The sequence below is a fragment of the Drosophila elegans genome, unplaced genomic scaffold, assembly GCF_018152505.1.
Source record: "Drosophila elegans isolate 14027-0461.03 unplaced genomic scaffold, ASM1815250v1 contig_801, whole genome shotgun sequence".
NCBI classification, from domain to species: Eukaryota; Metazoa; Arthropoda; class Insecta; order Diptera; family Drosophilidae; genus Drosophila; species Drosophila elegans.
In genome coordinates, this window is record NW_024546155.1 from 523,901 (window position 1) to 812,258 (window position 288,358).

The 288,358-nt window shown below is 38.3% G+C and overlaps 1 protein-coding gene, 1 long non-coding RNA gene and 1 pseudogene across 10 annotated transcripts; 2 read left to right on the top strand and 1 right to left on the bottom strand.

Annotated features, from left to right (window-relative positions):
* The first annotated feature begins 24,902 nt into the window (after nucleotides 1-24,902).
* Nucleotides 24,903-31,206, top strand: LOC121467829 (annotated as a pseudogene).
* A 32,003-nt stretch (nucleotides 31,207-63,209) lies between these two features.
* LOC108150556 (mitogen-activated protein kinase ERK-A) lies at nucleotides 63,210-218,446 on the bottom strand. 6 transcript variants are annotated; one of them, XM_041710136.1, is made up of 8 exons: nucleotides 218,296-218,443; nucleotides 218,002-218,173; nucleotides 175,277-175,403; nucleotides 165,482-165,592; nucleotides 158,531-158,665; nucleotides 125,973-126,257; nucleotides 125,727-125,915; nucleotides 63,210-63,308 (listed from the first exon to the last, which is right to left on the bottom strand). In XM_041710136.1, the coding sequence occupies exons 2-8, from the start codon at nucleotides 218,163-218,165 to the stop codon at nucleotides 63,225-63,227; spliced, it is 1,095 nt and encodes a 364-aa protein (XP_041566070.1). In that variant the 5' UTR covers nucleotides 218,166-218,173; nucleotides 218,296-218,443; the 3' UTR covers nucleotides 63,210-63,224. The 6 variants fall into 6 exon arrangements, with proteins under 6 accessions (XP_041566070.1, XP_041566071.1, XP_041566069.1 ...); XM_041710135.1 differs by lacking the exon at nucleotides 63,210-63,308 and adding an exon at nucleotides 86,030-86,264 and having other exon boundaries at nucleotides 218,351-218,446; XM_041710134.1 differs by lacking the exon at nucleotides 63,210-63,308 and adding an exon at nucleotides 86,030-86,264 and having other exon boundaries at nucleotides 218,296-218,442.
* LOC108138441 lies at nucleotides 141,436-143,035 on the top strand. 4 transcript variants are annotated; one of them, XR_001774110.2, is made up of 4 exons: nucleotides 141,436-141,763; nucleotides 141,998-142,113; nucleotides 142,425-142,585; nucleotides 142,668-143,035. It is a non-coding gene; the product is annotated as an uncharacterized LOC108138441 (long non-coding RNA). The 4 variants fall into 4 exon arrangements; XR_001774111.2 differs by having other exon boundaries at nucleotides 141,438-141,763; nucleotides 142,042-142,113; nucleotides 142,668-143,033; XR_005977847.1 differs by having other exon boundaries at nucleotides 141,438-142,113; nucleotides 142,401-142,585; nucleotides 142,668-143,034.
* Nucleotides 218,447-288,358: the final 69,912 nt, after the last annotated feature.

The window sequence follows — 288,358 nt, forward strand, 5'->3', positions numbered from 1 at the left end:
CAAAAACATACCTTACTAACATTTTCAACTACGAGGCTATTCATTCTACGGAACAGATCATCCAGATGGTAAAGCACATGGTGCGACTATGGCCGGCAGACCCAAAGAAACTCGATTTAATAGAATTTGTGATTACCAAAAATTATACTAAAAATCTGATAATCGCCGAATGACCACTCGCCTGTCCTGTTTATTCTACTCCGATATCCAGCAACATTGGAACAATCGTTTATGTTAAATTCACCAATTGGGTTAAGTACAGGAAATATATAAGCTCACACATTGAGCTAAGTCCTCATCTTAACGATGAAACCAACGTACTCGTTTCTGTAGCTCGAGTTTCAACACCTCAAACTACAAATATACAATACAACCAAATGAAGACTATTCTACAAATCGGACAGCTCGTGCTCGGAAAGCGAGAGTGGCCACATCGCCATCTGCTAGGCAAAGTCTAAGACACTTAAGACATTTACAGCAAAATGAAGACAGAGCCCGCACGTTTGCCAAAATGTTTTTCAAACAAATCCTGCCACTAGTGCGTTTACTTTGCCGACTTTACCATATGAGTCTCAGCTTCAACATAAGCCAATTGAGTTTCGTTCAAACAAAATCGGTAAAATCATCAAAAATCAGCTGAATCCGAAAAAATCAACGGGCTGCGACCTCATAACCCCAAAAATTATCACTGAAGTCCCATATTGCGCCGTCTGCACTATCACTCAGCTTTTTAATGTCATTGCAAAACTTGGCCACTTTCCACTGAGATGAAAAAAGTCAATTATAGTAATGATAGCAAATCCGGGAAAAGACCATACAATCTTCACGTCGTATAGACCTACAAGCCTTCTTTCATACTTATCTAAATTCTTTGAAAAATGCGTATTGACTCGGATATACCTAAGTGTGCACATCAATTTGGGTTTCGTGAAAAGCACGGAACAATTGAGCAGGTCAGCCGGATAACATTAGAAATTCGGAACGCGTTCGAAAAACGAGAGTACTGTACTGACATGTTTTTAGATGTCTCTTAAGCATTTGATAGAGTTTGGTCTAGTGTACAAGCTTTTAGAGTCTTACCTCTACGACAGAAAATCCCATAAGGCTAAATGCCGCATTTACAATAATTGCGATAAACAAATACGATAAAAACTCATTCGCCCCGAACGTATTTAAACAAGCCCAGATCAGCGGCACGCGCCACTCACATGCCGGAGTATCATTAGCTAAATGCTAATGCGCCAATGGAATCAGGCACATTTTAAAAGTCCACTAATGTCGCAATGGAATCAGGCAATAACTCAATACTAAAACCTATATGGACGTACGGCTCCCAGTTATAGGGGAGTGCCAGCAATAGCAATATTCACATAGTCCAGCAAGCTCAGTCGAAGATCTTGAGAACAATCACCGGGCACTGTGGTACGTTCGTAACGAAAACATACATCGTGACTTAAACATTATACCAGTCGATGGCAGAACAGAAGGAAAAGTACTTTACCAAGCTATATTTGCACCCTAAACATTTCGCGAGAGGTCTAACAAGGTTGAGCAACCAATCACGTCTCCGTAGCAATGTCTTATTCACCCAGCGACCGACTTGAGGGACGCGCAACCAGAATACAGTCTTAGTATAATATTAGATAAATTTTAATGTTAAGATTCGTAAACTTATTGTTAGTCTCCAAACCAAGAAAAGTTTCAATAAATAAAAGCAAAAAAAGGACTTTAGGACGGGCAAGAAAACTTATTTTCAAAATATGTGGTTGCTCGATCGGATTTGAATGTTCTTAACAGTCACTGCTATTCTAGGTATTTAAACCGGTGTTAAACCGAATTTTCAACTGATCCGAAGCAGTTTTATAACTTTGTAAAATAAAATTTATACAGGAAAAATTTTATTTTTCCCCGGTAATAACAGAAAATTCTCTTCAAATGGGTTTGGAAACCACAACGTTAACATACTCTCCAAAACCGGACTGGCTTCCTAATCCAACTATTTGTAAGCCGATTCTTAATCTGTTTCAATTGTCTAGCTTAGCATCAGTTTTTTTCAACTATCTGGAAAGATTCTTTTATTATTCCACTTCATTAAAAGGGAGGAAAGTTTGATGTTCACAATTATAGAAATATTTCTAAATTGTCTGCAATATATGAAGCATTTGAGCGCATTATTACTTCTCATTTGCAACATTTATGTTCCTAGTTAATATCACCCTATCAACATGGTTTTGTTAAGCGAAGGTCTACTTCCAAGAACCCACTTCAATTGACATCTATTATAGTCAAAGGATTTAATAATAAAATGCAGACTGATGTTATACATAGAGATTTTAGTAGGGCTTTTAATTCTGTTAACGATTCTCTTCTTTTATTTAAACTTGGATTTCAAGTCATTTGAATGGAAGAATATGATTAATTTAGCATCTGGAGTGCCTCAGGGTAGTCATTTGCTGATGATACAGCTATTCTTAGCCGCTCAAAAAGTCCGATAAAAGCAACTACGCAGCTAGCTCTTCATCTAATCGGCGTGGAAAAATGGTATCTCGGTACTAAAACCTATATGAATGTACGGCTCCCAGTAATGGGGGAATGCCATCAATAGCGATATTGACAAAGTCCAGCGAGCTCAGTCGAAGACTGAGAACAATCACCGGGGCACCGTGGTACGCTTGCAACGAAAACATACATCGTTACTTAAACACTCTATCAGTCAAAGAAGTAATCGCAGAACAGAAGGAAAAGTACTTTACCAAGCTATTTTTGCACCCTAACCACCTTGCGAGAGGTCTAACAATGTTGAGCAACCAATCACGTCTCCGATGACTTACCCACCCAGCGACCGAATTGAGGATATCAGGACCAACGGGAATCTTCTCTAAATTATACAAGGTTTTGATCTCAACACGTACAGATTAGACAATCTCCATCAATACAACGCCATCAATATCTATACGGACGGGTCCAAGCTGAACATATAATCGGTAGGTGGTGTCTCTTAACGAGATGACCAACCATCTCAGAATCTACCTCACATGTGTGCCTGCTCACCGCGACATTGTAGACAATGGCGTATCTGACAAGATGGCTACACAAGGGACGTTCTTCCCGTGAAAGCCACGTTGGGCATGTCCATTACCGTTTATAAGCTGATCTTCAAACAAACCGTTACCTCAAATAAACAAAGCTTTCTTGGAAGGACATACCAACAATCAAACTGGCTAATCCTTCACGATTCTTGCCTCACACCAGATGGCCCACGCAGCCTGCAAATGTGGACGTGATCTGTGGAATCGGAGTCTCACACTTTTTAAAAATTTCAAAAGTTTTTCAGGGATTGCGTGGGTAGGGGGTTGCACCAAAAAAACTTTGGCTAACTATCTTATAAATTAGTCCGTTAAATTTTGATGGGGGACTAACTGGGAAAATTTCGGAAAGGCAACACCTAATAGGCATTCCGAAAATGCTGTGCTGATCTGCTGACGTACGGATGTGTTTTCTGATCGCTCTTACGTTTACCAGCCTAGTACCGAAATTATCCCGCATAATTATCCTATTTTAATATTATTTCTGTCTTGCCGATCTATACCAGTTTTGTGATCTTTTTTAAATTTAAACTAAAAAATCAACACCCAAACGCGAAAACAAAAGCTATGTCTAACAACAGCCAATGAATTGTTCTTGGCTGTTTTGCATCTCTGCCGTGGATCAGTGTCTTCCGATACGTCTCTCGCATTTTGTAACCCGCCGACTTTCTGGCCGTCGATTACGGGACCTGCTCGTATCTTCACCAGGACACTCTCTCTGCTACTGTCTTATCTTCGTGTAGGACGCTGGCATTTACCATCTCTCTTAAATTTGGATTTACTTAACCCAAGACTGCCAACCTTAAATTACAATCACTATGTACTCCTGCTGTGCCAATAAATGCTCTTACAATAACATAATAACATCGCGACATCCTTTTGTCTTTTGCTGTCTTTGCGATAACGCCGCTCATCCAGGCTGTATGGACTTTGGTCATATCGGTGCCCAAGTGTGTGACCGATTAAAGCACAACATTGGTGTACTCTGGGTGTGTCCAAGGTGCAGACATCTGGTAGTAGAGATGTCAGCATTTATGCGCCAAACACATCTGGAGTTTTAGGATCTGCACACAAGCTTTATGGATATTCCAGCCTAGCTTAAAACTATGGAAACACGTTCTAAAAGCGTAAAAATTATATCAGTATCATCTAAACGTGAAAAGTGCAGTCCGCAAATTAATACTAATACTATTACTGTTCCAGATAATCCGTTACTGATGCAATTCAGTCTTATAATTGACCTCCAAGGGAACAACATTCCCGATGTCAGTGGAAACATTGACCCTATCAGCAACGAAGACGATCCTCAACCTGGCTCTCCTAACACTGCTTTTCTGTCGGGACCTGTGTCAGTAGCGAGCGCCCACACGGCTAGCCCTTCCGCCCTGGAGGGACCACTAAACTCCCCGCCTAATTATCCTATTGCCATTAGTGATATCGCCGTAACTTGGAAAACAAGGTCTTTGAATTTCTTACCTTCATCTTCCATTATTGTACAAGCGCACAATCAACCCATTGCCACTGCTGATTTCTGGGAACAACAGGCCATTGTAGTCCCAACTTTTATCTTCCAATAATGTACAAGTGTGAGTACCAGTAATCCCCTTCTAGGGCGTTGCACCACGAAAGCAATTTTTGGTGTTGCCCGACAAAAACCTTATTCATCTCACGTCTGAACCCGAGTGCTACTACTGATTATATTAAATCAAACTTGAGTAACAGTTTAAATGCTTCTACGTCTAATTTTGCTGTCTCCTAGTTCAACTTTAAGCAAATGGGAGATATCTCACCCTTAAAGGTTGCCTTTCCTGACACCCTTTTTGAAAGAGCCCTCGATCCTTCCATTTGACCTGACCATATAATAACTCATGAGCTTATTATCAAACCTAAAACACTAGTTGCAATTGTGGAAACTGCTGCCGCCTCCACACGCTCAAAAAACTAACTTCAGCCTTCACTATACACTATCAAAATTTACGCAGCTTATTAGGTAAACTTAATAATTTGTATGCAAATAGTGTTACGTTTGATGCGACCGTACTCTCTTTTACTGAAACTTGGTTAAATTCGTCTGTGTCTGATTTTCAAATCGTAACAAACAATTATTTTATGTATCGGTGTGACCGGCCTGAACGCCTTGGTGGTGGGGTCCTCATCGCGGTTCATTTTACGCTTCCTACAGATCTCATTGCTCTTGAAGTCGGCATCACTTTTAATAATGCCTTTTTTTTCATTTCCTGCTCAAACATACCACCACGATCCGCAATTAATACTATTCAGTTCTATTTTAGGGATAATGATTAGTGATCATTGTTTTTCTTGTTTGGGTGCTCTTAAAGGATTCCCTTTCGTTAATGCCGACTAGAGCACATGTTCACGGTATTGTTAACATTTTCCTAAGTTGAATCAATTCAGTTTTCAACTGAAACAGCAAGCTCCTCTATTTTGCTTTCTTTTCTGAATTTTCAAACTCTTCTGTATCAAGAATCAACTCTCCTTTGCCTCCACTAGAGTATGGGCCAGGATCGAATCGTATGTTTATAAAGCTAACTTTGAAAAATTAAATCAATAACGAACGGGATAACGAACTTTTTCTCTTCATAGATAACTTTTATAGCTTGCTCAACTTGTCTCTTGACTTCTTGTTTCTACTGTGTCATCCTTTGCTACTTCTTTGAAATCCCCTGGCTTACTCGCCGGCCTTCCTACCTAATTGGCGTCTTAAAAAATAAAAGAGGACTGGATCATTTGTCGACCACTCAAGCTTCTTAGTTGCCAAGTCGGGTTTTGTTCAATGTTATCAGAATTATTTATTAAGTTGTAAGAATTCATTTAAAGAAAAACCTAAGCAAATATACTCGTTTGTTAACTCTAAACGTAAGTCCTCACCTTTTCCACCATCTCTATAATAATTCCGATGCTAGTAATAATAAATAATATCACCATTTTCAGACTTTTATCAAACTAACTATTCTGCTAACCACAATATAAATTACTCTCTGCCGCACCCGGGAAGTATTTTTATGCAAATCATTATTGAAGAAATAGTATTTGATAACCTTAAGTTAATAAAACACTCTTATTCAGCTGGTCCTGATCAAATTCCCAGTTGCGTTCCAATAGCTGCGCAAAAGTTCTGTCAAAACCACTATCCAAAATATTTTAATTATCACTTAAACAAAATTATTTACCTTCAACATGGAAGGAATCCTTTGTTTTGCCTCTCCATAAAAAAGGCAGTAGGCCAGACATTCTAAATTACCGTGGAATAGCCAAGCTCTGCGCCAAAACGAAGTTGTTCGAGCTGATATTAACTTGTCAGTTACAACATCAATGCTACTCAATAATGTCCCATCTCAGCACAGTTGTATCAAGCGTCGGTCCACAACAACAAACCTTCTTAAATTTACGCCTTTTATAAGAAATGGACTAAAAAAAAATACGAAGCTTACGTCGTCCTTACGGATTTTAGTAAAGCTTTTGACTCATTTAACTGCTGTTAAAAAAGCTATCTCTATTTGGTTTCCCTCCTCGCGTAGTCAAATGGATTGAAACTTACTTGTCCAATCTCACCCAAAAAGTCTTATTTAATAGTTGTCTCTTTAAAAATATCCTCGTCACCTCCAGAGCTTCGCAAGTTAGTCACATGGGTCCACTTCTCTTCGTCTTATTCATATACGATTTACTTGCATTACTTGAGATTGAAAGAAATGATTCTCAAACTTGTTTGCAAAACGACTTAAATATTCTTTAATCCTGGTGCGCTAGTAATGATTTTAACTTAAGCCACTCTAAATGCAATAATATGTCCTTTTACCGATCTGGACCAATGGTTTCTAATTATCTTTGGGCGCAAACCAGCTAATAGGTTTTTTACAAACATCAGATTTAGGCTTTCTATTTAACCATAACATACATTTTGGAGATCATATTAGCATTATAGTGGGAAAGGCCAAAGGGGTTTTAGCGTTCATAAAACGTTAATCTAAAGAGTTTTACGACCTTTAAACCACTAGGCCTCTTTATATTTCTCTTGTTCTTGGTTATGGTCACCTAAATATGTCTTAACGGGAATTAAATGGAATCCACATCTTCACCTGCCGTCCTACATCAGTAGGCTCCGTTTTTGGACTTGCCAACCTTGCAGGGCCATTGCATGGTGCGAAGTTTTTATTTAAACTTATTAATAATCATGTTGACTCTAGTTTCTTACTAAGTAATATTAATTTTTGTGTTCCTTTTAGAATTACAAGACAATTTCGTCCTATATTCATGTCCATATGCAAGTCAAGCTTCGACACCCACGACCCTTTTCGAATTTTTTGTTCGGACTATAATGACTGCTACCAAGTTCTTCTGAGTTATGGCCTATTTTTGGTGATTATTTTGTTTTACACGCCACTCAAGGATGGTCCTTGTTTTTGTGTATGCCAAGATCCCGAAAATTCGGGTATAAAGTGCAGGGCAGGTAAAAGCTTGTCAGTATTCTTGTGTTGTTATAAGAGGCGCCCGTGTCTATCATGACCAATAATCCACAGGTCCGCTAAGTGCCGTCTGCGGAGACGTCGTCGACCCAAAGGTGTAGCAAGCCATGTAGCCAGATGGTTCGTGTGATCCAAGAAGCGATCTCTGTATCGATTTGAAAAGCTTCAAAATGTCAACCGTCGGCACTCCCGTGTTCTGAAACAACACATGATTTTCGACATAATGGTGCCATTTCACACCCAGTATCCTCCTAAGCGCCTTTGATATGCACGTTTGTACCCTTTTAAGAGATGAATCACAGGCTCGGCCCCAGCAAGTTGTTCCATCCGACGTATAAACTGTATACATAATCCCTCGAGCAAAAGTGGGAAAGGAGACCTTCGTGCCAAACCCTGTCAAAGGCCTGTCGAACAGCATGGAAGACAGCTGAGTAGTATTTGCGATCTTCCAAAGCACCCAGTACATGATTTACTACTTGTGCACTTGGTCAAAGGCACAATGGCGACTACGAAAGTAAACGCAGCTAAGAGCCGGGCAAGCATGATCCGCTCAAAAATCTTGGAAAAAGTGGATAGGAGACTAATCGGCCGAAACGAATCTGAAGAGCACGGTTCTTTTTATTTTTTTTTTGCTACCATTGTGACTAAAGCACGTTTCCAAGGGGCTGGAAAATGACCAAGGTCTAGGGAGGCATTAAAGAGTTGGAAGAACTGCGTAATGATTGTGCTAGGCAGAACCTTTGCTACCTCCTCAGTGGAGGGGCAGCTTGGTGGATCTGATCAACTAAGCACTCAGCAAAGGAATCTACTTCGTCCACGGTAGCAAGAGAGGGATTCTCCTGAGTCAGGGCAGAAAGTCGGGCACCGAAACTTCTCATATCCGAACGACGAGGTCGAAGCCTAATTTTGGTAACGACCGTATATCGCAGAAATATATCAAAAGCGGAATATGGTCAGAGAAAAGACCCGGAGACTCCTTTATAGCAAGGTGGTTACAGGCGATGTCTCTGTACACCGCAAAATCAATAGCCGTCGGAAGGAATGAGGCTATGATATTGTGGCGCTTAGGTTATAGTCGAGAGAGGACGATGCCGAACATCAGGGTGGTTTGCGGAGTATACAGCACATCTATAAATAAGGAAAAAAGAACGGCTGGTAAAATGTGTTTTCGAAATAAGAAATATGCCAATTTTGCGTTCCTGGAGAAGATGCTCAACCTCCAGAAATTTGCCAACTAAGCCGTTGGCGTTCCAAATTACGATATTTAGCCCGTAATTCCTCATCGCAATACGTCGACCCCAGCGGGTCACGCTCTGTAGCATTTTCAACGTCGCCGTCATCATCGACATCATTTGATCAAAGCGTACCAACAGTTTGTCAATTGCAGCCGCTTGAACCTTCGCAGCATTCTCTTGCTGCTTCCTCATATCAAAAAATTCAAGAAGCCTGTCTTGGGTAGGTTGTTAAGCAATAAATTTTGGCGCGAATCATGCACTGTCAAGGGCTGACTTGGGGATACAGAATGTCGCGAAGTAAACCCAGCATTATGAGCCGGGGGCAAAGCAGGTTTAAGGACAAGCTTTTGAATCGGGCTGCGATCCACAGAGGTATTAGGCCTACGTTTCTCAACAGTCTCTAAATAGGCAGGACATCGGCGGGAGGAAGCACTATGATTAGAGCCACAGTTATTGCATTTAAACTGCTCTTCTTTTGTGGCCAGACACTTATCCTTGTCCTTCGTCTCATGGTCACCAGCACATCTGGCACAGTTTGGCAAAAGTGTGCAAAAATTTTTAGAATGCCCAAATACATGACATCGGAATCACCTTAAAGGTCCTTTTCTCTGGAGATGCGGTTCTACTTTCACCATCTGGTAATCTACACCACCTGGTATCATAAACTTCTTTGTTGTTTCTCGCTGGTTCCAATTCAACATAGAATATATCCTGGTTCGCCTTGCAATTCTCACCAGGGGGGTTGTATACACTAGAAGGATTGTGCCCCAAGTCTTTAAGCCTCGCAGTATTTTCAGCTGTATCTTGTTGTCGATTCGAAAGGCCCTTTCGTTCTTAAATTGAAAGGCGCTGACAGGGATTCCATTATCCATAAACAGCTTCTGGACCACACAGTATACACTTCCGTCATCCATAGTAATTCTACAGGAAGATCGACCAGTCATCTTCAGGCGAAAACCTGTAGTCACAGATGAAATTAAAGCAATTAGTTTTCGAAAATCAGTGACACCTCTCAGCAGAAAAGGAGGGGGACGGGGATGGAGTTTTTTAGTTTTAGAAAGATAGAGGCATTGCTTTGTGATACCGCAGGAAAGTTAAGTTGGACAGGCTCGGATAAACTATGGCCAAGCTCTGGCTCGATGATAGGATAGTCATTGTATCATCTACATCATCAGACACAATCGCAAAGCTATTGTTCTTCCCTGAGTAAGTAGACTCTCCTTCTTTAAAGGAAACTGTTGAGAAAGCGTAGCAGAGGCGGCTACTTGAATTGGGCTTTATTATCGAAGTTTTATTCATTCTTCCACCGCTTACGTTAAGATTTCTCCTTTTTCTAGAGTTATTTACCTGGGTCAGACGCTCTTTATCAGCAGCATGCTTACTAATCCAATTGGGAGTAAAATGGTTCATAGCCGGAAAAGATTCATTGCTTATCACATTCATAGATGACAATGAGCAGCTGGCAGGTGCAAAAGGATTATCACAGTCTTGATCTTCATAGGTTAAATTTTCCGAGATGTCAGCGAGGCGCCTATGGGCATCAAAGGAAATCGCCTTGGCATTCCTAGAGGCTTGGTTGACGATTTATTTGACAGTTTCGTGTTAATTGACCGGTTGTCTGATGATTTGGTCCTTGGCAAACTTTAAGTGCTTACTCACGCGGGGGTCAATACTGCTTTTACAACAGGTATATCCAGAGATGGCATGAAATTGATAGACATCTTTGCCGGACATGATATCAGCATCTGATATTACCCAGTGTAAACAAAAAATAAAGGTTAAGCGCAGCAGTCGCCCGCCAAAAGAAGAGACAAGGCCGGAAAAAAATTATGTTTCAAAGTTCAGAAAACCGAAAAAACACAAAAAGAAAAAAATTTGTATACAACTTTTGAAAAAATACGGGAGCTCAGAAATAAACACAACCGGTAAGCTTGACAAAAAAGTGGAGAGTCACGTTGGTCTAAAAAGTTTAACGACTCGTTTAACGAATGGAATCTTTAGGTATGACGCTCACAACAGCAGTTGCAAGAATGACTCGATCCGATGCATTCGTATGCAAAACATGCGACGTGGATGGAGACTCCTGCATGAGCGTGGGCTGAGAAGGGTGTGGCAACGCGAGATTTGTGTTTGGGGAATATATGTGTAGCAAAATGTGATGTGAGGAATTGCACACTCTACATCTGTTCGATTTGCAATTGCTAGCAAGGGCTTTGGGATAATTTTCCGCAGTGACTTGAAAGGCCCTAACTGTTCCTAAAGCGTCTCCAGCTAAACACGAAATTAAATGATTGAATTTTTCAATATCGTGTAAAGTGTCATCTTTGTCAACGAAAGTTTCGAAAAGGCTTATAAAATTTTTAAATTCGGAGTGTTTTCCGCTAAAAGTTGGGAGAGCAACGCTCGGTAGACGGATTTCTCGATATTATTTTGCTTGCACTTATTTAAAATCGAAATCAGCAATGACTTTGTTACTACGGCCCTCTCTTCCAACTCTTTGCGGTATACATCTTTTGTAAATTTCACTTCTATATGGTTTTGCAAAAGTGAAGCATTTTCAATAGGCGTATTTAGAATCTCTAATTGACACTCAAACTCGACCGGATTTACTGACAATTTAGCTTCTTTTAAGTGGCGATAAGTTCGGTTAATACTTTTCATGCAAACATCTTGTTGGTGTTTAAGCTCTTCGATATCCTTAGTTGCCATTGCGTTTATTGGTATTTATTTTGTTGGTATCGAAGAGGTGTTAAATATTTATTTTTATTAAATTATTTATTTGTTAAATAATATAATAAACAAGAAAGAAAGCAAACTTTGGCAAGCCGAAGTTCATATACCCTTGCAGCTATTGCAAGAATTAAACATTTTTGAAAACATTAAAATTATGATTTACTTGCGTATATGTTTAAAAATATTAAAGCTATGATGATTTGCAGCTCAATAATTAGGTAGTTATTCTATATATTTTTATTATTTCTATGGGAGCTATATGATATAGTCGTCCGATTTTGATGAAATTTAAACCGTAATTCTGAAATATTTAACCATTACCTTCGGTCAAAGAAATAAAAAAAAATTAAAAAACAACAAAGTTATAATTTTTTTTAATTTATTTTTTCATTGTTCCTATGGGAGCTATATGCTATAGTCGTCAGATCCGGCTCGTTCCGACTTATATACACCTGCAATAGAAAGACAACTTTTGGGAAAGATTCATGCAGATAGCTTTAAAACTGAGGGACTAGTTTGCGTAGAAACGGACGGACAGACGGACATGGCTAGATCGGCTCGCCTAGTGATGCTGATCAAGAATATATATACTTTATAGGGTCGGAAATGTCTCCTTCACTGCGTTGCAAACTTCTGACTGAAATTATAATACCCTCTGCAAGGAAATAACAACGTTCGCGAAGAGAACTTCTATTTTATGGTCGGTCGCCTAGTAGACCAGTTAATCACTACCGTAATTGTTGCTGTTGATGCTGTGATCAATGAACTGAAATGAGTGTTTAACTTGGAGTCTCAACTTAAACAATTTTTGCGGTTTAAAGTTGGAGGTCACGTAATGTTATTGATGGTGACTAGAACTTATGGTGTGATCAAACAATGATCGAGAAAGCGAGTTTAAAATTTACGTTTCAATTTAAACAAAATTGTTCGAATTCGAATGAATTCAGAATGCTGAAATATATATATTTTTTGCGTGCCGCAAGTAAAATACCAGTGGCAATGGTCGCCGCAATAAGTACAATACCAATTGGGTTGCGGAGATGTGAATATGTCAAGAAATCTTTTCGTACTGATTTTATTGAGCATAACTTGGGATTCATATACATGTTTTTGGGTCAAAAAGGGTGTTTACATAAGTATATACTTAGATTAAAATTATCCGTTACATGGTTTATCCTAATAAAACAATACAATTTAGATAAAGAGATTGTAGGTAAAAAAGTCTCAAATATTCTGCATGCAGATGGTGTGAAAACGTGACCGATCGTGGGTTTCTTTTTATGAAAGGTCAGAATTGACACACATGTCGACACAGGCATACGTGGTCCTGTGTTGATTAAGGTAGGCCGATAGTACTAATGACCCTTGTCTATTTAACCCATAAATATCAATCCAGCTGCGAACAATTTTCTTCTTGGCGAAAATCGTACAGGCGGTATATCAGCAAATAATATATATACAACTACCGGGGAACGATCATTTTGTACCAGTTTGCGCTCTTGGCGCTTTTATTTAATTTGAAGTCACTAGTTGTAGGGCGAGAGCGGGAGCCAATAAAGCTTTCGTCCGTTTGCTCTTGCGAATTCGCCCCGTCTCTCGCAACCTTAGCGTAAGTTAGGTTCTAAGAGAAATTATTGGAATATCAAGATTTAGAGATCATTTGAACTTTATCGTAACCACTCCTTTTCGTCGTCGCATTTTCGCATTTCACACAAGTTATCGCAAATAAACTATCTCGAATCCTACTGCAGTCACATAAGTTTCGCGTTCGTTTAAATTTAAATTTAAATTTTCATGGTGACCCCGACGTGATCGCAGTCGAGTGCGCGATTTGTTTACCAATTTTTTTTCGGTGAAAAACTATAACAGTTACCAACAAACACACAAAAGCAAATTATTCGTGTCGGTTCGGCTAAAAAATTAACAAGTAGTCTTCGGAAGTAAATTTCGTCGCAGGAAATTTTCAGCCGTTCCTTTGGTTGTTGCCCAAGATGTTTCTTCCGCCGCTGCAACTTTAATTGTTTAATTTGCTGCTGCCGCTGGAACATGGATCTAAAAAAGGAAGTTGCAATTATCGAGTCGGCCAACCATGTTTAGAGTGCTAAAAGTTGAAAGTTAATCTGTGGCGTTTTGTTAATTGTGTTTTGGCCCGTCTTTGAACTTTTTGCATTCGTATAAAAATCTGTAGATAGTGAGCATTCTAACCAAGAAATAAAAATTTGCCTGTACTAATTAATTATATTATATTCCGTGGCCGGGTGGCTGTCGTCTTCACGGTCTCGATGTCTTGGTGAACGGGTGCCACTGAATGGACGTGTATCTTCAGTAAGGGTGGTAGGTGGTGGCTGCCAGGAATGGGGTGCCGCCTACGATCCACGTAGTCTCCGAAAGGGGGTCCTGCAAAGGTTCAGTGGAGTACCAGTGTGTTGCCAATGAAGGTTTACGTTGAGAGGATAACTGTCCTCCTATGCTCCTGGCCTTAAGCGCAGTAAGCGAATTGATAAATGATACGACGAAGGCCGGAGTAAAGTTTGAGAGCAGCAGCTCTTTATTTCAGTAAATTTAAAACAGAACTGAACTTAAAGCTAACAAGGAAAGAGAACCATAGCGGCCACTCCAATGGGCAGTGCTTACCGGCTATGCACGAGCTTCCGGCCAGACGCTGTGTCAGCAGTTTGGCCGGAGCGAGCTTTCGGGCGATCGGTCATTGCCATCGCCCGGTTAACTTAGTTAACTACTCCCCCCTCAGGAATGAGGCCGCCCTCGGCCGACCCTATTTGGGCGATCACCTCTCTTAGTTGGGCCGCGGTTTTTCTGGCCTGGGTGACTCGCCGATAAGTAAAGCCAATACAGATCAATGCGCAGCATATTGCTCCAGCAATTAGAACTCTCTGGTGTGATCGATAGTCGTTGATCCTCTTCCCGAAGTTTTCGATGCGTTCCAGATTACGCTCACCCAAACGATGAAGGTAAGGAAGGCTGAGCACGTTGCGCTCCATGGTGATATTTAAGGAAGGAGAGCTGGCTACTCCTGTAGCCCTCTTCTGGTCTACGTCATAATAAACGGATCGGGTTTCGTTGATCATAGCACAATAGTTAAAGGTGATGAGGAAGGTTCCTCGTAAGTGGACGTGAGTGCTATTGTCCACACTCACACGCGCCGGCCGATCGTTCACAATGAGAATCCCATCGTCAACGTAGGTGACGGGATGCAGGCTACTTTGCTGGATTTCGCAGTGCGCAGTGCCTCCAGCATGGAGCTCCTGGGCGCACGATCTTCTTAGCGCCAGCTGGCAGAAGGTAACTCCTGGTGTTGTGGAGCAATTCTTCACCACATGGATCTCCCTGTTACATTCCGCTATTACGCTATCCTCCAGTATGAGTATGGTGTCGTGATGCTACAGGGGAAAAATAGTAATTGTATTGCAGGCTGATTTGATCTTAGGAAATTTAATAATGAAGTGTAAAATGTTAGCGGATTGTAAGATTTTTACGGACGCTATGGACAAAACATCTTTAATCGCGGTCTCGGTGGGCTCTTCCAACCACACATTCTCCAGGTCTGCCTGATCTAATATGCTACGGCCTACTATGTTGACCTTGGCAAGAGCTACAGCAAGCATACGATTTTGCAACTCTATTGTCATCATTCTATTTCGAGTCAATAACATTTCGAATATATGTCCCGTGTCGATTTGGGACTGTTTAGCCGACCTCAGAATTTGATTGACGGTGTTGGTAATTCTATTGATTTGGTCCTGAACTTTGTTATTGATATTTATTTGCCTATTGTTTGCGTTATTTAGTTGGAATTCGTTAAATTTAATCTTTTCAAAATCTTCTTCATATGGCGTTCCCGCCACTACCTTTAATGCTGTCCCTAAGAAGTCTAGGCTTCTGGCTACTCTATGGTGAATGCTCAGAGATTCGAGCAGGTCGCTTAGGTGAGCGATGTCAACGCTCAAAAAATTTTGCATATGCGACTGGGGGAACATGTTGGTCGGTTTCTACTATTACGCGCCTATATTCAGAGAGGTTTGCCGAATGTTTTATATACGCGAATTCCTCCCATACTAAGATTTGACCACCGACGATGGGAATGTAGTTAGCTTTAGAGTAGTCCGTGACATGCGCCGATGTTGCGGCTAGAAGGAAAAGCTGGGGTATGAACCTGTAATTTGAATACATTTTAATTGTTTGAACTAATGGGGTAGACCACCACCAAAGCATAACAAATAAAGCATGAAAATAAAGCGTGATTAAAATGAATAATGATAAAAAACTTATGCCAAGTGGCTAGTCGTAAAGTAATGAAAAATACGGAAAAAAAACTATCAGGCTAGCGATGCTTGGCCTACCTAAGGTTGTCCTTGTGGACCACCCTCCCCTTAATGAGGACTGTGGTCGCCATGTCCGCTTCCACCGTTTTTAATTCGCATAACGGCGAAAGCTTGTTGTCTAGTCTGCTGTTGGATTTCACTAGAACTTTGCCGCCGACATTGAACACACTGTTTTGTCGGGAGGCATTTTCCCTGTCTCTAAGCTTATTTTGGGCATGCCTAAGTCTTTCCCCTATGTCGCACTGTGGGTCAGTCGATTGTGTGACTACCACGTCGGCAGGCCTCTTATTGATGACCGGATGGATAGACTTGTTGTATCTAGTCGTGGCCAGTAAAATCAACTCTACGGTGTCGCTGATGCCTTTGTCGATTTTGAGGCATCGGGCAAGCTCCACCAGAGTGCTGTGGAAACGATCCAATTGGCCGTTTCACTCCGAAGTGAAACCTTGGCTTTAGGAAAGACGTTCAGGAGTTGTAGTAGAGCCGGTTTGTGATACTCTATTGTACTAGACCATTGCAAATTTTGAAAATTCGTCAATGCATGTGAAGAAGTATTTCCTGTCTGTAGAGAAAATGTCTATGTGTAGCATTTCCCCCACTTGCGATGGGACTGGCGTTTCGCCGAGTTCATGTTTTTTTGGATGCCTGTCATACTTTGCTTTAGCGGAGGTCTTACAGTTAGTGACGATTTCATTCGCTAACTTGGTCATTTTCGGGAAGTAGTACTCGGAGAGTATCTGCTTAACATTTTCTTGGGCCGATCTGTGAGCCCTATTGTGCTCGACGGTGAGGATTTCCCGTCTCTCAGGAACTGCAAAAATATCCGTTACTAGGTTTTTGCAATGCCAAAATTTGGTGGATGGAAATTGCCGAAATTGCGTGTGCAAGTCACATTGAATGCCGTTTACGCCCTTAGGAACGATTATGTCTGCGAGCTCATCAAGTAATGACTCTTTGCAGGAGAAGTTAATCGCATGCCGTCTTTTGTTTCCAAAGAGGACGAAGCTGCGTTTAGACGGAAAGCATGCCTCCTCCAGAGTTATATTCGATGGTGTGTGTGAGCGACATTTCACTGCGGATAGTGGCCGCACACGGATTAGATTCTTCCTGCTCCACAACGTTAAGTTGCTGTCTGGAGAGGGCATCCGCGACGAGATTTTCTTTGCCGGGCTTATAAAACATTTTGGCTCCCGCTCTCGTCGATGCGAGCTTTCCATCGTTTAATTTTCGTATTCGGATTAGACTCTCATACCGCGAAGGTTAATGGCTGGTGATCAGTGTCGGTATTTGTATCCTTTACTGCATATAGGTAATGGCGTAACTTGGCTAGTGCCCAAACAATGGGTAATAATTCCCGCTCGCTAGCAGCTTAATTAATCTCTCGGTCCTTTAGAGTTCTCGAGATCATTGCAATATGTCTTCCCTCCTGGGATAGCACCGTCGTCGTTAGATCGAATGCCATTTTATAATCTGGGTATCTGAGGATGACATCCTCTAAAGCCAGAATATTGCAATTTTTGGAAAGCAATTCGTTGCTGTTCACTGGATATTCTTGGACCTGTGTCTGCTGACACTTCCATTTTCTCCCATAAGAATTTCGGAGATGGGCCTAGCTATTGACGCAAAATCTTTAATAAAGCATCTGTAATAACTGGCCAGGCCAAGGAATGATCTAACCTCGAATATTTTTTTTAGGTTCTGGAAATTCCTGAATGGCCTTGATTTTTTCTTGGTCGGTTGCACCGTTGTTGGTGACAATATAACCCAAAAAGCTTACGCTTTTTTTGAAAAACCGCGATTTTTGCGTTGATGTCCTCATATTAGCATCGTAAATGCTCTTGAGAACCCAATCTACTTGCTGGATGTGGGAGTTTTCATCCTCTGAGAAGACTATAACATCATCAACATAAACATAGCAGAATTTTCCGATCTGCTCTCGCAGTATGTCGTCAATAATTCTTTGGAAAATGCTGGCCGCATTTTTTAGTCCAAATGGCATACTGCGAAATTCGTACTTTCCTCCGTTAACGGAAAAGGACGTTTTTCCACGGTCGCGTTCTGCAAGCATGATCTGGTGATAGACAGACTTCAAATCAAGTGTTGTGAAGTATTTGACTTTTCCTAAATTCCCCAATATCATAGAGATATTTGGCATGGGGTAGCGATCAGCTATTGACATTTCGTTCAATTTTCGAAAGTCCAATACGAGTCGCATTTTACGATTGCCTGTCTCGTCGGTGCCCTTTTTGCTACTACCCATATTGGGTTATTGTAGGGGGATTTCGACTTCTGTATTATGCCATTTTTTAATAGCTCCTGAATTTCGCCATTGACGAAGCCAGCTGCTCCCATTGGGTATGGGTAGAGCTTGGCATAAATGGGCTCCTCATCAACCGTTCTGATGGTGGCTACCACCGACGTGTTGTAAGGTGGGGCCTCATTGGGATCCGCGAAGGCCTTTTTCCTGTCGCGGAGCATTTTCAACAAGAAAGAAAGCAAACTTCGGCAAGCCGAAGTTCATATACCCGTGCAGCTATTGCAAGAATTAAACAATTTTGAAAACATTAAAATTATGATATACTTGCCTATATGTTTAAAAAAAACATTGAGGCTATGATGATTTGCAGCTCAATAATTAAATAGTTATTTTATATATTTTTATTATTTCTATGCGAGCTATATGTTATAGTCGTCTGATCCGGCTCGTTCTGCAATAGAAATACAACTTTTGCGAAGGTTTCATGCAGATAGCTTTAAAACTGAGAGACTAGTTTGCGTAGAAACGGACGGACAGACGGACGGACAGACGGACATGGCTAGATCGGCTCGCCTAGTGATGCTGATCAAGAATATATTTACTTTATAGGGTCGGAAATGTCTCCTTCACTGCGTTGCAAACTTCTTCCCTCTGCAAGGGTATAAAAACGTTTGCGAAGAGAACTTCTATTTTATGGTCGGTCGTCTAGTAGACCAGTTAATCACTACCGTGATTGTTGCTGTTAATGCTGTGATCAAACAATGATCGGGAATGCGTGTTTAAATTGGAGTCTCAACTTAATCAATTTTTGCGGTTTAAAGTCGGTGGTCACGTAATGTTATTGATGGTGACTTGAACTTATGGTGTGATCAAACAATGATCGAGAAAGCTAGTTTAAAATTGACGTATCAATTTAAACAAAATTTTTCGGTTCAAAAGTCGTAGGTCACCAAATGTACGAATTCGAATGAATTCAGAATTCTGAAATATATATTTTCTTTGCGTGCCGCAAGTAAAATACCAATAGTCGCCGCAATAAGTACAATACCAATTGGGCTGCGGAGAAGTGAATACGTCAAGAGATCTTTTCGTACTGATTTTATTGAGCATAACTTGGGGTTTATATACATGTTTTTGGGTCAAAAAGGGTGTTTACATAAGTATATACTAGATTAAAATTATCCGTTACATGGTAAATCCTAATAAAACAATACACTTTAGATAAAGAGATCGTAGGTAAAAAAGTCTCAAATATTCTGCATGCAGATGGTGTGAAAACGTGACCGATCGTGGGTTTCTTTTTATGATAGGTCAGAATTGACACACATGTCGACACAGGCATACGTGGTCCTGTGTTGATTAAGGTAGGCCGATATTACTAATGACCCTTGTCTATTTAACCCATAAATATCAATCCAGCTGCGAACAATTTTCTTCTTGGCGAAAATCGTACAGGCGGTATATCAGCAAATAATATATATACAACTACCGGGGAACGATCATTTTGTACCAGTTTGCGCACTTGGCGCTTTTATTTAAATTGAAGTCACTAGTTGTAGGGCGAGAGCGGGAGCCAATAAAGCTTTCGTCCGTTCGCTCTTGCGAATTCGCCCCGTCTCTCGCAACCTTAGCGTAAGTTAGGTTCTAAGAGAAATTATTGGAATATCAAGATTTAGAGATCATTTGAACTTTATCGTAACCACTCCTTTTCGTCGTCGCATTTTCGTATTTTACACAAGTTATCGCAAATAAATTATCTCGAATCCCACTGCAGTCACATAAGTTTCGCTTTCGTTTAAATTTAAATTTAAATTTTCATGGTGACCCCGACGTGATCGCAGTCGAGTTCGCGATTTGTTTACGGTTCGGCTAAAAAATTAACAAGTAATCTTTGGAAGTAAATTTCGTCGCTGGAAATTTTCAGCCGTTCCTTTGGTTGTTGCCCAAGACGTTTCTTCCGCCGCTGCAACTTTAATTGTTTAATTTGCTGCTGCCGCTGGAACATGGATCTAAAAAAGGAAGTTGCAATTATCGAGTCGGCCAACCATGTATAGAGTGCTAAAAGTTGAAAGTTTATCTGTGGCGTTTTGTTAATTGTGTTTTGGCCCGTCTTTGAACTTTTAGCATTCGTATAAAAATCTGTAGATAGTGAGCATTCTAACCAAGAAATAAAAATTTGCCTGTACTAATTAATTATATTATATTCCGTGGCCGGGTGGCTGTCGTCTTCAAGGTCTCGATGTGTTGGTAAACGGGTGCCACTGAATGGACGTGTATCTTCAGTAAGGGTGGTACGTGGTGGCTGCCAGGAATGGGGTGCCGCCTACGATCCACGTAGTCTCCGAAAGGGGGTGCTGCAAAGGTTCAGTGGAGTACCAGTGTGTTGCCAATGAAGGTTTACGTTGAGAGGATAACTGTCCTCCTATGCTCCTGGCCTTAAGCGCAGTAAGCGTATTGATAAATGATAACGACGAAGGCCGGAGTAAAGTTTGAGAGCAGCAGCTCTTTATTTCAGTAAATTTAAAACAGAACTGAACTTAAAGCTAACAAGGAAAGAGACCCATAGCTGCCACTCCAATGGGCAGTGCTTACCGGCTATGCACGAGCTTCCGGCCAGACGCTGTGTCAGCAGTTTGGCCGGAGCGAGCTTTCGGGCGATCGGTCATAGCCATCGCCCGGTTGACTTAGTTAACTTACTAACAACCAAAATTCTGCAATAAACATAATATATTTCGTATTAAATGTGAATCGCTTTGGCCCATAAACAAGCAAATAAAATACTCGTCGTCGACCCAATTAGTACGAACTTAATTCCCCCAATTTTCGATGTAGTGAGCACCAATTTAGGGTATAAATAAAACAGCTGGAAAAAAAGTGCAAATTTTGAAAAGTGTAGTTCTCAAAAATTAGCGGCAAAAACTTTCGCGGTAGTTTGTCTGAAAATTTTCCCGCGCTTTTCAGAATTTTCCCGCGCTTTTCCAATTTTCCCGCGCTTTTCATAATTTTTGCGCGCATTTCGGCATCAGGCTTATATATTCGTTGCCCTTAGTTATCGGTCAGTGTATCATTCTCCGTTAGCAATTTCCTAGGAAGAGCCCCTTGCCGAGTACACAGACACACACACACCGACACCGCTACCGCTATTTCGAGTTATCTTTGGTCGTTTTTGTTCTTGATCGCTGCAGCAGTGCAATTTTCGGTCTGCTTAAACGTTTGTTCGTTTTTTCGGTTAATTGACGTTGAGCGTAAGCTCCCCTACAGTGACACCCAAGTCTTTTTTTCCCCTCTCCTTTTCGAGTCGCGACCAGGTGTCTTATTTTCCTCCTCCACAGCCGCCACCGATCAGCATCCCGCTGCTTCGTTGGAGCTACCTTCCACCAGAAGTCGACGAACCCCAGCAACCCCCGCTGCCCCAGGAACAATTGAGCCATCGAGCCGGAAAATTTCAACCCTTTTTCTCCATGATAAGTACAAAGTTTTCCAGATTTTTTATTAATTGCCGGTCTGCAGCCAACTGCAAGATTTGTCTAAATCCGAGTGATTTAATCCGACAACGGCATTAATAAAATATCCTCGCCTTTTTTAATTTTTGCCTTTGGAGGCGGTCATTTTGATTTCTCCATTCCCTTTTGTGCATTTGAAGACACAGTTACATATGTAAGTGACGTATTACCAAATACTCTAGACATCAAACATAACACCCAGCTTTGTATCCGCAAAACGAACTTACTTAAAATTATTGTGAAAATAAAACAACAACATTAGTCAAATCACGAATGAGGATTTCTAGTGTCTAAATTCAGCGATAATTATCTAATAACTGATATATTTCGTGTAAACAAAAATTTTAAAAAATTAAAAAAAAAATTTTAAAGTGTAAATATGGAAATGCCATCAGCATCAGACGCAGCCACAGCCGCAAAAGCAACACAAATTCTTACAGACGTGGCCATGAACCATTTTCTTCTGCAACTTAAGCAGATAAACAAATTTAATGGAGACCCACTCTACTTGGCTCTCTTCATAAAGGAAGTTGACGAACGAGTTTACCATTATCCGACAACATCAGAAGCCCAACATCAAATTATACAAGCAGCCATCCGAAACCTTCTAATAGGACGAGCCCGAACATTGTTGATGGGAAATATACCATAGGACTGGAAGGAATTAAGGACTTTACTTATCAGCGAATACAACTGCGCAACACCTCCACATCGGATGATTATGGAATTACGGAATCTGACAATACTGACTCTGATCTTGAAAATGATCATGATAATGACGTGGACGAATGTAACATCGATAACAGCTCAACAAATTAGTATTACACCTATCACTTCAAATAACGGTTATTTACTTCTGAACACAGGGATTGCAAAAATACCTTTAAGACTAAAGACACTTTTATTTTAGTTCATATACCAACTTCATTTAAGGAAACCCAAAAATATAGAATTATAAAATACCCAGATAATAGAGGCCGACAAATTGACATAAATGATAACTTTGAATATTTTGTAACTGATAAAAACACTGTTTTTTATTTAGAAAATACACCGAGCTTAGACCAAAAATTTATAATCACTGATCAATGTATCTCTCAAATTCTTACTAATCAACTAGCGAATTGTCAACACATGTTTATATCAGAAAATGAATCTATAAAATATATTGAACCGAACATCATTATAACTTATAATTTATTTTGTGAAATATTCAACAAAACGATACAGGGAAACAACATAATACAATTAAGTCAATGCACTTTAGAAATAAGAAACATAAAATTTACTACTTCAAAGATTATAAACGAATATAAAATTATATTATCTAGCACGAATGTAACATTATATGAACCAATTCCATTGATAAAAATTAAGAATTCAATTAGTTATCAAGAAAAGCAAGAAACAGTTTACAAGTGGATTGTATTCACAATTTTAATAATTATAGTTTTAACTATCACTACTTACATCATATTTACCTACAGGCGCCTAGCCAACAAAAAAGAAATTTTTGTTAGATTCAACAAGGATGTTGAATGTTCTAAAGGATGACGTATTACCAAATACTCCAGACATCAAGCCTAACACCCAGCCTGTATATCCCGAGATACCCATTACTTCAATTGTCAAACATAACACCCAACCTGTATATTCAGATATACCCATGAATTCATTTGTCAAACATAACATTTCAAAGCCTACTATAGGAGTTATTCAAATTAATCAGACATAAACATTTCCCGTTAGACATAATCATTTCCCACGCTTGTTATCAACAGTCCCCTTATTATAATTATTTCACACGTCTTTACCGACGACAGCAGACATAAACATGTGGTAAACTCTTAAACAAAGGGTCCAGCATGAGAACCCTTTCATCAGCATAAAAGCTTTGACCAATCCAAATTTAATAAACAAATGATGCAGCCTGACAACCCACCCATCAGGCCACCAATTCGACCAATCGAAATCTTCTGATCGAAGTCCACTTTCGCTGCTAGCGTCGCCGTCACCAATAAAACCCATAGTTATAAGAATAATGCAATTGTAAAGACAGTTCAATTTTGGGAAACTAACTATTAAGACATTACCAATAAAACTCCACTGTATAATAAAATAAAAATAGTTTTTTTTTTAATATATTGCAAAGTGAAAAATCTAATTTGTACATACATTCGTACATTTGGCCGTACGTCAAAGTTCCTAAAAATTCAAATTAAAATTTCAAGTTCAAAAGAAAATAAATGTGAAGTGTGCAAAATAAACTCATAGCGAGTAGTGAAAACTTATTCCGAGATTTCTTCCAAGTGTTCCGCAAAATTGGCCAACTACATTTTTTAGGTGTTTGTGTTTCACCGCTAAAATGTTTTGCACACCATTTCCACCAAATCGAAAACAAAAATTTACAACACATACCCGCCGGCAATATTCAAATAAATTGTCCGCCACTCTTATTCATATAATATACATACACACATATATACATTCACACATATCTACAAATTTTCTACATCCTACTGTGAAAATATTACAAGACATCAAAAGTTTCCCGTCGGTAGTCCAGAGCAATAAATAAAAAGTTCTAAACTGACGCGGAAAACTTTGGTGTGTTTTTGCCAGTGTTTTATTTAATATGCAATTTTGTTCGCGTGAGCGCGAACTGCACAAACGCACATCCATACATACTATACATACAAATTCCATTACATCATCATAAGTCCAGCATGTTCCAGTGCTCCCTACAAAAGTGGCAGAATACACTTATGTAATTGCATTTATTCCGCATCAACATTAAATTTATTCCGAGCAATAATAATTAAATTCCAGCGACATATAAATAAAATTAAATCATATTAAATTCAATAAATGAATTAAATTAAATACATTTACATTTTTCAAATTATTTTAAATTTATTCTCCAACAAATCACGCTATTATTTATTGCTCGGTAATTCCAAAAATATATTAAAAAAAATGGATGAAACTTCTTTTGCGCGATTTAATATTTTAATATTAAATATTAATAAATACTGGTATTCCAATGGGGACTATTAAATATATATATATATATATATATATATATATAAATATATATTTGTCTAAAAACAAATATTTCCACTCGTTCCGATTTGTGGCATGTCCGGTGCAGCTGATAACAAACCAAAACAAAAAATTCCAAAAGTCTCCGTAAAGCCGCCCACACCTATAGGCAGCAGTAGATCACCTTCGCCTTAAGAAAAGCTGACGCGTTCCACAACAAAAATGACTCTCACAGCGGCCGAAATTGCGCTGAACAAGTTCATTGAGGTCTCAGACCGACTCAGTGAATTTGAATCAAGACCGAATACTCCGTCGGCGGTCCCTCCTAGCACTTCTACGCTAAATATCCGACGCGAGGATGTCCGAGCGATATGGGACCGCTATTGCTACTCTGTTTATGAAAGGTGTGGTGCTCAGATAGCGGATATGATAGCGCAGACTCCGAAAGTTCCGCAGACAAAAGCTGATCCTACCCAGACTTATATTCCTTCAGGCTGTCGGCTTCCTCAGTGCGCGATACTGAGGTCTTCTCCGGCGATTATCTTCGCTGGCCGCCGTTTAGGGATTTTTTTACGGAACATTACATAAACAATCCGAGGCTAACGTCTGTCGAAAAATTGTTCCACCTGAATGCCAAAACGAGTGGCCGTAGTTTCCAATACGCCTCTGACTATCGATAGCTTTCGGTTAGCTTGGGATAACCCAACTGAGCGTTTCGAAAACAAACGATTGTTAGTTAACAGCCAACTTAAGATACTGTTTAACGTGCAAGCCATCCATCAGGAATCTGGGTCAGCTTTATGAAAGTTACAAAGCACTATCCAGGGCATCGGATTAAAGATCGAAAATTGGGATTGTCTCTTGGTGTACTTGTGGTCCTCTAAACTCCCGAAGCTTATGCTCTCCTTATGGGAGCAGTCGCTACACGACAAGGCCAATATTCCAACATGGCATGAACTGAGTGTTTTCCTGACTGAGCGTCACCGTATAGTAGACGTTGATGACGTGCGACCGTCAGGTTCTAGTCAGTCTCAGACGAAGGCGCCCACATCTAATACTGCATCTCGATGAATAAATTCCTACGAGACAAGAGTGGCATCCATGCGCTCGTTTTCTCCAGATGTCGGTCGACGATCGGTCGGCGTACATAAGAGCAAATAAGCTGTGTCTGAATTGTTTTGCACGAGGACATCAGCTGTGTGATTGCGAAAATACACATAATTGCTTCACGTGCCGGGGCCGCCATCACACACTACCACACCGAGGCAACTCCTCCCCAGCGCTTTCAATTCCCACTCCGACACCTAGAACAAGACCAAATACACCCGTTCCCGCGGTTGCCGTGGCGACCGATTCCACAGTGCAAAATTACTTTGCGACAGGGTATAGATTCGTCTTGCTGGGTACCGCCATAACAGACATTTGTCACCTGGGTTCGAATTTCACATTCCGCGCGCTGTTAGATTCATGTTCTGAGGCAAACTTTATCACTGAGCGGCTTTTCAACCTTATTCAGTTGCCCACCAAAATATACATGCGCAAGTGTCAGGCTTAAACCAGACAGTATCCGCTGAATCAAAAAAGCTCTGTCAGTTTACCATTCGTTCGCCGAACAGGTCCAGCTTACAGTTAAGCACGCCTGCCTATGCTCTTTCACAGTTAGCTGGAAATCTCCCACCCTGTCCGGTTCCACTACATTTTCTACGGGACCTCCCCGACCTTCCACTGGCGAATCCAAAGTTTCTTGAGACCGCACAAATAGATGTTTTGATCGGGGCCGATATACTGCCATCCATCCTTCTAAGCGGCATACGTTCGAATAACTGTGGTTCCCTTCTCGGCCAAGAGACAATTTTCGGATGGATTCTAACAGAACCGGCTTCAAGGCAAAATACGATTTCCGTCTTTTCTATGCGGATTTCTCACGCGTCGTCACAAATGACTCACCAAATTTTGTGAGGAAAACTTCCTCCGGTCTACTACGAGAGACGACAGCGGCAGGTATATAGTAAGCCTTCCGTTTCGTGATCTTGAAAACGTAAATTTCGCCCTGATCCAGATCCTGCGCGTTGGCTCGATTCCTTAGAAACGATCAACGCCTAAAAAGAGACAGTCAACTGAAAACCAAATATGACGCCGTGATTCACGAATATCTCGATCTCAACCATATGAGAGAGGTCCTTCCTACCCATTATTGCAATGTCTTTCGCAATTATATGTATGAAGATGATCTCCTTTCGGGAGCTAACTCCGCAGAGGACGCGCAGCTCATTGTACGAGAGCTACAAAGTGCCCTAGATTCCTCGGGATTTCCATTAAGAAAGTGAACCTCAAACAACAAAAAAATTCTAGCTCACATCCAAAGCGATCATCTTCTGAACACAGATTTCCTCGAGATCGACACCGAAAGTACAGCTAAAACTCTCAGAGTGCGTGGGAAAGCGACGTCCGACGAATTTTTCTTCGTCCCACCACAACTATCAACTGAGAATTCACCCACAAAACGCCAGGTCCTTTCCTAAATCACCAAGCTGTTTGACCCAGCGGGCTGGCTCGCTCCATTTGGAGAGTGTGCCAAGATCTTTATGCAAGAGATTTGGCTTCAGGAGTTAGGGTGAACTTTCAGCTGAGTTATGCCAAAAGTGGCGCAGCTTTCTCCAGAGCTATTCGGTCCAAAAGTAGGTTCCAATTCAGAGATGGATCTCCTTTCGGCCAGAGTTCCGCGTAGAGCATCATGGATTCTGTGACGCCTCGTAAAAAGCATACGGGGCTGTTATAGTAGTTAACCTTCTCACGCGCGGAGCTATCTCTCCTAAAATGCCTCTGCACTGTGGGCCAGGATTGGAAAAAAGGGGCGAAAATAAATAACTCCCAAATTATCAATTGATTTAAAACTTTTAATATGTTATCTTATGTTCTTGGGGTCGCTGATTCCGAATCTGAAATTGGATTTTCAAAATTCAAAATGGCGGACTGAATATGATGACTTTTCTAAAAACTGATTAATTCTCATTGAAACTTGTTAAATTACTTCTAATCATTATTTTTAATTTTTTTATATCAATTTATATATTTTTAAAAAGGATTTGTGATAATTTTGTTTTATAATTATATATTACGCTTAGGATTAGCTGCTTTTGCTAAAACACTCAAGATGTGCCACGAGAAGGCTCCTAAACCGATTTAAAATCCCGTTTTTTTTGTTTTGGTTTTTAAATTTTTAATTTTTTTTTTATTTGCACTTATTGTTTCAGAGCCGTGCATACAAATTTTGTGAAGTGTTGCTGACATAGGGTACCAATCATAATATTTAATATATATTTTTGCAGTAGCAGTAGCAAATTGATCAAATTTATCGGAGTCAAGAGGACTTTTTGTTGACAGTGCTATTGGAATTGTTTGTAAGTTACAAACTAGTTGTGAATCTAGGCCTAAGATTTCAGTAAACAATTTTGGATTTGCAAAAGCTCTGCGGCCTGTATTGCCATCGTTTGTAGTTCCAGAGCCACCAGGTTTCGGTTTATCTACTCTCAGTCCCAATTCTTACCAAAGTCTAGCTTGAATAAGTTTTTTTCGTTCTCGAAACGAATCTCTCTGCAATTCAGTTCTCATTTGCCAAACTTTCACGTGAAGTCTACAGGAAATATGCAAACATAATTCGAAAATTCTGATCCAAGCGTGAAGTGGGCTGAGTCCGTATTGAAGTGAATTTATATTTGGCAAAAAAATGCCTTTTTGCTTATTTGAAACATCATTAAATGTCTTGGAGTTTCCTGGCAAATCGGACATGCTTGCATAGATTTTGTACCAGTTATAGTATTTAATACTTTGACATCTATCAATGTTAAAAAAAAAAGCAATAATGAACAAAAATATTATGGTTTTCGTAGAGCGGAACTATTCAAACTGTTAGATTATCTATTTTATTTTGGATATAATCTTTTTCTTTCAGAATAAGATCTCGAGTTTCTTTTACAAATTGTAATGCTATTGGGCGACAAAATCTTACAGATTGTGGTGATTCGTTGTTCCACAATATAATATTATTTTCAGTCATCAATATCAAAGGCACAAGAGTAGTAGCGAATAGATTCTGATCATCTATTTGCTCATTTGTTGGTAAACTTTGATACGATTGTTTATAAGCAGAATGGCCGGAACTTCCATCAAAGCCCCATGAACACATTAAATCAACTTCAATATCTGTCATCTTGTTGTTTTCCATATAAACAGCTATAGACTCATGTTGGATTTCAATAATTCTTTTTGAAGTGTGATCAACTAAGGATTGAAGCTCAGCTTTGGCAAAGGTTTCCGTAACTAAAATATTTTCTTTTGCTGGCCTGCATGCAGATTTAGCTTCTCTTACATTATTATATGGAGGCCAAATGTCTGCTCCAGAATCTTTTGAGGCTAAACGTATTTTTACATACAATTCCTTAGACAAAAAAACCATCCAAAATAAATGCTAAGGCTGCTTCCACAGATTTTTTTAAATTGCTTTATGTGGGGTTTCCGAATTTTGGTAGGCTGTTCAGGTGTTTTTAATATTTTCTTAAGAATGACATTTAAGTCTACTTGCTTAGAATGGTTTGCCGCATACCTACAAGCCATCAATAGTTTTTCTGCATTATGGTTGTGTTTTGCACTTAAATTTGCAATTTCGTATCTCTTAGAACGATTCTGTCTAGAACTGAATTCTATTTTTGGACGACCAGACCCGCATGACTTACATTACTTTTTTCAAGTAATCCGAATCCTTCGGTTTGAATATTAAAAACAGATTTCATCCAGTCTTCGTTTTTTAATAAAAAGCGATCGTGTTTTCTATTGGCTTTATCCAACTTTCCTTTGTATTTTGATGTTAAAGTTCTTAAAGATACTCTTAAGCGGTTCATTCCTTCTTGAAATGAGCTATTTGGATCAAAATGTAACTTTTTTAAAATATACTCAAAGACTGGTTCGATATCATTTTTCGAATAATACACGTTCTTTTCGGATTTAAAAAGTTCGATTTCATCACACCGTCACCAGTTGGTTTGCTTGCAGAAAGCATTTAGCACGCTGAAGCGCATGTAAATTCCTGCACAAATGTGTATACGCAAGCTTGCAAAAAATGTGGAAGCGCGCTAGGGTTTTTATTTATTTCTTTCTTAAAACGAAAAACAGCACATTTCAAGGAATAATTCCGAGTAATTCACATATTGATATCTAGGGGAATGAAGGGGAACGCCTATTTGGAAGTGTCGCAAACATTGAAAATCGTATAACTTTGTATTGAAAATAATAAAAAAAATATTTTTTCGACTTTTTTGAAGAAAAAAAACTATTATTTTTGATTTCCGTAACATTATTAGTTGTAAACAAATAATAAATAGTTTTGTATCACATAGAAATAAAAATGTATTTGTATTTAAGGCAAGGTACATTTATCTGAGTTTCAAGCTATATTTTCTATTTAAATTCCTTGTAAAAATTGTAATTTGTAATTTGGAGGGGCACTCCAAGAGCTGGCTGACAACCCACTTCGGTGGCATGGACCAACTTGGTTGCAACAGCCACGCAATCAATGGCCTAGCCAGGGCACCGACTTACCGATGACCGAAATAGAAAAGCGGGCAATCAATGTCCATGTGGCGTCCATGCGAGAACTGCGAGCCTCGTCCATCGGTGTAGAAAACAATCGCCGCTCTCAGGTTAGATGCCCCGGAACTTGCAGCCGCTGAAAGACTCATGGTTGTTTGCACGCAGCGCAGATATTTTGCTCACGAACGCCGCTGTCTGAAGCAAAAGCGGCCTCGGAAAGTTTTGCGTTATGATGAACGTCATCCCATTATCTTCCCGAACGAATGCCCACTCTCTTGGCTACTGCTCAAATTTACGCATCTCATAACTTTACACGGCGGTAACCAGTTAGTGGTACGTCTCACCCGGTCAAGATACTGGGTTCCGAGAGTAAAGAACTTGGTGAAGGCAGTTATCAACCCCAGCGAGGTCTGCGTAATCCACAAAAAGAGATTGCAAGTCCAGATGATGGGAATTTTGCCGAAAGACGGAGCCCTCTTTTCCCGTCCTTTTGCGTACATAGGGAAGGACTACGCCGGCCCCTTTGACATAAAAAATTACACCGGAAGAGCTTGTCTCATTACAAAGGGGTATGTGTTGGTTTTCGTATGTTTTTCCACTGAGGCTATCCATCTAGAGCCTACATCCGACTTAACAACCGATAAGTTCCTTGCCGCCTTCGCTCGTTTCGTGTCCAGAAGAGGGTGTCCGCGCCAAGTTTAGTCCGACAACGGGAAGATCTTTGATGGCGCTGCCACCTATCAACCCGAGACTTTATGCAAGCCGTTAAAAAGTTTGTTACTGATGCATATAGCCACCAGCAGCTCAGTTGGCAATTTATTCCTCCTGGGGCACCCTATATGGGAGGCCTGTGGGATGCGGGTGTCAATAGCTTCAAGACTCTTTTATAAATCCACAGATACGCGAAAGTACACTTTTGAGGAGCTTTCAACCCTCCTAGCGAAAATCAAAGTTTATCTAAATTCCAGACCGCTATCTCAGAGGATCCGTCTGATCTATTAGCGTGGACACCAGGGCACTTTCTTGTCGGCGGACCTCTTCTATCCTTAGTGGAACCCGAAGTGAAGGGGTAATCCAAGTCTATAATGAACCTTGCTCGATGGAAGGAAGAGTATCTTAAAGAGCTCCACAAACGTAACAACTGGCAACTTCTCACCGAAAATCTCCGCGTCGGCGATATTGTCGTCATCAAGGACGACAATCTTCTATGGAATGAGTGGCGACTCGGTAGAATCGACTCAGTCTTTCCAGGAGAAAGTCGACATTTGGACGGCGCGCGGTGTTATCCGGCATCCAGTAACCAAAGTGGGTATCCTACCGGGTGAGTTTGTCAAAAACTCTACCAAATAAATCCATATTCCGTCATCCATAGTCCATAAGCAAGTGCCACTTCATTCTGAATCATCTTCATTCGCTTTCTTTTTCCATAATTTCCCTTCAGATTCGCTTGAGATGGCCCCATGTCCACGCAGCGCCCAGACTCTGGAAAGCAGACGTACTCGAGGTACATTGTCCTACCGATGCCGAGTCTGCCGGGGAATCAACCATCTGAAAAGTTGTCAGAGGTTCCGAAAGCTAAGCGCGGAGAAGCGGGTCTGATCAGTTCTGATAAACAAGTACTGCGCCAATTGCCTCGCCCACAAGCATTCGCAAGGAGAGTGTCGTAGCGGTGACCGGAGCAAGGTATGCAACCGAAACCATCACACTATGCTGCACATGGCACAGCCTCCCAGTCCCCAGCGAATTTCCACTTCCCAGCGCCGTTCCCCTTCTCGGCAGCGTTCGCGCCGGCAAGATCCGCCAATTCGCAGAGCGCTCGCCTCTCCGCCGCGCTCAGCATCCTCGACACCGGGTCCGTCGCTCTCTTCCCTCCTCCAACGTCTTTCTGACGGCCTTGGTCATCTTGGAGACCGCCCTCATCGATTCGTGCACTCCGACCAGCTGCATCTGACGCGTCAATGGTAGCAGCCTTTCGTCTGCCGACCACCAGCGTTGGAGATGAGAAGGTCTGCACGGCGACAATCCGGTCGAAGGTCAACGAGGGGACCAAGTTGGAGGTGGTCCTGAAGATCGAGCCAAACGTCCGAATCCGCACTCCCATCCGTGCAATCTCCGACGAAGTCGTCTGAAAGATCGCTGATCCATCTGCTCAACGCGGCCCTCTTCTGGCCCCACCATCAGCGGCGCTCCCGGACCAGATCAGCCTGACCTGCTTGAGACGATGGCGAGGTGTCCCGTCTCTGAGGCACAGGTTTTGGCAGCGATGGTCCCGGGAGTACATCTCCAGCCTCCAGCAGCGGTTCAATTGGCACCAGAAGGAGCCCAAAATAGATGCCTCTCGAAAACCGAGTTTCGTTGTGAGTACTCATTTAGTGTCTCCACTAGAGGTATAAAAATGTCATTATTGCCTTTCTTGTCATGCGCCACAAGTGCACCAGGTAAATTGAACCCCACTGACTGCAACTGTGGTTCTCCCAGATGCAGCAACTTATTTCGCTTCTTGTAAACTGGAACTATCTCCTCTGACTCTATGTAGATGATAAAAGCACGCAGCCATGTTTCCCACTCATTTCTCCACAACGCTTTGTCAACAGATTGAAATAGAAATGGTTTTAGCTCTGAAATTTCGGTTAATACGTTTATTGAATTAGTATAAAAATCCTGGACAGCACGTTTTCACTGCTTCTCTTCGACTCCCCTTGAACTCTTTATATCCCGGTATCCACCTCGTGCTGTGTTGAGTTTATGAATTCCGTTTTGGGCTAAAATCCTGATAAGGTTCCCATAGGTATCATATCCATTAAATTTTGAAGGATCTCTGGAGTACAATTTCCGAAAACAAAGAGAGATCAGAAACTATTCTTTGGTTTTGAAAAGATACCCTTATTATTATTTAGGTTCATCAAATATTGACCTTGGTTCACCCAACAGGCGACAGGAAACAGATATCCAGTCCATAATACGCGTTCAAAAACCCGAAAAAAATTACGTTTAAATATGCCGACTAGTGTACTTTCTTAAGGAGTGCTGCCTTTATGTTGCTGTTTTTTTGCACGTTCCCACAGACAAAACAGGTTCTGATTGAGACAACGTGCGCGTTTAAGGGCTGTGGGCAATGTACCTGGTAACAGGTAGATCACTACTTTTATACTTTCACAGCAAACTGGTCTCAACCCGTCCTTTTAGTCACATTGTATTCGGGTTTAGTTGCTTTATCAAATCATTGTCTGGATTATGCTTCTCCATAACCGTTGCCTTGTGTAACGAACTGATTTTCTTTATTATCTGCTCGCTACGAATGTCGTGCGGCTAGCTCCTACCAAATTTATATATACGTGACCGCCCTTTTGACCAGTGAAAACAAACAGAAAGATTGGGAGTATGCAGTGATCTTTTATTCGCCGACTTGACCCTCGGCCGGGGTGGTCTAATGGTTATGTAAAATTACGTCCTGCCGTCGTCTCCTTCCCACGTTGAACGGCTCGCTGGATCGTGCCGGCTGCGAAGTGGTGTCTTCCTTGCGGGTTTCGCTTGCGATGTCTTCTGCCACCCTTGGCTCGGCGGGTGTACAGGTACTAGGGATGCGGCACCGTTCCCAGACTAGGGTGAACAGGCACTGTGTTTTCAAGGCGTACGCCTTTCGCAGCCGCAGCCTCCTGTCCCTTGCTCTGTCCCGGCCGGTCGCACCGGACGTCGGCTCAGTTTCTACTTGACGTTTCAGGCGTACGCCGGAAGCCGCCAACGCAGTCCCTGGGTCAAACGCCAGGTTCTAGACGAACGCTTCCACCCTACCCTCTCTGCCGCAGGCTTAAGAATTCAAAGTATAGGCTGCTCGCTCGACGCTCGTTTTCGTCGTCCTGGGGTCCTCGTTGTCCTTGTTCTGCCTCCAGCTAAGTCCCGAACGTCTCGACGTAGCGATCTTGTTTCCTTGATGACTCCGCACGGCTTTACTTGCTCCTTCACGATGTTTCACTGGTTACTTGTTCACTTGATGACTGTTACTTGTTGACTTTGTAGAATCGACTGATCCAGCTTCCTGCGCTCGGCCGGTTTATATAGGCCTCCATTTACCGCTAGTTATCGGCGTCTCCTTGCCTCCTGGTCCAAAGTCGACGGTTTTACCGTTCGACCTTTCGCCCTCTGCGCACGGCACCAATATCAGGGTCCAAAGTCCGGTGTCGTCCCGTTACTTCCTTCTGCCCACGGCCTTCGCCGCTCTCTTGTATTGCTGTCCCTCTCGGACTCTCCTTGTTTTTGTCTGGTGCTCAGTTCACCACTCTCTCTCGCCACTCTACCGTTACTACGGGCGGATTCGCCGCGTAACCGGTAACTGGTAAGCCACTGCTTGCATGCGCTTACCCTGCTTGCTTCTTAACTTGTGGGGAGTTATTCAACTCCTCACATTCTCCCCTTACTTCGGGAATGAAAAAGAGACTCGATGTTCTCTCTGCCTTGGTATACTCCACATTCTGACATCCTTCCCTCGACATGTCCTCTCCTCGTACTCGTCCTCGTCTACCTGTAGTCTTCCAGTCGACTCGCTCTTCCAGATGGTTCCAACGACGCTCACAGCTCTTTCTTGAGTTCCACAGCGCCGATCCTCCTTCCAGATTTTGAAGCAGCATCTGGTTGCCATGCTTCGACCTGGGCAATGGTCCGACAAAGTCTGCACATACCGTTGCCCATGGTTCTTCGGGTATTTGCGTCACCATTTTCCCGGCTGCCTGCATCTGGTTGGGCTTGAACTTGAGGCATGTCTCGCATTTCCGTACGTGTGCTCGGGCGTCCCTGGCCAGTAATATCGAGCCGCCAGCCTTGCAATCGTTTTCCGACTTCCCACGTGTCCAGCCGCTGGTGAGTCGTGATTCTCCTTCAGGACTGTTTCCCTCAGCCCCCGTGGGACACAGAGCTTCCATGCTGCCACGTCTTCGCTGCCTGCTCTGTGCGGGATATGCCTGTACAACGCGCCTCCCTCCATGATGTAGTCCGGAAACTTCTGTGGCTGTTTGTTAATCTTCTCACACATATCCTTGATCCAGCTGCATGTTCCCTGCGTGTCCTCCGGAGTTTTTTTAGCTACTCTAAAAGCTTCTGGTAGAGGCTGTCTTGACAGTGCATCAGCGACCACGTTAAGCTGCCCCTTCCTGTATGATATTTCAAAATCATAATGCTGCAGCTCCAGGGCCCACCTCGCTATTCTTCCTGAGGGACTTTCGATGCTGTTCAACCATTTAAGCGCCAAATGGTTGTCACCACCTTGGAGTGGTATCCTTCCAAGTATGGTTTGAGCTTCCGGATTGCCCACACGATTGCCAGGCATTCCTTTTGGCTGGTTGAATAGTTCTTTTACGCGCCATTCAGGGTCCGGCTTGAATATGAGATGACCTTTTCGCCGCTTTCAGTTTCCTGCGTCAGGACTGCCCCTATACCATAATCGCTTGCGTCCGTCTGCAGTACGAATGGTTTATCGAAATCCGGGCATGCCAGCACAGGATCGGCCACTAGCCTTGCCTTCACCTCCTCGAATGCTTGCTGGTGCTCTGGAGTCCATGTCCATTTCGTGCCATTCCGCAATAGATCCTTTAGTGGTTTTACTATTCGCGCAAAGTCGGGCACGAATCGCCTGTACCACGATGCTACGCCCAAGTATTGGCGCAACTCCCGGATGGTTGTGGGTGGTTCCAGCTCGGCTATGGCTGCTACTTTTTCGGGATCGGTACCGATTCCTTGGTCCGTAACGCGGTGTCCCAGGTAAAGCAGTTCGCTTTTGAAGAAATGACATTTTTCGGGATTTATCCTCAGGTTAGGCTGTTTAGGGCGTCGGAAAACTTCCCTCAGGTTCCTACTGTGATCTTCCAGTGTCTGTCCGATCATGATGATGTCGTCTTGGTATGCAAACGCGTGTGGTGACATCTCCGGTCCAATAACCTGGTCCAGTGCTCTCTGGAAAGTCGCCGAGGCGGGGTGTAAACCAAATGGCATTACTTTCCACTGGAAAAGCCCCTTTCCTGGCACTGTGAACGCCGTGAATTGCCTGCTATTTTCTTCCAGAGGAATTTGCCAGTATCCGTCTTTCAAATCCAGACTGCTTATGTATCTCGCCTCCCTCAACTGGTCCAATATGTAATTTATCCTTGGCATCGGATAAGCATCTTTGATGGATTTGGCATTGATCTGTCTAAAGTCGACACAAAGCCCCCACTGACCTGTCTTTATCTTCACCATGACTATCGGGGAGCTGTACGGGCTTCTCGAGTGTTCTATGCACCCCTTCTCCAGCAACTCGTCGACTTTCGCATTGATTTCCCCTTGAACCTTTGGATTTTTCGGGTAGTATCTCTATTTGATTGGTTTGTCGTCCTTCATGGTGATTCGGTGTTCGTTGTTGGATGTTCCACTCATTGTTCGAAACTCCGCGAGCTCCTGCTCTAGGAATTTTTCAACGTCGCATTCGTCAGAGTTGGTTTGCACCACTGCCACGGAAAATTTTTCCTCTAACCACCCGTTGTGCCTTCTTCTTTTTGGGATCACCACTGTATGTCCGGCACACCTTATTTCGGCGCCGACTCCTGTGAGGAAATTCCATCCTAGCACCAGCGAGTCTACCACTCCTGGTAAGATCAACAGACTCATGGGCAATCGCTTATTGCCGAATTCGATTTCCACCTCGAGCTGCGTGTTTATCCCGCTGCACCTGCCATCTGCCAACCTAACTTGCATTCTCGTCCTTGTAATCTTTCCATAAGCAGCCAGTATATCCGCCAGCTCCTCGCTTATAAAGCTCGCTGTTGCTCCGGTGTCGATTGTGGCTATGTGTAAGGTTCTGCCAATCTGTACCGCTGCGGATAACTGCTGCTCTTCTTCGATTAAATCGCCAGTTAGTTTGGAGAGACAACACCTTGCGACCCCTGCTCGCCTCTCTGCGGCTGGGATCGCGGGCCATTTCCCGATCTCTGGCAGCACTCTACACTCCTAACCCCCACCTTGCCGCAAGTCCAGCAGAAAAGCAGACTCTGGTTTTGGCATCCTCTTGCACCGTCTACAAGCTTCGTGTGGGTTCACGATGTGTGTCTGTGACCTGTGGGCTCTTGGAGCTGCGCTGGGTGGTCTCTGATTGGTATTGGGTGGCCTCCATAACGTGCTCTGGTGGTTGTAGGTGTTTGGAGTCCATTGTCTTGGACCGTCAATAGGTGCTTGGTGTCCGCCTTCTTCTTCGCACCTTCTACACGTGACTTGTGGTGCTGTTGTTTTGCTTCGCGAGAATTTGTTTTCTTGAATAAATGCTTCTCGCTCTTTCTCGAGTTCTTCATACTCGTCAGCCAGCACCATTAGAGACTCTAGATCGTCTATCTTATACGTCCTCAGGGAAATCCTCAGGTCAGACGTGCAGTTTTCCTTTATCTGGTCGAGTGTTTCCTTTGGGGAGTAGCCAAGTGGTCTCATCATGGTCTGCATGTCAACCAAATAGTCCTTGAACGACTCTCTAAAGCCCTGTTTCCTTTGTTTGACCTGATCTGCGAGCTTTGTGAAGAAACCCCTTGGCAGGAAATACGTTTGAAAACTGTCGCTGAACTCTCCCCATATCCTCCAGTGTTTATTGTTTGATATGAACCATTTTAGGGCCTTGCCTTGCAGCAATTCAGGCATGGCTCGTCGAATGAGGTTCAGGTTCAAACCGTATGTGTTTGCTGACCATTCCACTTGTTCCAGAAACTCCAGTGGTTTCTCCGTGCCGTCAAACTTGAACGACCATTCCCTGACTTGCTTCGCGACTTTTGCATAGTCTGGTGCGCTGGGCCTTTGCTGTTCTGTTCTTCTTTCTTGACTTGGGCCCCTGGATCTTCCTGCCTCCTTCATGCTCTCAACGCCCAGGCTGGCTATGAGCTGTTCGGCGTCTGGGACTTGCAACTTGCCGCTCGAGCCTGGTTTGTCGTACAATTCCTCCAGCTCAGCCCAAATTCCGCCATTCCTGGGTCGTTTTGTGACTTCGTAACATACTCTGAAAGGGCCTTTCGCATGCCTTCCGACTTGCCCTCCAGGATGATGCCAAGCTTGGCTGCCACCTTTGGGAAATCCTCTTTCTTGAGGAGATAGATCCAATTTTTCCCCATTTCTGTTTATTGCTGTATTTTCACTGTCAGGACAATCACGTTGGGCGCCAGATGTAACGAACTGATTTTCTTTTTTATCTGCTCGCTACGAATGTCGTGCGGCTAGCTCCGAAGATGTAAGTGTTCGTCCCACCAAATTTATATATACGTGACCGCCCTTTTGACCAGTGAAAACACACAGAAAGATTGGGAGTTTGCAGTGATCTTTTATTCGCCGACTTGACCCTCGGCCGGGGGGGTTTAATGGTTATGTAGAATTACGTCCTGCCGTCGTCTCCTTCCCACGTTGAACGCCTCGCTGGTTCGTGCCGGCTTCGAAGTGGTGTCTTCCTTGCGGGTTTCGCTTGCGATGTCTTCTGCCACCCTTGGCTCGGCGGGTGTACAGGGACTAGGGATGCGTCACCGTTCCCAGACTAGGGTGAACAGGCACTGTGCTCTCAAGGCGTTCAACTTTCGCAGCCGCAGCCTCCTGTCCCTTGCTCTGTCCCGGCCGGTCGCACCGGACGTCGGCTCAGTTTTTACTTGACGGTTCAGGCGTACGCCGGAAGCCGCCAACGCAGTCCCTGGGTCAAACGACAGGTTCTAGACGAACGCTTCCACCCTACCCTCTCTGCCGCAGGCTTAAGAATTCGAAGTATAGGCTGCTCGCTCGACGCTCGTTCTCGTCGTCATGGGGTCCTCGTTGTCCTTGTTCTGCCTCCAGCTATCTCGACAAGCTCCGCTCCTTGTTTGCGACTCGGCAAGCTGCCGTTCTGGGACTCTGGCGGTGGACCGCTGTGCTCTCAACGCATACGCCTTTCGAGACACCAGCTGAACAAACGCGCGTCCTTCCGGGCTATTCGCAGCAGGACCTTGTACAGTTCCTGCAGGACGATCAGGCATACGCCGGAGTTCGCCAATGCAGTCCTTGTAGGCAGACTCCCCTCCTTGTTGGCGACTCGGTAAGCTGCCGTTCTGGGACTCTAGCGGTGGTCCGCTGTGCTCTCAAGGCATACGCCTTTCGAGACACCAGCTGAACAAACGCGCGTCCTTCCGAACTAGTCGCACCAGGACCTTGCACAGCTCCTGCAGGACGATCAGGCATACGCCGGAGATCGCGAATGCAGTCCTTGTAGGCACGTAGCTAGTTCTAGACACTTTGCTTCGGAGCCCACGGTTCTTCGTCGAAGTACTCTATTTGTTCACTTTGTCGGACACGCCGGGTGGGATGCCAAGCTCAAATCGCGACAGAAGTTGTAACAAAACGCCTGGACTTAGCCGTGTGATGCCGTAAGGACCTCAGCTACCTGTGTCTCAATTCGGAGACTTTAGCTCTAAGTCCCGAACGTCTCGACGTAGCGATCTTGTTTCCTTGATGACTCCGCACAGCTTTACTTGCTCCTTCACGATGTTTCACTGGTTACTTGTTCACTTGATGACTGTTACTTGTTGACTTTGTAGAATCGACTGATCCAGCTTCCTGCGCTTGGCCGGTTTATATAGGCCTCCATTTACCGCTAGTTATCGGCGTCTCCTTGCCTCCTGGTCCAAAGTCGACGGTTTTACCGTTCGACCTTTCGCCCTCTGAGTACGGCACCAATATCAGGGTCCAAAGTCCGGTGCCGTCCCGTTACTTCCTTCTGCCCACGGCCCTTCGCCGCTCTCTTGTATTGCTGTCCCTCTCGGACTCTCCTTGTTCTTGTCTGGTGCTCAGTTCACCACTCTCTCTCGCCACACTACCGTTACTACGGGCGAATTCGCCGCGTAACTGGTAACTGGTAGGCCACTGCTTGCATGCGCTTACCCTGCTTGCTTCTTAACTTGTGGGGAGTTATTCAACTCCTCACACTTGTTCCAAGCATATACTCTATAGCCTCGCTTTATCGTTTCAGAGTTAAGTCCTTTATTTGCTTTAAGGTGCATATATTTGCTCCAAATGTCCAAAAGCCTTAACAAAGTGAACGTAGGCCTTAATCATGCCGGCACCCGAGATTTGCAGATAAATTTCACGGACTGGTCTTCGTAGCAGCTGCCTGCTGTCCACTGCATGCAGAGCGGTTGCGGCTCTGTCACTCGTATGGGCGGACGTCTGCGTGGTTTTACCGTCTTTCACTGCTCTTGGGGTGTCATCTCGATGACTTCCTTGTACTTCTAAACTGAGCCACAGGCCTTTGAACGAACCTTGCTAGTAACTCTTGTGTTATGATTCATGGTGAGGCACACGCTTAGCAGTTCAACTGCAATAGGTTCTTCAACTTTTTTACCGAGGAATTTCGTTTTATTTGCTTCGACAAGTTGATTATTATTTAAAGGCTTCCAAAACGCAGTTTAGCTAGGGGAACTTCTCCTTCAAGACGAATAAATTGAGTTTTTGATTATTTTTGTTTTTGATTTTAAAACTGTTGCGCAACTAAGTGTAACCATTTGGTTTTCGACATTTTTTCAGACATTTGCAATTTTAACAGAATTATTGGCGAAAGAATGCGGTAACGCCAAAATGGTTATGATGGCTCCGTCTAAAACATGGTCAATATTAATAGAATTACTTGGGCGTTGCCTATAAGTACGTTCTCCACAGTTATCTTGTTCAGATTCGGAACCAACACATCGAAATCTATTGGAAATATGTTGTAACAGTGTATAAGTATATAAGCACATCGAACAAAAATAGGTAAACCCGAGGTTAAACGGTCGAGAAGATCGCACATGACATATTTATCATACCTAACCTTGTGACGAAAAATTATTCAGCATTCTACTAAATAAACAACAATAAAATTGTCTCCTTCGTCCCGCTTCTATTAAGAATTTAAGCTTTTCCTGTACAAACATTTTTCATTAAGCAAAAACACCAAGACGTCCAAATTATTTTCGAAAATAACAAAATTTAAAAGCGGCTTTGGAATATAGACGTCCGATCAGCGAAGTTTTAAAACTTGAACATTTATTTTTCTTTTGGTAACAAGCGTAGTAAAAATAAAGATTGCCTTAACGAAGTCTATTTTAGAACGATTAACTCGCTGAATTTTAAAACGATACACCGACAAGCAGCTAGAATCCGCTGTGCTTACGCTGCGCCCTTGTGGCGTGTATTCCGAAGCTCGAAATAATAATATTTGTCGGAGAGTATGTAGTGCAGCATTTCGACAGGTATGACCATGGGTTGTGCTGGTATACTAAATATACTAGATATTAGTTTTGGTAGAATGGGGACTCAGTTTGCGAGCTGAGGCCGAGTGTGACTTCGTATGCGTTGCTAGGTCTGGTCTCTCTTTTTCTTCTGGTTTGTAGTGTGACGTGAGATAGACACGTGTTTTGGTCCTTAAGAGAGAATTATGAGCAACAAAGGCATCGAAGACTCGCTGCATTTGCCAGAATTAAGTTCAGGCAATCAAGAACCAAACGATCAATTCACCAGCAATGACGACTTACAAGGGGATGAATTTAGTTCTCCGACATCAGAAGTGGAATTCGGCCCTAACCAAACTTTGTCAAGAGATGTTTTCGCGTTGTTGGAGCAACAAAACCGGAATTTTCTGGAACTGGTTAAGAAACTACAGATGCCGGCGAGCACAGTACAACAGACTGGCGAGATTTGCTTGCCGAAATATAATCCGGACATTGCTGGGGTGGATGCCACGCAGTGGTGCGCTACGGTCGACATAATTTTACGAACGAAACCGCTAAGTGACAGCGCTCTTATATTAGCGCTGAGTAAGGCCTTGGAAGGCACAGCGGCCCAGTGGTTGTCACAAATATGCTACCCAGGAATAACTTGGCAACAGTTCCGGCAATTATTTGAGCAGCGTTTCGAGTCTTCAGAGACGCCAGCCGCTGTTATTTTTAATCTTCTAAATAGTCGCCCAAGCAACGGTGAGAGCTTGCCTGTTTTTGCGAGCCGCAGCGTGACGTCACTGTGCACAAAATTGCGTAATTTAAATTGTGAACAAATTTCCATCGCTTTGATTCTTCGGCATATGGCTAATTTCGAACGGCGTTTACAACGAATGATACACACAACGCATATCAGCAATCGACGTGAGCTGCAAGCGGAGCTGCAAGTATTTTCTGCACTGAAGGAGCGTCCTATTGCACCAAACTGGGAACCGGAGACTAAGCGGGCTAAAACTGCTGATCTAAAATGTTATCAGTGTGGAAAACCAGGACATAAAAAGCAAGACTGCAGATCTGGACTAGGATTTCAGTTCTCGTCAACTGAAAAGGAGCGGCGTTCTGGGAAGTCTCATCAGGAAAGGCCAATTGTAACTTGTTACAGATGCCAGGAGCCGGGACACATTGCCACTAATTGTCAAAAAAAAGTGCAGAATACCGGATTAGGAGTAAGATCGGAAGAGAGTGGAGCTGTGCACTATGGTGGAGCCTAAATTGAGTATGCTGGTTAATGGTGAGAGATTTCCAATAACATTTGATCCGGAAGCTAAGTGTTCATTAATTAAAGAAAGTACAGTACTACAGTACTTCGAAAATCAAGATTTATATCATTGTTGGTGGAAATTCTTTGGTAGTTTTGTTTCACATAGTACCAAATTGTGGAATCAAAAAAAAAAAATATTGTCATTGGCACACAAATATTGGTTCAATGTTTTTGGTATAGTTTTTGTTTTATTTTTTTGCATTTGACTGGTTGAATCAACTAATAGCCTGATTCCATTGCCGCATTAAAACGCATTTAGCCAAATGCGCATTTATTTACACAGGGAATCCCATAAGGCTAAATGCCGCATTTAAAATAAATGCGATTTTTAAATGCGATTAAAAACCATTCGCCCCGAAAGTTTTTAGAAAAAATACTGAAAAATACCGATGTTTAACGATATTTTGTTCGTGCCACCACTACAACAGCTGTTTTCTATAAGCAAGGTTGGCGCAATTTTTGATTTCTTTTCAATATAAAATCTATTTTGTATAAAAATGACTGAAACCTAGAGCGCACGCTGCAAATTCTGCTCGCAGTGCCACAATGCTTTACTGCTGGATCTCTGGCATAAAATGACTCCCACATATACGGGGATCCTTGCCTTTTTTAGAAACTGTGGTGGCCTTCATTGCAAACCCGTCATAACAACGCAATCAGTTTCTCTTCTTTGTCGTTCAAGTTGGCAAATGTCTCGGTCGCAATATGGATGTCCTGCTGAGCATTACAGAGTGTAGTAAACTCACTCATGTTCATTAATTTTAATTAATTTCTTTTGGATTTGCCAAAATTCAAAAGTAAACAAGCCCAGATCAGCTGTTCGTGCCACTCACATGTCGGAGTAGCATTAGCTAAATGCTAATGCGCCAATGGAATCAGCCACATTTAAAAAGTCCACTAATGCGGCAATGGAATCAGGCTATAATAGCCTGATTCCATTGCCGCATTAAAACGCATTTAGCCAAATGCGCATTTATTTACACAGGGAGTCCCATAAGGCTAAATGCCGCATTTAAATTAAATGCGATTTTTAAATGCGATTAAAAACCATTCGCCCCGAACGTTTTTAGAAAAAATACCGGAAAATACCGATGTTTAACGATATTTTGTTCGTGCCACCACTACAACAGCTGTTTTCTATAAGCAAGGTTGGCGCAATTTTTGATGTCTTTTGAATATAAAATCTATTTTGTATAAAAATGACTGAAACCTAGGGCGCACGCTGCAAATTCTGCTCGCAGTACCACAATGAATTACTGCTGGATCTCTGGCATAGAATAACTCCCACATATACAGGGATCCCTGCCCTTTTTAGAAACTGTGGTGGTCTCCATTGCGAACCCGACATAACAACGCAATCAGCTTCTCTTCCTTTTCGTCCAATTTGGCAAATGGCTCGGTCGCAATATGGATGCCCTGCTGAGCATTATAGAGTTTAGTAAATTCACTCAAGTTCATTAATTTTTATTAATTTCTTTTGGATTTGCCAAAATTCAAAATTAAACAAGCCCAGATTAGCTGTTCGTGCCACTCACATGTCGGAGTAGCATTTACTAAATGCTAATGCGCCAATGGAATCAGGCACATTTAAAAAGTCCACTAATGCGGCAATGGAATCAGGCTATAAGACTCTTCAAAAGCGACCATATAGATTTGGTTCAAGTGAGAGGGCGCTAGTTCGTGGCAAAAATAGCGAATTAATTGAGTATAAAGTTATCAGACCTAGTAAAAATAGAGAATTAATTGAGTATAAAGTTATCAGACCAAGTAAATCTCCATTTGTTATTTGTAAATATAAAGTAAACGGTTTAGCAAAACTTTGAGTTGATTATCGGAAATTAAATAAAAATACAGTAGCTGATAAAATTTCATTACCTCTGATATCAGATAAAGTAGCTAGACTTTGGGGAGCAAATTATTTCACTTCACATGTCTAGTGGATATCATTAGATTCCAATGCACTCGGAACAATTAAAGACTGCTTTTGTTACACCTGATCGGAAGAACGAATTTCTATCGATGCCATTTAGATTAAAGAATGCTTTCTCTGTGTTTCAAAGAACGGTTGGAAATTGTTATAGAAATTTTAGTGAAAGATGAATTTTTATTTAACATTTCAAAATGTTTCTTTCTGAAAACAATAGTTCGGTACATTGGTTATGAGGTTAACGCGGCGAAAAATTAAAGCAACATCGAAATCAATCGCTACACTACGACAGCTCATCGGTTTGATGTCGTATTTTCGCAAATTTCCGAGGTTTTTGCACAATTTTTGAACCCTTTGTATTTTCTCACATTTGAAAATAATAGCTTGTTTTGGAGTGTATAACACTAAAAAATTAGCAAAATAATAATCACTGTATTAACGAACAAGCCAGTGTTGATTATTTTTGATGCTTTTACTAAGTTTGCTTATTTGTTTTGCACCTTCTCTATTGATGCTTATACTTGTATTAACCCACTGAAATCTACGACAGTCATTTAAGGTGTGACAACACGTCTAATTGCCGATCAGCAGCGAAGCTTGACTGGTTCAAAGTTTGTGCAATTTTGTTCTTATCAATAGATAGATCTACATTTAATGGCCACAGGTGTAAGTCGAGTCAACGGTCAAGTTGAAAGGGTTATGAGAACCCTTAAGAATCTATTGACGGCTGTTGAGACAAGCTCTATGTCGTGGCAAGAAGCACTAGTGGAGGTACAGCTGGCCCTTGATTTCGCAGTGAATCGTAGTACTAAATGTAGTCCATTAGAACTTTTGATTGGTGTAAATGCTATGCCTCTGGGGCTAATCCTAGAAGCGATACTGAAACTGAAATTGACAAGATATAAGAAAACAAAATTTTACGAAAGCAAGGCTAAGGTAATTGGATTCAGTATGGGTTACTTTGTGCTGGAAAACAGTGTGAAACAGCAAACGAAATCGGATCCAAAGTTTAGAGGTTCTTTCGTTGAGGCATTGAAGGGAGACAGCATGTTAAAAAAAAAAAAAAAAAAAAACAAACAAACACGAAAGTTTGAGAAAGTTACAGGATGTGTAAATTTCAGAGATCTGATGCAAATTTTAAAGAACAAAGTCTGTTAGAAAAGTCTTTTGAAACAGAAGAGTGTCGTGAAGCCAAGTATTGGGCGATGAACGAGCGATGTGGTTGATGAATTCGTGAAGCCAAATATTGGGCGATGAACGAGCGATGTGGTTGATGAATTCGTGAAGCCAAGTATTGGGCGATGAACGAGCGATGTGGTTGATGAATTCGTAAAGCCAAGTATTGGGCGATGAACGAGCGATGTGGTTGATGAATTCGTGAAGCCAAGTATTGGGCGATGAACGAGCGATGTGGTTGATGAATTCGTGAAGTCAAGTATTGGGCGATGAACGAGCGATGTGGTTGATGAATTCGTGAAGCCAAGTATTGGGCGATGAACGAGCGATGTGGTTGATGGATTCGTGAAGCCAAGTATTGGGCGATGAACGAGCGATGTGTTTGATGAATTCGTGAAGCCAAGTATTGGGCGATGGACGAGCGATGTGGTTGATGAATTCGTGAAGCCAAGTATTGGGCGATGAACGAGCGATGTGTTTGATGAATTCGTGAAGCCAAGTATTGGGAGATGGACGAGCTGAGAGCATAATAAAATGCGTGAGCCAATGTGTTTGGCGATTGATGAATATTCAAAAGTTGGCTAGTATAAGACAAGATATGTTTCATGGATTATGACTTAATGATTTGTAATGATTAATTTATAATTTGATAATGTTTAAACGATCTTTTGACTGGAAAAGTAAATGAAAGAAATGGTTTATAAGAAAACGTAATGATTTGAAATATTCTATGAAATTGAGATTACTTGGTTAAGTTTTTCTGAAGTATTCAATAGTATTATAATGTTGGAATGAAACTAAGAGGTTTATTGTAGACACGAGGACGTGTCTATGTCAGAATGGCCGTGTCGGAGAGTATGTAGTGCAGCATTTCGACAGGTATGACCATGGGTTGTGCTGGTATACTAAATATAATAGATATTAGTTTTGGTAGAATGGGGACTCAGTTTGCGAGCTGAGGCCGAGTGTGGCTTCGTATGCGTTGCTAGGTCTGGTCTCTCTTTTTCTTCTGGTTTGTAGTGTGACGTGAGATAGACACGTGTTTTGGTCCTTAAGAGAGAATTATGAGCAACAAAGGCATCGAAGACTCGCTGCATCTGCCAGAATTAAGTTCAGGCAATCAAGAACCAAACGATCAATTCACCAGCAATGACGACTTACAAGGGGATGAATTTAGTTCTCCGACATATTTATAATGTAAGCAGCTGTTTATATACAAGCATAGAATATTTAGCAATTTCTGTGCAATTTAGACTTAATAATTCTCTGTATAGCTTTACGGTGTATTATAAAATAAAACGGTTATACTAAGTTACGCGACGCTCATTGAGAACTAACAAAAAGCACGCGCCACAATAAATTTATTTTAAAGAAACTAAATAATCATGCAAAACTTTTAACGACATTGTTGTTAATACTAATATAAACGACAGAACACAAAAACAAAAGCCAACGTCTAAGAGAGCAAAATCTGCAAACAAAAACAAAAAATAAACAAAACAAGAAAGAAAGCAAACTTCGCTAAGTCGAAGTTCATATACTAAAACTAAATATTCTTGAAAACATTAAAATTATGATTTTCTTGCGTATATGTTTAAAAACATTGAAGCTATGATTTGCAGCTTAATTATTCGATAGTTCCTATGGCAACTATATGATATCGTTTTCCGATTTCAATAAAATTAAAAGCGTAATTCTGAACTGTCAAATTATTAATAAGTCAAAAAGAATTTTTTAAAAAAATTACAAAATAGAAAAGTTCCGTTAAAAAAAAAAATTGTTTATAAATTATTGTTTCTATGGGAGCTTATGATAGAGTCGACCAATTTTGATGAAATTTAAATCGTAATTCTGAAATATTTAAACATTTAAACATCGAAGAACTAAAAAAAATTAAAAAACAGCAAAGTTATAATTTTTTTTTAAATTAATTTTTTTGATTGTTCCTATGGGATTCGTCCGATTTGTCCGATAAACCGTAATTCTGAAATATTTACCCGTTACTTAATGTTAGCAAAGTTATAATTTTTTTTCATTTATTTTCCGATTGTTCCTATGGGAGCTATATGCTATAGTCGTCCGATCCGGCTCGTTCCGACTTATATACTACCTGCAATAGGAAGATACCTTTTCGGAAAGTTTCATGCAGATAGCTTTAAAACTGAGAAACTAGTTTGCGTAGAAACGGACAGACGGATGGACGGACAGACTGACGGACAGGTGGACATTGCTAGATCGACTCTCCTAGTGATGCTGATTAAGAATATATATGCTTTATAGGGTCGGAGATGTCTCCTTCTTTGTGTTGCTGTCTTCTGACTGAAATTATAATACCCTCTGCATGGGTATAATGATTTATCAGTACCAACAAAAACTGCAAAACTGCAAGCGGTCACGTGGAGAGCACGCTGCTTATCCTGCATATAAGCGGCACAGCAAAAAATAAGCCGAAAGCCCCCGACCAGAACCTTACCAATGATCTCCCAACCGAAAAGTACAAAAACTACAAACTGGAATTGATTCCTGTTCGCAATTAGAAATAAAATAAGCCCACAATCCAAGAAGAAAACTAACGCATTAAAATTTAAAACGATTGGAAAAAAAAGATTTTCGGTTCTTGTGTTTGTCAGAAAAACTGTGTTGAATTGGTTAAAAACAATAACTTTTCAAATTCTTTGCCACGTCTATTAAAAAGATTAACATAAATGAAACATAAAATACAAGTGAGAGACGAATAAGATTATCCATCAGTGGCCAAAAACGAGTGACGAACAAGATTATCGGCCAAATAACTCGACATCGGAAAAATAAATTACTACAACATATTACTACTTCTTAGGAGGGTGCTGGTAAGAGAACGCGAGTTTCTTGGTGTTGGTGTTCCGCGACGTGCTGGTGATTGATTGAGCACTTATTATGAACAATATATGAACTAAGCTGAGGAAGATTTAGCTATGGCGCTCAAAAGCGGAGACCTGAAGGGAGAGTTGAAGCGGGAGACTCGACATTGGTATGACCAAAGACCCTATAATACACTAAGATGTTTAACGCTTATACAACCGAATGGCAAGCAAAATTTACAGCGTGGATTCTCGATGTGGAACCACGATTTTAATAGTGTGCGTTGTCTGTGTTTGACGCTTTGTTTGTGTTAGTGTTTTTTGAAGACGCTCCTGGTAATCTAAGTCTTAATATCATATTTAGATACATAACTTAACCTTAATTTTTTTTTTTATATAACATCTTTTTTTTAATTGGTGTTTTGAAAGTGTTTTCAACCAGTTACAGATGTACAAGTAAGATGACGGAGCGCACGGCAGCACTCGGCAACAGTCGGCAGCCGTCGGCAGCAGTGAACACCGCCGTCTTGCTTGCGCGGATTTTTTAAATTTTCTATAGGAAATCGCTGTTCGCGCACCGAAAAACACGTTATGGGGAAAACAACCAAACCAACAAAATAGGAATTAATCCCACGATAGGTTCAATTGAAATTATTTCTTGATTTTATTAGCTGTGCTCGGAGTTGCAGCGATTTTGTATAACTGACTTGCCGAAAGCTTGACTTCATATTTTTGTACATGTTTTCGCTGTAGCTCAGCTGAATAGATAACGCGACAAATGTAGCGAGATAAGAAATACGAACATGCAAAGCTGTGTAACAGCCCTGCGTGTGCAGCTCTGCTTTAAACATACTACTCCCGTTGGAAGAGGCACGGTTCCAATGGGATTCGATGGGCAGAGCGGCTACTTTAGTCACGGCCCTTTTGGTAAGACCTGTAGCTGTCCGGACCACACCTACTCTGACGACGCCGTCCGTTCCGTGTATGACTTCATGGATTCACCCAAGCTGCCATTTCATCGGTGGAAGGTTGTCCTCCTGAAGCAATACAACACGACCGATTTGGATGTTGGATGTTTTGATCCGCCATTTGCTTCGTTTTTGCAACAGGGACAATTACTCTCTGTTCCATCTTTTCCAGAGGTGCTGCTGCATTTGTGTTATTCCTTGCCAACTGCTTAACCGGCAGAGATGAGTAACGTCAGGTTCAGGAAACCTTGTGTAGCTGGAACGGTTGAGTAAATGCGCTGGCGTTAGCACCTCAAAATTTTCAGTTTTTTCTGAAATTGGACAAAGCGGACGGGAGTTATTATTATTTATATCGGGGTGTTTAGTGTACCGCGACCTGTAAGATCTATTGTATCCCCATGCAGAGCCTACAGCTCAGATATCGACCCACTTCCTCGAACAAAGTCGATGAGTTTTAGTGGGTTGATTCTTCCTAGGAGCTCAGGTTTAAGAGTTCTGGTTCCTAAGATTTTACATCTTATACTTGCTTAAGCCGGACAGCCTGCGGTGATGTGTTTAGAGGTTTCGTCCTGCAAGTTCTACTGCTGGTTATTCCCATCTTACCTAGGTGACTTTTCAGTCTACAGTGCCCGGTTAGTAATCCGGTAACGATCCTAAGTGAATTTTTCCCTAGTTGAATAAGTTCCTTGAACCTATTCTTGTTGTAGTTATTTATTTGAGTTTTGGCTTGCCTTAGGCCTGGGGTATTCTTCCAGTGTTCTTGTCTCATGGCGCCTTCCTCTTTCCTAAGGTATTCTTTTATAGTGTGCCTCCCTATGTCACAGTAGGGCTCTGGTCCTATTAGGGGCTGTTCGGCTCCTAGTTTTGCCATTTTATCGGCAAGTTCATTTCCGGATATATCTTTATGTCCCGGAATCCATCTAAGGGCCAGCCTGTTTCGGCTGCCCAATATATTTAGCTTACTCTTCACCTCTAGGACTATCCACGCTGTATGTTGAGCTCTGCACAACTTCCAATGGCACATACCTCAGCCTGGAATATGCTGGTATATTGGCCAAGGGATTCGTGGTATTTTATGCGAGGCCCTATCACTCCAAGGCCCGTGCCTTGTTGTGTCAGGGATCCATCTGTGTACCATGCAATGGTGTGTTTAGCCATCGGGTGCACTTCAGACAATGTGGTCCAATCTTTCTTATTGCCTAGGTGTGCTGTGAAGTTCTGCTCGAAGATTAATTTGGCTGTCATTTCATCTTTAGGGTGGAGTATTAGGGGCACCTCACCTAACAGATTAGTCGCATCCCTGTTATTTAGAATGCAACCACCACTTGTGCCCCCAGTGCATATTCTCAGGAGTGGTGTAAGCTCCATCAGAATTTCTAAGGCAGTTGTAGGACAGGTCCTCATTGCCCCTGTCATGCATACGCAGGCAAGTCTTTGTAGCTTTCCTGGCTGGTTTTGCATGCTGGTGAGCTTAGCTCGTTTACCCCATGCAAGTGCTCCGTAAGTGAGGATTGGTCTCACGATCATTAAGTATAGCCATCGTATTATCTGAGGCCTGGTTCCCCAGGATTTCCAAGCAATTTTTCGACAGGTATAGAGTGCTCTGTAACACTTTTCCAATGTCTTTTGGACATGGGAAGCGAAGTTCAGCTTACTATCCAAGGTGATTCCTAGATATTTAACCTCTCGGCTAGTTTTTATAGGAGTTCCTAGCAGTGAGATTTGTCTCATTCTCTGTAGTTTGTACTTCCTTGTGAAGTTGAGTCCAACCTCCCTGCACCAGTCTAGCGTTGTCTTTAGTCCGAGTTGGACGATGTCGCAGAGTGTCGCTTCCATAATGCCCCAGGCGATTATCAAGATGTCATCGGCGTATCCCTGACATTGGATTCCTTTTCCAGCAAGTTTGCTGAGAAGGTCATCTACTAGCAGACTCCATAGCAAAGGGGACAGTACTCCTCCTTGCGGGCAGCCTCTGCTGGTTGCAATTGTCACTCTATCCGCACCCAGTGTACATGTTGCTTGCCTGGATTCAACTAGGTTGCCAATCCATTTGCTCGTAGTAATATCTATGTTCCTTCTGGACAGGGCAGCTCGAACTGCATCATGTGATTTGTTGTCGAAGGCTCCCTATGTCTAGAAAAGCTCAGATAGCTATTTCTTTGCTGTCAATTGCCCCTTCTAGGGTGCGACATAGTTGATAAAGTGCAGTGTCTGTTGAACGGCCTGCTCTGTATGCATGCGGTGTGTTTTGCAGCGGACAGTCTCTGAGAGCTGTTCTTCTGATATTGTAGTCTACCGGTTTTTGCAGCGTTTTAAGACAAAACGAAGTTAAGCTGATAAGTCTGAAGGACTTTGGGCTGGTGATGTCTTTCTTCCCGATCTTGGAGATGAAGACCACCCTAGCGCTGCACCATGCACTTGGGATGTACCCAAGGGCTAGGCTGCTCACCATTAGTCTTCTTAGGCGGGTTAGGAGTCGTTCCTGCCCCTGCTGTAAGAAAGCTGGAAAGATCATGTCTTATACCGGTGATTTAAATGGTTGGAAGGTTCCAATAGCCCATTTGGCTATTGGACTTGGCTGCTGCCCAGTCACTAGCTACTGTCCTAGGGGTTCTATGTTGATCACGCCTTTTGTTTCCCGTAGTGGGAGTACTCCCCGGAAAATGCGTGTCAAATAGCAATTCTAATTTCTCCCGATCCGTGGAGATGAAGGTGTTATTCCCTTTCCTCAGGAATAAATTACCATCCGTTGCACTTTTAGCCATTGCTTTTTGCAGTCTCGCGCCCTCGTTGACGTTACTTATTGCCTCACAGAAGTTCCTATAGTTTTTCCGATTGGCTTTCCTGATCTCTTTGTTGTAGAGCGTCAGGCTTTGCCTGTATAGTTCCCAGTTCCTATTAGTTTTTGGTTTGTTGAAGAGCTTCCGAGTGATTACTCGTAGTCGTTCAAGACTAGCATTCCACCATGGTGCGCCTGTTTCCCGCTTCCGTCTGCCTAGAGGACAACTGTCTTCAAAGGCATTCACTATTTTGTGGCCTAGGTTGTTTACCGCTCTATCTAATTCCAAAGGATGTCTAGGGTATCCTGACGGTTCGTTGGAAAGATTGAGCTCTAGAGTTGACCTGAATTTGTCCCAGTTTGTTTTTCTGGGGTTTCTTTTAGGGTTACATCATTTTGTATTGTATTAAGAATGGCAGAAATTTCATATGCAAGAGTTCTCAATTCATCAAGGGCAAAGACTTGTGATAGAACGGCCCACCATAGTCCACTCCTGTGGTGTGAAATGCTGGGTTAGGCTGAACTCGATCTGCTGGCAGGCTACCCATCACGTGTTCCCAGCCACACGGTTCATCCGAAAGCATCTGACGCATTTGTTGATGACGCTAGCCACGAACTTTGGGCCTCCAATTGGCCAATACCTTTGCCGTAAAGCAGCGAGCAACGCCTGTGCTCCTGCGAGGAAGTATTTCTCATGATAATAGACGATAATCGCCCTGGTGTACGAATGATCCTCGGGTAACAATATCGGATGCTTAGCCTCGTAGTCCAAGCTCGCATTTTGAAGCCTTCGCGATACCACATCCGTCGGATTCAAGTCTGTTGGAACATGATGTCAAGCCATAACTTTCGTCATTTCCTGGATTTTCGCGATTCTATTAGACACAAATAAGTTGAACACCCTCGGAGGTTGCCGAATCCAAGCCAACACAATAGACGAGTCCGACCAAAAGTGAAAGGTGAAATCAAAACCTATGGTTTCCTTAACGTTTACGATAAGCTCAGCCAATAAACACGCTGCTGAAAGTTCTAATCTTGGTATTGTTAAAGCTTGTAAGGGAGCTACTCTAGACTTGGCGCAGAGTAGATGTGCTTCAGCGTTGCCATTGGCCCCGACCGCAAATATAAGCAAGCGCCGTAAGCTGCTGTGCTAGCATCACAGAATCCGTGCATCTCGACGGAATGCGATTGCATTACGACTCGTGGAAATTTTAGGTTTTGGATGATCGACAACTGAGAGGTCAACTCCCCCCATGACGAAAGAAGGGGCTTTGGCAGTTTCGTCCCAACCCATACTAGTGCTCCATAGCTTTTGCAAAAAAAAAATTGGATTTTGTAACAATGGGTGCTATTAAACCAAGCGGATCATACATTTTCACAATTGTTGACAACACAATCCGTTTTGTTGCTCGTTGACTTGATAAAATATATGAAAAGTTAAAGAGAAGATTATTCTAAGATGGATCCCAGACCAACTCCAAAGCTTTGGCGATAGCTGATCCGTCGTGGAATTTAATCAATGGCTCTTTATCGCGATCAGACTCTCCTTCGAGAGCGCTTGCTTCATTCGAACACCATTTTCGGATCGGAAAGTGGGGGCGCGCTAGTAGCTCCTTTACCTGATGACGAATTTCTTTCACCTCTTCAACTGAATCGCCACCAGAGATTAGATCGTCCACATAGAAATCTCCACGAACGATTTTTACTTCAACTGGAAATGATTACTCTTCATCATAAGAAAGTTGATGCATGGATCTTATAGTCAAGAAGGCAGCCGGTTCCATAAGTTACCGTGTTTGGTTTATAAAAACTCAATTTATCTGTGAAGTTCTCTTGCCAAATGATACATTGCAAAAAGTCATCAGGGTACGAAACACGAACGAAGCGGTACATCTTGCAGATGTCTCCACGAAGAGCTACTTTAAAAAATCTAAACCGAAGCAACATATTAAAGATTTTTGCTGAATTCTTGGTCCTGCTAGAAGCAAGTCGTTTAGAGCTATCCCAGATGTAGTTTTAGCAGAACCATCAAAGACGATAAGAAGTTTAGTGGTAGTGCTTTCAAGCTTCTGAACAGAATGGTGAGGCTAGAAAAATTATGGCACCGCTGGATTCCTTAATGCGAGAGACTTGTGGCCTAAGTTGAGGTATTCCTGTAAAAATGACGAATACTGCGCTTTCAGATTTGGGTTTTAATTTAGTTTTGATTCCAAACTTTTAAAACGACGACGGGCCAGACAGTAGGAGTCACCTAAAGATCCGAATCCTTAAGTCGATAAAAGGTGAACCGATTATTGACCATTCTCCAGCCTAATGCAATTTTCTGTGAAATGCTGCTCGCATCGTAAGTCCTCGGCCAGCATCGATGGTTTTTCTGAACTAATGTCTTCAATCTCCCAAAACCGCATTACTACGGCAGCAAGTGTGTCATCATCTGAATGATCAGCAGGATCCTTGACAATGGCAGCCAACACAGATTTGCGATTTAGCATACTTGACAGGCTTCCAGAAACTATCCAACCAAGCTTAGTGTTCTGAAGCTTGAGCAAGGTGCCATAGCAGCCCACATTAATTTCCCCTTTAGCGATTATTTCGAAGAACAGGCCAGCGCCAATTAAAAGATCAATTCGTTGTGACTGGTTGAAATGAGGGTCAGCTAGCGAAATGTTTTGTGGCATCCTCCGTCCTGTAGTATTTATATTGAAATTTGGCTGGGAATCAGTGATACTATGGGTTACAACAGCTGCGAATGACGCACAATAGCTTGCATCCCGTGATTGCGCCAAATTATCGACTGCCTTATCAGAGTTCATGGAAGATTCCCCTATATCAGAAATTAGTGTGTGCGATTGTCTAAGTTTCAAATTAAGTTGGCTTGCTAGGCGCGTATTAATAAAGTTTAACTGAGAATCTGAATCTAATATTGTTCGGCAAGGCATAAATGCACCAACTTTATTTTTTAGGTAGATTATGGCAGTTGGAAGCAGCACGTAATTCATTGGCATTGTATTTAAGGTTTGTGGGGGAGAGTGCGTTAAATGGTGATTAGGTTGTGATAATGGAGATGAGCATGACACTAGTGATGATGAAGTCGATGGTTATGGCTGAGAGCTTATAGATGGGTCGGATGATGGAGATGAAACTGAGGTCGATGGTATGGATGCCTCTGGGATAATGTGCAGTAATAAGTGGTGCTTCATGGGACAATGTTTACAATGAGTTGACTTACATTGCTGCAAGCTATGCCCCTTGCGTAAACAGTTGATGCAAAGGTGCATTTTCTTTGCTTCCCTATATCGAAGATTGGGACTCAAGCTTAAAAATCGCGAGCATCTTGGCAAATAATGATCTCCAGCATCGCAAAATAGGCAAATTGGATGGTTTGAATTAGTAGCAGACGTAATCAGTACACTTGGGTTATATCTATGCAAATTAGATTTTTCACTTTGCGATGTATTAAAAAAAAGCGATTTTTATTTTAATATACAGTGGAGTTTTATTGGTAATGTCTTAATAGTTAGATTCCCAAAATTGAACTGTCTTTACAATTGCATTATTCTTATAACTATGGCTTTTATTGGTGACAGCGACGCTAGCAGCGAAAGTGGACTTCGATCAGAAGATTTCGATTGGTTGAATTGGTGGCCTGATGGGTGGGTTGTCAGGCTGCATCTTTTGTTTATTAAATTTGGATTGGTCAAAGCTTTTATGCTGATGAATGGGTTCTCATGCTGGACCCTTTGTTTAAAAGTTTACCTCTTGTTTATGTCTGCTGTCGTCGGTAAAGGCGTGTGAAATGTTTATAATAAGGGGACAGTTGATAACAGGCGTGGGAAATGTTTATGTCTAACGGGAAATGTTTATGTCTGATTAATTTGAATAACTCCTATAGTAGGCTCTGAAATGTTATGTTTGACAAATGAATTAATGGGTATCTCGGGATATACAGGCTGGGTGTTATGTTTGACAAATGAAGTAATGGGTATCTCGGGATATACAGGTTGGGTGTTAGGCTTGATGTCTGGAGTATTTGGTAATACGTCACTCGCCCCTCCTTTAGAACATTCAACATCCTTGTTGAATCTAACAAAAATTTCTTTTTTGTTGGCTAGGCGCCTGTAGGTAAATATGATGTAAGTAGTGATAGTTAAAACTATAATTATTAAAATTGTGAATACAATACACTTGTAAACTGTTTCTTGCTTTTCTTGGTAGCTAATTGATTTCTTAATTTTTAACAATGGAATTGGTTCATATAATGTTACATTGGTGCTATATTATATAATTTTATATTCGTTTATAATCTTTGAAGTAGTAAATTTTATGTTTCTTATTTCTAAAGTGCATTGACTTAATTGTATTATGTTGTTTCCCTGTATCGTTTCGTTGAATATTTCACAATCTTGTTTAATTTGTATTTTGCTTAAATTATAAGTTTTAATGATGTTCGGTTCAATATATTTTATAGATTCATTTTCTGATACAAACGTGTGTTGACAATTCGCTAGTTGATTAGTAAGAATTTGAGAGATACATTGATCAGTGATTATAAATTTTTGGTCTAAACTTGGTGTGTTTTCTAAATAAAAAACAATGTTTTTATCAGTTACAAAATATTCAAAATTATCATTTATGTCAATTTGTCGGCCTATATTATCTGGGTATTTTATAATTCTATATTTTTGGGTTTCCTTAAATGAAGTTGGTATAAGAACTAAAATAAAAGTGTCTTTAGTCTGGCTACTTATCCAAGCTGAAGTTTTGATTGATAAAAATTTTTCTTCGTCTATATCATCCAACTATTCATGTTTCAATATTTTAGGATTGAATATTCCTATTCTTGTTAATTGTAATCCCATTTGTAAATCTTCAATATACTCAAGGAAAATGTTTAATGAATATCTAAAAATGTGTAATGTATCCATTTCTTCTTCATCTTTCACAAGTCTTTTTATGTCTTCGGATTGTTTATTTATTACTGTAACTATTTCATTAAAATCTTTATTTTCAATTACTTGATCTTGTAAATTTTCTAATTTATCTTCTAGCTCTTTTTTATCGTCTTCTGTTAATGTTCCAAATAAGTATTTATATGCAGTTCCTACAATATTAAATAATCCTCGGTTTTGTCTTTGTGTAGAAATAATTCCCTTGATTTCATGTTTTAGTTGTTTTAGTGCTAAGGCAATATCTGGTACGTAATTAAACTTGTTTTCGTGTTTCATAAAGTTTTGGTATGTTTCTAATATTTTTGTTTGATTAATCTGTATCATATGATGTTCGTAACTTAAAGGTATTTTTACAATCCCTGTGTTCAGAAGTAAATAACCGTTGTTTGAAGTGATAGGTGTAATACTAACTTGTTGAGCTGTTGTCAATGTTACATTCGTCCACGTCATTATCAAGATCATTTTCAAGATCAGAGTCAGTACTGTCAGATTCCCTGGAATATTAGAGAGATTTTGCGCTTTAGCTTTTTTAAATTTACTTATGTGCTTTATTACTTTATGACCCCTATTAGTTTCTTGCCAATGCTTTTCGTCTTTCTGTTCTAATGCTCCTGTCTTTTTGAATGGGTTTACTAATTTCGCTTTACGTTTCATATCTTTTTCAACTTTAGTATATCTAAGATCTACTTCATGTTCCTCACGATTTTTATTAATTTTATCTATTTTATGTTCTTTTTGTTTTTGCATATTTTTACTCAGTTCCATACCATAAAGAAAGATTTGAGCAGGGGTTTTACCAGTGGCATCATGGGTTATTTCGTGATTATAGACATAAGTTGCTTTTTCTATATTCATTAATTTGTCTTCAGCATCTGAGAGTGTATTTATGATTCTAAGTTTTTCGTTAATTGTTTTATGAACCCTTTCTATGTCAGCTATGCCGTTTTTACTACTAGTGATTTCAATATTGATATTTTCTTTCTGTAGCCAGTTTTGTAAAGATTTCGATACTAGGCCGGGATCTTGATCCATTTTAATAGTTTTCGGTTTACCTATCATATTAAAAATTTTGAGTAATGCTTTTTTACTTTCAATCCAGTCTGTGGTTTTTGTTTCTATGATAGAAATGAATTTTGAATGAATGTCAATACATGTCAAAAATTTACGTTGGTCAATAAAATAATAGTCAATAACATATTTTTCACGAATATTTTGAGTTTCAGGAGTCTTTTCAAAAGGGAGTACAACTTTTCTGTGCATAAATTACAGGCCTCGCATTTATTTATTATGTTTTGAATAAGTTTTTGTGCGTCTGGGAAATAGTATTTAGTTTTAAAATCGTCATACGTCTTTTTAATGCCTTGGTGTATCGTCTTTTCGTGTATTTCTAATATTTTTTCGTGGAAGTCTGCATATGTGGACAAGTTGGGAAGTATTACTGAAGTTTTCATTAATTTTGTACCAGTGTTTGGTTTAATTAAATCCATATAGGCTCGTTGAAAGATAGCAAAGTCTTCGTCATTATTAATGAACATAACAAAATTGTGTCCACATATGAATTTTATAATTATATCTTTTGCTAAACGGTCAGTCATGTCACTGTAAATTATTTTATTAATAGTTTTGTTAAAGTGGTGAATAAGTTCGTTAGTGTCTTTATTTCCTTTTTCAAATATTAGTTGGTGATTAAAAACGTTAATAGGTCGTTCTGTGATCTGTATGCAATTGCCATTATCTTCTTGTGCACTATGCACTGTTGCTGCAGTAGTTTCTAATTCATCATCATTTTGAAAAACTTCTTCAAATTTTTTATCTTTAGTTTCTTTTTTTGTAATTCTTGATAAAGCATCTGCTACGTGATTCTCTTTTCCTTTAATGTATTTTATTTCATAATCAAACTCTCTAAGTTTAATTTTCCAACGTTGTAACTTCATATTAGGTTCTTTTATATTATGTAACCAAACAAGCGGTTTATGGTCTGAGCATATTTTAAAACTTTTTCCAAAAAGATAAGGGCGGAAATATTTGGTTGCCCATACTATAGCTAGTAATTCTTTTTCAATAGCTGCGTAATTTAACTCATGTTCATTTAAAGTTCTACTGGCGAAACAAATAGGCTTACCTTCTTGTGATAAAACAGCACCTAATGCATAATTGCTTGCATCTGTAGTTAAATCAAACTTTTTTTCGAAAACTGGATATGTCAGAATTGGGTCGTTACTTATTAGATTTTTTAATTTTTCAAATGCTTCGTTATAAGTTGGATCTTTAACATTTATTTTGGCTCCTTTCTTTAAACAAAGAGTCATTGGTTTTGCGATTTTTGCGAAATCTTTTATGAATTTGCGATAAAATTCGCAAAGGCCTAAAAATGATTTTATTTGTTTCGGAGAGTTTGGAATTTTAAAATCTTGAATAGCTTGAATCTTATTTGGATTTGCTTTGATTCCTTCAGTTGTAATTATATGTTCTAAAAATTCAGTTTCTCGTTTCATAAACTCACATTTATCTAATTGCAGTTTAAGATTTGATCTGCGAAGACGTTCGAATACTTTTTTAAGAGATTGGATATGCTCTTGCAATGAGGTTGAAAATATGACAATATCGTCCAAATACACAAGACAATGGGTACCTATTATGTCGTATAAAATATTATTAATGCAACGCTGAAATGTCGCTGGGGCATTTTTTAGACCAAATGGCATCCTAGTATACTCATAGTGACCTTTCTTGGTGGAAAATGCAGTTTTTTGTGTAGATCCTGGGTCCATTTCAATTTGATGGAATCCTTTAGCTAGGTCTAATGTTGTAAAGTATTGACATTTACCTAATTTATCTAAAATTTCATCCATGTTTGGAATAGGAAATTTGTCATTTATGGTTATTTCATTGAGTCCTCTGTAATCAATGGCCATACGAAATTTGGGAATGCCCGATGCATCCTTTTTCTTTGGTACCATTACAATAGGACTACAATAAGGAGATTTTGATTTTCTGATAATACCTTGATTTATCATTTCCTCAATTTGTTTTTTTACTTCTGTGTCATAAATGTACGGATAACTATATGGTTTCCTATAAATCGGTTCTTCATGTTTTGTTTTTATTATGTGTTTGATTTCGTTCGTGAAAGTCAAATTGTCACCTTCGCGATACTGAATATCAAAATACTTGGACATTAAATAATGAAGTTCAGTTTTTTCTTCATTATTTAAGTGATCGTCTCTTAAATAATTATTTGTTAAGTCTGTTTGCATGGCATAAATATATTCGTCATCGTTTGTTATACTTGAAAAAGTTTGATTCCGTTCCTCTGTTATATTTATCATTGGGAATTCGTAATTATTTAGAATAATAGTATTTCTCATGAAATCAATTTTGGCTGAGGTTTCTTTTAGGATTTTTCTTCCTATGAGAATATCATAATGATTTGAAAAGTTTTTAAAAAAAAATGTTTGCTTGGATGAAAATAATTTTGGGATGCTAAATTCGATATATTTTTCTAAAGTTACAGATTCTCCTATCGTTTGGACTTTTGTCGAAATATTTTTAGTTGGATATTTCAAAAAGTTTTCGTTTATCAAATTTATGCTTGAGCCTGTATCAATAAGACAGAGGCATAGTTTGTTATCAATTTTAATTTTTATTGCGGTGGTGTTTCTTCCGAGGCTATTGTCTGAAAATTTTCACTTGTGTCCATTGGCTCAGTTCTACGTTGTTGACCTGAGTCTGAGGTTCGGGCACGTTTTTGGGGAATATTAGTACTTTGAGTAGTCTGGGCATTTTGTACTTGATTATTTTGAAAAGATCTAGGATAATATTGATTGCCAGAAGAATTATTATTATAACTGCTATTATTACCCAGTTCCTATTTGAGTCGAACTTATTCTGTCTCTGTTGATTGTTGTTATATCGATTTTGGTAGTTATTATTTTGGATTTTTTCTCTTTGACTATTATCTGACTGATTATTTGGGTTAAAGTTTCTTGCTGATCTAAAGTATTGATATTCGTCGTCATCATTAGAGTTTTGGGATGTATACGAGCGGGTATTTAAAGGTTTATCTACAAACAATCCTACAGCTTGGGCAGCTTGTTTTAATTTGAGAGGAGTTGATATGTCAAATTTGCTCAACGTAATGTATGTTTGAACTGGCAATTTTTCACGAATCACTTCAGCTAATGTATCATTCAAAGTTCTTGAAACTAAAACCGTGTTTGATGGATTGTTATCTAAGCTGAGTTTACAACATATTCTACTTGTTTGTTCTTCTAATTCTTCGACAAATCTACGTAAATTATTTTTATATTTAGTCTCACGTAATTCCATAATCATCCGATGTGGAGGTGTTGCGCTGTTGTATTCGCTGATAAGTAAAGTCCTTAATTCCTTCCAGTCCTGTGGTATATTTCTCATCAACAATGTTCGGGCTCGTCCTATTAGAAGGTTTCGGATGGCTGCTTGTATAATTTGATGTTGGGCTTCTGATGTTGTCGGATAATGGTAAACTAGTTCGTCAACTTCCTTTATGAAGAGAGCCAAGTAGAGTGGGTCTTCATTAAATTTGTTTATCTGCTTAAGTTGCAGAAGAAAATGGTTCATGTCCACGTCTGTAAGAATTTGTGTTGCTTTTGCGGCTGTGGCTGCGGCTGCTGTTGATGTTGATGGCATTTCCATTTTTACAGTTTAATTAAATTTTTTTTTTTTTTTTTTTTAAATTTTGTTTACACGAAATATATCAGATATTAGATTTATTATCGCTGAATTTAGACATTAGAAATCCTCATTCGTAATTTGACTAATGTTGTTGTTTTATTTTCACAATATTTTAAGTAAGTTCGTTTTGCGGATACAAATAAATTTATTTTACGAAGTGATTTTTTGAAGTCCTTTTTAGGTAGTCACTCGCGAGGATATTACTTGTATCCTACCGGCTGCGCCAATTAGATTTTTCACTTTGCGATATATTAAAAAAAAAGCGATTTTTATTTTAATATACAGTGGAGTTTTATTGGTAATGTCTTAATAGTTAGATTCCCAAAATTGAACTGTCTTTACAATTGCATTATTCTTATAACTATGGCTTTTATCGGTGACAGCGACGCTAGCAGCGAAAGTGGACTTCGATCAGAAGATTTCGATTGGTTGAATTGGTGGCCTGATGGGTGGGTTGTCAGGCTGCATCTTTTGTTTATTAAATTTGGATTGGTCAAAGCTTTTATGCTGATGAATGGGTTCTCATGCTGGACCCTTTGTTTAAAAGTTTACCTCTTGTTTATGTCTGCTGTCGTCGGTAAAGGCGTGTGAAATGTTTATAATAAGGGGACAGTTGATAACAGGCGTGGGAAATGTTTATGTCTAACGGGAAATGTTTATGTCTGATTAATTTGAATAACTCCTATAGTAGGCTCTGAAATGTTATGTTTGACAAATGAATTAATGGGTATCTCGGGATATACAGGCTGGGTGTTATGTTTGACAAATGAAGTAATGGGTATCTCGGGATATACAGGTTGGGTGTTAGGCTTGATGTCTGGAGTATTTGGTAATACGTCACTTGCATGTTTTTTCCCACCTGATGGTGTGGTGTTTGAATTACCCCAGCTTGGTCCAAGTTTTCCATCATCCGGCACCTCTTCTTCAAGAACGACTCCCTAGCAGCCCAGGTAGCCCAAATCATCTTTCCATTTTTCACGGGTCCTTTGATCCAGCTTGTGTGTCACGATATGAATGAGAAATCCATCCAGAATTTTTTGTGTAGTGGCCAGGGTACGGATTGCTCGATGATGCGAATTCATCTAATCGCTGAGCTCCCGAAGACCATTAGATTAGCTCCATTCTCGACACCTTTTAAACCGAATATTGCCTGAACGTGTGCCTGAAAGTTTAAAACTTTATTATCAAATCGATTAATAAGTAAATTTAAAGCCCTTTTCTAATTTTAATTTTTGCGTTCAAGAGTGGAATATGCTTCCTTTATTTAAGGACCCTTAAGCACCCTTCAGGTGCTGTTCATATTAATAGAATTGAGAGGCTTCAGAAAAAATACCTAAAATTTGCACTTCAGCCGTTAAACTTTTCGGAACCTTTGCCAGCTTACTCTAGCCAATGTTGCCTACTGCATACCTGCAGTCTAGTAGATCGGCGTTCGATAGCGAGCCTGCTCTTTATCAACGATGTTCTAATTGGTAATATAGATAGTCCATTCATATTAGGCTCAATTAATTTTAATATCCCAGCCAGGAGTCTCCGTACCGTCATCCCATTTTTTGAAAGTGCTGCGAGGACTAACTGCGCGGAATGAGCCAATCTTAACAACTTTAAGACTTTTTAAATCTTTGCCACTAAGTATTCGATTGGCTTGGGGATACAAAAAGGATGTGCTTAGGCAATTACTTAGGGAATATTTTTTAATTAATATTTAGTTTTAAAGTTAAGTTAGCTGATAGCCAGATATGGATTTATCCATCCATTGGCGAATAAATAAATAAATATATAAATAAATAGCAAAATTGCTAGCATCTGTGGTTAAAAAAAAGGTTTCCATTGTCCAGTGTCTTTTAAACGAACATAGGGATGCCATCCGTTGGACCATGTCTAGGATTGCTGTGGTTGTCTGCGTATTTAGCGCAGGCCACCTTATAGATACTCCGCAGAGTAGAATAGGCTTGACTATTGCTATGTATATCCAGTTGACGATATTGGGAGACATGCCCCATTTCGTCCCGATGGCTGTCTAGCAGGTGTAGAGGGCAATTGTTGCTTTCCTCGTTCTCTCTTAGTTGTTCAGTCTCCATTTCAGACGATTGCCTAGTACCCCCAAGTATCTTGCGTTGTTACTGAAGGAGACTCCAAGGTATGCTACTTCAATGGCTTGTGAAGTGTTAATTTTGCTTAAAAATAGTGAAGGACAAGATCTGTTGTGTAAGTGATAAGTAGTGTCGGTCCAACAACGCTACACCAGCTTTCATTGGATGATATTCGGAAATAAAATCCTTGCATCGTACTACACAACTGCTTTGTATAGATATGACGTTATATTTTAATTTTCAAAAGCCTTGCGACATTACAAAAACAGCGGAGAAACACTTTCGCATTTCAGAGGCTATCCGAATTTTATGTACAACCGTTGGAATGACACTATGGGCCTGAAGGCAACGCTTGATGCGATTACGGTATCGTGGTCCGTCGCTTTTTTTTCTCTTAAAACCTAATGACTCTTGTGACTTCTTGTGATTAGAATATGATAAGCGGGTTAGCTTCAAGGTTGTTGAACATTGGAAGCATAAAGCTATTTGTTTTCCGGTAGACGGAAATCTCCTGTCTGTGTATGTAAAGCTGATTCTCTCTCGATTGGAGCATATTTGCATGATTTAGCTTTCCACAGAGAGTTACTTGAACTCTTGCATAGTAGTTAGTTAGCTATTACCTTCCACAGAGCTAAGTGATCTATGAGCTTGCCACTCTCGCGGAAGCCTTCTCTTATTTCGTTGCAGTTCTTCAATTTCCCTAGAAGCACGACTACTGTCGGAAAGTTTATTAGCAGATATAATTGGAGGCACTAACGCTTCTACTGAGCTGTCGATGTCTACTTTACAGGAAATGTTTGGGTAGCCATGTATTTAAGCCAATCTGTTATACTTAAAGTTAGAAAGTGCTTCGAAAATGGGCAGTAAACAGCGCTTTCGTTATGTAACTGCTTGCGAGTATGGCAATTAATAAGGCTGGTGCCATTCTTGATCAGAAGGGCAGTACTTTATAAGCCTTACATCAGGATGATTTCGGATACAATTAGTAGCCAATAAGGTGAAATAGATTTTGTTCGTTAGGTGAGTCTCTAGAAACTGCAACTGCAACTGCCACTTGCAAAAAGATATTTTACTATAAACCATCTAAACAGATTTTTGTTTGATAAAGAGCTTTAGGAGCAATTTCGAGTGCGCAAAAGCTCCTGCGGCGTTTGCTGTATTGCTACCATTTTCTTTGTTATAGTTACCAATATTGATTCTAATGCACTAGTGAAATGACAGTAATTTCTGGATCCTGGATCCTAATTGTTGCTGTAATATTCCTGGAGTGGTTTGCTAAAATGTCCGCATAGAGGCTAATGTGTATGACTCGTGGGTTCCCGGGGTTGTGGTTCATGGTATACACGGAATTTTTTGTCCAGTGTCTGGGTATCGAGCTGCAGTTATTTGTTGTCTTAGGCGATTTTTTAACTCCTTATAGAGAGGGCAGCCTCTATAGTAAGCAGTGTGAGCAGTTGCAAGATTTTTCGGCAGAATGATCTTCCTTATTTACAGGGCACATCCCTCTTAGCATTGTATTTTTGTATACATAAATCGAAGTGAACTTTTTGATACCTTTCATCACACAAGCACTCCCTAAAAAGCGATCCCCGGACTCAGATTGGACTAGCGCTAGTTTCGTCTGCACGTCACCGCAGACTCTTCAGCTACCTCTGGGAACAGCAGCCGAACGTCTAAAACTTCTCTTAGACTCAAATCAGAAGCTTTGCAACTATGGCGCTGCCGTACTCTTCTGGTTTTTGAGCTTTGATGCAGCTTTTGTCGTTAAACCTTCAATAGTGTGCAACATGCGATATGTGTTGGGCTTGTAATTCCTTTTTGATAATGTTGCTGTTCTAAATCTTTATAGCACAACGTTTTAATAACGTTTTTTTGATCATATTCATATATTTCATTTGCTTTGTAGTGTTAAACATTCGAACCTATTCTAGCGCCGTTCATTTAAAATTTGTGATAGTGTGAGGAGTTGAATAACTCCCCACAAGTTAGAAAGCAAGCAGAGTAAGCGCATGCAAGCAGTGGCCTACCAGTTACCAGTTACGCCTGAACCGTCAGGTAGAAACTGAGCCGACGTCCGGTGCGACCGACCAAGACAGTGCAAGGGACAGGAGGCTGCGGCTGCGAAAGGCGAACGGGAGACACCACTTCGCAGCGATCACAAACGTCTCCAACGTGGGAAGGAGCCGACGGCGGAGAATATTTCCCCATTGTCAATACAAAACCCCGGCCGAGGGTCAAGTCGACGAATAAAAGATCATTTTATATTCCCGATCTTTCAGCCAAGCCTGGCATCATCCTGGAGGGCAGGTCGGACGACATGCGAAAAGTCCTTTCAGGGTATGTTACGAAAACACAAAACGACCCAGGAATGGCGGAAATCTACGACAAACCAGGCTCAAGCGGCAAGTTGCAAGTCCCAGACGCCGAACAGCTCATAACTAGCCTAGGCGTGGAGAGCATGAAGGAAGCAGGAAGATCCAAGTCAAGAAAGAAGACCAGAACAGCAAAGGTCCAGCGCACCAAAAAAACAGGGTTTCGGAGAGTCGTTCAAGGACTATATGGTCGACATGCAGACCTTGATGAGACCACTCGGCTACTCTCCAAAGGAAACTCTCGAGCGAATAAAAGAAAACTGCACGCTTGATCTGAGGATTTCTCTGAGAACGTATAAGATAGACGATCTAGAATCTCTAATGGTACTGGCGGATGAATATGAGGAACTCAAGAGAGAGAGCAAGAAAAGAAATTCTCTCGAAGCAAAGCACCACAACAGGTTACGTGTAGAAGGTGCGAAGAAAAAGGCGGACACCAAGACGGAAGCCAATGGACTCCAAACAAATATAACCACCAGAGCACGTTATGAAGGCGACCTACTACTAATCAGAGGCCGCCCAGCACAGCACCAAGAGACCACAGGTCACAGACACACATCGTGATCCCCCACGAAGCATGTAGGCGGTGTGGCGGTCACGGGCATTGGGCTAGAGGAATTGCGGCAAGGTTGGTGTTAGAAGTGTAGAGTGCTGCCAGAGATCGGGAAATGGCCCGCGATCCCAGCCGCAGAGAGGCGAGCAGGGGTCGTATGGTGTTGTCTCTCCAAACTAACTGGCGATTTAATCGAAGAAGAGCAGCAGTTATCCGCAGCGGTAACAATTGGCGGAACCTCACACAAAGCCACAATCGACACCGGAGCAACAACGAGTTTTATAAGCGAGGAGCTGGCGGATATACTGGCTGCTTATGGAAAGATTACAAGGACGAGAAGGCAAATTAGGTTGGCAGATGGCAGGTGCAGCGGGATAAACACGCAGCTCGAGGTGGAGATCGAATTAGGCAATAAGCGATTGCCGAAATAAGGTGTGCCGGACATACAGTGGTGATCCCAGAAAGGAGAAGGCACAACGGGTGTTTAGAGGAAAAATTGTCTGTGGCAGTGGTGCAAAACACCTGTGAGGAATGCGATGTTGAAAAATTCCTAGAGCAGGAGCTCGCGGAATTTCGAACAATGAGTGGAACATCCAACATAGCCGAGCACCGAATCACCAAAGGTCCAAGGGTTAATCAATGCGAAAGTCGACGAATTGCTGGAGAAGGGATGCATAGAACACTCGAGAAGTCCGTACAGCTCCCCGATAGTCATGGTGAAGAAAAAGACAGGTCAGTGGACCAATGCCAAATCCTTCAAAGATGCTTATCCGATGCCAAGGATAAATTACATATTAGACCAGTTGAGGGAGGCGAGATACATAGGCAGTCTAGATTTGAAAGATGGCTTCTGGCAAATTCCTCTGGAAGAAAATAGCAGGCCATTCACGGGACACCGCGTGACAAATCAAGGAATCGGAACCGACCCCGAAAAGGTAGCAGCCATAGCCATATTCCTGACGCAGGAAACAGAAAGCGGCGAGAAGGTCATTTCATATTCAAGCCGGACCCTGAATGGCGCGGAAAAGAACTATTCAACCAGCGAAAAAGAATGCCTTGCAATCATGTGGGCGATCCGGAAGCTCAAACCATACTTGGAGGGATACCACTTCACTGACTGACCATATGGCGCTTAAATGGTTGAACAGCATCGAAAGTCCATCAGAAGGGATAGCAAGGTGGGCCTTAAAGCTGCAGCAGTATGATTTTGAAATATCGTACAGGAGGGGGCAGCTTAACGTTGTCGCTGATGCACTGTCGAGACAGCCTTTGCCAGAAGCCTTAAGGATATCCAAGGAAACTCCGGAGGACACACAAGGAGCATGCAGCTGGGTCAAAGATATGTGTGAGAAAATCAACACACAGCCACAGAAGTTTCCGGACTACCTCATGGAGGGAGGCGCGTTATATAGGCATATCCCGCACAGAGCAGGCAGCGAAGACGTGGCAGCATGGAAGTTCTGTGTCCCACGGGGGCTGAGGGAAACCGTCCTGAAGGAAAACCACGACTCACCCGCCGCTGGACATGTGGGAAGTCGAAAAACGACTGCAAGGCTGGCAGCTCGATATTACTGGCCAGGAAAAGGGACGCCCGAGCACACGTACGAAAATGCGAAACATGCCTTAAATACAAACCTAACCAGATGCAGGCAGCTGGGAAGATGCTGACGCAGATACCCGAGGAACCATGGGCAACAGTATGCGCAGACTTTGTCGGACCATTGCCAAGATCGAAGCATTGTAACCAGATGCTGCTATTGCTGATAGATAGATTTTCAAAGTGGACAGAATTGGGGCCACTTCGAACAGCAATGGCAGAAACACTTCAAAAGGCGTTCCGAGAAAGAATCATCGCTAGGTTCGGAGCCCCAAAGGTGGTAATAACGGACAATGGAGTACAGTTTGCCAGCCGAGCATTCAAGAAATTCCTCAGCGATATGGGCATTAAGCAACAGTTCACAGCGCCATATACACCGCAGGAAAATCCGACGGAAAGAGCAAACCGTACCGTTAAAACCATGATAGCTCAGTTCGCAGGACAGAACCAGAGGAATTGGGATGACAAGTGGCCGGAGATTATGCTAGCGGTAAACTCAAGTACGTCGGAATCAATAGGGTACTCCCCGTGTTTCCTCACGCAGGCTCTAGAGCCTCTGCTGCCCAGCGCCAGGGAAACCATCGGCACAGGAAAGCAGACGGAAACGCCTGAAGATAAGGCCAATAAGATGAAGGAGATCTTCGAAATTGTGCGCCGGAACATGGAGAAAGCTGCTCAGGACCAAGCCAGGTATTACAATTTACGAAGGCGGCAGTGGAATCTCACAATAGGGGACACGGTCTGGGCGAAGGAGCACCATTTGTCGAATGCAGCCGAGGGTTTCGCGGCAAAGCTAGCGCCGAGATATGACGGACAGTGAGACTTCGTCTCACCAGTCAGTTGTAGAATCCGCCACAAGGAAACACAAAAGGAACGAACCGTCCACGTCAGTAAACTTAAACAACAAACACAAGAACTTGGTACAGACAAGCAAGGACAACACGGGCAGGCAGCAACAAGCGGTGCGGACTATAGCGTCGCGCATATGCCAGAGTCTATATAGAACGCAGGATAACACGAGCTTGCAACGACAATAGGTGCGGACTATAGCGTCGGGCACGTACCAGAGTCTATATAGAACGAGGAAAGAGGGGAGACGATACAGCTCGAGAGCTTTACCGTAGCTTGCCAAGCCGGAAAAACACGAAAATGACGCGCACAAAGAAAATACACCCACATACAATGCACTACAGCTGATCCGGCAATCTGAAAGGAGAGATATACTTGAAAACCGGGTTCGCAGGGAAACAAACCACTTGCCAACTAAATGCAGAACGACGCATTGACCGTGCTCCAAGGGCAGGAAAGGTCAACTCTGCAATCCTGGGCCAAACTTTGAAGGAAAGAGACAATAAATAAACTACAAATCGATAGGAAATTACGCTTACCATATCATTGTGCGAAAACACTATAAACAAGGAATGGGGGCACTTCGATTTAAAGCGGCCGATTGGCACTGTACGATAGTGTCGATCGGTGGGCAGAAAATACTGGATATATCGGCACATGGAGTCACACTGTGGAACATCGATAACATCGGGTGGCAACGCCACGCTAGATCACGGAACCAATAGCAATGAAGACCGATCGGCTTGGCGGAGAGTGACCATACAACGGAGAGTCACACGGGAGAATATCGATAACACCGATAACAACTGGAGACCGATCGGCACGACGTAGACTGACCATCCGACGGAAAAGACATAACACGGAGATCGAGAAAATCATCGGGGGAAACGTCTGGGCGGGAATTCAAAAGTCTACGGGGGAAACGTCTGGGCGGGAATTTAAAGTCTACGGGGGAAACTTCTGGGGCGGGAGATTCAAAATCTGGAAGGAGGATCGGCGCTGTGGAACTCAAGAAAGAGCTGTGAGCGTCGTTGGAACCATCTGGAAGAGCGAGTCGACTGGAAGACTACAGGTAGACGAGGACGAGTACGCGGAGAGGACATGTGGAGGGAAGGATGTCAGAATGTGGAGTATACCAAGGCAGAGAGAACAGCGAGTCTCTTTTCATTCCCGAAGTAAGGGCGAAGATGGCGACTGGGGTATGTGAAACAGTTTCGGGAGCTTGTGCAATTACCAAGTTGCACAACTGATCGTCAACCGTCATCTTTTGGAAGCGTAGACACCTACGAATTGGATGGTTTTATGTGGAAAACAAACCGCAGTTTTTGGGTATTCGGTATTGAGTTACCATCGTGGTGAATGAGTTTATTTGGAAATTATACCTTTGTGCTTCATGTGTATAGAATTAATAGACCGGGTGCCATTTACGGTCTCTAGGGTTTGATTGCGCTCAGTCATTAATGAATTATACTCGAACCAAGTAGGAATTTCGGTTTTCTTGTGTACCATATGGTATGTGCCGGCAATTTTTTAGGATGTACAGTTATTTATAATAAATGGAATTAAAAATTAAAAAAAATATGATTTTTTTAATAGCTGTTTATTTGCAGAATATTTCAATATTGGTTATTCTTAAATCAATTTAAAATTAAGCAACTTTATGAAATTCGTAAGGATATACGGCCACATTGGAAAGTCCTTGAACTACTGTGCGTTTGGTTGAGAATTGAGGGATTGCGAGTAGCGGAATTAAGGAGCACGATACGGAGTGGTTGTGATGAAATATAAATATATTTGGGACGTTTCACGTCAACCGGCCCAGAGCTCTGCCCAAAATTCTAAGGAACAAAAATGGACTTATTATAGCTTAAAATTTTCGTCAATTCATAAAGCGAGAAAAGCAGTGGACCTAAAACTGAGCCTTGTGGGACTCCTTGTGTGAGAGGCAGAAATGAAGATTTTTGCGACCCGGAGACGACGGCCTGCACTTGTAAGATATGTTCGGATGAGGTTTATTGCACTTGAAGAGAAATTGTACAGTGTACGAATCTTTGTGCAGAGTATTTCGTGGTTTATCGAGTCAAATGCTTTGCTAAAGTCAAGAAGTGTTAGGAGGGTTACTTTGCTGTCATCGATTTTTTGGCGAATGTCTTCGGATATCTTTAAAATGGCAGTTGTACAACTTCTGTGCTTTTTAAAACCTGATTGCTTACAACTAAGAAGATTATTGTTCACCAGGTGATTTTGCATCTGCCGGGCAACTAATTGCTCAAAAGCCTTTGCAAGGAAAGGCAAGATGGAAATTGGTCTAAATTCATTTTTTCGTCAATTCATACCCTTTCGAATGAAAAGTGACGTTTTGAAAAATTCAAAATGGCGTCCTTACTGTGACTCTAAATGCAAAAGTATTTGTGGACTTAGCAAACAAATATATTAAATAATTTATGAAAAACAGTATATCTCGATGGATAATGACTGATTCTTATAGTTTTGAGGTTACTGATTGCGAATCTGAAGTCAGATTTTTAAAATTCAAAATGGCGTATTTAATATGGCGGATCAATTTTTTAAAAGTTAATGAATTCACTTTAAATTCATAACTCTGGGGTTTTTGGAGTCACTGATTACGAATCTGAAGTCAGATTTTTAAAATTCAAAATGGCGGATCCAATATGGCGGATCAATTTTATTTTATTTTTTTTTTGCATAGGATGTGAAAACCTGCTCTCAGGTACCCTGTAGCCATGCTTCAGGGTTATGCGGGGATGGCGATGTTCTGCCGACTCGCTAAAAACACACCCTTTATGCACCCATCTTACCGAATTCACTTGTATTGGATAACTGCAGTTGGTTTTGGTGCATTTGCATGCGCTTACTCTGCTTGCTTTCTAACTTGTGGGGAGTTATTCAACTCCTCACACTATCACAAATTTTAAATGAACGGCACTAGAATAGGTTCGAATGTTTGACACTACAAAGCAAATGAAATATATGAATATGATCAAAAAAACGTTTTTAAAACGTTGTGCTATAAAGATTTAGAACAGCAACATTATCAAAAAGGAATTACAAGCCCAACACATATCGCATGTTGCACACTATTGAAGGTTTAACGACAAAAGCTGCATCAAACCAGAAGAGTACGCCAGCGCCATAGTTGCAAAGCTTCTGATTTGAGTCTAAGAGAAGTTTTAGACGTTCGGCTGCTGTTCCCAGAGGTAGCTGAAGAGTCTGCGGTGACGTGCAGACGAAACTAGCGCTAGTCCAATCTGAGTCCGGGGATCGCTTTTTAGGGAGTGCTTGTGTGATGAAAGGTATCAAAAAGTTCACTTCGATTTATGTATACAAAAATACAATGCTAAGAGGGATGTGCCCTGTAAATAAGGAAGATCATTCTGCCGAAAAATCTTGCAACTGCTCACACTGCTTACTATAGAGGCTGCCCTCTCTATAAGGAGTTAAAAAATCGCCTAAGACAACAAATAACTGCAGCTCGATACCCAGACACTGGACAAAAAATTCCGTGTATACCATGAACCACAACCCCGGGAACCCACGAGTCATACACATTAGCCTCTATGCGGACATTTTAGCAAACCACTCCAGGAATATTACAGCAACAATTAGGATCCAGGATCCAGAAATTACTGTCATTTCACTAGTGCATTAGAATCAATATTGGTAACTATAACAAAGAAAATGGTAGCAATACAGCAAACGCCGCAGGAGCTTTTGCGCACTCGAAATTGCTCCTAAAGCTCTTTATCAAACAAAAATCTGTTTAGATGGTTTATAGTAAAATATCTTTTTGCAAGTGGCAGTTGCAGTTGCAGTTTCTAGAGACTCACCTAACGAACAAAATCTATTTCACCTTATTGGCTACTAATTGTATCCGAAATCATCCTGATGTAAGGCTTATAAAGTACTGCCCTTCTGATCAAGAATGGCACCAGCCTTATTAATTGCCATACTCGCAAGCAGTTACATAACGAAAGCGCTGTTTACTGCCCATTTTCGAAGCACTTTCTAACTTTAAGTATAACAGATTGGCTTAAATACATGGCTACCCAAACATTTCCTGTAAAGTAGACATCGACAGCTCAGTAGAAGCGTTAGTGCCTCCAATTATATATGCTAATAAACTTTCCGACAGTAGTCGTGCTTCTAGGGAAATTGAAGAACTGCAACGAAATAAGAGAAGGCTTCCGCGAGAGTGGCAAGCTCATAGATCACTTAGCTCTGTGGAAGGTAATAGCTAACTAACTACTATGCAAGAGTTCAAGTAACTCTCTGTGGAAAGCTAAATCATGCAAATATGCTCCAATCGAGAGAGAATCAGCTTTACATACACAGACAGGAGATTTCCGTCTACCGGAAAACAAATAGCTTTATGCTTCCAATGTTCAACAACCTTGAAGCTAACCCGCTTATCATATTCTAATCACAAGAAGTCACAAGAGTCATTAGGTTTTAAGAAAAAAAAAGCGACGGACCACGATACCGTAATCGCATCAAGCGTTGCCTTCAGGCCCATAGTGTCATTCCAACGGTTGTACATAAAATTCGGATAGCCTCTGAAATGCGAAAGTGTTTCTCCGCTGTTTTTGTAATGTCGCAAGGCTTTTGAAGATTAAAATATAACGTCATATGTATACAAAGCAGTTGTGTAGTACGATGCAAGGATTATATTTCCGAATATCATCCAATGAAAGCTTGTGTAGCGTTGTTGGACCGACACTACTTATCACTTACACAACAGATCTTGTCCTTCACTATTTTTAAGCAAAATTAACACTTCACAAGCCATTGAAGTAGCATACCTTGGAGTCTCCTTCAGTAGAAACGCAAGATACTTGGGGGTACTAGGCAATCGTCTGAAACGGAGACTGAACAACTAAGAGAGAACGAGGAAAGCAACAATTGCCCTCTACACCTACTAGACAGCCATCGGGACGAAATGGGGCATGTCTCCCAATATCGTCAACTGGATATACATAGCAATAGTCAAGCCTATTCTACTCTGCGGAGTATCTATAAGGTGGCCTGCGCTAAATACGCAGACAACCACAGCAATCCTAGACATGGTCCAACGGATGGCATCCCTATGTTCGTTTAAAAGACACTGGACAATGGAAACCCTAAACATATGGTCATGCCAGAATTCTCGAGCAAAACAAGTCAATCCCAAACAAAAAATACCTATGTAAACCAATAGAGTTTCACAAAACTCCTTTTGAAATACTCGTCCAAGTAGAGGAGACTGGGAGCACGGGGCCCACAGAAGCATCTACACTGACGGCTCAAGATTAGATAACCACGTCGGCGGAAGTATATACTCTGATCAACTCAACATTAGGAAATCATTCAGACTTCCCGATCACTACAGCGTCTTCCAAGCGGAAGTATATGCCATAATACTTGTGCATGTAAATAAGAGCCAAGTGGCTATAAGGTCTGTATATGTAACCAACACAAACTCTCATACAAAGAGTGTCGAATAACCTGATGGGAGAGTTGTCTGGTCTACATGGATGATATAATTGTGTATTCCCCGTCTTTGCAAAGTCACATGCAAGACTTGAGGACAGTTTTTAAAAGGATAAGTGGAGTAAATTTTAAGCTTCAAACATATAAATCAGAATTTTTAAAGAAGGAAATAGAGTATTTAGAGCATGTAGTGACACAGGAAGGAGTCAGACCAAATCCTAAGAAGATTGAGGCCATAAAGCTTTTTCCTTTGCCCAAAACACCAAAGGAAATAAAGTTGTTTCTTGGACTCATTGGGTATTACAGGAAATTCATAAAAGATTTTGCAAAAATAACCAAACCATTAACTGAATGACTAAAAGGGAAATAGCAAATAATCATAGATGAAGAGTATACAACAATTTTTGAATATTGCAAGACGTTGTTAAGCAATGATCCTACACAACAAATTCTGGATGGATTTCTCATTCATATCGTGACACACAAGCTGGATCAAAGGACCCGTGCAAAATGGAAAGATGATTTGGGCTACCTGGGCTGCTATGGAGTCGTTCTTGAAGAAGAGGTGCCGGATGATGGAAAACTTGAACCAAGCTGGGGTAATTCAAACACCACACCATCAGGTGGGAAAAAGCATGCATAGATATAACCCAAGTGTACTGATTACGTCTGCTACTAATTCAAACCATCCAATTTGCATATTTTGCGATGCTGGAGATCATTATTTGCTTGAGTCCCAGTCTTCGATATAGGGAAGCAAAGAAAATGCACCTTTGCATCAACTGTTTACGCAAGGGGCATAGCTTGCAGCAATGTAAGTCAACTCATTGTAAACATTGTCCCATGAAGCACCACTTATTACTGCACATTATCCCAGAGGCATCCATACCATCGACCTCAGTTTCATCTCCATCATCCGACCCATCTATAAGCTCTCAGCCATAACCATCGACTTCATCATCACTAGTGTCATGCTCATCTCCATTATCACAACCTAATCACTATTTAACTCACTCTCCCCCACAAACCTTAAATACAATGCCAATGAATTACGTGCTGCTTCCAACTGCATAATCTACGTAAAAAATAGAGTTGATGCATTTATGCCTTGCCGAGCAATATTAGATTCAGATTCTCAGTTAAACTTTATTAATACGCGCCTAGCAAGCCAACTTAATTTGAAACTTAGACAATCGCACACACTAATTTCTGATATAGGGGAATCTTCCATGAACTCTGATAAGGCAGTCGATAATTTGGTGCAATCACGGGATGCAAGCTATTGTGCGTCATTCGCAGCTGTTGTAACCCATAGTATCACTGATTCCCAGCCAAATTTCAATATAAATACTACAGGACGGAGGATGCCACAAAACATTTCGCTAGCTGACCCTCATTTCAACCAGTCACAACGAATTGATCTTTTAATTGGCGCTGGCCTGTTCTTCGAAATAATCGCTAAAGGGGAAATTAATGTGGGCTGCTATGGCACCTTGCTCAAGCTTCAGAACACTAAGCTTGGTTGGATAGTTTCTGGAAGCCTGTCAAGTATGCTAAATCGCAATTCTGTGTTGGCTGCCATTGTCAAGGATCCTGCTGATCATTCAGATGATGACACACTTGCTGCCGTAGTAATGCGGTTTTGGGAGATTGAAGACATTAGTTCAGAAAAACCATCGATGCTGGCCGAGGACTTACGATGCGAGCAGCATTTCACAGAAAATTGCATTAGGCTGGAGAATGGTCAATAATCGGTTCACCTTTTATCGACTTAAGGATTCGGATCTTTAGGTGACTCCTACTGTCTGGCCCGTCGTCGTTTTAAAAGTTTGGAATCAAAACTAAATTAAAACCCAAATCTGAAAGCGCAGTATTCGTCATTTTTACAGGAATACCTCAACTTAGGCCACAAGTCTCTCGCATTAAGGAATCCAGCGGTGCCATAATTTTTCTAGCCTCACCATTCTGTTCAGAAGCTTGAAAGCACTACCACTAAACTTCTTATCGTCTTTGATGGTTCTGCTAAAACTACATCTGGGATAGCTCTAAACGACTTGCTTCTAGCAGGACCAAGAATTCAGCAAAAATCTTTAATATGTTGCTTCGGTTTAGATTTTTTAAAGTAGCTCTTCGTGGAGACATCTGCAAGATGTACCGCTTCGTTCGTGTTTCGTACCCTGATGACTTTTTGCAATGTATCATTTGGCAAGAGAACTTCACAGATAAATTGAGTTTTTATAAACCAAACACGGTAACTTATGGAACCGGCTGCCTTCTTGACTATAAGATCCATGCATCAACTTTCTTATGATGAAGAGTAATCATTTCCAGTTGAAGTAAAAATCGTTCGTGGAGATTTCTATGTGGACGATCTAATCTCTGGTGGCGATTCAGTTGAAGAGGTGAAAGAAATTCGTCATCAGGTAAAGGAGCTACTAGCGCGCCCCCACTTTCCGATCCGAAAATGGTGTTCGAATGAAGCAAGCGCTCTCGAAGGAGAGTCTGATCGCGATAAAGAGCCATTGATTAAATTCCACGACGGATCAGCTATCGCCAAAGCTTTGGAGTTGGTCTGGGATCCATCTTAGAATAATCTTCTCTTTAACTTTTCATATATTTTATCAAGTCAACGAGCAACAAAACGGATTGTGTTGTCAACAATTGTGAAACCGCTTGGTTTAATAGCACCCATTGTTACAAAATCCAATTTTTTTTTGCAAAAACTATGGAGCACTAATATGGGTTGGGACGAAACTGCCAAAGCCCCTTCTTTCGTCATGGGGGGAGTTGACCTCTCAGTTGTCGATCATCCAAAACCTAAAATTTCCACGAGTCGTAATGCAATCGTAAGCTTCCGTTGAGATGCACGGATTCTGTGATGCTAGCACAGCAGCTTACGGCGCTTGCTTATATTTGCGGTCGGGGCCAATGGCAACGCTGAAGCACATCTACTCTGCGCCAAGTCTAGAGTAGCTCCCTTACAAGCTTTAACAATACCAAGATTAGAACTTTCAGCAGCGTGTTTATTGGCTGAGCTTATCGTAAACGTTAAGGAAACCATAGGTTTTGATTTCACCTTTCTCTGCTGGTTGGACTCGTCTATTGTGTTGGCTTGGATTCGGCAACCTCCGAGGGAGTTCAACGTATTTGTGTCTAATAGAATGGTCTCATGTTCCAACAGACTTGAATCCGACGGATGTGGTATCGCGCGGATGTACCCCCAAAGAATTGCTGGAGCACTCCCTTTGGGCAAATGGACCTCCATTTCTACTGAAAGGAGCGTCGAACTGGTCCTCCCTATTAGATGCAGTAAAAAACCTTCCGAAACGGCGTTCCACGGCGCTAATTGGAACCGTTGGCACTGATATATATATCAACTGCAAGTTTCTCAACTCATTTGACAAGTTGCAGCGTGTTTTCGCGTACATTTATCGATTCATTTCAAATTGCAGAGCCAAATCATTACCTTCAACCATCTATCTTACCGTTGACGAGATCAGCTTCGGAACCGTTCTGCTTCTAAGGAGCATTCAACAGGTTCACATAGCGGTGGAGTATGAGGTTCTTAGCCAAGGCAAGCCTTGTCCTCCGAAGAGCAAGTTGATTTCTCTGAGGCCAATACTTAGCTCTGAGGGTTTACTTCGTGTTGGTGGAAGGCTTCAAAATGCGAGCTTGGACTACGAGGCTAAGCATCCGATATTGTTACCCAAGGATCATTCGTACACCAGGGCGATTATCGTCTATTATCATGAGAAATACTTCCTCGCAGGGGCACAGGCGTTGCTCGCTGCTTTACGGCAAAGGTATTGGCCAATTGGAGGCCCAAAGTTCGTGGCTAGCATCATCAACAAATGCGTCAGATGCTTTCGGATGAACCCTGTTGCTTGGGAACACGTGATGGGTAGCCTGCCAGCAGATCGAGTTCAGCCTAACGCAGCATTTCACACCACAGGAGTGGACTATTGTGGGTCGTTCTATCACAAGTCAGAGGTACGGAACAAAGCACCCCACAAGTGCTACATCGCCGTCTTTCTCTGCTTGATTCTTTCATTGCAGCTTTGAGAAGATTCATTAGCCTCAGAGGCAGTCCACGTACTATTTGGAGTGATAATGCGACAAACTTTGTTGGCGCGAAACGAGAGTTTGCGGAACTGAAGGAGTTCGGCTTCGATAACTTCTTCCTGCTTAGCGAATGGGATTGATTGGAAGTTCATACCCCCGCGTGCCCCACATTTCGGTGGTCTACGGGAGGCGGCTGTAAAATCGGCAAAATTTCACTTCTTCCGAGTTGTCGGTGCAGCCATCTTAGCCCTTGATGAATTGAGAACTCTTGCATATGAAATTTCTGCCATTCTTAACTCCCGTCCGCTTTGTCCAATTTCAGAAAACACTGAAAATTTTGAGGTGCTAACGCCAGCGCATTTCCTCAAACGTTCCAGCTACACAAGGTTTCCTGAGCCTGACGTTACTCATCTTCGCGAAGGCCGGTTAAGCAGTTGGCAAAGAAAAACACAAATGCAGTTGCACTTCTGGCAAAGATGGAGCAGAGAGTATTTGTCTCTGTTGCAAAAACGAAGCAAATGGCGGATCAAAAAATCCAACATCCAAATCGGTCGTGTTGTATTGCTTCAGGAGGACAACCTTCACCCGATGAAATGACAGCTTGGGTGCATCCATGAAGTCATACCCGGAAAGGACGGCGTCGTCAAAGTAGCTATGGTCCGGACAGTTACAGGTCTTACCAAAAAGGCCGTCACCAAACTAGCCGCTCTGCCCATCGAATTCCATTTGGTTGGAACCGTGCCTCTTCCTACGGGGGGAGTATGTTTAGAGCAGACCGCCAGCACCTAGTCTAATGCTCATAGGCGTGCGCTGCACACACAGGGCTGTTATACAGCTTTGCATGTTTATTGCTCTTTGTCTTTCTTATCACGCTACATTTGTCGCGATATCTATTCAGCTGAGCTACAGCGAAAACATGTAAAAAAATTTGAAGTCAAGTTTTCGGCAAGTCAGTTATACAAAATCGCTGCAATTCCGAGCACAGCTAATAAAATCAAGAAATAATTTCAATTGAACCTATCGTGCGATTAATTCCTATTTTGTTGGTTTGGTTGTTTTCCCCATAACGTGTTTTTCGGTGCGCGAACAGCGATTTCCCATACAAAATTTAAAAAATCCGCGCAAGCAAGACGGCGGAGCTCACTGCTGCCGACGGCTGCCGACTGTTGCCCAGTGCTGCCGTGCGCTCCGCCATCTCACTTGTACATCTGTAACTGGTCGAAACACTTTCAAAAAAACAATAAAAAATAAAAAATGTTATATAAAAAAAAAATGTTTAATTCAGTTAAGTTAGATATGATATTAAGACTTAGATTACCAGGAGCGTCTTCAAAAAACACTAGCACAAACAAAACGTCAAACACAGACAACGCACACTATTAAAATCGTGGGTCCACATCGAAAATCCACGCTGAAAATTTTGCTTGCCTTTCGGTTGTATAAGCGTTAAACATCTTAGTGTATTATAGAGTCTTTGGTCATACCAATGTCGAGTCTCCCGCTCCAACTCTCCCTTCAAGTCTCCGCTTTTGAGCGCCATAGCTAAATCTTCCTCAGCTTAGTTCATATTTTGTTCACTACAAGTGCGCAATCAATCACCAGCACGTCGCGCAACACCAAGAAACTCGCGTTCTCTTACCAGCACCCTCCTAAGGAGTTAATATTCCTTAAATGATTATCGATGATCGATAATCTTGTTCGTCACTCGTTTTTGGTCACTGATGGATAATCTTGTTCGTCACTCACTTGTATTTTTTGTTTCATTTATGTTAACCTTTTTTATAGAAGTGGCAAAGAATTTGTTAACGCCAACTTGAAAAGTTTTTTTTTTCTAACCAATTCAACACAGTTTTCCTGACAAACACAAGAACCGAAAATCTATTTTTTCAATCGTTTATTTTATTTCTAATTGCGAACAGGAATCAATTCCAGTTTGTAGTTTTTGTACTTTTCGGTTGGGACATCATTGGTTAGGTTCCACTGGTCGGGAGCTTTCGGCTTATTTTTTGCTGTGCCCGCTTATATGCAGGATACGAAGCGTGCTCTCCCCGTGCCCGCTTGCAGTTTTGCAGTTTTGTTGGTACTGATAACTCATTATACTCATGCATAGGGTATTATAATTTCAGTCAGAAGTTTGCAATGCAGTGAAGGAGACATCTCCGACCATATAAAGTATATATATTCTTTATCAGCATCACTAGGAGAGTCGATCTAGCCATGTCCGTCTGTCCGTCCGTTTCTACGCAAACTAGTCTCTCAGTTTTTAAGCTATCTGCATGAAACTTTCCCAGTTGTCTTTCTATTGCAGGTAGTATATAAGAAGGAAAGAGCCGGATCGGACGACTATAGCATAAAGCTCCCATAGGAACAATCTAAAAAATAAATGAAAAAAAGTATAACTTTGCTGACATTTAGTAACAGTTAAATATTTCAGAATTACGGTTTAAATTTCATCAAAATCGGACGACTATATTATAAAGCTCCCAAAGAACAATAATATATAAACTTTTTTTTTATATGTAATTTTTCTATTTTGTATTTTTTTTTAGAAATTCTTTTTGACTAGTTAACAATTTGACAGTTTAGAACTACGCTTTTAATTTTATTGAAATTGGAAAACGATATCATATAGCTGCCAGAGGAACTATCGAATAATTAAGTTTATCATAATTTTAATGTTTTTAAGAATATTTAATTTTTGCAATAGCTGCTTTTAACTCCAGTCTTACATCGGAGATAATTCAGACTGATTAGCCCAATGAAATAGAATTTAGTTAGTTAGTTAGTTAGTTAGTTAGTAAGTGTAAAAGTTTTCAAGTCAGCCTTATCTATTTTTGAAACCTGTTCTTATATCCCAATTCGGACATTGTAATTTATGAACATAATTTGTCTGCTATTGATTCTATTCTATCTCTAATTTCTGACAGGGATCATTTGATTGTTTTGAGAGATTTAAGTCTTCCAGATACATTTTGGTCCTCTACTTGTGATTCACTTGTTGATAGACTCTTGGACCTATCATTTCTACAAATTAGCTTTATCCGTAACTTTTTAAATAGGCAATTAGATCTGGTATTTGTTTTGGATCCGTCCGAGGTCGTAATATCTCGAAATGATCTAGTTGTCCCAGAGTACCGATACCATACCACAATGGAATTGACAATTTCCGTACCCTGCCCTGATACTTGTTCCCAGTTAGTTTCTTAAACTAACAGGAAAGACTTCTACAAATGTGACTTTATACAATTGCATGGATACGGAAAGTGCCACTAATGAAATTGACAATTTCCCTACCCTGCCCTGATACTTGTTCCCAGTTAGTTTTATAAACTAAAAGGAAATGTGACTTTATACAATTGCATGGATGTGGAAAAAGCCACTAAATTACTCTACAGTGTTTTAAACACTTTTTTAATGAATGCTTTCCTGATAGTCTTCCTCCAACACACCTCCAAAACCTAAGAACAAACACTTACAAAAAGTACAAGAGGACGGGCAACACATCTGATTTTTTGAAATATGTGGTTGCTCGATCGGATTTTAATGTTCTTAACAGTCAATGCTAATACATAGAATTATTTGAACCGGTGTAAATCCAAATTTTCAAATGTTCCGAAGCCATTTTATAACTTAGTGGCGGATTCTTATCTATATTCAGTTTACCCCTAAAATTTAAACAGGTCAAATTTTATTTTTTTTTATAATTCCACTCCATTAATGCAGAAAAAAGTCGAGTGTTCAAAATTATAGAGGTATTTCTAAATTGTCTGCAATGCCTTAAGCACTTGAGCGCATTGTTACTTATCATTTTGTGTTCCTCGCTAATATCACCTTCTTAACATGGTTGGTTAAGCGAAGGTCAACTACCACGAACCTACTTGAATTTTAAGGGATTAAATAATAGAATAATCTTACTCAAGTAGATTACTATTGATTTATTTACCCACTCTTGTAAATCGTAGAATCATGCTTGGAATTATATTTATGCACAACCTTGTCAGAGGTGATATTGACTCAATAGAACTGGTAGGCCGCTTCATTTTGAATGTGCGTTTTAGACCAGCCCGTAACTACCATCCTCTTAACTTGCTAAGATGTACATCTAATTTTGGCCTGTATGAACCCTTTCGTGTTCTTTGTTATAATTATAAAAATCTATATATTCAAATTGGTATTTCAACCTCTACCTACCTGTTTTGGAAACTACAATTTTAACATATTTGCACCGTACCTAGCTTTACTTTTTTTATAATTGTCTTTATATTATGTAATTTCTATTTTCCTAGCGAACTTGATGTTTGCCCACAATGCTATAAGGACTCGTGCTTGGATCCGTTGAGCCACTTGTTTGTACTGTTTATATGGAATCAACGTTAAACAATAATAAAGACTGACGAAGTTATAGCGAATGAAGCTAGTTCACCCGAACATTTTTTTTTACAGATGCCGTTTTATTTTGTTGTTTTGTATGTTATACATATATTATTTTTAGCAAAAACACAATTTTTCACATCCACATGTGAAAAATTATTAATTTTTTAGGAAACTTTTAATTTTTTTAAAAGTATTGGCATAGAATTTGTTTACAAAAATAGTATACATTTAGGAACAAATTTTAGGCTAATTTTTATGAAATAGCCTTTGTTGCGGAAAGCGTCTTTGGGGTTAATTAACGGGAGTTTTAAATTAAAACCCTTTTTTTAATAGCTTATGCCAACCAAAAAACGAAAACCATCCTGCAGTTAATAAATGGAATGCACTAGATTATTTATGTTATTATTATTTTCAAAATAATCAAATAATCAAATAATCAAATAATCAAAATAATAAAATAATCCGAATTTTAAGGGATTAAATAATATAATAATCTTACTCAAGTAGATTACTATTTCTTTATTTACCCACTCTTGTAAATCGTAGAATCATGCTTGGAATTATTTTATGCACAACCTTGTCAGAGGTGATATTGACTCCATAGAACTGGTAGGTCGCTTAATTTTTAATGTGCGTTTTAGACCAGCCCGTAACTACCATCTTCTTAACTTGCTTAAATGTACATCTAATTTTGGCCTAATTATAATTTTAAAATCTATATATTCAAATTGGTATTTCAACCTCTATCCCTGTTTTGGAAACTACAATTTTAACATATTTGCACCCTACCTAGTTTTACTTTTTTTATAATTGTCTATATATTATATTATTATATTATGTAATTTCTATTTTCCTAGCGAACTTGATGTTTGCCCACATTTCTATAAGGACTCGTGCTTGGATCCGTTGGTCCACTTTTTTTAATAGCTTATGCCAACCAAAAAACGAAAACCATCCTGCAGTTAATAAATGGAATGCACCAGATAATTTATGTTATTATTATTTTCACACTATTCATTAATTAAAACTATGACTGTCCACGTACATATCTAAATATTTAATCAATAGTAATTGCTTATATTAAATATTATATAAAGAATTTCTGAACCTAATTTATCTTTGCTTTAAAACTAATTTCGTTGCTGTTTTGTAGTTTTACACGCAGGGCTGGGCTTGCATAGTGCGATATATTATTTCTGTAAACGAAATTATTTCAAAGAATGCATAATTATACAATTAGTTTAATAAAAATGTTTGTTATACATGTTAAGAATAAAGTTATGATAGGTATCTAATTTAAGCAAAATAATTTGTTTTTATTTACCAGATTTAATAAGAATTTTTTTAATTGGTTTAAAATTTGTTCCTGGCCTGTATTCTTATATTAATTTCGTTTTTTAAAACTGATTAAGATTATTACGAAACAATTACATGTAATAGGTAAATCAACAAATTTTTTGTTTGTTTTTGTTTTAAAGACTAAGGGTCGTTTTCTAAACTTTACAATAATGTTGCTTTTATTTATAGCTACGCAAACAAATATATTTTATATACAGTCTATAAGAAACGGCAGGGGACAATTTTTGTGGAATTTTTAGAACACGACAAAAAGACGAACATAAAGTTCATGTTTTATATTTTCTAATTTTGGTCAATTATATATTCTGCAGTTTAGACCTTTATTTTCGCTAATATAAAAACTGAATGGTTATCAAAAAACGACCCTTAGTTAACTGCAGTAACTAAATTCCAAGTTTGTTTGATTATGATTATGATTATGATTATGATTATGATTATGATTATGATTATGATTATGATTATGATTATGATTATGATTATGATTATGATTATGATTATGATTATGATTATGATTATGATTATGATTATGATTATGATTATGATTATGATTATGATTATGATTATGATTATGATTATGATTATGATTATGATTATGATTATGATTATGATTATGATTATGATTATGATTATGATTATGATTATGATTATGATTATGATTATGATTATGATTATGATTATGATTATGATTATGATTATGATTATGATTATGATTATGATTATGATTATGATTATGATTATGATTATGATTATGATTATGATTATGATTATGATTATGATTATGATTATGATTATGATTATGATTATGATTATGATTATGATTATGATTATGATTATGATTATGATTATGATTATGATTATGATTATGATTATGATTATGATTATGATTATGATTATGATTATGATTATGATTATGATTATGATTATGATTATGATTATGATTATGATTATGATTATGATTATGATTATGATTATTATTATTATTATTATTATTATTATTATTATTATTATTATTATTATTATTATTATTATTATTATTATTATTATTATTATTATTATTATTATTATTATTATTATTATTGTTATTATTATTGTTATTATTATTATTATTATTATTATTATTATTATTATTATTATTATTATTATTATTATTATTATAAAGAAATTACAGGCAATTACAAAGTGCGGGTAATTATGGTTTTTGCTAAGCAAAAGCTAGAATGGCTTTCTGCTTAAATACTAAGTTTTTTTAAAGCGCTCCTTCTGGTTGTAGCTCTTTAAATTTTAAAGTTTCTTCAAAAATCAATGATTTTAAGGCGTCTCGAGAAATGTCATCGTTTTCCATATTAATCCGGAACGGCACTTCGGCGACAGGCTATGTAAAAAAAACAATAATGGTAGATTACAATAAGAATTTAAATATTAACAATATCGTGTTCAAAAAAGTTTATCTTTCCTAGGCAGAACTGTAAGGTAAGATTAATACAAGGGATAAAGATAGTTAAAGAACAAAGAAGTTTTTGGCTAGCGGCTTATTCAAAAAGGCTAGTTTAAAATTTTATTTTCACCCCATCGCATAAGTGGTTTAAAGATAGAGAAAAATCTAATATTAAAATAGAATTTAAAAAAAATATATTTTTGTTAGATTTTTGCATATGTATATGTATATATACATATAAGTGACGTATTACCAAATACTCCAGACATCAAGCCTAACACCCAGCCTGTATATCCCGAGATACCCATTACTTCAATTGTCAAACATAACACCCAACCTGTATATCCCGAGATACCCATTAATTCATTTGTCAAACATAACATTTCAGAGCCTACTATAGGAGTTATTCAAATTAATCAGACATAAACATTACCCACGCCTGTTATCAACAGTCCCCTTATTATAAACATTTCACACGCCTTTACCGACGACAGCAGACATAAACAAGTGGTAAACTTTTAAACAAAGGGTCCAGCATGAGAACCCATTCATCAGCATAAAAGCTTTGACCAATCCAAATTTAATAAACAAAAGATGCAGTCTGACAACCCACCCATCAGGCCACCAATTCGACCAATAGAAATCTTCTGATCGAAGTCCACTTTCGCTGCTAGCGTCGCTGTCACCGATAAAAGCCATAGTTATAGGAATAATGCAATTAAAAATACAGTTCAATTTTGGGAATCTAACTATTAAGACATTACCAATAAAACTCCACTGTATATTAAAATAAAAATCGCTTTTTTTAATATATCGCAAAGTAAAAAATCTAATTGGCGCAGCCGGTAGGATACAAGTAATATCCTCGCGAGTGACTACCTAAAATGGACTTCAAAAAATCACTTCGTGAAAATAAATTTATTTGTATCCGCAAAACGAACTTACTTAAAATATTGCGAAAATAAAACAACAACATTAGTCAAATCACGAATGAGGATTTCTAATGTCTAAATTCAGCGATAATAAATCTAATAACTGATATATTTCATGTAAACAACATTTTTTTTAAAAATTAAAAAAAAAAAAAAATTTTTATTAAACTGTAAAAATAGAAATGCCATCAACATCAGCCGCAGCCACAGCCGCAAAAGCAACACAAATTCTTACAGACGTGGCCATGAACCATTTTCTTCTGCAACATAAGCAGATAAACAAATTTAATGAAGACCCACTCTACTTGGCTCTCTTCATAAAGGAAGTTGACGAACGAGTTTACCATTATCCGACAACATCAGAAGCCCAACATCAAATTATACAAGCAGCCATCCGAAACCTTCTAATAGGACGAGCCCGAACATTGTTGATGAGAAATATACCACAGGACTGGAAGGAATTAAGGACTTTACTTATCAGTGAATACAACAGCGCAACACCTCCACATCGGATGATTATGGAATAACATGAGACTAAATACAAAAATAATTTACGTAGATTTGTCGAAGAATTAGAAGAACAAACAAGTAGAATATGTTGTAAACTCAGCTTAGATAACAATCCATCAAACACGGTTTCAGTTTCAAGAACTTTGAATGATACATTAGCTGAAGTGATTCGCGAAAAATTGCCAGTACAAACATATATTACGTTAAGCAAATTTGATATATCAACTCCTCTTAAATTAAAACAAGCTGCCCAAGCTGTAGGATTGTTTGTAGATAAACCTTTAAATACCCGCTCGTATACATCCCAAAACTCTAATGATGACGACGAATATCCATACTTTAGATCAGCAAGAAACTTTAACCCAAATAATCAGTCAGTCAATGAATCCAAAATAATAACTACCAAAATCGATATAACAACAATCAACAGAGACAGAACAAGTTCGACTCAAATAGGAACTGGGGAATAATAGCAGTTATAATAATAATTCTTCTGGCAATCAATAGTATCCTAGATCTTTTCAAAATAATCAAGTACAAAATGCCCAGACTACTCAAAGTACTAATATTCCCCAAAAACGTGCCCGAATTTCAGACTCAGGTCAACAACGTAGAACGTAGAGCCAATGGACACAATTGAAAATTTTCAGACAACAGCCTCGGAAGAAACACCACCGCAATAAAAATTAAAATTGATAACAAACTATGCCTTTGTCTTATTGATACAGGCTCAAGCATAAATTGGTAAACGAAAACTTTTTGAAATATCCAACTAAAAATATTTTGACAAAAGTCCAAACGATAGGAGAATCTGTAACTTTAGAAAAATATATCGAATTTAGCATCCCAAAATTGTTTTCCTCCAAGCAAACATTTTTTTTTTTAAATTTTTCAAATCATTATGATATTCTTATAGGAAGAAAAATTGTAAAAGAAACCTCAGCCAAAATTGATTTCATGAGAAACACTATTATTCTAAATAATTACGAATTCCCAATAATAAATATAACAGAGGAACGTAATCAAACCTTTTCCAGTATAACAAACGATGACGAATATATTTATGCCATGCAAACAGACTTAACAAATAATTATTTAGTGATCGTCTCACTTAAATAAGGAGAAAAAACTGAACTTCATTATTTAATGTCCAAGTATTTTGATATTCAGTATCGCGAAGGTGACAATTTGACTTTCACGAACGACATCAAACACATAATAAAGACAAAACATAAAGAACCGATTTATAGGAGACCATATAGTTATCCGTACATTTATGACACAGAAGTAGAAAAACAAATTGAGGAAATGATAAATCAAGGTATTATCAGAAAATCAAAATCTCCTTATTGTAGTCCTATTGTAATGGTACCAAAGAAAAAGGATGCATCGGGCATTCCCAAATTTCGTATGGCCATTGATTACAGAGGACTCAATGAAATAACCATAATTGACAAATTTCCTATTCCAAACATGGATGAAATATTAGATAAATTAGGTAAATCTCAATACTTTACAACATTAGACCTAAACATAATAAAGACAAAACATAAAGAACCGATTTATAGGAGACCATATAGTTATCCGTACATTTATGACACAGAAGTAGAAAAACAAATTGAGGAAATGATAAATCAAGGTATTATCAGAAAATCAAAATCTCCTTATTGTAGTCCTATTGTAATGGTACCAAAGAAAAAGGATGCATCGGGCATTCCCAAATTTCGTATGGCCATTGATTACAGAGGACTCAATGAAATAACCATAATTGACAAATTTCCTATTCCAAACATGGATGAAATATTAGATAAATTAGGTAAATCTCAATACTTTACAACATTAGACCTAGCTAAAGGATTCCATCAAATTGAAATGGACCAAGGATCTATACAAAAAACTGCATTGTCCACCAAGAAAGGTCACTATGATAATCCAAATAAGATTCAAGCTATTCAAGATTTTAAAATTCCAACTCTCCGAAACAAATAAAATCGTTTTTAGGCCTTTGCGGATTTTATCGCAAATTCATAAAAAACTTCGCAAAAATCGCAAAACCAATGACTCTTTGTTTAAAGAAAGGAGCCAAAATAAATGTTAAAGATCCCACTTATAACGAAGCATTTGAAAAATTAAAAACTCTAATAAGTAACGACCCAATTCTCACATATCCGGATTTCGAAAAAAAAGTTTGATTTAACTACAGATGCAAGCAATTATGCATTCATAATGTGGACACATTCATATGTGGACACAATTTTGTTATGTTCATTAATAATGACGAAGACTTTGCTATCTTTCAACGAGCCTATATGGATTTAATTAAACCAAACACTGGTACAAAATTAATGAAAACTTCAGTAATACTTCCCAACTTGTCCACATATGCAAACTTCCACGAAAAAATATTAGAAATACACGAAAAGACGATACACCAAGGCATTAAAAAGACGTATGACGATTTTAAAACTAAATATTATTTCCCAGACGCACAAAAACTTATTCAAAACATTATAAATAATTGCGAGGCCTGTAATTTATGCAAAGCAGAGCACAGAAAAGTTGCATTCCCTTTTGAAAAGACTTCTGAAACTCAAAATATTCGTGATAAATATGTTATTGACTATATTTTATTGACCAACGTAAATTTTTGACATGTATTGACATTTATTCAAAATTCATTTCCATTATAGAAACAAAAACCACAGACTGGATTGAAATTAAAAAGCATTACTCAAAATTTTTTGTATGATAGGTAAACCGAAAACTATTAAAATGGATCAAGATCCCGGCCTAGTATCGAAATCTTTACAAAACTGGCTACAGAAAGAAAATATTAATATTGAAATCACTAGTATTAAAAACGGTATAGCTGACATAGAAAGGGTTCATAAAACAATTAACGAAAAACTTATAATCATAAATACACACTCTGATGCTGAAGATAAATTAATGAATATAGAAAAAGCAACGTATGTCTACAATCACGAAATAACCCATGATGCCACTGGTAAAACCCCTGCTCAAATCTTTCTTTATGGTATGGAACCGAGTAAAAATATGCAACAACAAAAAGAACATAAAATAGATAAAATAAATAAAAATCGTGAGGAACATGAAGTGGATCTTGGATATACCAAAGTTGAAAAAGATATGAAACGTAAAGCGAAATTAGTAAACCCATTCAAAAAGACAGGAGCATTAGAACAGAAAGACGAAAAGCATTGGCAAGAAACTAATAGAGGTCATAAAGTAATAAAGCACATACATAAGTAACTTTAAAAAAGCTAAAGCGCAAAATCTCTCTAATCATTCCAGGGAATCTGACAATACTGACTCTGATTTTGAAAATGATCATGATAATGACGTGGACAAACATCGACAACAGCTCAACAAATGAGTATTACACCTATCACTTCAAATAACGGTTATTTACTTCTGAACACAGAGATTGTAAAAATACCTTTAATTTACGAACATCATATGATACAGATTAACCAAACAAAAATATTAGAAACATACCAGGACTTTATGAAATACGAAAACAAGTTTAATTACGTACCAGATATTGCCTTAGCATTAAAACAACTAAAACATGAAATCAAGGGAATTATTTCTACACAAAGACAAAAACGAGGATTAATTAATATTGTAGGAACTGCTTATAAATACTTATTTGGAACATTAACAGAAGACGATAAAAAAGAACTAGAAGATAAATTAGAAAATTTACAAGATCAAGTAATTGAAAATAAAGATTTTAATGAAATAGTTACAGTAATAAATAAACAATCCGAAGACATAAAAAGACTTGTGAAAGATGAAGAAGAAATGGATGCATTACACATTTTTAGATATTCATTAAACATTTTCCTTGAGTATATTGAAGATTTACAAATGGGATTACAATTAACAAGAATAGGAATATTTAATCCTAAAATATTGAAACATGAAGAGTTGGATGATATAGACGAAGAAAAATTTTTATCAATCAAAACTTCAGCTTGGATAAGTAGCCAGACTAAAGACACTTTTATTTTAGTTCATATACCAACTTCATTTAAGGAAACCCAAAAATATAGAATTATAAAATAACCAGATAATATAGGCCGACAAATTGACATAAATGATAACTTTGAATATTTTGTAACTGATAAAAACATTGTTTTTTATTTAGAAAATACACCAAGTTTAGACCAAAAATTTATAATCACTGATCAATGTATCTCTCAAATTCTTACTAATCAACTAGCGAATTGTCAACACACGTTTATATCAGAAAATGAATCTATAAAATATATTGAACCGAACATCTTTATAACTTATAATTTAAGCAAAACACAAATTAAACAAGATTGTGAAATATTCAACAAAACGATACAGGGAAACAACATAATACAATTAAGTCAATGCACTTTAGAAATAAGAAACATAAAATTTACTACATCAAAGATTATAAACGAACATAAAACAAGAAAGAAAGCAAACTACGGCAAGCCGAAGTTCATATACCCTTGCAGCTATTGCAAGAATTTAACATTTTTGAAAACATTAAAATTATGATTTACTGCGTATACGTTTAAAAACATTGAAGCTATGATGATTTGCAGGTCAATTATTAGATAGTTTTTTTTATATATTTTTTATTGTTCCTATAGGAGCTATATCATATAGTCGTCCGATTTTGATGCAATTTAAACCGTAATTCTGAAATATTTAACCATTGCTATATGTCGAAGAACTGAACAAAAAACAAAAAAGTTATAATTTTTTTCATTTATTTTTCCGATTGTTCCTATGGGAGCTATATGCTATAGTCGTCTGATTTTGATATAATTTAAACCGTAAATCGGAAATATTTTACCATTACTAAATGTCGAAGGGCTAAACAAAAACTTAAAAAACAGAAAAGTTATAATTTTTTTCATTTATTTTTCCGATTGTTCCTATGGGAGCTATATGCTATAGTCGTCCGATTTTGATGAAATTTAAACCGTAAATCAGAAATATTTAACCATTACTAAACGTCGAAGAACTAAACAAAAAATTAAAAAACAGCAAAGTTATAATTTTTTTTCATTTATTTTTCCGATTGTTCCTATGAAAGCTATATGCTATAGTCGTCCGATCCAGCTCGTTCCGACTTATATACTACCTGCAATAGAAAGACAACTTTTGGGAAAGTTTCATGCAGATAGCTTTAAAACTGAGAGACTAGTTTGCATATAAACGGACGGACAGACGGACAGACTGACAGACGGACGGACAGACGGACATGGCTAGATCGACTCTACTAGTGATGCTGATCAAGAATATATATACTTTATAGGGTCGGAGACGTCTCCTTCACTGCGTTGCAAACTTCTGACTGAAATTATAATACCCTCTGCAAGGGTATAATTATATAATCTAGCACGAATGTAACATTATATGAACCAATTCCATTGATAAAAATTAAGAAATCAATTAGTTATCAAGAAAAGCAAGAAACAGTTTACAAGTGGATTGTATTCACAATGTTAATAATTATAGTTTTAACTATCACTACTTACATCATATTTACCTAAAGGCGCCTAGTCAACAAAAAAGAAATTTTTGGTAGATTCAACAAGGATGTTGAATGTTCTAAAGGAGGGGCGAGTGATGTATTACCAAATACTCCAGACATCAAGCCTAACGCCCAGCCTGTATATCCCGAGATACCCATTACTTCAATTGTCAAACATAACACCCAACCTGTATATCCAGAGATACCCATGAATTCATTTGTCAAACATAACATTTCAGAGCCTACTATAGGAGTTATTCAAATTAATCAGACATAAACATTTCCCGTTAGACATAATCATTTCCCACGCTTGTTATCAACAGTCCCCTTATTATAAACATTTCACACGCCTTTACCGACGACAGCAGACATAAACAAGTGGTAAACTTTTAAACAAAGGGTCCAGCATGAGAACCCATTCATCAGCATAAAAGCTTTGACCAATCCAAATTTAATAAACAAAAGATGCAGCCTGACAACCCACCCATCAGGCCACCAACTCGACCAATCGAAATCTTCTGATCTAAGTCCATTTTCGCTGCTAGCGTCGCTGTCACCGATAAAAGCCATAGTTATAAGAATAATGCAATTGTAAAGACAGTTCAATTTTGGGAATCTAACTATTAAGACATTACCAATAAAACTCGACTGTATATTAAAATAAAAATCGCTTTTTTTAATATATCGCAAAGTGAAAAATCTAATTGGCGCAGCCGGTAGGATACAAGAAATATCCTCGCGAGTGACTACCTAAAAAGGACTTCAAAAAATCACTTCGTGAAAATAAATTGATTTGTATCCGCAAAACGAACTTACTTAAAATATTGCGAAAATAAAACAACAACATTAGTCAAATCACGAATGAGGACTTCTAATAACTAAATTCAGCGATAATAAATCTAATAACTGATATATTTCATGTAAACAAAATTATTTTTAAAAATTAAAAAAAAAAAAAATTTTATTAAACTGTAAAAATAGAAATGCCATCAACATCAGCCGCAGCCACAGCCGCAAAAGCAACACAAATTCTTACAGACGTGGCCATGAACCATTTTCTTCTGCAACATAAGCAGATAAACAAATTTAATGAAGACCCACTCTACTTGGCTCTCTTCATAAAGGAAGTTGACGAACGAGTTTACCATTATCCGACAACATCAGAAGCCCAACATCAAATTATACAAGCACCCACACCTTCTAATAGGACGAGCCCGAACATTGTTGATGAGAAATATACCACAGGACTGGAAGGAATTAAGGACTTTACTTATCAGCGAATACAACAGCGCAACACCTCCACATCGGATGATTATGGAATTACATGAGACTAAATACAAAAATAATTTACGTAGATTTGTCGAAGAATTAGAAGAACAAACAAGTAGAATATGTTGTAAACTCAGCTTAGATAACAATCCATCAAACACGGTTTCAGTTTCAAGAACTTTGAATGATACATTAGCTGAAGTGATTCGCGAAAAATTGCCAGTACAAACATATATTACGTTAAGCAAATTTGATATATCAACTCCTCTTAAATTAAAACAAGCTGCCCAAGCTGTAGGATTGTTTGTAGATAAACCTTTAAATACCCGCTCGTATACATCCCAAAACTCTAATGATGACGACGAATATCCATACTTTAGATCAGCAAGAAACTTTAACCCAAATAATCAGTCAGTCAATGAATCCAAAATAATAACTACCAAAATCGATATAACAACAATCAACAGAGACAGAACAAGTTCGACTCAAATAGGAACTGGGGAATAATAGCAGTTATAATAATAATTCTTCTGGCAATCAATAGTATCCTAGATCTTTTCAAAATAATCAAGTACAAAATGCCCAGACTACTCAAAGTACTAATATTCCCCAAAAACGTGCCCGAATTTCAGACTCAGGTCAACAACGTAGAACGTAGAGCCAATGGACACAATTGAAAATTTTCAGACAACAGCCTCGGAAGAAACACCACCGCAATAAAAATTAAAATTGATAACAAACTATGCCTTTGTCTTATTGATACAGGCTCAAGCATAAATTGGTAAACGAAAACTTTTTGAAATATCCAACTAAAAATATTTTGACAAAAGTCCAAACGATAGGAGAATCTGTAACTTTAGAAAAATATATCGAATTTAGCATCCCAAAATTGTTTTCATCCAAGCAAACATTTTTTTTTTTAAATTTTTCAAATCATTATGATATTCTTATAGGAAGAAAAATTGTAAAAGAAACCTCAGCCAAAATTGATTTCATGAGAAACACTATTATTCTAAATAATTACGAATTCCCAATAATAAATATAACAGAGGAACGTAATCAAACCTTTTCCAGTATAACAAACGATGACGAATATATTTATGCCATGCAAACAGACTTAACAAATAATTATTTAGTGATCGTCTCACTTAAATAAGGGCGAAAAAACTGAACTTCATTATTTAATGTCCAAGTATTTTGATATTCAGTATCGCGAAGGTGACAATTTGACTTTCACGAACGACATCAAACACATAATAAAGACAAAACATAAAGAACCGATTTATAGGAGACCATATGGTTATCCGTACATTTATGACACAGAAGTAGAAAAACAAATTGAGGAAATGATAAATCAAGGTATTATCAGAAAATCAAAATCTCCTTATTGTAGTCCTATTGTAATGGTACCAAAGAAAAAGGATGCATCGGGCATTCCCAAATTTCGTATGGCCATTGATTACAGAGGACTCAATGAAATAACCATAATTGACAAATTTCCTATTCCAAACATGGATGAAATATTAGATAAATTAGGTAAATGTCAATACTTTACAACATTAGACCTAGCTAAAGGATTCCATCAAATTGAAATGGACCAAGGATCTATACAAAAAACTGCATTGTCCACCAAGAAAGGTCACTATGATAATCCAAATAAGATTCAAGCTATTCAAGATTTTAAAAATCCAACTCTCCGAAACAAATAAAATCGTTTTTAGGCCTTTGCGGATTTTATTGCAAATTCATAAAAGACTTCGCAAAAATCGCAAAACCAATGACTCTTTGTTTAAAGAAAGGAGCCAAAATAAATGTTAAAGATCCCACTTATAACGAAGCATTTGAAAAATTAAAAACGCTAATAAGTAACGACCCAATTCTCACATATCCGGATTTCGAAAAAAAAGTTTGATTTAACTACAGATGCAAGCAATTATGCATTAAGTGCTGTTTTATCACAAGAAGGTAAGCCTATTTGTTTCGCCAGTAGAACTTTAAATGAACATGAGTTAAATTACGCAGCTATCGAAAAAGAATTACTAGCTATAGTATGGGCAACCAAATATTTCCGCCCTTATCTTTTTGCAAGAAGTTTTAAAACATGCTCAGACCATAAACCGCTTGTTTCGTTACATAATATAAAAGAACCTAATATGAAGTTACAACCTTGGGAAATTAAACTTAGAGAGTTTGATTATGAAATAAAATACATTAAAGGAAAAGAGAATCACGTAGCAGATGCTTTATCAAGAATTACAAAAAAGGAAACTAAAGATAAAAAATTTGAAGAAGTTTTTCAAAATGATAATGAATTAGAAACTACTGCAGCAACAGTGCATAGTGCACAAGAAGATAATGGCAATTGCATACAGATCACTGAACGACCTATTAACGTTTTTAATCACCAACTAATATTTGAAAAAGGAAATAAAGACACTAACGAGTAAGTTCGTAACTACTTTAACAAAACTATTAACAAAATAATTTACAGTGACATGACTGACCGTTTAGCAAAAGATTAATTATAAAATTCATATGTGGACACAATTTTGTTATGTTCATTAATAATGACGAAGACTTTGCTATCTTTCAACGAGCCTATATGGATTTAATTAAACCAAACACTGGTACAAAATTAATGAAAACTTCAGTAATACTTCCCAACTTGTCCACATATGCAAACTTCCACGAAAAAATATTAGAAATACACGAAAAGACGATACACCAAGGCATTAAAAAGACGTATGACGATTTTAAAACTAAATATTATTTCCCAGACGCACAAAAACTTATTCAAAACATTATAAATAAATGCGAGGCCTGTAATTTATGCAAAGCAGAGCACAGAAAAGTTGCACTCCCTTTTGAAAAGACTTCTGAAACTCAAAATATTCGTGATAAATATGTTATTGACTATATTTTATTGACCAACGTAAATTTTTGACATGTATTGACATTTATTCAAAATTCATTTCCATTATAGAAACAAAAACCACAGACTGGATTGAAATTAAAAAAGCATTACTCAAAATTTTTTGTATGATAGGTAAACCGAAAACTATTAAAATGGATCAAGATCCCGGCCTAGTATCGAAATCTTTACAAAACTGGCTACAGAAAGAAAATATTAATATTGAAATCACTAGTATTAAAAACGGTATAGCTGACATAGAAAGGGTTCATAAAACAATTAACGAAAAACTTATAATCATAAATACACACTCTGATGCTGAAGATAAATTAATGAATATAGAAAAAGCAACGTATGTCTACAATCACAAAATAACCCAAGATGCCACGGGTAAAACAAAAAGAACATAAAATAGATAAAATTAATAAAAATCGTGAGGAACATGAAGTGGATCTTAGATACCAAAGTTGAAAAAGATATGAAACGTAAAGCGAAATTAGTAAGCCCATTCAAAAAGACAGGAGCATTAGAACAGAAAGACGAAAAGCATTGGCAAGAAACTAATAGGGGTCATAAAGTAATAAAGCACATAAGTAAATTTAAAAAAGCTAAAGCGCAAAATCTCTCTAATCATTCCAGGGAATCTGACAATACTGACTCTGATTTTGAAAATGATCATGATAATGACGTGGACAAACATCGACAACAGCTCAACAAATTAGTATTACACCTATCACTTCAAATAACGGTTATTTACTTCTGAACACAGGGATTGTAAAAATACCTTTAAGTTACGAACATCATATGATACAGATTAATCAAACAAAAATATTAGAAACATTCCAGGACTTTATGGAATACGAAAACAAGTTTAATTACGTACCAGATATTGCCTTAGCACTAAAACAACTAAAACATGAAATCAAGGGAATTATTTCTACACAAAGACAAAAACGAGGATTAATTAATATTGTAGGAACTGCGTATAAATACTTATTTGGATCATTAAAAGAAGACGATAAAAAAGAGCTAGAAGATAAATTAGAAAATGTACAAGATCAAGTAATTGAAAATAAAGATTTTAATGAAATAGTTACAGTAATAAATAAACTTATCCGAAGACATAAAAAGACTTGTGAAAGATGAATTAGAAATGGATGCATTACACATTTTTAGATATTCATTAAACATTTTCCTTAAGTATATTGAAGATTTACAAATGGGATTACAATTAACAAGAATAGGAATATTCAATCCTAAAATATTGAAACATGAAAAGTTGGATGATATAGACGAAGAAAAACTTTTATCAATCAAAACTTCAGCTTGGATAAGTAGCCAGACTAAAGACACTTTTATTTTAGTTCATATACCAACTTCATTTAACGAAACCCAAAAATATAGAATTATAAAATACCCAGCTAATATAGGCCGACAAATTGACATAAATGATAACTTTGAATATTTTGTAACTGATAAAAACATTGTTTTTTATTTAGAAAATACACCAAGTTTAGACCAAAAATTTATAATCACTGATCAATGTATCTCTCAAATTCTTACTAATCAACTAGCGAATTGTCAACACATGTTTATATCAGAAAATGAATCTATAAAATATATTGAACCGAACATCATTATAACTTATAATTTATTTTGTGAAATATTCAACAAAACGATACAGGGAAACAAAATAATACAATTAAGTCAATGCACTTTAGAAATAAGAAACATAAAATTTACTACATCAAAGATTATAAACGAATATACAATTATATAATATAGCACGAATGTAACATTATATGAACCAATTCCATTGATAAAAATTAAGAAATCTATTAGTTATCAAGAGAAGTAAGAAACAGTTTACAAGTGGATTGTATTCACAATTTTAATAATTATAGTTTTAACTATCACTACTTACATCATATTTACCTACAGGCGCCTAGCCAACAAAAAAGAAATTTTTGTTAGATTCAACAAGGATGTTGAATGTTCTAAAGGATGACGTATTACCAAATACTCCAGACATCAAGCCTAACACCCAGCCTGTATATCCCGAGATACCCATTACTTCAATTGTCAAACATAACACCCAACCTGTATATCCAGAGATACCCATGAATTCATTTGTCAAACATAACATTTCAGAGCCTACTATAGGAGTTATTCAAATTAATCAGACATAAACATTTCCGGTTAGACATAAACATTTCCCACGCTTGTTATCAACAGTCCCCTTATTATAAACATTTCACACGCCTTTACCGACGACAGCAGACATAAACAAGTGGTAAACTTTTAAACAAAGGGTCCAGCATGAGAACCCATTCATCAGCATAAAAGCTTTAACCAATCCAAATTTAATAAACAAAAGATGCAGCCTGACAACCCAACCATCAGGCCACCAACTCGACCAATCGAAATCTTCTGATCGAAGTCCACTTTCGCTGCTAGCGTCGCTGTCACCGATAAAAGCCATAGTTATAAGAATAATGCAATTGTAAAGACAGTTCAATTTTGGGAATCTAACTATTAAGACATTACCAATAAAACTCCACTGTATATTAAAATAAAAATCGCTTTTTTTAATATATCGCAAAGTGAAAAATCTAATTGGCGCAGCCGGTAGGATACAAGAAATATCCTCGCGAGTGACTACCTAAAAAGGACTTCAAAAAATCACTTCGTGAAAATAAATTGATTTGTATCCGCAAAACGAACTTACTTAAAATATTGCGAAAATAAAACAACAACATTAGTCAAATCACGAATGAGGACTTCTAATAACTAAATTCAGCGATAATAAATCTAATAACTGATATATTTCATGTAAACAACATTTTTTTATAAAAAATAAAAAAAAAAAAATTTTATTAAACTGTAAAAATAGAAATGCCATCAACATCAGCCGCAGCCACAGCCGCAAAAGCAACACAAATTCTTACAGACGTGGCCATGAACCATTTTCTTCTGCAACATAAGCAGATAAACAAATTTAATGAAGACCCACTCTACTTGGCTCTCTTCATAAAGGAAGTTGACGAACGAGTTTACCATTATCCGACAACATCAGAAGCCCAACATCAAATTATACAAGCAGCCATCCGAAACCTTCTAATAGGACGAGCCCGAACATTGTTGATGAGAAATATACCACAGGACTGGAAGGAATTAAGGACTTTACTTATCAGTGAATACAACAGCGCAACACCTCCACATCGGATGATTATGGAATAACATGAGACTAAATACAAAAATAATTTACGTAGATTTGTCGAAGAATTAGAAGAACAAACAAGTAGAATATGTTGTAAACTCAGCTTAGATAACAATCCATCAAACACGGTTTCAGTTTCAAGAACTTTGAATGATACATTAGCTGAAGTGATTCGCGAAAAATTGCCAGTACAAACATATATTACGTTAAGCAAATTTGATATATCAACTCCTCTTAAATTAAAACAAGCTGCCCAAGCTGTAGGATTGTTTGTAGATAAACCTTTAAATACCCGCTCGTATACATCCCAAAACTCTAATGATGACGACGAATATCCATACTTTAGATCAGCAAGAAACTTTAACCCAAATAATCAGTCAGATAATAGTCAAAGAGAATGAATCCAAAATAATAACTACCAAAATCGATATAACAACAATCAACAGAGACAGAACAAGTTCGACTCAAATAGGAACTGGGGAATAATAGCAGTTATAATAATAATTCTTCTGGCAATCAATAGTATCCTAGATCTTTTCAAAATAATCAAGTACAAAATGCCCAGACTACTCAAAGTACTAATATTCCCCAAAAACGTGCCCGAATTTCAGACTCAGGTCAACAACGTAGAACGTAGAGCCAATGGACACAATTGAAAATTTTCAGACAACAGCCTCGGAAGAAACACCACCGCAATAAAAATTAAAATTGATAACAAACTATGCCTTTGTCTTATTGATACAGGCTCAAGCATAAATTGGTAAACGAAAACTTTTTGAAATATCCAACTAAAAATATTTTGACAAAAGTCCAAACGATAGGAGAATCTGTAACTTTAGAAAAATATATCGAATTTAGCATCCCAAAATTGTTTTCATCCAAGCAAACATTTTTTTTTTTAAATTTTTCAAATCATTATGATATTCTTATAGGAAGAAAAATTGTAAAAGAAACCTCAGCCAAAATTGATTTCATGAGAAACACTATTATTCTAAATAATTACGAATTCCCAATAATAAATATAACAGAGGAACGTAATCAAACCTTTTCCAGTATAACAAACGATGACGAATATATTTATGCCATGCAAACAGACTTAACAAATAATTATTTAGTGATCGTCTCACTTAAATAAGGAGAAAAAACTGAACTTCATTATTTAATGTCCAAGTATTTTGATATTCAGTATCGCGAAGGTGACAATTTGACTTTCACGAACGACATCAAACACATAATAAAGACAAAACATAAAGAACCGATTTATAGGAGACCATATAGTTATCCGTACATTTATGACACAGAAGTAGAAAAACAAATTGAGGAAATGATAAATCAAGGTATTATCAGAAAATCAAAATCTCCTTATTGTAGTCCTATTGTAATGGTACCAAAGAAAAAGGATGCATCGGGCATTCCCAAATTTCGTATGGCCATTGATTACAGAGGACTCAATGAAATAACCATAATTGACAAATTTCCTATTCCAAACATGGATGAAATATTAGATAAATTAGGTAAATGTCAATACTTTACAACATTAGACCTAGCTAAAGGATTCCATCAAATTGAAATGGACCAAGGATCTATACAAAAAACTGCATTGTCCACCAAGAAAGGTCACTATGATAATCCAAATAAGATTCAAGCTATTCAAGATTTTAAAATTCCAACTCTCCGAAACAAATAAAATCGTTTTTAGGCCTTTGCGGATTTTATCGCAAATTCATAAAAAACTTCGCAAAAATCGCAAAACCAATGACTCTTTGTTTAAAGAAAGGAGCCAAAATAAATGTTAAAGATCCCACTTATAACGAAGCATTTGAAAAATTAAAAACTCTAATAAGTAACGACCCAATTCTCACATATCCGGATTTCGAAAAAAAAGTTTGATTTAACTACAGATGCAAGCAATTATGCATTCATAATGTGGACACATTCATATGTGGACACAATTTTGTTATGTTCATTAATAATGACGAAGACTTTGCTATCTTTCAACGAGCCTATATGGATTTAATTAAACCAAACACTGGTACAAAATTAATGAAAACTTCAGTAATACTTCCCAACTTGTCCACATATGCAAACTTCCACGAAAAAATATTAGAAATACACGAAAAGACGATACACCAAGGCATTAAAAAGACGTATGACGATTTTAAAACTAAATATTATTTCCCAGACGCACAAAAACTTATTCAAAACATTATAAATAAATGCGAGGCCTGTAATTTATGCAAAGCAGAGCACAGAAAAGTTGCACTCCCTTTTGAAAAGACTTCTGAAACTCAAAATATTCGTGATAAATATGTTATTGACTATTATTTTATTGACCAACGTAAATTTTTGACATGTATTGACATTCATTCAAAATTCATTTCCATTATAGAAACAAAAACCACAGACTGGATTGAAAGTAAAAAAGCATTACTCAAAATTTTTTGTATGATAGGTAAACCGAAAACTATTAAAATGGATCAAGATCCCGGCCTAGTATCGAAATCTTTACAAAACTGGCTACAGAAAGAAAATATTAATATTGAAATCACTAGTAGTAAAAACGGTATAGCTGACATAGAAAGGGTTCATAAAACAATTAACGAAAAACTTAGAATCATAAATACACTCTCTGATGCTGAAGACAAATTAATGAATATAGAAAAAGCAACGTATGTCTACAATCACGAAATAACCCATGATGCCACTGGTAAAACCCCTGCTCAAATCTTTCTTTATGGTATGGAACCGAGTAAAAATATGCAACAACAAAAAGAACATAAAATAGATAAAATAAATAAAAATCGTGAGGAACATGAAGTGGATCTTGGATATACCAAAGTTGAAAAAGATATGAAACGTAAAGCGAAATTAGTAAACCCATTCAAAAAGACAGGAGCATTAGAACAGAAAGACGAAAAGCATTGGCAAGAAACTAATAGAGGTCATAAAGTAATAAAGCACATACATAAGTAAATTTAAAAAAGCTAAAGCGCAAAATCTCTCTAATCATTCCAGGGAATCTGACAATACTGACTCTGATTTTGAAAATGATCATGATAATGACGTGGACAAACATCGACAACAGCTCAACAAATTAGTATTACACCTATCACTTCAAATAACGGTTATTTACTTCTGAACACCGGGATTGTAAAAGTACCTTTAAGTTACGAACATCATATGATACAAATTAATCAAACAAAAATATTAGAAACATACCAGGACTTTATGGAATACGAAAACAAGTTTAATTACGTACCAGATATTGCCTTAGCACTAAAACAACTAAAACATGAAATCAAGGGAATTATTTCTACACAAAGACAAAAACGAGGATTAATTAATATTGTAGGAACTGCTTATAAATACTTATTTGGAACATTAAAAGAAGACGATAAAAAAGAGCTAGAAGATAAATTAGAAAATGTACAAGATCAAGTAATTGAAAATAAAGATTTTAATGAAATAGTTACAGTAATAAATAAACTTATCCGAAGACATAAAAAGACTTGTGAAAGATGAATTAGAAATGGATGCATTACACATTTTAAGATATTCATTAAACATTTTCCTTAAGTATATTGAAGATTTACAAATGGGATTACAATTAACAAGAATAAGAATATTCAATCCTAAAATATTGAAACATGAAGAGTTGGATGATATAGACGAAGAAAAACTTTTATCAATCAAAACTTCAGCTTGGATAAGTAGCCAGACTAAAGACACTTTTATTTTAGTTCATATACCAACTTCATTTAACGAAACCCAAAAATATAGAATTATAAAATACCCAGATAATATAGGCCGACAAATTGACATAAATGATAATTTTGAATATTTTGTAACTGATAAAAACATTGTTTTTTATTTAGAAAATACACCAAGTTTAGACCAAAAATTTATAATCACTGATCAATGTATCTCTCAAATTCTTACTAATCAACTAGCGAATTGTCAACACACGTTTATATCAGAAAATGAATCTACAAAATATATTGAACCGAACATCATTATAACTTATAATTTAAGCAAAACACAAATTAAACAAGATTGTGAAATATTCAACAAAACGATACAGGGAAACAAAATAATACAATTAAGTCAATGCACTTTAGAAATAAGAAACATAAAATTTACTACATCAAAGATTATAAACGAATATACAATTATATAATATAGCACGAATGTAACATTATATGAACCAATTCCATTGATAAAAATTAAGAAATCTATTAGTTATCAAGAAAAGCAAGAAACAGTTTACAAGTGGATTGTATTCACAATTTTAATAATTATAGTTTTAACTATCACTACTTACATCATATTTACCTACAGGCGCCTAGCCAACAAAAAAGAAATTTTTGTTAGATTCAACAAGGATGTTGAATGTTCTAAAGGATGACGTATTACCAAATACTCCAGACATCAAGCCTAACACCCAGCCTGTATATCCCGAGATACCCATTACTTCAATTGTCAAACATAACACCCAACCTGTATATCCAGAGATACCCATGAATTCATTTGTCAAACATAACATTTCAGAGCCTACTATAGGAGTTATTCAAATTAATCAGACATAAACATTTCCGGTTAGACATAAACATTTCCCACGACATAAACATTTCCCACGACATAAACATTTCCCACGACATATATACATATATACATATATACATATATACATATATACATATATACATATATACATATATACATATATACATATATACATATATACATATATACATATATACATATATACATATATACATATATACATATATACATATATACATATATACATATATACATATATACATATATACATATATACATATATACATATATACATATATACATATATACATATATACATATATACATATATACATAGTTCCTAGTTTTGCCATTTTATCGGCAAGTTCATTTCCGGATATGTCCTTATGTCCCGGAATCCATCTGAGGGCCAGCCTGTTTCGACTGCCCAGTATATTTAGCTTACTCTTCACCTCTAGGACTAGCTTCGAGGTGATTTTGTTACTATGTAAAGCAGTAATTGCTGCTCGGCTGTCCGAAAGGATCGATATGTCCTTTTCCTTGTATCCACGCTGTATGTTGAGCTCTGCACAACGTCCAATGGCACATACCTCAGCCTGGAATATGCTGGTGTATTGGCCAAGGGATTCGTGGTATTTAATGCGAGGCCCTACTACTCCAAGGCCCGTGCCTTGTTGTGTCAGGGATCCATCTGTGTACCATGCAATGGTGTGTTTAGCCATCGGATGCACTTCAGACAGTGTGGTCCAATCTTTCTTATTGCCTAGGTGTGCTGTGATATATACATATATACATATATACATATATACATATATACATATATACATATATACATATATACATATATACATATATACATATATACATATATACATATATACATATATACATATATACATATATACATATATACATATATACATATATACATATATACATATATACATATATACATATATACATATATACATATATACATATATACATATATACATATATACATATATACATATATACATATATACATATATACATATATACATATATACATATATACATATATACATATATACATATATACATATATACATATATACATATATACATATATACATATATACATATATACATATATACATATATACATATATACATATATACATATATACATATATACATATATACATATATACATATATACATATATACATATATACATATATACATATATACATATATACATATATACATATATACATATATACATATATACATATATACATATATACATATATACATATATACATATATACATATATACATATATACATATATACATATATACATATATACATATATACATATATACATATATACATATATACATATATACATATATACATATATACATATATACATATATACATATATACATATATACATATATACATATATACATATATACATATATACATATATACATATATACATATATACATATATACATATATACATATATACATATATACATATATACATATATACATATATACATATATACATATATACATATATACATATATACATATATACATATATACATATATACATATATACATATATACATATATACATATATAAGTTAACACCCAAAATAATACAATTTCTCAGACAGAGGAAATGAGTAAGCATTGATTGCACAACAAACAGCAAAGCAATGCCCTCAATAATAGAGTTTCCCAAACCGAAGAAGAAAGCATTAATTGCACAACTAACAGCAAAGCAATGCTCTCAATAAAGTTCTAACGAACTTAGCTTGCACCTTTTGGTCAGCGATCGTGGGAATGCAGAATAGCCAATTTCCAAAGTTGATCGAACTCAACTTAGTGCATACAACAAAAACTATAATTAAAATGCACTGGCCAATTACAATTAAGTTTGGCCAACGGCGACGGCGACCAAGAGCAGCAACCAATAATATGAAAGAACGTCAGCAGAAACATCAACAGCGGCAGAGACGGCGGCAGCGATGGAGCGACGCGTAGCTATAAAAACAATTGTTTAATCTAAGTAAGTTAGTTCTTAATCCAACTCAATAAAGGAAAGTTTGATTTTTTTATATAAAAATCATAACCAATCTTTTAACTGGCGCCCGAACAGGGACCTGATTAAAACCGCGAAAGGATAACAAGTTCCGCGTCTCGCGAAGTTCAGAAAGTAAAAAATTCTGACGTTTCGTTTCAAACCTCCGCCTAATCAGTGAGAAGTAAAAAACCAAAAATACCGAGATTCGGAAGTGCAAAAGTGCCGTTTAAAAAACGCCGCAAATTGTCACTCCTGAAAAAAAAAACAGGACTTGTACCCGGTGGAATAATCAGGCCAAATTTTATCGCCGTGATCCCTTTAGTATCCGTTCGAAGGGAACGTGAATTAAGGTACAGAGAAGGCCCCTTAGTAAACTCACACTCAGGAGAGATCGTTGCAGAGTGGGATAAAACGGAATCTGCCGAGCCTGTCATCACGAGAGCACGCCGAGATATGTTACTACTGTAAGAATAGTTTTAAGCAATTTATTAACAAAAACATAAAAAATATTTAATCGAAAAATATTCAAAGAAGAAAAAGTTTTACCCAAATATAAAGTGTAGAAGACATATTTTAGTAAGTTAAAAAGAAAAAATCCAAAATATAGGGAAAATAAAAATTCCCACACAATAATTACAAAGGTAATAAAAAATCGCACACCCTAATTCTTAGAAGACAACTTCCGAATTCTGAATAACTAAAATTAAAAAAATTAAATTAAACTTTTCGCTGCTCATATATCCATACCCAAAATGACCGAACAAGATTTGGCAGACAGACTCGCGAATCTTACCGGACCCTCATCAGCCAGTTCCACACAAATAAACACACGAATCATGACCGAGAGGGACATTGAGGAAAAAATAAAAACAATCTTAGAGTCAAATCTCAGTAGACTAGTAAAGGAAATACTTAATCCAAATAAAGATTTTTCCAAATATACAGACCAAACAATTAAAAGAGAATTAACGCACAATCTTAGTGAGTTAGATAAATTACCAGACATTGTTCGGACACTTAGAGACTTTTCAGGAAACAAAAGTGAATATTCATCATGGAGGAAAAGTGTCGAGAGGGTGTTAAAAATCTATGAAAACAGAATAGGTTCACCAAAATATTATGGAATTCTTTTAGCAATCCGTAACAAAATTACTGGTCAAGCGGACGCAGTATTAGAATCATATAATACCCCCTTAGATTGGACAGCTATTTCAAAATGCCTAACAGCGCATTTCGCCGACAAGCGCGACTTAAAGACCTTAGAATATCAACTATATGCTCTTAACCAAGGTAACAATACTATAGATGAATATTATCAGGCAGTCTATCAACAATTATCACTAATTCTGAACCAAATTGGCAGCTTAGATGCCTCACAAGAAACTATACAATCTCTGACAGCCATGTATAGGGAAAAAGCCTTAGACACTTTTGTCAGAGGACTTAATGGAAACCTGGCACAATTGCTGGCCATTAAAGAACCACATGACTTAGGACACGCTCTACATTTATGCAGTCTGCTAGAGAATCAAAATGCTAGGAATAACCAGACACCAAAAACTCCGTATTTAGGGAGGGCACCCATGCTACCACCTAAACCTCAACAACCATATCGGATGGTAGCCGTCAAACAAAATTTCCATCCGCATCTCTACCATAACCCAAACCAATCCGGAAAACCCCTAATTACTCAAACTAACCAATTCAAATCTTATAGTCAACCTTATACAAACCAATCCGGTGTAGTAGCGTCCTATAACATACCAAAACCTCCGCCACGACCACAACCGAAACCGGTACCTATGGACGTAGATCAGTCAGTTCGATCACGTCATATAAATTATATGAACAAACCAGCAAATAATGATTATGCAGGGAAAAGACCTCTCAGCACCGCTAATGCCCCAAATAATAATAAGATGCCAAGACAGTTCCATATTCAACCAGAGACAGGAAGTAACGCGCAGCAAAATTCAGATGAAGCTTCATCAAGTTCAGAACAAGAGTATTATCAGTTGGCAGAAGAAAATAACGTTAACGAACTTCAGGAGGAATATGTATGGCAAAGCGATAACGAACAACAAGAATACATAGATATGTCAGAACTTTATTTTTTAGAATAAATCGTTCCTCACTACCTTACTTTAAAGTAACCACGGGGAACGGAAAAATTCTAAAATTCTTAATCGACACGGGCTCTAATCAAAATTATATTCAAAATCAATTAGTACCAAATCCAAAGCCAAATGAGAACACTTTTTCAGTTAGTTCAGTCGGTGGTAACAATAAAATAACACAACACGCAATACTTAAGCTCGCTAATATTTCGGATACACCCATGAAATTCTTTTTACTAGACACCCTGAAAACCTTTCATGGTATCTTGGGCAATGACACAATGAAAAGACTAGGAGCAATAATAGATGTAAAAAATGATATATTAATTCTCGGAAATAAACGCAAAATTAAAATTCATCAACTAGCGACACAAGCAGTAAATACAATTGGACCGCAAGTCAGCCATATGACCGAGTCACAAAAATCAATAATAAAACTCCTCGTACAAAGCCACAAAATCCTCTTCGCAGATCCCGATTCAAAGTTAGCATACACAACTAAAGTAGTAGGTGAGATCAGAACTTCATCAGATTCTCCAGTTTACGGAAAACATTACCCATACCCAATATCACTCAAACAAGAGGTAGAAAAACAAATAACTGAGATGCTAAGAGATGGTATTATAAGACCTTCAAGATCACCATATAATGCACCAGTCTGGGTAGTTCCGAAAAAGTCCGGCCAGTCCGAAGAAAAAAAGTACAGATTAGTAATTGATTATAGGAAACTTAATGAAGTTACTATCTCAGATCGGTATCCCATACCCGAAATTGGAGAAATTATTGCGCAGCTCGGGGACAACAAATATTTTTCGGTATTAGATCTCAAGAGCGGTTTTCATCAAATACCACTGAAAGATACAGACATAGAAAAAACAGCATTCGCGGTAAATGGCGGAAAATATGAATTTACGAGACTCCCATTCGGTTTGAAAAATTCCCCTTCCATTTTTCAAAGAGCGTTAGACGACATATTGAGAGAATACATAGGGAAAATTTGCTATGTATACGTTGATGATATTATAGTCTTTAGCAAAAACGAAGTGGAGCACGGCAAAAACTTGGAAAGAGTATTTTCAACGCTACAAAACGCAAATATGAGGGTTCAAATAGAGAAATGCCATTTTTTTAAAAACGAAGTAGACTTCTTGGGGTACACAATATCAGAAAATGGAGTAAAAACCAACATAGACAAAATAAAAGCGATTACAAAATTTCCAGTCCCAAAAACATTAAAAGATCTCCGTTCCTTTTTGGGCATGACAGGTTATTATAGGCGGTTCATAAAAGATTACGCCAAAATAGCAAAACCCCTAACCATTCTTCTAAGAGGCGAAGAAGGCCGGATATCTAAGACCAAGTCAAGCAGAACTGCTATCAACTTGAGCAAAGATGCGATTACAGCATTCGAGAAACTTAAAAATACTCTCGTCTCCAGGGAGGTTACCCTTGCCTATCCAGATTTCGGAAAAGAATTTCAATTGACTACTGACGCTTCAAGTTACGCAATAGGCGCAGTATTGGAACAAAATCATAGGCCAATAACGTTCATTTCACGCACCCTGTCAAAGACTGAAGAGAACTACGCAACTAACGAAAGAGAGATGCTCGCGATCGTTTGGGCGCTCCAAAGTTTAAGACATTATCTTTACGGGTATTCAAAAGTGGTAATATACACGGATCACCAACCCTTGAGTTTTTCGAATAGCGTAAATAACCATAACGCTAAGCTTAAACGCTGGAGAGACCTCATTGGCGAGTATAACCACGAGATCAGGTACAAGCCCGGAGTAGCTAATGTGGTAGCGGATGCGTTGTCCCGGGCCCCCGCAGAAATTAATTCAATCAGCTCCTCAGCATCAGCCAATAGCGACGAAAGCTCGTCACACAACCTCATATTTTCAGTAGAAGCTCCAATTAACGTATTTAAAAACCAATTATTATTACTGACTGCCGATACAGAATCCTATAGCTTCGAAATGCCATTCCCAACATACCACAGACACATAATTAAACAAAAATCTTACACGGAAGAAAAACTTATTGCAATTTTAACTAGTAAACTTGATCCGAAGCTTATAAACGGAATCATTACATCCGAAGAGGTAATGGGAAAAATTCAAAACATTTACCCTACCTATTTTAAATCATACAAGGTAAGGTTTACTCAAAACGAAATAGACGACGTAACTTCGGAGTCCCAACAAAACGAAATAATTATCCTCGAACATAAACGAGCCCATAGAGATGCAAAAGAGAACAAATTACAAATTTTGAAGAATTATTTCTTTCCACAACTTACCAAGAAAATCCAAGCAATAGTTCAAGCCTGTCAAACTTGTAAAGAATCAAAATACGATAGACACCCCCCAAAAGGAGAAATCCAACCGACCCCTATTCCTAATTACCCAGGAGAAATAGTTCACATAGATATTTATATTACCGAAAAACATAGAGTCTTAACGGGAATTGACAAGTTTTCAAAATATGTTCAAGTAAAAATTTTAGAGTCAAGAGCATCTGAAGATATTAAAAATCCGTTGAGGGAAATGTTAATTGCTTTCGGTATGCCGAAATGGATAATAATGGACAACGAACGATCATTTGGCTCAGCAGCAATAAAGTTTATGTTAGAAGATGAACTCAAAATATCATTACACACCACCGCACCGTACGCATCGACAAGTAACGGACAAATAGAAAGGTTTCATTCAACCCTATCTGAAATCATGCGGTGTCTCAAAAAAGACAACGGGAGCATATCATTTGAAGATTTAATCTTTAAAGCAGTTCAAGAATATAATAAATCGATACATTCTGTAACAAAAGAAAGACCCATAGACATATTTTTCAGAAGCACAATCTCTAGTTCAACAGAAGACATAGAAAAGAAACGAGAAGAAATAAAAAAGAAAATTAAAAATAAACAAACAGCCGACCTCGAATACCATAATCAAGGAAAAATATTACCAAAACTTTTTAAGCCAGGCGAAACTGTACATGTAAAAATAGATAAAAGATTAGGAACTAAACTTACACCTAGATACAAAACCGAGAAAGTAGCGGAAAATAGAACGACCACCATTAAAACACAAACCGGAAAAATCATACATAAAAATAATATAAGAACATAATTTTTCAGATTATTTTTACCAACATGCTTGGGAATAACTACAGTCCTCGACTATTCCAATTCACAAATCATCTCACTCGAAACCGGATTAGCGGCTAAACAAGACGGAACATTTAAAATCATCCACATCTTTAACCTACAAAGCTATGAAGAAACTCTGGCGAAGTTAGAAGAATCATTTCATTCACTCACCCCATCTCATCCATTACACCCATATCTTTCCTATGAACTAAAACAAATCCAAACGGATTTACGCATACTCCAAACTCAAAAAAGACAAAAAAGGGCAATAGAAGCAATAGGTACTGCATGGAAATGGCTGGCGGGATCGCCAGATCACCACGACTATCAGATCTTAGAAGACAAGATAAATGAGCAGCTAGAAAACAACAATAGACAAGTAGTAATTAACAGATTAATTAATCAAAAAATAAACCAACTTACTAACGCTACTAATGCAATGTTGAAAATTACCCAGAGCTCGGAAGAAATCATAAATCAGAAAGCAAATATTTTAAAGTATAAAATTCAATTAATAAAAGAAGAAATAATTAACATAATATACGCAATTACATGGGCCAAATCTAATACAATAAATTCATTTGTACTTACAAACACAGAAACCAAAATAGTGGAAGAAATTTTTAAAAAAGAAAATAACTTATTTTTTAACATAGAAGAATTATTGGAATTTGCTCGAATCAAGTTAGCCACAAATGGCAACGACCTTATTTACATTATTAGCTTACCAACCATTGAATCAGATAATTGTAGAACTTTAAAAATTAAAGCAATAAAAAAAGCCCAAATAATCAATGATATAAAATATGAAAATTTTTTAGAATGTAAGAGACAATTATTGGCAATAATTAAACCTTGTGAATCCTATAATGATAAGACAATTTGTAATTCAGAAAATTTGTTAGATTTAAGCAATGATACTTGCGTAAACGCTCTATTAAACCTTCGAGAACCAGAATGTAAGATGATCAACAATCAACATATACCGGATTTCGAAGAAATACTACCAGGCACCATCCTACTAAACAACTTCAATGGACCAGTCTCACTAGATGAAAAACTTCTACAACTGCAAGGCTCTTTCATAATACAATATCGTAATTCGACGGTAACAATTGGTGAAACCATCTTCAAGTCAAAGGAAATCAACGTAGTCGAACCAGAACCTCCGTTATTCCAACTATTGGGCGAAAAGACTAAGTTAGAGGAAGTTCTCTCACTACAAATGGTCAAGGAACTCAACATTAACAACACAAAAGCGCTGGAAAAATTAAGAAGCAAGGCAACCATAGAATCTTCCGTTAGCTACGGATCCGCCATCATCCTACTACTACTTATAATAGGATCAATCACGGAACTCCTACGAAGACGTAGGTCAACGGAAAGGACACCAGTTTCTGTGCCAGAAACGCAAGAAAAGCCCACGCACTCCGGACCTGTACTCTACTACGTTGCGACCGAGGACAGTCGCGTTTAAGGAGGGAAGAGTTAACACCCAAAATAATACAATTTCTCAGACAGAGGAAATGAGTAAGCATTGATTGCACAACAAACAGCAAAGCAATGCCCTCAATAATAGAGTTTCCCAAACCGAAGAAGAAAGCATTAATTGCACAACTAACAGCAAAGCAATGCTCTCAATAAAGTTCTAACGAACTTAGCTTGCACCTTTTGGTCAGCGATCGTGGGAATGCAGAATAGCCAATTTCCAAAGTTGATCGAACTCAACTTAGTGCATACAACAAAAACTATAATTAAAATGCACTGGCCAATTACAATTAAGTTTGGCCAACGGCGACGGCGACCAAGAGCAGCAACCAATAATATGAAAGAACGTCAGCAGAAACATCAACAGCGGCAGAGACGGCGGCAGCGATGGAGCGACGCGTAGCTATAAAAACAATTGTTTAATCTAAGTAAGTTAGTTCTTAATCCAACTCAATAAAGGAAAGTTTGATTTTTTTATATAAAAATCATAACCAATCTTTTAACTTATACATATATACATATATACATATATACATATATACATATATACATATATACATATATACATATATACATATATACATATATACATATATACATATATACATATATACATATATACATATATACATATATACATATATACATATATACATATATACATATATACATATATACATATATACATATATACATATATACATATATACATATATACATATATACATATATACATATATACATATATACATATATACATATATACATATATACATATATACATATATACATATATACATATATACATATATACATATATACATATATACATATATACATATATACATATATACATATATACATATATACATATATACATATATACATATATACATATATACATATATACATATATACATATATACATATATACATATATACATATATACATATATACATATATACATATATACATATATACATATATACATATATACATATATACATATATACATATATACATATATACATATATACATATATACATATATACATATATACATATATACATATATACATATATACATATATACATATATACATATATACATATATACATATATACATATATACATATATACATATATACATATATACATATATACATATATACATATATACATATATACATATATACATATATACATATATACATATATACATATATACATATATACATATATACATATATACATATATACATATATACATATATACATATATACATATATACATATATACATATATACATATATACATATATACATATATACATATATACATATATACATATATACATATATACATATATATGACGAGGATTCATTATCCGAGTCTTTGACCGGACTTTCGGCGAAACGTTTTCTGGCGCGTGGCATGTTGATTGAATTTCACAACTCGACTCCCTCTTTTATTCATGTCGATCCCTTTTCCATTCCTTCTCACCCTCCAATACACACGCACAGTGTGGTGAGTTATGACGAGCACTATCTGTCTCACTCATGCCCACGGCCAGACTACGTTGACAGAACTATGTATCTGCCTCGCACGAAAGAAAGGGGAACCACAAAGAAATAAAACAAATGTGTACCAACAAATAATCGTTATAATTTGAATGTTTAAATTATTCTGCGACACGGCCTTCCTGACCTATCTCACGTCCTCGTGAGTTTACAATATAAAGGTTTTACAAAATATCCTCTTATTATTATTATTATTATTTTCCTTTTAATACAAATTCAAATTCAAGCAGGTTTCGCAAAAATACATTTTTCTTCTTAATAAAAATTGAACAAATTATTTCTTACTCTTATACAACGTTTGCCATGAGATTCGGATTACCACCAACTTAAATTCAAACAATTAAAATTATTCAGCCTTTTCTTTCATAAGGCGACCATATTCTTCATTTCATTTACAAAAATCATGCCAACAACTAGCACACAGTCATTAACAAAATAAACTGGCCAGCCAATAAACAAGTTAATTTAGCCCACAGCTTATATCCAGACAAACCGGCCATCGCAAATAGCTCACAGTTTAATTTATAAGCCGGCCAAATAACTGACGTCCGATCATTACCAAAATTTCAATATTAATGCAGCAAATGGAGAACCACATAACTCGGGCGCTCACCTCTACAGAAAGTCATGAAACATGGAACCGATCCGGAAAGGTCTTTATTCTATTTCAAGATCACAGCCCTCGCCGGCTTGATCTGTGGCATCTTCATCACTGACTTCATCATTTAGTTCTGTGATTTCTTCATCATCACACTCATCATCCAACTCCGTGGTAATCCCCTTCTCAGGCATACGCCTCAAAAATTCGTGAGAATATTTATATGTTCTATTATTAGTTAGTGCCTTAAGTTTATACCGATCTCCTTCCAATATTTCGGTTACTAAAAACGGTCCTCTAAACTTAGGGTCTAATTTTGTCTGATGTCGCTCTTCGTTCTTAAGCATTCTTTTCCATGTTTTGCTTAGCCATTTCTCTAACTTTATCAATATCAACATCGTTCTTATTTTCAACAACAGGTACGAGACCAAACGGCCTTGCTTCTTTGCCAATAAGTAGTTCTAAAGGGCTAACCTTAGTCACTCTATTGGGCGTACAATTAAGAGCCAGTTGAATTTCGCATAAAGCATCTTGCCATGACCCCTGACCTGTCTCAACCGCTGTTAGCATGGACTTTAGAGTACTCATAACTCGCTCTACTTGGCCATTGGCCCGACTAGCACCCGTGGCGATCAGATGCAAATCTATCTTTTGAACCGAACAGAAATCACGGAATGCTGTGCTTGAAAAACTACGTCCCTGATCTGCGATCAGACGAGAGGGTACGCCGAACAATGATATTTGTGATCTTAATGCCTTAATACAGCTCTCGGTGTCTAGCCTCGATGTATGAGATAAAAAGACAAACTTCGTGAAGGCGTCTATTGACACGATTATGTATTCCTTCTGTTCATTTTTACCACTAAGCTTCCCTGTGATGTCGATGTGGACTGTATGCCACGGGATGTTAACCTTTGGTATGGGATGCAATTCCGCTTGTACCCTACCAGATGGGGGCTTTGACAATCTGCATGTAATACAGTTGTCGACAAATTTGCGAACGTATTTGGACATCTTGTCAAACCAATAGTATTCGTACATTTTCTCAAGGGTTTTTTCCCAACCAAGGTGCATAATTGACTCGTGCACATTGTTTACAGCTGACCACCTAAATGGCTTTGGGATGATAGGGAGACAACGAGTCTTTCCGTTTCTTTGAATTTTCCTATACAGCGTTCCTGCCCTTAACTCGAACGTTTTGGCCAAATCCTCAGAAAGATCATCGTTACGCAATTTAGAAACAATAGACGACGTTTCTACGTCTCGTTGCTGCTCAGCTAACAACCATTTGTCAGTAATTTCTTATAAATATATATTTTTCTCCACTGTACCTTTTGACTGGATGCGATCTTTTGATATGGGATTTCGAGACAGAAAATCTACATGAGCCATTCGTTCGCCTGGCCTATACTGAATGTCAAGCTCAAAAGATTGCATGTACGACCACCACCTATGGACTCTTGGAGTCAGTTCCGCTTTTGTGCGAGATGCCTTGAGAGAATTGCAATCGGTAAAAACGATAAAATGTCGACCATGCAAGTAATGGCGAAAGTGCTTAATAGAATTGAAAACTGCAAGTGTTTCCAACTCATACGAGTGATAACGCGATTCCGCTGACGAAGTCCGTTTACTAAAGTATTCGATAACTCGTGGCTTGTTTTCGATTTTGTGCAACAAAATTGCGCCATAGCCATCGGCACTCGCATCTGTATGAAGCTCAATAGGAAATTGTGGATCAAAAATAGTAAGAACAGGTTCACTAGTCAGGATTGAAATTACCTTCTGTCGTATTTGCTCGTGCTCTAATTCCCATGAAAATGACATGCTTTTTGAAGTTAGAGCATAGAGTGGTTTCAGTAACTGTGAAAACTTGGGTACAAACTGACGAAAATACGAGACCAGTCCAATAAATTGTCTCAGTTGAGTCACAGATTGCGGAGGCGGTAAATCTGTAAGAGCTTGTATTTTTCTAGGATTCGGTCGAATTTCACCTGCTCTAACTTCGAAGCCCAAATATTCTACACAAGATTTAAGAAAGGAGCATTTTTTAATGTTGAAAGAAAATCCTGCTTCGACGAGTGCTTGTAGAGTTATTTTTAGCCTGTCAAAAGCTTCCTCCTTTGTGCGTGCAACTATCATTACATCGTCCATATAAACGATGGCATATGTATGAGTCAGATCGCCTAGGGCACGATTAATGGCCCTCTGAAATACAGAAGGCGCATTTTTAAGCCCAAAAGGCATAGCCAAGTATTCATACTGCCCTTCTGGGGTTACAAACGCTGTCCGTTCAATAGAGCTTGGATGTATTGGGATCTGATGGAAGCCACTCGCCATGTCAATGCACGTGAAAAACCTAGCACCACTCAACCTAGCTATCTGGTCAGATATAAGTGGCAATGGGTACTTGTCGGAAACGGTATTGGCATTAAGCTCACGATAATCAACACACAGACGGTCTGTACCATTTTTCTTGCGGACAAGTAACATCGGACTCGCGAAAGGAGAGGAACTGTGTCTTATTATGTTTGCTTCCAACAGCTCTTGAATGGAATGTCTAACCTTTTCTTTTTCTTCCACACTCAATCGATAAGGGCGTCTCTGAACCGTCTTATTCTGATCAATCAAGCGAATCTCTAACTGTCCCGTAGTCACGCGACTCTGTGGTATACCGTTTATAAAAGAATTTGAATACCCCTGTAATATTGAGAGCAGTTTGTCTTTATCCTGTCCATGTAAATCGGTATCGACACCAGCCAGGTCAGGAGTGCATTCGGAGACTACGACAGGTAATACAGACTTTTCGTTAAACATAGTAAGCGCGCTTGATGTAATTGTCACGCCGATGCCCTGGCTCAAAATTTCCCGGCCAATCAGAGCGTCGTATTTGATATGATTGTCTAAAACTACGTGAAACAAGATTTCGAAAGAACGCTCACAAATTAAAACATTCGCCAATATCTGTAAAGTGCTGCAAACAGAGTTGCCACCTATACCCCTCAATGTCACTACGTTGTTTATTCTAGTGCCGGATAATCTCAGTGATACAGTCTCTTTGATGAGTGAACATTCGGCTCCGGAGTCGAAGTAAAATTGGAACGACTCACCGAACTGCAGCAACGTTCCTAAGGGCTCAAGTACTGTGCATATGTTTACGTCTTTGATGGTATTGCTCTTCATCGGCGGACGCTCCTGACGATCTGGGCACACAGTAGATACATGTCCAGCTTTTCCACATTTATAGCAGATCACGGATGATCGATCTTTTGCTCCAAATTGTTGATTACGGGGCTGCTGACGCTGAGTTGCCTCTTTATTAAAGCGACATTCCGCCTTCTTGTGTCCGGGTTTGCCACAATTATGACACGTGATGTGAGACATAGTCCTGACTCTTTTTCCTTGGGGTGCTGATAAGTTGTCACTCGAATGCTGGTTCTGTCTAGTGTCGAACGAAAAGGCTTTGAGTTCCTGATGCAGCTCGTTTCTGGTTTTGATATCCGTCGTAAAAACCAAACGGCGCAATCGTTTGTCTATCCCAGCTGCATGTGCCAACGTAACGGATACTGCAATCTGCTCGACGCTAAGTGACTTCCAGCGGGCCATAAGTGATGTGACCATTCTGCTTCCATACAGCGACAAGCACTCTCCTTCGTTTGGGCGTGCATTTAGCAAATTCATAACGGTTGCGGCCAAAGTCTCCGTTCCAGAAAAATATTGCAAAAATAATTCTCGGAACTGCGTCCACGTAATGCCGGGAAAACATGTCTGCGAGAGCCAGTGAGATGCGGTGCCTTCCAGTGATTTGCTGAGGGACATTACAAGAGCGCTGCCCACTAGCTGGTTTTCGGACAAGATGTAGTCGACCGTTGAACACCAGGAGAGAGCGTCTGATCCTGCACGATCAGGGTTGAACTTTGGCAGAACAATGTTTTTGGCATCTTTTGGTTCATTTTGAGAGCACTGCACTTGTTTTATTAGCTCAGCGAAATTACGATTTTGCATCTCCAAAATTGACAAAAGATTTGCATCGTCGGCTGGAGGCGGAGGTAATCCCACTTCTGATGACGAGGATTCATTATCCGAGTCTTTGACCGGACTTTCGGCGAAACGTTTTCTGGCGCGTGGCATGTTGATTGAATTTCACAACTCGACTCCCTCTTTTATTCATGTCGATCCCTTTTCCATTCCTTCTCACCCTCCAATACACACGCACAGTGTGGTGAGTTATGACGAGCACTATCTGTCTCACTCATGCCCACGGCCAGACTACGTTGACAGAACTATGTATCTGCCTCGCACGAAAGAAAGGGGAACCACAAAGAAATAAAACAAATGTGTACCAACAAATAATCGTTATAATTTGAATGTTTAAATTATTCTGCGACATATACATATATACATATATACATATATACATATATACATATATACATATATACATATATACATATATACATATATACATATATACATATATACATATATACATATATACATATATACATATATACATATATACATATATACATATATACATATATACATATATACATATATACATATATACATATATACATATATACATATATACATATATACATATATACATATATACATATATACATATATACATATATACATATATACATATATACATATATACATATATACATATATACATATATACATATATACATATATACATATATACATATATACATATATACATATATACATATATACATATATACATATATACATATATACATATATACATATATACATATATACATATATACATATATACATATATACATATATACATATATACATATATACATATATACATATATACATATATACATATATACATATATACATATATACATATATACATATATACATATATACATATATACATATATACATATATACATATATACATATATACATATATACATATATACATATATACATATATACATATATACATATATACATATATACATATATACATATATACATATATACATATATACATATATACATAAATACATAATTAAACTAATTCCCCAATAACACATTGCAATAATACGCAAAAAGCTATATAATTATCTTTAGTGTTATTCTAAAATAAATCTTAATGGATTGGAAAAATATTTGTAATAAATTAAAAGAAATAAGAAACAATTTTGACAAATCGCACACATGTCTTTCGTAAAACAGAAATGTTACGGGAACAACCATACAAAAACACGGGAATGTTCCAGTAGAAAGCGTTAATAGAACACGCCTTATAATTTCCGAACATAGAGATAAATTACCAGTAAACACTGGACTGATATCTTAAAGCTACTATCTAAATATAAAAACAATCTTAAGAATATAAATGAAAAATATGAGTTAGACATTTCAACTTCTTCTATCCTTAACACACCTTTAACATTTTAGAAGGAGTTGAAATCCGAAAATACAGAAGATAAAGACTCTGATACAGAGGACTAAATTGAAAAAAACACTAAAACAGAATTCCCAAAAACCGAGGACTTACACAATTTGACAGTTTCATCGATGTTAACGCTGACCACCGAACTGTCAAATCAGGAAAACTCGGACTCCGAGGAAAATTTATCATACCCAAATTTGGAAAATAATATCATCTACATGACGGACGACTCAATTGCCAATAGAGCATACATAAAAGAAATCACCTCGGCCCATCCAGAGTTCGACGTAAAAAAAACCCACTTGCAACGATTTTTAACAGCATTGAGATTGGTCAGCATTACGAAGGGACCGTTCGAAAACATTGCAGTTTAAGTAATCAAATCCAAAATAGTTGGATCAACATTTTACAAAGTACAGAACGAAACAATTATTAATAATATTATAAGTAAACTTCAGGTCACTATAAACAGAGAATCTTCTTATATTGTAAAAGCGAAATTATTAAATATACATCAAAAAGGAAAGACTGCAACGCAATTTACAACTAAAGAAGGTAATCTACGGAAATTATTGGAAGTCGAACATGCAGACATGTTCAGCACAAAAGCCATTTCTAAATGAAAAGGTTAAACTAAAAACCAATCTTGGGGCCGTTACGTTCAACACAATGATTGAAGCCGTTACAAAATGTATTCATTGCAGCACGGAAATCACAGAAAACGCAAACAATGTATTTTAATTTATTTTTTTATTTATTTTAACATATTTATTTTATTATAACAACTACAATAATTTTGATAATAGTAACAATATCCGACGCCGAGGAAATTATAGGGGTCAAAACCGCGGTAATAGAGGCCAACAAGGAAATAACACAACTTATCCCAACCAAAACACTAGATCTAATACCGTTACAATGGCTCAAACTAACTCGGAAAACGAGTAAACTCCCATAAGAACTAAAAAAAACAACAGAATTCACGCTATTACTCTTAATTTATATATTTATGTAAAAGTAAAACATGAACTTACATAAAAATCAGTCACCTTTTTAATATACACCGGAGCGGATATTTCCCTCATTAAATAAAATTCCGAAAATTTCGATACGGTCTTCATTATCACTATACAAATATCGGGAGTAGGCATTATTATATCACATAATTTTCATATAGTTCCTCATATCTTTTCAATACCAGTAGACGGAATAATTGGAATAGACTTCACAAAGAAATTCAATTGTCTATTTGATTTTAATCAAGATAATGATCTTCTCAGTTTAAAATTTCCCATAAAAAATCCAATTTTTCACACACAACATAGAAGCTAACGAAATAATTATACCAATAATTAGAAAAAAAATTTAACAGAAAATAATAAAACCCTTCTAATACCAAATCAAGATTCATAGGAAATACAATTTCAGATCCCCAAACCACATTTGTCTGAATATTAAACAATACAGATGAAAACAAAATAGTAAACCTTCAAAATATTAAAAACGAATCTATTGACAACTATAATATTGTCTACCTTTATGACACAAATAGAAACGACAAAATCTTAAATAAACTAAAACAACATTTTCCAAATCAAATCTATGTTTAAACTATTGTGACATATTAAAACCGAATCGATATCTAATAATAATTTCTACAAGCAAAAATTAAAGTAAAAGATTATGATTATGATTATGTATAAAAAAAATTATAAACGCCCACAAAGTCATAAAGAGGAACTAACTAAGGAAGTGGACAAACTTATAAAGGATAAAATCGTAGAGCACTCATTATCACAATATAATAGCCCTCTGTTACTTGTTAGAAAAAAAATCATTACCTGACTCAAAGGAGAAAAGATGGAGGTTAATAAGTGATTACCGTCAAATTTATAAAAAACTTTTAGCAGATAAATTTCCACTGCCAAGAATCGATGGTGCCGTCCTTACACAAGAACATAATGGCATACAACTTCCTGTATCTTATGCATCGAAATCATTTACTAAAGGAGAATCCAATAAAAGCACAATGGATCAAAAATTATAAGCAATACACAGCTGCCTAGGCAATGTGTTGAAAAGCTTCTATGCCCAAAACATAAGACGACCTTAACAACGACGAAGTAAAGAAAAGTAGTGACCTTGCATTTAATTAATTCAAATGCCTTATAAACATGGTAAAAAAGTTAAATTAATGTTAGCGATCTTTATACCAATGGTACATTCAATTTAGGTCCATTTTTCCAAAGGCTTGAAAAAAGAAGCCAGTATATAAAAAATCAGCCAAACATTCCAGAAAATTAGAATAACTAAACTACAAAAACTCCAATAGCTTTAACAGAGACTCCAACTTTGGCAGAGTAATTGTTGATACGATACGTCCATTACCAAAATCGGATCAAAGCAATGAGTACGCAGTAACTTTGATATGCGACTTAACAAAATAAAAGCGCAAAATCAGTAGCCAAATTATTTTTTTTAAATTGTGCTCTAAAGTACGGTCCAATGAAGAAGTTTATATCGGACAAGGGAACGGAATATAAAAATTCAATTATTGAAGATGTATGTAAATAAAACACAACATCTACAAGGCACCTTCACCACACATTAGGAACAATAGAACCACTAACCATACAACATATACATAGACTGGTCATTTCATACGACGCATTTGGACACAAAAAAACGGACCGCGGAAGGTCCACCGTTCTCACAGCAGCAGGTCCATGCACTTCGTGTGCGTTCGGGTTTTTTACTCTCTCAATCTTATTCTCATTTTTATGCTCGCGCACTCATTGCACGAGTTCAGTCGTTCAGTCGCAGAGAGGCGCTTTTTGAAGAAGGCTGCACTGCGCTTGAATTCGTCTTTGTATGTATGCGTGATCATTCATTCTCATACACGGGAGCATGTGTGCGTTTATTTCATTTCGGCGCATCAAGAATATTTTGTCTTTTGCCACTTTTCAAACTTGGTACCCTAAGAATATGGGCGTATTTACTATTGGGTTATGATATAAATATTAATATTATATGTTATAATATATTTTTTTAATATTTCAGCATACATTTTATTTTTGTTTACAAATTCAAATCAGTGGTAGCAGTAAAATGTTTTACATATATGTATGTATGTATTCGAATTAATAGAAATCAGTCTACTGAAATGGGAACGGGCATAGCGCAGTCGTGTCACTTGAAACACCGAATGTATGCTGAAATATTAAAAAAATATATTATAACATATAATATTAATATTTATATCATAACCCAATAGTAAATACGCCCATATTCTTAGGGTACCAAGTTTGAAAAGTGGCAAAAGACAAAATATTCTTGATGCGCCGAAATGAAATAAACGCACACATGCTCCCGTGTATGAGAATGCATGATCACGCATACATACAAAGACGAATTCAAGCGCAGGGCAGCCTTCTTCAAAAAGCGCCTCTCTGCGACTGAACGACTGAACTCGTGCAATGAGTGCGCGAGCATAAAAATGAGAATAAGATTGAGAGAGTAAAAAACCCGAACACACACGAAGTGCATGGACCTGCTGCTGTGAGAACGGTGGACCTTCCGCGGTCCGTTTTTTTGTGTCCAAATGCGTCGTATGAAATGACCAGTCTATATGTTGTATGGTTAGTGATAGAACGTAGTCACCGAACGCTTTACGAATACATTCGATCCTATATATCCGTTAATAAAACATATTGGTGGGACACATGGCTACAATACTTTGTCTATTGGTTTAATACAACACCTTCTATGACACAACTATTGCTCTTATGAATTAGTTTTCATCCAAACATCCAGTCTAAAAATATACACGAGCACGTGATTTAGATAAAACCGTTAAGCTTTTTAAAGAGAATCTTTTAACGCAGCATACAAAATGCACAAGCGATTTTAAAGGCTTTTATGTTTTTAAAGTGTCCTAAAAATGTTTTTTTTTAACTCTTCTTTTTTTATGCTTAATACCTCGTCTCCAGGATCATAATACTGCTCCAAATAGGGATGTGCAAGAGCTTCCTCGACAGGAACCCGTTTGTGTGGGTTAAATGTTAACATTTTTCCAAGAAGATCTAAGGCCAACGCATCAGCATTGGGAAAAAGTCTCGACCAGGGTACATTTGGCTTGAAGGGTAAAGACTCCAAATAGTTCCGTGCCTAAAATTCAAAGAATAATGAACAAATTTTAATAAAATAAATTTGTTTTTTACTTACCTTATCGTTTATAATACACTCTAGGTCTTGACGAGATGGTGACCCCAATACGCCGAGAATATGGTTAAGTTGATCTAGATAATGTTTTCCAGGAAATATTGGTCGATTACTTAGCATTTCTGCCAAAATACAACCCACGGACCAGATATCAATAGATTTTGTATATCCCTTTGAGTTCAGCATAATTTCGGGTGCCCTGTACCACCGAGTAGCAACGTATTCTGTTAGAAATCCAGTATGGTCGTGTTCGGGATCTGCGATTCGAGCCAACCCAAAGTCACAAATCTAAAAAATAAATTATTCCGAATGTTTTATTATTTAAATAATTACTTTAATATATAAGTATGCTGGAAAAAAATGTTGGGCAAACTATTTTTAGATTTCATTGAATAGAAAATAAATTCATACAACAGAAAAGGAAATTTCTTAGTTTAATTAACCAAAATTACGGGAAAATGCTTTCTCCTACAATGGTTGGGCAATGGCCGCGAGGCAATGCTTCGCACAACTGCGAAAGCTCATGTGTCCAGTCCTCTCCGCTCTCTTACTGCTTTCCGGAGTTTCCGCATTAGAGGTGGGCACTAGCGTGCTGGGACTAGTGCTGTCACCGGTCGCTGTTTGCAGCGTGGTCCTGTCCTCAGTAAACTGCAGAGTCGCAGGTTGGGCTTCCATCTCGCGTGTTGTGTCCGTACTTCTTCAGATACGTACCAAGCATCCGTGTCCACTCAGGATCTGGGTCAGGTACCACCTGGCCATGCTTCCTTTCCAGCCATGGAATCAAGACTGGTATAAGAGCATGAGTCCAGCGCCCAGATGTCGCGGAATCCCATCTCTCCTGCCACCTGGTTATCGACCTCTTTCTTGCGGGCTGTCGCGCCACGCGCCTGGATATTTGGTCTATGCTGGAGACCCTTTCCTCCACTTCTGCAACCTCCCTCACTGCCTCCCTCACTAACGAGGCCTGCGATGACCAGAGCCGCCTCCTCGGAGATCGTCCGGAAAGCACAGGATACCCTGATGGTGCATAACCTGTGCGTGCGTACCAAGCCACTTATGTAAGTTAATTTCCAGGATAATTAAAACCCAAAAATAAATTTTGTACGTTTGATTTCTTTGAAGTTCAATTTGAGACTGGTTTTATTCATTTAAAAATACCCTGATCTAAGCTGTGGGTTGGGGAAGAGACGTTGACGTCGCGGAAGAGACCGCGGCGGTGGCCTAGCTCTGATGAAGCGGCTGTAACTGCAAGGTTTGTAGAATCAGCATTTTGGTATTGCGCTGTGGCTGTTGTGTGGGTTTATGTTATTGAACTTGCGGGTTCGTGACCGTTGTATTGAAATGTTGCAATGCTGCCATCGAAAATGTTGCAATATTTCTCGGAAAAAATTTAGAAATATTTCTGTGATTACTTGTGCAAGGGCGTCATGGCGGCTTTAACCCACACCGAGGCGATCCTGCGATCCTCCGATACTGCTTCGGATATGGCAGTCGCTGCCGCCTTCTTATTGGCGTGCGCTAGGTGCTCTCTGAATGACAGCCTGGTGTCAATCATCACGCCTGATGGTCGGCGGGGCAGTGAAGTATCCCAGAGAGCTGTAAAATACCTCACTCTGGGATACGAGGACAGCCTCCGTCTTGTGGCCAGCAAGCTGTAGACCAGCAAGTGCCAGCCATTACTCCACCTTCCTCACTGCTGTGTTGGCTAATTCATCCACTTGGGCTATCGTCTTAGCCACGATCGTGATGGCAGGCTTGGGAAGTCTCAGCACTCCGTCACTCTGATCCACAACAGGCGACCCAGAGCCGATCCTTGCGGCAGTAACTGTGTACTCTTTGGGGCCGTCGCTCGTTTCGTACAGCAGGGTACTTTCGTTAAGGTAGCTGTCGACGATCTTTTTTAACTCCTCCGGGATCTGTTGCCGCCTGAGGGCCTACATGATCCTATTCCAGTTCGCCAGTTCTTAATGTCGAGCGTGACCAGTAGACAGTATTTCTTCGTTCCGCCTTTCCATCGCTTCCTGATTATGGCTTCCACTGCTATCCCGGTGACCGTTGGGATCGCGCCTAGTGTGGACTTTCCTTTTCGAATCCAAACTAAGTGGGGAGACCAGGTCAACCGATTCGATTATGAGCCGTTTCAAAATGAGTTTCTCGGCCCTATCCGTCCTTCTCGACCGTTGAAGAGCTCTTCTAGCTCTAAGGCATAATTTCCTGAGGGTCGCTATTTCAGAGTTTCACCTGTCTACCGGTTCATGGCCTCTTCTATACGGTAGCGCGCGCACTGCCACCGCTTATCCAAGGACCGCCTTGTGGCTCTCCTTTATTACCTCAGTGTCGATTTCTTCGCTTCTGTTGAGCTCAAGAAGGAGGTTTCTGTTTGCGGTACGCCGAACCTTATTGACTCGGGTGCGAAGGCTGTCAAGCTGGCCCTCGTCCCCACGGGGGTCCATGGCTAGGACCTCGCTAATGGTCTTCCCACCCGGTCGGTGAGACTTACGAGCCCGCTTTTTTAGACCCGCCTTTCTCCAGGCAGTGATTTTGTCTCTTCCAGCGCTCCCTACCTCGCCAGACCTTACTGTGGAGCCTCTGTTTTTAACCTGTTTCCTTGGTGGAATTTTCCTCATCCTCCGTTCGGTTCTCGGGTCGCTACTAGCGTAGTAGGTTGCACTGGTGGAGTCGGGTGTACTTCCGCGATAATAGCCGCATCTCCTTGGCTGAGCCTTCGCCACGGGTCAGTTTGTACAGCGCTATTGGTCATGGGACCTTTTGCAGCGTTTCGCCAGGAATCCGTTTGAGCGGCGGCATTCTCTTCGAAGCATAATGGTGTTTGCTACTCCTCGCTCTTGCTACTGCGGAGTGGGCCGTTGCACTTCGTGCACTCAGTTGGCCATTTTTGAAGCTCTGGGAGAAAGTCCCCAGCTTGGCTGAAGGAATTCGTTTTATGGTGTTCCTCGTTAGCGTAGGGGTTGGCTCTTTGACCTTTAACAGTGAAAAGTCCTCTGTCCTGCATAATAGCTAACACTCGCCAGTTTCCGGGTTCTGTACCAAGAAGTTCGAGTAGCCGCGAGTGCCGATCGATAAGTGCAACCTGTATCATGTAGCTAATGACGTTTGGCATCAGCGCACAGATGTAGGCAATGGAATGGTACTACTACAAGCGCACCAAAGCGACCTCTATCCGCTGGTATTGGTCGAGCGCGACACGCTAAGTAAAAAGCTAGAGAGCAGAACAAAAACAAGATTTACCAGCCATGTGAAAAGCACTCAAGAGAGTTTCCCGCGTCGCCACTGGGATCCCATGGAGGAACTCAGTTCCGGAGAGTGTGCAGAGACAGGTGAGTCCCTGAATCGACCACTGGGAGCCTAATGCAAGTGCGCAGCTGCAGGCGGACGTTGCTAGAAGGCTTTATCTGCATAGCGTCACGTTCCGCATCTTTACTCACTTCCTCGCTTTGTCTGTTTTTTTTTTATTTTTCTTTCCTTTCCAAAGATGGCAAACATCTTGGTTAGCGTTAGCCTTTCCGCTGGTAGGCATCCCATAGTTTGTTGCATTAGCCTGGGCATGTAATGGCAACAATGAACAGAATTTTTGACTACCTTGGCGGTGATGCGAGGAGCATTTGCGATCCATTTTTGAAGATTAAGAAATCCAATTTGCACTTTGGGGCCTGCATGCATATTGGCTTTGTGAAGATGTTCAACGTTCTTGTAGGTGAACAAGTAATCGCTAGGAAGAAGCAATGGGAATCTCGCATCGACAGGGATCGGGGCGTTTGCTATACGGCCGTCGACTCGGATTACTTGTACAGACCGATGTTCAATATCAGCTTCAGTTACAAACGAGTCATTATTTTCTAATATGTGGACTAAGACGTTTTTCCTTTTGTAAGTCAATTAAATCCGTTGCAAAATTTTGGCTTTATGTAGTGAATTTAATCTAACTCGTTTGGCCGTAAGGCAAAAAGATCTTTGCTGGCAGAAACGCCGTTGAAAACTCGATATATGAAAACTACGATCCGGAGAGTTCGAGTATATGAAGAGATTCTGCTGATGAGCTTTTTAATTATGGTTCTCTCGATGCTACTATCACTACATAGTAGATATAATCATTAGAGCGAAGAAATGTTGGCCTGTTGAACAAGATAGTTTTTTGTTAATCGGCTGCGGATCATCCTCGCGAAACGGTATCCGCTGGATTCTCCTGACCCGAAACATGTTGCCATTTAATGTTCGCGGACTATAATTGAATAGTTGACACCCAGTTGGCTACGAAACACTTAATGTGGGTTGTGTGCATTGTACTCCAGTGCAAGGCAATTGTGAATCTGACCAAATTGTAACCTTCTTGGATATGTTCTCAAACTTATGTTTGATTTTATACCGTTCAGCTTGTTTTCCCTGAGATGATCGTAGACAAATACATTACCCATACGCAAGCTCTGAGTCGTCGGCGAACCCGTGTATCTCGCACTCCATACTAGACGAGAAATTGACAAATGTTGGAATTTCGATTTGGTTTAACATGTGTATTTGTCGACAACTTTCTTGCAGCGTAGCAGGCAGCGGCTCATTCCACTCAAGACTATTTCTACAATGTTCTTGTACAAAAGTTTTGTACCTGATAATGATTGAACTTAATAGTCCAAAGATGTCTTACAAACTTGCAATAATATAAATAATTTGCCTCTTGGAGGTAGCTTCGGTGTTCGGTAGATCAAAGCGAAAACAAAATATATCCGTTTGCTGTTTCCATGACAGCTGCTCGTAGAAGAATCTCTTCGGTCTGAAGCATTTTCACTTGCAAGTCCTCTAAGCTGTCGGCTCTTGTGAGAAGCTCATCTACGATCCGATTGGGAATTTTTTTCATATCTTTTGGCAATGAAATTTAGACTTTGAATCGCTAAAAATGGGGCACTCGTTCGGTCATAAGTTATAGTATTTATTCGAAATAACTGTAGCGGCTGATCAATCAAATCTTTCCAGAAAATGGGCTGGTGGCAGAATGGTGTTTGCTACTCCTCGCTCTTGCTACTGCGGAGTGGGCCTTTGCACTTCGTGCACTCAGTTGGCCATTTTTAAAGCCCTGGGAGAAAGTCCCCAGCTTGGCTAAAGGAATTTGTTTTATGGTGTTCCTCGTTAGCGTTGGGGTTGGTTCTTTGACCTTTAACAGTGAAAAGTCCTCTGTCCTGCATAATAGCCAACACTCGCCAGTTTCCGGGATCTGTGCCAAGGAGTTCGAGTAGTGCAACCTGTATCATGTAACTAATGACATTTGACATCAGCGCACAGATGTAGGCAATGGAATGGTACTACTACAAGCGCACCAAAGCGACCTCTATCTGCTGTTATTGGTCGATAGCTGCTCGTAGAAGAATCTCTTCGATCTGAAGCATTTCCACTTGCAAGTGAAGCTTGCAAGAGCTGTCGGCTCTTGTGAGAAGTTCATCCACGATCCGATTGGGATTTTTTTTCATATCTTTTGGCAATGAAGTTTAGACTTTGAATCGCTAAAAATGGGGCACTCGCCAGGGCATAAGTTATAGTATTTATTCGAATTAACTGTAGCGGCTGATCAATCAAATCTTTCCAGAAAATGGGATGGAAATTACGGTCTTCAGAGTCAACCAAGAATTGCCGATACGTTTTTGTTGTGTGGGATGTAAAAACGAATTAATGTGATCTCAATGCTAGCAAAGTTAGAATCAGATTTTGTTGGATCGTGGGTCCAACCATTAGGATGGCGTTCAAAGACAAATTCGATGTCGTTTTTGCTGAGGCATCGATCACAACGCGCAGTTTAGTTGTTGAGCTTTATGGCCGCAACACTGCATGATACGGAATGACATAATGAGGTTGGTCAATATTAAAATCAGAAGCGAGTTTCCAAGATTTTTGTATTCTTGCATAAAATCGGTTACAATTTCTTTTCTTCAGGTAGACGTTCAAATCCGTTCAAGCTGAAGAAATCACCTTCTGGCATTTTCCAATGAACTTTCGAGACTAGTTGTGAACTGCGCAAGTGGCAACGGACTTGAACTCGACCGTAGTCAAGAATAACAGCGTGCTTAAAGAAATGTTGAATGCACTCTTTTTCCTCAAGCGTAAAACTATTTTTTACTGGTCTCCTCAAAAGATTCGATATTCCAAAACCATGCTAAAGCATTGTTAAGATTCTGGGTCTTGAAAACATTACACAATAAAGCGTGCGCTTTTACGCCTGGTTGGAAACCGTCTTCGATGTAATCCAGCCGAGCGATGTGTTGAGTGGACATGGCCAATCAGGTCCTAACAAGATCTTTTGGCCTGTAAGGAAATCAAAAAACTCCTGCGTACAGATCAAAATGTCAATCTTGTAAAGTTTAAAGAATTGTGGGTCGGCCAAATCAATGTCTTCAGGGATCGTCCATTGTGATGTATCTATGCAGCGCTTTGGCTGAGCTATAGATTTCGTGATCGAAAATTGCAGCGTCCATTCATCTGCTGATAACCGAGACCAAATTGTTGCTTCTAAAAAACTTTACATGCTCTCGAAGGTTCCCAATTCCCGATACCTTAAACTTCTTTCGCTTAAATGATATCTGAAGGGTCTTCGCTAGAGTTTCTGTCATAACATTTACTTCTGACCCTGAGTCTAGTTGAGCTCTGGCAGAATGAAACACGTCATACTTGTACTTAATTAGGTTAAGCGCTGTTGGGATAAGCAAGCGTTTTGAGTGTAAGTGATGCAAACACCGGGGTTGATGTGCTGGCTTGAGAGTCGTGTTGTTCTTCACGTTTTGAGTGTAAGTCCTGCAAACACCTTGGTTGATGAGCTGGCTTGAGAGTCGAATTGTTCACCTTTCTCAATCGTTGTCTTGGGATCGGCTGGGCGATGCAAAGAGGAATGGTGTAATCCGTAACATGTCCTTCAACGAAATTTCGAAGGACAATCTGCTGCTTTGCCCAGCTAGGTCGCCTTTCGAATGCGAGTGAAACAAATAATAGACATGATCCTAGGCCAGTCAGTTGAATTGCAGTTAAAACAACTCCGTTTGGCAGCTATAAATGCCTTTCGAGAACGCTTCTCACACAGTTTTCCTTCAACTGGAGATTTTATATGATATTCTAAGAGTTGACAATGCGTGCTCAAAAGATTATAACAATCTTCCCACTTTGGAAGATTTTCATACACCTGGTCTCGGACGTATGCTTGCTTAGAATCAGAATCGACTTTCTGCAAAATGAGATGAATGATTATTGGACTAAGAGTATTTTTCGAGCGAAGCAGTGCTGAGATCGTATTTAGTTTTGTTTAGTTGTTGTTTAGTTTAGTTTTTGATGCTTGGTTGACTTTTTTCTGGAAGGTCCATATGCATAACATTTTCGGTGTAATTAAAGTGCTACTGAAGTGTGTAAGAATCTCTACTTGGCTATCCAGTTTAAATAACAATAGCCAATTTCTGCAACAGCACCTTTTTATTCCATAAAAACTTAAGGAATTGCAGTGCCGTACATTTCCTGAATTTGTTTTCGTTGGCAGTATTATTAAAGTTCTTATTTATGTGCATTTCCTTTGGAGCTATTTTGAGTTTTTTTTTTTGATGCATTTTGGTTCAAGTCAATGCTTTTGAATGTAAAAAAATGAAATTTTCATTGTCAATTCGAATTAATATGGAATCCGTCCAGGACTAAAATAGTAAAGGTGACAAGTGGGCCGAATAGCTAAGCAATCTATGAGGAGAGCGGATGGGAAAATTGTGCAGGAATTAATGGCGGTGGTCACCTTATTATCCATCAAAGGCCAACAACAGTGGATAAATGATTAGCTGAGGAACAACTTTGAATGCTTATGTCCAAATTGAGTATAATTTTGGGTTGCTTATGGTATATACGGAAAAAAGTAATTGCACGTTCTCTTCTTCTTTCTTTAAGGTTTGTTACTTCTTGTAGTTTTTTTTTTTTTTTATTTATAGCTGGCTGTACAAATGTGAGTTAAAAACAAATGAACGAATAAAAGCTGGTTACAACGACAATGCCTTTTATGCCGTCAGTTGGTTAAAGCCCAATTCTCTGATCGACGAAAACCGTTCGCCGAATATGGGAGAGAGCTAAAGGCAAATTACCGGCAAACACTTTTCGAAAGTACCTTTTTGCACGTCGGTACTCAGATCGACGGAAAAATAATAGAAATGTGTAAAGCGTGCCAGACGTCTGGGATGAAGTCTGGATAAATGCTTGTCAGGCCTTGGCGAAAAGAAAAAAAATTTTAATCTTTGGTAATATTGGATTTGAGCGGGCAAGCGAAATAGAGGGAAAAACGACAAAAACACGATAAAGCCGCGTATCTGCCACCATTCCAATACCAAATTTAACTTTGGCGACGTTTATATTCAAAATCTTCAATTGACAGTATGACCGAAGCACACGAATTCGGGTGAATCTGAAAACTTCGGTCTCACTAGCAAGAATAAACTTTGATTCTAACAATTTTCTAAAATAATTTTTTGCCTGAAGATACTGGCTGAAAATAAAGCATGCCAGAATCTCCAAGATTACCCCATTTAGAAGACTGTGGAGATCCGATTCGCAAGGGTGATTTTCGTAAAACATGTAAAACGAATTTCTCTCATAAAAAACAGACTGCAATGAAGTGTTGAATATCCTCGATTTCTCCTGTGATAGGCTGCTGAAGTATGGTATGCTATTAAAATGCAATGTCACGTTTCTTTCTTGAAAGATATGTTTTATAATTTCTCCTCTATGTTGGTCGTGGAAGTAATTTTTTTCAATTAAATTGTGCTGAAGATTTTAAAAACCTCCTAGACGCGCCTTTTTCTATTCTCCTCTTACGTGCATCATCGAGATCAAGAGGGCAGTTGCATTTGGTTGCAATATCCGTCCATCTAAAGAACGGAAATTCGTTCCTTTCACAAAGAGACTTCGCGAATCTACTTTTTGGCATACTGGCAATTCCAGGGCTTCGAGTTATGTGTGAAAAAGTAGGTTATTTTTATTTTTTAATATTTGTTTAGGGTACCTCCTAATCAACTCTACCAATGGTGAAAACACAATCATGTGTTTGGTAACCATTTCGTTAGTAAAACGAAAAAAAAAATTTTGGACGCGACGTTAAAAAATAACAAATGTAAAGCTTAAAATGGGCATTAAATACATTAATATTTAAGTTATTTACATTTATATTTTAAAACCTTTGGCTTAAATTTAGAAACCTTATATTTTGTTTGATCCAAAAGCATCCACAGAAACCATAACAAACGAAAATTTAACAAAATGTTGCTGAGACAAATAGTTAGTGTTGCTTGAGTTTCAAAGTCGAATATCTTAGTGGAACAGTAAGAAACTTGAGTGTTTCCTTAACATATTTAAAAAAAAATTGTTCTCAACGTTTAGTTTTTGATGCTTGGTAGACTTTTTCCTGGAAATGCCCATATCCATATGTCGGATCTTTAGTTTTGTTTTCGTGGTATTACGCTATTAAAATAAGAATTAACATGAAATGCTGAATTACTTGGAAATTCACTTTTACTTAGAATTTGTTATGAATGCCACTCGTTGCTTTTTATTCGCATTCCTTTCTTTATATGAGTTTCTGTGTGTAAGTGTTGCGTTGAGCCTAACGGATTTCTGTTATGTGCAGTCTCGGTGTGACCTGGTACGAGTAAAAGAGATGGCCATATGGTATTTGGCAAAGTATGTGAACAAGACGATGTTGACCAATTTGGGCTGTATAAAAGGGAGTTCTGATTGATAGATCAGACAGTCTCGATCGAGGTGCGGTTACGAAAGGTTGCGAAATGTCACAGCCGAAAAAGCACACCGCTCGCAACGCCGCAGAATTCATTGAGGAACTCGATGTTCCGACACATACATATCAACAATATTTGCACCCTTCTTATCTGAAATTACGTCCTTAGATTTACGAATCGTGGTTTTAGTGGTCTTTTATTTGTGGGTTCTGATGTGGCTTCTTTGTAACGGTAATGTGGTTTTCGTTCACCAGCTTCTTTCGGTTTTTGTATACACTTCCTCCGCTGACCCGTCCACGGGCAGCTGTTCTCACTGCTAGTATCCACTCGTTTCATCGTAGGCCACAAAAGTTTCAAAGAGTAGAAAAGGCACGGTACTCCATTATAAACATTTGGTTTTTTTATTTTTGTTCGCTAAAAACGATATCGTAGTATATGGCTATTTTAAATGAGGTACCATATATGTTCTCCAGGACATTTTGTGCTAATTCTAATTAATTAATTCCACTAAAATCATTTACCTTCTATAACCAAGCGATCGTTTGTGACAGTGACTTTAATGTTTCGTGGCTTCCAAGAATGTTTCGGCGGAGGTTAAGCATCACGCGTTTTTTTATATTGTTTTGATGTTCAGATCCTGTTCGATTGAGACACGGGTTCCTTTCAGGTTTTTGTGTGTGCTTAAGGATGGTCTGCACTGCGCTTACTGTGTTTAGTTCAACAGCCATTTTTCCGTCGGCTTCGTCTTTACCGAGTCTATCTCCATACGGTCCCTTATCAGTAAGTTCCTCTTCATCAGGTCAGAGACAGCAGTAAATGGATTTTTGAACTCTCCAGCATTGATTTCAGGTCTTTAAGTACCAGGATGCCTGTGTTTATTGGTGTGTGAGTATTTTGCGGGGGAGTGTGTGATCGACCCCGTTTTGAGACGCTAACAGGTATTGCAGTGAATGTCCCGGCCTGGGACTGTGGCTTAGATTGAGCTATTGTTTGGCTTGGCTTTCGATAAGCAAGAGCTTTGAATCCGACTTACTGTGATTGCTTCTCAGCTGTTGTGTTTCGTCAATAGTTTTGTTTGCGCTTAATCATTGCCGGTCCTGTTTTGGTTTGCCTTCTTTTCCGTCGCTTTCCACCAAAAAAAAAAGATCCGTTTGAGAGGAAAGCCGCGCTTTGAGGTCAGCCAAACCAAGTGATTATATCTAGATTCGGAGGATATTAACCAGATAAACTTATATTAGGAACAGGTTCTACCGTATCAAAGATTATCAAAAAATATGTGGTCCTGGCCACATTTTCAAAAAATAAACTTGCGCTTTGTGGGCATGACAAGAATGTACATGTTAGGACCTGAACGTTCATATGGACAGACAGACGGACAGACAGACATACAGACAGACAGACAGACAGACAGACAGAAAGACAGACAGACGGACATGGCTAGATCGTCTCGCCTAGCGATGCTGATCAAGAATATATATACTTCATGGGGTCGGAGATGTCCCCTTCACTGCGTTGCAAGCTTCTGACTGAAATTATAATACTCTGCAGGGTTTACAAATTATAACTTTGCTGTTATATATATTTTTTTTTAGTTCTTCAACATATAGTAATAGTTAAATAGTTCAGAATTACGGTTTAAATTTCATTAAAATCGGACGACTTTATCATTTAGCTCCCATGGAAACAATAAAACACAAATAAATCATAATTTTAAAGTATATAAACTTCGGCTTGCCGAAGTTTGCTTTCTTTCTTATTAATAATTATCTAAGGGCTCGAGCCTGCGCTTCCTGCTAAAGCCGGATGCGGCTAACTGCTCACGCATAAGGCGCGAGAGAAGTTGTATATGCATACATCGGTTGCCAATCCGGTCAGGCCATATTCTGACACATATCCGTTAATCACTTGGCCGGGAGCAATGTATTATAGCCGTAAACTCTAATCTATCTACTATATCCATATAGTATAATAATACGAGTCGTTGAGACCAGGTGCAGTATTCTACCTCTTCAATAATTTCTAGTGTAGTCATTTTAAAGTATAAATTAGTATGATTTTAGGTTTTCTTTATTTCTAATACATTTTCTTTGTATGTATAGATAATAATACATAAACTTTTTGTTATTACTGTTAATAATAATCTTGTTTTTTTTATAAAATTCAGATCTGTTCTTGCATGGCTAAGACATCTCTTTTTAATAAATTTGTTGTGAAATTTAAATATTTTAAAAAATGAATTTCGATATAAAATTATAGCGATTATTATTAAAAGTATACGAATTAATAGTATAGTAGTGTCCTTATCAACTTTCTATGATTCTACTTAATTTATAACATTTGCTGTAGAACCGACAGTTTTTTTATATATAAAACCCCTGTTGGAAACATTTTCCAATTCTTGTCTTACTTATTCTATTATTCCTCAGTCATAAATAAAATAATATATTTTTTTAATTTTTGCTTGAAAATTTTTTTTTTAACTTTGGGGGAAATCTAACAAAAATTTTGATTTACAGTTTTCCTGTCTATCGTTTCGCAAAGCTTTACGGGCTAAACTTCTATTATGAAGGGAGGGTTCCGCTAAATTTTACATATTTTTCTTATATATATATATGGACTGTTTCACACAGAGGAGGTGGTGTGTTTTTATACGGAAGGCAATTTATGAGAGCTACTCTTTTCTTGATCTTATGGTCGGCACCTCTACATCTACCCATCACTCCACTCTACTTACTTAGACTTTTTATACCCTTTATTTGTAGATTAAAAGGGTGTATTATATTCGTTGAAAATTATGTACCAGGTAGGAGGAAGCGTTTCCGACTACATAAAGTACACATATTCTTGATCAACAGCCGAGTCGGCCTAGCCATGTCTGTTTGTGCGTCTGTATGAACGTCGAGATCTCGGCATACCGATTCCAGTAGTTCCCAGGCAGAGCCAGTTTATTGCAAAACGGAGCCACTCCCACTCTAAGACCTACAAATCGTGAATTATGTACTGTCACTCTGAGACATGTGAGGCCGTAGGTGGACTCTGTGTGTGTGTCTAACAATATACACAAAAATGTTTAAAATCGAGTTAATATTTTAGATGATATATTTTTATGAAGTCCCCTGACATTACACGGCCGTTGCTCTGCCGGTAATCGCTGCAATAGAAAGACATTATGAAACAACTGTTAGGGGAAGTGGGGGCGCAGCACGCTCTTAGCTTATAGTGTTGTCTATGCAGTTCGGCAGATGGCGCCAACTAAACTTCAATTGTTTTGTAGGGGTAATAATTAGTTTGAAGTTTGTTGGCTGAGTATGCGGTATCTAATTGTCGGGAAATTCGACTATAGCGTTCTCTCTTGTTTTCTTTTTAATTGTGTAATCCCTGTGCGTTATTATTGTAATTTCATACTCTTGCGCATGCTTTGCCAGTGCTTCTAGTCGTTGATCTTGTAACATTTGATTTTTTAAATGTTACTTTTCTATTTTGTAATTTTCCTTTTTCAATTCTTTTTGTCTTATTATTAATTTGACAGTTCAGAATTACTCTTTTAATTTTATTGAAATCGGAAAACGTATAATATATAGCTGCCATAGGAACCAACGAATAATTAAGCTGCAAATCACCTTAGCTTCAATGTTTTTAAACATATACGCAAGTAAATCATAAATTTAATGTTTTCAAGAATATTTAGTTTTTGCAATAGCTGCAAGGGTATATAAACTTCAGCTTGCCGAAATTTGCTTCCTTTCTTGTTTTTTATTTATTTTTTCGATTGTTCCTATGGGAGCTATATGCTATAGTCGTCCGATTTTGATGAAATTCAAACCGTAACTCTGAAATATTTAACCATTTTTATATGTCGAAGAATTAAAAAAAATATTAAAAAACAGAAAAGTTATAATTTTTTTTATTTATTTTTCCGATTGTTCCCATGGAAGCTATATGATATAGTCGTCCGATTTTGATGAAATTTAAATCATAATTCTAAAATATTGACCAATTACTATATGTCGAAGAACTACAAAAAATAAAAAAAAAAACAGCAAAGTTATAATTTTTTTAAATTTATTTTTTCGATTGTTCCTATGGGAGCTATAAGCTATAGTCGTTCGATCCGGCTGCAATAGAAAGAAAACTTTTGGGAAAGTTTCATGCAGATTGCTTTAAAACTGAGAGACTAGTTTGCGTAGAAACCGACGGACAGACGGACAGACAAACGGACATGGCTAGACCGACTTGGATAGTCTTCGAGTAACGGGTATAAACATTATTTAATATGACACAGAATAATGGATAACAAAGCGATAGCAAACAGTCGTCCGCACAAACATGCAAAACTATTAAAAAGCATTTCTTTTGTATTTTTAAAAACCGGTTCATCACTTACAAATTTTTGGAAATAGAGGTAAACAAGGGCACCGAAACAATCTCCACGATGCGTGCAATTGCGTGTTTTATATAATTTATATTATCGCGCCTCCGTTTGTTGCCTTGGAATCCAGTCATTGCAGCGAATTATTTTTTATCAGATAATTGATTATAGTGATATATAATGATTTAGAAACTACACTGGAAAGCTCTGGAAAACATTGATCTCGTTCTCACCGAAGTGAGTGTGCGACGAACGGCGAATAGGCATAATTGGAATGCACTGAAAAGTCTCAATCAGGCAATGTCGTTCTCTATGGTTTCGATGCAATGCATAATTAAACTGACTATTTTTGATGCTGATAATAAGAGGACAATATAAGTTTACAGCGACCTAAATAAACAAAGCGGCTAGTTTAGAAGATGTATTTGTTTGTCCCACCAAATTTATATTATATCTGATCACCCGATTGACCAGAAAAATGGCCATAAAATTGGGATCGGCCTATCGGCCTATTTTTAATAATGACAATGCATATATAGTTGCTCTGGGTTCCTTTTGCTGCCTTTGGCTTGGCAGTCTATTAGGCATTTTTAACTCTGCCGGGGACACGCCGAGCAATGCCTCTGATATATTAAATATATATATACACTGGTAAAAAAATGGAATAGTAAAAATAAATATGCGCATATTGAATTGTAAAATGCGTATTTCATATTTAAAGTAAATATAAAAATATTAAAATTAAATACAAAACGTATTAAATTCCATAATTTAATATAAAAATATTTAAATCAATGCGGTAAATATTGAGTTTAAATTTTGGGCAATTTGTTTTAAATTTTATCATATTAAAATTGAAAATTTTCAGACTGAAAAAAAACATAGTCAAATTAAGAATGTGTCATATTTAATTATAGTACGAAAACTGAAAATTATTTTGAGTTTTTAATGATTTTTACAATAAACAAAACATTATTACAGTTGATATTGTCAATTAAATTTCAATAGCTCAATCTTAGCGAAATATATTTAATAAATATGGTACTTAATATTTTTAAATTTAAATCTAATATTATTTGTATTAATATCTATGTTTAAAGTATTATATTGAAATTGCTCAATATTTAAATTTAATATTATTCGTTATACATAACAAATTAAATTTAAATATTGTTTTTGTTACTTTAAATATTATTCCTATTTAATTTAAAGTTGTAGTCGAGGCCCGCATTTTATATTTAAAAATAAATACAAAAATTATATTTTAATTTTTTGTTTTGTTCCATTAATTTAGACGAAACTCTTAAATTTATTACGTTCGTAACTAAATTAAAATAATGTTAAATAAATGGAACAAAAGTCATAATTATACATACATACATACATATGTGTATAACAAATTCTAAATGCGCATTTTTAGCGGTCTTTTTTCTCCGTTATTCGCTGTTTCTTTGAAACGGATTCACACACACATATGTACATATGTGTGACCAGATCACTTCTCTTCGTATTCAGCATTGCACGGCGCGTGCCATCATTTCTAAGTCGCAGTTGTTGTGTCGTGTAGTGAAAATTAAAGTTTAATTGCTGATGCCGCGATCTCATCAGAAACACAAATCAAAGATAGTGAAGTGCTAAAATAATTAATCTGGATCGCGATTCTTACACGTTATTGGGTGAATAATTCTGCAATAAATTTGTTTTAGGCTTTATACCCACGCTTGATATATATATGTATGTACATGTGTTGGTATGCATGTACATATATATGTATGTGCAGCGTTCGTTTACCGCTTAATTGGCGTTAGATTTAGTTTGGAAGCCACTAGAAACGGTTAACGGACTCTGCACATACATGCATATATTTGTATGTAAGTGTGTGAGAATATTTAAAAACAAATATCTTCTAGAGTTATTCACATACATATTAACTGTGTATTTTACCGCGATCTAGTTTAACATAATTAACCCTCAAGATAAAGATCACGCCAAGATTAATTTTAAGCTTCGGAAGCATAACTATTTGGTAAGTACCGATCTAACAATAAAAATATAAATGTGGTAATGTTATGTACATACATACGCACGCTGTGTAAACATGTTTCTACATATGCATGTATGTATGTGCAGCGTTTTAGTTACCGCCCAAAAAAATTAACAAAAAAAAAGCGAATACTTGATTTGATTTTTTAAAATATTACAAAGTAATATTAATATTTTAAAAAATAAAATCAATCAAATGGATAATAATAACAATAAATTAGCATAAAACAATCCCTGGTGATACCGTAATATGACTTGGAAAAACCCAAGTTAAGAAAAAAAATCTAATTTCAGATACAAATCGATTTTAATTTAATGTTCCCTGGAAAGGAAAGGCGCATTAGCTTCAAAATGGGAAGCGTTTAAGAAGGAAATACAACAGTACTATGCGTATAATATCCACAACGTGAACAGAAGGAAGCTGTTTATGAATTCCAAGAATTCAGAGACTATTGGTAAATTACATTATGAAATATATTGTTTTATTTTTTAATTAAAATTCTTATTTTTGTCTTTCTTTTATTTCTTTTTCATCAGACTTTATTTTGACTAACCTGCTCCCCTCAATTTTACCGCCCAATACATGGTACTCTTCAAAAGCATCAAAAACCAGAACTCCCTGGAAAGTCTAGTCCTTCAAGTGAACTCCATTGCCGACTATCGCCAAAGGATTGCAGAATCTGTCGGTAAAAACTATTCGAATTTAAAAACAGTTCAACCGTGTATGTTTGTAAAAAGCCACAAAGCAAATACGTTCTTTGATAAACTATATAGGCCGTACTGTATATAAATTTTGCTTAAATAAAATGATTACAAAAAAAAAATGTACAATGTTTTTCTTATGTTAATAAACGGTTTTGAATAATTTAAATGAATATACCCTGCATTTGATTTAAATATAATAAATATTTATATTTAAAACGCTAAATAATACATGTTATATAATTCATATTTAAACTAAATACTTTAATATTTAAATTCAGTGAAATTGTTATTAAAATTAAATATGAATTGCACTGTATTTAAGTTTGGAATATTTAATTTATAGATGTTAACATTAAATACGATTATAAATCAAATTAAATATTTTAATATTTAAAACAAAGATGCACCGTATTTAACTTAAATTTATTTCATATTAATTTAAATACGGTTTATACTTAAATTAAATATTTTAATATTTAAAACAAACATGTTTCATTATTGCTTCAAATACGATTTCTAGTTAAATTAAATGTTTTAATATTTAAAACAAATACGCATCGTGTTTAATTTAACTATGAATTATGTTTAACTTAAATATGGACCAAATTTAAATTAAATATTAAAAATATTGAAAATTACTCTGTAAGTATTTAAATTAAATTCGAAAATCAAATTAATATGGTGCATATTTAAAGTAAATATAAACGGATTTGGATGAAAATCAAAGCGAAAAATATTTAAATTGAATACAAAATATTTAAATTTACTACTTTTTTTTTACCAGTGTATAAGAGGTTCTTCCTTTTAGGTCATAATTTCGTAACATTTTGCCTTTTTTTTTCCAAAATTTTGACAATTGATTTTTTAATGTTTACATCGTAAAATTATGCAAACAGTTCTTACTTAGCAGCAATTAAATAGACTTTTTGACTTGGTGTGCTCGTTGCAGGAATACACAATACTTTTTGTGCCAGCTTTGATAGTAAAACCATTGCAGCTGCCTTTATCCTTCCAAAAAGTTAATACGTCATGGCATGACCCTCGGCTTGCCGAAGTTTGCTCCCTTTCTTGATTTTTATACCCTTGCAGAGGGTATTATAATTTCAGTCAGAAGTTTGCAACGCAGTGAAGGAGACGTTTCCGACCCTATAAAGTATATATATTCTTGATCAGCATCACTAGTAGAGTCGATCTAGCCATGTCCGTCTGTCCGTCCGTCTGTCCGTCTGTCCGTCCGTCTGTCCGTCCGTTTATATGCAAACTAGTCTCTCAGTTTTAAAGCTATCTGCATGAAACTTTCCCAAAAGTTGTCTTTCTATTGCAGGTAGTATATAAGTCGGAACGAGCCGGATCGGACGACTATATCATATAGCTCCCATAGGAACAATCGGAAAAATAATTGAAAAATTATAATTTTGCTGTTTTTTTAATTTTTTTGTTAAGTTCTTCGACATATAGCAATGGTTAAATATTTCAGAATTATGGTTTAAATTTCATCAAAATCGGACGACTATAGCATATAGCTCCCATAGGAACAATCGGAAAAATAATTGAAAAAAAATTATAACTTTGCTGTTTTTTAATATTTTGTTTTGTTCTTCGATATAAAGCAATGGTTAAATATTTCAGAATTATGGTTAAAATTTCATCAAAATCGGACGACTATAGCATATAGCTCCCATAGGAACAATCGGAAAAATAATTGAAAAAAAATTGTAACTTTGCTGTTTTTTAATTTTTTGTTTAGTTCTTCGACATATAGCAATGGTTAAATATTTCAGAATTATGGTTAAAATTTCATCAAAATCGGACGACTATATCATATAGCTCCCATACAAATAATAAAAATATATAAAAGAACAATCAAATAATTAAGCTGCAAATCGTCATAGCTTCAATGTTTTTAAACATATACGCAAGTAAATCATAATTTTAATGTTTTCAAAAATATTTAATTCTTGCGATAGCTGCAAGGGTATATGAACTTCGGCTTGCCGAAGTTTGCTTTCTTTCTTGTTTTCATTTATTTTTCCGATTGTTCTTTTGGGAGCTATATGCTATAGTCGTCCGATTCGGCTTGTAATATAAAGACTACTTTTGGCAAAGTTTTATGCAGATAGCTTTAAAACTGAGAGACTAGTTTGCGTAGAAAAAGAAAGAAAGAATTTATATAATATCTAAAAGGGTAACGAACCCGGATATATTCACACAAGCCGGAAACAAACCAGCATTCGACTGTTTGGGTCTTCCAAGATGACCCAAATCTAACAAAAGTTGTTCGCTCGCGAAGCACATCGAAGCAAATGGTCGCCTGTTTTTTTTTTTTGGTTGGTATTAATGGGCATGTGTTTACAGTGGAATTTGAGAAACGTAAAGCAGTTAATTATGGTTGCTCTACAACAAAGGCATTTTTGAACGACTCAAACTTTGAATTGATGGGCCATCCGGCGTAAGTCCTTACTTGGCTCCCAATGACACATTGTTGTTTCGTAACATCAAGAAAAAATTACGCGGTCAACGTTTTTCGACGCCAGAAGAAGCGGTTGATGCTTTCAAAATGCATGTTTTGAAGGGGTCTCATTTGGAAAAAATTCTACGAATTTGGTTAGATCGAATGAAGAAGTGTTTTAATCATAAAGGAAAATATTTTGAAAAACTATAAAACCATTTTCAGACGCCTAACTTGGGTTTTTCATTGGCAAGATACTTAAATAAATCTTTCGACGCCAGTGGCGACGAAAACTGGTCGATTTTTAAAGAAAAATTGGAAATTGGTCCTAAAATCCTTTAAACTTTGTTAAACACCTTGACATAAAAAAATGATTCTTTTACGACTTTTTGTTAAAACCCGCTAGTTAACCTTTACCTGCTAGATTAAAGGCAAACAGTTTCTAAACGTTTACAGTTTTGGGTAAAGGTACAGATAGTGCTATATATCTTAAAAAAGATTTTTTAAAGGCTCTTAGCTTACTCCTGGCAATTGGACGGTTCCATTCTGTTTGTGGGGTTGAAGCTTTTAGATTGGGTAAATTTCATATTTTTTCAGGCACCAGCTCCACCTTGAACGTTGGCTGGGGAATTTTATTTCTATTTATTTTGTTCAGAGGCATTTCGACATCAAAACTTTTTTCGTAAAGTCCAGCTATTATCTTATTGATAGGGACTGTTGGTTCGATTCTGTTCATAACCACTTTGCCACTTATAAATTGGTAGGTGTAGTAATATTATAATTTCGATGTCGAGGTATTTGGCCATAATCTTATTCGTTGTTCACTTGTTTTTTTGTTTCATTTATGTTACCCTTTCTTATAAACGTGACATAGAATTTGTTGAACTCCAATTTGATCAGTTATTTTTGTAACCAATTCGGCACAGTTAGCAATTCCGACATAAATAAGCGGCGGGCTTAGGTGTCTGGGCAGTATCTGGCACAGTAATTATAGCAGTTTTGTTTACTTGGGATGTATAAAGTTTCCTCTTTAATTTTGGGCTTAATTCTCCATTGCTCGCTCGCTTGCACTATTCCATTTTCCGTTGTTTTAATTCCGCTCGTATAGAGAAGTAAGTGTTGTTTCTGGTTGATACGAGCCGACGCACTATGGAGCAAACGACTATTTTTTGTGGCATTAATTAATAACTGAAAAACAAATAAATTTTCTCGGGTTTTGTTTTTTTAAATTAAGTCTATGATACGAAAGCAAGGTTTAAAAAAATGGGCTGAGCTACGCCCTTTTTTAAGGTTTTTTTTTTGCTAAATACTAAAATAAATACTTTTTTTTGTATTTAGAAGATTATATTAAAAAAATACAAGTTTAAAAAAAAAAATGGGCGTGGACTTACATTATTATTAGGATTTCACAGTTTATTTTCTATTGGGAGAAGTTATTTTCAAAGTAAACGCAGTAACGCAGTAATTGTATTGACAAAAGTTTTAAGAAATCTATAATTTCGTTTTAATTAATTCGGGACATAAAGCTAACATTTTCAAAATATAGGCAAGGTCTGGCTGAGCGCGCTTTCGAGCAGCTGCAGTTGCAGCTTGAATTAGTAATCTAACACTGCCCGCCTGCAGCGTTGCTAGATCTGTCGCTTCGTTTCTGTACTTCTATATTTTTTCGATAGAAAGGACAATATAGGCCGTTCAACGGCTCTAAATGTTTTATTTATTCTAACATTTCAATGCGAGCTCTATTTAAAAATAAAAAATCACTAACAGCTTTTAGTTTTTTTGGGCTTGTAACTTACACAAGATTACAAAACACTTCTATCAATATCTACAATTCTCGTTTAAAAACACATATTACAAACCGCTATTGTTGGGCTGCATGCCAAAAAATTGCACTTGAATTGGTTTCTTGAACTCTTTTTATACCCTTGCAAAGGGTATTATAATTTCAGTCACAAGTTTGCAACGCAATAAAGGAGACATCTCCGACCCTATAAAGTATATATATTCTTGATCAGCATCACTAGCCGAGTCGATCTAGCCATGTCCGTCTGTCCGTCCATTGGAACTATCGAATAATAAAGCTACAAATCATCATAGCTTCAATGTTTTTCAACATATACGCAAGTAAATCATAATTTTAATGTTTTCAAAAGTATTTAATTCTTGCAATAGCTGCAAGGGTATATGAACTTTGGCTTGCCGAAGTTTGCTTTCTTTCTTGTTTTGTAATAAATTTGGAAGAAAAGTTTACGAATAAACAGCACTCGCTTCCAGTTGCACCAGCAGCTGACTTTTACAGCTGGAAGCTTAACAATAATGTGCTCTGTTAAAATGTTGTATTTGCAACATATTAGTGTTGTTCCTATCCATCGCGACTTAAAAAACAAAATATTTAACGACTTTTAAAAAATTGGTTTTGGCCAAAAAATGTGGTCTGTAGCCCCATAGTGCGATGTTTGTACGTTTGTCTTGCGATTTGTTTACTAATTTTTTCGGTGAAAAACTATAAAAATTACCAACAAAAACACAAAAGCAATATGTTCGTGTCGGTTCGGCCAAAAACTTAAATTCACCAAAATTTCGTGGCTGGAAATTTTCTGCCGTTCCTTGGTTGTTGCACAAAACATTTCTTCCGCCGCTGCAAATTTAATTGCTTAATTTGCTGCTGCCGCCAAATGGATGTAAAAAAGGAAGTTGCAATTATCAAGTCCGTGGTTGGTTAGGTAGAGAGTGCTAAAAGTTGAAAGTTAATCTGTGGCGTTTTGTAAATTATGTTTTGGCCCATTTTTCAACTTTTTGCATTCGTGTAAAAATCGGTAGTCAGCATTCTAACCAAGAAATAAAGAATTGCATGTACTAACAACCAAAATTCTGCAATAAACATAATATAATATAAGTGCGAACTTAATTACCCCAATTTTCGTCGTAGTGAGCACCAAATTAGGTATAAATAAAACAGCTGGAAAAAAGTGCAAATTGTGGAAAGTGTAGTTCTCAAAAATTAGCGGCAATAATTTTCGCCACAGCTTGTCTAAACATTTTCTTGCGCTTTTCAGAAATTTCCCGCGCTTTTCAGAATTTTTCAACGCTTTTGAGAATTTTCCCGCGCTTTTCCAATTTTCCCGCGCTTTTTATAATTTTTGCGCGCCTTTCGGCATCAGGCTTATATATTCGTTGCCCTTAGTTATCGGTCAGTGCATCATTCTCCGTTAGCATTTGCATAGGAAGAGCCGGTAGCCGCGTACACATACACACGCTGCCGCTATTTTGAGTTATCTTTGGTCGTTTTCGTTGTGGATCGCTGCAGCAGTGCAATTTTCGGTCTGCCTAAACGTTTGTTCGTTTTTTCGGTACGCTTGAGCTTGAGCGTTAGCTTCCCTACAGTGCGTGTGTGCGGCATATACTGTCGCAGGGTTTATATAAAAAATATAAAAACCCTATTTAGATATTTTTCGCTGTAATTCTCTCGGCACTACATACTCGTTGATTTTTTATTATATTATTTAACAAATTAATAATTTAATAAAAATAAATATTTAACACCTCTTCGATACCAACAAAATAAATATAAATAAACGCAATGGCAACTAAGGATATCGAAGAACTTAAACACCAACGAGATGTTTGCATAAAAAGTATTAACCGAACTTATCGCCATTTAAAAGAAGCTAAATTACCAGTAAATCCGGTCGAGCTTGAGTGTCGATTAGAGATTCTAAATGCGCACATTGAAAATGCTTCACCATTGCAAAACCAAATAGAAGTGAAATTTACAAAAGATGTATACCGCGAAGAGTTGGAAGAGAGGGCCGTAATGACAAAGTCATTGCTGATTTCGATTTTAAATAAGTGCAAACAAAATAATATCGAGAAATCCCCTCCGCCAGCAAGTCGCCCGCCTCAATGCCGCCTGCCAAGCGTTGCTCTCCCAACTTTTTGCGGAAAACACTCCGAATTTAAAAATTGTACAAGCCCTTTCGAAACTTACGTTGACAAAAATGACACCTAACACAATATTGAAAAATTCAATTACTTATTTTCGTGTTAAGCTGGAGACGCTTTAGGAACAGTTAGGGCCTTTCAAGTCACTGCGGAAAATTATCCCAAAGTCCTTGCTGGCCAGAAGCGGGTGTACGATAATGATTGTTTTATTTTTTTTGACAACATATCGACACTTTTAAATTTGCAAAAAATTTCCCAGCCTTCAGCTACAGCCTTGAGAACCTTCATCGACACGGTCACAGCCTTGTATGGCTCCTTGCTTTCTATTGGGGATGATAGACGCATAACTAATGCTATTTTAATACATCTGGTAATGAGCAAGGTCGATGCAGGAATTAAAAGAAAATGGGAAGAACAGTTAGATTATACTTCGCTTTCACTTTGGAGCGAATGTGAGGCTCAGATTGGGAAATGCGCTTCCATCGCAGCCGTAACAGTTCAGCAAAGATTCGATTTCGCTAAAAGAGCACCCTTATGCATTAACTGCTTAAGAAAGGGTCACACTGTCAAAAAATGCAAATCGAACAGATGTAGAGTGTTCAATTTCTCACATCACACTTTGCTACACATATGTTTCCCAAACACAAATATCGCGTTGCCACCCCCTTCACAGCCAACGCTCATGCAGGAGTTTCCATCCACTTCGCAAGTTTTGCATGCGAATGCATCGGATCGAGTCATTTTGCAACAAAGTGGCGAGTTTGTATACACACGATTGTGAAGTCGCGAGTAGGGAACAGCCAGTTGTCGTCCGATTTTTGGATTATGAAAAATAGTTTTGGTTATCCTCCGGATCAAGCGGTGAACGCCAGCGGGTGGAGGGTGCCTGAAAATATTCAGTTGGCAGATCCATTCTTTCTCAAGCCCCAAAAAATATATATGTTTATCGGCGCTGATACGTTCTTTGAACTTTTATCGATTGGCCAGATAAAGCAGGGCCCTGAATTCCCCATCCTACAAAAGACAGTTCTCGGCTGGATAGTGTCAGGCAGATGTGCCTCTGAAAATAATAAAAACGCGGAAAAATGGTACATCGCAGCTGCCAGGAGGAAGCGTTGGAGTCAATTGACACAACCCTGCAGAAATTTTGGTCTGTGGAGGACTTGCCGCCCAAGGCTAAAGTCCATACTCCTGAGCAACAACTCAAAGATTGTCGTCCGGTAGATTTTCAGTTCGCTTGCCATTCATCTGAGCCAAATACTCTTGGTTCGTCAGATTTTTGTCGCTAGAAAGGAAATTGTCAAAGGACCCATCGCTAAAGAAGATGTATCTTGAATTCATGGCGGAATATGTTTCAATGGGCCACATGTCCTCCACCAATGACAAAATTCCGAATACTCCGCACTATTTCATTCCGCACCAATGCGTTCTACGGCCACAAAGTACTTAAACTAAGTTGAGAGTAGTTTTCGAAGCATCGAGCCGTACTTCCTCGCAGGTAGCGAGGTAGGTCCAACTATCCAAGAGGAGCTGTACTCGACTCTGCTTCGGTTTAGATTGCATAAGTTTGCCCTTGCTGCCGACGTTAAAAAAACGTATCGCCAAGTGATGGTGGACGAAGCTGACCCAAACTTTCAGTTCATAGTATGGAGACGAGATCCTTCTGAGTCCCTGAAAATCTTTAAGTTAAACACCGTTACATATGGAACTTCGCCAGCACCCTTTTTGGCGATTCGGTGTTTAATGGCGCAAGCAACTTATCCAAAGGCCGCAAAGGTTATTCAGAATGATTTTTATGTTGACGATTTGTTGACTGGCGCCGGATGCGTTGAGGACCTGCAAAGCCTTCGAGACGAAGTTTCCGCATCTGATAGCGCTGTAATGCCACTTATGGCAGACTCAGACGTAACCAAGGCCCTTGGCGTGGTTTGGTTACCGGTTAAAATTACTTTCAATTTCGGTTGGATGACTCTTTCCTGGATCATCGCGCGACAAAGCGAAATATTTTGTCGATGACTGCTCGACTTTTCGACCCACTTGGTCTCTTGTGTCCTTTGGTCCCAAAAGGAAAAGATGTTGTTGCAGGAACTGTGGCATCGAAAATTAGATTGGGACGAGTCGCTACCGATGCAGTTGCTTACATCGTGGGAGACGTTTAATGCGACGCTTCTGCAGCTGCCTAAAATTAAGGTATGGCGATTCGTCAACACAGATCCACAAGTCCCGATTCATGCGGGCCTATGGAGCGTGCATCTACGTTCGGACTCAAACTGCTGAAGGTTTGAAAGTGTCTTTATTGACCGCCAAATCGAAAGTAGCTCCCCTCAAGACGAAAACTTTGCCTCGCCTTGTGTGCAACTCACCTTTTAGCAGATCTCTATAATCGTGTCAGGCCATTGCTAAATTCTCCCATTGAGAATGTTTTCCTGTGGACAGACTCCGAGATCACTTTACACTGGATCAAAACCCATCCCTCGTCGTTGTCGGTTTTTGTTTCGAACAGGGTTGCAGAAATTCAGGACTGGTCGGAGAAAGCAATTTGGAGACACGTTCACACGAAAGTCAACCCAGCAGACTTAGTGTCCCAATGATGTGTCGTAGAGGAGCTTACAACGTCCATTTGGTTCGGTGGGCCCTCGTTCTTGCTAGACTCAGAAAATAATTGGCCTGAAAATAAACATTTCGAACTGCCGGCTGATGTAATGTCGATGGTGCTGCGCAAATCGGCAATAGCTCTAGTAGTCAGCCCAAAGCCAAATTATGTGCTTCAGAAAATAGAGTCCTTTTCGTCGCACCTGAAGCTTCTGAGAGTTTTCGTGTGGGTTTTTCGTTTTATTCAAAGGTGCAGAAAGGTGTCGAAGCCCTTTGAAAAGTATTTCGCCAAGAGAACTGGATTTCGCTTTTGAGAAAGTTGTCGAGGCTATCCAATTTCACGAATTCAGGGACGACATAAGTAAAATACGGAAAAATAAACCGGTAGCAACGAATATTTAAAAGTAAAACGCTTTTTTTCAGGAAAATAAATTAGATTGGTGTTCCTCGACATTGCTTACGAGTTGGGGGTCGGTTATTGAATGCTCCTATCCCGTACGAAGCCAAATTCCCGTTGTTGCTGTCTAAAAGCTTAAAGTTCGTCAGATCCTATGTGTCATACCTGCACGTTACGAACTGTCACGCTGGCCCACGAGCTATCGTAAGTCGTTTGCGCGAGAAAATATGACTAGTTAATGCTCAAGAAGTCTGCCGACGAACAGTTCGGTTGTGCATGCGCTGCTTTCTCTGCAAGTCGCAATTCTTGTCGCAAATTATGGGAAACTTGCCAGCAGATAGACTTCGAGCTCTCCGCCCGTTCAACATATGTGGCGTTGATTTTTGTGGTCCCTTCAGCACAACGTTTCGTATCCGTGGTAAGCCACCGTACAAGTCGAACGTGGCCTTGTTCGTCTGTTTTGCGTCCAAAGCGGTCCAATTAGAATTAGAGTGTTGCGTTCTTGTTGGCATTTCAAAGGTTCGTGAGTCGTCGCCGGATTCCGGAGAAGGTGTGGTGCGACAACGCCACCAACTTCGTCGGCGCAGATCGCCACATGAGAGAGTTCCGAGCCCGTCTGGAGGAGCAGGGGGGCGGTATCGAAACATTCGCATCAAACCGCCCAGAGCACCGCACTTCGGCGGACTATGGGAGGCAGGTGTGAAGTCTGCAAAGCACCTGTTCCTTCGGACGGTAGGCCAAGACCTCTTGACCGCGGAGGAGCTCGGAACTCTGCTCACCAGCGTGGAGGCCGTGCTCAACTCCAGGCCCCTCGGCGCTCTAAGCAGCGACCCGAACGACGGCGGAGCCCTGACCCCCGGGCATCTGCTCATCGGCGGCCCTCTTCTGGCCCCACCATCAGCGGCGCTCCCGGACCAGATCAGCCTGACCGGCTTGCGACGATGGCGAGGTGTCTCGTTTCTCAGGCACAGGTTTTGGCAGCGATGGTCCCGGGAGTACATCTCCAGCCTCCAGCAGCGGTCCAAGTGGCACCAAGGGGAGCCCAACATCGTCGTGGGAGCGCTCGTCGTCTTCGCAGAAGACAACCTTCCGCCAGGAGTGGAGGATAGGACGAGTGGTAGCAGTGTACGCCGTCGCCGATAGCAAGGTTCGCATGGCGGACGTCAGGACGCAGGAGGGGGAGTATCGGCAAGCAATCCACCGACTGGCCCTGTTGCCCGTTCCGGGCTGAAGGACGTCGTCCCTTCAAATTGCGCATTTGGAGCTTGTATTTGAAATCACTAGTTGTAGGGCGAGAGCGGGAGCCAATAAAGCTTTCGTCCGTTCGCTCTTGCGAATTCGCCCCGTCTCTCGCGACCGTTCCCCGCAAACCTTTCCAAGCCAGTGGCGACAATTACTGGGAGATGAAGCAGAATTGGGAGTATAAGTCCGCAGTAGAAGTTTCGATGACGGTATTTTTTGTTGGTCTATTTATATTTCTATTTTTTTCTGTTCAGTCAAAAGTCTCCTCTGAACATAAGCGGGAAGTGCAGTTTTTCAGACAGCTGATTATACGCCTCTGGCCTTGTGTTTGTGGGGGACGTAACAACATACAGGAAAGTACTGCTAAGCTAGCTATATGTCGATTTTCCGATGAATTTTTCTATTGTTATCGATAGCTATATAATTTCGATTTCGGTTTGAAATATACGGTGCAAGCACCTTGTGTACGTTTTGCGGAAGTAGGCGCTTAATATTGTAGATAAGACCTTCTAGCCATACTCTGACATACGCCTGGGAGACGTCAAGGAAAATAACTGAACAGTACTCCCTGTGTTCAAAAACAGTTTGAGTTTTTGAGGTTATTCCCTTGACTTGTTCAATTGTACCATTTCTCTATATACAAATTGATGATCCGGGATGATGCTGCGTTCTGTCATATGTGGCATAATACGTTAAAGAATAAGTTTTTCTAAGAGCTTGGAGAGGCATGAGAGAAGGCTTATCGTTCTGTAGATTTTTATTTTTTCCTAGTTTCGGAATCATAATTAACCCAATTTAGTTATGGCATTAAAAAGTTGTCCAATGTAATCTATTGCGCAAGTTGGGAGTTGTATTATCATTTTGGGTTTAATTTTGTTATGCGCATGTGGTGTGCTCGATTTTATGTAGTGCTGGTATTGTGAACGTGCCTGCAGCTCCATTTCGTTTAAACGTATTTTGCGTTGTAAAACTTTGGCTTTTTCTGCATCGCTGTTAGCCCAATAGCCATCTTGGTCTTGCCACGGTGTCTCAGCTGAAATCGGTGTGCTTATTTTGGGATGAGCTTTCCAGAGCGTGAATTTGGTTTTCGTAGGTGATTCTACCATGCTTTTCACTAAGTCCAAATTGATGATCCGGGATCCATTTTGACTGTGATTTTGTCCAGCCCAGGAGATTTATTTGGCTTCAGATGATCCTTGATGACCTTGGAGATTTTAGTTTTTGGAATGGGGTTTGGTTTATTACTGGTACTGTGCACGTGTCTGCAGCTCCAATGTTTAAAAACGTTGTAAATGTGTTTTGGGAATACGATGGCTTTTTCTGCATCGCTGTAAGTTTATATTGGGATGAGCTTTCTCAAGAGTGGGAAGTTTCTTTGGCCTGCTATTTTTCTTGCATCAGTATTCTCGAAAGCTTGCGTGCAGCAGCTACTGGTTTTTTCTCTGGCAGCTGGCAGCCCAGTGCTGTTCATGATTGGTTCTAGGTTGACATGGGACTGATATACTTTTTGTATTCTAGCCAATTCGTTATATTCGTTGTTAAGAGCTAATGGTTTCTGGACAACTGAGGGTACTTAAAAGGGTGAGTGGTCAGTTGGTAATTCAGATAGACTTTCGGCACGTATGAGATTACCGTGAATTCTTCTGTGTTGACTAAGTCATTTCGGGTCAGCTAGTCAGTAAGTAGGTCTTCCTAGCGAGACAAAGTCAAGTATATTGCTTTGTTAAATAATCGCGCTGTATGTAGTTGCGCTGTAGTTGTCTGTCTTTCGGTTTTAAAGACGATATCCCTAGTGAGTGTGCTTCGCCTTATAGTCACCTGCTGATAGGAACCGACCTCCTAATGAATAAAAGAAGTGCATAAATTGGCTTTCGTTAACAGCAAATCGCGGAGGGCAGTGAGATCATACCTCAGTTTAAGTTTGTGCTTATTGTTGAAGCCTGCAAGTAGGTTGTTTCGTAGATTGTGCTACATACGTTTTTTTTACCAATATACCAGTACCACCGTGGGGTGATTCGTGGGATTGCTATTAGTGTAAATTACTGTAAATTCGGAGTATTCTGAGATAACCTTAATGTCTATTTCCATCTGGTAGAAAAACTGCGACAGCTCTAGCTTGTGCAGGGAAGAACCGTTTGACTTTTATAAGAAAGTTCTTAGAGAGGACATTATTTATTAAATGTTTGCATGCCTAAACAGGCATTTTTTATCTCAGCGAGACGAATGGGAACATATAAAAAAAATTATTTATTTAGTCGAATGCGTTGAATAAAATTTAATTTGAAAAGGTGTAATATTTTTCCAACCCAAGCTCAATAACTCCACTTAAAAATATTTTTAGTATGTCACTTTCACCGCCCTTTCTCCTCAACCAAAAATTTTCTAAAAGTCTTGGTATGCAATTTTTATTCATTTAGCGATGGTGTTTTACGTCACGAACGCACCATCACAGCAGTTTTTCAATTCTGCGGGTATATAATAGTAGTCTCCTATGCACACGCTCTCGTCACTACAAGTACTGTCGTGATATATACTCTTGATCAGGATCAATAGCCGAGTCGAACAAGCCATGTCCGTCTGTCTGTCCATCGTTCTGCCCGTCCGTCTATCCGTCTGTCTGTCCGTCTGTCTGTCTGTCTGTCTGTCTGACCGTCTGTCTGTCCGTTTGTTTGTCCGTCTGCCTACAGATTATAGTAGTTCCTAGGCAGCGCAAAACGGAGCCACACCCAATCTAAGGCCCACAAATCTTGAAACGCTAAACACATCTGGCACGTCACTCTGAGACTCTGTGTGTGTGTTTTGGTCATATCTATCGGTAGACGCAAAAATTATTAAAATCGAGCTTATATTTTTGAAGTTAAGGTTTATTAAGTCCTCTGCTCTGTTTGAAGTTTGTTGGCTGAGTTATTTAATAGTCGGGAAACTCGACTATAGCGTTCTCTTTTGTTTTTATTCTGGAATTGCAAAAGTTTTTTGAAGGGGTTTTATGGCAAGCACAAAATAAATTTACCGGCGCAATGTCGTGAATGTTCCGTCTACAAGATAAAGTGATACAACTATTTTTGATTTTCGAGCGTGTGTTTTCTAAGAATTAATTAATACTGTCAGAACTTCAGATTTAGAAATTTGTTTAAACTTTGTTGAGTTCTAGCATACATTTTCGAAAACCTATCCTGATAACATGTATTTGGAAGTTGAAGAGAGATCTATTTGTAGTGAAATAAGCTATCGATGACCGTTAAAAAGCTGAATCGATTAAACAGAACTGGAAAAAATGGCATGAAAACAGATAAAAAACGGTATTTACAATTTTGGACTCCCTGCACCCGAAAATCAAGGTTTGATCTCTAGAGAACTTCATCAATTCAAATTTTTAAGCCTGTGTAATTGAGTTTACCAGCTCGTTCTTTATTGTTTCACGTAAGTAAATGCGAAGCGGTTTGGGCTAGTTTAGTCTCTACTTCGTCGGTATTGTCCAGCAGTGCGAACTTATTTTTCGAAAAGAGGGTTTTTGGTATTGACCAATTTAAAAACAATTTTTTTTTTTACTTGCGGGCTAAGCTTTTCCTTTACATTATGCCGGTTTGGTGCATTTTTGGTTGCGGGCTAAGCTTTTTCTTTACATTATGCCGGTGTGGTGCATTTTGTGATGACGGTACCAATATGCGTTTAGGCCGAGATTTGTAGGTCGGCTACAGTGTGAAACCGACGCTGTTGCCAAGCTTGTTGTAGTTGTTTTTGTGAGGGCGGAACTCACCGTTCAAACAGTGCGGTTAATAATGATCCAGATGACGTGTTTATGCTTACGTGTTTATTGCTTTGGCAATTTCTTTCCGACTAATTGGCGACTGAGAATGCCAAGGGGTTTTCCGCAAGATGATGGCGCGGGGGTGACCGATTCGTGGTATTCTTCGGTACTTTTTGCAGAGTAGAAAAATAAACGTTTCGTCGATCGGTTGTGGAGTCTACGCTCGGCTTCTGAGATTCTGGGTTTGGCGAACACAATTTAATGCACTTTTCGATCTATTTGTCGGATATGACGGGGCGAATAGGGAACAAGGGAGTTTTAACATTTTGTTAATTGTTTCTATGGGAGCTAAATGATATAATCGTCCGAGTATAATTAAATTAAAACCATATTTTTTAAGTATAAAACTATTTCTATATCTTAAGGTGTAAGGTTGTCAAAAAGGTCTACGGTATTTTCATTGACTTTTCAATTATTAATAAAATTGGTTACAATCATGCGAGTTAAGCCATATCATTGCTAACTTCATAATGAGCTGCTAACTTATAGGAGCTCGCTTTCCTATTGGCAAAAAATTCGAAGAAAACTCGCTTCGACCACGACCGTTTGCGCTTCACGTTGTTGTAAGTGACCCACTTTTCATCGCCAGTCACCATCCGCTTCAGAAACGCGTCGATTTGCTTGCAGTTCAAAAGCTTATTTGTGAGTCCAAGCAATTGTCGCAATTTTCGACGGCAGACCTTCCGGAGCGTGGCGCATCTTCGACAGCCATCGTTGTGCAGTGGAAATGAAAACTGTATCGGTAGTAGTACTGTAAAATATTTCGGATTTTCTCTGTATTTTGCTCCATATTTGCAACACTATAACTAACGAACGACTGAATCAAACAACAAACAAAAGACTATGTATAACTACGCGCTTGCAACGACACCTATCAAAATACCGTAACTTTTTTGACACCCTTATATGTTATAAAATGAATTAAAAACAGCGAAGTAATAGTATTCTTTCGTATTTATTTCCACTTGGGCTAATATGATATAGTGGTCCGATTCGGCTCGTTCCATCTTGTGTACTACTTGCGATAGAATGAATAGTTTTGGAACAAGTTTCATTTAGATAGCTTTAAAACTGAGAGACTAGTTTGCGTAAAAACGTTCAGATGGTCAGACGGATAGGCGGAGGGGCGGAGGTTTCACTCCGGACTGACATGGCTAGATACCTAGTGATGCTGATCAGGAATTTATATAAATTTATTATAATACCCTCTGCAAAAGTATAAAAGAAGAAAAAACAACCAGAGTGAAAAAAATGGATATACATACTTTTAAATCGCAAGTCTTGTTCAACAGAAGATTGCTTGGCTTTAAGTCCCGATGCAAGACGTTCGCCGAGTGTATGTACTTTAGTCCGCGCAATATCTGGTACAAGAAGTAACAGATGTGATCATTACTTAGCCTCTGAAAAATAACAAAAAATGAAGTTGTTAAAATTATTTACCTCCATTTCAATAAATTTAACTAACCAAAACAAGAATGTTAAAAAAATGTATGTTATTTATTGCTTTTCCTTTTTTCAACGAAAGTTACCAGATCTACGGAAACCCTTTCAAAGAGCTTTCGATATTCGGACAAAATGGCAACGTTGTAAAGTACGCGATAGTTCCGAAGAGTTGATAGCCCGGATCACTTCACTTTCTCTCTTCATTCTCTTTTTTCGGTGGGCAAACGTCGTCATTCCGGCAGCACCACGTTAAGATTCGTTACAATATATATATATATATATATATATATATTTTGCAGTAGACAAAAATACCAATATGGAGCGTTTTAACTTATTTTAAACTGGGCTTTTGATTTTCATTCGTTGATTCACCATCTGAACGATTTTTAAGTCAGCATATGTCATCATGTACTCGAGCAGACAAGCAGAGCGGTCTTGTTTTAATCGCTCTGCCAAAATCAGCAAAAAGGCCAGTCAAAATAAAAAAAAAAAAAAATTATATAAATAATTAGTTACGCAAAAAAACCCTTATAGGCACTCATAGGCACATAATTAAAAAAAATGTGCTTGATTGTGCATAATATAAATATATATAAAATTAAAACTAGAATTGACCAAGATGTCAACGTGGAAAAATCAATTGAATGTGCCAACATACAATAAAATACAAGCGGCATCCGTGCGCCACGTCATTTCCGACAAAACGATCGAAAAACCCAGAAGTCTCAGAAGCCGAATGTAGGCTCTCAACCGATCGAAGAAACGCATATTTCTCTTTCTACTCTCCGAAAAGCACCGAAGAGTACGATTAATCGGTATATCCCGCACCCCTTAGCTTGCTGAACACCCCTTGGCACTCTCAGTCGCCAATTACTCCGCAAGAAATCGCCAAAAACAATGCAAGTTAGCATGACCACGTCAGCTGGGTCATCATCAACCAGCACTGTTACAACGGTGAGTTCCGCCCTCACAACAACAAGCTCGGCAATAGTTTCGGATTCACATTGCCGACTTTAGCATGTTGGCTAAAAAGATGCTACTATTTTGCATAAGTCCTTTGTGCAGTGTGGGAAACATTTTAAGTGATAATATTTGAATGATCAAGTGGCCTGCACTTACAGATTACCAGTGCTAACAACTGTTCCCTTGCATGGTTCAGGTAACAGATCGTAAATTATGACTCTAGAAAGATTGACAAAGTGATATGCACAGAGCTCATAAAATCTTCTAATCGGGATTATTATCTTATTTATAATATCCCACGGAGTGCATTTATTATCCCTAATTTGGGAAAACATACTTGAGTGCGATAAGGGAGATCAGAACTACCCTGATATCACTTATAGTCAAAGACAGTCTATGACCGCTCGCGATGGTTATTTACATGTAATGTGTATATATATTTTCTTTGGCTCAAGTCGCTGCTGTGTTCAGCTCATTTACTTAAATTTATACGTGTTCATGTTGTAGTTTTTAAAACTGAATCGGCTCCTGTCATGAGATCATCCATGTAAAAGTCATTTCTAATTATATTACCAATTTCTTTATTTTTTACACTTATCTGCTATATCTACCAGAACTCTAGTAGCCAAATATAGAGCAGAGGCAGTACCATAGCTTACTGTTTTTAATTTATAGTACTTTATCTTATCTTCCGGAGAATCTCTCCATAATATATATTGATATTCTTGATCTTTGTCATCAATAAATATCTGTCGGCACATTTTTTCTATGCCCGCTGATATAACGTATTTCCATTTACGCCAATTCAAAAATATATATAAAATTTCTTTTTGGACTCTAGGTCCAACCCACGTTATTAAGTATCTCTTCTGAGTATTAGCTTATTACAAAGCGTACACAAATATTCAATTGTACACCTCTGCACATTAAGATGCTTAAGACATCTTGTGCATAATTGCACCTATTTAATATTTTACGATTATTTTCGTACCGCTTAGGTAGAAGTTTTCTGCGGAACCCAAACATAGGTGACTTTAAATAATTAAAATTTACGGAGGTTCTTAGATTCTTCGTGTATCAACTCGACTTACAGTTTTTTTTTCTCTTCTCTGTCTTTGAACTTCTAGAAACGTTTCAGCTGATAAGGAAACCAATTTCATGCAGGAAACCAACACACTGCTTTAAATACATGTATATAAATGTAGATAATCCGAACTTTATTTATGCACTAACATGGCTGAGGCCGTTAGCATCTTTTATAGTGCATTGAAATCCTTCCTTTGTGTGTTCCGTTACATTATCTGTCGAAATCCAATAAACCTAAGTGGTTTAATATGGATTTATCTCGCCTAAAAAATTTAAGGTCCAGACTTTATAATTAATTATAAAAAGATTAGATTTTGAAAGTTGTACTGCTAACTTTATGCACATGTTTATTATCCTGGGAAAGAATTGGGTTAATGCTTCTCAACCCAAAATTTCGCTTCTACCGTATTTTTTTCATCAAATAACAGTGTGATACAGGTTGCATTACATTAGGGTTTATAATTTAAAAACACGTGGTCAGGTTGTGAGTTTTTTACACATTGCTTATGATAATCGATACTTCCGATAAAAAAATCGATTTTTGAACACTACCTCACTATATACATATGTCAGGCCGGCTTATTAAGCGAAGTGATATATATGTATGAAGATGACGTCCTAATGTACATACAGTTTTATATCCTAAAAACTCCCTAAGAAATCGAGGATTCCAGTGGATGTGGCGAGGAATTCGAAGTTCTAAAGGAATTCCTCGGTAATTACTATGGAATTTCGAAAATAAAAACCGACGGATTTTTAGATCGAATTCCCCTCGGAAATCTCTCGGGAATATGGAACTTAAGCAATAGGCAAATTTCCGAGGAATTCTTGATGAAAATAATAAAAAAATCAATAGTAATTCCTGGGGAAAATCCCGATGAATTCCTGCGTTTATCCTAGTGAAAAAATAATAGTGAACACCCCTTGGAATTCCTCGGAAATCCTGCCATAAATCCTGGGGAAAATCCTGAGGGAATTTCCTCGGAAATTAGCTAAGGAATCTTTCCGGAAATCCTAGTAAAAAAACACTAAAAATTTAGTAACTTTTATTAAAATTTATATTTTTAACATTTATATATTATTATTTTTTTTTTTTGAGTTGTTTTTGGCGCAGGCTAAGGCGTGCACAAGAACTTTTCCGCCGGCTGCTGGCCCCCCCAACGCAAATATGCTGTCTGTAATCAAAATACGTATATATATATGTTGCAGCTTTGTTATTATTTTCCGACATTGTAATAGCGCAGCGAGTTTCGGTTTCACACGCACGAAATCCTAAACGCAACTACCAGCGTCATCCATTCTTCTTTCTGTGCTTACCACCGAACCACACTCGGCGACAGCAACACAACGCTGTCGCCCCGCTAAAACGGTACTTCTTAAGCGACAATACACATACAACCAAACAAAGCACCGTTAGAGGCTTCTGGAATTTTCCAGAGACTGTATACCCATACACTCATACCAACATCCACACACTCTTAGTGTGCGCCGACATATCTATATATTAGAATAAAATACAAAATCTGATGTATTTTGCTCAATATACTATCAAGTAAAAGAACGCTGGAATGCCTTTAAGGGCCTTTTTTCCGTTGACGGCGTCTATGATGAAACCGCAAAGAAGGTGCTCTGCTTAAACTCCTTTTTTAGCCTTCGGCAGGTTGCTTCGCTTCAGGATTGTGGTGATGGTCCTATTCTGTAGAAAAAACTTAATAAATTGCACGCTCATCTTCTTCATAATATTTATACTTACATAGGCGGTTTGGATCGGGAACGAATCGCGGACTTCTGCATTCTTGGAATTTCTCTTATGGAATATATGCAGCATGGCAGTGGCTTTAAAATCTTAAGGGTCTTCGTGTTGGCGTGCAGTTTTCACTCTAAGTCACGAACCCTCACCTTTACCTCTTCCACCTGATCCTTTGGTGGGGATCCTGGTAAGGGATCGCAGCTGTTTTCCGGGGTTTCCGTTAAAAAGTCGTCTTCTAAGAAATAAAAATTGTATTCATATAAAAATTAAATTAATTCGATTTTATTTGGTTTACTTACAATCCACAGAGAAGAGTAGGTTTTGGATTTTATTAGAGATTGCCATCTTCGTAACTACTTTAAACGAGATTTTTCTTTAATTTCAATTAAAGTGCAGTATGTGTGAAACTTTTATCGCAAATAAAAAATTATTATTATTATTATTATTATTATTATAATCTCTTTATTTATTATATTTATTTAATTTATTATATTTATTTAATTTATTATATTTATTAAATGTATTATATTTATTTATTATATATATAATATATAGTTTATTTATTATTATTGTTATAATTATTTTATCTGCTGTTATTATTTATTTTGGTTTAACGTTGTGAAATTTTTATTCCTGATAGTTTAGTGAAAAACTTGTTTGCAACTTTTTAACCTGACCTAACACAACTTTTGAGACGAGTAAAAATATCACAATAACAGCACTTTCACATAAACTGCACTTTTATCACCAAAAATAAATTCATTTGCACTAATGGTTTCCGTGGCTCGCGTTTTTTTTTTAACAACTTTATTTTACCACGATTTAATTTCACAATGCTTTAAACAATATTTATTTATATATATTTATGCACTTACCTGATTAATTCAAAATCAATTAAAGTTTTCACTTTTACTCTATTTCAGTCGAATTCAAGTGCAAAGCGAATGGGGAGAAGGGAAACGAAACCGAAAATTCTGCATGGCGCGTGCCAGGGTATATCCGACCATAACAATGACTTTTAATTAAAATCACATAAGGCAGATAATCAAACATGAACATGTTGTCTATCGCAACTTTACAATAACTTCCAACATGTTATAACATTAAATCAATAAAAATCATTTAAATATAATCTTAAAAATTGATAAATGTACCAGTGCGTACTTCGGCAGTGCCAGAAGTGCCGACAGATATTTTGTAAGCCTGCTTTGTCAGAACTTCGCTAGATGTTGTTTTTCGAACATGCCGCAGGAAAATACAGGGAAGGGAATTTCAGAACTGGACACGCATATTTTGCCAAGCATTTTAATTGAGTTTTTCCCAAAAAGATAAAATTTAGGCATTGGAATAAAAAGCACGCTCTAGTGTAAAGATAGATGCCAAAGTAGGCAAAACGAATGGAATGCTCCGACAACTTAACTTAACAAAATATTTATTGCCTAGTAACATTCGTCTACTAATTACCAGAGTCATTTTGACCTCCTAGTTAGCCAGCTCTCACAACCATTTTGTTATTAATGCCGTTCGCTTGTGGAACCAACTTCCTAATAGCATTAAATTAATTAATTTTAATGCACACCTCCATTTAAATTAAAAAAAAAACTTATAAAATTGTTAGAACCATAACTGTTAAGAAAAATAAAACAAAACATAAAAAACAAAATACAAATTAAGTACTTCTATGGTTAATTTTTTATTTTTTTTTTAACTTTTCGGTCATTAAACTGCACTATGCGGTATTTGACCCGTTTTCTTGGCATACATGTACTTTTTTTATGCAATTTTTAGATTTTTAAATGCGAACGTATTAAGAATACCGCAAATGTTAATATGACAGTCCAGTCTGTTATTATCAGCTGTCAGTCTTTAAACAAACACCAAGTGTTTACAATTGACTTAAATTCGGGATGCAGTTCGAAATTCATAATTCTCCAACGAAGCAACGTGAAACTTTTAAATTTTAAATGGAAATTCAATTTACGGGTTTGTAATATATGTTGTTACCTATATGTTGCTTATTTTCTGCGTGCATTTTTTTAAATTTGTAAATTAGCACATGGTACCCGTGTAGAACTTTTGGAATAAAAATTGAACTTTAAAGTTGTTTAGATTTGCACAGTGAAAAAATCAAATTATAAGATGAAGCTCATTTCGACTTTGGTGATTACGTCAATAAGTTGAAATTCCACATTTGGCGTTCCAAAAACCCGCAATGACTGTTTGGTGCGGTATGTTGTCAGGCGGCATCATTCGTCCGCTTTTCTTCGAATCTAAAGCAGCCGCTCTAACCGCCAATGGTGACCGCTACCGCGTCTTGTTTGTTCTCTTTTTTTTTTTCTTTTGATTAGGACAAAATTGAAAAATTATTCAATCGGATGACCTACTTCTATATTAAGTCTTCCACATGAAGTCATTCCACAAATAAACCGATAGGCTATTCAAAAGATAATTGAGAAAATATTCGCTCGTTTTTTTATATCCGTTTTGAAACGTAAAAATAGAATTAGTTGAACTAAAATTGTTCTTAGTAATCTTAAAATATATTATGTGTTTTACACCTTGTCCTTTGCGACTAGCGCATTAAATTAAAAGTTTTATACTTGTATCGTTAGGGATAATTAAAAAAATAGCGTAAACAATTTAATCATTTAACAAATTTTGTAGTTTACTAATTTGAAAAAAAAATATAAAGCAAATATAAAATATAAATATAAAGCAATATTGCACTTGAATTTTGTACTAATAACTTTGTAGTTATACAATACATTAGTTACGAATACACTCAAATTTTAGTTAGCAGCAGGAACAGTAGGAATTTAAAAAATATCTATTTCCGATTTACTTTTATTTTTCAAAATGATGTTAAAAACTATTACAGTATTTTGTTCCTTAAAAAATCTACACAAAACGAAAGTCGATATAAAATAGGTATATTTGCAGGCTGTTACATTTTAATATAAGTCTACATTCTTACCTGTGTTTTAAGTAGTTTATACAAATCAGTCTCCATTAAACACTGTACAATATAAACATCCCTCATTTGGTCTATGCTATCAACTCGAAGAATGTCTCGAATATCAATAATCTAAAAATGTAATATGATTTCTAAATTAAACAAATTTATATTATGATTCTATGAATATTTGATTTCTGGTGCAGTTTGACTCCGTCATTATAAAAATGTATAAAAGACATGTAAACGTCATTAAACATACATTCACAGATTTTTTCTAATCGAAAAAAATAATGAACAAATGAATTTTCATTAATTTGTTTTTTTATATTCTTTTGTGTTGTTTTATATTCTTTGTATAAACTTGAAAGAAAATCATATTTAGGCTTATTCTTTTTCCAAAGCGTTTTCTTTTGAATAACAAAATCAAAACAAAACTTGTTTTAACTAACAGTATTCAAATTGTAGCGAATCGCCAGTCTTTTTGCGTAAAAAGTAAATGCAGCTTGCGCGTTGCGTCCAGTGATTTGCTCCACTTTAAAAACAAATGTATTGTCAATATTAATTACATTTATATTGCAAAACAGGGAACCCCTATTTCACATAGTCGGAAAAGTCGTTTTAATTGCGTTGCGAAATTCTGACAGTACTGCAAGAGTATAAACAGGGATAAAATAATATTAATTACAGTTTTTGTGGTAAATATAATCGTTTTTTTAAAGAATAATTTTAATTTTTTTTTTTCTTCGACATATAGTAATGGATAAATATTTCAGAATTACGGTTTTAATTTCATTAAAATCGGAGGACTATAACATAAAGCTCCCATTAAACAAATTTAACTCTTTTATTTTTTAATTTTTTTTTAGAAATTCTCTTTGATTATTTAATTATTTAACAGTTCAAAAATACACTTTTAATTTATTTAAAATCTGAAAACGATATCATAGAGCTGCCATAGGAACTCAAATAACTGTAAATCATCATAGCTTCAATGCATTTAAACATATACGCAAGTAAATCATAATTTTAATGTCTTCAAGAATATAATTTCAGTCAGAAGTTTGCAACGCAGTGAAGGAGACATTTTCGACTCTTTAAAGTATATATATTCTTGATCAGCATCACTAGGCCGTCCGTCCGTCTGTCCGTCCGTTTCTTCGCAAACTAGTCTCTCAAATTTAAAGCGACTATATCATATAGCTGCCATAGGAACAATCGGAAATAAAATACAAACAAAATTATATCTTTGATGTTTTTTATTTTTTTTTTAGTTCTTCGACATATAGTAATGATTAAATATTTTAGAATTACGGTTTAAATTTCATCAAATTCGGACGACTACATAATATAGCTCCCATAGAAATAAAAACAAGAAAGAAAGCAAACTTCGGCAAGCCGAAGTTCATATACCCTTGCAGCTTTTGCAAGAATTAAACATTTTTGAAAACATTAAAATTATAATTCACTTGCGTATAAGTTTAAAAACATTGAAGCTATGATGATTAGCAGCTCAATTATTTGATAGTTATTTTATATATTTTTATTGTTCCTATGGGAGCTATATGATATAGTCGTCCGACTTTGATGAAACTTAAACCGAAAATTGGAAATATTTAACCATTACTAAATGTCGAAGAACTAAACAAAAAATTAAAAAACAGAAAAGTTATAATTTTTTTCATTTATTTCTCCGATTGTTCCTATGGGAGCTATATGATATAGTCGTCCGACTTTGATGAAATTTAAACCGTAAATCGAAAATATTTAACCATTACTAAATGTCGAAGAACTAAACAAAAAAATAAAAAACAGAAAAGTTATAATTTTTTTTCATTTATTTTTCCGATTGTTCCTATGGGAGCTATATGCTATAGTCGTCCGATTTTGATGAAATTTGTACCATAATTCTGAAATATTTAACCATTGCTTTATGTCGAAGAACAAAACAAAAAATTAAAAAACAGCAAAGTTATAATTTTTTTTTAATTATTTTTCCGATTGTTCCTATGGGAGCTATATGCTATAGTCGTCCGATTTTGATGAAATTTAAACCATAATTCTGAAATATTTAACCATTGCTATATGTCGAAGAACTAAACAAAAAATTAAAAAACAGCAAAGTTATAATTTTTTTTCATTTATTTTTCCGATTGTTCCTATGGGAGCTATATGCTATAGTCGTCCGATCCGGCTCGTTCCGACTTATATACTACCTGCAATAGAAAGACAACTTTTGGGAAAGTTTCATGCAGATAGCTTTAAAACTGAGAGACTAGTTTGCATATAAACGGACGGACAGACGGACAGACGGACGGACAGACGGACGGACAGACGGACGGACAGACGGACATGGCTGGATCGACTCGCCTAGTGATGCTGATCAAGAATATATATACTTTATAGGGTCGGAGATGTCTCCTTCACTGCATTGCAAACTTCTGACTGAAATTATAATACCCTCGGCAAGGGTATAAAAATATATAAAAAATAACTATCTAATAATTGAGCTGCAAATCATCATAGCTTCAAGTTTTTAAACATATACGGAAGTAAATCATAATTTTAAAGTTTTCATATTAATTCTTGCAATAGCTGCAAGGGTATATGAACTTCGGCATGCCGAAGTTTGCTTTCTTTCTTGTTAATTTTGGCAATAGCTGCAAGGGTAAATGGTATATGAACTTCGGTTTACCGAAGTTTGCTTCCTTTCCTGTTTTTTTATTCTTTAGGACATAGTAATGGTTTAGTAGTTCAGATTTACGCATTAAATTTTATTAAAATCGGAAACTGATATCATATCATATCTTAGCTGTCATACGAACGATCGAATAACTAAGGTAAAAATCTTCAAAGCTTCAATGTTTTTAAACTTATACGCATATAATTTGATATTTACATGTTTTAAGGAATATTTAATTTTTACAGCTGCATGCGTATATAAACTTCGGCTTGCCGAAGTTTGCTTTCTTTCTGGTTTTTTAGTGGTTTCTGTTGCTGATAAATCAAAAAATATTTGGCGGAGTGATTAAAAGCACGACCGCTCTGCTCTACTGCTCGACACTGTTTTGAGACCATTATAAAAGTGTGTCAAAAAAGTTGTAAGCGCGTAGTTTTATTTGTATTCATCGCATCGGGTCATGCTATAGCTCGCTGGAATGGTCTTTTCACGCGCCTTTGTTGTTTGGTTCAGTCGTTCATGAGCTATGGCGTATACATATTACAGTACTAAAACAAAGACAAAAATAAATCCTAGGCCGCCAATAAAATTTGTGCAGTTTATGGACCCGGTACAGTTTCTAGTTCCACCATACAACGATGGTTTCAACGTTTTAACGGAAGGCCTATTGTCCAAAATTGCGACAAAATCGTTGAATTGGTCGAGAGAGACCGGCAGAGTAGCAGCCGTAGCATCGGGCAAGAGCTGGGTATGAGTCATCAAACCGTTATAATCCATTCAAAGAAGCTTGGATTCACAAAGAAGCTTGGATTCACAAAGAAGTTTGACGTATGGGTGCAGAACGAAGTGACGCAGAAAAAAAAACTTTGACCGTATCGACTTGTTTCTAAAGCGGATGGTGACTGGCGATGAAAAATTGATTACTTATTACAACGTGAGGCGCAAACGGTCGTGGTCGATGCGCGGTAAAGCGGCTCACGGTGGCCAAGACCGCACATACGGCCAGGAAGGTTCTGAAGTGTTTGGTGGGACTGGCAGGGAATCATCCACTATGAGCTGCTCCCAACAACTGGACCGCTTGAAGGCAGCACTATTGCAGAAGAGGCTATCTTTGATCAACAGAGGCGAAATTGTCTTCCACCAGATATTAGACTTAAATCGCTTAATTTTAACCATTTTTAAGAAATATTGATAATTCAATAAAAAAAAAACCGCAGGACTTTCATTGTTTCATTTATACTTCCCCCTTTGAGCATGATGTAAGTTTTTTAGTCAATTCTATTCAATTCTATTGAAAGGTTCGTTCAGAGGATTAAAGTAGTAAGGAAAATGACAAAGGAATTGTCAAAGTTTACCTAGGAATTTCTGGATGACATGATAAAAAGGCAGTTGAAGTAGCAAACTTGTCGACATCACATCACAAATAATACTGTATCAAGTCAAGATTTTCGGTAAAAGAATTAAAAGGAGCGATATCAGAAGTGGGATCTGTACCAATTCCTGCTATATACGTGATTTAGAGAAATCGCACACTGACAGTAGACTTATTATGCAACTGCATGAAGAGCAGAGGTTTGCAGGTTTAACCCATGTGTGCGATCTTAGCATTGAGTGAAATCATTTTTAAAAATGGTTGCCAGCTGTTTCCCATACGCTATTTTGCTTGTAAAAAAGGGAAAGTGATTCGAATAGACTCTGTGTTGATTATAGAGACTAAAGCTCAAACACCGTTCCAGACAAATTCCTCGTATTGCTCAAAATTGCCTGATTCTGTGCTGCTAATCATTTTCCCTTTTAGACATGGCATGTGGATATCATCAAATAGCAAAGCATCCTGATGCTGTAGAATACACTGCTGTCGTAATGTTTGATGGTTAACGCGACTATTTACCAAGAAAGGAAGCAAGCTTCAAAAAGCCGCAGTCATAAACCCTTAGAGCGAGCTATTGCAATAATTAAATATTCTTTAAAACAACTATATTTCCATTTTTATGCGCGTATGTTTAATATGTTTTCCGCTAAATTATCTGATCGATCCTACAGCTGCTATATCATATAATCGTCCGATTTTAATAAAATTGAAGCCGTAATTCTGAAATTTTTAACCATTACTATATGTCGAAAACCTAAAAATAAAATACAGCAAAGCTATAATTTTTTTTCATTTATTTTTCCGATTGTTCCTATGAGACCTATATGCTGTAGTCTTCCGATCCGGCTCGTTCCTACTTATATACTGCCTGCAACAGCAATACAAATTTTGGGAAAGTTTCATGCAGATAGCTTTAAAACTGAGAGACAAGTTTGCGTAGAAACGGACGGAAAGACGGGCATGGCTAGATCGACTCTCCTAGTGATGCTGATCAAGAATATATACTTTAAAGGGTCGGAAATGTCTCCTTCACTGCGTTGCAAACTTCTGACTGAAATTATAATACCCTCTGCAAGGGTATAAATGGAATAGACAGAATTTATTGTTAACGTTAATGGAACTAGCCGAGTTTTTTATCAATAGATTCTTGATGTGAAATTTAATACATGTGATGCTAAAAACCATTTAAAAGGGGGTGCTGGTACAACAAGTGAAGTTGGTTAAGAATGATGACAAAACTTTAACTTACAGCAGCGATAATAGGGGAGCAGATTGCATGACTCGCGCTGAGAAAAACGGCACATGAATATGGGGAAGGGAAGGGTAACAGCCCGACGCTGCAGATCGTGTTTCGAGAGTGCAACTCGAGTGGTTGTTGGCAGCGAAAACAGAAGACAGACTAATAAGACTTATTCAATTTGTTCACGCCAAATAGGCGTTTGTATTTTCTAGAGCGACAGTTCCTCCAAAGGTCTCCATCAGCTGTCCGCTCTTCCGATCCAACTCCCTCCAAGTCTCCGCTTCGCTCTGGAGAGCACTAGATAAGTTATGTTTAAGAAGTTCCAAGATTTTAATCAAATTAAAACCGTAAGAAAAACCACTATACCTCAAAAAAAAATGCAAAAAAAAAAAAATTTAAAACAGCGAAATAATTTTTGTTCTTCTATATTTTTTATTTTTCAGATTGTTCTTATTAAACCATTTTTAACCGAAGAATTTAAAAAAAAATATAACTTTTTTCATTTATTTGGATTTTTACAATGGGCTCTATATGATTTAGTCGTCCGACTAATATACAACCTGCAGTAGAAAGACATCTCTCGGAAAAGTTTCATTTAGAGAGCTATAGGACAGAGACTTCTTTGCGTACAAACGGTCAGACGGACATGGCTATATTGACCCTTCTAGTGATGCTGATCAAATGTCACTGCGTTGCAAACTTTTGAATAAAATTATAATATTCACCGCAAGAGTATAATAAGATTACATATATGTAACCAATTTAATTTTTAAATGGCAGCTGTAGTACATAGTTGTCTGATTGTCAAGCACTTTTACCCAGAGTAAGGAATACATAAATAAAATAGATTAGCTTAGTTTCATGTCAGTAGCCCTTATACTGCAAAAATTTCAAATAAAAATATAAATATAAGGGATATTTTCACAGCTTTTAACAATTGTTCCTATGAAAGCTATAAGAAACAGACGTCCGTGCGCTTTTACCCCGATTAAGGTATGCATATAAAATACGATTTGGAAATATTCATGTTAATATATTATATACTGTGCGAAATATCTTCAATTCTTGTAAGTTAAATCCGATTGTTCCTATGGGAGCTATAGGATATAGACGACCGATCGGGGCGCTTTTTAAGCTTGATCTGCATACACATGTTTAAGGACGACTGTGAATGTTTCAGATCGCTAAATTTTAAACTGAGCTCGCAAACGGTATTAAAACAGACAGACAGACTGCCAGGAAAGAATATATATACCTAAAAGGGTATGAAAAGTCACATTCACTCCATTGCAAACATATGTCAGGAGCTATAATAGGTTAAACAAATCGGTTTGGTTTTACGCACTAAACTTGACTTTACCCCTCGAGTGCAACGATGGTGGGCTTATCCTTATCCTTACATTTGATATACAAACACGTATGATTCATTTTAATTTTTTTTTCAAAAAGTGCAATTCAAATAAATTCCGACCACTAATTTTATAAATACTTGAATAAGATTGAGTTTGACAAACAGGGTGTGTTGTTTTGCAATATTCAAAGAATAATAAAACGCTTTGTCCGACAGTGGTTTAAAAATTTTCAATTCAGATTTGATAGATATTGTTATCCAAACAAAAGCTAACAAATTGAGTAAGGGTGTGTTGTTTTGCAATTTTTAAAGGATTAATAAAAAGCTTTGTCGGCCAGTGGTACACAAAATTTCAATTCAGATTTGTTTGATACTGTTAACCAAACAAAGACTAACAAATTGAGAAAGGGTGTGTTGTTTAGCAATAATCAAAGGAATAATAAAACACTTATCTGTATCAGTACAGACAGAATTTTATCGTATTCCAAAAGTTAACATTGCCCGGCATACAACATATGAGGATATGGCAAGAAAATCACGAGGTGAAAATGATATTAAAAAATATGTGGTTGCTAAATTATATGGATTAAGCATGTGCGTTTACTTGTTTCACAGTTTTCATCACAAAAAAACAAGCTTCTTCTAATTGCAACAGACAAGCTGAGCGTGTGATGGAGGGAGAACCAAAATTAATTTTATTAATTGCAATGGTATACAAATAAAATGAATAATTTAAGAAAATTAAGTGTACGTAAAGAGTTAAAATATATAAGGCAAATATAGGAAGAATATTTAGTAAATTAATAAAATTATTCTTAGTTCAAGGAACTAGTGAGTTGGCTCGGAGGACGCCTAGCTGTGGGCGACCAAGCAATCGCACGTTGCTAATAGCGAACGTCCTACAAGGTCAGCTGTGAATAGCAACCCATACACAAAGCTTTCCCATTAAATACAACCTGTCTCCATCCTTACCCACACAACATCTCACCCCGGCTGAGGGCCGGGTTAAAAACTAGTCTCAATTAGGATCAGGGAAATGGCGACCCCGCTGTTCAATATTTCGCTATTTTTCGCAGATCTCTGATCTGGTGGACCTTTTCTTAATATTGAGTCGGGCACTCCCAAAAAACACAGAACGAAGATGAAAAAGGGTGCTGGCCCCATCCCAAACTAGGGCAAACAGTCGGGCGCCTGTACATCTGCAAAGTGCGCGCATTTTTCTGCTTCATAATTTCAGCACAACATCGTAGCAAGTATGGAGATCAGGCTAACATCGGCCTATATGGCCTTCTAAAAGGAGGACCTCCAGGCGAACAAGTCAGACGACTAGCCGAAAAGAGTGAGGCGCTCAAAATAGGCCTGGTAATCGGCTGCGACGATAATGCTTACCAGACTCAGTGGTGAAGCCCTACACGAAACAGCAGGGGTGAATCTCTTTTTAATTTCATCCTTGGCTCTAATTTGCTGATAAGCAGAATGGTAACCAGCACCCTAGGGATTTCAACACAAACTAGGTTCTTGAATAGGGGCACCCCTCTACGCCCTACCCTATAGAACTTTACTATCAATAAACTCCTATGTAACTTAGAAAGGGCGTATGCAAGGTTAAGGCATATGCACCCGATTTAGCAATCATCTTCTCAGGCAAAATCCACAAACAAACTAATGACCGCCAAACTAAAAAATACTCTCCGACTGGAGTGCAGAAAAAATACTTGGAGTAAATCCCTCGAAAACTGAACTATTGCTATTTACAAATAGATATAAGGTTTCACAATTAACCCTCAATACTAAACAACTGCTTTCTCTGCTTCAGTGACAACGCAAGATACTGGGGTTTAGTACTAGTCAAGCGTTTGAAATGGAGACTAAACAACCATTGAGGAAGCGAGGAAAGCAACATTTGCCCTCTACACCTGTAAAAACGCCATCGGGACGAAATATTGCATGTCCCCAAAACTCCTCAACTGGATGGATATACATAGCAATAGTCAAGACTATTCTGATATACGGTGTATCCACCTGGTGGCCTGCTCTTAGCAAGCAGACAACCTCAGCAAACCTATACAAGGCTCAAGGGTTTGCTTCTTATGCATAAGCGGTGCCCTACGCGAAACCCCAAACGATGCGCTAAACGCTATATTAAGCCTTTCTAGTCTGGCCTAAGCCGGCATGGAAAGGGCCAAAAAAAAACGGCAAATCATTTGAGAGACACTGGAGAATAGAAACCCCAAGCATATGGTCAGGTCAGGATTCTCCACCCCATTTTAACCATATCGGCGGAGGTACATATATACTCTAATCAACTCAACATCAGGAAATATTTTAGGCTTTGGGATCACATCAGCGTCTTCCAATCGGAAGTATTTGACAACTGTCAACAAAGATGGATCAACATCAACAGTTACCGAAAAAAATTTGACGCTCTTCTTTCCAGCTAGAAACATTTTTGAAAAGTTCAAGTTGATATCAAGTTCTGAAAAATTAACCGATAAATAACAGCAAATTGACAAAAGTTGCTCTTCTAACTCGCACATGATTATACTCCTCATTTGTAAAATTTACTTTGAGTAAATTTCCCTAAAGTGTACAACAAGTTATTCGAGATTTTCGAAATTGCTTTTTTGGTGATCGAAACAACTTGAAAACTATTGACCTGAACTTTCTGAAATATGGCATGCCGTATCGAATACAAAAAAATGTAGTACCTTCTTTGGAACCAAAAAACCCTTTTATTTGGTAAAAATTGACCCCAAACTTTTAAGTGTCAACCATTTAAAAAAAAAATAATTTTTTACATTATTCTTACATTACATTATTTTTGACATTTTTGTTTCAAATGATCCAGTTGTTCCCCGAAAAACAAAATCTGATTCTCAAAGCAACAAAATTTTGAAAACAAACTAATAATTTAAAATTTGTTAATAAAAATATTACTATTATGTATGGTATATGATAGATGTACTTTGTTTACTGGATTGGCTTTTAACAGTTAGTAGTTTTCGTTTAAAGAAAATTACGAAAACAGCCTTTATTGCGGTGCAACTGGGGTTATCCCCTTAAACCAGACAATATTTAAACCGACAAGTGCTGCTTTCTTACTTAGGGAGTTCAACTGCATCAGAAAATCATAATTTAGGATTTTTTTTATTTTAAATATAGAAATATGTTACGTTTTCGTGTTTAAATCTGGTCAAAATCGTTATTTCTCTGAGAGTCCTTTGGCAATATGTTTGATGTTCAAACGGTGAAATCTTTTTTATTGCAACTCTTTGGTTCGTTATTGTGTCATCTGCAGACCTGAAAACAAAAAATAAAATGGTTATTACATAATTCATAATGCTAAATTTAAAAAAGCTCATTATGAGAAGCAGGCTCTAACAAGAGGCTTACAATTAAGGAATTAATCCTTAACTACAGCAAAAACATGGTTTTTCTTTTGCTACTGGAATAGTAGCTCACTTTCCATCTAGGCCGCCTTACCATACTAGACAATTTTAAGCTTACATGATTTTTAACGTTTGTATTAGATAGATAGATAGATAGATAGATAGATAGATAGAAATGCCTATGTATATGTACTTTTTTTTAGCCAACGTAGTTTTAAAGCAGTCTGAAGAGAAATTTCCTCACGAACATTCTTCAGAAATCGCGGTCCATTGATATTTTTTCCTTATTAAGGGATATCCCGTTAACTTTTAGGTGTTTTTCTAAGCGTAAAATAGGCTTTATGTTCGTTTAAATGTATTAAACAGGTAAATAAAGATCAATAGCAGGATTTAAGAATTAAAATGCATGTTTTATATTTCAATAACTTTTAATTTCCATTTTTTCCTGATCAACAATTTGTTGATAATATTCTATACAAAATTTAATCCGTGTAAAACTAACGAAGTTACAGTGTTTCAAACGGGCCGTGCTTCCAAATGTTTACATATGAAAAATTTTAAATCGATTTACCGGAAAACGAATTTTTTTAAGTTCGTGAACATCAGACCTCAATATCTACAGAACCGATACTTTTGAAATTTTTAACATTACTAACTTAGATTTTTTTTTAGTTAAATAGAATAACAAAAAAATAACTTTTTGTAATTATCTCGGAAAATCTATCAGATTTAATATGAATATACATTTTGTTTTTCTGATAATTCGGTCACGTGTTATAATGTTCATCGCAAAATAACTTTTTTTCAAGGCGCCTCTGAAGATTCACGGTAATTCTTTTTCATTGAAAATTTTTTCTTACGTTCTTCAAAAGTTGTATACTATGTTTTTAAATTAAAAAAAATACATAGATGTCTCAGCAAAAAATTCATAAAAATATGCGTTTATGCCTTTAAAACCCCACCCCCCATAATGTCTCCTACGTCAAAATGTGGAAGATAACAGGACAGTTGCATTTTAATTTTAGCCTCTGTCGGATTTAGTTTTTTCAAGTATAATATAAAACAGCATTACTTCGTAATATTTTTGGCCAGAGTCAGGATTCTTGTCGACATGACAATAGCCGAGAGAAAGAAGCTGAACGTTGTCTTTCTTCCAGAAAAGTTCGCATTCGAACCCATTGCCCAATACTCATGCATATTTTGTGGTCTACAGACATTGGAAAATCTTTTTGAGTTGGAAGTTAATTTTCAATTGACTAGTAAGATTTACTAGATTATGTAGTTCATCCCAGATCGTAATATTCTGCAAAATTGTGTTTTATGTGGAGATTATGATTTGTGTCAGCTAAACGTTTTTCATTTGCCATGTTCTTTAGAGCTCGTTCGTTCAAGTGTCCCATTCGATAATGCCATCCGTTGATGTTGCTCAAGTGGATTTTCTGGATGTTATTTGATTGATGCTCTACGCTGTCCAAATAATACAGATTTCCGCGCCTTTGTGCGCGTAACCAAATTTCGTTGTTACCTTTCACGATTAGAGCCTCGTCTTTCCTGAAGTGTACCTCGTATCCCTTTCCGTAATCTTTGATATTGACAGCAAGCTCTGCCTGAGATCGGGAACGTAGTGTACGTCTGTGAGAGTAATATTCTTCTTCTCTCCTTTGTCGTCGACTGCAATTTTTATTTCACCCACACCACTTATAGTTGTTGTCTCGTCGTTGGCCAAATGTAGTTTTCTTTATTTCTTTTATATTTGCAAATAAATTCGTGTCTGAACTCATGTGCGCTGTACAGCCGCTGTCTAAGCACCAAACGCCAGCTTTATTCGCGCAGAAATCTTTGCCCTGTCCATTCGTTTTATTCCAGCAGTTTTTGGATATGTGCCCGACTCTGTTACAGTTAAAGCATTTTCTAGTTCCTTTGTTTCTAGTTTGCTTTCCACTCCTGTCCTTACGACGTTTCGCGAACATTGCGTTTTGTTCATCTGGCACGTGCCTTTTTTTTTCTGGCTTCAGCCTCCTCTTATATTTTTACTCTTAAGAATTCTGTGCGTGGTAAGTCATCCCTTGCTTCCATCGCGCACCTAAACGTTTCGAAGGTGTCTGGCAGACTGTAGAGTAAAATAATGGCCAATAAGTCGTCTCCGATTGCTACGCCGATTTCCCTTAATTTCTTTACGGCTTCAAATGTTTCGTTTATGTGCTCTCGTATATTGCCGCCCTCACACAGGCGCGATAATATTAGCTTCTTTAGAAGAGCTGCTTTTCGCACTGGTCCTCTCGTCATGAAAATTTCCTGCAGTTTCATCTAACAGCGTTTAACTGTATTACATTCCTCGATCAAAGCTCGCGTGATCTGCGGCTTGAAGCTGACTGACTTATAAAAAGGAATAGAGTCGCGTTTATCTACACTTCTTTAGGTTATAAATGAGGAAGAGAATTAAGCCGTTACTTTTAAGCTTTTACATATGATTCTCATCTCTTTATGATCATATCATTTACATTTGTTACTTTGATTTACATTACATAGTTTCAACACGTTGCCAATCTTATTTTTATACCCTTGCAGAGGGTATTATCATTTCAGTCAGAAGTTTGCAACGCAGTGAAGGAGACATTTCCGACCCTATAAAGTATATATATTCTTAATCAGCATCACTAGCTGAGTCGATCTAGCCATGTCCGTCTGTCCGTCCGTTTCTACGCAAACTAGTCTCTCTGTTTTAAAGCTATCTGCATGAAACTTTCCCAAAAGCTGTCTTTCTATTGCAGGTAGTATATAAGTCGGAACGAGCCGGATTGGAGGACTATAGCATATAGCTCCCATAGTTTTTTAATTTTTCTATTAGTTCTTGGACATATATATTAATGGTTAAATATTTCAGAATTACGTTTTAAATTTCATCAAAATCGGACGGCTATATCATATAGCTCCCATAGGAACAATCGGAAAAAAATACAAAAAAAATTGTAACTTTGCTGTTTTATAAATTTTTTTATTAGTTCTTCGGCATATAGTAATGGTTAAATATTTCAGAATTACGGTTTAAGTTTCATCAAAATCGGACGACTATATCATATAGCTGCCATTGAAATAATAAAAATATATAAAATAACTATCTAATAACTGAGCTGAAAATCATCATAGCTTCCTTCCTTGTTTTAGCATATTCTTGTTTTTAGATACTAAATTACATACGTTATTATCAACACGAACATTTCCCCTTTTTCTTTGTTTGAATTTAAAAAATAAAGCAAACAAGTATACAACATAAATGGAAAATTTGATTTTCATAATAACAAGAAAGGAAGTAACGAGTAGAAGGAAGCGTTTCCGCCCATATAAAGTAAATATATTCTTAATCAGGATCAATAGCCATGTCCGTCTGTATCATCGTCGAGATCTCGGAAACTGCTACAGGCTCTAGTAATTCATACGCAGCGCAAGTTTATTCAAAGCGAAGCCACGCCCACTCTAACGCCCGCAAAATCCCTCTGAGACATGTTTGTGTGTGTGTTTTGTCCAATTCTATCGGTAGACACAGATATTTTCAAAATCGAGCTATAAATTTAGAAGTTTTTGGCAATTATGTTTTGCTTTAACGTCACTGCATACTTGAAAAACGGAGTTCGAGCTCGAAGAGCAGCGGAGAGCTCCACCTAATTTGTGTGAGTAATTTGCACGGTGAAACTTTTCCATGTGTGTGTGCCGACATCGGTTTGTTTAATATTGTTGTACTCTGCCGGTGCTCTGCATAGCTTAGGGTCGCAGTAGGAGGGTTAGGGTGCTGCTCACTATTTGCTTCTAGTGTTGTCAATAGAGTTCGGCAGATGGTGTCAGCTAAGCCCCAATTATTTTCTTGGGGAATATTTATTTTCAAGTTTGTAAGTTGCGTAACGGTATCTAATAATCGATGAACTCGACTATAGCGTTCTCTCTTGTTTAAAATTCAAGTGGTTCAAGGTTCTAAATTTATTTGTTTTTTTTTATTTTGATTTTATTATAATCATTGAATCACTGTTTACTGCCGTCCAGGGGCTTTTATGTATAGCCGCAATTATATTTAGCCGCCAATTTTTTTTTTTTTTTTTTTTTTTTTTGGAAAAATGAAAACAGTGCATATAAAATTGACGTCATATATATTTAGGGAAATGTTTGAAGAAATAAAAAACATATTTTACATTATGAAAAATTTATTGACTTATAACCGTTCGCGCAAGTCGAGTCGCCGTTGACATCGAAATTGGCGTTGGAGATCCTGACCGCAATTTTTATCTGAAATCATAAAATCAAACGTTATTCCACTGAAGTGGGGTTTTGATAGTCGGTATATGATAATATGAACGTTTACCAAAAAAATTAAGCTTGGGAAAAAATTGGGTTTTTTTCGCATAATTTGTTCATAAAGTTTGCGTTAAAAATGGTCAAAAATGATTTTTTTCATGTCCGTAGAATACCGACAGTAGTTTTTTATGCTTTTGAAAAAGAAAGCTAGATGAGGAAAACCGGTTCACATTTTTTTTGGAATTCCAATATGAAAAACATGGTTTTGAGAAAACACCGTTTAAAGTTTGCGGTCAAGGAAAAGGGATCTTAGGTGCCTACAACTGTTAAGTGCCATATCTCTCATAATTTTTAAGATCGGCTTTTTAATTATTGCCAGAATTTTCTTGAAGCATATGCTTATCGATTAAAACAATAAAAAAATAGATTTTTTGAAACGTGGTCGGATACTTGCCCCATTAAGGGTTCTTATACTCTTGAGGCGAGAAATTGAGTGGTTTTTTTTAGGGAAATAATTACAAAAGTTATACTGATTACATTTGAAAGTTTTTTTTTTTTTTTTTAACTTGTAAATTTTGTTTTTAAACTTGAAAATAAAATTCCAGAACATTGGAATGTGCTTTTCAAAACACATGTAAAAACTGCAGTTGTCCCTTCTAAGTCATATTTTGGTGAGCGGGTTGATCCGAAATCAGAAAAGTCTTATTCTTTAGATTCATAGTTGCGTCGACTATGTTATCTCGAGGCAGATTTATTATACCCTTGCAGAGGGTAATATAAATTCAGCCAGAAGTTTCAAAGCAGTGAAGCAGACATCTCCGACCCTAATAAGTATAATTGATAAGTTGCTTTTAAAATAAACGTCGGTAAATTGCTTTTTTAAGAAGCAGCTAACATTCCTTTATATTAGGTAATAAGATTAGACTATTCTTTGCTGACTTTGAATATTCCGGTCCTCATCGTCACTACGTAGATGAAAATGAAATTCATTAACATTAGTAAATTTTTTATATAGTCAACACATTTTAAATGTAAAAAATTATATATTATATTATATCTAACACACTAGCTCTCGTAATATTAGGCATTTTAGATAAGAAAGATTATCAGCTATTATCGAAATAGAAATATAATTAAAACATGTCTTAGGGAACTTATTAAATTAATTTGAAATGCAATAAAGAAATAATATTTGTAAGTCTCTGAGTGTATTGAATAAATGAAGTTAAAAAGAAATAAGGAAGAGAGAAGCTTTTGAATGAGAGCGCGGTGGGGAAGGAGTGCGAAATCCCTACTGAGCGTGGCGCAATGAGAGGTAGAGAATAATGAGCGAGAGGAAGGCAGTTCAAGAAAGCCTGCAAAACGGAACAGACGCTCGTGCAGAGAAACCATTGCGACTTGCTGCGCTGAAAAATATATTTCCATAATGGCAGACGAACCAGACCCCCTATCTCCTACATCAGAAGTGGGATTACCACCCCTACAAGACAATTCGGAGAACAGCTGGCGCACGCTTCTGGAATCGCAAAATAGAGTGATTACGGAACTTTTGAAAGCAGCACAATCCACGCCGGCGCGTAGCACGCGCCCTGTCTCGGCAGTGCTACCAACGTTCAACCCCGAAGCTGCTGACGCCGACGCAGCAGCATAGTGCAAAACGGCTAGCATGATTCTATGTGAACATCCGCAAGAAGGTGCATCTTTGGTAATGACGCTCAGCAAGTCGTTGCTCGGTAGTGCATCGCAGTGGCTATCACAAATATGCTTCCCCGGAATGAGCTGGGCGCAATTCAAGGAATTGTTCATGGAGCGCTATGAAGGCAACGAGACGCGGGCGGCATTATTGCTAAACATGCTGAAGGGACGCCCAAGCCCCAACGAATGCCTCTCAGTGTACTCCAGCCGAATGGTTACATCTTTATTAACCAAGTGGAAAGGGATGACACACGAAGAAATTGCTATATCGTTGGTTCTGGCACATGCGTCGCAAATTGATTCCAGACTGCAGCGCTTAGTGTTTACAACAAACATAAAGACAAGAGCGAAGCTACAACAACAACTCAAAGCGCATTCGTTCGTCAAAAATTCTGAATTCTCTGGAATGGACATGGGCCCCGTGAAGTAGAGGTTTAAAATGCAGAGGCATTGGCGACAATCAGGACCACCATGCAAATTCTGTCTACCGTACAAATTTCTGAATTTAATTTCGAATTGTTGTTCCACGTAGTAGATAATAAGTGTCTCAAATATGATATGAAAATTGGACAAGACATTTTTCAACTTGGCTTTGGAGTAATGTAATGTATGTAATGTAACGGTATTATCGGTAATTGACGAAAACACATTAAATAAGATTGACTATAAAAATAATGTTAATACAGATTCAATTGATAGTGATAAGTCAAAGCTAAACGACACATACAACAACAACTCAAAGCGCATTCGTTCGTCAGAAATTCTGAATTCTCTGGAATGGACATGGGCCCCGAGAAGTAGAGGTTTAAAATGCAGAGGCATTGGCGACAATCAGGACCACCTGAATCATCTGAATTTAATTTCGAATTGTTGTTCCACGTAGTAGATAATAAGTGTCTCAAAAATGATATGATAATTGGACAAGACATTTTTCAACTTGGCTTTGGAGTAATGTAATGTATGTAATGTAACGGTATTATCGGTAATTGACGAAAACACATTAAATAAGATTGACTATAAAAATAATGTCAACACAGATTCAATTGATAGTGATAAGTCAAAGCTAAACGACATATTGACCAAATATTTCATGTTCTTCATAGATGGTATCCCAAGTAGGCGTGTAACTACGGGTTCATTGGAAATCCGTTTGCTGGATAGGAAAAAAACGGTTCAAAGACGACCGAATCGCCTTAGCAGAGAAGCAGATAGTTAGGGACAAAATTCAGCAAATGTTAGAAGCAAATGTTATACGAACTAGCAGTTCTCCGTTTGCTAGCCCAATGTTACTAGTCAAAAAGAAAGACGGGAGTGACAGACTATGCATCGATTATCGTGAACTAAACGCAAACACTGTGTCAGATAGGTACGCCTTACCATTAATCGCATATCAGATTGATCGCCTGCGAGGTGGAAAATATTTTTCTAGCTTAGACATGGCTTTTACCAGGTGCCTATTCACCCCGATTCCGTTGAAAGAACTGCATTCGTGACCCCGGAGGTTCAATAAGAATTTCTAGCAATGCCGTTTGGACTGAAGAACGCCTCATCGGTCTTTCAGCGCGCCATAGTTCGGTGGTCATTCATGCAGTCCTTCGAATTTCGGGTAGAGTACAGAAAGGGGAGCCAAATGGCTCATGTTGATTGCTTATCAAGAAATCCCGTCGAAGTTGTTGTGCAGGCAAATGCAAGCAAAGTTGTGGAAGTACGAGTTGACTTGGCAACTATGACTCACAACTGGCTTGTATCTGAACAGCAGCGTGATCAAAATATATCCAGAATTATGACCGAATAGTGACGAAATGCAGAAAGAGATAGCCTACACCTACGAAATTAGAAAAAGTTTGTTGCATCGCAATATTCAAAGAAATGGCAAGACTCGATGTTTGCCCGTTGTTCCGAGGGCGTTCAGATGGTCTGTTATTCACTACATTCACGAAGCTATAATGCATTTAGGCTGGGCAAAAAACTCTAGATAAGGTCTACGAGCAGTACTGGTTTGAGAACATGTCGAAATATGTTAGGAAGTTTGTTGAAAATTGCGTGACATGTAAATTGTCGAAATCAGCGTCAGGTAAAACACAATTAAAATTGCACCCCATACCCAAAGTCGAGATACCGTGGCATACTTTACATATCGACATAAGTGGTAAATTAAGTGGAAAAAAGGACGAGAAATCGACGCATTCACAAAGTTTGTCTACTTGTACCATACATGGAATTTAGATACTGCAAGTTGCTTACAGTCTGTGAAGTCCGCGATATCGATATTTGGTGTTCCCAGCAGGATTATAGGTGATCAGGGAAGATGCTTCACAAGTAGCGAGTTTCGTAAGTTTTGTTCCACGAATAAAATAGATTTACATGTGATAGCGACAGGTGCAAGCAGGTAGAGCGGGAGATGAGTGTGCTCAAAGGCATGTTAACGGCGGTGGAGACTAGCGAGCGTTCGTGGCAATTAACAATAAATTGCACCACAAACCGAGTGACTAAACATAGTGCTTTGAAATTGTTGATAGGGAAAGAGGTGAGGCCAATGGGAATGTTGACCATCAATGAAGACATTCGAATAGATCTCGAGAAAGCTAGAGAAAATGCTAGAAACAACATTGATAAGAATGCAATGTATGACACGAAAAGTATAAGAAAATTTGTGTTGAAATTTGAGTTTAGTATCATAAGAAAAGAAGTAAAGTGATGTACTAGAAATTAATGAGAAATTAAGTTTAATGCCAATCTTTAGTGAAACTAAGTAAGACGAGGTCGTGTTAAGGTCAGGGAGGCCGTGTCGGAGATTAATTTGAAATGCAATGAAGAAATATTATTTGTAACAGACGCTCGTGCAGAGAAATCATTGCGACTCGCTGCGCTGAAGAAAATAGAATTCCATAATGGCAGACGAACCAGGCCCCTTATCTCCTACAAATACATTCAAAAGCTGCCAGCACATACATTATGCTTATTTCCAAGAGGGAACAATGTAAATAGTAAAAACACGGAAATGTGGGAGCTTGTTGCTTTAGAAAAGATATTTTGACAGCTGATGATTTTATCGAAAGAGCTAAAGCCGTGATATCATTAGAAAATCTTTAAAAAAAAGTGCTCAGAAACAGCTAAATTAGCGGAAATTCTAGAAGTAACATAAGGTGCAAAAATATTGTTACTTAAAAACATAGAAGTTGCATCAGATCTAGTAAACTACATTAACTGTTATGCTTAGCCGGTATATTGTCAAACGTTGATGCACTGTAAAAAGTACAAACAAGGCCCAATGAAACCAAGTACGAGCTTTCTACTCGCTGGCCCTTTTGGCATCGAGGGCAATTATCGAGTTCGCGAGGAAAACACAAATAATAATATAAAAAAACTAAAACTAAGTACGGTGTAAATATGTTAAAATTGTAGTTTTCAAAACAGAGAAACGGGTTGGAATACAATTTTGATTATATTATATACATTATTATAATTGTTACATAAAACACGAAAGAGTTCGTTGCATACTTGATATTGGGGACTCCTAACGGGAGCGCAATTTTCTAAATTAGGACGGAGAAAGTCATAACGTTACATTTAAGGAAATTCAGATTTAAGAGGTTAGATTGACACCATCTATGAAAACAATCAATATCCGACTGTAAACCGAAACCCGATTGCAAATAATTATAGAACAAACAATGTTTAACATCATCAGCATAAATTAATACTGTGTTATGACAGAAGAAACATCATTGATGAATAAGGTAAATAGCAATGTGCCCAAATAGCTACCCCGGGGCACTTCAGATGTTACATTATTCATATTAGAAGCAGCGTTTTTAAAAATAACCCTCTGAGTTCTTCCATTCAAATAAGTTGAAATCCAAATTAATAGATTATTCGGAAACCCATACTGATCTTACTTAAATAATTTAAAAGATTGGTTAACAGAATCAAAAGCCTTACTAAAATCTGTATATATAACATCAGTCGGCATTTTATTATTAAATCCTTTAACTACAACGGGTGTCAATTCAAGTAGGTTCGTGATAGTTGGCCTTGATAAGGAGATATTAACAAGGAACACAAATGCTGCAAATGAGAAGTTATAATGCGCTCAAATGCTTAAGGAGTTGCAGACAATTTAGAAATATCTCTATAATTTTGAACATCCGACTTTCCTCGCTTTTTATGGAGTAGAATAATAAAATAATCTTTCCTGATAGTTGGAAAAACTGATGTTGAGGTAGACAATTGATGAATCGGTTGAGGCTCAATATAATACTTAAGCACGCACCCAGGAAGCCCATCCGGCCCTAGGGAATATGTTGGTGTTGTGGTGTTCTAAACCCTTGGAATATAACTTTCTGTTATTTGACCTGTTTAAATTGTAAGATTCAACTGAATTTAGACAAGAGTCTGCACTACAGGTAGTCTGGAAGAACTTGGCAAATAAATCAGCAATTTCAGAGTCAGTAGACGCCTCAATTGGGTTTAATCGAAATGATGAGGGCAAGGCGGAGTTTTTTTGCTTGACATTTACGAAGTAATAATAAGCTTCGGATCATTTAAAAATTCGTATTTACACCAGTTCAAGTAATAGCATTGACTGTCATATTTTTAAAATAAGTTTTCTTGCCAGTCCTATAGTCATTTTTTTCATTTTTCAGCATCGAGAAATGAAGAGCTAGCTGCGCAATTGCTAGCATCGAGCATTTTGAGCGGCTAAGAATAGCTGTATTTTTAGCAACGTAGATGTTGTTAGTCGTGTGCTTGTTGGGATGTCTGCTGTGTAGATGTTGGCCCAAGCACGCTACCTTGAGGAACTCCAGCTCCAATATTATATTACTTTAGTCCTTTTTGTAAATATTTTTTTTATACTTTTAAGTCTTTAAAGCTTTTGTATAAGTCACGGAGTGCTGTTATGTCTAGGAGGAAGACTGTCAGGAACGCATTCTTTAAAAACATGTTAAAAACGCTTTAGAATAATACAACTTCCAAGTCAATGTAATTATATTAGTTTGTTCAGTTGTATTCGGAAATCAAGTTTATTTAAGACACATTTACTGAAGCATTTCGTTTTAGTTTAAGAAACTATTTGAGAATAGCTATCAGAGCAGGGCAGGGAAATGGTCAATTCCGTTGTGGGATGGTGTCCTTTGGGACAACTAGAGTGTCAATTCTAGATACAACTACCTCAGACGGATCCAAAACAAATAGAACATCTAATTGCCTACTTAAAGATTTACGGAAAAAGCTAGTTTGTTGTAAAGATAGGTCTAAAAGTCTATCAACAAAGTCATCATCTGGTAGAATAAAATTTTACAAAACAATCAAATGTCAGAAAGAAGAGATAGAACAGATTTAAAAGCAAATGATGCTCAAAAATTAAAATGTCAGAGCCAGGGGGAATATAAGAACAGGTTACAAAAATAGATACGGCATGTAAGGAAACTTTTACACTAACAAATTCTGTTTCATTGGGGTAATCAGTCTAGGTAATTCCATATTAAGTAGAAATATAGAAGTGTTCATTTTTTTAGAAAAGACTCTAAAATTGGAGGCCGATTATGATTTCTGTGTCTTTTAGAAAGAAATTATATTATTATTAGGTCGTCGTCAGGCCAAAAACTTGTATTATTTAGAACGTTAAAAGCTTCTGGAGGAACAGATATTTTAAAAAAGGATATCTTGCAAGCGTATGAAAATTTTAATTGTTCAACTTTAATGTTTGGATGTATTTTTCTTGAATAAACTCCATAGCATCATCAGATTATATTTCGGAGGTAAATCGAGAAACAAATAATTTTTTTCCTAGGGGAACAACAGAAAGTTTCTTTTCACCGCCAATAACACCATGAACACTTTAAACATTTTTACTCAGACTTTCTGATGAAGGGAGTACTTCAGAGCACGCAGTACCATTAGGAACAGCTGTCTGTTAGGCTTTTGATCCACCGCACAGTGGTCGGTTCCATAGGCCATAAATAAAAAAATCAAAGTCAAAATTTTAATTTTATATGTACCAATTCTTGTTTATAGTTGGTCTAGCTATTTGAATTTATTCATCTTTTTGTTTGGCTCTATCTGTCCTCTTCAAGAATATCATCGAAAGACAGAGCATGAATTTCATTGGGTATTTCAGCGTAAGCAAAGTGCAGGGAAGCTCTCCTTAAAAAATTTTTGAAGCTTATTAAAAACAACTTTTAGTGCAATGAAAGTGCTTAATATTATAAATAAAGGTATTAACTTCCATTTTGCAACAAAAAGTATATGTAGTATGTTGTATTTTGTGGAAATCAGTTTAGTACATAATTGTGAGCTTTCTTGGTTTTAGTTGTGTTGGCATTCTTCGGCACAAACAAATCTTATTATACCCTTGCAGAGGGTATTATAATTTTAGTCAGAAGTTTGCAACGCAGTGAAGGAGACATTTCCGACCCTATAAAGTATATATATTCTTAATCAGCATCACTAGCTGAGTCGATCTAGCCATGTCCGTCTGTCCGTCCGTTTCTACGCAAACTAGTCTCTCTGTTTTAAAGCTATCTGCATGAAACTTTCCCAAAAGCTGTCTTTCTATTGCAGGTAGTATATAAGTCGGAACGAGCCGGATCGGACGACTATAGCATATAGCTCCCATAGGAACAATCGGAAAAATAAATAAAAAAAAATTATAACTTTGCTGTTTTTCATTTTTTTTTAGTTCTTCGACATATAATAATGCTTTATTATTTCAGAATTACGGCTTAAATTTCATCAAAATCGGACGACTATATCATATAGCTCCCATAGGAACAATCGGAAAAAAAAATGAAAAAAAATTATAACTTAGCTGTTTTAAAATTTTTTTCTTAGTTCTTCGACATATAGTATTGGGTAATTATTTCAGAATTACGGTTTAAATTTCATCAAAATCGAACGACTATATCAAATAGTTCCCATAGAAATATTAAAAAATATATATAAAATAACTATCTAATATTTGAGCTGCAAATCATCATAGCTTCTGTTTGCGCACTCAGCGCTTGTATGTAAATCACTAGTTGTAGGGCGAGAGCGGGAGCCAATAAAGCTTTCGTCTGTTCGCTCTTGCGAATTCGCCCCGTCTCTCGCCACCGTAGCATAAGTTAGGTTCTAAGAGAAATTATTGAAATATAATTGTTAGTGATCCATCGAACATCATCGTAGCCACTCCTTTTCGTCGCGCTTTCGACATAGTTTCACAATTTTTCGCAAATTAAAATCGCCAGAACTACTGCGTTCACAAAGTTTTTCGCGTGGTTAATACAAAATAGTATTAAATTTTTCATGGTGACCCCGACGTGATCAGCAGTAGAGTTCGCGAGTTTTAATTATTTTTTTCGGTGAAAACTATAAACAATACCAACAACAACCAATTTATTCGTGTCGGTTCGGCCAATAAATTAAATTCAATAATTTCGTCGCTGCAAATTTTCTGCCGTTCTTGGAGTTGCACCTGACGTTTCGGCAATTTTAATAACTCAATTTGCTGCTGCCGCCAAATGGAAGACAAAAAGGAAGTTGCAATTATCAAGTCGGCCATCCAGGTATAGAGTGCCAAAAGTTGAAAGTAAATCTGTGGCGTTTTGTCAATTGTGTTTTGGCCCATCTTTCAACTTTTTGCATTCGTGTAAAAATCGGTAGATAGTGAGCATTCTAACCAAGAAATAAAAATTTGCGTGTACTAACAACCAAAATTCTACAATAAACATAATATATTTCGAATTATATGTGAATCGCTTTGGCCAAAGAACAAGCAATAAAACACTCGTCGTCGACCCAATTAGTGCGAACTTAATTCCCCCAACTTTCGTCGTAGTGAGCACCAATTTAGGGTATAAATAAAAATAGCTGGAAAAAAGTGCAAATTGTGAAAATTGCATCTCTCACAAAATAAGCGGCAATAACTTTCGCCGCAGTTTGTCCGAACATTTCCCGCGCTTTTCCAATTTTTCCACGCTTTTCATAATTTTGCGCGCATTTTGGCGTCAGGCTTATATATTCGTTGCCCTTAGTTATCGGTCAGTGTATCATTCTCCGTTAGCATCTGCATAGGAAGAGCCGCTAGCTGCGTACACATACACACGCACACCGACACCGCTGCCGCTATTTCGAGTTATCTTTTGTCGTTTTCGTTCTCGATCGCTGCAGCAGTGCAATTTTCGGTCTGCCTAAACGTTTGTTCGTTTTTTCGGTACGCTTGAGCTTGAGCGGTAGCTCCCCTACAGTGGGTGCGTGCGGCATATACTGTCGCAGGGTTTATATAAAAAATATAAAAACCCTATTTAGATTTTTCGCTGTAATTCTCTCGGCACTTAGCTCCCTTACACCGTGTGCGATCGGTATAGTACTCGTTGATTTTTTATTTTATTATTTAACAAAAAAAAAAAAAAAAAATAATTTAATAAAAATAAATATTTAACACCTCTTCGATACCAACCAAATAAATACAAATAAACGCAATGCCAACTAAGGATATCGAAGAGCTTAAACATCAACGAGATGTCTGCATGAAAAGTATTAACCGAACTTATCGCCACTTAAAAGAAGCTAAATTATCTATAAATCCGGTCGAGCTTGAGTGTCGATTAGAGATTCTAAATACGCACATTGAAAATGCTTCACTTTTGCAAAACCAAATAGAAGTGAAAGATACAAAAGATGTATACCGCGAAGAGTTGGAAGAGAGGGCCGTAATGACAAAGTCATTGCTGATTTCACTTTTAAATAAGTCCAAACAAAATAATATCGAGAAATCCGCTCCGCCAGCAAATCGCCCGCCTCAATGCCGTCTGCCGAGCGTTGCTCTCCCAACTTTTAGCGGAAAACACTCCGAATTTAAAAAGTTTATAAGCCTTTTCGAAACTTTCGTTGACAAAGATGACACTTTACACGATATTGAAAAATTCAATCATTTAATTTCGTGTTTAGCTGGAGACGCTTTAGGAACAGTTAGGGCCTTCCAAGTCACTGCGGAAAATTATCCCAAAGCCCTTGCTAGCCTGAAGCGGGTGTACGATAATGATTGTCTTATTTTTTTTGACAACATATCGACACTTTTTAATTTGCAAAAAATTTCCCAGCCTTCAGCTACAGCCTTGAGAACCCTCATCGACACGGTCACAGCCTTGTATGACTCCTTGCTGTCTATTGGGGATGATAGACGCATTACTAATGCTATTTTAATACATCTGGTAATGAGCAAGGTCGATGCAGGAACTAAAAGAAAATGGGAAGAACAGTTAGATTATACTTCGCTTCCACTTTGGAGCGAATGTGAGGCGGCCCTCAACAGGCGATACCAACACATGGTAGCAGAAGAGGCTTCCAAGTCCAAAACTGTTCAGCAGGCCCAATCTAACCCTAAGAAGAATGGAAATAGGAGTTTTTCGTTTGTCGCTGCCAGGAACGACTCTGTTCAATGCATGTATTGCAACTCAGCTGAACATCAGATTGGAAACTGCGCTTCCTTCGCAGCCCTGAAAGTTCAGCAAAGATTCGATTTCGCTAAAAGAGCACCCTTATGCATTAACTATTTAAGAAAGGGTCACACTGTCAAAAAATGCAAATCGAACAGATGTAGAGTGTGCAATTCCTCACATCACACTTTGCTACATATATATGCCCCAAACACAAATCTCGCGTTGCCACCTCCTTCTCAGCCCACGCTCATGCAGGAGTCTCCATCCACTTCGCATGTTTTGCATGCGAATGCATCGGATCGAGTCATTCTTGCAACTGCTGTTGTGAGCGTCCAAACAAAAAGCGGCGAGTTTGTATTAGCTCGAGCGTTGCTCGACTCTGGTTCACAAATAAACTTTGTAACCGACGAGCTCGCTCAGAGGCTCAAAATTACAAGAGAGGACGTGTGCATGAGCTTGCGAGGCATTGGTGGAACTAATGCCCAAGCCACAAAAAAATACACACGATTGTGAAGTCGCGAGTAGGGAACAGCCAATTGTCGTCCGATTTTTGGATTATGAAAAATATTTCTGGTTATCATCCGGATCAAGCGGTGAACACCAGCGGGTGGAGGGTGCCTGAAAATATTCAGTTGGCAGATCCATAGATATGCTTATCGGCGCTGGCCAGATAAAGCAGGGCCCTGAATTCCCCATCCTACAAAAGACAGTTCTCGACTGGATAGTGTCAGGCAGATGTGCCTCTGAAAATAATAAAAACACTGAAAAAATGGTACATCTCAGCTGCCAGGAGGAAGCGTTGGAGTCAATTGACACAACCCTGCAGAAATTTTGGTCTGTGGAGGACTTGCCGCCCAAGGCTAAAGTCCAAACTCCTGAGCAACAACTCTGTCAACAACACTTTGAGAAAAATACTCAAAGATTGTCGTCCGGTAGATTTTCGGTTCGTTTGCCGTTTAAATGTGACCCAAATACTCTTGGTTCGTCATACGAAGTTGCGAAACGTCAAAATTGTCAAAGGACCCTTCGCTGAAGAAGATGTATATTGAATTCATGGAGGAATATGTTTCACTGGGCCACATGTCTTCCAATGACAAAATTCCGAATACTCCGCACTATTTCATTCCGCACCAATGCGTTTTACGGCCACAAAGTACTTCAATTAAGTTGAGAGTAGTTTTCGATGCATCGAGCCGTAGCGTTGAATGACATCTTGATGGTAGGCCCAACTATTCAAGAGGAGCTGTACTCGACTCTGCTTCGGTTTAGATTGCATAAGTTTGCCCTTGCGGCCGACGTCAAAAAGATGTATCGCCAAGTGATGGTGGACGAAGCTGATCGTAACTTCCAGCTCATAGTATGGAGACGAGATCCTTCTGAGTCCCTGAAAATCTTTAAGTTGAACACCGTTACATATGGAACTTCGCCAGCACCCTTTTTGGCGATTCGGTGTTTATAGAGAGATGGCGCAAGCAACTCATCCAAAAGCCGCAAAGGTTATTCAGAATGATTTTTATGTTGACGATTTGTTGACTGGCGCCGGATGCGTTGAGGACCTGCAAAGCCTTCGAGACGAAGTTTCTCAGGTCTTGCAAGAGGCAGGCTTTGAATAGGCAAAGTGGTTTTCAAACTGCCCAGAGTTATCCGCATCTGATAGCGCTGTAATGCCACTTATGGCAGACTCAGACGTAACCAAGACCCTTGGCGTGGTTTGGTTACCGGTTAAAGATTACTTTCAATTTCGGTTGGATGACTCTTTCCTGGATCTTCGCGCGACAAAACGAAATATTTTGTCGGTGACTGCTCGACTTTTCGACCCACTTGGCCTCTTGTGTCCTTTGGTCACAAAGGCAAAGATGTTGTTGCAGGAACTGTGGCTTCGAAAATTAGATTGGGACGAGTCGCTACCGATGCAGTTGCTCACGTCGTGGGAGACGTTTAAAGCGACGCTTCTGCAGCTGCCTAAAATTAAGGTATCGCGATTCGTCACGCAGATCCACAAGTCCCGATTCAAATACATGGTTTCGCTGACGCTTCCATGCGAGCGTATGGAGCGTGCATCTACGTTCGGACTCAAACTGCTGAAGGTTTGAAAGTGTCTTTATTGACCGCCAAATCGAAAGTAGCTCCCCTCAAGACGAAAACTTTGCCTCGCCTTGAGCTGTGTGCAGCTCACCTTTTAGCAGATCTCTATAATCGTGTCAGGCCATTGCTAAATTCTCCCATTGAGAATGTTTTCCTGTGGACAGACTCCGAGATCACTTTACACTGGATTAAAACCCATCCCTCGTCGTTGTCGGTTTTTGTTTCGAACCGGGTTGCAGAAATTCAGGAGTAGTCGGAGAAAGCAATTTGGAGACACGTTCCCACGAAAGTCAACCCAGCAGATATAGTGTCCCGAGGATGTGACGTAGAGGAGCTTACAACGTCCATTTGGTTCGGTGGGCCTTCGTTCTTGCTAGACTCAGAAAATAATTGGCCTGTAAATAAACATTTCGAACTGCCGGCTGATGTAATGTCGATGGAGCTACGCAAATCGGCAATAGCTCTCGTAGTCAGCCCAGAGCCAAATTATGTGCTTCAGAAAATAGAGTCCTTTTCGTCGCACCTGAAGCTTCTGAGAGTTTTCGTGTGGGTTTTTCGTTTTATTCAAAGGTGCAGAAAGGTGTCGAAGCCCTTTGAAAAAAGTATTTCGCCAAGAGAACTGGATTTCGCTTTTGATAAAATTGTCGAAGTTGTCCAATTTCACGAGTTCAGGGACGACATAAGTAAAATTCGGAAGAATAAACCGGTAGCAACGAATATTCAAAAGTTAAACCCTTTTCTTCAGGAAAATAAATCGGATTGGTGCTCCTCGACATTGCTACGAGTTGGGGGTCGGTTATTGAATGCTCCTATCCCGTACGAAGCCAAATTCCCGTTGTTGCTGCCTAAAAGCTCACAGTTCGTCAGATCCTATGTGTCATACCTGCACGTTACGAACTGTCACGCTGGCCCACGAGCTCTCGTAAGTCGTCTGCGCGAGAAAATTTGGCTAGTTAATGCTCAAGAAGTCTGCCGACGAACAGTTCGGTCGTGCATGCGCTGCTTTCGCTGTAAGCCGCAACTTTTGACGCAAATTATGGGAAACTTGCCAGCAGATAGACTTCGAGCTCTCCGCCCGTTCAATATTTGTGGCGTTGATTTTTGTGGTCCCTTCAGCACAACGTATCGTATCCGTGGTAAGCCACCGTACAAGTCGTACGTGGCCTTGTTCGTCTGTTTTGCGTCCAAAGCGGTCCACTTAGAATTAGTGTCTAATTTCGCGGGATTCCGGAGAAGGTGTGGTGCGACAACGCCACCAATTTCGTCGGCGCAGATCGCCACATGAGAGAGTTCCGAGCCCGTCTGGAGGAGCAGGGGGGCGGTATCGAAACATTCGCATCAAAAAAAGGATGCGAGTTTGCGTTCATACCGCCCAGAGCACCGCACTTCGGCGGACTATGGGAGGCAGGTGTGAAGTCTGCAAAGCACCTGTTCCTTCGGACGGTAGGCCAAGACCTCTTGACCGCGGAGGAGCTCGGAACTCTGCTCACCAGCGTGGAGGCCGTGCTCAACTCCAGGCCCCTCGGCGCTCTAAGCAGCGACCCGAACGACGGCGAGGCCCTGACCCCCGGGCACCTGCTCATCGGCGGCCCTCTTCAGCCTGACCTGCTTGCGACGATGGCGAGGTGTCTCGTCTCTCAGGCACAGGTTTTGGCAGCGATGGTCCCGGGAGTACATCTCCAGCCTCCAACAGCGGTCCAAGTGGCACCAGGGGGAGCCCAACCTCGTCGTGGGAGCGCTCGTCGTCGTCGCAGAAGACAATCTTCCGCCCCAGCAGTGGAGGATCGGACGAGTGGTAGCGGTGCACGCCGGCGCCGATAGCAAGGTTCGCGTGGCGGACGTCAGGACGCAGGACGGCGAATATCGGCGAGCTGTTCACCGACTGGCCCTGTTGCCCGTTCTGGGCTGAAGGACGTCGTCCCTTCAGAGGGGGCGGTGTTTGCGCACTCAGCGCTTGTATGTAAATCACTAGTTGTAGGGCGAGAGCGGGAGCGAATAAAGCTTTCGTCTGTTCGCTCTTGCGAATTCGCCCCGTCTCTCGCCACCGTAGCATAAGTTAGGTTCTAAGAGAAATTATTGAAATATAATTGTTAGTGATCCATCGAACATCATCGTAGCCACTCCTTTTCGTCGCGCTTTCGACATAGTTTCACAATTTTTCGCAAATTAAAATCGCCAGAACTACTGCGTTCACAAAGTTTTTCGCGTGGTTAATACAAAATAGTATTAAATTTTTCAGCTTCAATGTTTTTCAACATATACGCAAGTAAATCATAATTTAAATGTTTTCAAAAGTATTTAATTCTTGCAATAGCTGCAAGGGTATATGAACTTCGGCTTGCCGAAGTTTGCTTTCTTTCTTGTTGTATAATATTCTGAATCATTTTAAAAAATTTTAATTCAAGTGCCGAAAGTTGCCGAACGAATTGCCGCTATACAAAAAGGTAACATTACCTCAATTAAAAAAAAACTTGCTTCTGCTGTTTGTTGTAGCTTGTTGCCGTTTTTTGGTTTGTATTGTCGTTTGTTGTTATTTTGTGTTATGTTTTGTGTTTATATTCCTTTTTTAAAAAATATTGCTTATTATTTCCTTAGGAGTGCCAATTTCCACGTTTGCGTTCTGTTCTGTGTCGTATCAATGAAAGCTATATGATATAGTTCTCCGATTTCAATAATATTAAAACCGGATATCGGGAATATTAAACTATGACTAAATCTTAAAGATCTAAAAAAAAAATGTAAAAAACTAAAAAGTTATAATTTTTTTAAATTTTTTTCCCTATTGTTCCTATGAAAGCTATAGGATATAGTGGTACGATCTGGCCAATTCGGCGACCACTGTGCACCGTGCTGCTCTACAACTTCTCCAGTGACAGGGGCTGATGAGCTAGGTGCCGGTAAAGAGTCATTACAAATATTTAAAATTGGAATTGGGGCAGATTCCTTTTCTGAAACTGAATTTAAGGAAGCGCCCGTTCTAATGGGCTCACTGTTCACTTACCGCGTTGTACCCTTCAGTGAGTTGTTTTATAACTTCAAAAATATTCTTAAAACCGTCACGAGTCTGCTTCATAAAGCCACACATCTCAAGTTCCGTTTCTCTGCAGGACTTACATGACTAATTGAGCCCAGACCGCAGGTCAATGTAGTCTTTGACTCTGCCAACAAATCCCGCACATTTTGCATGCATGATTGTACCGCAAATGGCAAAGGTAACAGACGTAGTCATTAAATATTTTGACTTCGACTTTTGTTTCAAGCTAACCGGTTGTATTTATTTCTGAGCCCCCGTATTTACTCCAAATTTGTATACAAATTTGGTTTCATTTGGGTTTTCTCCGTTTTCGGAACTTTGTATAATAGATTTCGTCGGCCTTGCCTCTTCTTTTGGCAATCCGGCTGCTACGCTTAACCCTTATTTTTATTTTATTTTTATTCTTATTACCCGTGCAATGTCAGATGCTGATAACATATCCGGCAAAGATGTCTTTAGACCACCGGTCATGAAGACGAAATTGTCAAAAAAGTCGTTAACCAAGCCTCTAGGATTGGACTAGTAAGGTTGCTTCTGATTAAGGGCATCTGAACCAGGTAAATAACCTCAGGAAAAGAAGAAATCTGGCCGTAAGCAGTGGAAATATAAATAAGACTTCGCTAATAAAGCCTGTAAGCCATCAAAAACGTCCTCAAGTAGCCCCATCTCGACATCCTCCTTTAAAAGAAGGAGAGTCTACTTAGAGAAGAACAATAGCTTTGCTAGTCTGTCTGATGATGACAATGATACAGTGACTATTGATCCAATCACCACGCATGAGCTTGGCCATGCTTTATCGGAGTCTGTCCAACTTAACTTTTCTGTGGTATCACCAAGCAATACTTCTTCTCAAGCTAAAACTAAAAAACGCAATCTCCGTCACCCCCTCTTTCTGCGGAGGGGTGTCACTGATTTTCGAAAATAAACTGCTTTTCTTTCATTTGTGACTACTGGTTTTCGCCTCAAGACGACTGGTCGATGCTCCTGTAGAATTACTGTGGATGACGGAAGTGTATACCGTGTGGTCCAGAAGTTGGTTAAGGACCTTTCAATTTAAAAACGAAAGGGCCTTTCAAATCGTCATCTAGGGTCTCCATGCTTCTGAAATTTATTGATTAGTTAAGGAAGCGGCAAGCGAATGCTGCGTTGGGCCAAACGGCTGCAATTGAAAAACTGTTGGTACGTTTCAGTAGCGTAGATAGGGGGGGATCAGGGGGATCAATCCCCCCCTTGGGTCTGAGAATTATAAGATGATATAATCTCAAAATTGAAAAAGAAACACATTTTTCTTCTGACTGTGCAGTACAGCATATTAAAGTTTCGAATGCCCGAGTTATGTTCAATACTGTTGACTTCTTGTCAACCGACAAATTCTTCCTGGAATCTTTTAGCTTGCCAGCGGTCGCTGCGTTTTCCAGGATTTACGCAGTTTTGGCGTCTGCCTGCCGGTTTGTTGTTCATCAGGTGGGTTCGTGGATAATATGATAACTCCAGCGCTTCTAACGGACCGACCAATCATGCGACCTCCAAGTGATACTTCAGTCAGTCACAGTGCCTCCCAGTTTACTACGTGCTGCGGCGCTGCAACAGCTGCATATAATAGTTTCGAGTATGCATTTCGTTTATATTATATTAAAATGAAGCGATTTTTAGTACCTGTAAAACCATTTTGCAAACCTCCAAAAACTGAAGACAATGAAGAAGCGCAATCATCTGTTGAAACAGCCGTGAAAAAAACCTCGGTATGCTGCATCGGGTAGTGAAAATACGGGCGATGAAAGCTCATGTATTGAAGGCAACAAAAACGTTAAAGAACATAACCCTCATCTGCCTTATCGGAACGTAAATAAACACGACGTCGGAAATTTTATTGGCATCAGACTTAGTGAATCTCAGAGGCTGTACTTATTAACAAATGCTTGGGTTCCGTCGAAAAATTACTTTTATCCATTGCTGCAAAAATTCGAAACTCGAAAATTAAAATATTGTTATAAATGGTTTGATGAATTTTCCTGGATGTGTTCGGTGTGAAGCATTTGCTGTAAGCGGTGACAAAGGGTCACAACCTTTAGGTCATTTGGTGAAAGTGAAATTCGATAATTGGAAGAAAGCAAAAGAGGTGTGTACCATTATTATCATCCGAGCCAGAAATCGAACCCAGGACCTCTCAATTTCGCGTCGAGTGCTCTAACCAACTGAGCTACTTCGGAATCCTAATTTGCTCGCTGAAAACCTCCAATTTATGTTTGAAGTTACTTTTTGTCTAACTAGAGATCGACATTATCACAAATTTGTTTATCCGTCAAAAAACCTTTGACGTTGACGTTCAATAAATTGAGTGGAAATATTGAAAAAATCAATTCATCTTGAAATTGAATTTTCACCCACTTAAAAAGCTGAAAAGCTTGAATTTCGTCTTCGATAAGAGAATTTTTATACCCGTGCAGAGGGTATTATAATTTCAGTCAGAAGTTTGCAACGCAGTGAAGGAGACATCTCCGACCCTATAAAGTATATATATTCTTGATCGGCATCACTAATAGAGTCGATCTCGCCATGTCCGTCTCTCCGTCCGTTTCTATGCAAACTAGTCTCTCAGTTTTAAAGCTATCTGCATGAAACTTTCCCAAAAGTTGTGTTTCTATTGCAGGTAGAATATAAGTCGGAACGAGCCGGATCGGACGACTATAGTATATAGCTCTCTTAGGAACAATCGGAAAAATAAATACAAAAAAAATTATAAATTAGTTGTTTTTTAATTTTTTTCTTAGCTCTTCAACATATAGTATTGGTTAATTATTTCAGAATTTCGGTTTACATTTCATCAAAATCGGACGACTATATCACATAGCTTTCAAAGAAATAATAAAAATATATAAAATAACTACCTAATAATTGAGCTGCAAGTCACCATAGCTTCAATGTTTTTCAACATATACGCAATTTTAATGTTTTCAAAAGTATTTAATTCTTGCAATAGCTGCAAGGATATATGAACTTCGGCTTGCCGAAGTTTGTTATGTGACCAATTTCTGTACACGACTGTGCAACGCGGATTAAAAAAACGCAGTGTAAAATAAAACTTACAGAAAAACTGGATATTATTCTGATTATTCATGGATTAATAACCACCTTCCGACGGCTATTGACTTTGCGGTGTACAGAGGCATCCCGTGCTGCCACCTGCCACCTTGCTGTCTAGGAGTGTCCGGGTCTTTCCTCTGACCATATTAGCTAAATGCTAATGCGCCAATGGAATCAGGCACATTAAAAAAGTGCACTAATGCGGAAATGGGATCAGGCTATAAGTATCAGAAAAATATTTATTTGGAAAGGAGCTACAGCTAATTTCCGGTGACCACTATATCTATGGACTGCATCTTCCGAAGTTTTAAAGTCATAATATTTCGTTAAAGTATTGTCCAATCTAGTAATTAATCGAAGAAATAAGCAAAATAATGATTCCATTGCCGCATGAGTGGATTTTTTAAATGTGCCTGATTCCATTGGCGCAGTAGCATTTAGAAAATGCTACTCCGACATGTGAGTGACACGAACAGCTTATCTGGGTTTGTTTACTTTTAAACTGTCGCAAATCAAAACCAAACTATTTTAAAATCATGAATTTGAGCAAGTTTACGGAAATCTTTAATGCTCAGCAGGACATCCATAATGCTATCGAGGCATTTGACAACTTGGACGACAAGGAAGGGAAGCTGATAGTGTTGTTTGATGGGTTGGAAGGGCGACCACCACAAATTCTAAAAAAGAGGAAGAATCCCTGTATATGTGGAAATTTTTTCCTGCCAGAGATCCAGCAGTAATGCATTGCGGTACTGCGGCCAGGATTTGCTCCGCTTACCCATGTTTTCAGTCATTTTTATGGAGTATAGATTTTTAATTCGAAAGAAATACAAAATTGCGCATGTTTTCAGTCATTTTTATGCAGTATAGATTTTAAATTCGAAAGAAATAAAAAATTGCGCAAACCGTGCAAAACTGTACCATCTGTTGCAGTGGTGGCACTAACGAAATATCGTTAAACATCGGTATTTTCCGGTATTCGGGGCGAATGATTTTTAATCGCATTTATTTATCGCTTTTATTTTAAATGCGGCATTTAGCTTTACGGGATTCCCTGTGTAAATAAATGCGCATTAGCCTAAATGAGTTTTAATGCGCCAATGGAATTCGGCTATGAAATTGCTTATAAAAAAATATTTAGCGGGGTTACCTCTTAAGTAAACATGGGCGTAAGTTATTAGTCTGTTGATGGGTTCTAAAACAACTATGCAATATTTAAACGTAGGTTTTTAAAAAAACATTTTAAATGTATTATTTTTATTAACGATTCATAGTGTTAACGTCGCAACTCTAGAAATCGTAAATAATAATAGAAATTCTGCATAGTAATGTTAAAAGGTTATTAAACATAAAAGCTTTAACTTTATAAGTTAACATATAAAAATATTTTGCATTGTAACTCAGAACGTTAATTTGCACGGACAACTATTTTTAAGAATCTCTTTGTAAAAAAAGACCGAAACAAATTTTGCTTTGTTGTGACGAATACATGTTTAAAGAAAATATAAGAAAAATAACTAAAGAATTAAGCCACGCTTGTTTAAGTAATTTTGGCTTCAAATGAGAATAAATGAACAATGGATCCTTAATTTTGTATGCAAACTGTGGCAATCCATTGCTTTGGGGTGGATGTATGGAAAGAAAACACGATTTTCCTTTGGTATCCCCATGATTTGGCGAGAACAAGAAAACCATAGTAATGATTGCTACTTCTGCGCATTCAACTAAACCGGGTTAAATAAAAAAAAACAATGGCCAAGTGCAGTAACCGCTGCATAGCCGACCCAAAGGCCAGTAGCGTATTCGGTAACGATTCTTGTTCCAACACTGCTTACGCGGATTCCAGCTGAACAGGAAATGTGAAATTATTGATCAAGATGCATTAAGTGGTCATATAAAGGATCTCAATCTTTCAAAAGAATCTGTCGAGCTATTAGCATTCCGTTTAAACGACAGCAATATGCTATCCCCTGGTAGAAACGTTTCTTTTTACCGGAATCGGGAAAAGATTTTTTACATTTTTTTACCAAATCGCAAGAACGCATGAACCTCAGATCAGGGAGCTTATTAATGACGAAGTCTTACCTAGCAAAATGAATGATGTCGAGAAGGCAGCTTGGACCTTTTTTGTTGCGGTGGCTCAAAATGTTCTCGGAAACAGAAGAGCCGTCAATTACGAAATAATATTACCAAAATATTAACTGCATTTCAAAACCTTAACTGCAAATTGAGCATTAAGGTGCAGTGTCTTCATAGTTATCTTTCCAGATTTCGACCGTATTTTTGCGTACTGTATTGTAACATCGTTGTAAAAGACAAAAACCTTCAAATTCCAATTAAAATAAAATATGTTATACTGGTAAATGATATATATATATATATATATATATAATCCTCCAATATTTGCTTTCTATTTTCACACAAACTAAATAACAGTACGAATGACCCAGCACAAGAGGAACAAATACCGTCAATTCTTAAAACATGAATAATTATGTTTCGAATAGTTATTTATTATTCATCATATCATATATAGCTCCGGTCGTGTGTAGCCGTGTATTCTTAACGCTCGGGAAAGACAATAAGTCACTCAGTCTAAAACGTTGGAAAAAATGTATAAACGCGAGGTTTTGCGATTCGCGATGCTAACTCGCATATCGTAAACTAAAGTTTTAATTAATTAATTAATTAATCTTTACGCACTAACAATAACCAAATGAGTAAGAACGTGGATCAGCGCACTCAACGCCAAAAACAACAAGACGTAGCCCGTGAAAAAAATTCAGAGAGAGCAAGACAAACGTCGTCTCTCTTTGCCCCGAAACAATGCTTATTTCTCGTTCACGAGTAATACTCTAGAACCGAAAGTGCAAGAAAGTGCAAGTTTACTGACAGCCGAAAACCAGAGAGCTAGTTCTTGCTCTCCCGCCCTGCTTTTCACCGCACAAACACCATGGAGTGAACAATGCAAAACTCCAACTGAGCTTCTGCCACCTAGTGCAACAACAACAGCAACTACTACGTCAACTACAACGGTCTCTGTCGCCAACAATGCAATAACGACACCACTCTCTTCTTCTGCAGCTGGTAAAGCAACAACATAACCAAGTGCAAAAATCGGGTCAAACGGCAAAAACAAAGCTACGGTAGAAAAAATTACAATTTCGCAAGCGGGTTCGGCCATGCAGACAGGCATGGTTCGCTATATTAATATTTCCAAGCGCAAGCTAACCCCCCCAAAAAAATCTGACGGCAATATGCCCAAAATAAACCGTACCAACAAAGGCCCTGAAAATCTCGAGCCATTAAATGAAAATAGATTTTCCATTCTGGCGGAGCCTGAAACAGAGTACGAAGAATTAGCCCCAAAGAAACTTAAGCCCCCACCTATCTTTATTCGGGAGAAGATCTCCAACGTCCTAGTCAATAAAATAGTTGAGCTTGTCGGGAAGGATAACTTTCATGTTATTCCGCTTATGAAAGGGAATATAAGCGAAACCAAACTTCAAACCAAAACCGAAGATGATTTCCGAGCAGTGTCAAAGTACCAAAACAATGCCAAAAAGAATTACTACACGTACCAGCTGAAAAGTTGCAAGGGCTTACAAGTTGTCCTTAAGGGAATAGAACTCGTTGTGACCCCCTCTGAAATTATAGAGGCTTTAAAAGAAAACGGTTTTTGCGCCAAAAATGTTATAAACATTATGAACAAAAACAAGAAGCCGCAACCACTTTTCAAGGTCGAGCTGGAGCCAGACAGCAGAACTTTGAAAAAAAAACGCAGTGCACCCGATCTACAAGTTGCAGTACCTTCTGCACCGTAGGATCACAGTTGAAGAGCCGCACAAACGGAACGGACCAGTGCAATGTACAAACTGCCAGGAATACGGACACACCAGGGCTTACTGCACCCTCAGGTCAGTTTGTGTAGCTTGTGGAAACTGCCACGGCTCCGAACCCTGCCCTGCCAACAAGGGAGACTCTCTCACTAAAAAGTGTGTAAACTGCCAAGGAAACCACACAGCAAACTACAGAGGCTGTTTAGTCTACAAGGAGATGAAAAGTCGGATGCAACGAGCGACAACGGCACGGCAGAACGTTTACATGAAATCACAAATGACACCGGAAGTTTTCTTCGCAAAAGCAGCCAGGTCATCATTTGGCCTTTCAATTACCACCAACGGCATTTCCTACGCCAGGGCTCTATTAGGCACAGCTCACATAGAGCCGAATATTGATAACATAAAGCAGGTCATGGGACAGCCACAAAGTAACATGGAAACTATGATGATAGCTTTGCAACAAAATATGATGGAATTTATGTCCTTCATGAAAACCGCCATGCAAACTCTGATGCAAAACCAAAATATCTTGTTACAAATGCTTGCAGCTCAGCAGTCCAAATAAATTATGCCTAGCCTTCGAATAACTCTGTGGAACGACAACGGTGTTTCACGGCATATACCTGAAATAAATCATTTTCTGAACGAAAACCACATCGACGTTATGTTGCTGGCAGAAACGCAACTCACCAGCAAATATAACTTTCAAATACAGGGATACACGTTCTACGCCACCGATCATTGTAAAGCACATGGCAGAACCGGCATTTAATAAGAGACCGTATCAAAAACCACTTTCACCAACGGTTTGCAAAAAATGATCTGCAAGCTACATCGATAAAATTACAGTTTTGCACCAGCAACCTTGCCGTTGCCGCTGTCTACTGTCCCGCTTTACAGTCTCCGAAGACCAATTCAACTTCTACAATTCACTTGGAGAGCGCTTCATAGCAGCAGGTGATTACAACGCCAAGCACACACACTGGGGATCATGCCTTGTTACCCCCAAAGGAAGGCAACTATATAATGCACTCATCAAAACATGCAACAAACTGGACTACGTTTCACCAGGCAGTCCTACATATTGGCCAACAGATCCTAGAAAACAACCTGATTTAATTGATTTTGCTGTGACAAAAAATATTTCTCGCAATCTAATATCTGCAAAATCGCTTTTGGATCTATCATCGGACCACTCACCAGTGCTAATAACTCTTCTTCAAAGCCCGGAATTAATCGAGCACCCTTGCAGGCTGACGTCGCATCGAACCAACTGGCTGAAGTTCAAAAAGTACGTAAGTTCCCACATCGAACTAACTCCACAGCTCAACTTCAAGGAAGACATCGACTGCTATGCCAATGCACTGGAGTCTGTACTCGTCTCAGCAGCCAAAGTCTCTACACCGCAAGGGAGGGATGGGCACACACACCAACACAAAACTAACCTTGAAATCGAACAGCTTGTTTTGTAGAAAAGACGTTTGAGGCGTGCTTGGCAAACCAGCAGATCGCCATCCTCAAAACATAGTCTTAAGGAAGCTGGTCGCAGAGTTACCAGGGCTCTAAGGCACGAAAAAGAAAAAGCACAACGCCAGTACATTGAGAAACTTTCACCCATCAGCACCAAGCATACCCTGTGGAGTGCCGACCCAAAGCTAAGTGCGCCGGCCGAAACAGTAATTCCCATAAGAGACTCTTAAGGCAGCTGGGCCAGAAGCGACAAAGACAGAGCTTGTGCATTTGCTTTACACCTTCGAAATGTTTTTCAGGCAAACCCTGCAAATAATTCATTCACACTTCCGTCACCGTCAATTCAAATTGGAACTGAGACAGCGCCAATTCTGTTTCAACCAAACGAAGTTGCAAAAGTCATCAGCAAGCAATTAAAAACAAAAAGGGGTCCAGGCGGTGATCTAATAACTCCTAAGATGATAATTGAACTCCCAAACTGTGCAGTTGAGGTAACTTGTAAACTCTTTAACGGGATAACACGACTTGGCTACTTCCCAAAAAAATGGAAAAAGTCGGTAATCATAATGATCCCAAAGCCAGGAAAAGTTCACTTAATACCAGTTTCATACAGACCGATAAATTTACTCTGGTGTCACTTAAAACTGCTCGAAAAATGCCTTTTGACGCGCATAATCCCACATCTGAAAGTGCACAACGTTATTCCGGCACATCAATTTGACTGTCGAGAAAGTCATGGATCAATAAAACAAGTCAACAAATTAATAACAGAAATACGAACTGCATTCGAGTTTCGGGAATACTGCAGTGCGGTATTCCTTGACGTTGCGCAGGCTTTCGACCGAGTCTGGCTCAGAACGTTACTGCCGGAAAACACTCACAGGATAATCGTACCTTTACAACAGAGCCTTCGCCGTGAGATGCAACACTACAAAATCCGACGATTATACGATAGAGGCTGGAGTTCCTCAGGGTAGCGCCCTTGGTCCAACTCTATTTCTCCTTCACATCGCAGATATTCCCACGAACGAGCGGCTAACTACTTCTACATTCGCAGACGATTCCGCGATCATAAGTCGGTCCAAATGCCCAATTCAGGCAACAGCACTACAACCGGACCCGATTACAACGAAATGGCCTTCCAGCTCAGCAATAGTAATTGGAGCCCTTACATCTCGCGTCAGTCATCTTGACTGTCAGATATATTTTTTAATTTAAGATTTTATATAATGCAGAGAAGATTTAATAAAAAAAATGCATATGTAAACAAAAAATAAACGTTAATTGGAGCTTCTACCTAAATATGGGGTTGTGTGACGAGCATTCGTCGCTATGGGCTGATGCTGGGCCCGCCAGGGGCCCGGAACAACGCGTCCGCTACCACATTAGCTACTCCGGGCTTGTACTCGCCAATAAGGTCTCTCCAGCGTTTAAGCTTAGCATTATGGGTATTTTCGCTATTCGAAAAACTTAAGGGTTGGTGATCCGTGAATATTACCACTTTTGAATAGCCGTAAAGATAATGTCTTAAACGGCCCAAACGATAGCGAGCATATCTATTTCATTAGTTGCGTAGTTCTCCTCGGTTTTTGACAGGGTGCGCGAAATGAACGTTATTGGCCTATGATTTTGTTCCAATACTGCGACTTTTGGGTAACTTGAAGCGTTAATAGTCAATTGAAATTCTTTTCCGAAATCTGGATAAGCAAGGGGAACCTCCCTGGAGACGAGAGTACTTTTAAGTTTCTCGAATGCTGTAATCGGGTCTTTGCTCAACTTAATAGCAGTTCTGCTTGACTTGGTCTAAGATAAATAGGAATGTTTAGGGGTTTTGCTTTTTTTGCGTAAACTTTTATGAACAGTCTATAATAACCTGTTATGCCCAAAAAGGAACGGAGATCTTTTAATGTTTTTGGAAGTGAAAATTTTGTATTCGCTTTTATTTTATCCATGTTTTTTTAATCCTTTTTCTGATATTGTGTACCCCAATAAATCAACTTCGTTTTTGAATAAATGACATTTCTCTATTTGGACCCTCATATTTGCGTTTTGGAGCGTTGAAAATCTCGTAAATTAATTTTTTCCGCCATTTACCGCAATTGCTGTTTTTTCTATGTCCGTATCTTTCAATGGTATTTGGTGAAAACCACTCTTAAGATCTAATACCGAAAAATACTTGTTGTCCCCAAGCTGTGCAGTAATTTCGCCAGTTTCGGGAATGGGATACTAATCTCTACATTTTTTCTTCGTACTGGCCGGACTTTTTCGGAACTACCCAGACTGGTGCATTATATGGTGATCTTGAAGGTCTTATAATACCATCTCTTAGCATCTCAGTTATTTGTTTTTCTACTTCCTGTTTGAGTAATATTGGGTATGGGTAATGTATTTCATAAACTGGGGAATCTGATAAAGTTCTGATCTCACCTACTATTTTAGTTGTGTATGCTTACTTTGTATCGGGGTCAGCAAGGAGGGCTTTGTGACTTTGTACGAGGAGTTTTGTTATTGATTTCTGTGACTCGGTCATATGATTGTGTCGCTAATTGATGAACTTTAATTTTGGGAGCATATGGCTCCCATAGGAACAATCGGAAAAATAAATGAAAAAAAATTATAACTTTGCTGTTTTTAAATTTTTTTAGTTCTTCGACATGGTTAAATATTTCAGAATTTCGGTTTAAATTTCGTCAAAATCGGACGACTATATTATAAATTTGTTGTTTTTTAAATTTTTGTTTTGTTCTTCGACATAAAGCAATGGTTAAATATTTCAGAATTACTAAAACAAAAATTAAAAAATCAGCTAAGTTATAATTTTTATACCCTTGCAGAGGGTATTATAATTTCAGTCAGAAGTTTGCAACGCAGTGAAGGAGACATCTCCGACCCTATAAAGTATATATATTCTTGATCAGGATCACTAGCAGAGTCGATCTAGACATGTCCGTCTCTCCGTCCGTCTGTCCGTCCGTTTCTATGCAAACTAGTCTCTCAGTTTTAAAGCTATATGCATGAAACTTTCCCAAAAGTTGTCTTTCTATTGCAGGTAATATATAAGGCGGAACGAGCCGGATCGGACGACTATAGCATATAGCTCCCATAGGAACAATCGAAAAAAAAAATAAAAAAAAATTATAACTTCGCTGTTTTTTAATTTTTTTTTATTTCTTCGACATATAGTAATGGTTAAATATTTCAGAATTACGGTTTAAATTTCATCAAAATCGGACGACTATATCATATGGCTCCCATAGGAACAATCGGAAAATAATACACAAAAATTTATAACTTTGCTGTTTTTTAATTTTTTTTATTAGTTCTTCGACATATAGTAATGGTTAAATATTTCAGAATTACGGTTTGAATTTTATCAAAATCGGACGACTATATCATATAGCTCCCATAAGAACAATCGGAAAAATATACAAAAAAAAATATAACTTTGCTGTTTTTTAATTTTTTTATTAGTTCTTCGACATATAGTAATGGTTAAATATTTCAGAATTACGGTTTAAATTTCATCAAAATCGGACGACTATATTATATAGCTCCCATAGAAATAATATTAATATATAAAATAACTATCTAATAATTGAGCTGCAAATCATCATAGCTTTTTACACATATACGCAAGTAAATCTTAATTTTAATGTTTTCAAAAATATTTAATTCTTGCAATAGCTGCAAGGGTATATAAACTTCGGCTTGCCGAAGTTTGCTTCCTTTCTTGTTTTTATTTCCTTTTCCGAATATTCCTATGGGAGATAAATGCTTTAGTCGTCCGATCCGGCTCATTCCGACTTATATACTACCTGCAATAGAAAGACACCTTTTGGAAAAAGATGAGATGATAAAAATCGGTAAATTGATCGGTGCATCCCCAAATGGGATAACGACATATCTTCGCTACCACCTCGGAGCTATGATAAGTTCACCAACTAAAAAACATTCACCCGTATGTATATGAAGCAATAACTGCGCCAAATGCATAAGTATGTATATAAGTACACAATTTTATACATGTGTTTGTATATTAAAACGGAGTAAATAGCGGAGTAAGAGCAAAAATCAAGTTACTCTAATTTACATTGTAATTGTTAGTGTTTGCTTAATTTACTCCGTTTTGATACCAAAAGTTATGTTTATGGACCTGTGCACACATACTATGTATGTATGTAAATATGTAAGGATAATATTTGGTTCGAATTATTTTTAGCCTGCAAATAATTAACAAAAACATTTTTATCGAGGTAAAAATGTTACGATCGCACCTTCAACATACAAATTATTTTATATCAAATTTTGTAACGAAAACCGAATAAGCTTTCGTCTAAATAAATACACTTTTAAATGTTTCCATTTGGATCGCTTCATCCATTTATTTTGCCTACACAGCCATTTTTTTCTGAGTTACGAATGGGAACACCAGACAGAAACTTGGTTTATGTCAGATCTATGTGATCTGTTAATTGATTGCGATGGGTTTAAATTGTTTCGTTCTGACCGCTGGTCATGCTGAAAGAGTAGCGATATACATTTCCAGCAAACTATGTTCTAGGTTGGTTAAAAAGCATGATACAGAGGGGGAACTTGAATTTATTTTTATTGAGCTAGCCAACCAAATGTCAGTGAACAAAACTTTAATTGGATGCATTATAGACCAAACAAAAATATTGATAACTCAGACCTCTTAGCTGTGAGTTCTTAAAGAAAACCTTGAAGGTATTGGATTTTCTTATGTAAACTTGTCTCGACGAACACGTTTTTCCAAATCTTGTGACACTCTTTTGGATGTTTTGCTGGTTATTGACAGAAAAAAGATTATCCTGTTTGACCAGATCTCAGTATCAGCCTTTTCTAGACACGATTTTATATTTTTGACCTATGATAACATCTTAGACAACATTGAAAGCAATATCGAATTCAGAACCAACAGTCTGGTTTAATACAACATTACAGAGGCAACCCAATTGAGGGATAGTGCCAACAGGAATATAATATATATATAATAACGCTACCAATAAGACTGATAGTTTAAGAAGTATATTCCGAGACCTTCGAAGCAGCGTTAAAAATGTAATCCACACAAATAAGCGAGAATGTTTTCCCTGAAAATACTAGTACCATGTATGTACCTAAATTCAATTCCCAACTGTGATATATACAGTTGCGGCAAAAAAAATAGCAAAAAAAATTCGATGATGCAATACATCTTTTGTTTTATTTGTAATTAGTTTAAAAATTTTGTAGTACAGTATAGGCTTACATGAGAGTAATGAGTTTATGCTCAATTTGCGTACGGTTTTTTCTGTATAAGGCATCTCAGCAAACGAAGTGCAAAAAAGAGCGGCAAAAAAAATAGCACTGATAATGGTTTTTTTGAGATTCCGAAGAGCAGACTGCAGGTGTTCGGCGACATGATGATTGTTGTTGTGTCTGCGGACAGTAAATGCATTGTATTGCAAAGTCGAGTCGAAACTTTATCATTAAGTTCAAAAAAATTATTAATTATGGGTCGCGGAAAGCATTGTACTGACGAAAAGAGGAAAATCATTAAAAAGCTTATCGAGGAAGGCAACACCTACGCTCAGGTGATGCAAATCGTCGGTTGCTCCAATAAAATGATTAGTAATGCCTTAAATTATTAATTAAATTAAATAAACCAGAAACACGCGGACGAAAAGCCGCAATGTTTAATTTGCTGGTGAACAGACTGGTTCGCGAGTGCAAGAAGGCCCCCTATAAGCCGGCTACTGAGCTAAAGAAGGAGCTTAACATATCGGAATCGATTAAAAGAATATAAATTAAGTGCCCGTAGTCCAAAAAAGTTCCTCTTTTGAATGCGAAGCAAGTGGCAAAGAGAATAGAGTTTGCCAAAGAGCACCTGAATTGGACGGCAGAAAAGTTGAGAAACATTCTATGGTCGGATAAAAGCAAAATCGTGCTATTTGGAGAAAGAGGACCTCGATCCTATGTACGGCGACCCCCCAATTAGGAATACCGCCCAAGTTTCACCTGCAAGACCATAAAACACGGTGGAACGAGTATCATGGTTTAGGCATGCTTTTCTTATTACGGAGTGGGTCCAATACATTGGATAAAAGGTATTATGGATCAACATGTCTATTGCGATATTTTGCAAACAGTGATGCTGCCTTATGCAGAATACGAAATGCTGTTGTTGTGGGTCTTCCAACAGGATAACGACCCTAAACATACCAGCAAGAAAGCTCGCACGTGGTTTCAAGACAGATCCCCTCACCTAATGGATTGGCCTGCTCAGTCTCCAGATTTAAACCCGATAGGGACTCTTTGGTCTGATGTAAAAAAAATATGTTATCAATGCAAACCAAGGAATAATCAGAAGCTCTGGGCTACCATTCAAGAATCATGGAGCAGTATTCCACGGGAAGGTGCCAACATTTGGTCAATTCTATGACGAGACGTTGTGCTGCTGTCATTGCTGCCAAAGGTTTAACAACCAAATATTAATACACTATATCGACAAGGAATACTAATTAATACAAATATTCCGGAACTTCCCGTTATTTTTTTCGTTTTTTTTTTCGTTTTCTTAAGTTATTTTTGAAATAGTGCTATTTTTGTTGCCGCCTAAAATTTTCAACGTTCACATTTTAATGTAAATATTTCAATTTCATGTTATTATCGACGACACTTGCAGTGTATTTCGATAAATTAGAGCCTAAAGTAAAACAAAAGCCTTAAACAAGTTAAATATATGAATAGTTATAAAGCAAATGATCAATAAAGAAAAATGTATGTCATGGTGCTATTTTTTTGCCGCAGCTGTACATTTAATTTTGAGCGTGATGTCTTAGACAGTATTCTAAAAATTAAACCTAACTCGGTCGGCCTAAACCCTAAATTTTTAAAAATAATTCTTATACGACTTTTTGACACATTAACCTATATGTTTAACACTGCCTTCACAACATCAGTATTTCCAATCGCATGGAAGTTTGCTAAAATATTTCCAATAGCCAAATCAAATGGTAATTAGAGGCCGACCAATTTCCATTTTACCTTATTTGTCAAGTCTTTGAGCGGCTGATGGCAAATCAAATTTCCAAATTTCTAATCAAAAACAAACTACTAAGTGAAAGGCAATCTGGGCTTAAGAAGAACAGAAACTATGAAACTGCCATACTTGACATCATCGAGGATATTCGGAAGGAGGCAAAGTAACCTTTCTGGCTTTACTTGACTTTTCAAAAGCTTTTAAAATGGTAAATCATAAAATTCTGCGCACCAAATTAAGAACCACTTTTAACTTCTCTTCGACTGCAATGAATTTAATGAAATCCTATTCTTATGTCAGAAGACATTCTGTAGTATGTTCTAAAAAATGTCAAGATTTATCCAAACAAAATATATCCAAGATATAATTTGTAATAGCTTACTTCCAAGCAAACTATTTAGGCACTACGTTCAACAACACACTGACAAGGAACAATCACTGAATAAGGCAACTGGCAAAACTTATGGTCTCTTAACAAAGTTGTCGGTAACTCAACCCTATCACAAAACATAAAAATGTTCATTGCAAAATCCATTTTGATTCCCACTCTTTTTTATCGTGTTGCAATTTTTGGTAGTTGTGATACCGCCAGAATGCAGCATGAATAAATTACAAGTAGTTTTTAACTACTTTTAAGAAATGGATGGTTAGTGGAACTCAAATTTCCTTACAAAAATAATCTAGCTCAGAAGCCAATTTATTTGTTTGAAAAAGTAAACTTCTTACCGACGAACAAACAATATTATTTGTACACAAATCAAGACCCTAGCCAGTTTTCGTATCGGATATTCGTCTTTAAAATAGTCTTCCGAACACTTTAAAGAGTACAAGAAGCACACGTACTTTTACGAACGAAATCTTCAAGGCCACTAAATAAAACAAAAATATTTGAGAAAAAAAAATTAAAATATAATTAAAAATAATACTAATAATAATTATAATAATATTATAATAACAATAGTAATAATAAAAATAAGGATAATAATGATATGAACAACAACAATAATAATAATAAAAAAAATAACAATAACAATAATAATAATAATAATAATAATAATAATAATAATAATAATAATAATAATAATAATAATAATAATAATAATAATAATAATAATAATAATAATAATAATAATAATAATAATAATAATAATAATAATAATAATATATAATAATAATAATAATAATAATAATAATAATAATAATAATAATAATAATATTAAAAATGTTTTTAATACTTATAAGAATTACAATAACATAAATAGTTATATTTTTACTTTTATAAAGAAATATAATAAATTGTTCACACTTATTTAGGATAATAATAGTGAATAGCAATTGTGAACTGTGAATAGTGAATACCAAGTGCATTCATTTATAAAACTTGTCTTGTAGCGCTAGAATACGAATAACAAAAAATAAATAAATAAAAATAGGATATTTGATTAAAGTTTGCTTATTTTTTTTTTCAAACTATAAGGAATAGTTATAAATCTAATTTTTTAAAAATAATTGTTTTTATTATTTTACAAATATTTAGTGAACATGTTTCTTTCTTCAACCTGAAACCATTTTTATACCCTTGCGGAGAAGATTATAATTTCAGTCAGAAGTTTGCAACGCAGTGAAGAAGCCGCTACATGCCAAATTTATGTTAAACAGTGACATTATATGTACAGTAATCCATTTATTTGCTTTGTGTCCAAGTGTGTACAATAGGAAAAGGAGAAATGAAAGTAAACATGTATACAAACGATATTTCGCAAAAGTTTTCAAGCTCCACTTCTCAAGGTATACTTACAGTTATGTCGCTTGGAAACAATATATTTCCGCGCGGAGATTTTATATGATATGTCGTATTTCGAAGGTGTCGATTTAAAACAACATAGCTCCGACGAGGTGGCGGAGATACATATGTCGGCGGAGATATGTCGTTATCCCATTTGGGGCGGCACCGATCAATTGACCGTTTTTTAATAACTCCGGAAATAATTTCTTACTATATTTTTTCTTACCCTAATTTTGTCAAAAAAATTTCCAAAAGATTTTAAATATATAAATTAACAAGAAAGGAAGCAAACTCCGGTAAGCCGAAGTTCTTATACCCTTGCAGCTATTGTAAAAACGAAATATTATTGAAAACATTAAAATTATGATTTACTTGCGTATATGTTTAAAAACATTGAAGCTATGATGATTTGCAGCATAATTATTCGATAGTTCTTTTGGCAGCTATATGATATCGTTTTCCGATTTTAATAATAAAATTCAGATTATATTAAATAAAAGCATAATTCACAACTGTCAAATAATTAATTAAATAATCAATAAGAATTTCTGAAAAAAATTACATATTAAAAAAGTTTAAATTTTTAAAAATTTTATTTTTTTAATATATTTATTGTTTTCATGGGAGCTTTATGTTATAGTCGTCCGATTTTGATGAAATTTAAACCGTAATTCTAAAATATATAACCATTACTATATCTCGAAGAACTAAAAACAAAATTAAAAAACACCAAAGTTATAATTTTTTTTATTTATTTTTATGATTGTTCCTATGGGAGCTATATGCTATAGTCGTCCGATTTTTATGAAATTTAAACCGTAATTCTAAAATATATAACCATTACTATATCTCGGAGAACTAAAAACAAAATTAAAAAACACCAAAGTTATAATTTTTTTTTATTTTTTTTATTATTGTTCCTATGGGAGCTATATGCTATAGTCGTCCGATTTTGATTAAATTTTAACCGTAATTCTGAAATATTTAACTATTACTATATCTCGAAGATCTAAAAAAAAAATTAAAAAACACCAAAGTTATAATTTTTTTTTATTTTTTTTATTATTGTTCCTATGGGAGCTATGTGCTATAGTCGTCCGATTTTGATTAAATTTTAACCGTAATTCTGAAATATTTAACTATTACTATATCTCGAAGATCTAAAAAAAAAATTAAAAAACACCAAAGTTATAATTTTTTTTTATTTTTTTTATTATTGTTCCCATGGGAGCTATGTGCTATAGTCGTCCGATTTTGATTAAATTTTAACCGTAATTCTGAAATATTTAACTATTACTATATCTCGAAGATCTAAAAAAAAAATTAAAAAAACCCAAAAATTTATTTTTTTAAAATTATTTTTCCGATTGTCCCTATGGGAGCTATATGCTATAATCGTCCGATCCGGCTCGATCCGACTTATATACTACCTGCAATAGAAAGACAGCTTTTGGGAAAGTTTCATACAGATAGCTTTAAAACTGAGGGACTAGTTTGCGTAGAAACGGACGGGCAGACGGACAGACTGACAGACGGACAGACCGACGGACGGACAGACGGACATGGCTAGATCGACTCAACTAGTGATGCTGATCAAGAATATATATACTTTATTGGGTCGGAGACGTCTCCTTCACTGCGTTGCAAACTTCTGACTGAAATTATAATACCCTCTGCAAGGGTATAAAAATGAATATTCTTTAAAGTGTTTTATTAAGACCAATTAATTGAGCGTCATTCGACAAAATTTTATCTGTGCTTAAAAAGTGGAATATTTTATATAATATATTTTGGCAATACCTTTTGATTGGAGAATCACTCGTTACGATCGGACCATCACAGCAGATTTTCAGTTCTGATGTTATATATAGTAGTCACTACATGTACTGTCGTCCATAGTGATGAGCCTACACAAAAAATTTCAAAACACTTTTTTTCACATTAAAAAATGTTCATATGTTCACAAATAAATATTCCTTTCGGCCATTTTGTTGAGGATCAAATATTCGTCAATTTTAGTCCATTCGTCTCTTAGTCTTACATTTTTTTTGTGCTATTGCAGTATTACTTATGTATTTTATTGTAACTTTTATTTAAAAACACCAAAAGTGTGCAGGAAGTGACACTGTCAAACGAACATCTGAAGATGAAAATGCCATGAACTTATTTGGCAACGGAAATTCTCTGAAACGTTTTTTTTTTTTAATGTTTGTATATCGAGCTCATTTTTGTACTGTATTTTCGCTTCGGGCAAAATCATTAAATTAATGGAAAATAATGCATATTGTGGAGCAAAATCGTAAATTTTTAATTGATACCACTTTTAAAGTATACCCCTTCATTTTTAATTTATTATATTTATTATATAGATAGCGCCATTTATATTGGTATTGATGACGCAAAAAACAGAGCTCTGCTACCTATATTAAAACCAACATTTTCTGCTTAATAAGAGGATCCTTTATCTCGTACTGCGAACAGGCCAGGCGCAGCGCTTTAAAAAACTTGCATCCAACCATGAATTTATATGCTTGTTGGTTCCACTTTACACAAGCATGGAAAAAAAAACTTGCTCATACGGCTCCTATTATCTACTATTAGTGGAGGGGTTTAATATGCTGAATGTCAAGCAAAAGCGTTAAAAAAGATGTTTACTCCATTTTACATTTACTATTACTTCGAGAATCAGTCGCTTAAAAGGGTACGTGTTTTATAGGTTAAAAACTTGTTTTGGTATAATTTGACGTTTAATTTAATTCAAAGGAAGGATCCAATGGCATATTTGTATTCAGCGGTCATTTAGGACCACCGGATCTGTTGAAGTGTATATTTTAAATTTGTAAAATAATAAAAATTACCTTTAGTCACTTTTTCAAATTTGTGCAATGTTTTATTTACGCAGTGAATTGAGAAAAGCCGCGAATATGCTCTCTTGTTCCAGAACGGTGGTGTTTAAATTCAACCAATAATTAAGCAATCACATATATATATATATATATATATGAGAAAGTCAGTGCATAATCGGTTATATTATAAAACCTCAAAAAGAATGAAGAAATCAATATCTAGGTTTTTAAGCACGAACTCTTTCGCTAAACAACTCACTTTTCAAACCGGATCTCTTTAATAGCGTGGATGATAATGAAACCATTTCGCCTGACCTTAGATCATCAACATCGTCAATTGCTTCAAATGTATATACAGTAACAAACTTAATTATTGGCACAGTTGGCATGTCTGACTTTAACATTGCTTTTCTCCACTAAAAACTAAGATATAAATTTAAACCAATTTTTATTTTTATATATCGATAAATTTACAACAAATAAAACTTAACTTCATTCTTGTATCACATTTCTAGTAATTATAAAAATTAAAATTATAAAAAAACGCCAGATTTTCGTTGAACAAAATTATTGGCACACTTAGGTAATAGTGAACAATTTTGTCGAAATTTCATCGATCTGGCTACATTTTTCTTCAAAAGTTCCGTTATCTTTATTTTCGGAACTGCGTGGCTATACATTTTCAAGCTAAAAACCACGCAGTGCCTTATTCTTAAACAAAATTGATCAAATTTTAATAAAATGAGCGGCAAACAAAAGGAAACCACTGAATCTCAACGGAAAGAAATTTTATATTTGCATAATCAAGGCAAATCATATGCTGAGATTGGGGAAATGATGGATAGAAGCCGTTTTACCATTCGAAGCATTGTCCTGCGTTTTAAAGGAGTCTCATCGTTGGAGAGTGCTAAGCATACTGGTCGACCCAAAGCTTTGACTGAGCGGGAGCAGGCCAGGATCATCAGGAAGGTGAAGGTCAACCCAAAAATCTCTTCAACAAAGATTGCAGCTGAAGTTAAAAATGAATTGAAAAGATATTCACCCTATTACGGTTCGGAGGACACTGCACGAAGCTAACTACAAAAGCCGCGTTGCACGAAGAAAACCACTTATTTCAAAAATCAACCAGCAGAAGCGTTTGGCCTTTGCAAAAGAACATTTGAGTAAGCCAACAGACTTTTGGAACAATGTCATCTTCTCCGATGAAAGTAAATAAAGAAAGTCCCAGCTGTAATCAGCCTGTTAACGGAGCGATTCGTAATGTTTTCAATTAAACAAATTAAACTTTAAATAAAAACATGACTTTAAAATATTTATCTAAATGCAAAATTTTTCTTTTAACTTGGAAGTGCTGAGCAGATTGAAAAATTGTTGCGCACTTGACGTTTTCAAACGTCGCAAGTCCGCAGGGGATCACCGCCGAGTTAAGACGATTTAAGACGACATATCTCCGTGTTGCTCTTTAAACGACAAACCTCCACTCGGAGATGTTCTAAAACAACATATGTACATATTTTCAAGCGGAGATATGTCGATATGATCCAACACATCTCCACATTACTAGCATTTAAATGTAAGAACTACAAAACTTTAAACGTTAAAACAAGCGGGATATACATATTTTAACAATAAAGTTTGAATTCAACGTTTAAAAGCAATTGTGACAGTGAACTTTAACCAAAAATTATTTTAAGCAATATTCAATAGTTGTCCTTTTCTTAGCTTTAATGAATCCGTAAATGAATGAGGGCAACAACGTAGTGTCATAGTGTCTACACAGTAAGCCAACGTATCGGACGTTGTTTATTATTGTTAAACGTCTGGAAGTTGATATTACGCATTCAAGTAGTCATGAAACTCATACTATAAACACAGCGATATGCAAATGCATATCAATGTCAAAGTTCAAGTGTACTTACACAACCATGCCATAGGCTCCTTCGCCTATGTACGCCAGCTTAGTATATCTGGGACCAACTTCGAATATTTGACCCCGTATTATTTCAGCATTAGGAGACGAAACATCTATAGGCACTGTATCTACTTCTGATCCATTTGAATTCGATTCCTCCATTTTTGACATTGGCTCCTCTAAAATAATTGACAGCTTTAATATTAATCACTTTACGACTAAAGAGCGCTTAGATATCGAAATATTGTGTATGCATAAACCACTTTAGAGAAAATTAAATTTAAAATTTAATGGTCCTTACATTGCCTAAATAAATAAAAATGAAAATGGTTTCAAATTATTTATTAAGTTTTTACTTGAAAGTCAGAAGTTAATAGATAAAATTTTTATTTGAGCTGCGAAAATATATTTTAACTAACTGCTGATTTTATAAATTATCAAATGCATGTCAAGTTAACGCCAGTGCGTAAATGGAGACGCTATGGCTAGGTTTGTTTATAGCATATTTCCACCGAGATCCATCATCCTTCCGTAAGGTTTTGCCGTTCCAAAACTTGCCAGTTAGTCCGCCATTAAAATTTGACGGACTAATATATGCGATGGTTAGCCGATGTTTCTGCGGTGCAGATCTCTTTCCTCTGTTTCCACAAAGATGGTTGACCTGTTGACTTTGTTTACGTTTTGACGAGCCACAGCTATTCAGATCAGCTGAAATCGGAAGGTGGATGTGCTCTGTGGAAATAGGAGTTTCACATTTGTTCAAAATTCCAACCGTTTTCAACGGATGGACTGTGTGGAAAGAGGGTATTATACTGTGATACCCGGGATCCGCAGCCAGAGTAGATCCTACGCTCTTATGATGTACTCTATTCCCACAAAGCACTGCATTCGGAACGATGTATGAGCGCTTGCCGCGTCAAAAAATGCTACTCCTATAGCCAATTCACATTACAGTATTTCTTGGGGGAACGATGAGAAGACGGTGAAAATTTGAACTTCCAATTCACACTGCCAGCGTCTTCTTCCGAGTGTTCAAAACAAAGTGAAGCCGAGAAGCAGCAGCTCAATTTAGTGCATTTGCTACTCATTTTTGGTGGAATTTCACTTTGTCCTGAGCACCCGGAAGAAGAAGACGTCGACGGCGGATGGCGCCAGTGTGAATTGAAGTTTCACTTTTTCACCGTCTTCCCATCGGTCGCCCAAAAAAATACTATACATATTTATTTAAAATGACCTAAAGCTTGCGCGGGAAAAGCACTCATAATTACGGGGAAGTCCACAAGAAATTAATTTCATAGGCCAATATCAGTGGATAACTCATTAGAAGAAGAGTAACTTTCACGTTGTTTTAAGAAAAATTTACCGAAAACTTGTGCTACTGATTATAAATAATATACAAAAAAAAATTAAAAACAGTAATAAAAAACATTAGCAAATAAAACCAACATTGAAATTTCCAAAAATAAAACGTTAATTTTAATAAAAAAGATTATGATATTATTCGGGAGTAAAGTTTACATCGTAAACAGATATGATGTCTGAGAAAAAATTTTATCAAGCCACAAGCGGTAGATATGCGAAAACCTTGGAGATGAGCAAACTCCCACATATACAGGGATTCTTCCTCTTTTTTAAAAACTGTGGTGGTCTCCTTTGCAAACCAGTCAAACAACACCATCAGCTTCCCTTCCTTGTCGTCCAAGTTGGTAAATGCCTCGAATGCATTGTGGATGTCCTGCTGAGCATTAAAGATTTCCGTAAAATGGCTAAATTCATGATTTTAAAATAATTTCGATTTGATTTGCGACAATTCAATTCAATTCAATTCAATTCAATTCAATTCAATTCAATTCTTCGTACCACTCGCATATAGCCAATTCGATAAGAGTTAAGTGACGGTTTGAATACAACAATTTTCTGCAAATTTTCTGCAAAGTCACTAAAGATGAAATATGTAAAGGGTATATTTGGTGGCAGATAAATGGAAAATGGAAAGATTTTTTGCCTTCCTCATCCCCAGCAAACAAATTGAAAAGGTAAGGATTTATTCCCTTCCTCGTCGGCAGTAAATAAATGGAAATAGGAAGTATTTTTGCCTTGCCAGCTGGCTAATAAATAGAAAATAGAAGCATATTGTTCCATCTTCTCTAGTTGCCTAATGATTATAAATAGAAGGCTTAATATGGGAGCTTTACTCTCGCTACTGTTGACAGGCTGTGAGAATTTAAAAATGACCTGCTCGTTCCTTGTGAAATACCAAGACACCCTTCTAATCTTGTGTCACCCCCGAATGTTTTGAAACGAGAAGGCATCCACGGCTGTCCTTCTAAATGCGCATCTAGTTTACTTCCAGGTCCCGCTGGGAACATATGTATGTACGTATACGCTAACACACACTATACAGAATTCACAAGATAGCTACATGCAGAATAACTCAACGTGCTCAAGAAAATTATTATTAACAAGGAGATAAGCAAACTTCGGCAAGCCGAAGTTTATATATCTTTGCAGCTTTTAAAAAAATATTCTTGAAGACACTTAAATTTCGGTTTATATACGTATATGCTTAAAAACATTGATTTTCAGCTAAATCATTCGATCTTTCCAATGGCAGCTATATGATATCGTTTTGCGACTAAAGTTAAATTAGAATCGTAACTCTAATTTATCAAATTATTTATATTTTCAAAATAATTTTTTAAAATATTAAAAAATAAAAAAGTTAAAGTTTTTCATATTTATATTTTTTATTATTCCGATTTTAATGAAATTTGAATCGTTATTTAGAAGTATTTAACCATTACTACTTCTCGAAGAAATAAAAAAAAAAATTAAAAACTGAAAAGTTATAATTTGTTTTAATTTATTTTTCCGATTGTTTCTGTGGAAGCTATATGCTATAGTCGTCCGATCCGGCTAGTTCCGACTGATGTGCAACAGGCAGACAACTTTTGGGAAAGTTTCATGCAGATAGCTTTAAACTGAGAGACTAGTTTGCGTAGAAACGGACGGGCGGACAGACGGATATGGCTAGATCGACTCTCCTGGTGATGCTGATCAACAATATATAAGTAAACAGCCAGCTCCCAGCGTAAGCTAGGCAGTGCCATTTTAGGTTTTATTAATCCATTTTCATATAATAATAATAATCTTTATATATTATACCAATATATCCCACCTTTATGGTGTCCATCCAGCGGGTGAAAGAGGGCAGTTACCCTCTCAACCTATTCAACGTATTTCTACAAGTTGATGCCACAGGCCAACCGCTTCTTTCTATATCAATTGCAGATAGGACCACTAGCGGCAACCACGGTCTACCGACCCCCCAGCCACGGACGTATAGCCAGCCGGCTTCACCCCTGTCACGGAAGTATAGCCAGCCGGCACAAGAATTACATAATTGGTACACTGAAATAATATAATATAATAGCTGAACTCCAACGATAGCTTAAGATCTATACATACATAAATAAACACACAACTACCAGTGCCTGAAGTGCATACAGTTTCCTATGTCCAGCAATAGGATTTTTTTTTAAATATTAAGAGTGACTCGGTTTTCGATTTCTGATTTTTGATTTTTTTGAGTGAGTGACAAAAAATAAAGTCAAGTAACTCAAGTTACTTACACTTGGACTAGCAGTTTTATGTGAATAAATAATGCAAATAATTACATGACAAAACATTCAATATTCTTGGTGTTGATTTGATTTTCGATTTAAGAATTTTTCGAGTGCATGACAAAATATAAAAAAACTCAAGTAAATCAAAAAACTCACACTGGTGTCAAAGCAAAAATGTTCATACAAATAAGTAAATAAATAAATAAATCACACAGTATTTTACAGTGACGAACTTAATTATTGGCACAGTTGGCATGTCTGACTTTAACATTGCTTTTCTCCACTAAAAACTAAGATATAAATTTAAAACAAATTTTATTCTTATATATCGATAAATTTACAACAAAGCAAACTTTACTTCATTCTTGTATCACATTTCTAGTGATTACAAAAATTAAAATTATAAAAAAACGCATGATTTTCGTTGAACAAAATTATTGGCACACTTAGGTAATTGTGAACTATTTTGTCGAAATTTCATCGATCTGGCTACATTTTTCTGCAAAAGTCCCGTTATCTTCATTTTCGGAATTGCGTGGCTATACATTTTCAAGCTAAAAACCACGCAGTTCCTTATTCTTAAACAAAATTGATCAAATTTTATTAAAATGAGCGGCAAAGTTGAACTTACCAGCCACATTCACTTTTTAACACGACAATGACCCAAAGCATACGGCTCATGATGTCCGTATGTGGCTCGCACATCAAGTAAAACATACTTTGCCGCATCCGCCCCAGTCTACAGATCTAAACCCTATCGAACATTTGTGGGAAGAATTGGATCGACGGGTAAAAAAACGAGCTATGTATATCCACGAAGGCCCAGCTAAAGGTGGCACTGGTGGAGGAGTGGCACAATATTGGTTCAGAAACTACCCAAAACTTAGTTTCTTCGATGCCCAGGCGCTTGGAGGCAGTGCTTAAGCATAAGGGCTAATTTTAATTTTAAAACGATTTTTTATGTTTATTTTCATCATTTTTGGCTAAGTGTGCCAAAAATGTTGTTCAACGAAAATCAGGTGTTTTTTTATAATTTTAATTTTTATAATTACTAGAAATGTGATACAAGAATGAAGTTAAGTTTGTTTTGTTGTAAGATTATCGATATATATGAATAAAATTTGTTTTGATTTAATATCATAGTTTTTAGTGGAGAAACGTAATGTTAAAGTCAGAATGTCAACTGTGCCAATAATTAAGTTCGTCACTGTATGTGCTTAGTGTGGTTTTTTATACACTTGCAAAAGTTGCCACTTGCTTTTTTTCTTGCTCTTTTTTACAAGTTGTATCCACTGTGGCTGTGCTTATATTGAATTTTGTACCGAATTAATCCAGTGTATCTGTGTTAATAGCCGAATTGACCAATATCTGTCGTCTCGATCCTTGATCGTTCCGTGCCTTTGTTCTTTGAATTTTTTCTTGGGATAAATTAATACGACATTTTTGTGTTTTAGGTGACGCTTCAATATTAGCGCGAAAAAATCACCTCGACCTTTTTCTCTTATTTTTGCGGCTTTGGCCACGGTGCTTGTGTTGATATTGCAGAAAAGCGGCCCATCAAAACAAATTATCTTGTGTCCCAATCGTTCAATAGCTCGCATATGTCCAGTATATGTGCCGTTAACTTACTCAGCTGCCTTTAGCTACCAACGAGTCGGGAGTATAGGGAAGTAAAGCAAGAAATTGATAGCGACGGCAGCGAAGATGTAGGGTTCTGCCCCGTAGTAAGGAGCATAGACCAACCAGAGATGAACGCGGAAATGGTCCAAGCGATTGTCGCAAATGCTGTCGGCAGTGCTCTTGCCGCGCAGGAAGAGCGTTTAAGAAGCGCCTTTGCCTCAGAATTTGAATCGCGCAGGTTAGCGCGTTGACGGTGCAACCGCCGCAGTTTGAGGTTTATCAAAGGGCAGTACCGAACCCTGAAATAAAATGCTATGTCAAATTAGGCTGCATCAGATTCTATTGGAGCTATATGCTATAGTAATCCGATCCGGCTCGATCCGACTTATATACTACCTGCAATAGAAAGACAACTTTTGGGAAAGTTTCATGCAGATAGCTTTAAAACTGAGAGACTAGTTTGCGTAGAAACGGACGGACAGACGGACATGGCTAGATCGACTCTCCTAGTGATGCTGATCAAGAATATACATACTTTATATTTTCGGAGATGTCTCTTTCACTGCGTTGCAAACTTCTGACTGAAATTATAATACCCTCTGCAAGGGTATAAAAATGTTAAGCCAACAGCAAAGCAAAAACAATGTAAGACCAAAAGACCAACGGTAAGGAAACTAAAATTAAATACTAGTTAATGATTAATTACGAAGTTTTTGGAAATTATTTTATTTAAGCAAAATTAAATTGAATTAAAAAAGAAAATAATATGAAAGGAAGGGAAGAGTATGAAAGAAATTAGCGTACATTATATGGCAATGCCTGGTGAATTTAGACTTATTTTGCAAGAGAAACATTATTGAATATTATGGAGTACTAAATTTTATCGTGTTTCCTTAAAGTAATGTGAAAAAGAAGGGGTAAAAACATTTGCGTTAGAGAGTTTTTCAATTAAATTATGCGTGCAGAAAAGCTCAAAGGTCGGGAGGGCTGTGTCGCGCTGCTGCAACAACATCAGGCAGCCTCGGCTGACTCGACTTAGCCTCAGGTGACGGAATTATTGGGAATGCGTTTGTTGATGTTATTGAGGGGTGTGTGTATAGTTTTCAACAGGCATGGGATTTATTTAAAAATTAACTTGAGGTTGTAGTTGGAATGGGTCAAGAACCCCTCCACAGGCTGTTTTTGCTAGTCGTGTCCCACAAACCTTCTTCTCTGCCGACAGGATACTCAAGGATGTTACATATTTTGGCGCCCAACTTGGGGCAACTGGGTTAGACTGCCAATAGTTTAATTTAGTTTCTTCATTTAAAATTCCATCGTTTTTTTTAAATTTGGTACACGGATGTAGGTGTAACCCAAGCGAAGTGGAGGATTGGCGGAGTCCGAGCTCTACCGCGACACTTAAGCTTTTAATTCCGGTACTAATATTAGTAATAATAATAATAGTAATATTATAATAATAATAATAGTTTCTGCTTAATCAGAGAATAAGTAAGAGGGCTTCTGAAACAATAACATAAAGGTTACGTGATTTTGGAATTTGCTGAAATAGATTTTGGTATAGTAGATCCAACTTTAGCAGCATAAAGTCTCTTTTTTTTTTTTTTTTTTTGTACTGAAATTTTTGCTAGTAGCTAATATTGGAATACCAAGGGGATACTAGTGCACTTCGCTATCAAAAGTTGAGTTTTTCGAGTTTTGAGCTTTGCGATTGTTAGTAACTAGGATGCACTTTGGATAAACCCATAAAAAGGATGCGATTTTCGTTCTTCTTAGTGACTTAAACAGGCTCAAACAGCTGATGATCGTCTACGGCGAATACATTGATCGGTGGTCATATACCAATAATAATACGCTTAGAGAAAGTTCACAGTCCAATTTTATTCATTGTTCTTTATTTCTTTGGCTCGATGGATAGAAGCAAATACAAATATAATTTTTTTTTACCCTTGTTTTGGAAAATTACGGATAGGAAACCAATTATCAAAATAAACGTTCCAACAACTATATAAAAGTATATAAATATAAAAACAATAAATTCAAGAAAAGAAGTAAAATAATTTTTTTTTTTTAAATAACGGAAAATATGGCTTTTGTGGGTCGAAGTCCCAAGGTTGTTCAAGACAATGAATTGGATACGATTTTAGAAGCGGAATACAAGTGCACAATTTGCAAGAAGGCCATAGCTAAGGAGGGAGACTGTGCAGTTATTGCATGTGAACACCTTTTTCACAAAACATGCATTAAGCCTCATATTGAAGAGCATAACAAATGTCAAGTGTGCAAAAAGTTAGTCAGCTTAAAGGATTTAAGAGCAGTCCATGTGGGTTCGGCGGATACAAATACTCCAGGAGGTGCAGGAGGTGGCAATCCAACAAAGACAGGCACCATTCCGAAAATCCATAATACGCGGGGTAGACGAGAAAATCAAACTAAAACATGGCAGCGAAAGTATTTTTAAGCCACAAGAAAAGAGAAAGCCACCAGGCAGACACCGAAACGCTTCGAAACATGGTCAAAATGGAGCTAGAGGACGAGAACAGAAATCTTTACAGCATGAAGACAGGTTAAGTAAGTCAGGGCATGATAGTAGGCGAAGGTCGAGTTTTACTAGCAGAGAAATGTTGACAGAGCAACTAGAGGGACTCCAAAGACTCAACCAAGACAAAAAGATATTGGCAGCCAGGGTCTAGAACCACAGTTTTCACAACTCTGGGGACATACATTTTTCATCGATTTTAAAGCTGCTGGAACGGTTTATTGAAGCTAAGCTAGTCGCTTTCTCAAACGGAAACAACGCCTTATCTACAAAGAAGAGATTTAAATAGGGGTAATGAACAGGCGAAAAAATCTGATAGTGAAAGCAGTGAAGATATCCAGGTATCTTGTGGATTGAGTTCATAGAAGGTGACGCATCTCTTTCAAAACTGGAACGGAACAAACGGACTGGCAGTTGACGAGTTCTTATATAGACTTCGTGGTTTTACGCATGACTGTCTTAGAGGTGATTGCAGGGCTATATGTAAAAATTTGCATATATTGCTAGCAGGCAAAGCAAGATAATGGTATTGGCAATATCGAAAGGAGGTGGTTCAGATAATGTGGTCTAAGTTTTGTTTCGCGCTAAGAAAACAATACGGTGACTATTGGACGGACGATGAAATCGAAGAGGAAAGGCGAGGCAGAAAACAAGAACTAGGGGAAACATTCGATGAATACTATGACAATGTAATGAGTATTGCATCAAGGTTAACTGTACCGTTAGGAGAACCGCGGTTGATCAAACTGCTAGTTCGAAATCTTCGTATAGAAATTCGGCATTAAATTTTGTTTGCAGAAATTGTATCTGTTGGTTAGCTGCGGAAAAAAAGTCATATGAGAGAAAACTTAATTGCGGAACAAGAAGAAGCGAGAATGCCTAAGAGGGGTTTTGATAACAATGCCAAATTAAAAAATATTTCTGCTCTAGAAAAGGAGGAGGAACAGGACCAGATAAGTGGCCCATCAGGCGAAATCGATGCAGTGCAGATGGCTAATCGTATCTTACGATGCTGGAACTGTGATGAGGACGGTCACATTTGGAAGATGTGTTTGCAACCTAATACTGTATTCTGTTATAGATGCGGAGATAAAAACGTATATACTCGTAAACCCAGTATTTGGAAAGTCGGAAGAGAATCCAATAACAAGTCAGCGGTTAGAGCACGAAATTTTTGGCAAGACGTAAAAAAGAGAAAAAAAACTATTGGTATCAGCTATGGTTAATTGCGAGGAGGTTGGGTGATTTTATGCTGCAGTGTCGTTATTAGACTTACAAGAACGGGGATTAATGGATACAGGGGCAAACATTACTTGTGTAGGTTCGGATATGGCAAAAATTAATTGGGAAAAATATTCGACATTTAAGTGAATGGGTGGCATGGTCAAAACTGCTGATGGGAAGGGTCATTCAATTTTGGGAAATATTAATGTGGACATGACATACAATAACATTAGTCAGTCCGTAAAAATTATTATTAAATTATTATTGGCCAAACGTCTAATTTTAGGCATCGATTTTTGGAAAACATTTAATTTAGCACCTAAGATTGTGGCAAGTGTTGAGACTTTTCGGTAAAAAAGAGACAATACAGTTTCAGACAGCAATGATTACCCACTCACTGTCCTACAACAACAGCAACTAAAGCAGGTAATTTCAATGTTTCCGAACATTGAAACTCAAGGCTTATGTCGAACTTTTTGGATTGAACATGAAATGGAAAAAAGTGACGCAAAACCTGTAAGGCAAAGGCTTTATCCAGTTTCACCTGCGCTAGGAAAAACAACAACATTACGATAAAAGACGCATACCCGTTGCCAAACATAGAGGAGTTATTTTCAAGAATGCCGAAGGCTAATCTTATAACCAAATTAGATTTAAAAGATGCCTATTGGCAATCCAGTAAGCAAAAGAGGCCCATCCAATTAATGCGTTTACTATACCGGGACGTCCTCTTTATCAAATTAAAGTTATGCCATTTTGGTTATGCAACGTTCCCCAAACAATGTGCAGATTAATAGATAATCCTATTCCACCAGATTTAAAATATTGTACTTTTAATTTCCTGGATAATTTAGAAGTAGTATCAGATACATTCGATCATCATCAAATATTTCAAAAAGTCAGTTTTGTGAAACTCAGACACGGTATTTGGGATATGTTATTGGGGATGGAGGTATTGCTACTGATAGGGGGAAAATTGATTCGATCTTTTCCTGGCCAGTACCTGAAACATTACGGCAAGCTAGAGGGTTTTTAGGCTTAGCAGGCTGGCATAATATCAACAAAACGGAAGTTTCAGTCGACTGAGGAGGCAGAAGAAGCATTTCAGAAGCTTAAAATCGTTTTAACTTCAGCATCCGTTTTACAGAACCCAGACTTCTCTCGAAAGTTCTATCTTCATTGTGATGATAGCGACTACGGCATTGGAGCCTTCCTTACGCAAAAAAATGATTTACATGAGGAGAAACCGATAGCAAATATGAAAAAAAAGGTTAAATACAGCGCAAAGGAACTACAGTTTAACTAAACGAGAATGTTTAGCGGCTTTGATGGCCACAGAAATTTTCAATGTTATCTAGAACTTCATGCGACTTTTGCGACCGCCAATGGGAAAGCAAGCGGAATCTACAAGACCTTTTCAACGACTTTATATTGATTTGTTAGGACCTTATCCCACAAGCAAAAAAGGATTCATATTCATATTCATATTCATATTATTTATTGTTTTAGATCACTTCCAAATTTCATTGATTATGACCCTTAGGAAGTTTACAGCCCCGTCGATTATTGCCTATTTGTAAAATTAGATTTTTTTCGCTTATGGAGTTCCAGAAATAATTATTAGTGACAATGGTGTTCAATTTAAGAGCAAGGAGTTTGAAGTTTTTTTTAAGTCCTTACAAGTTAGGCATATGTTTACAGCAATCTATTCGCCCCAGAGAAATGCATCGGAGCGAGTAAATAGGTCCATAATATCCGCGATAAGAGCTTATCTTAAGGATGACAGAGGGATTAGGATAAGAACATATCGGCTATTAGTTGTGCTTTGCGAAACTCGATTTAACAGAGTATTAAGGTTTCACCATATCGAGCTATTTATGGCATGGAAATGATTACCCATGGCTTCGAATACTCGTTACTACGAAATCTGAATATGCTACAACAATCAGGTTGTCTGCCTAGTACAGAGGAAAAGTTGATATTAAGTACCACATAACAAATGCTTATGAACAACAAACGAAGCAATATAATTTGAGATCTAAGGAAGTGACTTATGCAGTTGGTCAAGAAATATTTCGTAGGAGCTTTGTTCCAAATAATTTCGTTAAAAAGATAGCTAGTAAGTTGTGTCCTTCATTTATTAAGGGGAGGGTGCTGGAAAAAGTAGGAGGCTCTACTTATATTTTGGAAGACTTACAGGGAAACTTAGTAGGAAAAGTACACGCGAAAGATATGCGGCTAATCTTCCCTATGTAAAACATGGCAGATTATCCACTTTTGTGCTGCGCATGGTTTGGAAAAATAAATATGATTATTCGAATAAGGTTAAACGGGCGGGTAGCTTAAAAAATAATTATCATATTCAGATCGCGTCAAACATAAAAGCTCATATTGATCAGTTGTTCGATCTTATCACAATGCAGTTCGGCGTATCGGAAGCATCTCTTATCAGTTTCTTGAAGGTTCACCGGATCTAAAGCTGCAAGTTTTGTTCTTTTCCATTTGAGCCTCGGAGACAACCAAATGTTATTTTTAACCCTCGCGAAAACTAAAAAGCAAGGAAAAAAGGTCAGCACGTGCAGGAGGAAATCATATCTTTGTAATTGGCAAGCATGGAGAAAGTATTTAATTTCAAATAAATAATTCCGGGCTTGTTGAAGCAAATAATTTATAAATGCAAAACATTAGCACTATTGTCACTTTGCAGTTGATTTGCGGAATATGAACGAAACATTAATCAACAACAAAAACCCGACTGGCGAAAACCAACGTTAATAAAGTGTGTAAAAGATTGTAACGACCTGATTTCTATGTATTCTCGCTCGCTACGTTAACGGGCGGCTAGCTCAGAGAGGTTATGGGTTCGTTCCACCAAATTTATATTGGGTGATTGCCTTTGACCAATGAATAACGCAAGAGTTCTGTTGGGATCGTAACTGTCTTTATTCGTCTCCTTGTACAAGCCTCGCGGCTCTTCAGCTGCTGCTGCTCCTCGTCGTCGTCCTCTGCGGCGTCGCTCCTCGTCGCTGTCCTTCGCGGCGTCGCTCCTCGTCGTCGATTGCTTGCTGGTATCCGCCTTGTGACGGCTCCTTCGAGACTCTGGATGTTATGCGAACCTCACTATCGGGACCGGCAAGGTGTTTCGCCTAGCAGGTAGAACGCCGTTCTGCCTTTTCGCCTAGCTACCTTTATCGCAGGCTCCCTAAGTTGGTCCGGATTGTGTCGGCAAGATGTATCGCCTAGCCGGTTGAACTCGGTTCGACCTCTTCGCCCAGCCACCTTTATCGCAGACTCCACGCAAGGACTCCCTGAGCTCGATTTAACCACGACCTAGCACCCTTTGGATCTCAGCGTTGAAGCCTCAGCCTTGTAGGCTCTCAGTCGTTCGGCGTCTCGACTTTGCGATCTTGATCCTGGTACTCGGCACTTGATTAACTTGCTACTAGTCTCGCGTACACGCACTCGCTTTGATTCTCGCACTATTACTCTCCGTGTGCTGCGCTTGCGCCGCCTTTTATAGCCTGTGATGGTCCCGTTATTTCCCTTTTCCAGCTCGCGTGATCGGGTCCAAGGTCCACTGCCGCACCGTTAGTTCACGGTGCGTCCTCTTTGTGCGGGTCCGAAGTCCGCCAATTTACCGTTCGACCCTGTTGCCCTTGCCGTATGAGGGTCCAATGTCCAGCGTGGTACCGTTAATTCACGGTGTCTCCGCTTTGCCCGGGTCCAAGGTCCGTTGTTTACCGTTTGACCTTGTTGCCCTTGACTCCTCCGGCATTCTCGGAATTTGTGGGGAGTTTTAAGACTCCTCACATTTCCCCCTTTCTTCGGAAATGTTATGAAAGTGGTGATCTCCCCGCCCCTGTTGTTCGTTCATTCAAAATTCCCCGCCCAAACTCGTTCTCCTCGTGACCCTATACAGTTCCCCAAAAGACTTCAACTTTCCCTGAGCTGCCCTCGTAAGACTCCCCCCAGACAGCGCTCTGAAAGACCTTTAACTTTCCCATGGCTGTGCTGCGTTAGCCTGTTCCCCAGACAGTTCCCCGAAAGACTTGAACTTTCCCAAAACTGCATCTTGTTCCTTCGATAATTCCCCGCGTAGAATTTGAATTTCCCGCCCAGACATTTCCCCGTGTTTGACATCACCATTCCGATTCCCGTCGTCTGACCACACCTCGATCGCACTTATCGATAGTGGTTCCAACATTGCCATCGTTATTGCCGTTATCGTTTCCGTTGTCTTAAGTTGCCTCCGTGTGACCGTTTCTTGAGAAATCCAGTATTTTTTTTTGTACCCATCGATCGCAACTATCGATCGACCGCCTATCGCCTGGCGCCCCCGTCCCTTATTGCTTTGGGGTTTTAACTGGCTTATGTGTGTTTTCCTTTCCTTGCCCGTGTGTTCGTGCCGCAGGTTGCAAATAACCGGAGAATCGAAATTAATTATTTTAAACGGTCCCTCGTATCTGGGGGCCAGTTTCGCCGCGAATCCTTCTGCCGCCTTGGATAGATGGTGCTCCTTGGCCCATACCGTGTCTCCAATCTGTGGTTTCCAAGGGCGCCTCCGGAGATTGTAGTGGCGCGCCTGATTCTGCGCCGCCTTCTCCATGTTCCGTCTGACCAGCTCGAAGATTTCGTTTATTTTTTTCGCATTCTCCGACGGGGTCTGGGTCTCCCTTCCTGTGCCGGTGGTCTCTTCATCAAACAACGCGCTCGGTAACCTGGGCTCTCTACCCTGCGTGACGAATGCCGGCGAATACCCTGTGGACTCGGCTACACTAGTGTTCACGGCCAGCTGCAATTCTGGCCATTTCTCATCCCACGTTCTCTGGTCTCGTCCGGCAAACTGGGCGATCATTGTTTTTACGGTTCTATTGGCCCTCTCCGTGGGATTTTCTTGTGGTGTGTACGGGGCTGTGAACTGGTGCCGCACTCCCAACTCTGTCAGGAACCGCTTGAACGCCCTGCTCGTGAACTGTACCCCGTTATCGGTGATTAAGACCTTCGGCACGCCGTACCTTGAGACAATCCTTTCCCGGATTGCCTTTTCCAGCGTCTCCGTGGTAGCCCTCCGCATTGGTACTATTTCCGTCCACTTCGAGAACCGATCTACGAGCACTAGTAGCATCGAGTTTCCGTGTTTCGACCGAGGAAGCGGCCCAACGAAATCGGCGCATACTGTGGCCCAGGGCTCCTCTGGGATCTGTGTGAGCATTTTTCCGGCTGCCTGGAGCTGACTGGGCTTGTACCTGAGGCAGCTCTCACAGTTCCGCACGTGCTTCCTAATGTCGCGGTGCATGCCCGGCCAATAATACCTCGCTGCCACCCTCGCGATCGTTTTCCGGCTGCCCATGTGTCCGGCCGTCGGCGTATCGTGGTTCTCCACCATGACTCGCTGCCTTGACCCGATTGGTACGCATAGCTTCCATGCGACCACATCCTCGTTGCCTGCTCTGTGAGGAATGTGCCGGTACAGTCGGTCGGCCTCCACTAAATAGTCCGGATATTTTTGGGGGTTCTGTGCTATCTTGCCCCTCATGTCCCTTATCCAGCTACATTGGGCTTGTTCTGCTGACTGACCAGGCGACTTCGTTTTCAACCTTCGGCAGGTTTCGGGTAAGGGCTGCCGCGACAATGCGTCCGCCACAATATTCAGCTGGCCTTTCCTGTATGTTATTTCGAAGTCGTATTTCTGGAGCTCCAGTGCCCACCGCGCGATTCTTCCGGTTGGGCTCTCGTTGCTATTCAACCACTTCAAGGCCATGTGATCTGTTATCACTTTGAAGTGGTATCCCTCCAGGTATGGCTTTAATTTTCTTATGGCCCACACGATTGCTAAACATTCCTTTTCAGTGGCGGAGTAACTTTTTTCCGACCCGTTTAGGGTCCGACTGGAATAGGATATCACCCGCTCACCCTGGTCGGAATTTTGAGTGAGAATGGCGCCCAGCCCATAATCGCTCGCATCGGTCTGCAGCACAAACGGCTTTGTAAAATCCGGGCATGCCAAAATTGGGTCGGCGACCAATCTTGCCTTGACAGCTTCAAAGGCCTGCTGGTGGTCGTCGGTCCATTCCCATTTGACACCCTTTCGGAGAAGGGCGTTCAGCGGATGCACTAGCGTGGCAAAATCTGGCACAAAACGCCTGTACCACGACGCCACTCCCAAGTACTGCCGTAGTTCTTTGACATTTGCCGGTGGTTTCAGCAATGCTATCGCTGATACCTTTTCTGGATCCGTCCCGATGCCCTGGTCTGTAATGCGATGCCCTAAGTATTGAAGTTCCTTCCTGAAGAATTTACACTTATCCGCGTTTACTTTCAGGTTCGCCGCTCGCAGTCTTCTGAATACTTCCTTTAGGTTCCGCATGTGCTCCTCTAGTGTCCGTCCGATGACGATTATATCATCCTGATACGCGAAAGCATGCGGCATCATTTCAGGTCCAATTACCTGGTCCAACGCCCGCTGGAATGTTGCCGATGCCGAGTGTAAACCGAAAGGCATAACTTTCCATTGAAACAGGCCTTTCCCTGGCACTGTGAATGCGGTATACTGCCTGCTGGCTGCCTCCAACGGTATTTGCCAGTACCCGTCCTTTAAGTCGAGGCTGCTAATATATTTAGCTTCTCGGAGTTGGTCCAGGATGTAGTTGATCATCGGCATTGGATATGCATCCTTTACGGATTTTGCGTTGATCTGCCTGAAATCCACACAGAGCCTCCATTTCCCGGTCTTCTTTCTCACCATGACTATTGGTGAGCTGTACGGACTCCTTGACGGTTCGATGCATCCCTTTTCAAGTAGCTCGTCTACTTTGGCGTTGATCTCGCCCTGCATTTTTGGATTCTTCGGATAGTACCGCTGTTTGACCGGCTGATCGTCCTTCATGGTGATCCTGTGTACTGCCACGTTTGACGTGCCTTGCAGATTTTCCAGGCTCTCCAACTCGGTCTTTAAAAACTGGTCCACATCCTTCTCCGAAAATTCCTTCGCGGCTTCCACGACTGCTACCGACAGTTTTTCCTCTAGCCAGCCTCGGTGTCTGTCCCTCGCCGGTATCATCACTCTGTGACCTGCGCATTTCACCTCGGCTCCGATTTTGGTAAGGAAGTTCCATCCTAGCACCAGTTCGTCAATCAATCCTGGGAGGATCAGCAGCTCCATTGACACTTTTCTTGTGCCAAGTCCGATTTGAATTTCTAACTGCGATTTTACGTCTCCGCATCTACCGTCCGCCATCCGTACTTGCCTCTTTGTGGGTCCAACCTTTCCTGCCGCCTGCAGCCTGTCCGCCAGCTCTTTGCTGATGAAACTCGCTGTCGCGCCGGTGTCCACCGTGGCCTTAACGTTCGCGTCACCTATGAGCACTGTGGCGGACAGTTGCATTTCATCCGCCTTCAGGTCGCCCATTATTTTTGAGAGGCAGCACCTTACGATCCCTGGCCGCCCCTCGGAGGCTGGGATCGTTGCGCGTTTCCCGAACAGCACTCCACCGTTCGGACGCCTATCTTTCCGCATCGCCAGCAGAATGTGAGTCGCCGGTTCCGGCACTCCTTCGTCCAGTGGTCCGCGCCCCCGCATCTGCGACACGCGTTGGCCGGATTCTGTATAAATCCACTGCGATCGGCTGGTGGTCCGTGTTCCTGCGGCTTATGCCTCCGTGGCGCCTCCGTGTCCTCCTGGCACCGCCTACACACCGCACCCTGCTCTGCCCTTGGCCTTGGCACTGGGCGGTTCTGTGTCCTCTGGGAGTGGTTTTCCATTTCAAACTTCTCCCGTTGCTCCTCCAGCTCCTCAAACTCGTCTGCCAGCGCCATCAGGGTGTCCAGGTGCCGACACTCGTACGGCCGGATAAACATTCGGAGGGCCGGCGTGCTGTTCTCCTTTATCCTGTTCAGGACTTCTTTGGCAGACATACCCAGGGGCCGCATCATCGTCTGCATGTCCACCATGTAATCTTTAAATTTTTCCCCGTATGTCTGCCTCCGCTGCCTGACCTGGTCCGCAAGCTTCTCCATGTAGCCTCGAGGAAGGAAATATCCTTGGAAGCTGAATATGAAGTCTCCCCAGTTGTCCCACTGCCGGTTGTTGGCTATGAACCACTTTAGGGCTCTGCCCTGCAGCAGCTCCGGCATTGCTCGTGGGATCTGGTTTATATCCAGACCATATGTCACGGCTGACCACTCCACCTGCTCCAGGAACTCCAGTGGCTTGTCGTTGCCGTCGTACCGAAAGTTCCACTCTCGGACTTGCTTGGCCACCTTGGCGTAGTCCTGCGGATGTGGCCGTACGCTTTCTTTCCTCTCGCGGCTGCCTTCTCGCTGCCTGCCGTCGCTTGCCATGCTCTGAATATCCAGGCTTGCTATAAGGCCTTCGGCATCTGCGGCTGTTAGCTTGAATTTTGGGACCGGCAGCTTCCGGAATTTGACCTCCAGACCTGCCACTAACTCTGCCACGACCGGGTCTTCTGTTATGCGGTCAACCGTCTCTGCCAGGGTCTTCCTCATCGCCTCTACCGAGCCCTCAAGTTCTATTCCCAGAACATTGCTCACCTCGGCGAAGTCCTCCTTCCTGAGATTATAAATCCAGGACTTTCCCATCTTTGATCTTTTGTTCTCTTGGTCAGGGCAATCACTCATGGGCGCCAGATGTAACGACCTGATTTCTATGTATTCTCGCTCGCTACGTTAACGGGCGGCTAGCTCAGAGAGGTTATGGGTTCGTTCCACCAAATTTATATTGGGTGATTGCCTTTGACCAATGAATAACGCAAGAGTTCTGTTGGGATCGTAACTGTCTTTATTCGTCTCCTTGTACAAGCCTCGCGGCTCTTCAGCTGCTGCTGCTCCTCGTCGTCGTCCTCTGCGGCGTCGCTCCTCGTCGCTGTCCTTCGCGGCGTCGCTCCTCGTCGTCGATTGCTTGCTGGTATCCGCCTTGTGACGGCTCCTTCGAGACTCTGGATGTTATGCGAACCTCACTATCGGGACCGGCAAGGTGTTTCGCCTAGCAGGTAGAACGCCGTTCTGCCTTTTCGCCTAGCTACCTTTATCGCAGGCTCCCTAAGTTGGTCCGGATTGTGTCGGCAAGATGTATCGCCTAGCCGGTTGAACTCGGTTCGACCTCTTCGCCCAGCCACCTTTATCGCAGACTCCACGCAAGGACTCCCTGAGCTCGATTTAACCACGACCTAGCACCCTTTGGATCTCAGCGTTGAAGCCTCAGCCTTGTAGACTCTCAGTCGTTCGGCGTCTCGACTTTGCGATCTTGATCCTGGTACTCGGCACTTGATTAACTTGCTACTAGTCTCGCGTACACGCACTCGCTTTGATTCTCGCACTATTACTCTCCGTGTGCTGCGCTTGCGCCGCCTTTTATAGCCTGTGATGGTCCCGTTATTTCCCTTTTCCAGCTCGCGTGATCGGGTCCAAGGTCCACTGCCGCACCGTTAGTTCACGGTGCGTCCTCTTTGTGCGGGTCCGAAGTCTGCCAATTTACCGTTCGACCCTGTTGCCCTTGCCGTATGAGGGTCCAATGTCCAGCGTGGTACCGTTAATTCACGGTGTCTCCGCTTTGCCCGGGTCCAAGGTCCGTTGTTTACCGTTTGACCTTGTTGCCCTTGACTCCTCCGGCATTCTAGCCTCCTTCGCTGTTGCTATGCAGCTCTCCTGCCTCGGAATTTGTGGGGAGTTTTAAGACTCCTCACAAGATAAATGGCATAAATACTAGTAAGGAAAACGAAGTTAAAATTAAACAAGAAAAACAAACAATTGATAAAAACCCAAAACTAGAAAATTCTAACTCAACCAAACTAAAATTAAAAAGATAGAATAATACTGACAAAAATTAAAGAACAAAAAGAGTGTGTAAACGAAACCGGATCGTCGAGAAGGCCTTCATCGAACATCTTCGGGTGAGTGAGAAAGAAAAGGGTTTACATAAAGTAACAGCAAAGAAACACACATAATGTAAAAACCCTAGCACCTCTTTCGGTTGCGGGTCGCAAAGCCTGATATACCTTCTTGTTATCAGGTAGTTTAAATCACATCTACAAACTAAACGCAAAACAAAGCAGAAACAAGGTGTCAGGTGCATAAGCTTTTGTATGAACGTAGCTTAAACGTTACTTCTGATTTGAGTTCTGGAGTTGAAAGATCTAGTTTACTTGTTGAAAAAAGAAACAAACAAAAATATTTTTATTATCTTAATTTTGACCTATCAAATTGTACTTTTTATATATTAATTTATAATTTTTAATATCTTATTATATTACGTCTATTTACATACACATACATAAGTTAACACCCAAATTAATACAAAATCCCAGACAGAAGAAAGGAGTAAGCATCAATTGCACAACAAACAGCAAAGCAATGTTCTCAATATCACAATTTCCCAATCCGAAGAACAACAAACAGCAAAGCAAAGCCCTGAATAAAGTTCAAACGAAGTAAAAAACCTAAAAACCCGAGACCCGTAAGTGCAAAAGTGCCGTTCAAAAAACGCCGCAAATTGTCACTCCTGAAAAACAGGACTTGTACCCAGTGGAATAATCAGGCCAAATTCCATCGCCGTGACCCCTTTAGTATCCGTTCGAAGGGAACGTGAATAAAGGTACAGAGAAGGCCCCTTAGTAAACTCACACTCAGGAGTATTATAACTTTTACTTCTTTAGTTATTTAGGCCTTGTATATTTAATCTCTTCGACAGATTTTTGGTTATATACGGCCAGTGTGACCGCAGTCTGGAAAAGTGAAATATACCACATAAGAAGAAGTGCTTGTTGGCTTTGTGCTTGGTCCTCCGATGGAATTCGGGGTTTTGGGCCAGTTTCATGGCAGCAGCATTATCGACCTGGAGAATCGGGGCTCGCTCCAATCTGTCGATTTCCTAAAACAAACTTTTAAGCCAAATTATTTCTTTTGCAGCTTTATTGGCTGCTACGAACTCAGCCTCTGTAGTAGAAATGGCCACCATAGCCTGCCTTTGACTTTTCCATGAAATGGCTCCTGAGGCAAACATGATGATGATCCCTCCCAGTCTTCGTGCAGCCACCAAAATCAGCATCGCTGTAGCAGGATTTTCAAGCGTTCTTGAAAGAAATCCGATGCTGAAGGCCAAGTCTGGCCTAGTTCCAAGCATGAGGTACATGAGAGCTCCGATATCTTGGCGATAAGGTAACGCAGTTGTCTCTGATTCTTTCCCTGCAGACGTAATTTCCAAATTCTTGAGAAGTGGGGTTGAAACAGCTTTGCAATCCGAGAATCTCAATCCCTCCAAAATCCTTGTGGCATATCCTTGTTGACTAATTTTTAGTCCATTTTCTTGTTTCTTGATTTCGAGTCCCAAGAAGCACTCAGCCTTGCTTGAGACAATTTTGAACTCTGATTTTAACTCGTCCAAAAATTCTTCCAAATCTTGCGAATCTGTTGCTGCGGCGAGTCCGTCATCTACGTAAACAACGAGTAGAATCTTTTTGCCATTCCTTTCCCTGATGTAAAGACATGGATCTGCCTCGCTGACTTTGAAATTGTGTTTCCGCAGGAAACCTCCGAGGCGTTCTTGCCAACATCTCGGCCCTTGCTTAAGACAGTAGAGACTCTTCTTCAATCTGCACAGCCCCTGTCCTTGCTCGTATCCCTTAGGTTGTTGCAAGTAAATCTCCTTGTCGTTCAAATTAACCGTATAGAAAAGCTGTCGAGACGTCAAACTGGACCAAAAACATATCATTTTTGGCTGCAACGCTCAACACTGAGCGGATTGTTTCCATTCTTGCGAAAGAGCTTAAAGTTTTGTCGTAATAAACCTCGGCTCTGGGCGAATCCTTTGATGACCAAGCGAGCTTTGTATTTGTCGATACTTCCGTCGGGGTGGGTTTTGACTCGATAGACCCACTTGCACGGAAGTGCTTTCGATCCTCTGAGGAGTCTTGTCAAGCTCCATGTTTCATTCTGATGTAAGGAATCAATTTCCCTTTCCATTGCCTTTTTCCACTCGACGTTGCTGTTGATGGCTAAATGGAAGGAACTCTCCAGCACAAAATTCTCGGCTGCTGCTAGGTAGTCATCCAGATGCTCCGGTCTCTTCAACTTCGAACGATCCCTCAACCGCATTGGTTGCATTTTTCTCTTTTTGTTTTCTTCGTCAAAGCTTGTTTTCCGGTTTCGTAATTGTCTTCGCTTCCTGTTTCGGCTGTGTCTTCTTTCAAGTCTTGCTCCTGAAGTGTGTCTTCGTCCTCGATCTTGTGCAAATCCGCGTCTTCTTCTTCCTTGTCTTCGTCCTCGCTCTGGTGCAAGTTCACGTCTTCTTCTACCTTGTCTTCTACGTCGTCCTTGGATCCAAAATCTTGAAAAGGTAGGTTGACGCCTGGTTCATAATTTCTGAATTTCACTTGAAATTTTATGTCCCTCGACACGACTACTTTGTGCTTCTCTGGTAAGTAAATACGATATCTCTCATCTCCGTCGTAACCCACCAGGTACCCCCTTTCGATTCTCTCTCTCGACACCACCGTTTTGTTCTGGAGTATAGGGAGCGGTGAGTCGAAAAGTTATACCAGCTTCCTGAAGGTGTTTCTCTCACTCCTGCACAGTCGAATTCTCCTCCATTGTCGCTCAGGAATTCTCGAATTGTGTGTCCTTGTTGCTTGGCGTGAGAAACCATGGGTCGCAGCACGTCCTTGACCTCTGCTTGACGATGTACCCGTATCGAAACCTGGTGAAATGATCCTTAAAAACTACTAGATACCTCTTCTTCTGGAAAAAATCCTCAAATGGTCCGCAAACATCGCCTGACATCAGTTCCCCTGGTTTCATCGCTGGTTTCCTCGTTCCAAATGGCAATCGATGCGTCTTGACTTGAATGACCATTTCTCTTTTGAGCATGTCCTTGATGTGGTTCTTGTTCTGATGTCCCCACCTCTCGTGATAGAGTTGGATAATTGAAGTTCCTGAAGTTGCGACGTTGACATCGACGTTTCGTTCTGGAAGTATGGGCTCGATCGCTGTTTTGTAGAGTGTTCCTCCAACTTCTCTGGCTCCAACGAGGACATTCTTGTCGTTTATTTTGAGGGTGCACTTGGTTGCTGACGACTCAAAACGACTAATTGGATTATTGTCTTGGGCAGCCAAAACTGAAATCAGGTTCTTCGTTATATTACGAACAGACCATACATTTTTCAAAGAAAGAAAAAGAATTTTTTCATTGACAATTGTTTTGACTTTGATTGTGCCCTGGCCCAAAGCTGACAAGGTTTCATTTCCAGCTGCTCTGATCCAACTCGGATTCTCAAACTTCTCAAAATGCTCGAAATACTTTGCAGTCTTCACAACGTGTTTTGTTGCACCGTTGTCTATCCACCAGTCGACCTCTTAGTTTGCATTTGCTGCAAACACGCTATTGTGGACTGAGACGAGAGTTAACGTTGGTTCTGCACAATTTCCTTGTTCAGCATTTTGGTAGCTCCTATGCAGTTCCTGATCCAGTGTCCCTTTTTCTTGCAATAGCGGCAGGTATCGAATCTCCGACCAGATGCTCCTGAATCCTGACGATGCTCCTTTTGTGCTGTGGTAGAAAAAGCCTCCTGACTTTCCTTTTCGTCATCTTCTTTTGTTCTAAAATTTCTCTCAAACATGACAATTTGATTAGTTAATTCGTCGAAAGTCTTTTCTTCTTCTTTTGTCAATAGCATCCAACTTTGACGGAACGTTTCAAAGGTTTTTGGCAAAATATGTAGCGTTTTACAAACAAGTATTAAATCTGGCAGCTCAGTTTCATTTTTAGCCTTTAAAGCTTGATTTAAATCGTTCCATAGACTACGCAATTTTGCTATGTGGGTTGATAAATTGTTACCTGGATTCCAAGAGAAACCGAAAAACTCGTTGCATATCCTGAATACCTGGTCCTTCGCTGCTGCTTCAAACTGATTTTTAAGGGCTTCCCACGTATCGTGTGCTGTCTCCTTGTCCATGATCTTCTGGTACACCGAGTCCGTGACCGCAGTGGTAATCATGGATTTTGCATAGCTGTCGGCCTTACGAAAAAAGTCGCTCTTCTCCTTGTGCTTCCTTTCATCTTCTGTTGAGGCACCTTCTGGCAATGGATCCGGTTTGACAATCAGGTCCCTAATTTTTCTTCTCCAAATCGGCCTATCGGTCGCACCTGAGAGCTTCGTGACGTGCTTCGCCAAATCCATCGTAATCGACCAAAATTTACTTTTTTCTTTATCTTTAAACTGAACCAAACGTTCCTGGGCCTATTACCTACTATAACTTTTACTTCTTTAGCTTTTTAGGCCAGTAAATAAACGATATTTCTTGAAAATTAAACTCTTGTTTATTTACTCTCTTCGACAACTTTTTGGTCATATACGGCCAGTGTGACCGCAGGCTGAAAAAATGAAATATACCACATATGGTTTCTTTTTGAATTTGAAACATTTATCTTCAACAAGGAGAGATCGCTGCAGCGTGGGATAAGACGGAATCCGCCGAACCTGTCATCACGGGAGCACGCCGAGATATGTTACTACTGTAGAAAAAGTTTTATTCAACTATAAAGTGTAGAAGAGACATTTTAGTAAGCAAGAAGACCCAAATATAGGGAAAATAAAAATCCTTACATAATAATTACAAAAATCCACCCCATAATAAAAAAAATCCCACATACTAATTCTTAGAAAGCAGCTTCCGAATTTTGAATAACTAAAAATTAATTAAATTAATTTAAACTTTTCGCTGCTCATATAACCATACCCAAAATGACCGAACAAGATTTGGCAACAGACTCGCGAATCTTGCCGGACCCTCATCAGTCAGTACCACACAAATAAACCCACGAAACATGACCGACAGGGACATTGAGGAAAAAATAAAAACAGTATTAGAGACAAATCTCAGTAGCCTAGTAAAGGAAATACTTAATCCAAATAAAGATTTTTCCAAATATACAGATCAAACAATCAAAAAGAATTAACGCACAATCTTAGTGAGTTAGATAAATTACCAGACATTGTTCGGACACTTAGAGACTCTTCAGGATACAAAAGTTAATATTCGTCATGGAGGAAAAGTGTCGAGAGGGTGTTAAAAATCTATGAAAACAGTTTGGTTCACCAAAATATTATGGAATTCTTTTAGCAATCCGTAACAAAATTACTTGTCAAGCAAAATTACTTGTCATTTCGCCGACAATCGCGACTTAAAGACCTTAGAATATCAAATCTATGCTCCTTACCAAGGTAACAATACTATAGACGAATATTTTCAGGCAGTTTATCAACAACTATCACTAATTCTGAATCGAATTGGCAGCTTAGATGCCTCACAAGAAACTATACAATCTCTGAGAGCCATGTACAGGTAAAATGCTTTAGAAAAAATTTTAGCCAAAAAATTGAGCCAACAAGTTTTCAAAAAATTACACCTCGCCCGCTCGAGAAATCAGCAGTCGTTGCGGTCGCAGTTCGCAGTCGCCGTCAGCAGTCGCAATCACAGTCGCCGTCAACAGTCGTTGCCAGCGCACTTCTCAACCCTCGCCCCGCACGAGGGAAAGCGATCGTCAGCAGCAGTCACCGCCAGCAATCAGCCCCCTCGCCACGCTCGAGGGATAGCAATCGTCAGCAGCAGTCACCACCAGCAAGCAGCCCCCTCTCCCCGCTCGAGGGATAGCAATCGTCAGCAGCAGTCGCCGCCAGCAACCAGCCTCCTCGCCCCCCTCGATGGATCGGAATACACAAGCTGCACTAACAAAAAATGTAAGTAGGCTGTTTCTGTCATTCGCAAAATTTTCAGTAGAAAACTTAAATAAATATATAATATCAATAAATGTCTGTGAGTACAATTCTGCAGGTAGAAACATAACTTAAAGTTTAAAAAAAAATCTTTAGAATTCTGGTCCCTGTCTACACTGAGAGAAATAATTTTCTCCCTAGTTAAAAAGTATTTATAAAGCCAATACGGTAAAATAAATAAATCATTTGGAAAGCTACACCGTGAATTTTTTTGCTTCCGGAATTTCTTGAAATAAATATTATACAAGATTGCTTTAAATATTAAACAGTCCAAATAAATTTGTTTACTTTAAAAGGTATAACAATTTGTTTATTATAATTAAAAAAAAATATAAATATATATATATATATGTTACGTCTTCAAACTAATATTAAAACAACGTAGCAATACAAAAAAACATAATTTAATTGTTTTTTCGATTTTATACCCGAAATTATTAAACCGGTTTTTCTCGAAAATAAAAGAAAGCTCTAACTCATTTACAGAAACGACGACCCTAGCTCGTCGGTGGATGAAATAATAGAAGAATAAATATACAAGCAAGGTAAATAAGATGAAAAAACGCAAGAAGAGGCCTGCACCCCATCAATCAGTAGAAGTCAAATTGCATTAAAAAAAAAGTGTTATCGAAAGTCCGGAACGGATAAAAACCCATATGCGAGAAATGCAGGCCGAACAAATCGCGAACATGGAGGCAGCCATAACCGCGGCCTTAGAAAGGCAGCAAATGCTGTTCGATGAGAAATTAGGGAACATCATAGAGGAGTTAGATAGGCTAGAAATGAAATGAGAATGAGTCTCTAGACATTATTAAGTCAGCTCCCGAGTTTGATGGGAAACAGGAGTCGTACATATCCTGGAGATAGGCAGCCATTGCGGCCTATAAGGTATTTCAGCCTTATAATGGCAGCAGTCGGCATTATCAGGCAGTGGCCATTATAAAAAATAAAACTAAAGCTAAAAGCTAAACTTTCACGCCATCTTGCCACGTCTCGATTTCACATACGCGGACAAAACTCCAACACATGTGATTCAGCAAGAACTGAGTTTGTCAAGGCAAGGGGATCTACCACTTCTTAAATACTATGATGAGGTGGAAAAAAAGTAACACTTCTTACAAATAAAATCGTAATGACACATGAGGCAGCCTCAGCGTCGGTATTAAATGAGAAATTTAGGGAAGATGCGCTTCATGCGTTTATTTCGGCTTGAAAAAGTCATTACAAGTAACTGTTTTCCTAGCGCAACCGCGGGATTTACCAACAGCACTAGTCCTAGCCCAAGAGGCAGTATCAAGTAACGATAGAAGTATATTTTTTTGGCCAGATATGCCCGACATTTTGAAGAAAAAAACAAATAATTATCGACCACCTTGGTGGAAAAATTCCTCACACCTGTCAAATTCCTCTAATCATGAACAAACTGGGGTAATAATAAAACTCCCTCTTTCAAGCAAAAGCCAAGCCCTTTTTTAGGAAATAGTCAGGCCAGGCCCTCACCGGAGCCGATGGAGGTTGATACTCTTTCGCTATTCAAACAATCCACAAATTGGCGAAAAGGGCAGTCAACAAGGAGCCATCAGAAAATTAATTGCCTGCCGGAGGAAAAACTCACGGGGGAAGAATACGATTCCGTCGCCCAAGCGAGTGCTACGGAGATTGAAGATGACTTAGATGCAGATGATACTTGAAATTTTTTGAATAAAATCCCTGCTCCCGTACATTACACGATGGCTAGAAGGGCGGGAAGTTAAACTGTTAAAAGAAAAAAGTTCTTAATTTCAATTTTTCAAGTTAAGTCTCATTTCTTCCTCTTAAATACTCTTAAGGGATTCGACGGGATAATCGGGCTCGATTTACTTAAGCAGGTAAATTGAAAACTCGATTTCACTAAAAATATTTTGCAAGCTGGCAATGCAACAGAAAAGCTTTAATTCACCAAATCAAAAAACCTTAATTTTATCAACATTGATGATGAAAGTGTCCCACATGCAACAAAACACGTTTTTGACAATATGATTAAAAAAAATTCTAAAGCCTTCGCTGACCCAGACGAAGCTCTACCTTTTAACATAAACACTATTGACACAATATAAACAGATGGAGAACCGGTGTACTCCAAGTCGTACCCGCAACCCATGGGCGTGACACAATTTGTGAACAAACAACTTCTAGCGAACGGCATCGTAAGGCCATCTAGATCACCCTACAACAATTAAACTTGGGTCGTGGACAAGAAGGGCATCGACCAAAATGGGTTAAAAAAGAAAGACTAGTTATTGATTTCAGAAAATTAAATAAAAACAAATCAAAACAGTTGACGATAGATATCCTGTTCCCGCGATTTCTACCATATTTTCAAATATGGGCAAATCTAAATTTTTTACAACACTTGATCTTAAATCGGGCTTCCACCAGATAGAACTGGCGGAAAGGGACAGGGAAAAAACAGCTTTTTCAATAAATAACGGTAAGTATGAATTTTTTAAACTGCCAATCGGTCTAAAAAATGCTCCGAGCTTTTTTCAAAGGGATGTTGATGATCTATTACGGGAAAAAATTTCAAAAACATGCTATGTGTATGTTGATGATGTAATAATTTTTTCTCAGACAAAGGAGGACCATGTTAATGATATTCACTGGGTACTCGAGAAACTCTTAGGGGCAGTTATGAGGGTGTCCCAAGAGAAATCAAAGTTTTTCAAATAAAACGTTGAATATTTGGGATTCATAGGATCAGAAGGGGGCTTACGAACCTCACCTGAAAAGGTCAAGGCTATCAAAGAATTTCCTCTACCAAAAACCCTCTTCAATGTCCGATCTTTTTTGGGGTTAGATATTGGAGTTATTATAAATGCTTTATTAAAGGCTTTGCATCAATAGCAGGACCACCTACAGGAATACTAAAATGCAAAATGGAAAAGTGAGCAAATATCAACCAAGGGAAATTGATATCGAAATGACTAAACAGCAGAGGAAAGCATTTCATGAGTTAAGGGAAATCTTAGCATCAGAAGATGTCCTACTGTCATACCCTGACTTTACGAAGCCGTTTGATTTAACAACGGACGCTTCAGATCTCAGTCTGGGGGCGGTAGTATCCCAAGGGGGACGCCCTAATACCATAATATCTCGCACGTTACGTGATAAGGAAAAAAACATTGCAACAAACGAACGCGAGCTACTTGTCATAGTCTGGTCCCAAAAAAAACCTCCGAAACTACTTATACGGAGTAAAAGTCTTACGCATTTATACTGATCACTAGCCGTTAACATTCGCTGCGTCGGATAAAAAACCCAATGCGAAACTAAGTCGCTGGAAAGGTATTATCGATGATCACGGAGCTAAAGTAATTTACAAGCCAGGCAAGGAAAACCTTGTAGCAGACGCATTGTCTCGCCAAGATATAAACGTCTTACAAGAAACTCCAAAATGGGACGCGGCTACGATACATAGCGAGCAATCGCTTTCTTACACCATTGACACGACCGAAAACCCGGTCAACTGCTTCCGAAATCAAATAATAATTGAAGAAGGAAACAGTTCTCTATAGACAACCTTATTTTATTCAAAACCAAAATGAGACACATAATAAAGTTCTCGGATCGCAAAAGCCTGATCAATACAATTAAGGATGTAATAAATGTCCAGAGGTAGTAAATGCGATACATTGCTCCCTCCCAGTCCTAGCTTTTAATCAGCATAGGATAATCGAGTTATTCCCAGGCACAACATTTAAGTTCTCAACAGTAGTAGTGGGATCGGCTCCTTGTGAATTTAAGTCACATGTTGGTAACAGAACCATAACCAAAGAAGAAGCGGGAAATCTTTCTAGTTGCGCAAGATTTCAATTGATGAAATTATTTAACTAACAGATAAAACGGAACAAAAAGAAATCATAATTACTGAGCATAATAAAGCCCACCGTGCTGCTCAGGAAAATGTAAAACAAATTTTACGACACTATTTTTTTTCCAAAAATGCTCAGGCTAGCATCGGAGGTTACTTTAAATTGTAAAATCTGTTCAATGGCCAAGTACAGCCGCCACCCCACCAAACAGACGGCCGGCCAAACACCAATACCTTCTTACGAAGGGGAAATTCTTCATATCGACATATTTTCAACGGACGGAATCCTTTTTCTCACATGCATCGACAAATTTTCCAAATTCGCTATAGTACAAAAAATAACCTCAATAGCCATCGTTGATGTAAAAGCTTCAATATTAAGCGCTCCCGACTGTCGTTCATCGAGCGACAATTGGCTGGCAGAATGCTAAAAATACTCATCGACACGAGGGCGGCAAAAAATAAGGTTATGCCCGTAAAGGAGCTAAGAAATTTAATGCCGCTCGAGACCCCCTTCACTGTGAGCTCTATTCACGGCTCCAGTGACGTCAAAAACAAGTGCATAATGGGCATTTTTGGGTTAGACACCCTATGATTCATTAAAAAGAAAAAAGTACCTAAAGAAGTCACATTAGAAGCAGTGAATACAACGTATTATGGTTTTACTTTGGTTTATATTCAAGAGAAGTCAAAAATTGTTTTATTTACTTTAAATTAATTAATTATAAATTCATTTAAATACTGATATAAACGTCCTGAAAATGGCAGCAGTTTAGAATGTGGAAATAGTGGATTTTGTCAAAATAAATTAACATATTTCGGAAAACCTAACAATTGAAAAAAAAACAAGTTCAGAATAAAAGTGGGAATTTTGGAGAAACAATTAGAGATGAAGAAATTAGGAAAACAGTTAGCGATAAAGAAATAAGGGAAACAGTCAGAGATAAAGGAATTGGGGAAATAGTTAGAAATGAAAGATGTGAGGAGACGGTAAAGAACGTGGAATGCAACGAAAATTTTAAAAATATTAGGTCTTTCAATAAGTTTTTGAGGTTTCATTACTAGATTTTATTTTTCAGTATCTGCAATTTACCTGAAAATAGGCAACATTGTTTCTGTGTGCCAAATATTATATGCCAGCTTTTGTTCCAAATAATGTCTATTTGCGAGGAGTTTTACTTCATTTCTGAAATATGAAAAAACAGGCCGTCTAGCTAAACGAACTCGAAAAAAGTGAACGATTTGGACGACGAAAAACGATCCGGAGTGCCACCAAAATTTGTGGTCGAAGAATTGAAGACATTAATCAATGAAGACGCATCACAAATGCAAGAGAAACTTGCAGAATCGCTTGGAGTCACTCAATTTCCCATTTCCTATAGTTAAAAAACAATGGTAATTATCCGAGAGGTCGGAAGAACTCAAGCGACGTCTCGAACGTCGGTTTTTCGACCACACGTCAGTCGGGTCGTTAAAAGGTACTTGGAAACACTTGTATGCGAATTCCTGCCCCACCCGCTGTATAGCCCAGACATTGCGCCTTCCGATTACCATCTGTTCCGATCGATGGCTCATGGCCTGGCAGACCAGCACTTCTCCAACTATGATGAAAAGTTTGTGGTCGAAGAATTGAAGACATTGCTCAATGAAGACTCATCACAAATGTTAAATTCAAAAAAACTATTCTGAAAAAAATTACTGTGTTTTCGAGCTCTAACGAGACACTTATCTTTAACACCTCGGTCATCGCTACTATCCGAACTTTGTGTGACGAACCCGTCTATTCCAAACTATACCTCTATCATATGGGGCAGCAGATTTTGTTAACAAAGAAATCAAGGAGCTGCTGAATAATGGTATAGTTAGGCCGTCCAGATCCCCATACAACAGCCCTACTTGGGTGGTTGACAAAAAAGGGACTGACGATGATGACATCAGAAAGAAACGATTAGTAATCGATTTCAGGAAGCTGAATGAGCGAACAGTCGCAGATCGCTATCCCATGCCAAGTATACCCATGATTCTAGCGAACTTGGGGAAACCCAAATTCAAATATACCTGGCAGAAAAACGCCGAGAAAAAACCTCGTTCTCAGTTAATGGAGGGAAGTACGATTTTGGCCGACTACCTTTCGGCCTAAAAAACGTAGGTAGTTTTTCCAAAGAGCCATCGATGATGTGCTGCGGGAAGAAAAATATGTTACGTCTACGTTGATGATTTTTTCCGAGAATGAAACCGAACATGTTAAGCACATTGACATAGTGCTAAAGCACCTGCTCGATGCCAACATAAGGGTGGCCGTGAAAAGACGAAATTCTTTACAGAGAGCGTCGAAATTTTAGGATTTATCGTCACAAGAAGAGGAACCAAAACAGATCCAGAAAAAGTTAGGTCAATAAAAGACTCCCCCAAACCAAAACATCTGTTTAGCTTCAGGTCCTTCCCTGGCCTGGCAAGCTATTACAGATGTTTTGTAATAAACTTTGCCGCTATTGCTACACCTCCTACCGCCATTCTCAAAGGGGAGAACGGAACGGTGAGCAAGAATATGTCGAAAAAAGTAGCTTTCAGGTTCGATCAAACCACTAACCATAGAACATATAGACTGGTCATTTCATATAAGGCATTTGGACACAAAAAAACTGATCGCGGGAGGTCACCCGTGCTCACAGCAGCAGGTCCCTACACTTCGTGTGCGTTCGGGTTTTTTGCTCTCTCATTCTTATTCTCATTTTTATGCTCCCGCAATCATTGCACGAGTTCAGTCGTTCAGTCGCAGAGAGGCGCTTTTTAAAGAAGGCTGTCCTGCGCTTGAATTCGTGATCATGCATTCTCATACACGGGAGCATGTGTGCGTTTATTTCATTTCGGCGCATCAAGAATATTTTGTCTTTTGCCACTTTTCAAACTTGGTACCCTAAGAATATGGGCGTATTTACTATTGGGTTATGATAAAAATATGAATATTATATGTTATAATATATTTATTTAATATACAAGGCTATTAAATGAAAATTATTTTACAAAAATGACTATAATTGAATAATTTAAAGCTGGAATAATAAAATTGTAATTTAAAAGCCAGCAAACGCAAGGAGCAGAAGATTAGTTAACATTACAAATTCATCGGATAAATAACGTTTAGAATTGCCTATCAATTTTGGAGACAGATTGTATTTGAAGTATGCTAAATATATGGTTAGCTTCAGGTCCTTCCCTGGCCTGGCAAGCTATTACAGATGTTTTGTAATAAACTTTGCCGCTATTGCTACACCTCCTACCGCCATTCTCAAAGGGGAGAACGGAACGGTGAGCAAGAATATGTCGAAAAAAGTAGCTTTCAGGTTCGATCAAACCACTAACCATAGAACATATAGACTGGTCATTTCATATAAGGCATTTGGACACAAAAAAACTGATCGCGGGAGGTCACCCGTGCTCACAGCAGCAGGTCCCTACACTTCGTGTGCGTTCGGGTTTTTGCTCTCTCATTCTTATTCTCATTTTTATGCTCCCGCAATCATTGCACGAGTTCAGTCGTTCAGTCGCAGAGAGGCGCTTTTTAAAGAAGGCTGTCCTGCGCTTGAATTCGTCTTTGTATGTATGCGTGATCATGCATTCTCATACACGGGAGCATGTGTGCGTTTATTTCATTTCGGCGCATCAAGAATATTTTGTCTTTTGCCACTTTTCAAACTTGGTACCCTAAGAATATGGGCGTATTTACTATTGGGTTATGATAAAAATATGAATATTATATGTTATAATATATTTATTTAATATACAAGCTATCTGCTATTAAATGAAAATTATTTTACAAAAATGACTATAATTGAATAATTTAAAGCTGGAATAATAAAATTGTAATTTAAATGCCAGCAAACGCAAGGAGCAGAAGATTAGTTAACATTACAAATTCATCGGATAAATAACGTTTAGAATTGCCTATCAATTTTGGAGACAGATTGTATTTGAAGTATGCTAAATAAAAACTCGTTTAAAAGCTAGAATTTTGATAGTTTCCAATTGTAAATTGTTTCATAATCCCAAATAAATACAAACAAAAAGTGTCTACATTTTTATTTCATGTACGAAGAACTTAAAAACTAATCTTTCAAAATTATTTATTTAATTAAATGGAAGATTAAAGATAAATACGTCTCGGTAGTCTCAAATCTGATACGACCAGACAGTAATTATCGACTCGCGTTTTCGCTATCACAGCACAGCCACCTGGGCGGACTGCGACGGTAGCTGCTCTAGCGGTGTGTGTCTATGATTGTCATCTTAAAATAACACTGCGAATCATTAAAAAATAAATCAACCAAAGATCACTAAACATAACATTTAAAAAAAGTGTCCTAAAAGCCCGCTCCCCTTAAAAGCAATCGTCGGTAGGGTATGCAGGCACCAACCGCTCGCAAAACATCGGCAAGAACTGATTTAGTTTGAAGTTTTCTCAACCACTGAAGAGCAGTCGGCGTTTCAAGTGACACGACTGCGATATGCCCTGTTCCCATCTCAGTGGACTGATTTCTATAAATTCGAATACATATGTACATATATGTAAAACATTTTACTGCTGCCACTGACTTGAATTTGTAAACAAAAATAAAATGTATGCTGAAATATTAAATAAATATATTATAACATATAATATTCATATTTTTAACATAACCCAATAGTAAATAAGACCATATTCTTAGGGTACCAAGTTTGAAAAGTGGCAAAAGACAAAATATTCTTGATGCGCCGAAATGAAATAAACGCACACATGCTCCCGTGTATGAGAATGCATGATCACGCATACATACAAAGACGAATTCAAGCGCAGGACAGCCTTCTTCAAAAAGCGCCTCTCTGCGACTGAACGACTGAACTCGTGCAATGAGTGCGCGAGCATAAAAATGAGAATAAGAATGAGAGAGCAAAAAACCCGAACACACACGAAGTGTAGGGACCTGCTGCTGTGAGCACTTGGGACCTCCCGCGATCCGTTTTCTTGTGTCCAAATGCCTTGTATGAAATGACCGGTCTATATGTTGTATGGTTAGTGATCAAACCCAGCGAAAAGAATTTGACCATTCGTAATATCTTGGCATCAGAAAATGTCATATTGACATACCCCGATTTTAAGTTACCGTTTGACTTAACCACCGACTCCTCAGCGACCCATTACCATGATTTCGCGTACACTAAAAGTCTGCGAACTTAACTACGCCACCAACGTAAGGGAATTGTTGGCGATAGTCTGGGCAATAGGCAAATTACAGAATTACCTTTTCGCTACCAAGGAGGTACGGATCTTCACAGACCACCAGCCTCTTACATACGCGGTATCCGACAAAAATACCAACGCTAAGATTAAGCGATGGAAAGCCTTTATTGATGAGAACAACGGGAACACACCCGGAAAACAAAACCTTGTAGCTGACGCGCTGTCTCGGCAACCCCCGAACAACTTAGAGTCTGAGGCCCAGTCCGTACAGCAACGGTGCATAATGAGCTTTCGCTCTCTTACACCATAGAAACCACTGACAACCCCCTAAACTGTTTCAGAAACCAAATCATTTTGAAAGAGGCAAGCCAACCGCTTCGGAGAGACTTTATTGTTTTCGGCAATAGAACTCGCCACATCATTAACTTTAATAACAAAGAATTGCTTGTTGAATCCGTTAAGGAGATTATCAACGCCAAAGTTGTACACGCGATTCACTGTGACTTCCCTACCCGGGCTCGCATTCAACATGCCTTGAGGAAGGAGTTCCCGGCAACAAAGTTTTGGCATTGTAAAAACTTCGTCAGCGACATTACCAATGCCAATGAACAGCTTGAGATCATTAACACAGAGCACAATCGCGCCCATCGAGCTGCACAAGAGAAGGAAAACAAATCCTCCGGCATTTCCCGAACATATCAAAACCAGCTATCGAAGTTGTCGCAAATTGCAATGTCTGCAATAAAGCCAAGTACGACCGTCATCCTAAGAACAAAGAATTAGGAAACACACCTATCCCTTCATATGTAGGAGAAACGTTGCATATCGACATTTTTCAACTACCAAAAAAATCTTTATAACCTATATTGACAAATTGTCCAAATTCGCTATCGTTAGCCTTAGTTTCTAGGGCAATAATATTTGTACGAGCTCTTTCTACAATTGGTAAATTTCTACCCAAATATTAAAACCATATACTGCGACAACGAGTCCTCTTTCAACTCCGAAACAATTACATCATTGCTGAAAAGCCAATATATCACCGATGTTGTCAATGCGCCACCGCTACACAGTAGCTCCAATGGCCAAGTAGACAGATTTCACAGTACCCTGGTAGAAATCGCCAGATGCCTCGAAAAAAATTTTTTTTGTATACGTTTTATTTGTTTATTGAATCTTCTCTAGAAGAGACTTACAATAAGTATTAAAATCTTAAACTATACTGTATTATAATTGTTAATTGCTTAATGGCCCTAAGTTGGGCAGGAGTGGGCGGTTGTTGCGCTGTAACCGAGAGTGGTTACTGAGCCCCATGAGCTGCCTGGCTAGTTGGTTTGGATGTATTGATAGTCTAGCTTCGTACTTCGAGACTTTACTATCAATTTCTTCTTTAACGGGTTTTATATCCAGGTCCCTGTGGATATTTGCGTTGCGAATATACCAGGGGGCCCCAGTTATTGTTCGCCGTATCTTCGACTGTATTCGTTGGATGATTTCTGTTGCTACTGCTTCGTTTCCCCAGAGTTCAGACCCGTACATCCAGGTTGGCTTTGAACAAGAGTTGTAAATAAGTACTTTGAGTTCCAGTGTTGGCCTTGATTTTTAGGAAAATCTTCTTCGCTTCAATGTGCTTTCTCCAGGTAAGCCGCCTGTCTAATTGGATGCCCAGGTATGTGACTTCGTCGACTTGGGGGATTTGTTTGTTGTTTAGGGTCAGTGGTGGGCAGGTTGCCCGATTGAGTGTAAACGTAATATGTTTGCATTTTGGTTCCTTGACTTGTATGCGCCAATCTGCTAGCCATTTTTCTACGGCCCCCGGGTGGTTTTTAAAGTACGCTGTTGCTGTATTTGGACATTTTGAACGACTGGTTATAGCTGTGTCATCAGCAAAGGTGGATAGAGTTGTCTGACTGCTTGTGGGGATGTAAGCCGTGTATAGGACATACAAGATCGGTTCGAGCACACTTCCTTAGGGTACTCCAGCTTCGATTTTGTGGTTGGCGGAGAATAAATTTTTGCATCTGACAGTAAATATCTATCTTTAAGGTAAGATTCAAGTAATTTGTGGGTGTTTTGTGGTAGGACAGTTTTGATTTTATGAACCAGACCGTCAATCCAAACGCGGTCGAAGGCTTGAGATACGTTTAGAAATAAGGCACTGCAGTATTTCCTGCATTCAAACGCTGTGCGTATTTTAGCTGTTATGGGATTTAACTGTTCGGTAGTTCCGTGCTTTTCCGTGAAGCCGAACTGACGCAGGGGGATCGCTCTGTCGTTTTGGAGGTCTGTTCTGAGGTGGCACAAAAGCAGTTTTTCAAATAGCTTTGAGAGGAGCGGAAGGAGGCTAATGGGCCTGTAGGACGAAGGTTGGGATTTGTCTTTGCCTGGGTTTGGTATCATTCTAATAACAGACTTTTTCCATTGTGTGGGAAAATAGCCCCTTTAAGAATTGAGTTGAATATGGTGGTTATGCTTTTGACTGCGCATAGAGGCAATTCAATTATCATTTTAGGCGAAATTAAATCATGGCCAGGGGCCATTCATCTGTTCTGCAATGGCTTTTATGATTGTGCTTGTTTCAAGAATTATTGTGCAGGAAAGCTCCGCTGGTGAGATGTTTGGTAAAGTGAATTGGTTTGTCGGCGGATGAGGTTGGAAGACATTTTTTAAGTAAGAGGCAGATATGTTGGCCTTTTCCTCTTCACTACGGGCCCACCCACCTGTTGGTGTTCGAATTGGAAAATCGGTTCTATTGGTGGTTGAATGTTTGGGTGCGCTCTTCAGAGTGGAAATTTGTTGCTGGTGGGCGAAAGTTGCGCTATATAGGTACGTTGAGTCAGATTTTTTTCAGTTAGTAACAACTTCCGACAAGCTTCTTTTAACCTTTGTTTAGTGGCTGGGGAGCGGTGTGCCTGCCAGTCTTGGCGAAGTCGCCGCTTTTCTTGAAGGAGCGACTGGATCTGTGTTGTTGTACGTGTAGTTTTGGTGTTGATGTTCAGATAGACAGAGTAAAACAGGCGAGTGGTCAGATGACAGTTCCGCCAGGGTTTCAACATCAGCCTGGACGGCACTCTTCTAGTTACAGCAAAATCGATAATGTCTGGTTTTTTGTTCTGATCTGCTGGCCAGTATCTGGGAGTACCTGGTGAAAAAAATCTAGCTTATTACCGGATTTGATAATAGCGTTGTATAATTGGCGTCCCTTGGGGTTAATAGTGGTGTTTCGCATTATAGTCACCGGCAGCTATAAAACAGTTACCCATTGAGTTGTAAAAGCCTAAAAATTCATTCTCTGAAATATTAAATCGTGGCGGACAATACACAGCCGATAGGGTGACTGGACCGCTGGCTATGTTGATTCGTAGGGATGTGGCCTGTATGTGGTTGTAAGCAAAGGTCTCCAGAGGGTGATGCCTAATGCGCTGTTTGATAAGGATTTCGGTGCCTCCGTGAGCTTTGCCGTCTGGGTGGTTGCTCGCATAGAAGATGTAGCCATTGAGATAGAAATGGTTTTTATTGGTTAGGTGCGTTTCTGAGAGGAGCATAATATCGATTTCCTGGGTGTTTAAGAACTGTAGAAGTTCAAGCCTGTGCTGCGAAGCTCCGTTAGCGTTCCAAAAGCATATTTTTAAGGGATCCATTTATGTTGACTTTTTTTTGATTAGAAGTCCCATAAGGTTGTTCTGGTTTCGCACTAGTTCCTGGAGGGTACATCACATTGAAAGCATGATGTTCGTGAGTGCAGCTAAAGTAGCTTCGATGCTGTTTTCTATTTGTGGAGTGAAAGTCTGGATTTGTTGGTTATAAGGTTGAGTTGGTCTTTGAGCGTTTTGCTCTAAAAGCGGAGTATATTTCGGTTTTGGTATAGGAGGGTGGGGTTGTAATGCTTCGGGCTGAGCGGTTCTTGTAGGCGACAATCCAGGGTATCGAAACGTAACTCCAGGAGTGGTTTGCGAGGGAATGTAAAGATTTGGCTAAGCGACCTGTTGGGCGGAGGTTGGTTGCCGGCGTCTCTGGTTGAGCCGACCCTTGATCTCTTTATAGACCCGTGCAAGCTTCTATGCAGTGCAGGTCGCCACAGGCAACACAGACTGGTCGCACGGTGCACTAACTTTTTGTGTGCCCAAACTCCTGGCAGTTTGTACACTGTACTGGGCCGTTTCGTTTATGCGGCTCCTCTACGGTTATTCTTCGATGGAGTAGATATTGCAGTTTGTATATGGGATGCACTGCGTTATTCTTCAGAGTAGTCGCGTCTGGTTTGAGTTCAATCTTAAAGAGTGGATGAGGAATTTTTGCCCTGTTGGTTATGTTCATTAAGTTTTTAACGTCAAAACCATTTTCTTTAAGTCCTTCAGCTATATTAGCTGCCGAGACGGTTGACTCGATACCCTTTATTACAACTTGAAGTACCTTGCGACTTTTGAGTTGGTAGGTGTAATAATAAACAGGCTCACTGTCCAGGAAGTTTGTTACAGAGCGGTAGTTGGATTCATTGGTGATCTGGAGCTTGGTTTCAGATATATTACCTCTTCTTAAAATAGTAATATAAAAGTTGTTTTGCCCAATTATTTGCTTAAGTTTATTAATTAGATCTGAACAATTTTGATCTCTAATGTACATAGGTGGCTTTACAATTTTATTGGCTTGGGGTGGTTGACCCTCAATGTTTTTCGAGCTAGCCAAGTATGGCAAATTTGTTTCCAGAAGTTGCCTTAGTGGTGTTGTTTGAAGTTTTCGTAAGCTTAGGCAAATTTGCGTCTTTAGCTTTTAGCGGACTAAGTTTTCTTTGTACATAGCGATCGATCCCTGTCTGTACAAGCGTAGATTGTGCGAGCTCTGCAGCAGAAGCGAGTATTGATACACGTTGATCGATATTGAAGTTGTTGTTGTTGTTATTGTTGTTGTTATTGTAGTCTAAGGTAGAATACAATAACTAACTTGGACACAATTAATCCTTCCAGACAGAACGGAGTCTTCCAAGCTTGTGAAAAAGTGCACCTACGTAACAACAGAAGATTAGGGAACAAGTTGACGCCGCTTTATTTGAAAGAGCGTGTGGAAGCAGATCTGGAAACATTTGTTCTCATAAGCGGGAGAGTGGTCCATAAGTACAGCATCAGATAGTTATTTTGTCTGCCACATTCGCTCTTATCTTAACACTCAATACTCGCTATAATTGCTTGCCATAATATCTATCGAACTGCTGGCCACCGCAAGTGCGCGGATCACCGACTTTTTGCATACCAAATACATCCCGGTTTTAGACGGGAATGTTTTAGTATGCGAACAGTATGGCCTGGTTAGGCACTCGACAAATTTGTCTGAATTTTCTAGCATAATTGACTTCACGGTCAGAATGCTGGAACTGTTCCCAGAATCCTACATGAGGAGGCTGCTGCAAGTCGATATCAAACATGCACAGAACATTTTTGATGAGCTCAGGTTACACTACAGGATGGCCAGGAGCCTTGATTTTTTGGGCTCAGTCCTTAAGGTCGTGGCAAGTATGCTCGACGCGGATGATCTTAGTAGAATTAATATTAATCAAACATCGCTGATTGAAGCTAACAAAAGGCAGGTTGTTATTAACACAGAAGCACAAAAACACATTAACTTACTCACAGACACAGTCAATAGTATCCTCAAGGAAAAAAGGACGGGTTTGCTGATTCAGGTCATTTGTTTGAGACACTCCTCGCCAGAAATAGAATTCTAATCCTCTAAATCCAAAATTGTATGCTCACTATTACCCTCGATAACATTATACAAATAACATTATAAATCCTACTGTATTCAACCATAACGACCTAAAGACTATTTTTGACGATTAGCATACGGAGTCCCCATAGTTATTTATTTATTCATTTATAGTTAACAATGAACTGCTAACTTACACATATATGCTTAAAATATATATAACTTAAAACTAACTAAATATTATATGATTCAAGAAAAGCATAAATGTTAGCTGATATCCGATCAATAGAATTTTCGAAAGATATTGCAGGGTATACTGCATTATAATTGGAACAAAGCACCCGAAAGGGCTCATGAAGGGCAAAGTTGGATCTACAAATTGGCAAGTGAATAGGTCGTAAAGTACGAGTAAATCTTGAGGGAACTGCGATGTTAATATAGCTTAGGAGAAGGCCAGAATTCACCTCACCTATGAGAAGCATATGCAAAAAAATTACTCCGCTGCACGTTCTACGATGTTTTAAAGACTTTAGATCAATTAACATTAACCTTGAAGAGTAAGGTGGCAAACGCCTCACCAAAATGGGGCGAACCATGGAAATGTAAAGACGTTTTATGAAGGCTAAAACACCCTTAGCTTTACCAATGATGACAGAAATATGGTTTTTGAAACATAACTTGCTATCAAATAGGACACCAAGATCAGTTACTTGCGCAAAACGTTCTAAAGTAGAGTTTCCAAGATGATAAGAGTGTATGTGGGCTGTAGTTCGGTAAAAGGACATACATTTGAATTTAGTGTGATTAAGAAGCAACAAATTGTTGGAACACCATAATTGTAATTGATCAATGTCCGACTATAGGCGAAGGTATGACATTTGGTCAGAGAATGATAGGCAAATTTTTACATCATCCGCATACATTAGAGTAGAGGCAAATGACACTACTTTTGGAAGATCATTAATAAAAAGAACGAAAAGTAGTGGCCCCAGATGACTTCCTTGGGGGACACCAGAAAAAGCATTTACGACGGAGGAAAGTTGATTATTGAAGAGAACGCGTTGAAATCTGTTTGAAAGATAGGCAGAAATCCAGTTAAGTAAATTAGGTGGAAAACCAAGAAGAAATAGTTTATGAAGTAGAAGGCTATGGCTTACTGAATCAAATGCCTTGCTGAAGTCAGTAAAAATAATGTCAGTTTGGCATTTATTTAGGAAACTACGGTGGATGAGAGTAGAAAATTCGAGAAGATTAGTAGTGGTCGACCGTTGTTTTACAAAGCCATGCTGTGCGGGAGAGATGATGGAGGCACACATATGTTGAAGTTGACAAGTGACCAGATGTTCAAAAAGCTTAGGTATGGCAGAAAGTTTGGCTATACCACGATAATTTTCGACATCGGACCTTGAGCCTTTTTTATGAATTGGAATAATAAAAGATTCTTTCAAAATTCTCGGGAACTCTGAAGATAATATAGATAAGTTAAATAGAAAAGTGATTGGCCAAGACAGAGCTTCGGCACAGTTTCTTAGAACACAGCTAGGGATGTTATCAGGGCCCGCGGAATAGGACGTTTCCAGCGACAGAAGTGCTTTAAGAACATCGCTAACTTCAAATCGAGGAACAAAAATATTATTGATGCAGGGCAGATCATATGGGTAGGGAGTGGAAAAGTCATAGGATTGAAGAGAGTAGGTTGACTGAAAAAAGTTTGCAAAAAGATTAGAAATGTCTAAAGATGATTCGGTTGTGTAAATACATAGTTGAAGGATACGCATTTGATTTTCTTTTGGAGTTTACAAAGGAGTAAAAACTTTTCTGATCATTACGAATGCTATCTCTACATTGAGCGATGTAGTATTCATAACAAAGTTTAGAGGCATTAAAGAACAGGACGCGGCTCGTGACATAATTGGAGAAATCCACTGCAGAATTGGATTTTAAGTATTTTTTATATAGCCTCGATTTTTTATTTTTAAGGTAAGACAAGTGCCTATTGAACCATGGGGGCTTAGAAGAGTCACTAACCGATACCTCGGGAACGAAAAGATTTAATGAGGACTGCAATGTCAAATTAAAGGATGACACTGCAGTTTCTATGTCATTACATGATTTTAAGAAGGACCAATCGATAGCACTCAGATGCTGGTGTAAACCAACAAAATTGGCATTGTGGAAACATTTTACGCGTAAGGCCGCCTTAGTCTGAATTTCTGCAACGATTTCAACATTCAACAACAGGGTTGGATGATAGGGGTCTTCAGGCAGAGAAAAGGGAGGGCTTCTGAGGACATTAGCTAGAGTGTCGTTATTAACAAATATTAAGTCGAGAAGTCTATCCAAATGGTTCTTTACAAAGTTTATCTGGCCCAGAGACAAGTCCGTCAGGCCGTCGATAAAGTCATGCTGGCTTTCGGCAAAAAGGAGATTGGAGTCCAGTGAAGAGACCCAAGACACGTTAGATATGTTAAAATCTCCCATTATAATCAGGCGGTCCTCATCGGCAATAGAAGAGGATACTAATTGAATGGCAGACAAGTGCAAGTTGGTTTTTCTGAAGATACTCATGTACTAAAGTATTAAAGTGCCTTAGAGAATAAAGAATCAGTGATACGAATTTTAAAAGAAGAAATATTGCGCTTCTGCTTTAAAATGAACTTATGTACAGAAATAGCGTTGTCCGAGACCTGCAGTTTCTCACAGAGGAAGATCCTAACATCCTCGGCAGTGGCTTCGGGATTAAGTCTCGTCACGAATATGGATTTTTGAATAACCCCTCTCAGAGGAATCCCAGAGACATCAGAAGTCGCCTCGCTATTCCTTGGACGGTTACTTCTCGGAACACCACTTAAAGGGACATTAGTGCATCTAGGAGCCGCAAGGCTTGGGACAGGCATATCGTTGGAGAAGAAAACAGCACCAGATGTAGAATCGGATGCAGGAGCAGAGTTTGTAGCAACAGGAGCCAGATGTAGTCCATGAGAGGCCATGTTTTCTTACGGTAGAACATTACCAAGTGATTCCGTAGCCAATGAGGCACGCGAGGGAACAGAAGAAGGTCCACATGGAGTAGTGTGAGCCAGTGGCAGAGATGGTGCTAAGTAGTTCGGCGAAAGGTCCACATTATTATCATTAGTTGGCGTCGAGATGGATGGTAAATCATGAACAGGAAGTTGAAGATTATTATTTGCGATTTTTCTATTCGGTGACTCACTAAGAATCTTAAGTCCAAGAAACTGAGATTCCACTGCCAGGAATTTATCATTCATAGCATTGAAGAGTTTACGAACTTCAGCAAATCCAGTCCTAGTTTGCCTCATGAACGTACGCATTTCATCCGTCATCTTGCGGCAAGACGTGCAGGACCAGGTAAAACCAACTCGTTTGGAGATTAAATCCCCAACACGGCCGTTAAAGCCAGCTCCAGCACACTTAACATGCGAGCAGTTATCACATAACCAGCAGATGAGGTAGGTATCGCCACTAATAATGCCATTACACTCGCATTTATTAGCAGTGCAAGCGATGGTCATTTTGGTTAATTATCAGATCACTGTGCACAGAAGAAGAGGGGAGCGCGGTTGTAGTATATGAGCATCCGTATCAGCCTCGAGCGTGAGCGAGAAATGTCGGTCAACAGCTGCAAGCGCTTAACAGTAGCGGAACATATATCGTATAAACGTTGAAGCAGCAGCGGGGTGAAGAGCGGTCAGATGTAAGCGTTGAACAGCAGAGCAGCAGCAGGGCAGGGAGCGTGTGAGCGTTGAAGAGCAGCAGCAGTGGTACAGAGAGCGGTCGGATGTGAGCGTTGAGCGACCGATCGAAACAAGTGCAACGAATGCAATTTCGTGTTAATGTACGCGGAGAGCACAAAGAGCGTAGTGTCACTAACAGCACCAAACTTTAGGATTAGCGGTAAACACTGAACCAAGCAGAGCAATAAGAAAAATAATCAATTGGTAGCTTGCTTTAATTTAAATAAACCGTCATTAACTTTGAATGTCTATCTGTAATACGTATTTATGTAGGTTGTAGGGTTACTGACAAGACAACTGAGCTAGGTAAAATACGTAAAACACCGGAAGAACACAAGTGTGAAAGAGGAGCGTCGAATTATACGTCCGATTAGATGAAAGTCTCTGCGGCGATTCGTCTCATGGATGTTTCTAAAAATAAAATTTTCCAATTTTCCAACATTGTTATTCATATTATAGTACAGTATCCTAAGGTTAAGCTTATTCTGATCCTGCTCTTTCGGTCGCGCACTACCACACCATACTGCAACTGAAGGACAACACAGTAGCGGAATGTGATGACGGGATCCTAGCGGTCTCCGAATGCGCCTCCACTAACTTGGCCACTTTCTGCAAGAGGGCCACCCACGACCCCTGCGCCCGTCAATTGCACGCAGGCGGGGCGGCTGCTTGCCGCACTCGTCCTAGCAACCTGGAACCCCCCGTCGTAGATGACGGGGTAATAATCGTCAACGAAGTACGGACGAGGGATACCATTGACGACGGGCCCACTACTTCCATAAAAGGGGCCTATCTCATCACTTTCGAGAGGAAAGCGATCATAAACGACTCTGTCTACCTAAACCTATACAACACAATTAATAAGAGTCCGGGGATCGCGGCCTCATCCCTACTCAATATCACGGGGCTCGACCATATACTAAGCCTTCCGCTACTGCAGCGGATAAACGAACACAACCTGCCCCTTATGTAGGAGCTTAGAGACGACGTATCGGCTGGGGGATCCCAAGATTTGGTTCGCCGTAGGAGTCGGGTTAGCCTTACATTGTGCGCCTTGATCCTATTGCAAAAACGCTGGAGTCGGTTAAGTTAAGAAGCGAGTTCAGTTTGAGACTTGTCTTAAGACAGTCAGTGCTCTTCCAAATAAAAAAGTATTGTAACCAGTTTAAAATAAATTACATAAATTTTTTTTTATGTAAACTTATGCTTCGGAAATTTAATTATATATATATTATAATTATATAATCTTATTAAATATTTTCACAAAATATAATTCCGCTTAAGAAGATTTGGCAAATATCAAGGAAACCTTAGTAGACAAATCCAGATTTTGCTTAGGTCTTAGAGACTCTAGTAGACTACAAGAATTAAGGGCAGAAGTTGAGATACGACTGCCGAAAAAGGATCTTTATCAGCCTGAACAAGCCCCTCAGTTAGCGGTGTTGGCTGGGAATCGCCATGGACAGTGCAATTTCGTTTTAAATACTTCGATTAGCACGAGTTACTGCCCCACTGACATTTTGGCTTTTGTAAAAGAGGAAAATTTGTTGTTAGCGTCGAAGAACTTATTATGCTCATAAGAGGAACCGATCAAAAGCCTTATGGGCAACTCTTTCTACGTACAATTAGGAACAAAGTAGTGGGCAAGGCAGATATACCGGTTCACATGAAAACTTATAGGTACCCTTAAATTCATAAAGAGGAAGTAAGGAAGCAGATCTCCAAAATTTTACAGCAAGACATTGTCAGGACCAGCCATTCCCCATGCGGTGCGCCTGTCTGGGTATTCCCAAACAAATCTGACTCAGTTGTAATAGACGCGAATTCCAAGAGGCCTTAAAATTTTGTAAAACGCTCTTGGTCAATGTATAACAACGTCCACATTTTGTTCATTCTGACCATGGATGCGAGCATTTTTGCGAGCAGTACTGTCACAAGGTCCTAAAAGCAAGTCAAATATTTTCGACGATACTTGTATGGCCATAAATTTAAGCTTATTACCGATCATAAGCCCTTGCTGGGAATATAAATTTTTAAAGGACAGAATTCAAAACTTATTCGCCGTAGGGACATGCTAAACGAATACGAATGTGAATGTCGTTGCGGATGCCCTTAGCAGACTTCAATAGAAATTCCTTCAGTGTCACGACCGCTTTTAAATATTCTTTGGCCAATTCGGTATACCCACAAAATGAATTCTTTACCAGGGAGCAGAGTTCACTGGAGCAGTGTTGACAGTGTTCGCATCACAATAAAATATAGTTTTGCAAGTCACATCTTTTCAACAGTTGAGTAGCAGACTGGTAGCTCCGTTTTCCGTTTGTACATTTGGTAAATTCTCTTCTCGTAATTATATAGGTGAATAATGCGGCTTGTGATCTTAATGGAATTCGCTATTGCTGATCCTAGTTTGACTTTTATTAGTGGTTGGTCATGGTCCAAAATAAGTAAAATAAGGGGTTGAGTGTTCCCCAATGTTAACCTGTAATGTTTGATATAAGGTTGTTTTTTTTGTCTTTTTATTATGTGTTTTCGGGTGGCTTTACCTAATTTTTACTTCCCTATTGTACGGAGTGTTACCCCTTTATCTAGTAACACTTTATGCTCCATTTTCTTTGCAGATGATCTGAATGTAATCGTTTGCTACTCGACTGTTGGAAAAATTTGACTTGTTAAAGTATATAATATTGTGGTAGGAAATCTGTAAACACTGGTCCGGTTTTGTTCAGGTACATAAACTTCCCATTTTAAGTGTTGATACATTTCATCTAAACCTCAATGGTTATTGTTTATATGGTGAGAATTGGTGTATTATTAATTTTGTCTTGGTCTGTTGGTTCAGGCAAGACAATTAGCCATCTATATATTTTGTAGAGTCATTGTCAACTTTAAAAATAGCTTGTATATTCACTGCGTTGAGTAAGCTCTTTGCTTAAGGTATGATCGACGCACAGGTTTGGTTGAGCTCTGCTAAGGGCATTCGCAACGACATTTTGTTAACTATTTTTGTGCTTTAATTCATATTCGTATTTGCTTAGCCTGTCCCTCCGTGCGCTGCATATAGGACGAACAAGAACGCTTACTTGCGAAATTCTAGCTTCGATAATGTAGTCGTCAAATGTTATTGTGTTGAACCTTGTTTGGGTCATTTATGAGGAAAAGGTCAAGAAGGGTATCACAGGTGTTGCAAAAATGTGAGGGTTTACAGGAAAAAGTCTTATAGACTCAAAATCATCAAGCAGATAAAAAGGATAATGTCAACATAAAAAGCTGATAGATCCGCAATGGAATCAAGGACGAATTCGTATGGTAGAATTCGGTCGATAGATACAGCCAATCAGTGTTTTCGTATTACATATTCCAGATATTTCCACTAGTATAAATTCTATCGGACTGTCATTTAAATGTTTCGACGTTACATTTAAGTTTATTATTAATATAGATCGCGACACCGCCAGCATGACTAGCACGATAAACATCATAGCCAACACACATAATTGACGAGTCGCACATATCAGACGTAAACCAGGTTTTTTGACACACATGTGACATCCACATTTGACTTTTAATCCATTTTTAAAATTGCTAATTACTTACATTTATGGAACCACCTGTTTCACCCGAAATTTTGATATTTAATGCTTATTAGGGGCGAAAGCTCAATGTTTAGATTTTTAAAAATGTTTTCAAAGAACAGAAAAAGCTAATTAGTATTAAATAAAAATAAAGATATCTTAACTAGAGATTCAAAGTGAGTGAATTCATAGTAATTAAGAGCGAAAGCTGTCATCTGCAGATGAGATGGTCTCTCTCCCCAATGAAGCGTGTGTAATAGCAGCATTTGAATTGGTGGTGAGAGGATCGGAGTGCATCAAAGAGAGCTCTTCTACCCTCTCGACGCAGTGAACGCCCTCTTTACCAGTGCAACGAACATGCACAAAACCGCGACGTGTAAAAACAGCAGAGAGCAGTCGACACAGTCATTTGCATTGCCTCTTTAAAAATTTTGTAATTCTCGTTAGAGAGTTGCTCATTGATGTATACAACAGCGTCAGATCCGAGACCCAAAAGATGCAGGCTCAGTTGACTTTTTAATATACTAGGACTCTGGCTGCTGTTGGCAGGCTGTAAGAATTTAAAAATGAACTGCTCGTTCCTTGTAAAATACCTAGACCACCTTCTTATCTTGTGTCACCCCGTGTGTTTTGAAACTAAAAGGGTCCGATTTTGGGTAGGGAAAAGTGCATCCACGGCTGTGCTTCTAAATGCGCTTCTAGTTTGCTTCCAAGTCCCGCTAGGAACATATACACTAACACACACTATAAAGACTTCACTAGATCGAAGTACACAAGAAAAGAACAAGTCGGAAATAGATACATATACAGAATATTAGCCCCTCAACTATACGTTATCAAGAAACTTATTATTAACAAGGAGATAAGCAGACTTCGGCAAGCCGAAGTTTATATACCCTTGCAGCTTTTTCAAAAAATATTCTTGAAAACATATTATGATGCGTATATGTTTAAAGACATTGAATCTTTGATGATTTTCAGCGCAATCATTCGATCGTTCTTATGCAGGTATATTATGTCGTTTTGCGATTTGCGAAGATTAAAATCGTAAATCTAAACTATCAAATTATTAGTACTTTCAAAAGAATTTTTTAAAAATATTACAAAATAAAAAAGGTTTTTTCAAATTTTTTTGTAATACTCCGATTGTTCATATGGGAGCTTTATGACATTGTCATGCGATTTTAATGAAATTTATGTTCATATTGGAGCTATATGCCATAGTCGTCCGATCCGGCTCGTTCCGACTTATGTGCAACTGACAAACAACTTTTGGTAAAGTTCCATGCAGACAGCTTTAAAACGGAGAGACTAGTTTGCCTAGAAACGGACGGGTGGTCAAACGGACGGGCGGTCAAACGGACGGACAGACGGACATGGCTAGATCTACTCTCCTGGTGATGTTGATCAAGAATATATATACTTTATAGGGTCGAAGATGTCTCCTTCACTGCCTTTCAATTTTCTAACTGAAATTAAAATACCCTCTGCAAGGGTATTAAAATTCAACCAGGTATCTTGGATATACATATATATATATATATTATAAATGTACAATCACCAAAATGTTACAGCAAGACATTATCAGGAATAGCCACTCCCCATCAGTGCGCCTGTATGAGTAGTCCCAAAAAATCTGACTCTGACTCAGTTATAATAGACGCAGAATTCCAAGAGGCCTTTGAATTTCTTAAGCGCCCTTAGTCAATGACACGATATAACAACGTCAGTATTTTGAAAGGCCATGCATCCTGACCACGGTTGCTAGCAATTTTGCGTTGGGAGCAGAATTGTCACAAGGCCCAGAAAGCAAGTAAAATATTTTCGACGATATTTGTATGGCCATAAATTTAAGCTTATTACTGATCATAAGCCCTTGCTGGGAATACTAATTTTAAAGGACAGAATTCAAAACTTATACGCCGGAGGGACATGCTAATCGAAGACGAATATGAATTAGACCACAAAAAAGGTTCACAAAATGTCGTTGTCGATGCCCTTAGCAGAGTTCAACCAAACCTCAAGCAAAGAGCTCCCTCAACACATTGAATATACAAGCTATTTTTAAAGTCGGCAATCACTCCGCATGCCACTTCTTGCTTAATCTAAACAAAAACAATTGCCATGTACGCAACGGATGACATCTTTAAGCTAATACAGGAAGCTTATTCCAAGTACTTCGCGGACACTAATCTCTCTGAACTAACAGACCAAGACAAAATTAATAATACAATAAAATCTCACCATATAAATAATAACCATAGAGGCATATATGAAATGTTTCAACACTTAAAAATGGAAATTTATGTACCTAAGTTGAAATATTTTATTTTTGGACAAACCTGGAAAGTCGAAATTTGCTTCACTCTAAAATATGATAGCCCGCCTCCATTTACATTACCCGAAATACCCAACGGACCACTAGGCATAGTATCATCAATAAAAACTGTAATTTAGCGATCATAGAAAAGTTTTCTAAATTCTAGGTTGGTCCTGGTCCAAAATAAGTAAAATAAGGGGTTGAGTATTCCCCAATGTTAACCTGTAATGTTTGAAATAAGGTGGTTTTTTTGTCTTTGTATTATGTGTTTTCGGGTGGCTTTACCTAATTATTGCGTCCCTATTGTACGGAGTGTTACCCCTTTATGTAGTAACACTTTATGCTTAATTACAGGGGTGGTATTTTATTCCTCCCATTTTCTTTGCGGATGATCTGAACGTAATCGTTTGCTACTCGACTGTTGGAAAGATTTGACTTGTTTAACTATATAATATTGTGATAGGAAATCTGTAAACACTGCTCCGGTTTTGATTAGAAATAAAATGTTTCAGCTTAGGTACATAAATTTCCCTTTTTAAGTGTTGATACATTTCATATAAACCTCAATGGTTATTGTTTATATGGTGAGATTTTGTTGTATTATTAATTTTGTCTTGGTCTGTTGGTTCAGGCAGGACAATTAGCCATCTATATATTTTGTAGAGTCATTGTCAACTATAAAAATAGCTTGTATATTCAATGCCTTGAGTAAGCTCTTTGCTTGATGTTAGATCGACGCACAGGTTTGGTTGAGCTCTGCTAAGGGCATTCGCAACGACATTTTGTTAACTATTTTTGTGCTTTAATTCATATTCGTATTTGCTTAGCCTGTCCCTCCGGCGTATAAGTTTTTTAAAAATATTTTTTTAATCCTTTGCTATTTATTTATTGAATCTTTTCCTTTCGGATACTAACAATAAGTGAATCAAATCTTATAGTAATAACGTAACTAACAGTCGTATGACTGAGTTATGGCGCCCTGAAATGTATTGCTGGGTGGTAGGTGGGTTGTAGGCGGGTTCCGCTGGAATCCCGAGCCAAGCCTCTTGCGGGATGTTTTGGGTGGACAGAGAGTTTATTGATTGCTGCTTACATATTGCTGCTGCTCTATATTGCTGCTGCTCTATATTGCTGCTGCTCGCGTTCCCTTATAGCTGTCTAGTGGAATTGTACAGAAGGACCTTGTAGTCCAGTCTCCTTGGCGACTGAGCGTTTAAGATTAAATGGAAGCTGCTGGCTTTTAGTTTTAAATGTAGTTTCTTGCATTCAATGGGTCTTGTCCAGGTTAGTCGTCTGTCTAAGTGAACGCCGAGATACGTTACTTCGTTGACTTGGGGAATCAGCGTACTATTCAATGATAGTGGAGGGCATGTTTGCCTGTTGAGAGTAAACGTAATGTGTTTACATTTTTGTTTATTTATTTTATTACGCCAGTCAGATAGCCACCTCTCTACTACGATGAGGTGATTGGCTAGTTGTGTTGTTGCTCGGCTTAGGCACATAGAGCGACTTTGGATTTCAGTGTCGTCAGCGAACGTAGATGTTGTTAGCTGCTCGTTCGTAGGAATGTGCGCTGCATATAGGACGAACAAGTGCGCTTCCCTGCGGAATTCTAGCTTCGATAATGTAGTCGTCAAATGTTGTTGTGTTGCACCTTGTTTGGGTCATTTATGAGGAAAACGTCAAGAAGGGTATCACAGGTGTTGCTAAAATGTGTGGGTTTACAGGAAAACGTCTTATAGACTCAAAATCATCAAGCAGATAAATAGGATAATGTCAACATAAAAAGCTGATAGATCCGCAATGGAATCAAGGACGAATTCGTATGGTAGAATTCGGTCGATAGATACAGCCAATCAGTGTTTTCGTATTACATATTCCAGATATTTCCACTAGTATAAATTCTATCGGACTGTCATTTAAATGTTTCGACGTTACATTTAAGTTTATTATTAACATAGATCGCGACACCACCAGCATGACTAGCACGATTAACATCATAGCCAACACACATAATTGACGAGTCGCACGTATCAGACGTAAACCAGGTTTCTGACACACATGTGACATCCACATTTGACTTTTAATCCATTTTAAAAATTGCTAATTACTTACATTTATGGAACCACCTGTTTCACCCGAAATTTTGATATTTAATGCTTATTAGGGGCGAAAGCTCAATGTTTAGATTTTTAAAAATGTTTTCAAAGAACAGAAAAAGCTAATTAATATTAAATAAAAATAAAGATATCTTAACTTGAGAAAAGTGAGTGAATTCATAGTAATTAAGAGCGAAAGATGTCATCTGCAGATGAGATGGTCTCTCCCCCCACCGAAGCGGGGGTGGTGGTGAGGTGGTGAGAGTGTCGGAGTGCATAAAAAAAAAAAAAACAGCAGAGAGCAGTCGACACAGTCATTTGCATTGCCTCTTTAAAAATTTTGTAATTCTCGTTGGAGAGTTGCTCATTGATGTATACAACAGAGTCAGATCCGAGACCCAAAAGATGCAAGCTCAGTTGACTTTTTAATATACTAGGACTCTGGCTGCTGTTGGCAGGCTGTAAGAATTTAAAAATGAACTGCTCGTTCCTTGTAAAATACCTAGACCACCTTCTTATCTTGTGTCACCCCGTGTGTTTTGAAACTAAAAGGGTCCGATTTTGGGTAGGGAAAAGTGCATCCACGGCTGTGCTTCTAAATGCGCTTCTAGTTTGCTTCCAAGTCCCGCTAGGAACATATACACTAACACACACTATAAAGACTTCACTAGATCGAAGTACACAAGAAAAGAACAAGTCGGAAATAGATACATATACAGAATATTATATTATATTCAACTATACGTTATCAAGAAACTTATTATTAACAAGGAGATAAGCAGACTTCGGCAAGCCGAAGTTTATATACCCTTGCAGCTTTTTCAAAAAATATTCTTGAAAACATATTATTATGCGTATATGTTTAAAGACATTGAATCTATGATGATTTTCAGCGCAATCATTCGATCGTTCCTATGCAGGTATATTATGTCGTTTTGCGATTTGCGAAGATTAAAATCGTAAATCTAAACTATCAAATTATTACTATTTTCAAAAGAATTGTTTAAAAAATATTACAAAATAAAAAGTTTTTTTCAATTTTTTTTTGTAATACTCCGATTGTTCATATGGGAGCTTTATGATATTGTCATCCGATTTTAATGAAATTTATGTTCATATTGGAGCTATATGCTATAGTCGTCCGATCCGGCTCGTTCCGACTTATGTGCAACTGACAGACAACTTTTGGGAAAGTAAACAGCAGAGAGCAGTCGACACAGTCATTTGCATTGCCTCTTTAAAAATGTTGTAATTCTCGTTAGAGAGTTGCTCATTGATGTATACAACAGCGTCAGATCCGAGACCCAAAAGATGCAGGCTCAGTTGACTTTTTAATATACTAGGACTCTGGCTGCTGTTGGCAGGCTGTAAGAATTTAAAAATGAACTCCTCGTTCCTTGTAAAATACCTAGACCACCTTCTTATCTTGTGTCACCCCGTGTGTTTTGAAACTAAAAGAGTCCGATTTTGGGTAGGGAAAAGTGCATCCACGGCTGTGCTTCTAAATGCGCTTCTAGTTTGCTTCCAAGTCCCGCTAGGAACATATACACTAACTCACACTATAAAGACTTCACTAGATCGAAGTACACAAGAAAAGAACAAGTCGGAAATAGATACATATACAGAATATTAGCCCCTCAACTATACGTTATCAAGAAACTTATTATTAACAAGGAGATAAGCAGACTTCGGCAAGCCGAAGTTTATATACCCTTGCAGCTTTTTCAAAAAATATTCTTGAAAACATATTATTATGCGTATATGTTTAAAGACATTGAATCTTTGATGATTTTCAGCGCAATCATTCGATCGTTCTTATGCAGGTATATTATGTCGTTTTGCGATTTGCGAAGATTAAAATCGTAAATCTAAACTATCAAATTATTACTACTTTCAAAAGAATTTTTTAAAAATATTACAAAATAAAAAAGGTTTTTTCAAATTTTTTTTGTAATACTCCGATTGTTCATATGGGAGCTTTATGACATTGTCATGCGATTTTAATGAAATTTATGTTCATATTGGAGCTATATGCCATAGTCGTCCGATCCGGCTCGTTCCGACTTATGTGCAACTGAAAAACAACTTTTGGTAAAGTTCCATGCAGACAGCTTTAAAACGGAGAGACTAGTTTGCCTAGAAACGGACGGGCGGTCAAACGGACGGGCGGTCAAACGGACGGACAGACGGACATGGCTAGATCTACTCTCCTGGTGATGTTGATCAAGAATATATATACTTTATAGGGTCGAAGATGTCTCCTTCACTGCCTTTCAATTTTCTAACTGAAATTAAAATACCCTCTGCAAGGGTATTAAAATTCAACCAGGTATCTTGGATATACATATATATATATATATATATTATAAATGTACAATCACCAAAATGTTACAGCAAGACATTATCAGGAATAGCCACTCCCCATCAGTGCGCCTGTATGAGTAGTCCCAAAAAAATCTGACTCTGACTCAGTTATAATAGACGCAGAATTCCAAGAGGCCTTTGAATTTCTTAAGCGCGACACGATATAACAACTTCAGTATTTTGAAAGGCCATGCATCCTGACCACGGTTGCTAGCAATTTTGCGTTGGGAGCAGAATTGTCACAAGGCCCTGAAAGCAAGTAAAATATTTTCGACGATATTTGTATGGCCATAAATTTAAGCTTATTACTGATCATAAGCCCTTGCTGGGAATACTAATTTTAAAGGACAGAATTCAAAACTTATACGCCGGAGGGACATGCTAATCGAAGACGAATATGAATTAGACCACAAAAAAGGTTCACAAAATGTCGTTGTCGATGCCCTTAGCAGAGTTCAACCAAACCTCAAGCAAAGAGCTCCCTCAAAACATTGAATATACAAGCTATTTTTAAAGTCGGCAATCACTCCGCATGCCACTTCTTGCTTAATCTAAACAAAAACAATTGCCATGTACGCAACGGATGACATCTTTAAGCTAATACAGGAAGCTTATTCCAAGTACTTCGCGGACACTAATCTCTCTGAACTAACAGACCAAGACAAAATTAATAATACAATAAAATATCACCATATAAATAATAACCATAGAGGCATATATGAAATGTTTCAACACTTAAAAATGGAAATTTATGTACCTAAGTTGAAATATTTTATTTTTGGACAAACCTGGAAAGTCGAAATTTGCTTCACTCTAAAATATGATAGCCCGCCTCCATTTACATTACCCGAAATACCAAACGGACCACTAGGCATAGTATCATCAATAAAAACTGTAATTTAACGATCATAGAAAAGTTTTCTAAATTCTAGGTTGGTCCTGGTCCAAAATAAGTAAAATAAGGGGTTGAGTATTCCCCAATGTTAACCTGTAATGTTTGAAATAAGGTGGTTTTTTTGTCTTTGTATTATGTGTTTTCGGGTGGCTTTACCTAATTATTGCGTCCCTATTGTACGGAGTGTTACCCCTTTATCTAGTAACACTTTATGCTTAATTACAGGGGTGGTATTTTATTCCTCCCATTTTCTTTGCGGATGATCTGAACGTAATCGTTTGCTACTCGACTGTTGGAAAGATTTGACTTGTTTAACTATATAATATTGTGATAGGAAATCTGTAAACACTGCTCCGGTTTTGATTAGAAATAAAATGTTTCAGCTTAGGTACATAAATTTCCCTTTTTAAGTGTTGATACATTTCATATAAACCTCAATGGTTATTGTTTATATGGTGAGATTTTGTTGTATTATTAATTTTGTCTTGGTCTGTTGGTTCAGGCAGGACAATTAGCCATCTATATATTTTGTAGAGTCATTGTCAACTTTAAAAATAGCTTGTATATTCAATGCCTTGAGTAAGCTCTTTGCTTGATGTTAGATCGACGCACAGGTTTGGTTGAGCTCTGCTAAGGGCATTCGCAACGACATTTTGTTAACTATTTTTGTGCTTTAATTCATATTCGTATTTGCTTAGCCTGTCCCTCCGGCGTATAAGTTTTTTAAAAAATATTTTTTTAATCCTTTGCTATTTATTTATTGAATCTTTTCCTTTCGGATACTAACAATAAGTGAATCAAATCTTATAGTAATAACGTAACTAACAGTCGTATGACTGAGTTATGGCGCCCTGAAATGTATTGCTGGGTGGTAGGTGGGTTGTAGGCGGGTTCCGCTGGAATCCCGAGCCAAGCCTCTTGCGGGATGTTTTGGGTGGACAGAGAGTTTGTTGATTGCTGCTTACATATTGCTGCTGCTCTATATTGCTGCTGCTCGCGTTCCCTTATAGCTGTCTAGTGGAATTGTACAGAAGGACCTTGTAGTCCAGTCTCCTTGGCGACTGAGCGTTTAAGATTAAATGGAAGCTGCTGGCTTTTAGTTTTAAATGTAGTTTCTTGCATTCAATGTGTCTTGTCCAGGTTAGTCGTCTGTCTAAGTGAACGCCGAGATACGTTACTTCGTTGACTTGGGGAATCAGCGTACTATTCAATGATAGTGGAGGGCATGTTTGCCTGTTGAGAGTAAACGTAATGTGTTTACATTTTTGTTTATTTATTTTATTACGCCAGTCAGATAGCCACCTCTCTACTACGATGAGGTGATTGGCTAGTTGTGTTGTTGCTCGGCTTAGGCACATAGAACGACTTTGGATTGCAGTGTCGTCAGCGAACGTAGATGTTGTTAGCTGTTCGTTCGTAGGAATGTGCGCTGCATATAGGACGAACAAGTGCGCTTCCCTGCGGAATTCTAGCTTCGATAATGTAGTCGTCAAATGTTGTTGTGTTGCACCTTGTTTGGGTCATTTATGAGGAAAACGTCAAGAAGGGTATCACAGGTGTTGCTAAAATGTGTGGGTTTACAGGAAAACGTCTTATAGACTCAAAATCATCAAGCAGATAAATAGGATAATGTCAACATAAAAAGCTGATAGATCCGCAATGGAATCAAGGACGAATTCGTATGGTAGAATTCGGTCGATAGATACAGCCAATCAGTGTTTTCGTATTACATATTCCAGATATTTCCACTAGTATAAATTCTATCGGACTGTCATTTAAATGTTTCGACGTTACATTTAAGTTTATTATTAACATAGATCGCGACACCACCAGCATGACTAGCACGATTAACATCATAGCCAACACACATAATTGACGAGTCGCACATATCAGACGTAAACCAGGTTTCTGACACACATGTGACATCCACATTTGACTTTTAATCCATTTTAAAAATTGCTAATTACTTACATTTATGGAACCACCTGTTTCACCCGAAATTTTGATATTTAATGCTTATTAGGGGCGAAAGCTCAATGTTTAGATTTTTAAAAATGTTTTCAAAGAACAGAAAAAGCTAATTAATATTAAATAAAAATAAAGATATCTTAACTTGAGATTCAAAGTGAGTGAATTCATAGTAATTAAGAGCGAAAGATGTCATCTGCAGATGAGATGGTCTCTCCCCCCACCGAAGCGTGGGTAATAGCAGCATTTGAATAGGTGGTGAGAGTGTCGGAGTGCATCAAAAAAAAAAAAACAGCAGAGAGCAGTCGACACAGTCATTTGCATTGCCTCTTTAAAAATTTTGTAATTCTCGTTGGAGAGTTGCTCATTGATGTATACAACAGAGTCAGATCCGAGACCCAAAAGATGCAAGCTCAGTTGACTTTTTAATATACTAGGACTCTGGCTGCTGTTGGCAGGCTGTAAGAATTTAAAAATGAACTGCTCGTTCCTTGTAAAATACCTAGACCACCTTCTTATCTTGTGTCACCCCGTGTGTTTTGAAACTAAAAGGGTCCGATTTTGGGTAGGGAAAAGTGCATCCACGGCTGTGCTTCTAAATGCGCTTCTAGTTTGCTTCCAAGTCCCGCTAGGAACATATACACTAACACACACTATAAAGACTTCACTAGATCGAAGTACACAAGAAAAGAACAAGTCGGAAATAGATACATATACAGAATATTATATTATATTCAACTATACGTTATCAAGAAACTTATTATTAACAAGGAGATAAGCAGACTTCGGCAAGCCGAAGTTTATATACCCTTGCAGCTTTTTCAAAAATATTCTTGAAAACATATTATTATGCGTATATGTTTAAAGACATTGAATCTATGATGATTTCCAGCGCAATCATTCGATCGTTCCTATGCAGGTATATTATGTCGTTTTGCGATTTGCGAAGATTAAAATCGTAAATCTAAACTATCAAATTATTACTATTTTCAAAAGAATTTTTTAAAAATATTACAAAATAAAAAAGTTTTTTTCAAATTTTTTTTGTAATACTCCGATTGTTCATATGGGAGCTTTATGATATTGTCATCCGATTTTAATGAAATTTATGTTCATATTGGAGCTATATGCTATAGTCGTCCGATCCGGCTCGTTCCGACTTATGTGCAACTGACAGACAACTTTTGGGAAAGTTTCATGCAGATAATTTTAAAACGGAGAGACTAGTTTGCCTAGAAACGGACGGGCGGTCAAACGGACGGGCGGTCAAACGGACGGACAGACGGACATGGCTAGATCTACTCTCCTGGTGATGTTGATCAAGAATATATATACTTTATAGGGTCGAAGATGTCTCCTTCACTGCCTTTCAATTTTCTAACTGAAATTAAAATACCCTCTGCAAGGGTATTAAAATTCAACCAGGTATCTTGGAAATACATATATATATATTCTAAATGTACAATCACCAAAATGTTACAGCAAGACATTATCAGGAATAGCCACTCCCCATCAGTGCGCCTGTATGAGTAGTCCCAAAAAAATCAGACTCTGACTCAGTTATAATAGACGCAGAATTCAAAGAGGCCTTTGAATTTCTTAAGCGCCCTTAGTCAATGACACGATATAACAACGTCAGTATTTTGAAAGGCCATGCATCCTGACCACGGTTGCTAGCAATTTTGCGTTGGGAGCAGAATTGTCACAAGGCCCTGAAAGCAAGTAAAATATTTTCGACGATATTTGTATGGCCATAAATTAAAGCTTATTACTGATCATAAGCCCTTGCTGGGAATACTAATTTTAAAGGACAGAATTCAAAACTTATACGCCGGAGGGACATGCTAATCGAAGACGAATATGAATTAGACCACAAAAAAGGTTCACAAAATGTCGTTGTGGATGCCCTTAGCAGAGTTCAACCAAATCTCAAGCAAAGAGCTCCCTCAACACATTGAATATAAAAGCTATATTTAAAGTCGGCAATCACTCCGCATGCCACTTCTTGCTTAATCTAAACAAAAACAATTGCCATGTACGCAACGGATGACATCTTTAACCTAATACAGAAGCTTATTCCAAGTACTTCGCGGACACTAATCTCTCTGAACTAACAGACCAAGACAAAATTAACAATACAATAAAATCTCACCATATAAACAAAAACCATAGAGGCATATATGAAATGTTTCAACTCTTAAAAATGGAAATTTATGTACCTAAGTTGAAATATTTTATTTTTGGACAAACCTGGAAAGTCGAAATTTGCTTCACTCTAAAATATGATAGCCCGCCTCCATTTACATTACCCGAAATACCAAACGGACCACTAGGCATATATCATCAATAACAACTGTAATTTAACGATCATAGAAAAGTTTTCTAAATTCTAGAAATTCCGTCAGTGTCATGACCGCTTTTCAATATTCTTTGGCCAATTCGTCATACCCACAAAATTAATTCTTTACCAGGGAGCAGAGTTCACTGAAGCAGTGTTGACAGTGTTCGCATCACAATAAAATATAGTTTTGCAAGTCACATCTTTTCAACAGTTGAGTAGCAGACTGGTAGCTCCGTTTTCCGTTTATACATTTGGTAAATTCTCTTCTCGTAATTATATAGGTGAATAATGCGACTTATGATCTTAATCGAATTCGCTATTGCTGATCCTAGTTTGACTTTTATTAGTGGTTGGTCCTGGTCCAAAATAAGTAAAATAAGGGGTTGAGTATTCCCCAATGTTAACCTGTAATTTGTCTTTGTCTTTGTATTTTGTGTTTTCGGGTGGCTTTACCTAATTTTTGCGTAATCGTTTGCTACTCGACTGTTGGAAAGATTCGACTTGTTAAACTATATAATATTGTGATAGGAAATCTGTAAACACTGCTCCGGTTTTGATTAGAAATAAAATGTTTCAGCTTAGGTACATAAATATCCCTTTTTAAATGTTGATACATTTCATCTAAACCGCAATGGTTATTGTTTATATGGTGAGATTTTGTTGTATTATTAATTTTGTCTTGGTCTGTTGGTTCAGGCAGGACAATTAGCCATCTATATATTTTGTAGAGTCATTGTCAACTTTAAAAATAGCTTGTATATTCAATGCATTGAGTAAGCTCTTTGCTTGAGGTATGATCGACGCACAGGTTTGGTTGAGCTCTGCTAAGGGCATTCGCAACGACATTTTGTTAACTATTTTTGTGCTTTAATTCATATTCGTATTTGCATAGCCTGTCCCTCCGGCGTAAAAGTTTTTTAAAATTTTTTTTTTAATCCTTTGCTATTTATTTATTGAATCTTTTCCTCTCGGATACTAACAATAAGTGTATCAAAGTTTTTTGATTGCTGCTAACATATTGCTGCTGCTCGCGTTCCCTTATAGCTGTCCAGATGGGCTTAAGAGTGGAATTGTACAGAAGGACCTTGTAGTCCAGTCTCAGGGGCGACTGAGCGTTTAAGATTAAGTGGAAGCTGCTGGCTTTTAGTTTTAAATGTAGTTTCTTGCATTCGATGTGTCTTGTCCAGGTTAGTCGTTTGTCTAAGTGAACGCCGAGATACGTTACTTCGTTGACTTGGGGAATCAGCGTTCTATTCAATGATAGTGGAGGGCATGTTTGCCTGTTGAGAGTAAATGTAATGTGTTTACATTTTTGTTCATTTATTTTATTACGCCAGTCAGATATATGTTACATTGGCTACTTGTGTTATTGCTCGGCTTAGGCACATAGAGCGACTTTGGATTGCAGTGTCGTCAGTGAACGAAAAAGTTGTTAGCTGCTCGATCGTAGGAATATGCGCTGCATATAGGCCGAACAAGTGCGCTTCCTTGCGGAATTCTAGCTTCGATAATGTAGTCGTCAAATGTTGTTGTGTTGCACCTTGTTTGGGTCATTTATGAGGAAAACGTCAAGAAGGGTATCACAGGTGTTGCTAAAATGTGTGGGTTTACAGGAAAACGTCTTATAGACTCAAAATCATCAAGCAGATAAATAGGATAATGTCAACATAAAAAGCTGATAGATCCGCAATGGAATCAAGGACGAATTCGTATGGTAGAATTCGGTCGATAGATACAGCCAATCAGTGTTTTCGTATTACATATTCCAGATATTTCCACTAGTATAAATTCTATCGGACTGTCATTTAAATGTTTCGACGTTACATTTAAGTTTATTATTAACATAGATCGCGACACCACCAGCATGACTAGCACGATAAACATCATAGCCAACACACATAATTGACGAGTCGCACATATCAGACGTAAACCAGGTTTCTGACACACATGTGACATCCACATTTGACTTTTAATCCATTTTAAAAATTGCTAATTACTTACATTTATGGAACCACCTGTTTCACCCGAAATTTTGATATTTAATGCTTATTAGGGGCGAAAGCTCAATGTTTAGATTTTTAAAAATGTTTTCAAAGAACAGAAAAAGCTAATTAATATTAAATAAAAATAAAGATATCTTAACTTGAGATTCAAAGTGAGTGAATTCATAGTAATTAAGAGCGAAAGATGTCATCTGCAGATGAGATGGTCTCTCCCCCCACCGAAGCGTGGGTAATAGCAGCATTTGAATAGGTGGTGAGAGTGTCGGAGTGCATCAAAAAAAAAAAAAACAGCAGAGAGCAGTCGACACAGTCATTTGCATTGCCTCTTTAAAAATTTTGTAATTCTCGTTGGAGAGTTGCTCATTGATGTATACAACAGAGTCAGATCCGAGACCCCCAAGCTCAGTTGACTTTTTAATATACTAGGACTCTGGCTGCTGTTGGCAGGCTGTAAGAATTTAAAAATGAACTGCTCGTTCCTTGTAAAATACCTAGACCACCTTCTTATCTTGTGTCACCCCGTGTGTTTTGAAACTAAAAGGGTCCGATTTTGGGTAGGGAAAAGTGCATCCACGACTGTGCTTCTAAATGCGCTTCTAGTTTGCTTCCAAGTCCCGCTAGGAACATATACACTAACACACACTATAAAGACTTCACTAGATCGAAGTACACAAGAAAAGAACAAGTCGGAAATAGATACATATACAGAATATTATATTATATTCAACTATACGTTATCAAGAAACTTATTATTAACAAGGAGATAAGCAGACTTCGGCAAGCCGAAGTTTATATACCCTTGCAGCTTTTTTCAAAAAATATTCTTGAAAACATATTATTATGCGTATATGATTAAAGACATTGAATCTATGATGATTTTCAGCGCAATCATTCGATCGTTCCTATGCAGGTATATTATGTCGTTTTGCGATTTGCGAAGATTAAAATCGTAAATCTAAACTATCAAATTATTACTATTTTCAAAAGTATTTTTTAAAAATATTACAAAATAATAAAGTTTTTTTCAAATTTTTTTTGTAATACTCCGATTGTTCATATGGGAGCTTTATGATATTGTCATCCGATTTTAATGAAATTTATGTTCATATTGGAGCTATATGCTATAGTCGTCCGATCCGGCTCGTTCCGACTTATGTGCAACTGACAGACAACTTTTGGGAAAGTTTCATGCAGTTAATTTTAAAACGGAGAGACTAGTTTGCCTAGAAACAGACGGGCGGTCAAACGGACGGACAGACGGACATGGCTAGATCTACTCTCCTGGTGATGTTGATCAAGAATATATATACTTTATAGGGTCGAAGATGTCTCCTTCACTGCCTTTCAATTTTCTAACTGAAATTAAAATACCCTCTGCAAGGGTATTAAAATTCAACCAGGTATCTTGGAAATACATATATATATATATGTCGCAGTTCTCAGAAATATTTGAATTCGATGAACGCTAAAGTTATTTGGCGCTCAGATTTGGTTGTCGCTTAGCATAAGACACTGGTTCCTGGTAAAACATGGATTCTAGGAATTCCTGCTCTACTCGTAGCGCGACGGCATTGCCAGATCTCTTTTAGAGTGGCGTAGTCGTCGAGTGAGGCCCGGTCGCCCAAGAGAGAGAGAGAGAACCGGAGAGCAAGAAGTTGCAAGAAGATGAATTCTGGTACTTGAAGGGTAGTCAGTTTGAATTGGGCTCTTGGCGCGATCGGAACTTACTGCGCAATCGAAATGGCAGATCATGAAACTACTCCTTCTCCGTTATCAGAAGTGGGATCGGCCTTGCTACAGGACAATGAAAGTGTTATAGCTGCATAGAAGCTCAAAATCGTGCCTTGTTGGAACTTGTGAAATCAATGAACACACCGCGAGTGCCATTAACGGAAGTTAAACCGAATTCCATATCATTGCCGAAATTCGACCCTGACAGTGCGGGCGTTAATATTTGCTGAAAACAATCTATAAGGCAGTGCTCTTGTCCTGGCACTCAGCAAAGCTATGCAAGGAAGTGCTTCCCAGTGGTTGGCGCAAATTTGTTTCAGCGACATGACCTGGCTGCAATTCCAGGAATTGTTTCTGGTTTCTGGTTGGTGACGTCGCTCATGTCAAAATTCAAATCAGTTGAATTAGAAGAGCTCATCGTATCCATCGTTTTGACGCATCTTTCAAACTTGGATACTGGCCTTTTAAAGTCAATGTTTACGGGCGCTGTTAAAACCCGCAACGATCTGCAGCAACAATTAAAGGCGTATACGTATTTAAAACGTAACGAGTCCTTTGGAAACGAAGTCGAAAGGAAGAAAAGGAAGCTGCCATCTCTAGTGCAGTGTCATCACTATGGGCGTCTTGGCCATAAGATGGCGGATTGTCAAAAAAGGCGAACGGACGAGAGACTGCACCACGATTCTGTGTGAATGCGTGGCGGGAGCATATGTGTACACGGCTGCACCATGATCCTGTGGGGATGCTTGGCGGGAGCGTATGTGTAGATCCTACGAGGATGCTTGGCGAAAACAATTGTGTGAGACTGCACCACGATTCTGTGTGAATGCGTGGCAGGAGCATATGTGTATACGGCTGCACCATGATCCTATGGTGTGTATACGGCTGCACCATGATCCTGTGGAGATGCTTGGCGGGAGCGTATGTGTAAATCCTATAAGGATGATTGGCGAGAAGAATTGAGTGAGACTGCACCATGATTCTGCGTGGATACGTGGCGGGGGTCAGAAGGACGAGTTGGTGTCCAATTGGAAATAAAGAGAAATTGTGCAAATGAATATTGTTGAGATATAACAAGAAACGCTGTTATTGGTTGTATGTTTATGAAATAATTGAATGATTTAGATTAGAAGCTAATGTCAATAAATAATTGAAAGGAATACTGCTTGTTGTAAAGCTTAATGGGTCATGACCACGCATACACGAGGACGTGTGCAGGTCAGGAAGGCCGTGTCGCAGTTCTCAGAAATATTTGAATTCGATGAACGCTAAAGTTATTTGGCGCTCAGATTTGGTTGTCGCTTAGCATAAGCCACTGGTTCCTGGTAAAACATGGATTCTAGGAATTCCTGCTCTACTCGTAGCGCGACGGCATTGCCAGATCTCTTTTAGAGTGGCGTAGTCGTCGAGTGAGGCCCGGTCGCCTAAGAGAGAGAGAGAGAACCGGAGAGCAAGAAGTTGCAAGAAGATGAGCTCTGGTATTTGAAGGGTAGAATGGAAGATCATGAAAATACTCCTTCTCCGTTATATATTATAAATGTACAATCACCAAAATGTTACAGCAAGACATTATCAGGAATAGCCACTCCCCATCAGTGCGCCTGTATGAGTAGTCCCAAAAAAATCTGACTCTGACTCAGTTATAATAGACGCAGAATTCCAAGAGGCCTTTGAATTTCTTAAGCGCCCTTAGTCAATGACACGATATAACAACGTCAGTATTTTGAAAGGCCATGCATCCTGACCACGGTTGCTAGCAATTTTGCGTTGGGAGCAGAATTGTCACAAGTCCCAGAAAGCAAGTAAAATATTTTCGACGATATTTGTATGGCCATAAATTTAAGCTTATTACTGATCATAAGCCCTTGCTGGGAATACTAATTTTAAGGGACAGAATTCAAAACTTATACGCCGGAGGGACATGCTAATCGAAGACGAATATGAATTAGACCACAAAAAAGGTTCACAAAATGTCGTTGTCGATGCCCTTAGCAGAGTTCAACCAAACCTCAAGCAAAGAGCTCCCTCAACACATTGAATATACAAGCTATTTTTAAAGTCGGCAATCACTCCGCATGCCACTTCTTGCTTAATCTAAACAAAAACAATTGCCATGTACGCAACGGATGACATCTTTAAGCTAATACAGGAAGCTTATTCCAAGTACTTCGCGGACACTAATCTCTCTGAACTAACAGACCAAGACAAAATTAATAATACAATAAAATCTCACCATATAATTAATAACCATAGAGGCATATATGAAATGTTTTAAAACTTAAAAATGGAAATTTATGTACCTAAGTTGAAATATTTTATTTTTTGGACAAACCTGGAAAGTCGAAATTTGCTTCACTCTAAAATATGATAGCCCGCCTCCATTTACATTACCCGAAATACCAAACGGACCACTAGGCATAGTATCATCAATAACAACTGTAATTTAACGATCATAGAAAAGTTTTCTAAATTCTAGAAATTCCGTCAGTGTCATGACTTTACTATACCTAAAAAACCGTTCCAAAGAAATTTTTTCAGTGATATATATGTAATCTAGAATTTTTTATCGTTGGCTTGGGCATATTTCGGCTGTAAACTAGTGTAAATGCTGATAATATTTACCATCTAAAATGCCTAATCTTAGGAGGGCTAGTGTGTTAGATTCGTGTGATCTGATTGTTGTTTGATATTTTGAGGTAGTTCATCATAAGAAAGCAAATTAAAGCATTAATAAATTAATTAATTAATTAATTTTGTTTATTGTATTTGTTTTTAGACCCTTGCAGAGGGTATTATAATTTCAGTCAGAAATTTGCAACGCAGTGAAGGAGACTTTGCCGACCCTATAAAGTATACATATTCTTGATCAGCATCACTAGTCGAGTCGATCTAGTCATGTCCGTCTGTCCGTCCGTTTCTACGCAAACTAGTCCCTCAGTTTTAAAGCTTTCTGCATGAAACATTCCCAAAAGTTGTCTTTCTATTGCAGGTAGTATATAAATCGGAACGAGCCGGATCGGACGACTATAGCATATAGCTCCCATAGGAACAATCGAAAAAATAAATTTAAAAAAATTCTAACTTTGCTGTTTTTTAATTTTTTTTCTATTTCTTCGACAGAAAGTAATGGTTTAATATTTCAGAATTACGGTTTAAATTTCATCAAAACCGGACGACTATATCATATAGCTCCCATAGGAACAATCGGAAAAAAAATACAAAAAAAAATTCTAACTTTGATGTTTTTAATTTTTTTTAGTTCTTCGACATATAGTAATGGTTAAATATTTTAGAATAACGGTTTAAGTTTAATCAAAATCGGACAACTATATCATATAGCTCCCATAAAAATAATAAAAATATATAAAATAACTATCTAATTATTGAGCTGCAAATCATCATAGCTTCAATGTTTTTAAACATATACGCAAGTAAATCATAATTTTAATGTTTTCAAAAATGTTTAATTCTTGCAATACTTGTAGCTGCAAGGGTATATGAACTTCGGCTTGCCGAAGTTTGCTTTCTTTCTTGTTTTTTTCACATTTTAATGATTTTTACCTAATATTACTAATTTACTTATTGAAAATTTAATACTAGTTTGTTTTATCAAAACGCGAAACTTGTGTGAGTGCAGTAGGATTCGGCGGATTTATTTGCGATAATAGCTTGTGTAAAAGTTAGCGAAATTGCGACGACGAAAGCGAGTGGTTTCGATGAACTTAAATGATCACTAAATAATAATTTCTCTTAGAGCATAACTTATGCTAAGGTGGCGAGAGACGGGGCGAATTCGCAAGAGCGTACCAACGAAAGCTTGTTCCATAAGCGGATGCTATTAATATACATAGAACTGCCTCTTTGAACATAACGTTAAAGTACTAGGGCATAGGTAAGTATTTGTCCTTTGAGATGTAGCAGGAAACAGTTTATGATAAAGGTAAATCGGTTCTCGAGTCGTCACGATCTTGTGAAAGTATACTAATATTCTAAAATCTGTCCAGTAGGTCAAGTTGAGGTCAAGAATTTTATATGTTAAATGTGAAACGTCTTAAATTAAACACATAACGAACAATTGCGTAAAAGGCAACTACTAATGTGCTCATATCACGCACGTCACAGTGACCAAAAGTTTCTATGCCATAAAAGAGACTGGGATCAAGAAAGACTTTAGAGATTATCAGTTACAAAGCATTTTGAAAATAAAAGCTGACGCAACAAATCATATGTGCGACCAGTTGTTTTAGCTGTAAGCTTGCTCCATGATAATGTATTGCTAAAGGTTATAGCACACACATTTATATCCTTGGCAGGATTACTAAGATTTATACGTCATCAGCATATAGGTGTACTTCACATTCATCCAAAACACTAGGTAAATCATTCACATATATAGAAAACAACAATGGCCCTAACACAGATCCTTGGGGTACTCCCTTTGAGGGTTGCCTAAATGTGGAAATATTCATCCCAGAGACTATAGCTTGTACTCTATCTGTTAGGTAGGACTTAACAAGCTTGACCGCTGTGCCCGACAAGTTAAATATATTTTGTAGTTTTGTATACAGTATGTTGTGACTCACCGAATCGAAGGCTTTATGTGATCAAGGAGCGTAAAAAACGTTACAAAATTTTTATCGAGTTGCTGCCTAACATCTTCCACAATATCCTCCGGAAACCAGACTGTTCTTTATGTAACAGTTCATCGTCGTTCATAAAAATTTGAATTTGAACCTTTAGTTTTCAAAAACTTATGACAGGAACGAAAGTATTAAGATGGGTCTAAAGTCATTTTTTGGTTTCGGAATCGGAAGGATCTTTGCTTTTTTCCATACTGTAAGTCATAGGTCAAGAATATTAAGTCATGTCTTGAAAAAGCTGGTAGAGATACCTGGTCATAAATCATTAACAAAAAATAAGTCAAGAAGTGTATCACAGGTATTTGAGAAGTGTAAAGGCAATGTTTCGTTGGCGATATACAGCCCTAGGGGTTCAAAACCATTCAAAAGATGGCTCTCTTTCAGCAGATTGGTATTAAAGTCGCCTGCCAGTATGACATCTGAGTATAACAGCGAAATATTTGAGATAACGCTGAGTATTGGCTCATTGGCTTTGTATTGGCTTCTTTGAAAATTTGGTAGTTCTCTTTAAAAAGCTGCGCATTAACATACATTACAGCATCAGAGTTGAAACCCAATTAATGTAAGCTTAATTGTTTTTTATGCTCGCGACGGTACAACCCAATTTTACGTAGAAGGGTGATCTTCTCATGAACGTTTCATCACGGAACCCACATGCATTTGTTGTGATTTTCCGACTCGGAAAACTTTTCGGACCCTTGGTGGAGGAGCAAGTTGCAGGATATAACATAGCTGGTTGTAGAGAGCTCATACATTTTCTCAGGCACTGTTTGCCATTTTGGGCTGTTTGTTTTGCCTCTAGGCCTTTCACTCGCTCACCCAGCTCTCGCCAGTCCACCACCTCCCGGTCCAGCCGCTCAACCCGCACACTCAGCCGATCCCTCTGAGAGCGAAGATGCACCACTTCGCGCTCCAAATTAGAGACTCGGGTAAACATCTCCCTAACCTTACACGAGATCCCTAACATCGAAGCGGACCTCAAGCAGCTCCAGCAGTTGTGGTGAGTGGATATCAGATACTTGATCGCTAGTGATCCAGAGTTGTTGCGGGTGCGCTTCATTGGCGGTGCATTGGAAGTCATCATAAATTTTGTAGCCGTGTATTTTTCGAGCTGTGCTGTTTATTTATGTTTGGTATGCCGCCTTGAAATAAAAATGTTTGACGAGTGGTGAAGTTGCAATCACAGGTAAAAACAAATCAATTGGAGTATATATGCAAATTTAAATGGCTTTTGTGTTTTACACTTTGATTAAGACTACAGCTTTGATAAAGCTATCTTTCTTTAAGATCATAAGCCACATTATTCTCCTAGATTATTACGACAAGAGAATTAACCAAATTTACAAGCTAACAGAAGACCTACCAAATGACAAAGACCTTTTTGACCTGAAACTAACGTTACAGAAAAAAAATTGGCCAAATTGTACAAAAATTGGAGTCCCTAATGCCCAAAAGGGGCAACACTTACCAGAAGAGAATTTATTAAGGAACTTGAAAGCATATTATTCAACAAATTACATTTAATACCCTTTTAATTACATTCTTAGTCTTGAGGAAATGAAAAAAAAATTCACAAGACTTAACGGATTAAAATACTGAAGTCCAACTTGAACACGTACGTTTCTAGAATCCACAACAATAAACAAAGCTCTGACATTTAAAACAGTGGGTCAATGGTCGTAACTTACGAAATCTGTTCGTTCTCCGCGAACGGCACCCAGTATGTAGATCCGGCAATCGACATAATAGATTCTATCTATGTCAACCTCCCTCATGTTCACAACCTGACAGCAATACCTACACTTGAAACGCTGAGCATCCGAGATCTACACCTGAGCAAACTGGAAAACGTCTTAATTATGATTCACTTAAAATACCGGGCCACGACTCATTTGACAGTTATCTACTTACTCATCTTAATATCGCTCGGCTAACGACCCAGTAACTCAGCGATACCCAAGAATTTTCCGCGGCAACCGGAATAAATACTGTTCACAACAGCATAACCATCATTAGCTGGAATAAGATTCCAAAACCTCGCATCTGGCCAACTGCTGATCCGGCGGTTTAACAGACCCCCAAATATTTATGTACCTTTATATATATAGGCTGGTAAGCATTGATATGGGCCCAAGAGCAAAGTTGTACCTTCGATTATAAAACTCAGCCGAGAAAGTCATTTTATTGTATAAAAAGGAACCTCGAAAAGACAAATATCATCCCACTAGAAAAAGAAACTCAGCCCAGATTCCGGAGTGGTAATTCGCGCAAGCCTTTTTTCTTGAATAAGCATTGCGTTGACTGATTCCTCACCAGCACACATAGTCACCTTTAAGGACTGCGGTGTTGGCATGAAACAGACTTCAAAACTGATTTCTCGCACGAATTGGGAAATCTATTCTAATGCTGCAAGAAGCACCTGTAACTAGCTCCATAGCGATTTGTTTTCCATTTAACTTCATTGGGATCATTTGCTTTCGGTGTCTCCCTGTCATGATCAAAGCATTACATTGCCTCGGTAATTGTACTTGTGCCCCAACTTGCCATAAGCAAAGAAATTCTCAGTCTTGAACTTGCAGTTCTTACGCAGATGTTGGCCTCCCCAGTATAGCAGGAATGCATTTGTTAAGGTCCAACTGTAATTCCTGGCTTCTTCCTAATTGGTGAGTAATTTGTAAGTAGGTTCTGCCAGCAAGATATGAAGAAATTAAATGCACAGCAGTATCCTTAAAAGTTGTACAAATTTTGAATGTTACTACTAAGAATGCAGTGGTTCCCCGAGTCAAATGCTTTGCTATGGTCAAAGAGATTTAAGAATGTTGCACAATTATTTTCCAGTTGGCAGCGAATGTTTTCAACGATGTCTGTTATAGCACTTATACAGCTCTATTTTTTTCTAAAGCCAGACTGCTTTGGCGAAAGCAACAAGTTCCGTTCAAGAAAAGTGCGAATTTGTAAGAACATTAAATTTTCAAGAACCTAGGCTAGGAAAGGTAGAATGGAAATGGACGTGTATTCTTTATTAGGTTTAATAATTGGGATAACTTTAGTTTTTTTTTCAAAATTAAGAAATTTAGGGTTATTGTTGTCTAAACCTAAACGCACACAAAG

What these genes read in the sequence shown, in the direction of transcription:
- LOC108150556 (XM_041710135.1), bottom strand. Translation starts at nt 218,165, where the DNA reads ATGTCAAAAATGGAGGAATCGAATTCAAATGGATCAGAAGTAGATACA. An exon ending in GGAGCCTATGGCATGGTTGT is followed by an intron (nt 175,404 to 218,001) that starts GTAAGTACACTT and finishes TTTTGTTTTCAG; the next exon opens with GTCTGCAGATGACACAATAA. An exon ending in AGTGTATTATAAACGATAAG is followed by an intron (nt 125,916 to 125,972) that starts GTAAGTAAAAAA and finishes TTTGAATTTTAG; the next exon opens with GCACGGAACTATTTGGAGTC.